This window comes from Balaenoptera physalus (genome assembly GCF_965194825.1).
Source record: "Balaenoptera physalus genome assembly, chromosome: 6".
NCBI classification, from domain to species: Eukaryota; Metazoa; Chordata; class Mammalia; order Artiodactyla; family Balaenopteridae; genus Balaenoptera; species Balaenoptera physalus.
This window is the reverse complement of record NC_138885.1, coordinates 114,609,162-114,897,519: the sequence shown is the minus strand read 5'-3', so window position 1 is coordinate 114,897,519 and position 288,358 is coordinate 114,609,162. Positions and strand designations below refer to the sequence as shown.

The 288,358-nt window shown below is 43.2% G+C and overlaps 1 protein-coding gene, 1 long non-coding RNA gene and 1 pseudogene across 3 annotated transcripts; 2 read left to right on the top strand and 1 right to left on the bottom strand.

Moving 5' to 3' along the window:
- Positions 1 to 83,596: 83,596 nt before the first annotated feature.
- Positions 83,597 to 195,651, top strand: LOC309662928 (uncharacterized protein; the record flags this gene model as incomplete). Its single annotated transcript, XM_082466134.1, has 4 exons — positions 83,597 to 83,917; positions 121,184 to 121,231; positions 195,052 to 195,114; positions 195,610 to 195,651. Exons 1-4 carry the CDS (start codon positions 83,603 to 83,605, stop codon positions 195,649 to 195,651), a joined length of 468 nt encoding a protein of 155 aa, XP_082322260.1. The 5' UTR covers positions 83,597 to 83,602.
- Positions 195,652 to 255,591: 59,940 nt separating this feature from the next.
- Positions 255,592 to 263,810, top strand: LOC309662927 (thioredoxin, mitochondrial pseudogene; annotated as a pseudogene). Its single transcript has 2 exons — positions 255,592 to 255,606; positions 263,081 to 263,810. The product of its transcript is annotated as a thioredoxin, mitochondrial pseudogene (transcript).
- A 20,482-nt stretch (positions 263,811 to 284,292) lies between these two features.
- LOC309662821 lies at positions 284,293 to 286,993 on the bottom strand. The gene is made up of 2 exons (XR_014265001.1): positions 286,775 to 286,993; positions 284,293 to 285,213 (listed from the first exon to the last, which is right to left on the bottom strand). It is a non-coding gene; the product is annotated as an uncharacterized lncRNA (long non-coding RNA).
- Positions 286,994 to 288,358: the final 1,365 nt, after the last annotated feature.

Below are 288,358 nucleotides of genomic sequence, written 5' to 3'. Positions count from 1 at the left end.
AAATTGAAGAAGGTTGAAGGAGAGTTTGAATTAGAAGCAGAATCAGAATTAGAATTAGTACTAGAAGAAGCGGGGGTGGGCATTAACTCATGGCAAGAGAGACCCGACTACAACTTAGAATCAATATCTTACTTTTGGTGAAGATAAAGGGCCTAAAAGAAACTCATGAAGGAAGGTGTGCAATCTTTAGTACCTTTAAGACCTTTAATAAGACCTAAGGACTTTAATTCTCGTTGAGGATTTCCTGTATGCCAAAGACTTTACTTAAGCGTCAAATTTAATCGTCCTAATCCTGTAAGGCGACTCTCCTGATTTACATTTTACACAAGAAAAATAATTTGCACTCAAAAGAGGTGAATTCACCCATTTAACAATGGACAGAGCCAAGGTTTGAACCCAGTGAAGATGCAGGCAGTGGAACTCCAAAGGAAGGGTTTTGGGGCCAGTTGGGATGAGTCTAGAGTTGGAGCTCCAGCTGTGGCCGTGGGTCTCTATGCACTCCCTGGGGTCGCGTCCTGAAGTGGGCGGAGAACATGTCCAGAAGAGGTATAAGCCCTGGCATTGGTACTGGATGGGTCCCCTTCATCGTCCCATTTCCAGTTTTGCCGCCGGCGCCCAGTACCTGTGGCTCTTCCTCAGAGGCTCTGAAAGGCCTAGGAATTCCCCCCCCTTCCCACCCAGAGGTGTTCAGGTGTCTTCATCTTAAAGGTACAGGGGAGGGGTAAGAGCACCTATTGTAAAGATGCTGGTCCTTCAGAGCAGGGACAATGGAGAGTCAGAAAAAGGGCCTCTAAAAAGACAGCTTGGAGCGTTTGGAAAATACACCACCGGGTACTGTTCGGGGAAGGCCCGAGTAACCAGACCTATTATTACTATTATTATTTTTTTTATGAGACTAAAGAATTTATTGACTACCAGGGGAAACATAACTATTCAGCTGGATATATAATATATGGTAATTTTTATACTATTTCATATAACCTGTAATATATATATACAGGAAAGAATGATGGATTCTACATTAGAAATCGCAGGTGATGTTAATAAAATGAGCACCTGAAGAAAAAGAAAGATCTTATCAATTAGAGAAAAAGGTAACTGTATTCAACACAGAGACACTTTTAAGGAGAGGAGTTTGTCATGGAGATGAGACCTAAGGTTCCAGCGACTAGTTCTTCAAGCTAGACAATAAAGAGAGAGAGAGGAAGCAAAAATAGGATACAATTTTCACAGCAGAGATTGGATAGAAACTGGAGCAGCATTACTCTGGGCACTCTGAAGCCCTTCCCAGACGTGCTTTATTTTGCCCTTTGGCTCTTGAACCCTCTCCTCCTTTAACTGTTCCTTTCAGTAAATTCCAGGTCCACATTCTCAACTCTAACACTCACTCACATGCCCCAGTGAATGACTGAGGCTTCCCTCTCCCGGTGGGGATTTTCATCTTTATGTTAGGGGAACTGTCAGGGTCAGACACTTACTCTTCTCCTCATCCGCAAGTGAACCTCCTATCGTCATGGACTTCAGAATTGCAAATCAGCTCACAGGACTTCCTCTCAGCTCCAGCTATCTACTCTATTAACCATCCAGCTGGCACAACACCGCTACTCCTGGATTCTAGCCTAGACCACAGGAAGGTAACATCGTCAAGTGACCCATAAGTTCAGGGTCCCCATTCATACAAAATTCCATCACCATTCTTCCCTTCTTTTCTTCTTGCTGTCTTCCGTAAAAAACTGTTGAGCATCTCCTAGCTATTAGGCACAGTAATTTAGAGATAAAGTTGTCTTTATCCTTAAAAAGGTATTAGTCAAGGTTCTCCAGAGAAACAGAACTAATAGGATACATAGAGATATATACGAGGAGATTTATTATTATGGGAATTGGCTCACACAATTATAGCATCGGAGATATGCCACGTGCAGGCTTGAGAACCAGGAAATCTGGCAGTACAGTTCTGTCCACATCCAAAGGCCCAAGAACCGGGGAAGTCGTGGTGTAGCTCCCAGTCCAAGGCCAGAGGCCTAAGAACTGGGGAGGGACGCTGGTGTAAGTCCCCAAATCTGAATCTAAGGCCCTGGAAGCAGGAGCTCCGATGTCCAGGAGCAGGAGAATATAGATGTCCCAGCTCGGGAACAGAGAGAGAGAACTCATCCTTCCTCCACCTTTTTGTTCTGTTTGGACCTTAAATGAGCTGGCTGATGCCTGCCCATTGGTGAGGGAAAGCTTCCTTGTTTCCATTCTTTTCCTTCCAATAGACTTATGTCACTGAATTTGAAGTGGGTTTCTTATAAGCACAGTATGGCTGGGTCACATTTTTTAATCTACTTTTTACTGATATATTTAGATCAATTACATTTAAGATAATTATTGATAGGTTAACATTTAAGGTTGCCATTTATTATTTGTTTTCCGTTTGTGTCCTCCAGTCTCATTTCTCTGGTTCTCTTTTCTTACCTTCCTGCATAATTCTGAACATATTTTAGGATTCCATCTGGATTTATTCATAGTGCTTTTAAGTGCATCTCTTTGTATATTTTTGGTAGTGCTTGTTCTGAGTACTGCTATATCTACTTATCTGTATATCTATCAATCTATGAATTATACCGTCTAATATAATAGCGTTTTACCACTTTGAGTGAAGCGTGGAAACCTCACTCTTATTTAAGTCTCTTTGTCTTCCCCATTTAAAAATATTATTGTCTTGAGAATCAGAAGGCGCTACAATTTTTGTTCCAGTCATCAAATATGTTTTTTTTTTAACATCTTTATTGGAGTATACTTGCTTTACAATGGTGTGCTAGTTTCTGCTTTATAACAAAGTGAATCAGCTATACATAAACATATATCCCCATATCTCCTCCCTCTTGCGTCTCCCTCCCTCCCACCCTCCCTATCCCACCCCACTAGGTGGTCACAAAGCACCAAGCTGATCTCCCTGTGTTATGCGGCTGCTTCCCACTAGCTATCTATTTTACATTTGGTAGTGTATATATGTCCATGCCACTCTCTCACTTCGTCCCAGCTTACCCTTTCCCCTCCCTGTGTCCTCAAGTCCATTCTCTACGACCAGACCTATTATTGGTGAGGGCAAACATTTTCCAGAACTCTGTCATTTATACTGCTCCACACTCTGTTAAACGACCCACATTCGGTTATTTAATATAAATGAGGTGACTTCAGATTGGGCTGCTTTCTGAAACCGACAGAAAAGGCTATTCCTCTTTGTTTTTTCTTATTTATGGGGGAAAAAAACCATATATGGAAGCACCATCTGAACTCACATTATTCACAGGAGCCCTTTAGAATGTGTTCTTGAAACCATATTGCATAATCTAAAACCTGACTCACTTCAAGCTTTGCTTGCAGTAGAAGATAAAGCCCTTCCTTCATCTTCCTCACATTTTCCACCATGCAACTTATGCAGATTCTTGTAAAGCACACACGCTAAACAATTACACACACACACATGCACGCACGCACCTTGTAAGCCAGAATCCATGCAATGAGTAGCTCAAAAATCTTTATTGATTGTGTGTCATCAGATGTGACTTTGGAGGAAGAAATTTAATAACTCAACCAGTATTGCTTAATCATCTCAGAAAATGCAATTGTTTATTTATCTTCAGAAGAGTTTTCTTGCTTCAGAAGTTGCAATAATTGTTTACCTTATGCTTATTTTGACCTAGTATATGTTTGGCATATGTCAGTAGAGGGTATAGAATTCAGCCAAGTTTCTATATTTCTTAGAAAATCAAACTAAAATAAAACTTTACCAGCTTATAGTAACAGTTGATATTTCAAACTCAAGTTGAAGAAGATCTGGCTTTGAGAAAAAAGTGGTTCCTGGCAACTCTTGCTAAAATGAGTAGATAAATTATATACTTCATTTTATGCCAGAACCATAACCAGTGCATTTATACCAAAAAAACCAAAAAAGCTATTGTGCCAGTCTCTGATAATTATACGCTTTAATTTTGAGAACTACTTCTTACCACAAAAAGGTCATTACTTTCAATAGACTTGGAGTTTTTTAGAACGTGTTACCTCTGTTTGAGGTCACACATGTTATTTGTGTGTGTAAGGAAATTATTATGGAGTGAGCTGAGCAGTCATAAACCGAGCTGGGCCCTGAACGTTTAACAGCCTTGCACACAGAGGGAAGGAGACCAATATTCATCGCCTTCTTAATTACATCTGCATTTCAAAGGGGAGACATTTATGGAGACCAGCATGTGAATGCATGTTGAAACATGCCTTAAGGGGAACAAGAGAGCTGATGTTTTTCTTTCCTTTTTTTTTTTTATGGCTGTGCCATGTGGCATGCAGGATCTTAGTTCCCCTACCAGGGATGGAGCCCGCGCCCCCTGCAGTGGAAGTGCGGAGTCAACCTCTGGACTGCCAGGGAAGTCCCTGATGTTTTTCTTTAAAGTTTGATACTTCCTAAATAGCACCAACAAATAAATACTGTATTTCCTCAACTCAAAGATAAGGAAATATTTTATCTTCTTTCCCCATCTACATTTTTTGTTTCAGAAACCAAGACACATCTTACCTTCAGTTTAATGTAGCAGGTTTCTTCTCCCTGAAAATCTTCAGTATTAGACTTTTGCTATGATATACAACTGATGGTGTCTTAGAATTAAAGGAGTACAAGGAATTTGTAAGCACTGTTAAGAATTCGGTATTAGTGGCCTACTGCTGCCGTAAAAATTTATCACAAACTTAGCAGACGACATACATTTATTGTTTCACAGTCCTATAGGTGAGAAGTTTGACATGGGCTCACTAAAATCAGTCTTGGCTGGGCTGAACTTTTTTTTTTTTTTAATTAATTTTTATTGGAGTATAGTTGACTTACAGTGTTGTGTTAGTGGCAGGGCTGAACTCTTAACTGAAGGGTCTGGGGGCTGTCCGCTTTCAAGCTGTTGGCAGAACTGAGTTCCATGCTGAGGTCCGAGGTCCCCACTCCCTGTTGGCTGTCAGGTTCTCAGCTCCTAGAGGCCCCTCTCTTTCCCTGCCTCACGGTCCCTCCCGTCTCCCAGGCGAGTAATGGCAGGTGGTGTCCTTTTCATGCCTCATCTCTCTGACTTTGTTCTGCTGCTGCAGCTCTCTGAGCCCAGCGGGGAGAGGTTCTCTGCTTTGAAGGGCTCCTATGATTCGTTGGAGCCCACCCGGATGATCCAGGGTACCGTCCCCCGTCGATGTCCTTTACGCATCTATAAGATCCCTTTTGCCACGCAGCGTAACATGTTCCTAGGTTCCCAGGATTAGAGGGACATGGGATTCCTTGGAGGCCATCCTTCTGCCTGTGACAAAGCATAATGTGTCCTGCGTGAATGGAAGTCTTCTTAAAGCCCCAAGCCAGACTGAAGGGTCCTGCAGAACAGCGACAGGGCCAGCATGAACGCAAGGAGATGCGGGAGAGAGGCTTTCAGACCTACAGCAGAGAGCACTGCTGACCCTTGTTGAAGCACACCGGTGAACACAACTTGTGTGTATGTCTCTGTAGAGTTTTCTGTATACTGAAGGAATGCGTGCCAATGACGCGAGAGAGCCGAATTCGGGTTACCTTACCTCTGGTGTTTCTGGGGTGCCATTGACAGGTTTGGCTCCTGTTTACAGCGGAAGTGTCTGGCAGCAAAGCCCCTGAGCAGGTTACTTCCTAACATTCACTTCGTGGAGTAGCAAGAAAATAATAATGTTCTCGGGAAGACTGGACCGTATTTCCAGACAATTGAACATTCCTTTATTACCTTTTCATGAAAGAATTGGCCTAAAAATGTAGCTCCTCTTGGGGTCAGTGGTGTGTCATACAGTTCTAAAATCTAATGCTCTCTGCCGTTATTTTGGAAAGAGTACCATTATTTCCATTTTGTAGATGATACCGCTCCTTTAATGAGCTGTCTCGTTTGTCCTTCAGTATTGGCGCTGCAGATGACCCTACATGGGAAGGCGTAATGAATTTAAAGGCCATGCTATGACTCCGTAAGAACCTCAGAAAATGGAAGATACAACGCCTGTTCCATAAGGGCAGGAATTGACCCATAGGGAAACTCGGCTTGTAAATTTCCTTGTGCCTAGCTACATGACTGTGCGCTAGAAACAGGAAAGCGCTTTTATAACCCCAAATTGCAAACCGCATACGTTGTCTTACACAGGGCAGATTAGTAATATGAGTGAGTCAGATATCACCTCCTTAAGTAGAAGATTTCATATCAGTGGTTACCACACTTATAGGAAACTTGTATATGCTTAGACGTGTTTAAACCCACTATTTCACCATTTAAGCTCAGTAATATTGAATACTGCGTCTCCAGTTCTGCAAATGGCTATTTCAGAAGACAAGCTGTAATTTCCAGCTGAAGTAAGATTGGATAAGTGGCCGAAAGTAAGAATATTCTGCCTTCCAACAATTTCCCAATCTTGAGAGGCAGTAAAAGGGGATTTTATGGGACCAAATATGATAGTATTTACATAATGCAGCTTAAAAAGTGCAACAATAGGCCTTTTTTCCCATGTGAAGAAATTTTAAGCAGAGACAATTATATTTGCGTAGATAACGTGACTTTTGACTCAGTAACAGAATTGCATACCCAACAGGGGTGCAATGATAAAAATACCCAGCATCTGCTTTGGGGAAATATGACTCCTGAATTCTTCAGATGAAAGATAATCAATTCTGGCACCCATTTTATTGCATCTGAATATGTGATGCGTATCTCTCTGCATTTAAACTATCTCAGTTCTGTGTGTTCTTTCTCTCTGCCGACGGTTAGAAATGCACTTTCCTTTCAACACTTTTCCAGCCCTGACTTCTCAGGGTGGTTGTTTCCTCTAATTTGCTCCCTGCCCCCTTCCCCAGGCAGGACCATCCTTTCCTTAGAGGAAACCGGGTTCAAGCCCTGGATCCTGCTGCCCTTTGCTCTTCTTGGTTCGCGATTGGTGCTGACTGATGTCCCACAGATGTGGGTAATGAGACCTCCGTCAAGTGTGATTATTCTGAATGGGCTACGACACTGTGGCTTTGCCGTGTGCCCCCCCAATATTCTCCCCAAAAGACCTTTTTTTTTTTTTACAAAACAAAACATTTTTATTTGGTCCATCAGAGCCTGAGTCTGGAAACACCCATGGAGAATCATCCTACAGGGATGGTACTGACAATTGGTGAAATAGCCTCTGTGCCAGAAGAGCTGCCGTATGTACAGGGTAAAAATACTCACAGCTCAGAGTAAAAGGAGGAATATAAAGGAGGCCCAAAGGGGAGTCTCGTGCTTCTGGGTGTTTCTCCAGGTGTAAACCCACCCCCCCGCAAGCCCCATGGGAAGCGAGGGCCCACAGACTGGGCCACCCGCGGCCTGGGGGCTGCAGGGCAGCGAGGCCAGGCGGCCCGGGACGCCGGCCTCAGTCATCCTCGGGCAGACGCAGAACTCAGGGCTGACCTGCCCCCACCCAGACTGTGGAACACAGGGAAGTCCCTAGTTTAGTGCAAAAACTGGGCACGTCAGCCCGAGTCCGTCATGTGCCCGAACCTCAGTGATGCGCTTGCACAGAAGGCTGGGGACCTGGGGTGGTGGAGCTAAGTGAGCATAGGGTTGGCGCTTACCGAGGCGGAGGACGGGGTTGGAGGACGCTTGCAGAGGCGGAGGGCGGGGGTGGAGGACGCTTGCTTACCGAGGCAGAGGGCGGGGGTGGAGGATGCTTACAGAGGCAGAGGGCGGGGAGAAATGGTGCTCAGGAGGTGGGTGATAGGGTGGATGGTGGTGCTTGTTCCTGAGCTATGACATCCTGGAGGGAGGAGCAAATCAGGAAGAAGATGGGAAACGCAATTGGGCTTCAAGGGTCTGTGGCATACTCACGTGCAGCTTCCTAATATGTAGTTGGCTTTATGAGTCTGAAACGTAGCAGACAGGTCACATGAAAAGGCTGTTAATGTTGAGAGGGCAGCTGGGGAGACTGGCATAAACTGGGGGTTAGCATACTTTTTCTATAAAAGGCCAGAGAGTAAATATTTTAAGTTTTGTGCACCATAGGGTCTCTGTTGCAGCTCTTCAGCTCTGCTGCAGCAGCTCAAAAGCAGCCATAGGCCATATGCCAAACAGTGGGTGTGGCTGTGTTCCAATAAAACTTTATTTACAGAAATGAGTGGTGGGCCTGAGTCGGTCCTTTGGCTGCAGTTTACCAACTTCTGCTATAAATTGTGAATTGAAGACATGGAACAGGTCTCTGAGGAATATAAGTACTTAAAACAGAGCCTCTGAAAGTATAAAAGTATAAAAGAATCTCCTGGGAGCTATTTCAAAGGCAGAGATTTCTCGGCCCCACACAAGTTTCACTTGCAGTAGAAATCCAAGCTTGGATTTAAGGGTTGGACAGTGAAATGAGCATAATGAAAAAGGGGAGAGGGCAGCTTCCTGGAGCCCGGTGGAAGGGGCCATGTACAGCACCCCTAAGAAATCAAGAGTAATTAGGACCACACTTCATCCATTGACCATAGCAACAAAAGTTTGGGTTTAGTGGGGGGCGCAGAAGCCTGCCTATGGTGGGTGGAGAGGCACAGGGAAATGAAAACAGAAAATAGTGGCTCTAGACAGCTTTTTAATGAAGGGGAAAGCGAAGGTGGTTTTTAATTGGAAGAAGAGTTTCCAGGGAAATGTTTGTTTTAAGGTCGGAGAGACGTCATCACATTTAAAGGCTGATGGCAAGAAGCCAGTGGAGAGGGGAGGTGAGGAGCTCAGGAGAGAGAGGGCAGCTGACGATCAGAGCCAGGGTGCTGAAGATGCAGCTGTTGGGCGACGAGGGTTTCATGGGAATAAGCATATTTATAAAGAGAATAAAAGCCAAGTGTCAGTTGCAGGTAAATTTAGAGGCAAGAAGATAAAGTGATTGCAACTGACGGCCTCTTGGGTTTTCCTAAGCCAGGCCTTAGGTCATCTGCTGAAGGTGAGCGGGGAGGTCCCGCAGCTGGTAGGCTGGAGGGGATGAAGATCTGCTGCAGGAGGTGGGAGAGAGAAGCAGGTAGGAAAGAGGAAGAGTTGTGGGTGCGCTCTGCATCGGATTCAAGTCCAGGTCCTCCAACAAGCCTTCGTTATCCCCTCCTGGGTGGTTTTCACTTCCGTTCATTCAGTCTAAGAATACCCACGGTGTGCGCATTGCGTGCCGGGCTAGAGTGGAAGATGCAGCTTCAGTGGAACGTCATCCTTGCTCTCAGGGAGACATAGAAAATATTTGCAAACAAATCAACGGACAAAGGATTCATCTCCAAAATATATAAACAGCTCATGCAGCTCGATATTAAAAAGACAAAGAACCCAATCCAAAAATGTGCAGAAGACCTAAATAGACATTTCTCCAAAGAAGACATACAGATGGCCAAGAAGCACATGAAAAGCTGCTCAACATCACTAATTATTAGAGAAATGCAAATCAAAACTACAGTGAGGTATCACCTCACACCAGTTAGAATGGGCTTCATCAGAACATCTACAAACATCAAATGCTGGAGAGGGTGTGGAGAAAAGGGAACCCTCTTGCATTGTTGGTGGGAATGTAAATTGATACAGCCACTATGGAGAACAGTATGGAGGTTCCTTAAAAAACTAAAAATAGAATTACCATCTGATCCAGCCATCCCACTACTGGGCATATACCCAGAGAAAACCACAATTCAAAAAGACACATGCACCCTAATGTTCATTGCAGCACTATTTCCAATAGCTAGGTCATGGAAGCAACCTAAATGCCCATCGACAGACGAATGGATACAGAAGATGTGGTACATGTATACAATGGAATATTACTCAGCCATAAAAAGGAACGGAATTGGGTCATTTGCTGAGACGTGGATGGATCTAGAGACTGTCATACAGAGTGAAGTAAGTCAGAAAGAGAAAAACAAATATTGTATGTTAATGCATATATGTGGAACCTAGAAAAATGGTACAGATGAACCCATTTTCAGGGCAGAAGTTGAGACACAGATGTGGAGAACAAACGTATGGACACCAAGCGGGGAAAGCTGCGGGGGGGGTGGGGATGGTGGTGTGATGAATTGGGCGATTGGGATTGACATGGATACACTGATGTGTATAAAATTGATGACTAAGAAAAAAAAAAATGAATGCAACTTCAGTGGAAAAAAAAAAAAAAGACTTATGAAGGATGTTCATAAGTTCACTCCTAATAGCCTCAAAATGGAAAAGACCCAGATGTTCTTCAACAAGAGAACTTATAAAGACCTGGTATATTCACACAATGGAGAGCCACTCAGGCATAAGCACAAACCTCAGAGAAACTCAACATTGGGGCTGAATCTCAAAGCCATTTTTTGGAGTGCAGGAATCCGGACACAAAAGTTACATAGTGTATGATCCCGTGTACATGGGGGTTGGAGAGGAGGCAGCAGTAACTAGTGGGTGATAGATGTCAGAACAAGGGCCAACCCTGGGTGGAGAGGATGGGGCAGTAACTGGGAGGGGCAGGAGGGAACTTTCTGATGGATCAAAGTGTTCTTTGTTTTGACCTGGGCGGGGGTTTATGGTCATTTACAAATGTAAAAGTGATGGAGCCCTAGGCAATTAAGGTTTGTGTTTTACTGCATGAAAATTATTCCTCAGTATATAAAATGCAGTGGGGAAAAAAATGAAGGTTTGTCATGTAGATTCCACCTCCCCACAGGCAAGGATCAGCTCTAGACTAGTTTCTTTGGCCAGCTGAGCTCGTTAGAGAGAAACCTCAGCCATAGTCGTCGTCTTTCTGAAGCCTCCCTATTCTCCCTCTTGGGGAAAACTTAGGATGGTGATGTCAGAACCACCCCATTTGGTTTTCTTAGCCTTCTTGAGACACCACCCTTTCTAAAGCCTCGGAATGTTATCTGGAAAGTAGTAAGTATGTAGGTGTCCTGTGCCAAGTGATTTAAGTACATAAGCTCGAAGGATCAGAATGTCCCTGAACACTGGAGTGAGTGGTTCCATTTTCTCCATGAGCATTTTCTAAGGAAATATTTGCCCTGGGTCACCCAGCTAAAGGGCAGTAGTGCCAGGATCTAGCGCATGAGGCTTCACCCCCAATACCAGAGAGAGAGAGCATCCATTTCAACTCAAATAAAGACATACATACCCCATATAACAGTTTGCTGGAATGATACGTCCATGGTGTGAGGTAGGAAGGCAGACGTGTGGAAACACTGCAAGAAAAGTAATTTACTTTATCCTGGTGTCTAGAGCAGGCATGCTCCAGACTGAGAATTTTCCTTTGTCCAGTTTTGGTCGTCAACTATTTACATACAAACTGATCAAATTAAAGGAAACCTCTAGAATCAGATGCATCAACCCTTCAACACTTGTTCTTCCCGTGTGGGTAAGTGCCACTTTGATTATGCCCAGTTGTAGCAACCAACAGTCATTCTTTTCTTTTTAATTGTGGTAAAATAAAATAGGCCATTTTAGCCATTTTTAAGTGTACAATTCAAAGACATTCATTATATTCACACAGTTGTGCAACCCATCACCACTGCTTCTAAAACTTTTCCACCGCCCCACACAGAAACTCTGACCCATTAAGCAATAACTGCCCACACCCGCTGTTCCAAGCCCCTGCTAACCTCTAATCTACTTTCCATCTCTATGAAGGCAGCAATCTTTCTTGACGTGATTTATGGGAGGTACTAATTTCTTGCAGGTAAAGGTTTACTTTATTTAATGCCCTTGGTTGAGGATGCTAAAATTAGGGTCTTGTTGTTCCCCTCTCTGTCGCCATAGACATTTGGACAAATAACTGAATCACTACGTCATAAAGCACTAACATTTCCAGGAGAGAAAATAACATCTTTTCTCATCTTAAAGGACTGTATTTATTTCACCAGTAGAGAATGACTGGTGAAATGACTCTGTCAATTAATGTGTGTGTGTGTGTGTGTGTGTGTGTGTGTGTGTGTGTGTGTGTGTATTACAGGTATACATGGTAGAATGAATCATCTCTGATTTAGACATCTATCAGATTCTTCCTTATATAAAAATACATTAGTAGAAGAACCATTTCTTTGCCAAATTCTAACATAATTATGGACAGTAAGTCACCCAGCAAGTCATGTGTCGTACACTATAAATAAGCAGTGTCCTCCATCCCGGAGCAAGTGTGCAGCCAGAAGGCCTCCTTGGCCTCACCTCGCACAGCAAAAGAGCCAGGCATCATCCTGTTATCTTCATCAACTCCTGTCTTCACAAACAGTGTGGCATCTCGCAGAGAAGCGGAGATAAGATTTTTTTTTTTTTCTAATGCTCACTTCTTAGAAGTCTGTAATCCATTCCCAGTATTTAAAGGTGGAACAATCTGACTGTTTTTACCTGAGACAGAGTTCTGAGGTCAGATTCAAAGCTAAGGGCAGTAATCTCATGACAAAGGAGGGAGCCTCATTGAAACAAATCTCTCTCTCTGCTTTCAAGATCTCATACTTTAGACAATTTGCATTGTATATTAATGATGCCGTTTTGGATTTTCTGTGTTCTTCTCATATCTGACTACGTGTTTTTATTGCAGATTCACAAAGGTGAGATTTGGCTGTGCTGTCTTGCCCCAGGGAGCAAGGAGATTAATATAACACGGCAGTAATGTAGGGTTGATTTCTCTGTGTTCTGAGAAATACTCTGTGTGATTTCTTTTTCACATTGTTATCACTGTCAGTTTCATCCTTTTATCAACAGGCTCTTATCACAACCATTCTTCTGTGTAGAGTAGACAGCTGTCAACATTTTCCTATCTGTTAGTTTGAATAAGAAAAGGTCTAATATTCCAAAACTCTTTTCACCCTCTTGTACCCTTGGCTGATTTAAAACTTTGTATTATTGCGATTCATTGTGACTAGGTATTGCGTCAAATCTCAATTATGACTTTAAGTATCATTCTTCTTCCCCTAACCTCTGTCCTTCTTCCCAGTAGTGCCTCAGGGGGTTGCCTCAAATGCGGAACTGAATTTGCTGGGTTTAGTAGTTAATCAAAGCGATTGAATGTGAATTAAATTCAGGCCTCTAGAGACGAGAGTTTATTCACCCTTTGCCAAAGAATATTCACCCTTTGCCAAAGAATAGCCTCTTCTTTTAAGGACCAAAAAGCCTACTAAGTATTTCTTGGCCTTCTGATAGTGTGTGCAGGGTAACTCTTTGTGGAAATGAGTAAGATGTGAGTATAGGGATATATCAATATAATCCCCAGAAGGGAAACTTTACATTACAGAAGTGAGTTATGATGGACAGTATGTACACATTTTACAGGCCTTCAAAATGATTATCTTGTAGAGTCTGTACTCCTTATGCTTTCAGAGTATGGATTGGTTTTTAGAAAAGCCTTGAAAATTTCATGAAGGCATCTGTACCCTAAAGGGAGGTGTTTAGGGGAGAGGAGAGAATTTGTTTCTGTGGGCATTTGGTGCTGCCTGGAACTCTTCTCCCAAAATGAAACATTGTCTGGAGGACCATAAGTGAGGCAAGGATGTCTCTTATTAGCAGTACCAGCTGGAATCAACCCGCTTTGGGAAGAATAGCATCACGTATAATGAAAATGATACTTGTTCATTCATAAAGGAAGGCTAAACTTGGGTCATCAGAATATTGTCCAATAGGGCTTGTGAAGCAATGGAAATATGACCCTTTCGTGAAGAAAAGAGTTTTCCAAGGCCCCTGTCCTTGACAACATCAGACAGATGGGAGTGACAGAAAGGAGCCTGAGTGGATGGAATTCTCCTTGTGCTCTTCCTGTGGAATAGTACTGGGGTTAAAGCAGGATGGGAGCTAGGTGCTGGGAGCTGGCTGGAGCACGCCAGCCTCTGAGAGACCAACCGAGAGCAGAGCCTAGTGTCAGCTGCACACGGTGGGCAGGTGCTATCAGAAGCTCGAGTGGATGGGTCTCAGGAGAAGAACAAGATGAGTCACACTTCACACAACCGGAACCTGTCTGCAGTGCCATCATTGTCCAAGACGGGGCGTCCCAGGGTGCCCAGCTGTCATCTGCGTGCACCCAAGGGAAGTCGGGTAGATGGTGGCGATTTTCTCACCTCTGACCTTAGGGAGATAAAAAGAAAAAATGGGAATTGGTGCTGCTGATCGCTTTTCCTTTTTCACTTATCACACCGACTTAAGCAACCTCTCCTCCTCCATGTTTTAATGCCTGGTATAAAATGTGCCCAAGCAATTTTAACCATGCTTATGTTTCAGATGAAGATTGAGTTGAACTAGGCTGTCTGTAATCATTCAAACTAGCTGCATGCCATTGGGCAAAAAGGATATAAATGTTAGTTAAATGATTCAGTAAACATTTATGGACCACTAAATCACTGGACCAGAAGCTCTTTAAAAGCAAGGACTGTGTCTTGTTCACAGTGTACCCCTGGTACCCCCTGCATCAGGGCACAAGATTGCATAGGTTCATCAGGGGATGGTTGGTTGAGTGAATAACATGTTCTTGTTATGTATCTGACACAAAAACAAATAAATGAATGCTATTCTCAAGGAACTCCCAGTGTGGAGGGATAACTGACTTCCTACTAGTATTGTATCTGTACTATAAAAGATTATGGTTTATAAATGACAAACAACAGAAATAGGGAGGAGAAAGGCATTAATTCTGCCTTTGGACAGGGGATCAAGGCGGTCCGTGATGCCCAGTTAGGAATGCGTTTGAAAGGTGAAGAGAGGTCCATCAACGAGAGGAGGGAGGAAGGAGGTGGCTTTCCAGGAAGAGCAAGGGTGTGGACGCCTGAGTGTGCGTGGCTTGCCCAAGGATCCATCAGGTGTCTGACATAGCTCAAGCCTAAGATTTGCAAAGGGGTGTGGCTCAATATGGAAGAAAATTGCAGGATATGATCAGATTTAAATTTTCCTATGGCTTCATCCTTTTTATTCAGTAGGAAGCCCTTATATCACATGACGGGAGAGCCTGGATTTAGTGAGCCCATTAGAGACTGTAGATGTCATTCAAACAAGACAGGACTAGTGTCTGCAGTAGAGTGTGGGGACTCTTTGGGCGACAAAGATGTTGTGTGGATAAACATGTTGGAGATAGAAAGGACCACAACCAGGGACTTCCCTGGTGGCGCGGTGGTTAAGAATCCGCCAGCCAATGTAGGGGACATGGGTTCGAGCCCTGGTCCGGGAAGATCCCACATGCAGCTAAGCCCATGCGCCAAAGCTACTGAGTCTGAGCTCTAGAGCCCACGAGCCACAACTCCTGAGCCCGCACGCCACAACTACTGAAGCCCGTGCTCCACAACAAGAGAAGCCACCGCAATGAGAAGCCCATGCACCGCAACAAAGAGTAGCCCCTGCTCGCTGCAACTAGAGAAAACCTGCACGTAGCAACGAAGACCCAACGCAGCCAAAAACAAATAAATAAATAATAATTTAAAAAAAGAAAGAAAGGGCCACACCATGTAACCTGTGATTGATGGTGTGGGGCAGAGGGAGGGGGGCAAGCTGACAGAAGTTTCTCTCTTACTCCAGAATATTTTTGCCTTTCGTTTACCTGTGTATCTATACCACCCCCAGAAACCCAGGTTAATTATGGTGAGAAGAACAGGGCTTTGGGGTCACCAATAGCCAATGTTTGTATTCCTGCTTTGAGTGTTTTGAGGAAATACTGTTTACAGTTTTGCCAGAATCTTAGCCCAATGCAATATTGTCCCATGAATGAATGGGAGGTTTTTTAATGTGCTGGAGAAGGAATCTTGCATAAAACAGAGCAAAAAAGAGTTCACATTTTTATTGCAGAATCAATTATAGAAGCCCTAGATAATTACTGACAGTCAAGGCACCTTTTCCTCTAGAAGATGGATACATTGTTGCTGTATCACACGACATGTAATTTATTTAATTCGAAAAAGAAACAAGATCTCAGTTGTCCTAAAGATTATAAGATTAGGTGTGGTTCTTGCTAGGAAGCCTAGAAGATGTGCGATAGGGTGCAATTTGGGGTACCCATGCAGCAGAAGAAAATATAACAAATAAAAAGTTCCAAAGTTTTCAGTAACATGAAGGCCATACTAAGACACAAGAAAACTATAAGAAAATAAAAAATAAAACATTTAATTTAGTAAAATCTAGAAAATGTAGACTTCTGATAAGATCATAAAGGTGTTTCTCACAGGGTTAGGGATGGCTGATGTGTTAGCCATCTGAGGAAGCGCATCAGATTTCTTGAAAAGGGAGATATAGGTACGCACGTATCTGTGTGTGTGTGTGGTAGATATTTTTGTATATGTAATTAGTAAATGCATATGCTAGCATTGTAATTTCTTTGATTTGGTTTTTGGAATTTTAAATAACATTAAAGAATAGAATGTCATCTTTTTATGTATTCACATAGGACATGTTTCCTTATATTTCTTTTTCCTTTAAAAAATGTATAAAATGGTGACTCTAGTTAATAACCCTGTATTATATCATTGAAGTTTCCTAAGAGAGTAGAACTCAGTTGTTCTCACAAAAAAAGAAAGGAAGGAAGGAAGGAAAGGAGGGAGGATAGGTGATGGATGTGTTTAATTTGATGGGGGAAATTCTTTCACAATGTGTGTGTGTGTATAAAATCATACTGTACACCTTTATTATCTTAGAATTTTGTCAGAGGGAAATTGGGGAAATTGGTATAAACTTCTATGGTTTAATTAGCACTGCAAATTAACACACAGTTTTGTTCTTTTGTCACATTAATGATCAGTTTTGTTCTTAAAGTCTTTATGGGTTACCAGGGTGTGAGCACCAGGGACTGTTTTCTATGTAGCGGAATATTTGACTGCATGGTATTAAGAATTTAGAAACTGACTTTAAAATTCTAATAGCCTATCTAATTTAGCTGTGGAAAAGCATCATTATTATTAGTTATCTTATTCCAATGAAAAACATATATGCCAAAATATTTTTGGAGAAATTAAATTGCAATATCAGTTTTATCTTGAGCAGTTACAATTAATGTGTAAGTGCAGTGAAACGTGGTTTTTAGAACTTCTTAACTTATATGCTTAAGGAGATTTGGGATACTTTATAGGACACTTTTTCAGAAGAAATACTGAATTTCAGAAAGTTTGAAAATGTCATACAAATTGAGGGGGAAATCATACAACTTGATAGCCACATAAATTGACTTAAAAATACCACTTTATAAGGTGCAAATTTAATTTTTAGAAAACCAAAAGCAAAGTTATTACCTAATAAAAACATGAGAGAAATTTTACCTCACCCTTCTGAAGCATTGTCTTTAGTAAAGCAAGTCTCTTAGTCTGGGCTGAACAAGGGTCTTCGGGGGGTTTTGACCCCTTTTTCAATTATATACAAATTTTGTGTGCATGTTTTAGAACAAGGTCCACGCCTAGATGGACGTTAAAGACTTTCTTCAGTATGTGTTTTCCTTCTGGCTCTGCCTCCCCATCACCTAGTACTGTGCTCAGAATACACTAGCATTCAGTGGTGCTGTTGTTGAATTACGGATGAATGTGTAAAACTGGAAGTTATAGAAAGAGTGCAAACTTATAGCTGATAGAAGAGAATTAACTTATTAATTGAGGAAGGGATTTAGCGACAGGGAAGGTCATTAGGGGCCGGAGAATTTACAGGGAACCAGATAAAAAAATAAAAGCAACAGGGTATTTTTGATACTGCACATATTGTAAGGTTACAGCTTGGTGAATTTTCACTACTGTGAACACATGCAACCACCACTCAGATAAGCGAGCACAATATTCCCAGCCACATAGACCCTTTCTCATGCTCACTCCTGGTCACTAAGCATCTCCCTCTCCACAGCTAACCGTACAATTGACTTGACATTGTAAATAACTTTTGTCTGTTTTGAACTTTACCTACATCATACGTCATACTGTATGTTCTCTTTGTGCCTGTCTTCTTTCACTCAGTGCTAAGTGTGTGGGATTCTTCCATGTACCTCCATGGAGCAATAGTCCCTTGATTCTTATTACTGTCTTGCAGCCTATTGTTGTAATTTTACCACCGTTCATTTATCCATTCTGCTGTTGGTACACGTTTCCCTTTTTTCCTCTATTACAAATGGCACTGCTCTGAGTATTTATTTATTTATTTATTATTTGTACATTCACAACAGTGTGCAACCATTCCCTCTATCAAGGTCTGTACAAGTTTCATCACCTGCAAATGCTCTAAGTATCCTTCCTTGTGTGCATTTTTGATGGATGTATACATGAATTTCTGTTGTGTATGTACATATGAGTGTAATTTCTGGGTCACAGCTATATATTTGGGTTGGCCAAAAAGTTCGTTTGGGTTTTTCCATAAGATGCTATGGAAAAACCTGAACGAACTTTTTGGCCAACCCAATATGTATTTAAAAATAACGATCACGAGGGAGGAGATATGGGGATATATGGATATGGATAACTGATTCACTTTGTTATAAATCAGAAACTAACACACCATTGTAAAGCAATTATACTCCAATAAAGATGTTAAAAAAAATTAAAAAAAAATAAAGATAACGATCACGAAACTGCCATGTAGCTTAGACATTGATATTTTACAGGATAACACTGTTTGGGTTTTAAAATACTATGGTTCATTGCAGACAGTTTGGGCAGTTCAAAAGGTCATGAAGTAAAGAATAAAAATCATGCATAATGCTCACATCCAGAGACAGCCACTCTTAGTGAGTCAAGGTGTCCTGGCTAACCTTTTATGTGTGCATTTCACTGACTACTTTTAAACCATTTATTTTTACTCAATTGTGAATTTTATTTTATAGCTAGTCCTTTAGAAAATATTTTTAGTGGTTGAATAGTTATTCTATGCTACGTGTCTATCATGGTTTATTTTCCAATTTTTGGACTCATAGGTCATTTCTAACTTTCACTGTTTTAAAATACCAATGTTGTGGGTCATTGTGCATCCGTCTTTGTGGGTATATATCTCTGTTTTCTTAGAATTACTTCCTAGAGGTGGAATTTCTGGGAATAAGGGTATTATCAGTCTTAAGGTTTGGTATGTATTTCCACCCTGACCGTACCAGGGTATGCCAGTTTGTGTCTCATCTTAGCAGTGTGTGGAATGTATGAATCACCGTTTCTCCACATCTCAGCTATGCTGGTGGTCTAATGAAAATTCTTTGGCAATTTGGTTAGCATAGGTCATACTGGAAATTATGTGTGTCCTAAAATACAACAGCCAGATTGTTTACACAGAAATGCATCAGCTTCTTATAGTAGAGATGAAAATGGAAGTTTAAACAATATTAGAATGGTTCAAAAGAAATATGCTGATCTATAGGCAGGGTAAATGTTTATCAGACTAGTGATATGTAGAATGTTCTAGAACTGTCTCCTGTGCCTCCATTCTCATATAAAACATTTACCAGCATTTTATTATCGATACAAATATTCATGCTGTGCCTGCTGGGTATTATTTTAAAAACAGCACACCATTCTTGCCCTGTGTACAGTGTAGTAGGGAAATCTTAAAGTCCATCAAAGAGTTAAACAACATTATAGGAAATAAGAGTTCAGGACAACAGTAGAAGCATTTTCATGAGGCATTTGATGATAATAATCACAGGCGTTTCAAAGATAGGTGGCTGTTACAGCAAAGAAGGTGAATTGGACAGATTTTCAGGGAAGGAGGGACTGAGAGTCCCTGGGTTGTTCCAAGTTGGGGAGGCCTTCTAGGAGTTCTGAAAAGTGTGAACAAAATCCCCAAAGAGGAAAACTCAAGACATTTTTTTCAGCTTTATTGGGGTATAATTGACAAAATTCTAAGATAATAAAGGTGTACAGTATGATTTTATATACACACACACACATTGTGAAAGAATTTCCCCCATCAAATTAAACACATCCATCACCTATCCTCCCTCCTTTCCTTCCTTCCTTCCTTTCTTTTTTGTGAGAACAATTGAGTTCTACTCTCTTAGGAAACTTCAATGATATAATACAGGGTTATTAACTAGAGTCACCATTTTATACATTGGATCCTCAGATCTTATTCATCTTATAACTGAAAGTTTGGACCCTTTGACCAACATTTCCCTGTGTCCCCAACCCCAACCTTCTGTTTCTATGAGTTTGATTTTTTTTTTAAGATTCCACATATAAGTGAGATGATGCCATATTTGTCTTCTCTGTCTGGCTTATTTCACGTAGTGTAACTCTAGATTCATCCACGTTGGCTCAAATGGTAGAATTTCCTTCTTTTTTATGGCTAAATAATTCAAAACATTTTGGAAGAGTGCAGTTAAATCTTTGGACGCAAGGATTGACTTCTTTGAAAATCTGAATTCCGGAGTTGAAGAGTGGGTTAGGAAAAGAGAGTCCATTGGCGCTGAGCGGCCAGAGACGGTGGTCTCAGTGCAGACTGGTTCATGGTCTTCTCCTGCGGGCCAGATCTTAGGTGATTGTGAGAAGTGGGATTTAAAGGAACAGAGAGACAGGATGCAGAGGGAAGGACACTTGTGAAGCCTAGTGTGGCCAGGTGATTGCTAGGCTAGATGCAGTGGACAGAGAATTGGTCACCTGAGAAGTTAATGTGCACAGATCTGGAGGAATGAGAACAACGTGTAGCCAGGAGTATGCAGGAACCTTTTACTGATTTAGCGATTTTGCCTTGTGCTTGCCATCGTCATCTTATGATTGCCCCTGAAATGGGCGAAGGTTTCCTGGTGAAGACAACAGAAGGGAGGTACTGTGCCGTATATTTATAGGTTTTTGCAAAATTGCCGGTGCACACCTGTTTAGGAAATTATGGTAGAGCAGCAAATACATTTGCATGTGTACAGCAGCTAAGGAAGTTATGAAAATGAATCAAAGTACAGGCTCCAGAGAATTCAAAATGCTATTTCTCTCCCTATTCTACCCTCCCCCAAAAGCTTTATTGATCATCTTTAGGACTCCAACTGTTTATTCTGAAATTTAATAAATGGGAGGAAAATATCACACATATATTCTGTCTTTTCTGAATGGATTTTACTTCAAGGTAACCAGATAGTCTATGATGGAAAGCCATTCTTTGTAGAGAATCACATTAATAAACAAAGGAGGGATAATAGAATTAGAACATCACGCTTTGCTGCCCCTAATGATGTCATACATCAAGGCAGTGATCATCGGTGGCTGCTAAAATCTTTAGGTGAAAGTTGATGGGAGCTTTCAAATGGTTCCATCAGGGTGACCCCTCCAGAACCCCATGTCAGTCTTATCTGTATTAGCAGTGCCTCCTGCTGGGATGCAATAAGCTCCACCAAGGAAGTATTCTTGCCTTCCCCCCCCAACAAAAAAAAATCAACCCTCAATCTAATCAAGTCTCTAGAGCTAAACAGCACTTTGTTTAGAAATACATGTGATAAAGGAGCATGTAAAAAATCACCACAAGAACACAACGTGTAACATTCTAGATTGTGGGAAATCTTATAGGACTATCGACTCAGGTTCTGAACGATATAAGTGACATAGGAGAAGAATGCTGGGGAGCTGAAAGAAGTTTAGGTGACGTATCAACCATAAGAATCCTGATGCAAACAGGTTAACTGCTGAAACTTTATCTTTCTGCAAAAAGTCAAAAAATAAATGATGATGGCTGGTATTACATGATACTTAGGAATATTTGTTCATTTTGTTTGATGTGGTATTGTGGTTAAGTTTTTAAAAGCCCGGATTAGAGATATCTGGTGAAGAAGTTATAGGTAAATGATGATATTTTGACTCAGAGGGTAGTCAACCATTCTGGTTTACCTAGGACCGGGTGGATTCCTGAGATACGGGACTTTCAGTGCTATGGGATGGTCCAGGGCAAATATGGACAGTGGGTCTTTCCATCTGAGGTTTGCTTTAAAAAGCTCCATTAAAGGAAAAATAGAGAGAGAGCGCTTTTGAAAAATGTTGATGGTGAAATTGAGCAGTGGATACCTAGAGGTTTACGACTTCATTCTGTCTATTTGGGACTAGGTTTGAGAATTTCTGTTATAATAAAAAATAAGATAGTAAAGATAATAATAAAATGATCTCTACTTTTAATAGTGTTTCTGAATGATAAGGGTATCTTTTCTCCATTTTGTCATCATCTGGGGAATCAAGGAGTCAAAATAAGAAGGAATCTCAGGGAATTTGTGGATATGGTGAAGGCCACTCAAAGTGTGTGTTATAGGGAGAACTTTTGGCAAAGATGCAAAGCTGGGGAGATTTCCTTCTATTTGGACCATATGTATTTCCACTGGACACGCCACGCCAATGATTTACTTACCGGCTAGATAATGGCAAACTCAGGAAATAATTAATTTACAAAGAACATTATTTATATCGGAGACTGGGTGTGAGGTCTTGTTGGAAATACAGGGCCAATATACTCATATAGCATCTTTCTCCAAGGAGTGCTATCAACAGCAAGTTAATTCTGTGGTGCTGAATGTGAGGTCGACAGGAAACAGATATTTCTGAGAAATTGAATTGAATCTTTTGAGTTCAAATGGCAGTTTAATGGCATAAGGAAAAACTCGTGAAGGAAACAGAGACCCCTGTCACGTAATCTAATATTTGACAAGTTTTGCACAAACGTTTTGACAACTTTCAGGTCAATGTTTGACAGTGTTCCGATTATTCAACCTGAAAGAGGCAGCCAAATGCCAGGTTACCTGTATAATGTTAAAGAGATAAAATAAAACGGTGTCAGGAGATTACAGTCAGCCCCAAATATTTTCGCTTTCTAGTTGGGTACAAGTTGACGCTTATTTCTAAAAACCCTTTCGGCTTACGTCAATAAAGAGAATGTGAGAAAAGCAAAGGCGGCTGAAAACGGCAGGGTCAGGCGGAGCAAGCCTGGAGGAGACCCGCCGCCCGCCCCGGCCTCCGAGCTTCCGTGGGCACCGCGTGGGATGCCGTCCACACGCGTGTGCACACGTGCTCGTGCCGAGCCCTGCGCCCGGCCAGCGTGCTCGTGCGCGGAAATGCCCGACTGCACGAGTGGAAGCGACTGGCCGGGCCCCTGGTCTCTGCAGACCAAGCTTCCCGGAACCGGGTCATTCTACCTCGCAGGATGGCTGTGTGTGGTCACGTGCGTGTCACAGATGCGCATGTGTCCATCCCCGAACCTAGACGTGAACTAGGACACCACATCCGTATCCGGGGCAGGAAACCCCAAAACCTGACCAGCAGAACAAGGCGGCCGGGAAGAGAAGTGACTAGTTTTTTATTTGAAGCTGGCGTCAGCACCCTGTGGGAGGAAGTACTGAGATTCCAGTACTGGAAACAGCCAGCTTTGCTTTGTTTTACTGACTACAGATCCTTGAAAGTCTGATGACTGGGATAAAATACGACCTTTGTCTGTGATGGCGTTCAGGTGAGAGCAGCTGGGATTTGGCTCCCGGGAGCTCTGCAGTAATAGAAAATATCATTTGTTTCAAAGGTTCAGGAAGCAGGCTGTGCCTTCTGGAAAGGCCGGTTTGGGGGTTCACATGTACACAGCGCCATCACCAGGGCAATCTGGGACATGCAGGATCCCCAGAGCTAGTGCCTGCAGTCGGGAAGAACCCTGCAGGGAGGAAACGCCTAACCTGTTATCATCACCATCCTCGTCATCATCATCATCACCATCATTGTCATCATCATCATCGTCGTCGTCGTCGTCATCATCATCATCATCATCATTAGCAGCAGAAGCAGCAGCCTCATCCGTAGGACCAGGAGAGATCCGTGTCTGCAGGCTCCATGCCAGAACTGCAAATAAATAGGGACCTCCCAGTCTAAGGAGTTGCGCTCGAGAGAGCTGAGAGCATGCTCTGAGCAGAGTTAGGGGATGCAGGCTTGGAGTCAGAGTAAGGAGGGAGAAGCCCAGAGGAGGCGACGGGTGGAAGCGGGCGATGGCTGGGGCGCTTCCTCCGCGACGGCTGGGCTGGGCTGGGCTTTGCCCCTGAGTTCCAGAGCAAGCCTCACGTGCGAATGATAAGCCCCAACTCCCAGCAGTCTTCTCCACAACTTGTCTGCTCAGCTGGCCTTTGTGTTTCCTCTCAGGAGGAGAAAGAAATGTCCAAGGGCAGCGTGGAGGGTTAGCCAGTATTGTGGGAATTGCCAAAAGACAGAGGTTTGCTGAAATCGCGGGGATTCACCCTTTACTTGCCCTGTGACCTAAGTCACAACACTTGCTCTGTGTTTGTGTTGTCGAATGAGCACATTGGGATAAAATTTGCAAGTTTTGCAGAGTAAATGAGATACAAAAAGCACCAACATAAACGTGCTGAAATAGTCTCTTTTAAATAGTTAATAATAATGTATAAAATCTAGTCTTGACGGGGAGAGATCCTGGGTGCAAATTGGTCCAAAAAAGGGTGTAATTGGCTTGATACTGCATTTGTTGGGGCAGCAAAGTGTAGGAAGGAGAGGCTCAGAAGCTAAAAGTCCCCGATTTCCCTTGGGTCGGCCTTTTTATTGAAGAATTCATACGCTACATGCCCATTTTAAAGAAGATCCTAATAACAAGCAATAACTAATCAATGATTATTATGATTGTTTTAATGAGCACCTGCTATGTGATGTGTGATCCATTCAGCAATTTCCCACTGACTCTCTCTTTCACTCTTGAGAACCAGGTGGGTGAAATTGTACCTCTTTTTAGAGAGGAAGGAATTGAATGAGGCACCAAGAGATTTTTTTCTTATTGCTGTAAAGTTCATTCAACTTGGAAGGAGCAGGCCCTGAGGTCTGCCTGGCTTTACAGATAGAAACTTTTTCAGGTGAATTCTGACATCAAAAGAGTGTATACAGTATTTTTTGCAATCAGTTATGCAATATGAAAAAAAATATTGTGACCCTTTCTCAAGTGTGTGTCTAATTTTCGTGTAATATATAAATGACTACAAATAGTCGCCTATGTATTAGTCATCTATGTAATTATATTAGACTTGGGTAAAGTTACATGGTTTGTTACTTAAAGAAAAAAAACTTTAAGGCATAATTTACTGATATCACATGCTAGTTTGGCAATTTCACTTTCTACTTTTTTCTTTATTTTTCCTTTTTACTCTCTGTCAGTATTAATATAGGTAACCTACCTATACCGTGTTGCCTTCATAAATTAATAAAAAAGATTGGTAATTGTGAAATACTTTTTAAGTGAACTCTGGGGAAAAATGTGTCACATATCTAAAGTATAAAGAGAATTCCCTGACTTAAACATCTGTACTTAATGGCAATACTGATTTTAAAGTCTCCCCACCTCACTTTTGTCACCATAGAAACACCGACTCTTTTTCTACTTGAGTATGTATGGGAATTAAAGGATGAAATTACTGCCATCTTGTGTTGCATTTGTTAAATGTTATTCAACTGCCCTAGAGAAAAATTGAAATAAATCTTCACATTTCCAGCCCCTGGGTTTCACTAAGTAGGGAAAGCTCTTCTTCATCACAGGATGAGGATTATAAATATATTTTAAGTTCACTTAATGAATATTTAAATTTAAAATACAACAAAGCACCTGCATGATCATTTCTCTTCATACAGAAGAATCACTCTTTAAGTCTGACAATGCAGAATTTTTTTTTTTTTGCCTTGATCTCATTACATCAAAATATTACTTAGTTATCTCAATAACTTTATTTAAGTGATAAAGTTACCTGTATTATTTAAAAGCTGTTAGGGTGAACGACTAGTACAGGCATACCTCATTTTATTGCACTTTATATCGCTTTATTGCACTGCAAGTTACTTTGAATTTTACAAATTGAAAATTTGGGTCAACCCTGTGTTGTCAGTTGATGGTTAGCACTTTTTAGCAATAAAGCACTTTAAGGTATGTACATTGTTTTTCTGGGTTTTTTTGTTTGTTTTTTTAAACATAATGCTATTGTACACTTGGTAGACTACAATATAGTGTAAACATAACTTTCTTTAAATAGATCTTTATTAGAGTATAATTGCTTCACAATACTGTGTTAGTTTCTGTTGTACACCAAAGCGAATCAGTCATGTGCATACATATGTCCCCATATCCCCTCCCTCTTGAGCCTCCCTCCCACCCTCCCTATCCCACCCCTCTAGGTGGTCACAAAGCACCGAGCTGATCTCCCTGTGCTATGCGGCTGCTTCCCACTAGCTAGCTATTTTGCATTCGGTAGTGTATATATGTCCATGCCACTTTCACTTTGCCCCAGCTTCCCCCTCCCACCTGTGTCCTCAAGTCCATTCTCTATGTCTACATCTTTATTCCTGCCCTGCAACTACATTCATCAGTACCATTTTTTTTTTTTTTTAGATTCCATATATATGTGTTAGCATATGATATTTGATTTTCTCTTTCTGACTTACTTCACTCTGTATGACAGACTCTAGGTCCATCCATCTCACTACAAATAACTCAATTTTGTTTCTTTTTATGGCTGACTAATATTCCATTGTATATATGTGCCACATCTTTTTTATCCATTCATCTGTTGATGGGCATTGAGGTTTGTTCCATGTCCCGGCTATTGTAAATAGTGCTGCAGTGAACATTGTGGTACATGACTCTTTTTGAGTTATGGTGTTCTCAGGGTATATGACCAGGAGTGGGATTGCTGGGTCATATGGTAGTTCTATTTTTAGTTTTTTAAGGAACCTCCATACTGTTTTCCATAGTGGTTGTATCAATTTACATTCCCACCAACAGTGCAGGAGGGTTCCCTTTTCACCACACCCTTTCCAGCATTTATGGTTTCTAGATTTTTTGATAATGGCCATTCTGACTGGTGTGAGGTGATACCTCATTGTAGTTTTGATTTGCATTTCTCTAATAATTAGTGATGTTGAGCATCTTTTCATGTGCCTCTTGGCCATCTGTATGTCTTCCTTGGTGAAATGTCTATTTAGGTCTTCTGCCCATTTTTTAATTGGATTGTTTGTTTTTTGGTATTGAGCTCCATGAGCTGCTTGTATATTTTGGAGATTAATCCTTTGTCTGTTGTTTCATTTGCAAATATTTTCTCCCATTCTGAGGGTTGTCTTTTTGTCTTGTTTATGGTTTCCTTTGCTGTGCAAAAGCTTTTAAGTTTAATTAAGTCCCATTTGTGTATTTTTGTTTTTATTTCCGTTACTCTAGGTAGTGGATCAAAAAAGATCTTGCTGTCGTTTACGTCAAACAGCGTTTTTCCTATGTTTTCCTCTAAGAGTTTTACAGTGTCCGGTCTTACATTTAGGTCTCTAATCCATTTTGAGTTTATTTTTGTGTATGGTGTTAGGGAGTGTTCTAATTTCATTCTTTTACATGTAGCTGTCCAGTTTTCCCAGCACCACTTACTAAAGTGGCTCTCTTTTCTCCATTGTATGTTCTTGCCTCCTTTATCGTAAATTAGGTGACCATATGTGCGTGCATTTATCTCTGTACCCTTGATCTATATTTCTGTTTTTGTGCCAGTACCTTACTGTCTTGATTACTGTAGCTTTGTGGTATAGTTTGAAGTTGGGGAGCCTGATTCCTCCAACTCCATTTTTCTTTCTCAATATTGCTTTGGCTATTTGGGGTCTTTTGTGTGTCCATATGAATTGTAAAATTTTTTGTTCTAATTCTGTGAAGAATGCCATTGATATTTTGATAGGGATTGCATTGAATCTGTAGATTGCTTTGGGTAGTATAGTCATTTTCAGAATATTGATTCTTCCAGTCTAAGAACATGGTATATCTCTCCATCTGTTTATGTCATCTCTGATTTCTTTCATCAGTGTTTTATAGTTTTCTGAGTACAGGTCTTTTGCCTCCTTAGGTAGGTTTATTCCTAGGTATTTTCTTCTTTTGGTTGCAATGGTAAATGGGAGTGTTTCCTTAACTTCTCTTTCTGATTTTTCATTGTTAGTATGTAGGAATGCAAGAGATTTCTGTGCATTAACTTTGTATCCTGCAACCTTAACAAATTCATTGATTAGCTCTAGTACTTTTCTGGTGGCATCTTTAGGATTTTCTGTTTATAGTATTATGTCATCTGCAAACAGTGACAATTTTACTGCTTCTTTTCCAATTTGTATTCCTTTTATTTCTTTTTCTTCTCTGATTGCTGTGGCTAGGACTTCCAAAATTATGTTGAATAAGAGTGGCAAGAGTGGACATCCTTGTCTTGTACCTGATCTTAGAGGAAATGCTTTCAGCTTTTCACCATTGAGAATGATGTTTGCTGTGGGTTTGTCGTATATGGCCTTTATTATGTTGAGGTAGGTTCCCTCTATGCCCATTTTCTGGAGAGTTTTTATCATAAATGGGTGTTGAATTTTGTCAAAAGCTTTTTCTGCATCTATTGAGATGATCATATGGTTTTTATCCCTTAATGTGTTAATGTGGTGTATCACATTGATTAAGTTGCAAATATGAAGAATCCTTGCATCCCTGGGATAAGTCCCATTTGATCATGGTGTATGATCCTTTTTAATGTGTTGTTGGATTCTGTTTGCTAGTATTTTGTTCAGGATTTTTGCATCTATTTTCATCAGTGATATTGGTTTATAATTTTCTTTTTTTGTGACATCTTTGTCTGGTTTTGGTATCAGGGTGATGGTGGCTTTGTAGAATGAATTAGGGAGTGTTTCTCCCTCTGCAATTTTTTGGAAGAGTTTGAGAAGGATGGGTGTTAGCTCTTCTCTAAATGTTTGATAGAATTCACCTGTGAAGCCATCTGGTCCTGGACTTCTGCTTGTTGGAAGATTTTTAATTACGGTTTCAATTTCATTACTTGTGACAGGTCTGTTTATATTTCCTGATACTTCCTGGTTCAGTCTTGGAAAATTGTATCTTTCCAAGAATTTGTCCATTTCTTCATGGTTGTCCATTTTATTGGCATATAGTTGTTTGTAGTAGTCTCTTATAACCTTTGTATTTCTGCAATGTCAGTTGTCATTTCTCCTTTTTCATTTCTAATTTTATTGATTTGTGTCCTCTCCCTTTTTTTCTTGATGAGTCTGGCTAAGGGTTTATCAATTTTGTTTATCTTCTCAAAGAACCAGCTTTTAGTTTTATTGATCTTTGCTATTGTTTTCTTTGTTTCTATTTCATTTATTTCTGCTCTGATTTTTATGATTTCTTTCCTTCTTCTGACTTTGGGTTTTCTTTGTTCTTCTTTCTCTAGTTGTTTTAAGTGTAGGGTTAGATTGTTTATTTGAGATTTTTATTGTTTCTTGAGGTGAGATTGAATTGCTATAAGCTTCTCTTTAGAATTGCTTTTGCTGCATCCCATAGATTTTGGGTCATCATGTTTTTGTTGTCATTTGTTTCTATGTTTTTTTTTATTTCTTCTTTGATTTCTTCAGTGATCTCTTGGTTATTTAGTAGTACACTGTTTAGCCTCCATGTATTTGTGTTTTTTATAGTTTTTTTCCTGTAATTGATTTCCAATCTCATAGTGTTGGGGTCAGAAAAGATGCTTGATACGATTTCAGTTTTCTTAAATTTTCCGAGGCTTGATTTGTGACCCAAAATGTGATCTATCCTGGAGAATGTTCCATATACACTTGAGAAGAAAGTGTATTCTGCCACTTTCGGATGGAATGTTTTATAAATATCAATTAAATCTATCTGGTCTATTGTGTCATTTAAAGCTTGTGTTTCCTTATTTATTTTCTGTTTGGATGATCTGTCCATTGGTGTAAGTGGCGTGTTAAAAGTCCCCTACTATTATTGTGTTACTGTCGATTTCTCCTTTCATGGTTGTTAGCATTTGCTTTATGTATTGAGGTGCTCCTATGTTGGGTGCATAAACATTGATAATTGTTATATCTTCTTCTTGGTGTGATCCATTGATCATTATGTAGTGTCCTTTGTCTCTTGTAATAGTCTTTATTTTAAAGTCTATTTTATCAGATACAAGTATTGCTACTCCAGCTTTCTTTTAATTTCCATTTGCATGGAATATCTTTTTCCATCCCTTCACCTTCGGTCTGTATGTGTCCCTAGGTCTGAAGTGGGTCTCTTGTAGACAGCATATATAGGGATCTTGTTTTTGTTTCCGTTCAGCCAGTCTGTGTCTTTTGGTTAGGGCATTTAATCCATTTACATTCAAGGTTATTATCGATATGCTTGTTTCTATTACCATTTTCTTAATTGTTTTGGGTTTGTTTTTGTGAGTCTTTTTCTTCTCTTGTGTTTCCTGCCTAGAGAAGTTTCTTTAGCATTTGTTGTAAAGCTGGTTTGGTGGTGCTGAATTCTCTTAGCTTTTGCTTGTCTGAAAAGCTTTTGATTTCTCCATTGAATCTGAATGAGATCCTTGCTGGGTAGAGTAATCTTGGTTGTAGGTTTTTCTCTTTCATCACTTTAAGTATATCCTGCCACTCCCTTCTGGCCTGCAGAGTTTCTGCTGAAAAATCAGCTGATAACCTTATGGGGATTCCTTTGTATGTTATTTTTTGTTTTCCCCTTGCTGCTTTTAATATTTTTTCTTTGAATTTAATTTTTGATAGTTTGACTAATATATGTCTTGGTGTGTTTTTCCTAGGGTTTATTCTGTATGTGACTCTCTGTGCTTCCTGGACTTGGGTGACTATTTCCCGTGTTAGGGAAGTTTTTTACTGTAATCTCTTCAAATATTTTCTCAGACCCTTTCTTTTTCTCTTCTTCTTCTGGGACCCCTATAATTTGAATGTTGGTGCGTTTAGTGTTGTCCCAGAGGTCTCTGAGATTGTCTTCATTTCTTTTCATTCTTTTTTCTTTATTCTGCCCCTCGGCAGTTATTTCCACCATTTTGTCTTCCAGCTCATTTATTCGTTCTTTGGCCTCAGTTATTCTGTTATTGATTCTTTCTAGTGTATTTTTCATTTCAGTTATTGTGTTTTTCATCTGTGTTTGTTTGTTCTTTAGTTCTTCTAGATCTCTGTTAAACATTTCTTGTATTTTCTCAGTCCGTGCCTCCATTCTATTTCTGAGATTGTGGATCATCTTTACTCTCATTACTCTGAATTCTTTTTCAGGTAGATTGCATATTTCCTCTTCATTTATTTGGTCTTGTAGGTTTTTACCTCATTCCTTCATCTGTGACATAGTTTTTTGCCGTCTCATTTTTTTTTTTATGAGTGGGATTGTGTTCCTGTCTTATTGGTTGTTTGACCTGAGGCTTCCAACACTGGAGTTTGTAGGCTGTTGGGTAGAGCTGGGTCTTGATGCTGAGATGAAGACCTCCGTGAGACCTCACTCTGATGAATATTCCCTGGGGTCTGAGGTTCTCTGTTAGTCCAGTGGATCTGACATGGAGGTCCCACTGCAGGAGCTTCGGCCCAACCCCCAGCTCGTGAACCAAGATCCCACAAGCCGCTGGGGTGGCAAAAAAAAAGAGAGAGAGCAATAGCAAAGTAAAAAATAAAATTAGACTAGGAAACTAACAGATATGTTAGAAAGAATATAAAAATAAAAATATAGATGAATCAACAACCGGAAGGTACATCAGTACCACAATAGTAAAAAAAAGAGTAGGAGGGAAAAGAGAAAAAAAAGGAGGGGGGGGAAGGCCTTGGCTGTGGAGGGCGGGGCCTAAGCAAGGCCGACGTTTGGGCGGTGGGCAGGGCCAATGCTTAGGACCCACAGGGCTGGAAAAGGCCCTGGGGGATTGTTGGGGGGTGGGGCTTAGGCTCAAGGAACAGAAGGGGCCCAGGCGTGCCCTCCCACCCCTGGTCTCAGAGGGCAGGGACCTCACCTGGGAGCCCAGCAGGCTTCCTGGGCTCCAGTGGGTGGGGCAAACACCCTCCGCTCCTCTCTTCCCAGAGGGCCCCTCCCACCTGCCTCTCCTGTTCTCCCCTCGGCCTCCTTCCTATGCCCCCAGGACCAATGTTGCCAGGGGGATGGGGGGACATGGAGGGCAGGGGACCGGCCTGGGAACTCAGCAGGCTCCCCAGCCCACGTGGGCAGGGCAATCACCCTCCGCTCCTCTCCTGCCCCTCCTGGAGGGCCCCTCCCGCCTGCCTCTCCTGATCTCCCCGGCTTCAGGGGCGCCGATCCTATCTGACCTCCGCTTCTCCTCCCCCCTCAGTCCCCCCCTGTGTCATACTGGTTCACTTGGGGGTTCCTCCCGTCTCCTTGGGCATCAGGTTCCCCCACCGGCGGCCAGCAGGTGCCCTAGTTGTGGGGAGACGCTAACTCGGTGTCTTTCCACACCACCATCTTGACTCTGCCCCGTAAAGATAACTTTTACAATACACTGGGAAACCAAAAAATTAGTTTGAGTTGCTTTATTGCAATATTAGCTTTATTGTGATGGTCTGGAACCAAACCTGCAATATCTCCAAGATATGCCTGTATATTTGGAGTTGAAAATTTGCCGTTCAAAATGCTTTTGGGCTACAAGAGTAGAAAAGGCATGAGGACTTTGACTGGGAAGGGCTTTATCCCTGCTCATCCGTCTGGAGTCCCCTGTGCTTTTTGTGAATTGGATTGGCCATGTGTACAGCCATGGTCTTCAAACATTCTCACTTAAATACTCTCTAAAAGGATCTTGCCACCCTGCGCAACTTCTAGCACACTTTGGTTACATCCAAAATTATACATCATCGTTTTAACTAGATAGAAAAAATAAAATTTCCAGCGTACTCTCAATATAGACAGCTTAACACAGAACTGTAAGATCACTCTTTTAACCATGTTCAGTGTAATCTAATCACTACAGCAATTTGATACCTATTATACAAGTAATTAAAAACCCTGAAAAAGCACTTTTTTAACAGGATGAAATTTTACATCATTTGTTTTCTTCCTTAAATTTTAGTTTCCATTCTGATTTCCGCAGAGAATTTTATCTTAAAGTAATATTATATGATGCTCGAAAATCTTTTATTGATAACTTGTTTTACTTACTGCTATGGTCCGAATGTTTGTGCACCAGCCCACCACAGTTCATGTGTTGAAATGTTAACCTCCAATATCATGGTATTTAGAGATGGAACTTTGGGGGGGGGGTCATGTGGGTGGAACCCTTATAGATGAGACCCCAGAGAGCACCCTCCCTGCCCCCCCTCCTCCCATGTGAGGGCTCAGCTATGAACTAGGAAGAGGGCCCTTGCCTGACCATTGTGGTGCTTTGATCTTGGACTTCCAGCCTCCAGAACTGTGAGAAATAAATTTCTGTTCTTTATAAGTCACCCAGTTTCTGGTATTTTGTTATAGAAGCCTGAACAGACTAAGACACTTACCTGAAACAATACTATAAATTATTTTAAATGTTACTTTTAAAAAATGTCTTGTAACCATAAGACTGAAGAGTTTAAAATTTTTTTCTAGTTTGTGTTATCATTACATTTATTATTATTACATAGTTAATGAAAGCAACATAAACAGACATTGTTTAATTAAAGCGTAAACATTCATAATTATTAAATAAAATTTCTTTAAATGAATCTTTTAATGAGATAAGTAGAGGTTTTTTCCCCATTTTAAATTTATTTATAAATCCGTATATAAGCATTTCTCAACTTGGACACTGTTAACATTTGGGACTGGATACTTCCTTGGAGGCTAAGGAACCGTCCTGTGCATTGTGGGATTTTCAGCAGCATGTCTGGCCTCTTCCACTAGATGTCAGTGGTATCTACTCGGTTGTGTCATCCAAAAATGCCTACGGACACTGCCAAATCTCCCCTGGGGAACAAACTTCCCCTCGCCTCCAAAATGTCCCTGCTGGCTATTACATCAGGTCATCCTTCAGTTTTGTGAAAACAAACACTTGGAAATAATGATCTTCCAAAGGATTTATTACCCATCACTAAGTTAATTTTTCTCAAATTATCATAATTAAACCAAAAATAGTTATGAGGACTTGTAAAATGATTATTAATTTTACATTTTTTCCCTTAGAGGTACTCTTTTAACCCAATGAACAGAGTTGAGAACAATCTAAATATTGTTGAATTACAATAAACCTTTCCCAACACTACATTTTTTGATAAAAATGTGCCTTACATGTGCTTTTGTCAAAACCTTGGATCTATATATGAGCCTTTCTCAGTAAATGAGAAATTTCTACCATGAAACTAATAAGCAAATCAGCCTCTTTTTCAAAGTAATCAACCATATCAGACTTCTTTCCGTCAAAACATTCAGACAGAATAGTTCAAGTGAAATGAATGAGTTAATTTATGTTTCAAAGAACATCATAAGACCTACTGGGGAATAAATTACAGTAGACATTTGTAAGACTAATTATCAAAAGCAGGAGAGAGCTAATGAATTTATCCATTTTTATTGTAGGTTATATAAACAAGAATAAATCTATATCCTGTTACTCATTATTTAATTTGCAGTAAATGTAATGTGATGTGTTGTATAAAATTGCAAGTTTTTATTAAGCAAGAGTTGTGATAAATGACATGATATTCTTTTGGTAAATATGTGTGCTGTTGATAGGCTTTTGGGAATAATTAAGAATCATCTATAAAAATTCAGATGTAACTATTAATTCTGTGAGGCATCATGATCTTACTTTTCCTCTTTGTTTAATGAAAAAGAAAAGATAAACTAAAAATTAATTATCCCAGGAGCCTGTATGTTTTATGTCTCATTAATGAGAAATAAAATGTTAAACATTTTATATGATGAAATGAGGTGGGATTGACTATAATTTAAGTAAATACAGCATTGCTTTTTTTGGTAAAGTAGGTTTCCATTGTTATTGGATAACACACCAAATCCCAAAGAAAGCACATCAGATTTTTTTATTCTGAAGATTTAAATCCAAAGTAATGTGAAGATTGGGTAGATCCTGACTCCCGTCAGTTGCATTTAATAAAATCAAGGTTACTAGCCTGTATCGATTCAGCTGCTTGAAGATGTTTTTCTTTCCAACTCATGACACACCACTTGCACTGGACTGTGTGTTGAGACTCTGAAAAGGATTGTTTGCATTGAGCTACATGGGAAAAATAACTTTTCTTATTCAACATTTTAAAATAATGTTCTTTATGCTTTGTTAGCAGCAAAGGATGTCTCTTGAAAGACAGCCTAAGATAATGGCATAGGTGAGATTGAGGTTGGTTAAGGAAAGCTGACATCAGTGTCACACTGCCCAGACTCTGCAGCATATCTCAGGCCTGGCCTCTCTCCTCAAACGGAAACAGAGTGTGTGAACAGAGCTTGGATTGTAATTCTACTCGCTTTCCTACTCAATGAGCATCTTACATTCACTTCCCAATTTCCAAAATGTGTTAAAATCTCCTCTGCTACCGTCTCCTCCCGCATTCTGTCTGTCATTATGAATTAATACATTGATTGACATACCATTATTGTGAGCTTTGAAAAGGAGAGAGAGAATATATGTTGTTAATCCACCATGGGTATGTAGACCTCTTAATTTTTCCAAAACTCCAAATTTAGACCTTATTTAACAATCTAGTTGATTTCATTAACAAGATAACTAACTCCTCCCCTTAACTATAATGGAGAGTCTGAGTTTTTGTAATATCACCAAACCAAATCCCTTGTTATTGTATTAGAGCAGATCGACAGCATTTAATAATTCTTGCAATTGCTGTTTCTTCCTCTGAGTAAAAAGCTTATCACTGGTGTAAGGAGCTCCTAACAAACTCTTTGTTTGCCCTAGGTCAGGGGATGGCAAACTAGAGGCAGTGGGTCAAATCCACCCAGCCCCCTGTTTTTGTAAATAAAGTTTTATTGGGACACAGTTACACACCTTCCTTTCTATACTGTCTGTAGTTGCATCTGAGCTACAGTGATGGAGTTGTATAGTTGGGATAGAGACTGTAGATTTCTACATAGGGCATGTTATCCCACTTGCTGGTGTTGGCTTGATCTGTGCCAAGCTGTGTTAATTCTTTGTAGGAGATTTCAGATGCTGCAGTTACAGCTTTGGAGGATCTTTCTGACTCTAATATATGTACCATGCTTTATTCTCGCCATGCACATTAACATATGTCTGGCACATGTGAGCAAGTCTTTCATTTTGCAGCTGATCAAAGGTTTGCTTTGATCAAGGGATTTTCTATCCAAGCCTTCCTTGTTACAACCAATATGATTATTGACTTGTATCCTACTTGTATTTTCTTATTTATGTTATTTATATTTTTCATGAATGGAAAAAATATTAATTCACTCTCCTCTAATGCCCTTTTATGGACGTGCACAATTTGCATTTATGGCTAGCTTTACCAGATTTAGCAAATAAAAATACAAGATGCCTAAAGCTGAATTTCATATAAAATATATCAGATCATTTTTTAGGAGAAGTATGTCCCAAGAAAATGTAATTCAAACTTAATACGGCATCTTGGGTTATATCTAGTAACTCTATTTATGATTTAAATTTATAGTATGTGTGTTTTCTAGGGTGGCAGAGCTCTAGGGAATTACCCCAACGATGGCAAACAGACTTGAAATAAAGAGCTGAAAACTCCACTTTTACAAATGCATGCCATTGTGGTGCTTGATGCCAGCCATTGAAGAAACAGATTTATGCAGACAGTAGTTGATTCCTTGTTGGAAAGGAATTATGCTGTAACGAAGATTGATTAAATATTATACACACGTAGGGAAAAACCCATGTTCCACAGGTCGGAAATTAACACAGAGTCCGGCACTTCATAAATATGTGTCGAATCGTCTCTGGATGGTAGGTACAAATGGAAGCAAAAACGAGAGATTTGGGAGTGTGCCGAAATAGCCAGAAAGTAAAAACAGCTTGCTGGGTGGCAGCTACAATGATTTCATGCACACTTCTGCCAGCACAACTCCGTTCCGTATCTCACCAATGTTTTTTTAATCTCCTTCCTAAATCTGTGTTCTACACTGTTTTCTTATCAGCTCACTCTCCAAGAAATACTAAGGGAAAACACCTTCAGATTTTACCATGAAAGTATTTTAGAAAAGAGAGACAGTAAAGGAATGAGTGAACGCCATGTGGCGTCGACACATGCTGCTTGTTGCTCGTGAAAGGTGTGTTGGGGACTTCACGTCAAGGAGGAATCCTGCTCTGAGAAGAACATCTAGATGCTGTCCTTACCGGAACCTGATATACTGAGACTGTAGGTTTCAAATGGATGTTAGTGAGCGCTGGTTTTGAATATATTTAACTTTTCATTCATTAATGGCAGCATCTGTAACGTCCCACTCGTAAACATAATCTTACATTCTATAAATCCGACTCTGAAATATTTTGCATGGGGCTCTTCTTAGCAACTTGACGTGACGTTTACATCTAAGTCTATTCCTTTGGTAAACATCTAGTTAACCTTGCAAGTACAAAGAAAATAAGAGTGTCCTTGACCTCCCCAGCCTTAGATGGTACCTGGTTTTGAACTTGCATTCCTTGAGAGCAAACTTTGGTTTTTAAGTAGTGGATGTGAGGTTGTGACAGAGGCCCTGATGATGTTTACATGCCTCAGAGGAGCAATAGCTGACCATCACTCATTCTCCCTCCTTCCACACTCTCAGTCTCCCAGCTACCTGCTCTTCCGGCTTGTGGGGTATATTCGTCTTTCCTGAGTAGCATGAGACCCTCGCTTTTATACTGATCTTATTACCGTCACAAATGATAGGTTCTGGCTTTACTAAATGACCCTTTGAGTCAAAATAAATGATTATGGATATTTATAATTACAGTTATACATGGAATCAGCTCAGTAATGGAGGACGGTGTGGGTTTCATTGATGCTCTGTTTTATTTATATCAGAATAATTTTATGCACACAATAATATATCATATAGGATGCTCCAGAGGGTGATTTTAGGGAACTTTGGCTAAAAGCTCTCCCTAGGGTTTGCATACAGTTTTAATAATATTCAACTAAACACATAATCAGATGTTTCTCATATATTTTCAAAAGCCCCATATGGTGAGAAATGCCTGCCAGATTTCTCTGTTTCGATAAACAGAATGACATTTATTTAAATAGTTCTGAAAAATATCTTCTTTCTCTACTTTATACTCAGGAGAGTTAATGCAGCCCTTGTTTCAGGCAATACCATGCCACATTGCCGGGACCTGTCCTACTGATGATTCCGATTTTCTCCCTCACATGTCATTCTGGAGAGACCCCAAGGACACTAGCCTTCAAAGATTTAAGGGTTTTAAACCAAGGATGGATGATGGCGAGTGTCTGACCTCAGTGAACGGGTTGGCACTGAGTTTTTAAAAAGTGATTTGTTGTTTGTTGCCTGTGAAACTCGGTATTCTCTAAAGAATTGTTGTTACTTTTACCGCATGACATTCAATATATTTACCATAAATTCCAATAATAGAAATGCAAGCAGAATGGCTGAAGCAAAGCAGATAGGAAAAGGAGTAAATACTTTGGACATTGTTATGTTACGTTGACATATTTCCTACTCTGCTTTGGACATTGTTATGTTACGTTGACATATTTTCTACTCTGGCTCTATGGGTCACTGAACCCCATTATTTAGATAGCAAGGAAATCTAATTGAACTGAAAGTCCCCTTCCTTGAAAAATGCGCTGTTTTGTTTTGTTTGGCTTTTTCCCTGTCAACCTTCCCCATCTCTGAGGTTTGCTTTGACAGCTCGGAAGTTTGGGTTATATACAATAATACACACAAAGTAAGGAAATAATTAGGTTGTATGGTATATTTTCATCCAGAAAAGCACAGCTTTAAAATATTCCCATTGTTTTCCCCTGTCCTTTGCTGCTTGCTGACAGTTAACGAGGCCTTGTGGGCAAAGGGTTGGAGGCATGTGTGCCATGCAGAGCTCTGCTTCTCCTGTCGTCCCGCCAAGGGAATCAGCGTGTGCTGGATGAAGTACAAGTGTGCGAAAGTCATCTCCCAGTGCTATCAGTGAATTAGAAAAAGGGCCTTTGATTCCAAACACAACACTGAATAATTGGGAGAATTGTGTGTTGTAGCTGATTGTTGAGGGAAGTCTCCACATCATTTACTCTCTAAGAAATGTGGGCAAGACATACCATGGTATCAGAATATCCAGGATCTGGAAAATGTGGATTCATCCTGCAGAAGCCAAGGACAGTCTAGACAGTGAGCTCTGGCTGGCGCCCCACAAAACGTATTTCCATGGGAGTTTCCGAGCTGTTCAGAGGGTGTTCTCCATTCTTTTTGGCTTCACATTTGTGAAACTGGGTTCTCACAGCTTAGTTTCAGGATTCGACTTCCATGTTTTCTTTGTATTTATCTGTATCATTTCAATTTCTTTGAATGATAAAGTTTAAACAATGCTCCAATGAGTCCTTGTGAGAAGCTTCGTAATAATGATAATACTTATTTTATCTTACACCAATACTTATTTAGGCTTACACCAATCCATACTTTGCCACCTTTTTGTAACTCTCAAAGATTATGGGTGAAGCTTTCTTTTTCAATACTCAAAATGTCTCTTCAAAAATGTCATAGTGTGTTTTGATAGAAAGAGCCTACATTAGGTAGTCCTGGTAATTACTAAAATGAATGCTTAACTCACTGAGATGATTTCCACATTCATACAATGAAGCAAGTTTTGAAAATAGACCAAAAGGTATTTTCAGATAAATTTGGGCAAGACCGTTTGCTACTGGAGATTGAAAATTTCTATTTTAAAACTGCTGAATAAAATGCTATTTTCATTTGCGATTAGAGAGAGAAAAAAATGTTGATATTGCTTGCATTAGAGGAACTTTGGAGCCTAGAAATTTTTAATAGAAAGACTTGGTCTCTGACCCAACAACTTCACTGCTGAAGAATCAGAAACAGACGTATATCTGGGATCAGGTGGGGTGAGCATTCTGCTTTTTCGCAGTGAACTGACAGAAGGGGCTTTCAAGGGATGTCTGTTAATCAGCCCTGTAGCTGTCTGACAGGTGCATCACCGTTGCTTGCAATCCCATCATTTGTTTCAGGTTCCCAACTGCTGGAAAACTGGAATGCTGTTGGGGAGAAATGAATAATTCAGCTTAAATTTAAAGTAGCAATGTTGATTGCCTGCATCTTGTAGAATTAGAAAAGTAATTTTGAGTAATTTCATAAGAAGAGAAGACCAAATCTGTAGAAAAGGGAGCCTTTATTGTAAAAACACGACTCTCAGAAACAAATGAAAAATAACAATGTGAAGTAAAAATTAAAGAAAAAGGTAGGAAATAATTCAGGTAATCTCCACATATAAACACATATTTTTTAATAATAGAACATCTGACTACCTTGCTGAATTCAAAGTATCTGAATATGTTGCACAGAAAAATGTTCTGCAAGTCTTATGAAAATGAGTAGCCGAATAGAACTTTCTGCTCACGGTCATTTCTGACTTATCTTTGTAATAAAGTTTTGTTTTATAACATGAACAGGAGACCCATTATTCATGTTGTCAAAGGCAATCAATTTTTTAAAAGTCTTCCCAATACTGATGGGATATTGCATGGGGTTTTACTATTCTCTATCAAAAACTGGTTCTACTTTATGTCTGAAAACACTGCAACAGAGCTCCCACAGATACAAATGTGAAAGATGTATAATCAGGTAACACTCCTTGTATATTCCAATAAATCTTGGCAACAAAATATTTACGAGGAGAACTGCATTTTAAAACAAGCAAGCACAAAGGAGAAATACATAAGAATACATGAATATTTTATTACCTCTTCAAATAGCCTTCCTTGAAAAGGCCATCACTCCATGGCATATGGGCCCAGTTGATCCTGAAATAACCTTGAGTTGGGTGTGTCCCTTGACCATCAGCAAGCCAACTGTAAGGCAATGAGAAGGAAGACCCAGGTCACCTTGGGGCTCCTATGGCCAACTTAAATGGGAAGGATGAGCAGGGAACTAGCTGACGTTTTTTTTGTTTGTTTGTTTGTTTGTTTTAATTTATTATTTATTTTTATTATTTATTTTTCTCTGTGTTGGGTCTTCGTGTCTGTGTGAGGGCTTTCTCTAGATGCGGCAAGTGGGGGCCACTCTTCATCGCGATGCGCGGGCCTCTCACTGTCGCGGCCTCTCTTGTTGCGGAGCACAGGCTCCAGACGCGCAGGCTCAGTAGTTGTGGCTCACGGGCCTAGCTGCTCCGTGGCATGTGGGGTCTTCCCAGACCAGGGCTCGAACCCGTGTGCCCTGCATTGACAGGCAGATTCTCAACGACTGCGCCACCAGGGAAGCCCCTAGCTGACGTTTATTGAAGAAGAAATGGCAAAGGTCTTCCACTTGGTACCTTTCAGTCATCATTGCTTGGAAACAAAGACAGATCGTGTACTTGTATGTAGGAAAATAAATCTAATGTGTACTTTGTAAGAGAGCCAGGCAATTAACAAGTGGCGATGCCAGTCCCTAGAATCTGTATAGTCTTTGTGTTGGGCAGCATTTCGATAGAAGCCCGGTAAGTAACCCAGATCAGACAGAGGCAGGCAGATGGCTGGATGTCTCTATTCCATGCAAGCCCATCACTCCTCAGCGAAACCCCTAGAAGACCCTCCGCACTGCCTTCCAGTGTATCAGAGTCTTTGCATCATTGCAGTATGTCGCCCTCCTGTTACTACTGATGCATGTTGCTAGTATTAAGGTCTGAAGATGATTTTGACTTTCTTTTCTTAATTAAAAGTAGTAAGCATGTTCTGTAAATTAGTGGCCTCTTTTGCATGTGAACTTCTCTTGTACTAGCCCTTGAAGAGTAAGAACTTGAGAAGAATGATATTTCAGTCTCTTTGCAGCTAAAAGGATTTTAATCATATTCCTCGACATTTTCTTGGCTTGTACGTGGACTGTGTTCCAGAATGCAATGCACACAAGGACATTTACGTGTCATAGCATCTTTGACAAGTGAAATTACCCCATTAGACTATAAATAAAAACAGCTGTGCAATCTCAGACAAGTTACATAAACTGAAGATGTGTCAAATTTAAAAATGAAACAGCTATTATGGAATTAAACTCCTCCAGCTTTTAAATATCATTACAGACAACTTAATAATGCATTTCAGACTAACTGTGGCTTTTCAAAAATAAAATCAGAGGCTTCCAACTTTAATCTAGAAAATTGTTTTTGTTGGAGATCCTTCCCTATTGTTGTTATGAAACAAAAAGCAAAATGAAAAATATAGATAATTATCTATGAGTAAGGTTGTTAAATTGCATATTTGATTAGAGCTTTTTTAAAATAAATTTATTTATTTCATTTATTTATTTTTGGCTGTATTGGGTCTTCATTTCTGCGCGTGGGCTTTCTCTAGTTGCGGCAAGTGGGGGCTACTCTTCGTTGCGGTGCACGGGCTTCTCATTGCAGTGGCTTCTCTTGTTGGGGAGCACGGGCTCTAGGTGCGCAGGCTTCACTAGTTGTGGCGCACAGGCTCAGTAGTTGTGGCTCACGGGCTCTAGAGCACAGGCTCAGTAGTTGTGGTGTGCGGGCTTAGTTGCTCCGCGGCATGTGGGATCTTCCCGGACCAGGGCTTGAACCCGTGTCCCCTGCATAGGCAGGCGGATTCTTAACCACTGCGCCACCAGGGAAACCCCGATTAGAGCTATTTTAAAGGAAAATCGGAAATCCAATGAGGCTGAGAATACATCTACTGAAAAAGCCAAGTTGAAAATGTTAAACAGCCTTTCGTCATTTAAATAGAAGCCATTTATTATGTAGAGCTCTCTACTAGATGCTGTAAATATTTTATAAACGATGCATACCAGCCTAATCTACTGAGAGTTTAGCAATGTTCTCTTAAAAATCTGGGTGAATTGAGTCTCATTCAAATACAAAATAGAAGTAGAGATAAGTCACCAGAACGGTTTGAAAAACTGTATGTGGTGGAGGAAAGAGAAATCCGTTAACCTAGTACAGGAATCCTGCAAAATAATATATGGTTCCCTAATAAAGACCAGAAGACTGCAGTCCATGACCTCATTACTTCATGGCACTTCAAGGTTAAATTAGTCAGTCCAGGCCCCTCTATTTCACAGAAACTCCAGGTACTTTATTATCTTGCCCAAAGTTGCACAGCTAGTTAGAAGCAGACTCAAAACTGGTCTATTTGTTCTACACCTGATTGATTTTACTGTAATAGCAGAATATTTACATTTTAATATGAAGGTTTCCAAGGATTTGTATTGATCTACCTAAAAATGTTATAGTTGGATTCCTGAAGATGTCCCAAGTTGCCTTTGAGGGTCATGTTCTTTGATTCTCTTTCTAGTTGCATTTTCTTTAACCAATAGACCCCGTACACTGAGTAGTCCCAGGTATGATGGAAACAGTAAGCAGGACTGATGGTTTTGGATGTTTCTGATGGGAGAGAAGTTACAGAAACTCTGGAGCATATGCAGAGAAAGGAGTTCTCATTTTGCCCCGAAGATTGCAACTCCTGATACAACCCATATAAACATCAGAGCATTGCTTTGAGAGATTTTCTGAGGCAGTGGGTGATGAGGCTGTTTGAAGCATGTTGTTCTCTGTTACTGACGCTGAAGATCATAAAAGTCGATCTCAGTCTCCTGTGCATTTCCTACATGACCAGTCCCCATGCAAATGTCCCCCTGACCCTGTCTCGTTGAGCCCCATGTGTATCTTTGCTTGAATGTCCCTCAGCGCTGAGAAGATTGACCGGACCAAGTGTGGGCAAAATTCATGATTCACCTAGACAAGATGACAATGGTTGGGTTATGATAATAAATGATCCCTGCATTGCAATTGTCTGTAGATTTCTATGCACAAAGGTAAAATTAAATCCAGCCACAATGTTAGGTACATACTTTGAGCCAAAAAATATAAAGTAAGCAAAGATTTTCCTTTTATTTTCATATAAAGGCTAAACAGTTGGGTAATTATACTGATGGCATAAAATGCACATATTTAAGCCCTCAGATATTTGAGCCAGGGAATATACATAAGCAAGATTTAAGAAGTACTGTTGCATTGCTTCTCTTTCTAATTGTCTTGTCAAACACTACAGGAATGCTTATAAGTTTCATCTTTATTATCCGGATTGATTTTAACCAAAGCCTTCAGGTAGATCAAATAGATGTAATTATTTATTCCTTTTTTTAAATTCAAATTTGCTGAGGGCTGTGGCAGCCACGGAAGACATACAGAGATGAAAGTCTTGTTTCTGTTTAGTGAAGTCTATTGAAACCAGGGATATGATATTTGATGTCTCTTAAACCATAAAAAGGTGACAAATACTCCATTTGAGCACTCTTTTGATGTCCTAAAAGCTAATGTGATCAGCCTCTCCTGTTAACTAGACAGACCATCTGGTTGTGGACAGAAGTCTCAGCAGGTGTAACCCGTTGGCACAGGCCAGACAGGTTAAGAGGGGTGATCGCTAACGGGGCTCCAGGATCAGCGATTCTAACCTTATACAAAGTTTAGGAGACTAGATCTAGTGAAGAGTGTCTTCTTGAAAATGAAAACCTGCTGGGAAAGGCAACACAGCCCACTCTTAAGGGGAGAAGAAAGTAGTAGAACTACTTTAGCAACTACCAAGATGGACTCATCGTATATTTTATTAGTAAGATGTTCACACTTCTGGGCTTGGATTCATAAAAATGACATACTGATTAAACTACGGTATTTAGTTTAGGACCAGGAGGAGGTTTTGTTGAAGAGAAGGCATCAAGGATACGTAGCATCCTTTCTTTGTCTATTTCTCTCTCACCTCTGGGCCTTCCAGGAGCCAACATGATGGGAGAGGGGTGTCACGTTGAACCTGTAGTGAGCTGGAGGTATGACCTTACCCATCTCTGTCATTATTTTAGGTCTAGTTAATTTCACTTGTGTAGCTCTTGCCTCTTCCTCAAAGTTGTGAAAATTGTGTTAACTGGTATTATGTTCCTTTGCAGCATCAGCCCTCACATCCCAATGGGTTGTGTAATAGATGTTTGGAAAACCTCCTTTTGGCAGCTGAGGGAATTTTGCCCTATAAACAATACCTTGGTCACTTGCTATCTAACCTCAGCTCATTCTCTCTGCCCGTCTCCCAGTCAATCCTTTCCCTCTGCAGGGGCAATCAACAGTGTTTGGGAATCATGGTGTCCTCGGAGAATCCGGTGAAAGCTATGGACTTTTGCCACAGAAAATATCCAGTACACCCGAAACTTTGTCCTCAGGGTGTTCCTGACCCGTGACTGCCAATCCAGGATCCCATGAAACACCCACCTGCTTGCCGCCCAGCGCTGTACATTTTGCTGTGTGGTCTGAGGCACACGAGGTGCTCCTCCATGGCCCACCATATCCTTGAGTTCTTTGGTCAAGCGAAGGTGGCTGCTGCTGGATGCCATGATCTCCCCTCACGGGTTTATGCTTCACATTATCATATTAATCTGAAATCAAACAGGAAAAAAATTCTGTTAATTTTTTTCACTAGGCATTTCTGTCTTTAAAAAATTTTTTTTACTGAGGAAACATGGATATATAACGTTATGTTTCATGTGTACAACATTATATTTCTACTTCTGTGTACCCTACAACATGCTTACCACCCAAATTTAGTTTCCGTCCATCACCATACACTTGACCCCCTTTACCCATTTAACTCTCCCCCCACTCCTCCCCTTCTGATAAACACCACGCTGTTCTTTGTATCTACATACTTGTTTCTGTTTGATGTGGTTTGTTCATTTATTCTGTTTGTTTATTAGTATTTTATATTCCACATGTGAGTACAATTGTATGGTATATGTCTTTCTCTGTCTGACTTATTTCATTTAGCATAGTACCATCTAGGTCCATCCTTGTTGCTGCAAATGGCAAGATTTCATCTCTCTTTATGGCCGAGGAGTATTCCATTGCGTGTGTGTGTACATACCACATCTTCCTCATCCAGTCATCCATGGATGGGCACTTAGGTTGTTTCCGTGTCTCACCTGTTGTGGATAATGTCATATGAACATAGGGATGTCTTCTGGGTTACTGCTTTCATGTTCTTCGCATAAATACCCGGAAGGGGGATAGCTGGGTCATATGGTAGTTCTAGTCTTAATTATTGGTCACTCAGCATTTCTTAAAGTGATAGGTCTGAAATCTATTTTGAATGATGTTTACTAATAGCTGGATGCAGTGGCATTAAGTGGTCAAGACCTCCTAGGCTGAGGGAAGAAACTTCCAGAACGTTTGGGTGAGGAGCTCAGCAAACCCTCTCCCCCTAAAGCCTTGATAAAACTGGAAGAGACGGTCAAAAGTAACATTTCAGGTCTCTAAAATCCAACCAAAGGACATACAAGATCCCGCAAAGCATTTCCCCAATAGTTCTCCCGCCAAAAAGTCAAGATCTCACATTGTCTTCCTGTTCTGCCCATTTTGCCAAGCCCAACCCTAGACTGAGAGGACCATCTGCTCTTTCTGATCCAGCATCAGACACCCATGCCCTGCTGCGGAAAAAAGAAGTAACCAACCAGAGCACCCCAGTGGGTGCCGACGGGGCACTGCTGTGGATTCCAGTTCCACCTAGGCCCTTGGTACCACTTAGAGATGCTTCCACTTTCCCCTCACAGCTTCCTCCAACATCTTATCCAAGATGGTTATGCCACATTTCTACTGCTCATGTGAGCACCCCTTCCTATTCTTGCGTCCGTGGATTCTCAGGTAACAAGTTTCCCTTTTATTCTAGAGGGAAAAAAGAAAAGATCAAGTCAGAGCTACGTGAAAGTGCCTGCTTATTTAGCCTCTTCTCTTTCTTGCCTGTCAAGGTCATCTCCTGCCCGAGCGCAGAGCCCTCTCCTCAGGATCCCCTCTGAGTTCTGTCTCTCCCGGGTTCTCCAGCTTCAGCGTTTCTATTTGCCCCTTTGCTTCAACTCGTGGAAACCTATAAAAATGTACAATTATCTCTTTCCTAGGGAAAAAGTGTTCCCATCACCTCACACCTGTCTCTACCTCTCTCATTATCCTTTCCTTTCATAGCCATATTTTTAGTGTGTGGTCAAACACACACAACATAAAATAACCATTTGAAAATGGCATTCAACCATTTTTTTTTTTAAAGTGGAAGGTTCTCCTTTTAATTATTCTTTTTGGCATGATTTATTTCTGCTTTTTTTATTCGTTTAAATTTTATCTTTATCGGGTTATTTTAGACATTTCAGTATTAAAATCTAAGCTTTTTTAAAAAGATTTTTATTGGAGTATAATTGATTTACAATGTTGTATTAATTTCAGGTGTACAGCAAAGTGAATCAGTTATACATATACATATTATCCATTCTTTTTCAGAGTCTTTTCCCATATAAGCCATTACAGACTATTGAGTAGGGTTCCCTGTGCTGTACAGTTATCTATTTTATATATAGTAGTGTGTATATGTCAATCTCAATCTTCAACCGTTTTAAAGTGTATGATTCTATGGCATTTAGTACATGCACAATGTTTAGCAACCATCGCCGCTGTCAAGTTCCAGAACATTCTCAACACTCCAAAAGGAAGGAAGGTAGCCCTGTAATCATTAGTAGTCACTCTATCCCCCCGCCAGCCCCTAGCAACCACCAATCTGCTTTCTGTCTCTATGGATTTTCTGATTCTGGGTGTTTTGTATAAATTCACAGCCACAGTTCTTGCAAAGATGATAAAAGCTACCAGCATCCACGAGTTCACTTTCCATGATCTTCTCATCCCTCTCTAAGCTAAGCTTGCTCTTTTCCTGTGCTCTGCGCCCCGAACCTGCTCTCTCTAGGACCTCCGATGACCGTCTCGTTAGCCATCCAGTGGGTTGTCTTGTCTTTTTCCTTCTTCATACCTCTGAAACACCGGAAATGGATCACTGCCTTATTTGGGGCTTTTGCTGCAACCCATGTTTCTTTTTGCCAGCCAGGAATAAAAGATATCAACATCACTGTGGGAGCCACTCAGGACATCACATCCAGTGGTGGAAAATTGAAAACTATTGCAGCTCTGATGCCAGGTACCAAGACTGACTTCTCACCCCTGTGCTTATCCTGTTGGACATTAGAAAACACCATCTTGGCTTCATTTGTGTTTTAGATTTTTCGTATACATTTTGATTTCATGTGTTAGACCAAAGTGTTTTTTTTTACATGCTACCATTGTCTCCTGAGTTTATATTTTCTACGTATGTGAATGGTTTTTGAAGGTTTAGTGCATATGCATGTGTTGAATTGGCCGTCTATAGACTTTCAGGCTTTAGCAAGAATGGTGAGGTCTCGTGAAGCTTGAGGAGAAGACTAACCCTAAAGACATATGTCCTATTTTATCATGTACCTTTTTTTTTTTTTTTAATTTATTTATTTATTTATTTATTATTTTTGGCTGCGTTGGGTCTTCGTTTCTGTGCGGGGGCTTTCTCTAGTTGCGGCGAGTGGGGGCCACTCTTCATCGCGGTGCGCGGGCCCCTCACTATCGCGGCCTCTCCTGTTGCGGAGCACAGGCTCCAGACACGCAGGCTCAGTAGTTGTGGCTCACGAGCCCAGTTGCTCCGCGGCATGTGGGATCTTCCCAGACCAGGGCTCGAACCCGTGTGCCCTGCATTGGCAGGCAGATTCTCAACCACTGCGCCACCAGGGAAGCCCTATCATGTACCTTTTTAAAAAAATATTTTAACATCTTTATTGGAGTATAATTGCTTTACAATGGTGTGTTAGTTTATGCTGTATAACAAAGTGAATCAGCTATACATATACATATACCCCCATATCTCTTCCCTCTTGCGTCTCCCTCCCACCCTCCCTATCCCACCCCTCTAGGTGATCACAAAGCACCGAGCTGATCTCCCTGTGCTGTGCGGCTGCTTCCCACTAGCTATCTATTTTACATTTGGTAGTGTATATATGTCCATGCCACTCTCTCACTTTGTCCCAGCTTACCCTTCCCCCTCCCCGTGTCCTCAAGTCCATTCTCTAGTAGGTCTGTGTCTTTATTCCTGTCCTGCCCCTAGGTTCTTCAGAACCATTTTTTTTTTTTAGATTCCATACATATGTGTTAGCATATGGTATTTGTTTTTCTCTTTCTGACTTACTTCACTCTGTATGACAGACTCTAGGTCCATCCATCTCACTACAAATAACTCAATTTCGTTCCTTTTTATGGCTGAGTAATATTCCATTGTATATATGTGCCACATCTTCTTTATCCATTCATCTGTCGATGGACACTTAGGTTGCTTCCATGACCTGGCTATTGTAAATAGAGCTGCAATAAACATTGTGGTACATGACTCTTTTTGAATTATGGTTTTCTCAGGGTATATGCCCAGTAGTGGGATTGCTGGGTCATATGGTAATTCTATTTTTAGTTTTTTAAGGAACCTCCATACTGTTCTCCATAGTGGCTGTATCAATTTACATTCCCACCAACAGTGCAAGAGGATTCACTTTTCTCCACACCCTCTCCAGCATTTATTGTTTCTAGATTTTTTGATGATGGCCATTCTGACCGGTGTGAGGTGATACCTCATTGCGGTTTTGAGTTGCATTTCCCTAATGATTAGTGATGTTGAGCACCCTTTCATGTGTTTGCTGGCAATCAGTATATCTTTTTTGGAGAAATGTCTATTTAGGTCTTCTGCCCATTTTTGGATTGCGTTGTTTGTTTTTTTTGATATTGAGCTGCATGAGCTGCCTGTATATTTTGGAGATTAATCCTGTGTCAGTTGCTTCATTTGCAAATATTTTCTCCCATTCTGAGAGTGGTCTTTTCATCTTGTTTATGGTTTCCTTTGCTGTGCAAAAGCTTTTAAGTTTCATTCGGTCCCATTTGTTTATTTTTGTTTTTATTTCCATTTTTGTAGGAGGTGGGTCAAAAAGGATCTTGCCGTGATTTATGTCATAGAGTGTTCTGCCTATGTTTTCCTCTAAGAGTTTGATAGTGTCTGGCCTTACATTTAGGTCTTTAATCCATTTTGAGTTTATTTTTGTGTATGGTATTAGGTTGTGTTCTAATTTCATTCTTTTACATGTAGCTGTCCAGTTGTCCCAGCACCACTTATTGAAGAGGCTGTCTTTTCTCCATTGTATATTCTTGCCTCCTTTGTCAAAGATAAGGTGACCATATGTGCGTGGGTTTATCTCTGGGCTTTCTATCCTGTTCCATTGATCTATATTTCTGTTTTTGTGCCAGTACCACACTGTCTTGAACACTATATCTTTGTAGTATAGTCTGAAGTCAGGGAGCCTGATTCCTCCAGGTCCCTTTTTCTTTCTGAAGATTGTTTTGGCTATTCGGGGTCTTTTGTGTTTCCATACAAATTGTGCAATTTTTTGTTCTAGTTCCATGAAAAATGCCATTGGTAGTTTGATAGGGATTGCACTGAATCTGTAGATTGCTTTGGGTAGTATAGTCATTTTCACAATACTGAGTCTTCCAATCCAAGAACATGATATATCTCTCCATCTGTTGGTATCATCTTTAATTTCTTTCATCAGTGTCTTATAGTTTTCTGCATACAGGTCTTTTGTCTCTTTGGGTAGGTTTATTCCTAGGTATTTTATTCTTTTTGTTGCAGTGGTAAATGGAAGTGTTTCCTTAATTTCTCTTTCAGATTTTTCATCGTTAGTGTATAGGAATGCAAGAGAGTTCTGTGCGTTAATTTTGTATCCTGCTACTTTACCAAATTCATTGATTAGCTCTAGTAGTTTTCTGGTGGCATCTTTAGGATTCTCTATGTACAGTATCATGTCATCTGCAAACAGTCACAGTTTTACTTTTTCTTTTCCAATTTGGATTCCTTTTATTTCTTTTTCTTCTCTGATTGCCATGGCTAAAACTTCCGAAACTATGTTGAATAATAGGGGTGAGAGCGGACAACCTTGTCTTGTTCCTGATCTTAGTGGAAATGGTTTCAGTTTTTCACCATTGAGAATGATGTTGGCTGTGGGTTTGTCATATATTGCCTTTATTATGTTTATTAAGTTTCCTCTATGCCTACTTTCTGGAGGGTTTTTTATCATAAATGGGTGTTGAATTTTGTCCAAAACTTTTTCTGCATCTACTGAGATGATAATATGGTTTTTCTCCTTCAATTTGTTAATATGGATATCATGTATCTTTTAAAAAATACAATTTAAAATATATTCTCTCTTCATTTAGAAAGCGTTTGTGGGGCCACTACCTATGTACAGAGGAGGGAAAATATTTAAAACCGATTTTAAATGAAAAAATTCAATATGATAGTAATATGGAAAAATGGGGGTGGGGTGGGAAATGGATTTATTTTTGTTCTTAAAATTTTTTTCCTAAAATAAGAGGGATTGTCACTGCTGGTCTGAAGGCTAATGTCAGAAGTAATTAAGAGGCTTCCAGGGATGCTTTGGTCTTGCGAGAAGTTGACATTTACAGTTTTGGTGAAGGTCATCTTTTCCCTTCGGCCAGAAGACAACGTAACATTAATTTTCCTGTATAATTAAATCAGACAAAGGGACGAGTAATCCCTATTGCCTAAAAATTATCCCCCAGTTTGGAAGAGTAATGGAGAAAACAAGAGAACATTATTTTTTAATGTCAGTGAATAATAAGGTGGTGATTTTTGTTCTCACAAGTCATTCTCTCAACGCACTGAGCTTTGGTTTCCTAGTATCAAGGTAATCAGCTTATGCTAAAGTCAAAAGAGTAGGTTAAAAACATTTCTTAATTTTAATATGCTGGCTGCTGAAGTTGCCACTTTCTTTATGATTGGGGTTTTTGGAAGTACTCCTTACATGTGAAATGAAATTCAGATTAAAAAAAAACTGTCTATGCTGTAAGGGACAAGTATTTTGATTATTCAAGGGGTTTGGACCATACTGTAGTTTAAAAAATTCTTTCTTGTCATCAGATAGACTAGATGTCTTTTTTCTCACCTATTTAAACCGTATATTAAACTTCTGATTAATTCAGAATTAAGTAGTGATTGTCCATCACTTCTAAACATGCAACTGCCTCAGTCCTTCATAAATGAAAGGGGTTGAGTGCTTGTTTGGTGTGTGTGTGTGTGTGTGTGTGTGTGTGTGTGTGAGAGAGAGAGAGAGAGAGTGCATTATTTATTTGTGACAACATGTGTGAAACGTCTTCTACCAGGGAAGCTCATTAAAGAATCGTCACCCAGGGTTTTAATTGGGGCTGGCCACGTAGGTACCCTCTGCCTAGCTCGTACCAAAATTCCAGATTGTCAAGGGAGCAGGTGTTTATCATAAACCACATTGTTTGTACAAACAGTTTAGCGCAGTGAACCATTCTTAACAGGAATGGCAACCACATTTCTGAGCTCCACGTTCCCAGCTGCCAGCTGAGGGCTGACCTTGCAAGTGGGATTTTCTCGGAGAGCCCTCTCAGGTCTGCTGTGTGAGACTCTTCTGCACCACCATCACGTCCCTCATGCCTGGCCCTGCTTACCCAGACCTCCAGGTCCATCCCCCATCCTGCGTCTCATTGACTCTTACGCTTCATCTGCGGGAACTGCTTGCCTTCCCCGTGGTCCTCCCTCTTCCCCACCTCTTACTCCTTCTTCTGCCTGGGATGTAGTGATGATGACGTACACCTTGGTAAGCTAACCTAAAATACAGTGCAGTCACTCTAGACACACAAACATGGGCTGATGTAACAAAAGGCCTATGTTTCTGAACATTTATGTTTGGTCCATTGATGTTTTTGAACATGAATGTTCTGCATTATATTTTGAAACAGGTATGTTTTTATACAGATTTTACTATTACTTCATTTTATAGATGATGCCATTAAGATTTCATTCTGAAGCTTGTCTTAAAATCTGTTTCATTTTCTTCTGATCGTGCTCTTAAAAGGATGAATTGAAATGTAGTTATATAATAACCAATTATTGCTAACAAATATTAATGTTATATTTTTCTTCTGATTAATTAAGGAGATTTGCACTTCCTGAATGGCCACACTCTTTAGTTTTTTCCCACTTACAATGTGAAAATCAAACATTAGGTTATTTTTGCCACAGGAACTCCTGTCTCTATGGAATATTCATCATTTCTCCTCAGTGCTGAATTTCAAAGTGTAACAGAGTAACAGGTGTTGGTGATGATGTGAGGAGTTTAGACTCCTCAAATACTGCTGGTAGGAATGTGAAATGGAGCGGCCACTTTGCAAAACACTGGCAGTTTCTCAGAAAGTTAAACATAGAATTTCCATGCGACTCAGAAATTTCACTCCTAGGTAGATACCCAAGAGAGCTGAAAGCATATGTTCCCCAAGAAACTTGAATATGAATGTTTGTAGCAGAATATTCATGCAAGACAAAATGTGGAAACAACCCAAATGCCCATCAACTGATGAGTAGAAAAACAGGATGTGGTCTACTACCATGGAATAGTATTCAGCCATAAAAAGGAATGGAATACCGATTCACGCTGCAACATGAGTGACCCTAGAAAACAAGAAGCTAAGTGAAAGAAGCAGCCATGAAAGGCCACCTATTGTAGCACTCAATTTATATTAAATATCCAGAATTGGCAAAAGAGATAGAAAGTAGATTTGTGGTTGCCAGGGGTTGAGAGGAGGGGGAAATAGGGAGTAACTGCTAACTGGTATGGGCTTCCTTTTTGGAGTCATGATGATATTCTGGAATCAAGAGAAGTGATGGCTGCACAACCTGTGAATATAGTAAAATCCCTGAATTGTGCACTTTAGAATGGTGGATTTTATGGTATGTAAGTTACATCTCAATTGAAAAAATGAAAAAAATCATGAATTTCCATTTGAAGATAAAGAAAAAAATACTTTAAGTTTCTCTGAAAGAATTTTACAACAGAGGATCTAACGGAAATTTAAAGAGAAATGAGAACTAAGAACCAAGGTCAATCCTACTTAATTCAACGACAATTTTTTGAAGAATCATTTAATTCAGCAATCGGTGTTTACTTTGTCAGAGAGTCCCCAGTCACACCTAATAACGCATAATGATGTACAGCTAGTGATCCTGTTAAAGTAAATAGCTTTCTTCATGTCAGCCTTTGCTCTGCTTCCAATGTTTTGAAGTATTGCAGATTTTTTCACAGATGCATGAATAGTGTGAGGGAAAGACATATTGAGGGCCTTTGGAAAACCTCGTTTCTCCTAGCACTCCATCACCAGTAAAAGTAAAAAATGTGTCTGATGGTGTATACATAAAGCTCACGTCTTTCTCTCTCATTACAACTCCACTGAAGCGCTGTTAGGTTTTTCACCCTTGCTAGCTTTGGTAGCTTGTATTTGCGCTAAGAACAATTGGTCAAGAAGAGGAATTAGTTTAAGCAATTCCACAGTTAATATTGCATTTCCAGTTTCCGGCTTTTCAAGTCTGATGATTTTGTTGGACCATGAGGTAGTTTCTCAGTGTTTTTGGCTACTTGGAGGAATGTAATCATACTTTCACAATTTTTCAATGTTGGTGCTTTTTTTTTTTACTTGCAACTTATGCTTAAGATAATTTTATCTTTGTGCTGTGCTATGTGATAAGCTAAAATTGCAACAGACTACTTCACTGATAACAGGGGGTCAGTTGGAATACCTTCACTCTGTGAACAGAGGATAGTGGAATAGGTTAAATGTCCAAAAATGATGACAGTTTTTAAAAGATCCTTTTTTTTTTTTTTGGTTTCTGTCTTCATTAAGATGTTATAAAATTAGTCATGCTCCTTTACAGGAAAGTAAGAATAAATATTTATTCACTTACTTAAGGACTATTACAAAGTAGGTACCATCTGTCAGACTCAGGGACGAGGGGGATGAGTAAGAATACGAAGCAGCTCTCCAATCTGCCGGCGCACCAGGAGGGGCCTCCAGTGGGCAGCGGGTGTGTCCCACATCCCCGAAGCAGATGACCATGGACTGGCCCTTACTTTCTTTCTACAGCTCAAAGGTCCAGCAGCTTCCCTTGAACCTAGAATGAACCCAGAAGTGAAGCCATGCACAGGTGCCAGGAATAAAAATTGCCAAGACCTAGCAATTGTATATGGTCCACCTTTGTTACTTGTCATCCCATAAAATTATAAATCAATGACAAAATACCAGAAAATGTGAACTACTTGGGAAATTGGAAATACTTCAAGAGAAATCTGAATCAGAGCATCAATCAACATTTTAGGGAGGGGACTGGACCACAGTTCTGCCTCCCGTGAAACCTTTTGCCAATAAAAGACAACGTAAAAAATGATACTAAAATGACAAGAAATTCTAGAAGAGAAAAATCGGAGGTATGACATACAGTACAGTCCAGGGAGCCATTGCACATAGCTTTGGATTGCTTCATGTAAATAGCAAGAACAGAACTTTCATTTCCTGCTCTGTGTTGTTTACGAAGTTACTTGCATCCTTCTTAGGGGAGAGGAAGAGAGAACAGAAAACCATTCACCCACCATTGGTGGTGGAGGAAGGGGCGGTAACCTAACTAATTGGAATGTTCCACAGGGTCAGCCTTTCATGGCCATGCGCTAAGCGTTTAAGGCTTATTATCTCAATTGATCCTTTTAATAGCCTGTAAATTAGGTATTATTAGTATCTCTATTTTACAGACGTGAAAACAGGATAGAGAGCTAAGTGTCGATATTTTGCCTGGGAATGAATTGTGAGTATTTGGTAAAGATGGATGTAATTGATGTTTAATCATCATAACTGGTCTATTCTCTGTCTATACCACACTTTCATCTCCTGATTCATTCAAGACTTGGGTCAAAAATCACTTTGCACTTCACCTTTGCTAGAATGCATCATCTGTTTGTTCTGAAACAAAATTGTGACTGTCCTTATTCTGTTCTCTGTAGTGGTTCCATAGCTCTCAAACCACATATTATGGCGGTTATTTACTTAACTGGTACCCGGAAGTTTTATTTCATTCTTAGTTTTTTTATTCCTGGAACCTGGCATACTCCCGGGCGTTTAGAGGTGCGCAGTAAACGTTTGCTGAATAAATGATTGATCATTGAAGGAGTGAACTGGATAATGTTGAACAAACGTTAATTCTCCATTCTCTGTGTTACATACATATTAGAATTAACTTCACCTAGTTAAAACGTTGTCTTGAAATTTGTTCAAACTTCCCATTTTCTGTGAATTAACCAGAAATCCTCTGTCTTTAGATTTTCACTAGTTAACGAGTTAAATCTCTTTTGAATTACATCATTTGAAACTATCAAGTGGGACAAAATCTGACACTTCAGATAGTTCACGTCTCTTTAAGGAGCAAAGGTCGCCCAGCTGTCTGCTCCCCTGTCTCAGTACTCAGCCAACACTTGCCCTGATGTCTGTTAATGCACATTAAATCACAACTCCTTACCTGGCCTCCAAGTGTGCCTTATTCAACAGGTCACTTGGTTATTATTATCTTCTACCTAGGAACAAGATAAAATATGTGCCAGAGAAAGATGTCTTATAGAGATTCTCGAAATGGGCTAGTTATACATAAACAAATAAATTACCAGACCGAACACTCCTACCTTTTCGAAAGAGAAGATTTGTTCTAGGGGTTGAGAGTGAAGAAAATTGATCCCTGTTGAACTGATAAATGTCCCTTCTAGATAGTTTATGTTGCCATTAAAGCATAAAGTTGCCATTTTTCTTTATCTGTCAGCTACTTACTTCCTGCATGAGCTATTCAGGCTTTCTAAATCATATCTGTTGGTCTCTTGCCAAATGCTTGGCTGTTGGGTGTATATGGAATAAATTATACAATGAAAAACATCTCGATCTTTCCAGCTATTTGATCAAATGCACCTGTAAATCTTGAAATGCCTATAAAGAAATGTCTAACAAGCACCTTGGACACAAGATACAAAAATCTCACAGAGGACAATAGTAACTAAATTTCGGAAGGTTCACTGGACTTAGGAGATTTCGATAGTTAGGAAAAATCCCCAAACCAAGTCTTGAAATTCTAATAGATGGTAACCACTATTTATACACATTTACATTACTCTTCGTGTTTGGGAAACTGATGGGGAAATGGATAGTGGTATTTCCTTTTTAGGGTAGGAGGGGGTATTCCCTAATAATGGCAGGGGAGAAATACCCAGGAAAAAGGAGCACTCTTTCAAGGCACCTCTTTTGCCAACCATGGGAAAGGCTCCCATTTCTGAGCGGCGCTGTCCTGTGTTACTTGTTCTCCTGTCGTGGATACTTGTCAAGGCTGCCTGTTTTGTGAGAGCTGTGTCCTCAGGCCCAGCATACTAGAAGAGTATTAAATATCACTGAATAAATGTGTGTCACTGCTAGTTCCTACCTTTGCACCTCTGTCAAGGTCATCCTTTCCTGCACCTGTCTCTCATCAATACCCCAGCACGGATTATCTGCATCCTTCAAGGGGAAGACTTTCGTTTTCTGGGGGACATTTTCTGAGCCTCCCTTGCAGCCTACCTGGGGGAAACTTCTCCATCTTTTTTTCTTTGTTCTACAATTTGCATGTTGGAAACCTTTACTAATGCCCTTGTTACACTGCGTTGCTGTGTTTTACAGTATTTGTTCCTTCCATTACATGTGTTGTTTGCATTCCCAGGGTCCAGTACATAGTTTTGTTCAATAAATAGCAAACGAATGAGTGAGGTGATGAGGGAGTGAATAAAGATAAGATGTCCCTTATTGCCTTTTCTCATTGAAATACGTCCTTGTTCTGTGGCCTCTTCCAAAGAAGTGCAAGTTCACTGAGCATAGGGTTGCCAGATTTAGCAAAACTAAACAAAGTCTTACCATGCGATCCAGCAGTTGTACTCCTTGGTATTTACCTAAATGAATTGCTAAGTTCTATTCGCTTGAAAACCTGCATGCAAGTGTTTAAGCAGCTGTATTCATAATAGCCAGAACTTGGAAGCAAGCAAGATGTCCTTCAGTGGGTCAATGGATAAGCAAACTGTGGTCCATCCAGACAATGGAACATTATTCAGCAATGACAAGAAATGAGCTATGATGCCATGAAAAGACATGGAAGAACCTAAAATGTATATGGCTAAGTGAAAGAAGGCAATCTGAGAAAGTTACATACTTCGTGATTCCAACTCTGTGACATTCTCGAAAAGACAAAACTACGAAGACAGTAAAAAGGTCAGTGGTTGCCAGGGGTTAAGCGTGGGGAGGAATGAACAGCAGAGCACAGTGGAGTTTTAGGGCAGTGAGACTACTTTATATGGTGCTGTAATGGTGGATACATGTCACTGTATGTTTGTCGAAACCCATAGAACACAGCACCCAGAGTGGACCCTCGTGTAGACTATGGACTTTGGGGGATGACAATGATGTGTCAGGCTTGCTTCACTGATGGTAGCAAGTGCGCCGTCTGGTGTGGGATGCTGATAGAGAGGGAGCTGGGCGTGTGTTGGGGCGGGATCTATGCGTATGGAAACTCTCTACTTTCCCCTCAACTGTTAACCGAAAACAATTCTAAAAGGAAAAGTCTACCTCCAGAATGCGGGGAACCCAATTAAATGTGAATTTCGGATAACAAGACCTTTGTAGTGTAAGTATGTCCCATGCAGTCTGTGTGCATGGGCGCACGTGTATGTGTGCACCTGTGTGTGTGCACGTGTGCATGTGTGTGCATGTGCGTGCAAAGACCTTCGCATACTGCTAAATGTTATTGTTTGTTTTAGTTGAGACATAGTTTACATACCATAACATCACCACTGTGAAGCATACAGTTTGGTGGTTTTTCGCGCATCTGCAAAGGGGTACGACCATCACCACTGTCTAATTCCAGAGTATTTTCAACACCGCGGAAAGAAATCCCACAGCCACTAGCAACTCATCCTCCTTCACGCCTCCTCCCGGCCATTGGCAGCCACTAGTCTTCTTCTGTCTCTGTGGATTGGGGACAGGTTGCTATTTAAGGCTCCCTTGAACTTGGGGAGTCCGTTTCTGTGTCCCAGCTCACAGACACAAGCAGGCCTTTCCTGAGGGCAAGGAAGGCTCAGCAACTGGAGGTACTGTTACACTCACGTTCTGAATACAAAGAACTGACGAGGCACCGGTCCTTATTTATTTATTTTTTAACATCTTTATTGGAGTATAATTGCTTTACAGTGGTGTGTTAGTTTCTGCTGTATAACAAAGTGAATCAGCTATACATATACATATATCCCCATATCCCCTCCCTCTTGCGTCTCCCTCCCACCCTCCCTATGAGGCACTGTCTTTAAATCTCACATTGATCTCATGGCACTCTCCATCTGAATAACCCCTAAATGTTTACTGCGCATAAACATGCACTGGTGAGTCTGTGACTTAAAGGAAAATCCTAAAGTCAAAAAGTGAAAACTACATTTTACTCATAGCCTCATTTGGTTCTACAGGAAATCTTAGTTTCTATTCTTTTCTGACTATTATGCAGTTACGGATTGGATAAAAGTATGCATTGCCTTCCTCTCTCCCTTCCTTCCTTTCTTTCTTTCCTTCTCTCTCTTTCTATCTTCCTTTCGGAACTTGTGTTCTGAAAAGAGGAATCAGGAAATTCAGACCGCGCTTGACATAGCGTGACTGGAGAAGATGTCCCTGGTCACAGTCATGATGAAGACGGGGGCGGGTCCCCCTTGTTCTGTGAGGACACCGGGCGCACCCGTACTTGTGCTTCTTGTCTTTGCTTTGGCAGAGCGTGCAAAGCCCGGCTACAGTCAATCACTGAAGCGCCCGAGACATTCGGGATCAGATATGTTTTACGATAGGAGCATATTTAGGCTGTGGTGGAGAAATCTGCTTTTTATTCCAAATATATCACATCTGGGTTGTACTTAGCCAGAGGACAGTCATGTTACAATTAAAAATGAATTTGAGTTCTTATAGAATTCAAAACTAACAAGAGCCATGATTGAAAACACATGACAGTGACCGCTGAAAAAGCTAACACTTGTATTTATTTACTGTAAAGCTATCGTAAGAAAAGGGCTTATGTGGCAAAAGTAGAATACTCTGCAGCTAGATCCAAATACTTTCCCTAATGCTGTTCCTGCTCCTGGGTCTGTTCAGAGGGCTTTATGCATATTTGGAGTCGAGGAGAAGTTTCTATTCAGTACATGTGTAAGTTATGCACTCTATGACGAAATACAGCGTATTCTTGGCCTCTAAATTTCATGAACTCACTTTTTTTTCTTAAGGAGCTATCTTTGAATTTGATATAATTGAGGACAGTTAGTAGAGTCACCTCATACACTTGGAGCGATATGAGGATCTCATGGCATCAACTGTTTCACCACATAAATGCCTAGTGAATGGTGCATACAAGTTCTGGGGCTGCACAAGGAGAATCCTGACCTGCAGACCTGTGGGAAAAGTTGGCAAACCATCGAAAAACAGCACAAGGTACATGTGGCTATGTCACTGAGAGGACATCCTACATAATTGTGGCAAGCCACGACAGCCTGTGCTACGGAGCATGGGGACCCCAGCATGGGGCACCGGAGTCCATTAACAGAGGGTGCAAGCCAAGATGAAACCACCACGTGGCCCTGCCATCGCTAAGCACGGCCTGCAGCGTCTACTCTCTGCTGGTCGGGCTGGCCACTCCTCCATGGACGTGGCCAGTGGGGACACAAGGAGCCCAGACGGATGCAGGCAGGGAGCAGGGTCAGCATGGCATTGGCTCCCCAGGACTCTGGTGTCGCACGACAGCACAGAACTCAAGCACGCAGAGGGCAGAGGCCTTGAGCTGTGGGTGGCTGAAGCTAGGGACATGGAGCAGTGAGCCTCGGTGGGGGGAAGGGCTGGGAACGTGCCTCGTAGCAGCTGCTCCCCAGGCTCCTCTCCATCAGCTCCCGAAGGAATTGCAGGATCTCCCACCAAGACGTGGGTCGGAGTGTGGTCAGCCTTTGCACGGGCGGCCTGTGCAGCACACACGAGGGGCCAGGACACCACCGCGGAGGCGTTTCCTACAGAGGGTTGCTCAGTGTCGGCGGGGGGCATCTGTGCCTCCACGGTCCACAGCCCGGTCCCCTCGAATCTATCAGAAGCTTGCAGTAGTAACTCTCCAAGGAATGTCTGGAGCCACGCTTGGCTACGGGGGTGTTTAAGATTGCACGGGGCTATGTGCTGGCGAAACGGGGACCAGAAGTCAGTGAATCTTCCTTATCTTTCTTGACTACTCATTCAGGCCTGGCGATAACACCCTGGACGACAGGATAAAATAATTCCTCTGTCTTCTGTCCTCCCCCCACCCCCATCTCCTGTTCTGCGTCCTGCATCTATTTCAGGGTTTGTCCATGACACGTCAGTGCCCTGAAACGTGCGTGCAAGCCCATGGGGATGACCTCCCCCATACAGGTCTGAGTTCTGAGTATTTCTCTCTCCATCCTGAATGTCAGTCAATCACTGTGGCCTGTTCCAAGATGTCCAGAGACTGAGGAGAAGGCAGTGACCACAGCTGTGTTTACTGGGGGTTTGGCCTGCCAGGTGCCCCGAGATCCACCAGAAAGGCCTTCCTCTCGTGATTCCCATGCATCAGTACAAACGTTTGCCCTCAGCAATTTCATGCCGCAGACTCGAGGGATTTTTCTTCATCCAGACGCTCATGGGTTGTCAGAATTCTTGTGCTATCTTATACTGTAACGTGGAAAGCGCAGCGGATGGTGAGGGCACGGAGATAAATTTAATGCGTCTCCTCATGTAATTAAGGCCTCATGATGAATGACTTTGCCGTGTATGCCTGTGATTCTACTGTACATCGGATTATAGCTCTCGTCTACAGTGGTGATTTATGACGCATCTCTCCTGTGATAGTGGAGGAAACGTTACACCGGAGCTTATCTGCTAAACCTGCTGAGAGGCTAAGTCACTTGGTTTTACTCCGTGGTGAGTCATGGGTGTCTCACTGGCCACTGCCTTGCTTCACTTCCTCCTACCTGACTTCCAAGAAGGCGTTAAACACAAGGAAGGTAAATGTGTATTTCAAGGTCTACCAGGAAATCGGACACTACTCTGAGTATTTAAAACAGAGGGCACTGAATTCAGGAAGGTGATGGCAGTGGATGGAAGAACTAAACAGCCAACGTGGGATGGGAAGGCAAAGCAGAGCACAGCCTCCAGAAACAGTAAGCCCCCTCGGGATGGAATGCAGGATGGAAACAATGATTTCCAAACCCAGGACCAGCACCGCCTGCTGGAAACTGGAGGCGCTGGAATCTGTTAAAAGACACAGCAGCCCAGACGCACTGCCCATTGGGCAATCCCAACTGGAAGCCTGCTCCCTGGAGAGCCTGGGGACCAGCCTGGGGTGACCAGCCCCAGTACCAGGAAGGGACGACAGTGCAATACACAGAATGTTTGTGCCCCCTCCCGCTGCCAAATTCTGCTGTTGAAATGCTGTTGCCCAACGTGATGGTATTAGGAGGTGGAGCCTTTGGGAGTGATGAGGTCATAGGGTGGAGCCCTCGTGAATGGATTAGCTCCCTCGTAAAAGAGACCCCAGAGAGCTCCTGCACCCCTCCACCATGTGAAGTTATATTGAGAACGCAGCTATCCATGACCCGAGACGTGGGCCCTCACCAGACACTGAATCTGCCTGCACTTGATCTTGGACTTCTAGTCTCCAGACTGTGAGAAACAAATGCTTGTTGTTTACGCCTCCCAGGCTAGGGTATGTTTATATAGCAGCCCACACAGACAGGTACAAGAAATGGAGCAAATTGACAAAGACTTGAGCCTTCCTGAAGCTTACCTTTTAGGGAGACATGATAACCAATAAGCATTTTATATCATTCATAATTACATTGCACATTATTATTATAGTTTACATAATGATAATTTTACGCTGCATTTTTTAGACTTTAAAAGGGTGGTGAGTGTCACAGGGGAAAACAAGTGCAGCAGAGGAAGGGGGTCAAGAGGACTGGGGTGGAGGCAGTTCCCAGCCTGAGACGTGAAGGGCAGGGTGTGCTGAACTGACAAGCTTGCCTCTGAGCAAAGACTGGACAGAGGCAAGTGTCGCTTATGTGAAATTCTTTCCCCTGGTGTATTTCAGGCAGAGGACACTGCAAGGACAAAGACCTCAAAAGAAAGCAGGCCAGAAATGTTCCAGAATCACAAAGAAAGAAAGAACGAAAGAAAGAGAGAGAGAGAGAGAGGGAGGGAGGGAGGAAGGAAGGGAGGAAGGGAGGAAGGGGGGAGAGAGGGAGGGAGGAAGGAAAGGGCAGTTTCAGAAGAGGTCAGAAAGGGAAGGGGGCGTCAGACCACACACCACGGGGAGAGGTATGGGCAGCTGTAAAGTAGAATCATCCCTTCAATTTGGTCCAAAGGATGTAAATTATGTCAGCATAACAACAGGATCTGTGTATTATCAAGTAATATTTTATCTGTAAACCTGGACAACTCACCCAATATTCGATAAATGTTGAGTTCTTGTTGTGTGTCAAGAGTGGCAAATTTGATAGAAAAAAAAAAGTGCTTTCATGGAGATTCTATTCTAGTTAGAGATAAAGAGCAAACAATAAAATAAATAAATGTACAAATACAGAATACAATTTCAGGCAGAGATAAGTGTTAGGAAGAAAAATGAAGCAGCGTCTAGTGAGTGATTGGGGGTTGAGAGTATATACGTGACTAGAGATGGAGAAATCAGAACTTGACAAAAACATATTTTTCTTGGCTTATTACAAGCCATTTTACAAATTTTTTTTGGTTAAAGTGATGATAGGGAAATAAAAATCAACTTATGTACCATCTTTTATGTATTGAGAATTTTGAGGAAATTTGTCATTTCTTGTTTAATGACATTCAAAATGCAATTCTCATAAAGACTAGGGGTATTTCTGCTGGAATTTGTGGAATTATTTTCCTTGCGGCAAAGAATGCGGTGGTGACACTTGCACGGGTGCTGGAGGATGAAGGGCTGATTGGGTGTAAAAATGTCTTTGGCTGTGGGAAACATTTGCTCATCTTCTGAGGAAGGAACAAGCTTGAAGTACAGCAAGATATGCATTGGGGCTGGAGCGGACAGAACAAGGAGAGGACACAAGAGGGAGCCTGGGCAAACCAGGAAGGGCTGGAGGACAGGAAAAGAGATTGGGTTTAATCTACAAGTGATGGGGAACCATGGGGGGTGGGGAGGAGGAGAGCTACATCATCTACTTTGTGCTTTGAGGGCTCAGTCTGCTGACATTGGTCAGTAGTGGGAAGGGCAGGTGTGAAGGTGAAGACCCCCTCGACAGCTATCAAAGTAGTGAACTCAATATTACCCTCGACAGCTATCGAAGTAGTGAACTCAATATTACCCTCGACAGCTATCGAAGTAGTGAACAGAAAAGAACAGTGTCAGAGGAGGTGCTAACAGAGGTCAGATGTGAAATAGGTGTGTCAGGGCTGTGTAACACGATATCATTGGCAAGACTCGGGCAAGAGTGCACAGGCAGGAGGCAAGCCACGTGGTTCCATCACATTGAGAATGCCATTTGCCCAACACTTGGCCTCTGCTTTATACTAGGGGTGGGCAGACTTCTTCCATAAAGGTCAGGTAGTCCATCTTCTAAGCTTGGTACATCATGATGTTTCTGTTACAACTACTCACCTCGGTCCGTGTAGTGTGAAAGCATCCATAGATAGTATGCAAATGAGTGGACGTGGCTCATTTTTGGTTCCAATAAAACTTTATTTATAGAAACAGAAGGCAAGCAGGATTTGGCTCCTGGGCTCTAATTAGCTGGCCTTGTTTTAGAGTCTTGGGCTACCCGTAAAATTTCCTGACCTCTGCTCCGTGTAAGAGATTGTGGCCACGTACTCTGGCCGTCCGTGTGTCCAGGGACCCATGCTTCTGGACATTTTGAGCCGTTCAGTACCCACCACCACCACCCCCAACCTCTGACCTGTAGGTTCACTTAATCTCTGGACTACAATGAGTCTTTTGAGCAGTTCACTGAAATAGTATCATTCTCCTTGCTGTTTACTTTTTACTTGCAAATCTTTCACTTCTGTGTAAGATTTTAATGCTAGCCTTTAACTTCAGGTTATTACAGATGAAGCCATGGGTGCATTTATTCTGCCTCCCAATTACTTTCTTCCTTCTATTAAATCCTTTTCTGCATTTTTGGTGTCTGGAAGGATGGTCTATTACAAAACGTGTGGAATTTGGAGTACCTGGACCTGGGTTTGGATAACAGTTCCACACTTACCCACTGGGATTGGGCAATTGCTTAACTTCTGGGAACCTTCATTTCCTCATCTGAATACTCAAATAATATTTCCTTTGCAGCCTAGTTAATATTAAACGATAACCCTAAAGTACCAAAGTACCAGACATTGAAACAACTTAGGATTTCTTTCTTATTTTTTTAATTAATTTTTATTGGAGTATAGTTGATTTACAATGTGGTGTTAGTTTCTGCACAGCAAAGTGAATCAGTTATACAGCAAAGTGAATCAGTTATACATATACATATATCCACCCTTTTTTAGATTATATTCCCATATAGGTCATTACAGAGTACTGAGTAGAGTTCCCTGTGCTATACAGTAGATCCTTATCAGTTATCTATTTTATATATAGTAGCGTGTATGTGTCAGTCCCAATCTCCCAGTTTATCCCTCCCCCCCTTCTCACTTGGTAACCATAAGTTTGTTTTCTACATCTGTGACTCTATTTCTGTTTTGTAAATAGGTTCATTCGTACCATATTTTTAGATGCCACATATAAGCAATATCATATGATGTTTGTCTTTGTCTGACTTACTTCACTCAGTATGACAATCTCTAGGTCCATCCATGTCACTGCAAATGACATTATTTCATTCTTTTTTATGGCTGAGTAACATTCCACTGTATATATGTACCACATCTTCTTTATCCATTCCTCCGTCGATGGACATTTAGGTTGTTTCCATGTCCTGGTTATTGTAAATAGTGCTGCAATGAACAGTGTAGTACATGTATCTTTTCGAATTATGGTTTTCTCCAGATATATGCCCAGGAGTGGGATTGCTGGGGCATATGGTAGCTCTATTTTTAGTTTTTTTTTTTTTTTTTTTAATAAGTTGAAGCTAACTTTTATTTATTTATTTATTTATTTTTGGCTGTGTTGGGTCTTCGTTTCTGTGCAAGGGCTTTCTCTAGTTGCGGCAAGCGGGGGCCACTCTTCATCACGGTGCGCGGGCCTCTCACTATCGTGGCCTCTTTTGTTGCGGAGCACAGGCTCCAGACACGCAGGCTCAGTAATTGTGGCTCACGGGCCCAGTTGCTCTGCGGCATGTGGGATCTTCCAAGACCAGGGCTCGAACCCATGTCCCCTGCATTAGCAGGCAGATTCTCAACCACTGTGCCACCAGGGAAGCCCCCTATTTTTAGTTTTTTAAGGAATCTCCATACTGTTCTCCATAGTGGCTGTACCAATTTACATTCCCACCAACAGTGCAGGAGGGTTCCCTTTTCTCCACACCCTCTCCAGCATTTATTGTTTGTAGATTTTTTGATGATAGCCATTCTGACCGGTGTGAGGTGGTACCTAATTGTAGTTTTGATTTGCATTTCTCTAATAATTAGGGATATTGAGCATCTTTTCGCGTGCTTTTTGGCCATCTGTATGCTTTCGAGAAATGTCTATTTAGATCTACTGCCGATTTTTTGATTGGGTCGTGTTTTGGATATTGAGCTGCCTGAACTGTTTGTATATTTTGGAGATGAATCCCTTGTTGGTTGCTTTGTTTGCAGATATTTTCTCCCATTCTGTTGGTTGTCTTTTCATTTTGTTTATGGTTTCCTTTGCTGTACAAAAGCTTTTAAGTTTCATTAGGTCCCACTTGTTTATTTTTGTTTTTATTTTCATTTTTCTAGGAGGTGGATCAAAAAAGATCTTGACGCGATTTATGTCAGAGAGTGTCCTGCCTATGCTTTCCTCTAGGAGTTTAATAGTATCCAGTCGTAAATTTAGGTCTTTAATCCATTTTGAGTTTATTTTTGTGTATGATGTTAGAGAATGTTCTAATTTCATTCTTTTACATGTAGCTGTCCAGTTTTCCATGCATCACTTATTAAAGAGACTGTCATTTCTCCATTGTATATTCTTGCCTCCTTTGTCATAGATTAGGTGACCATCGGTGCATGGGTTTATCTCTGGACTTTCTATCCTGTACCATTGATCTATATTTCTGTTTTTGTGCCAATACCATACTGTTTTGATGACTGTAGCTTTGTAGTATAGTCTGAGCATGATTCCTCCAGCTCTGATTTTCTTTCTCAAGATTGCTTTGGCTATTTGGGGTTTTTTGTGTTTCCATACAAATTATAAAATTTTTTGTTCTAATTCTGTGAAAAATGCTATTGGTAATTTGATAGGGATTGCATTGAATCTGTAGATTACTTTGGGTAGGATTTCTTTCTTAACACATATCAAGTCAAATAGAAGGCGCTGAACCCACTAGAAAATGCTACGATTTGTGAAACCTCCAATTAATAGTTTACTGTTTTCTAATATTTTCATAAAGTTCCAGTGACCTCTTAATTTGACTGTTTATGAACATTATGCAAATAAAGCACATAAACTATAAGTATATATTTAGAAGAGATATTCAACTAATTGGTTATTCTTAGGGAAGACAAGATGTAGAGCAGGAAAACCACATTTTCTAAATTTTTGTTAAAATGTCCTACCAATATACAGTGACAGAAATAGGGAATAGCTCTGAAAGGGCAGATATTTTTAATATAGTGAGATAGGTAACAGTCACAAAACTCAAAATGTTTTAAGCCATTTACCAGTGCTTCATAAATAGATATAAATACAAATCTCACATTTTGCAGCTATAAGCATCGACATTATAATAGCATCATAAAAAGTGCCACACATTTTCTTTTATTCATTCCTAGTAGATCAACTTAATGTTCATGCTAGGCTTGGAAACCCAGCTAATAATCATCTACCAGCACCTTTTTGTCCTAAGTTTCATTACATTATTTTGAACCAACAATTTCTTTTTCACTTAAATTTCACAGTTACTAGACTAGTCATTTAGCCTGAAAAATAAAAATCAATACAGTCAGTGAGTGTAATTGCAAAGTCTGGGATGATGGTTCCATAATTGCTTTTAAACTATCTTCTAGAAATCTTGTGAGATTGGAAATAAATAATGGCCACACACATTTAGAATATAGAGAGAAAATGCAGCCGAGTTGTAACCAGGGTGGTAGTTGTAGTCGTACTGACTACAAGTAGAGTCGAGGTGTGTTCGAGCACCATATTAGGAATCACAGCATCGGGTTAAGGTTTTTGAAGAGAATTACCCTCTTAACTCATTTTTATAGCTTTATTTTACAGAAATATTCATTCCATTTTTCATCCTATAAAGGATTTTAACATCATATGACAAATGTGGGTTCCTTTCTTATATTCTCTTCTGTCTTCATGGAAGGTACCAGGGTGTAGACAAATTCAGCTGGTCCAGAGAAGAAAGCAGGCAAGTAGTGCATGGCTTAAATGAGAATGACACTGAGTGTGTCCTGTGACGTCCCATGCTTGTGCGCACGGAATAAAGATTAGTGCATTTAAGCCTCACAACCCAGCTATGAGCAGGACACTGCCCCCTAGTTCACAGATTCAAGAACATCTATTTTTACACATATTAACCTCTCTGAAATTGAGGTGGGGCTCCCAGCACAGTCACAGCGTCTCACGGTCACCGGTGGCCAGACAGCAGGTGGGAGACAGTCATCTTCCCTGAACGTTGTCATGGCCATCGTTCACTTCTGCTGGGTTTTGTGAACCATTGGTGCTACACACGCTGGTTCTCCATGCCCAGCAGATGACACTAACAGTGGGAGAAATCTCCAGCTCTCCCCTTTGAGGAGCGGCTATCAGCGTGCTGCTGGGCTTCTGTCAGCGCTCAACATGGGATCTGCAGAGGTTTTGTGAGTCTCCCACCTGATAGCCGCGTTTCAGGGCGCGTCACCTCTGACTCAGTGACTAAGGACGTGGGAAGGGCCCAGCAAGCCGCCTTGCTTGCCCAGTGTGAACGGGGCATTCAGGGAGGCACCGCGGCTTCCCACCGTGGCTGCGACCCCTTGGCAGGAACCTCTCGCTCCCACTCTCATCACCTGAGGCAAAGCCCTTGGTTCCCAGAGTTTCCCCTAAGTGCCGGGCTCCGGTTCACCAGTGGCTTGGCTGAGATGAAACCCAGCAGTGTCCACCGGGCTGCAGTGGCCGTCCGCCCTCAGCACCAGCGAGGCAGGTCCAGAGGTGGACGGCACGCGAGGCCATTCTCACAGCGCTGAGCAACTCTCCACTGGATGAACCCTGTTTTATTTTACTGATCCTCCGGGGGTTGCCGTTTAGACCACTCCAGACCTGACAGCTGTGATTAAACCCCGTGGTCACCAGCGCAGGTGACCCCAACCAGGGCCCCTTCTCTGCTGAGACTGATTGCAGTAAAGCTGCACCACCCAGATGGTCCCCAGTGCTACCTGGTGATGGGTGACCTTGGCCCTGCAGCTCCCCATCCGGGCTCTTCAAGGTGCCCTCCCCTGCTTGCTGTCAGAGCGTTCATTGCTTTTGAACTTACTCAACACAGTGTCAGTAATGCTTGTCAGACACCTCAAGACCAAGTGCAATTTGCTGGCTGGTTACAAAATGATCCCAGCAGACCAGTAACAGCCTTCACTTGCCTTCAGGTAACAGGGTAGGCAAGTTCAACATTTAAAAAAAACCTCATTCTTAGCATTCTTTGGAACTAGAAAAGTTGAATGGTTGAATATTTGTTGAAAAGAGAAGCTCATGCGATAAGGAAATGCAAACTGTGGGACTGAATATCATTGTCTAGAGTGATGTAAACATCTCCACCTATGAATAAGTAACCTCCAGAGGGTGGAGACTTTATTTTGTCTATTATTGCGACACAGTGTCTGGAACAGTGCTTGAAACGTAGTGAGAGGCTCAGAGAGTCACTGAATGAATGGATATTATTTAACTTGTTGCTGGACAAGTAAAATATAAAACTAATCATGTTAAAATCATGAGGCGGAGGGAGGAGAGCAAATGAGAAACAGAAACTGATTTAACTGTACCCCTCTCCTGCCAGGCGGAGGAAAGGAGAAGGAGAGCCGGTGAATGCATGCTCTTGTGTCCCGGGGCTGCTTCTGGTCGCTGATTCAGGGCAAGAGGCCAGCCAAGTGCAGCCTGTGGGGATGGAGCTGTGGAGCCCGTAGCTGGAAGTGAGGCTGTGGTAGGGGGAGCTAGTTACAGCCTTCCAGTAGTTAGGGAGAGGGAGAGAGAGAGGGAGAGGCTTTTATCTTCCCAAGAAGTTCCACTGAGGCAATTTGGAGAGGGAGTGGAGTGAAGGCGGGGTAGGGGTGGAGATCCAGAAGCGAAACCATACAAGAAACGGAAAGCTTTTATATGGTTCACTTCTAATTCAAAACATCCAGAACTTCATTTTGAAATAGAGTGTCTCCTTTTTTTTCTTTTGCATGGTTATATATTGTTGTTTTCATTGAAGGACACATTTGTTTATTTGTTTCGTTTTTCCTAGAAGTACTGCTTGGATATCCTTGATGTAGGAATTAGTCACATTGGTGGTTCTCAACCTAGGAAAGGGAGCAAGATTGTCCCCCAGAGGCACGTGGCAGCGTCTGGAGACCCCTTCGGTTGTCACACTGGGGAGAGGGTGCTACCAGCATCCAGTGGGTGGAGGCCGGAGAGGCCACTCACCATCCTACAGTGCCCAGGGCAGACCTCGCAGCAAAGGAGGCTCCTGTTCAAAGTGTTAATAGTGCTGATGTTGAGAAATCATGAGTTTCCTACCATCTTCATCAAATTCTCATAATTTTTCTCAAATCTCTCATTTGAATTCAGGGACAAAATTTCTTCTTGATTCTCAACTCTGGTGGCTTCAAAATCACCTAAATGCCTTAAAAATTACTGATACCTAAGCCACCCCAGACCATTAAATGGAGATGTCTTGAATTGGGGCCTTGAGTTGGGCATCTGCATTTTTAAATTACTCATGGTCACAAGCATTGAGCAGCACTGATTTAAATGATGCAACACAGGAAATTAAAACCACCAGAGTTGATTTACCTTATCTGTGTTTAAAATATCTACAAATAAAATGATACAGCTCTCCAGCTTAAATGAGAATATAATAGCTACCGTTACTCCGTGGCTTCTTATGTGCTTCTTATATTTTGTAAAAGGATTGTCTTTCACTTAGATATGGAAAAATGTGCATTAAAAATGTTTCCAGTCTTGTAAAGATAGATCTGGAATAGGATAAAAATATTTACTTCTTTGTCTTGACATGTTGGTAGCAATGCTTAACTTCTAAGTCCATTTTTTTTTTAGTGAACATTTCAGTGACTTATTGGAGATGCAAAATAATAGTAATAATAATAAAAGTTATAGAGTATTTTACGCTATTAGTGTGCTAGGCTGCTAGTCCAAATATAAGACCATTATAATTTCTCTATAAATAAAAACTGGGACATACAATACCTATGGATTGATAACTTTAAAATAACTTTTAGAATAATTGTGGTTTGGATTTAAACATTTTAGTTTTGGATTGGATTATTAGTTTATTTACTTTCCTTTTAACTAAGTTTATGCTAGTGTGCAAGTGTTGTGTTTTTGTTTTTCTTTCTCTTCAATGCCCAAGACTTTTCCAGAGTTACTTATGAGGTTAGAAATAGAAGCAGACTTTCATGTATTAGGATTCTCCAGAGAAACAGAACCAATAGAAGATAGGTAGGTAGGTAGATAAATAGATAAACAGATGATAGATAAATAGATTAGATACATGGATAACAGATAACTAGATGACACTGTAGATAGATAGATATGCTAGATAGAGAGAGCTAGCTAGGCAGATAGATAGATAGATAGATAGATAGATAGATAGATAGATAGGAGAGATAGAGGTTTATTATAGGAATTGGCTCATGTGGTTATGGAGTCCAAGGAGTCCCACCATCTGTCATCTGCTATCTGGAAAACCAGGAAGGTCAGTGGTGCAATTAGGTCTCAGTACCAAGACCTGAGAATTCTGGGGCAGATGGCGTAGGTCCTGGTCCGAATCTGAAAGCCCAAGAACCAGGAATGTGGATGTGTGTAAGCAGAAGCAGGGGAAGAAGCAGAGAGAGAGAAAACGCCCCTCCCCTGCCCTTCTGTTCTGATCAGGCCCTCAGTGGATTGCATGGTGGCCATCTGCATTGGTGAGGGCCATCTTTATTCAGTCTACTGATTCATGCGCTCATGTCTTCCAAAGACACCCTCTCAGACACACCCAGAAATAACATTTTGCCAGCCATCTGGGCATCACTTAGCCTAGTCAAATCGACACGTGAAATTAACTATCACAGTTCCTTTATCATATTAATAAATGGTTTCCCACGAGCATGAAAAAGATCATGTTTGAAGAGAATCTTTCCTAAAACTCACTCAAGTAATCAAAAAGATAAGTCTAACAAACATGGAGAAAACAATTCAGTAATATCATAGTAACAGAAAACCCTCAAATGGCTGATAGAAGGATTTAGGTTAGGTTAGGTTATATCTGATATAGATACAATCAGGAACATATCTTTTCCTAATATTACATTACTTGAGACCTTCCCCAGATTACAGGTCTGGGTTTTCCAGACATCACCAATCCATGAGTCTAGGGGAGGCTTTATTATAGTAGGAACTATTTTCCTGGCTTGGGACGGCCTTTAATCCTTGTAGCTCTGCCCTTTTACATATATCCATACTTGCTCCCTATGTGACCTCATTCAGCCCGTGGTTTTGAATATCATCTGTGTGATGATGAGCCTTAAAATTTTCTGTTAGGAGAGTGAAGAGCTGAGAAACAAGGCGTCCCCTATCAGTGGGCAGGCAGGAGGAGCACAGGAGACCATGCCATGGGCGGTGGTTGTTTAAACCCCGCAGTTCTCATAGTCTCCCAGTGAGTCAGTTCCCTGTCTTGTACTTTTAACTTCTCATTTTTCTCACAGTCACATATTGTCTTCCTAGGGACACGAAACAGTTCTACAAAGTCCGGAGCTATTGCATTCTCAAGGTCAACATTCTTCAGTCATTTGAATGCTACCTTTTTGTTCCTTATTATTCCCAAGAATAACTTTCGACTACTAAGACTTATTCTTCTCTGGCTTTGTACTCAGAAAAAAAAAGAATTGCTTTTTGACTCTTCTTTCAACAAGAATACATTTAATATTGCTCTAGAAGACCTGGGCCCTGAATTGCTGCTTAAATAAACATGTAGTATCTGGTACTGTTAATTTTACTTCATTATATATATATATATATATATATATATATATATATATATATATATTTAAATTTATTTATTTATTTATTTATCTATTTATTTATGGCTGCATTGGATTTTTGTTGCTGTGCGCGCAAGCAGGGGCTACTCTTTGTTGCGGTGCGCGGGCTTCTCACTGCGGTGGCTTCTCTTGTCGTGGAGCACGGGCTCTAGGCGCGCAGGCTTCAGTAGTTGTGGCGTGTGGACTTCAGTAGTTGTGGCTCGCGGGGTCTAGAGCACAGGCTCAGTAGTTGTGGCATACGGGCTTAGTTGCTCTGCGGCATGTGGGATCTTCCCGGACCAGGGCTCAAACCCGTGTCCCCTGCATCAGCAGGCGGATTCTCAACCACTGCGCCACCAGGGAAGTCCCCCATTATACTTTTAAATTAAATTTCAGGAACATGGAGTTGGATGAATTATAATTCCTGGTCCAGACATTTTCACCATTTTCCAGCTATGGCCCCTTTTACGTATTCAACTAGCTATTTAATTAGTTATTGTTAAGAGTGTAATGGATACCAGAAAATCCCATTACCAACAACAAAAGCCAGGTCTTTACAATCAACCAACCCTCTTGCTTTCTTCACCATAACCCTGCAATCTAGGTCAACTATCCCTGGTTCTTTCTTTTTAATGTAGATTTATTGCATTTGCCTGCTTACTAATTAATTTGATTCTACTTATCTTTAACTTTATGAAAAGGATATCCTGCCATACTAATCTCTTGGCAGTGTTTTTCACTGCCAAGTTGTTTTTAGTTTTTAAGGTTGATCTTTAACATGTACATCTCCGTAATTAATTTGTTTTGATAGCTGTATACGACTTCATTATGTGTATGCATCTGCTCTTCCAGTGATAGACATTTTGTTGGTTTCAAGGTCTTGCTAATTTGAGCTGTGCTATTATAAAAACTTGCTTGTCTGTGGTTTTTGCAATACACATGCAATAGCTTCTCTTGGGTTGCCCAGGAGTGTAATTGAGGGATCATCAGCTGTGTGAGTGGTTGGTTGTTTACAGGTGATGTCTGGCCCTTTCCCCGAGTCATTGCATCAGTTTACAGCCCCACCAGCAGTGAATAAAAGCTTCTGTGGAGCCACCTACTCTCTGAGAGGTAGCATGGTCGGACTTTCAGTTGTAGCCGAGAGAAAGGGTGTAAAATCACATCTGCTGTGGTCTTATTTTAGATATTTGTTTTCCTGATCATCAGTGATGCCAAACATGCCTTCATCTGTCTTTTAGAAATATGTGTTTCCTCATCTGCCCGTGCTTGTTCATAACTGTTGCTTATTTTTCTTTTGGTCTGTTTATGCTGTTTTTATTGATTTGTAGGAATTCACTCCCTGGTCTTCACTCTAACATTTTGTCAGTGGTGAAAATATTTTTCTTCCACTTTGTAATGAGTCTCTTTTCTTTCTTTAAGATGTTTTTGATGAACACTATGTCTTAATTTTTAATATAACTGAATATATCTTATTTTTAAAAAAGTGAATGCATTGTGTGTTTTATTTAAGAAATGCTTCTCTAGTCTCTAGTTCTGGATTTATCTTTGATCTAACCTCTGATTTGTTCTCTCATGTCAGATGATGGTTTGAGGACTTCCTGACTTCCCCGGGCCTAATTCAGGTTTTGCTGGAGGGTAAAGCTGAAGCTTTGAGCTGGAAGCTCTCTCACCTGGGACTGAGCTTCCGGCCTCAGTTCCACATCTCTGACTCTGGGGGCAAATGTTGGTGCTGCATCCCAGCCCTTTGCCGCCCCCTGCAGGCAGCTGTAACCAGGGTTGCTGCATTAAATCAGTCAAATTGCATGCTGGGAAGCAGAGAGAAGGGTGTGGCCTGATGCATTTCCATTTGTTTCAGGTCTCAATAATTTCAGATAATTCTTATGCGGTTCCTGAATCCCCACCTCATACTTTCAGAACCTCACATAGTTACAGGAATAAACTATTTCTGCATCAAACATGCTGAATTCAGAAACATCATGCTCCGTGGAAAAAAGCCAGAGACAACACTTCATACTGTCGTTTATATGACGTTCTGGAAAAGAGAAAAATGGAAGGACAGAAATCAGATCACTGGTTGCCAGAGACTGGGAGCGAGGGCAGGAAATGGGTACAATAGGGCATAAGAGAACTATTCGTGGTGCTGGGAATATGCTATATCACAGTTGTATTGGTGGTCACACAACTGCATACTTTGTTAAGACAAATTACGTCTTAATCAAATTGCTCATTTAAAATTTACAAATTGTATTTTATGTAAGTTAATTCTGTTTTTAGTAGATTTACCTCCATAAAGCTGACGAAAAAGTAAAGAGTTAAATGAGGAAAGAATGTATAATTTAACTCCCTAACGATCAAATTTTATGCAGCAGGCACCTAAAGAGGTGTGTTTAAGATCAGGTAGAGTGTTTGACCAGGTGTAGAAAAACGGCTCTGGTGTTCACATCTGCTGTGCGAGTTCTTTTTGGATAACATCCGAGGTTTGACCGCTTGTCTTGGACACTCTGGAGAGGCAGATGGTCGTTGTACCTGGGTATTTGCTTTTCTCTTTAGTCTGTCATCATTTATATATTGTCAAATAAGCTGTTTTGAGAAATCCTTTTAGAAAGTGGACTTCGTTTTCATGTTCGGAAGCTAATGTTCATTTCAGAAGTCGTTTGAAAATCATCTTTACCTTTCCATCAGTGGGAACTGACTCTTCCAAACTAAAGATGTATTGCTCTAACACGGTGGTTCTCAGCTGGGGGTCACTGAGGGGACACACGGTGCTATCGGGAGACAGTTTTGTTAGATGATCGTGTCTAGTGGGTGGAAGCCAGATCGGCTCCCCGTGGTAGAGGACGCTCCCCATGGCAAATTATCCCCAGATGTCAATAGCGCTGAGGTTGGAAGCCCTGGTATAAAATTTGTACTAAAGGAGTAGTTAAAAACAAAAACAAAACGTACGTTATAAATCCCTTCATTAATACTGTGAATGCTATATGTACCTTGCCTAGTTTGGGCACTTATTATTAACTGAAGGTCTGTACCTAATCTTTTCGAAGTATTACCTCAGAATAATCCTGGGAGGTAGTTTCTGTTACGATCTCTGTTTTCCAATGGGAAGATTCGGGAACGCAGGGAAGGGAAGGAATTTGCCTAGGTGGCACATCCCTCGTTGCTCCTGTTGAGATTTTAACACCAGGTTGATTCCGAACTGATATTTTTCACCCCTTCTAGTCTTCAAGCTACATCATTTCTCACAATCCCTTAGCATCTGAAGAGGCAAGTATGAAGTCATAACTTTATAATTTTTACAGTTACAGCTATAATTTCAGTTAATTATTTGGCAGGGAGGGAAAAATCTCTATCTAGGGTAAAAAGTCTTTGGTATTAAATTAACATTGATTAACATTGAACAGGTGCACCTAATTCTCTGAAAACAGGAAGGGGCTTAGATCACTTTCATTTCTTTCGTTGTTCGTAATGCCAGGAAGCAGTAATTCACTTAGTGAGATCTTGCTGATGTGACAGAGTCAGCCAGATCTCACTGATCCCAGACTCCTCTTAACTCCTCTTACTATGTCTCAGTGACCCAGGTACACGTCTGCCGGTACGGTTGCTCTCAACTGAACACTTTTCCTAGCTCAGTCCTCACATATGAAGAACAGTATGAATATCAACATGTCGAACGTAAATTTCTCCAGGATGACTGCGGTCTGTAATCATCCAAAAGGGTAGCTACTAATTATTTGCAGGAGAAGAAAAAGAAACGGATTGAAAGTTCTTCTTGAGCTCAGAAGTTGTTGCATTGTCACCAACGACTTTCTCTACATGATGCAACATCCAGAAGGACCGTAAGAAGAATGTTCCCACTAGGAATCCCACTTAAACACTAGGGGAACCCCATTTACCGTCTTTGATATCCAATTCTTGTCCATCTGTGTCCCAGAGAAGCACAGATTGCTAAGAAAACAGAGCACACAGAGCAAAGTAGGCTTGGCATTCCTTGTCTGGAACTCAAAGTCAACCTGTTGTGTGAGAGGGCGTGTGAGCCTGTGAAGAGGGGTGGGCAGGAGGGCGTCCAGAAGCAGCTGTATGGAGAGAGGAGGGAGGGGAATGACCTTTGATTTCTGATTCCTGGAAGCACCCAAAGGCAATCAGAGGGCAGAATGTCCCCCAGCTGGTTCCTGTTAGCCACTATAGAAAACCCTGGAAGTAAACCCAAACGTTTTTGTTTTTTGTTTTGTTTTGGTGCTGGGGGACACTTTTTTTTTTAGCCCCTGCAGATTCAGAAGAGAAAAAGATTAATTCCGACCTTAGTTACATTCATCAGTCTATTATTCCCTTGGTCCCAGGGTATCACAATGCTTCCCTCAAATTCTTAAATGTGTTTCTCTTAATCTCTTGACTGTTGGTTCATCTTGTGTAAAGTGGCCAGTGAGCGATGAAAGGCAGTTTCTGGGTCTTCTTTCTGTTTGCTAACACTGAAGATAAAGGCTGTCAACTTTATTTGCTTTAGTTTCCCCTGGTGTTGAATTTTATTCACCTAAGTCTCATATTTTAGGAAATCTTAACAAGCAAGCAATGCGTGAGCTGCAAAGGTGTTTGGAACAGGAGCTACTTCAAATATAATTCACGCGCAGGCTGCCTTTGTCGTTTAGTTTTGTAGTGAATAGTTTGAGAAGTGCTTGAAAGCTGGGAAAAAATTCATTTGAAGACAGCTGTGCTCATTTCCCTAGTTTAGTTCAGTGTGACTGTAGTTAAGGAGGAAAGCTTTCCTGTGTTGAAGTCCACAGTGGAATTAGTCTAGTTGCTATTAATTGAGAACGTTGCATGATTATCCCAGTCAGATTTATGCCTTAAAGTTGATGTCCTCAAATTAGGTTATCAAACAGAGGATTCTGTCGACTGCCGTCACGTTTTATTTAGATGGCCAGCGTGTGGCGCTGTTTCCTGCTAAAAGTTGCCTTTTTCATTTTCAGAAACTCCTCCGAACCTATGGTATTTACATGGCTCAGTGGAAATTTCCATGGGCTGAACAACATCAAAGAAGAACAACCCCACTTCAGTCTTTCAACAGAATAGAGCTTCAGTTTTCTGAGGAGCACCTGTGTAGGTTTCTTTTCATGTTTAGGAATGAAAATCAGAATAAAAGCATGATTATTTGAGCTTCCTTTTAAAGAGCCAAAAAAGTCTCATTTTACAAAATTTTAAATATGAATTTTACTGCACAATTTATTATTCATTTCCCGTGAATAGCAGGCCCTTCAGAAGTGAGAAATGAGGTTTTCAGTTAAAGTTATCTCATTTAAGATTTGGGATAAAATTATATAATTTACATTTCTTTCAACTCGCTTATGCTTCTCAAAATGTATGTTTGGGGGCAAACTGGTAATATTTTGGTCATGTCAAGAAGCTGAAATACACAAGTTACTTTTTATATTTTAGTGTCACGCATTTGGCTGTTACATAGTATTTCTTTTACGGCTATTTATATGTTTTTCAGTATCTACAGCTTATATATAAAATCAAATGTGAGAACCCTAACTCTTTCTGGTTGCTCATGGTAGTGTTGCTAACATTAAAATTTGTGTAAAATCAGTTAATTGCCTGGTCTTTGGGACAAGTGTTCAATTCTACTGACATTGAGCATTCTTTGAAATCATCGGGTTTTAAAGGCCCAGTGTTCCTTGCATGGGCAGCAGCTGTTATGCTCAATAAGACGCTAAAATCAACAAAAGCCCTCAAATAAGCTACAGTTAAAATTTCCTGGGGCTGCGAGGGTAAAAGTATTTACAGCTGGATATCACCATCACCATACAATTGATCCCTGAAACATAAAAATGCGCACACTCCTATACATTTTTTTAATAAGTATTTAAATTTTAGTAATTATTGCAGGGACAGAATAAAACTTTAGTGATGACTTAATCTAGAACAGGCTCTTAGGATGACTGCAGAACAGGTACCAAACAAATTTAACACTAATTGATGGATTGATGGTGACTTTGGGGGAGGGAAGGGAAAAAGGGCAAGGAGACAAATTCTTGAAGCGTAGTAGTAGCTTGAAATTGTGATATTTGACAATTCTTTGTATATTTTGCAGAAAAAAAGTTTAAAATTTTCATTAAAATATTCTTCAGCACACAAAAGTAATAGCAAACACATTTCTGATACTTCTTAGTAATATCTTAGTAAGCATCGAGGTAATTAAAAATAATACCTTTAAACCTGTGTATACTGCAACCAAATTTTTATAATCTTGCTGAAGAGGAACATGTCTTGTAAACTAAAATTATCTCCAAATAGGATATTTACATTGCAAGACGAAAAAAGCAAGCAGATAATTGCAAATGGATATGCACGTCCTTTTCCAAAAAGCTGAGTGTATATTCAGTGACCCAGTGCAAAATGCTACAATTTTCATTTGTAAATGATTAAATTTGCCATCAGGGAACAGATTGGTCCGGCGCCATAGAGGTTCACTCCATTCTTACCTGAAATCATATTACAAAGGATGCAAATCTGATATTTAGACATGCAGTTCTTAACTGCATCCGAGCTCCCCATTTCACTTTTTTTTTTTTTTCTTTTTTTTAAGAGCTCTCTCTATGTTCCCTGGATCATGCAGTTCAAAGCTGAGCAGACGAGAGTTAAGTCTGGAGGAGGGGGAAAGCCCAGTTGAAGAAGAGATCTGGAAGAGTCTGGCTACCAAATTCTGACAACTCCACATGCAGATGAAGAGGTGAGTATGGGCCAAGGCTCTAGCATGGCTCACTTCTTGGTTTTTCTCAAGATGTTAATTTTTAATTTTTTAAATTTAATTTTAATTTCTCTGATGTTAACTGCAGTTTCTGAGAGAAGATGCATGTTATTGCATCATCCAGTGAAAGCAATTAAAAGGACACTGGGCACCATGTGTGAGTTCCCTGCCCTCACTTCACTGTCCCCTATAAACCAGTGACCATGGACGACACTAGGTTTAAAACTCATAAATGCCATCGAATTAAAGTACTGGTCTTCTCCAGCTTTAGAGCAAGCTCTCAATTTGCTTTTCCAAGAGGGGAATGCCAGAGAAAGATTGTGCTTGCTTCCTTCACAGTTTATCCTTATCGAATGCAGCTGAAAAGCCTTTAAAAAGACAAGCCGCTGGCCCCCAAAAATGACTCTAAGAGTGTCTTGGCTAAATGTTTTGGAAAAAATATATCAATATGATTATTAAGAAGTAGATAGGTATGTCCAATCTATATCAACACACATACCTAAAAAAGGTACTTTAAACAAAATGAAGTCATAGATGCTACTGAAATCAAAGCTTCCACTCCATTTTAAATGGGGCACATGTTTTCTAAATCAGTTCTCTCTCAAACCTGTCCGTGGCTCACTTGCTATAGGATCAGGAGGCTTTGTTTCGAAGCTGAGATTCCAGGGCTGCCTTACCTCAGATATGCTTACTTAGAATCTCTGAACGTGGAGTCTTGGAGTACATCTTTAACAAACCTCTCAGGGGCCTCTTATTCTCTGCTTAAGGAAAAAAAAAAAGTATAAAAAGGAGAAGAAACTGATAACCTAAATCAATTGCAAGGAAGAGCATAGCTAACTTTTTGGAAACTGGGAATGGGGGCCTTGTTTTGTGTTTCTTCTGTAACCTGACTGAGATGGACCACACAGTCTGGTCCATCTGTGTTCATATACATAGAGATAAGAGTCAATTAAGGCCCTTTTCTACTCTCTTTAATAGATGGGTGTTTTGTCTATTTAAGTCCCACTGAAGTCAATATGAGGTTCATTTCCTCTCCAAATTCAGACCATGAGGTCCAACTTGGCTTTGAGGAAAGACATACTAAGCGTGTTCTTACTAAGGCACCTGGACGAGTCCCACCCATCCATTTACCTGTCATTCCTCCCATACCTACTTCTGGTTCCCCTCTCATGTGGTTGGTCTCCAGGAACGTAGGGTATGGCTTACCCAGTCATGTCAAAAGTTAGGGAGTTTCTGTGCCAATTCAAAGGGTCAGCTGTGTAATTGATTGCGCATATGTGAGCAGAATAAAATAGTAGATTTTGACTGTTATTCCGACTTTATCAAAATGCTTTCCTTTTCAAAGTTGCTTTAAACTGCAATTAAAATAAATAACATGAAAAAAGCCAGCATAATCACAGAAGATGTCTGTGATAATTCTAAAAGAAGAAAGCAATATAACCGCAAGTATTATTTTAACATGTGCATAATAAAGCAGCCCTATATGTTTAATCCTAAGCTTTCTGTGCAACTCACTAGATGTTCTTTTGTGGTTCATCATAAAATGCATTTATTCATGGAAATGAATATGTTATGTAACCCATATAAGCAGAACACACGTTGCTTTTTAAAAAAATAGTGATCCCTTTGAACATTTAAAAGCTGTTTTGAAAGCTCAGCATGCTTGTCCTTGTGATTTCACTTTCTAGAATATAAATTTCATGATATAACATGCAGAGTTATAAATCAAAGATACCATAAGAAAATATAGGCATGCATAATACCCTTGCCTTCATCAAGACCAGGTATTTGCTTAACTTTAAAACTCAAACACTGTGGGAAGGATCCACTGCAGCTTTTGGAAATGTTTTTAGTAATTCCTGAATGAAAGTGATAACATTCAGAAGACAATCCCTGTATTTAGATGTCTCTCCTCCGTTAGTTGACCTAAGGCTCAATGCACCTTCCTGCTTGGGGTCACCACGGTTAGCTTCTTTGCTCTTAGTCAATACTGAGTATGTTTAACATTCTTTAAAAAGATTTCCATCCACAGTTCTGAGCATCTTTTAAACAAACATGAGTTCATGTGAGCTCATGTCTAAATTTTTTGTTTCCAGCTCACGTGTAGCATTGTCATGCTAAAAGCTACAGGTGCCGCCGGCTATGTAATTCGTGGGACCTAGGGCGAAATGAAAATTCGGAGGACGGTGTTGAAAATTACCATCAAGGTTGTGACAGAAGAACATTAAACAAGGTATGGATCCTTCTAAGGTCACACACCCATCAGGCCAGCTCTGCCTACAGAACCTTTTGAACAAAACAACTCTGGTTTTTAAAACTCACTGGGAAACACGCTAAGCAATTAATTGTATTGGCCTTGCTGATTTAAACTATATGAAGAAATATACATGTAAGATGATGTAAAAGAAACGTGGGTATAATAGGATAACTGCAGATGGTTGTCGCTACCATTGAACAGGATGATCTCAAAATCTTAGAGTGGAAAATCTGCAGAATTTTAGGGGGACAGGATTGGAGGTTGGAAAAAGCCATGGGCTCTATGGGAAGAAGACTCCAGCTTTGCGCGGTATCTTTGAGCAGGTTGCGTGCATCTAGACGCTCCAGCTACGCTTAGTGGTGTATTTAGGGAGATACTGCGTTTTGGAACGTGCGAGTGCAATTCTGTATGAGAATGTGGCAGTGTCAGTTTATGGGAGTATCGGTCAGTTGTCCCGCATCCGAATGAGTGTGCATGAGTCTTTCGGACTCTGTTGCGTTCCATAAATATCCCCAAGTTTGGAGCACAGCCTTCCTCACGTCCCAGCCCTCTGTAGGCTCTCCTACCGGCAGGGGGCTGGAGCGCAGTCACTTCCCAGTGGAGCTCAGGGCAGGACAGAGCTTTGTTAGGGGTGGTGTAGCATAGATGCTGCAGCGTCTCTTCCTCTGGTGGGGCCCTAGCTGGGGATGGAGAACGCGTGTGGTGAAAGAGCATTGGAAGAGAGTACAAGAGGGGACAGGGCAGTAATTTTGCTGCTAAAAAGGCCAAATCAAAAGACTTGGGGCAAAGACAAGGAGAAGAGTGTAGGAAAGGTTTGTCTTGAATAAGTCACTCAGGCTGGGCGGGTAGTGCTTACTAGAACAACACACACCTGAGGAAACTAGGGGTGTGGGTCTATGTAACAAATGTTCCTGGCTGCCCGCTCACATCGGTTTCCACGGGATAATGGGAAGGAGGGAAGGAAAGGATTGGAGGAAGGTCTGAATGGAGGGAGGAAGAAGAGGGGGAAGAAGGAAGGAAGGAAGAGAGGAAGGGAATGAAGGAAAGAAAGAAGGAACGAGGGAGGGAGGAGGAGGGACGTGTCAGTCAAACGTCCCTGCCTGGCCGCTGTCTCGCCTTGTTACACCCATCACAGTTCTGTCACTTAGCTCTTTTCCACTCCTCGGGAAAAGGGAAATTCAGATAAGCGAAAGCGTGAGCGGAGCTGAGCCCGGGGTAGGAACCGGGGAGAAACCCCACAACGTAGGGGCGCTCCATCCTTCCTTAGCCTCTTCCCATGCCTTGTGGGTCCCGAGGCCCTGCTGCCAGAGGCAGCGCCTCACATCCAGGCCCGGGCTTGCTCGCACCTGACGTTCACCTGGATGGCGAAGGGGGAGGTGGGGCAGGAAGGAGCGCAAGCGGACCGTGGGGGAACCTGCGCGGGAGCGGACCACCTGGAGAGGGGCGCACGGCGGCGCTCGGCCGGCATCCCCCTGCGGTGGAGCTCCCGGCTCGCTGCCCCTCAGACCTGCCCACGGCCCTCCGCCCGCCCCCCGTCACTCACTTCCCTTCCAGACAATGGCGCGGCCGCCTGTCACCCTCACCCCACCCCTGGAGGCAGAGCGGGGAGGGCCTTGGCAGGGAGGGCGCGGGGCCGGAGTTGAATGATTGAACTTTCCAGCGGAGTTGCGGCGGCCGCGAGGTTCCCGGCAGTGCGGCCCCGGCGCGGAGCTGGGAGCCTCGGCCAGCGCCCGGCGCCCGCGCCCCCGACCCGCAGCCATGGTGCCCGGGGCGCCCCTGACCCTCTGCCTCTGGCTGGCGGCCTCCGGGGGATGCCTGGCGGCCGGCTCCGGCGCGACGGCCGCCCGGCGGCTGGACGAGTCGCTGTCGGCCGGGAGCGTCCAGCGCGCCCGCTGCGCCTCCAGGTGCGCCTCAGCCTGCAGATCACGCGCATCTCCGCCTTCTTCCAGCACTTCCAGGTACGAACCGCCGCCCGCCCGGGTCCTCCCCGGCGCTGCGGGCCGCGGCGGGTGCGCACGGGGCGCGCGCCTCCCAGCCTCGCCGCCCAAACTTCTCGCCCAGCTCAGCCGGCAGGTCCGGCTTTCCCTCCGCGCGGATTTTACAATCTGGGTGCGCGAACCCTCTTTTCCAGCCCCCTCCCTGCTCCCGAAAGGGAAAAGAAGCCTGCGGCATCTTTACCTGACTCCCTTCTTCCGAGGGGGAAACGAAAGGCGGTTTCTTTGGGAAGGGAGAGCAGTTTTGTGGCTTCCAAGGGTGGAAGTGTGGGTTTGTTAGTTGCCCGGGACTTCGGCGCGGGACTGCGGGCTGGTAGCGAGTCCCGCAAACTCCGGGGCGCTCCGGGCCCTCGGCGCGGCGGGCGCCGCGGGCACAGCGAGCGAGACCGGGAGGCGCGCACCGCTGCGCCCGGGGACCCGCGCGACGAGCCCCGGCCCCGCAGGTGCCCGCGGGCGGACACTTTTGTCTCTTTCGAGCTTTGCTTTCGCACTCGGCGGGCCGAGAGCTCGCGGCCCACCCTTCGAGCCCTGGGGGGGCCAAGTCGTGCGTTCCAGCGCGTTTGTGTTGGGGCCCGGGGAGGCGGTGGTGATGGTAGCTGTGCGCGCCCCGATTCGGAGCCCCAGAGCTTCTAGGTCTCGCCAACGAATGGCGTGGATGCAGGGGATCCGGGACTTGGAGGCGCCGTGTTTGGATGCTCTGAGCGGACTCCCGGGGGCCAGTATCGCCCCCAGCCCTCGTAGGTTCTGTCGGCTTGAGGGTAGGAGAGCTTGTGGGAGTGTGGGTGTTGGGTGTGTAGAAGGTTCAGAGAACGGCACGCTTGGTGCTGTGGATGGCCGGGATCCTGGGGCGGGGGGGGGGGGAAGGGAGGGCGCCACAGAGGGGAGGACCCCCGCGGGACTTGCTCAGGGACACTGGCTGAGGGTGGGCGCACGGGAACCGCTCCCGGCCCCGACCGAGGCGCGTCTCACAGCTGCCTTCCCCAGCTGACCCGAGTGCGCGCACTCTGAAACCATTCACGCAGATAACCGAATTCCTCTCGTCTGCCGTGGTTCTCGCCCTCGGCTCTTCGTCTCTCTCCTTAGTTGCTCACCTGTTCCAAAGTTCCGACTTCTCGCCGCAGGGAAAACTGCGGAGGCCAGAAGGAGACCGGGGCTCCTGGGTGGGGTTCTAAGCCGAGCCCTCTGCCCTTGAGAAATAAACTGGGCGTCTCTTCCACTCGGGCGGGATAAATGGGCCTTCCCAGAGGCCCTGGGGACTAACCTGCGACGGGAGGCCATCGTAATGACCGTGGAGTTGGGGACGAATCTCCGAAGTCTGAAGCCATGTTCATTCTGGCTTGAGAACTCATGAAACCTCGCGCCGAATGGCACAAGGAGAAGTAAAAGTTGGGATCTTCAGAGAGTGAACCAGCTGGCGAAGTTTGCGTGCGCCTGAGTGCGTGCTTCTCTATGTTCTCAAAGAAGCGACATCCGGTGGGTGTCAGAGAACTCGGCGCGCTCTGCTGTCCTCGTGGGTCCTCAGGGAAAGGGAAAAGGGAGTGTGGTCTCGTGCGCTGAAATTACGCCGACATCCTGGAGAGGGCCCCTCCCCAGCCACCTGGTTTCCAAACCGCCGGCCCTGCGTTCAGTCACTCTCCTGAGGAGATGCCGCGCTACTGTGTAAACGACAACAGAAAACAAAACAAAACGGCAGCCTGTTCCCAGGGAGAAAGAGTATCTTTTCTTTTTCTTCTTCCCTTCCTTTCTTTCTTCTTTCTTTATTTTAATTGAATTGTCAGTTGCTGTAATTTATTTGTTTTACAGTTTCAGCGGCTAAAGAAGCAGTTTAGATCAAGCCAATTCCTGTGAAAGGCTTTTCTTGTGGTCTCTTGGCATGATTCCTCTTCGGAAGAAAAACTGCTGACAGAATACACATTGCCAGACAATCCTGATTACATTTTAATTAGCTGGGTGAAATAAGCTGCAAATTACTCAGTTAGGACTTAATAACTGCTGTTTTTGCAATCAATTGCAAAGCCATTCTTGGAGGTTTAACCCTAACCTGGTAATGCCTATCTGATTTATCTAAATTGCAGGGATTAAGCGTTCTTAAGATTTGAGAAGACAGAAGCACACACTCCTTATAAAGCGTCAAGCTTCCCTGCCCCTCCCCCTTCTTAAATAATTGGAAGGATGTGGAGGGATCAGCCTGCGGGCAGCTCATTACGCTGCACGTGGAATGTATTAGTGGGCAGGAGAGGCTGGGCTGGTGGAAGGGGTCGGAAGAGCCCCTTCTCTCAGGGTCACCCCACCCACTTGGGCAAATAAACCGTAGCAGAAGGCTGTTTCTGGAGCAGGTGCCGGTTCCCAGCTTCTCCTGCTCAGTTCCCGGCCTCCTTTGAAGGGGCTGTCAGGGCCAGTGACCTGGGCTAGCAGGCCTGCAGAGGAGGCTGGGGTCCAAACGTCTCCGCCCCAATTCTGCACGCTCTCCAGTGCCTCCCAGCCTTGCAGCTCGAGGCTGAAGGTGGATGGGGCGCACGTGTGCCTCCACATGTGTGGGGCTGGATCGGCTTCACCTGTCAGTCATGTGGCTGTCAACCTTGCCTGACGGCACAGGGGACTCAACACTGATGCCTGGAAGTGGGGGTGGTGATGGGGATACCGGAGCATCTGTATCCTGAATGGTCTGCCCACGGTCCCCGACCTGAAGGAGCTTAGGATTTCATACTGCAAGGGAGACGGATTCTGAACTGAGTCATTGATTTCACCACTGAGGGCTGCCTCTCATTTGTGGAAAGCAGTAACGGCTAGCATCTCACAGGTTATCAGTACCCGGCTCCACGATGCCGTGCGCAGGGCATTTGGCACGTTGCCATTTCAGGTTCACACGTATCATGCGTGCACGTGGCTAAAAGCCTGGCAACGGAGGCAGTTGGGAAGGGCGTCCTTTCCTCAGTGAATGCAGCTGTGGGGTAAGGAGCAGGGAGGTGGGCTCTGGAGCCGGGCAGATGGGCTCTGCGTCAGGCTTTGCCACTTGGCAGATATGTAGCTTGGGGAAGATCACCTTCCTGAACTTCCAGCCTCTCGTGTGCCCGGTAGGACACCTGCCCAGCAAGGTGGAGATCATAAAACTTGTTGGGGATAATGAAAGCGATGGTAATAAAGGGGTCACTGTTCTGGGGGTCTTACAAGTCTGTCTCATTTCATCCCCACAACCGTCATACAAAGAAGGTACCGTTGGTGTCCTCCTAGAACTGATAAGGACCCGAGATGCTGAGACGCTAATAGACGGGGGACCTGGGTTCCCAGCAAGGACAGCTACAGGTTTGGGATTTGTTCCTATCTCTAGGATTTTATTGGTTAGTGGTTTAACTTACTTCAGAACTGGTTGCCTTTTTCTCAGGCCCCAGCGCCAAATGGAAACATGCCGTCCATTATTCAGAGAGCAAGAAGTGTTGTCGAAGGAACTAAAATATAAAACTTGTTCTTTCTTCTGTGACCCTTCTCTCTTGGAATTTGCTATCCAATGCTGTTCTCAGTAAAGCATAATTTAAACGTGAAGTCATTCGCATGGATTTCACTGTTCATCTTTCTCTTGTGCAGTGCCAGCGTTACATGCAAACATCAGATCATTTCACTTATATGTGGAATCACCAGCTGTGCACAGTTTTGATTTCCTGGTCCATCCCTGGAGGGAAAAGTGGGGACCAGACTCAGGAAGGTGGGAAGGAGGAAGCGAGGACCCCCAAAGTGCCCTGTGTAGGGTGTGCCCAGTGGGTGCCCCACAAGGGGATCTTGCAGGACGTGTGTAGACCGTCATGGGCACCCAGGGTCTGGCGAGCGCACAAGCCTGCTCGGGCACGGCACTTGCCCAGTGCCCTGTTCTGCCAGCTGCTGGACCAACGCATTGCACTTTGTTCTAGCCGGGTCCTCAGGAACCTGAGCCAGGCGTCTCCCCCTCCTACTGCTCAACCCGTAGCAGATGGTCAGCCCCCAGGTGTACTTAGATCTGCTTGCCAGATGCAGTTAGCTACCTGCATTAGGGACGGGCAGTAGGCTTGTTCCCGTGGAGTCTCGGACTCTGGCTGGCCATCCACCAAACACAGTATGATGGTCCCAGCGTGGGACGGGGACAGCTACCACTGAACTCTGGGACACATCACCGCACGCATGCGCCGCCCTGACCCTCCTTGTGGTCACTCTCAGGTCCCTGCAGAGGGTAGGGTGTGACCGTGATTTGGGGGTGAGGAGGGGGAGGCTGGGAGGGTTGGGGTGCCGGTGGGCCAGGGAGTGGGCAGCCGAGAATCTTGCCTGGGGAGGAGGGGGCGGTGAGAGGCAGCAGCATGCCTGCCGGAGCCTCCAGAACATGCTCCTGTATCCCATCAGACTGCACACACGAAACGCACACTCCAAGATAAGATCATTGAGCATTTCAGTGTGGCGGTCTCGGCACATTACCCCTCAGGTGCACGGCCCCTTCTGAGCGTGGGCCACGTGCACCGGTCATTTGTCCCTGAAGCTGGCCCTGGTTTGGGTTTTTGTTTTTTTTTTTAATAAATAAATAAATAAATAAATTTATTTATTTATTTATGGCTGTGTTGGGTCTTCGTTTCTGTGCAAGGGCTTTCTCTAGTTGTGGCAAGTGGGGGCCACTCTTCATCGCGGTGCGCGGGCCTCTCACTATCGCGGCCTCTCTTGTTGCGGAGCACAGGCTCCAGACGCGCAGGCTCAGTAGTTGTGGCTCACGGGCCCAGTTGCTCCGCGGCATGTGGGATCTTCCCAGACCAGGGCTCGAACCCGTGTCCCCTGCATTGGCAGGCAGATTCTCAACCACTGCGCCACCAGGGGAGCCCTGGTTTGGGTTTTTTAACCCTTGGAAGAGGTAGGTTAAGCCCACTTGTCCTGGTGGTTCTTCATATTCTGTCCATCGTGTTCAAGGGTACAATGCTGACGTGCTCACTTGGGAATAACCTGCTGTGCCCTTGTTTTCTCAACCTCACTAGAAGATTAAAGAAGAGGGAAAACAGAGACAATGTGCCTGAAGCAAGCTCTGTCTCTTTTTGGGTGACTCTCATTTAACTTGAGAGTGGCCTCCTCTCCTGCGCTCGCTGGGACCTTCAGGGCGGAGACCCTGCCTGTCTCGCTAGGTCCTGCTCGTCACGGCAGTGATGGAGCTGAGTCTCAGCTTTACCGATAGAGTCCTTGCACTAAATATTAGCAGACCTGCAACCTGCTCTTTCTCTGCCCGAGTTTTCCCAGAGGAGGCTCAGTAGAATGGGGCTTGAGGAAAAAGAGTAGCCCACGTGTAATAAAATAGGAAGAGTGCGTCTATTTCTCTGCCAGATTTTGGGACCTGAAAATTTTGGGAAAAGTGGGTGGAATCTTCTTGGAAGATAAGTAGCAGGTTGCTGGCAGCCTTGGTCCTAGGGCTCTAGAATTTTATTAGTGTTAAGAGATTCCACCTTAATGGGACATTAGTCACTCTCCAAACTACTGCTGATAGACTCGTTTAGGTAGCTGATTAGAGATCAGAGGCTTTTTTCTAGCAGTAATTGGAAGCTGTTTGTTTTGGCAAAAGGGAGAACTAAGCTGGTGATTAGCTCATTCTGCTTAGAGGACTAGCCTCTCCTCTCAGAAAAAGTAAACAAACAATTACTTTGTTTGTTTCAAACAAACAAAGCATCAGAAACCTTTAGCAGCCACAAATCTGCCCCAGGCTCGCAGATTTTTGGAGGAGCGATTTTGTGGTGAATACACTCAGCTGTGGTGTGTCCGTTTGGCCTGCCGTGAGATTGAAGTTACATGCTAGAAAGTCTCTGGGAAGAGAGTCCATCCTCAAGTTTGACCTTTATATTTCCTGGTCTGGGTCACTGGATCTCTGGCTGTGTTTCTAAGAATTTCTGAATTTGACCCAAACTAAATATTAGGTTATTCATGGCAAATTTTCATGTTTTTAATACAGCATTTCTCCTTGAACCGTGATTTACAAGTGTATCTTATTGTGACTATTACAGAACATTAAGAAAACACATTAGAAAATACCGACTTATTTATTTCTTTGTGCACTGTACTATTAGAGGAGAAATATATTTATATTTATATATCTATATATGTTTATATATCGAGTATAGTATATATTTTTATATATTTCAATATATTATATTAATAAAATACATACATGTATGTATGTTTGGAGACCTACATTTAAAAGTTAATGTTGTTGGTTTAAGCATTCCCACCTTAATAGCCTCCTAACTTATCATTTTTTTACGTTTTTTTGAAATAGATTGATCAGGTTTCACTGTATAACCTACCTGGGTATGTTTCGGCAAATGGGCATAAAACTTTCAGGCTAGGTAAAGAAACTTATCAAAGTGTCAGTGGGCACTGCTTGTATTCACTCAGAAATGGAGAAGTTCCTACGTGTGACTTGCTATTGCCTTCCGGAAATCTGATTCTCACACGATTTTGAGGGTTGGGCTTGAGACAATGATCAGTGAAGCGTATCTGTATTATTGAGAGACATTTTTTATATGAACAATAGTACTGGGGAAAATAGCAAACGCCCTGTTGGAATGCTTTGTCAAATTACCCCATAACTCATACTGTTGGTGCAGTGTCTGAGCTCCAAGTCCTTTCGAGTGCTGAAGCCAGCCACCTTTCAACATTTCCACTCACCCTGCACTCCATATTTTGGAAGTATGTTGTCTATCAACATATGGCCTTTATTAAGTATGACCTAGTTTTTCCTCGTCACATTAATCAAAGATATCCATAACTCCTTCAAACTTCAGATCAGCGTGAGGTCGCCCGCATTACCACAGTAGACTGATAAAACTGACATTCTTGACATTTTAGTTATTTTTGTACCATCTATCTTAGGAGAATGTGTAATTTGTTTTGGATTCTCTGAATATTGGAAATGGGTCATAGACACCTATTCCTTCTCAGGAGACGCTGTTGGTGACTTTCTGTCCCTCACCCCACCAGCTCCCTGGCTCCTGGATCGGCAGCTAATAGCTTACAGCTGCTCCCCCAGAGAGACTAACCTTTAGCCGCTGGGCACCATCTTGCCAGCAGGGCAGTGTACCCTCCTTCCCTGATGAGGGCAGATCATAGCCATTGGCTCACCGCTGGGGGATACAGGAGGCCAGCCCTCTGCTGGGATCAACTCTGGTGCAATTTATGCTGCAAAGCATTGCACGGGGCCAGGCTTATCAGGGCTCTAGCCGAGATCACATCCCTACTCAGCTCCTCCTGCATCCTTCCCTCCCCTTCCACTGAGAGTTTCCCCCCTGATACATCACATTCACAGAAAGACCCCTTTCAGCCTCAGCTTCCACGAAACCCAACCTCAGACACCTACCTTCAGATACCTCATCTGATTCAACCCTTTTGTTTTGCAGATTGGACAGCTTGATGCTTATAGGAATGATTCATTCAAGCACATACAGATAATGGATAGTAGAAGTCAAGATATAACCCAGCGTTCACAACTCTCAGCTCAGACTTTCCCCACTATCCCCTTTATTGGTTTTTTTATTGTTTATTTTTTTAACTTAATTTTTATTTTACATTGGCGTATAGTTGATATACAGTGTTGTGTAGTTTCAGGTGTACAGCCAAGTGAATCAGTTATACATATACATATATCCATTCTTTTTCAGATTCTTTTCCCATATAGGTTATTACAGAACACTGAGTAGAGTTCCCTGTGCTCTACAACAGGTCCTTGGTGATGATCTATTTTATATACTGTATAGTAGTGTGTACATGTTAATCCCAAACTCCTAATTTATCCCTCCCCCTCCTTTCCCCTTTGGTAAGCATAAGTTTGTTTTCTACGTCTGTGAGTCTGTTTCTGTTTTGTAATCCACCATTCCCTTTAAAAAAAAAAAGTGAGAGTTTATACAAATTAAAAAAAGAATCCTTCTAGATGGGGAAGCACGTAAGAGTCGGTACGTCTTCTGTTATTTGAATTTAGTTTATCTCTCCTGATGATTTCAGTAAAAAGTTTCAAATCTTGATCCTAAGACATAAGCACATCGTGCTCCTTCATTGCCTCTGTGAAAAAATATGTGTACTCGGCGCTCCGTGTGTTCTGGTTCTGCCTATCCGCAGTTGGGTGAATCCGCCAATGAGGAACCCGCGGATACAGAGGACCGGCTATACTCTTATTATAACACGGACCGGCTGTCCGTATTTACATAACAGACTTGAGCATCTGCGGATTTGGTATCCACAGGGGTCCTGGAACCAATCCCCCACAGATCTCAAGGGACGACTGTACTGTTAAAGCCAGCTTGAAATAGTTGTCTGGTAGGTGGACAGTAGGTGGGGTGAGGGGACATCATTAACCTCAGTACCCCTGGCAGGTCTAAGAGGATGGCAAAGAGGACCAGTTAGTTCAGATATTAACCAACTTTGCATTTACTCAGCAAGTGACCAGGCTGCCACATCTCCCAGGACCAAGAGTCCCCTCCATCTCTTTAAAAGATTACGCACATGGTTTCAAAATAATGAGCGGAGGCATTTTCCCTGATGGTGATGGAGAAGGTTGGATAAAAGTGGTTACCCCTGATAGCCGATGAGTAAGGAAAGATTTATGGAAGCAGTGTTTATGGCTCATTTTAATGTAAATCTCAGACTGTAGATGCTGGGTCTGTTTCTCCCTTAAAAAACAAACAAACCCCACAAAAAACGCCGCTTTAATCACTTCCACTTATTTCAGCTAATATCGATGGATTGCTGCAATTTCAAAGATGAGGTGGTAAAGTCCCTACTCCTGAGGGATTTATAGTCTGGTAGGGGCTAAGACTTGTAAACAGACCACTGCAGTCCACAAGGGAGGGCTCAGGGAGAGTTACTTGTGTGAGATCTCAGGCTGGTTGCTATAGGGGACGCGTCCTAGGGGAGACGACGCTTGAGCTGAGCCTCAAAAGCTGGGCTCTTCCAACGCAGAACAGCCAACGTGAGCAAACGCAGAGTCTCGCAGGAGTTTGCTCTGTCTGCTGGGGGCTCTCGGTGGCTCCTCACGGACGGGATGCGGCGTCAGCCCGCCCAGCCTGCAGCCAGGCATTGGGAACTTGTTGGTAAGAGCTGGTACAAAGCTCAAGTGCTTTGTTCTGCAGGACGGGTTGAGAGCAGGTCATCACGCTTAGGGGTGTCTTCCTGCTTCGTGCTGATGTGGTTGGACATCAGGCGACACTACCAGCTGCCCTCATGCTACGGAGTTGACCTCTGTGGAGAGCCTCGCCAGCACCCCTAAGAAAGAGCCCCAGATGAGCATGAAAAGGAGAGAAGGGGGCTGCGTCTCCCGTCTCCCTGCCATCACGCTTTGGCTTACGGACGGACCCCAGTTCCGATTGGTGGGGCTGGATCCTAAGTAAGAAACTCTCCTGAATCACTGAGCCACAGGGGGTAGAAGGTACTTAGCGTTCATCGCATTTTTTGCTTTCTTGGTGCTGAGAAAGTAGTTTCACATAAAATATCTATTGGACCTTCACAGCAACTCTTTGAGGTCAGGAGTGTTATTTTATGTTTACAGATAAGACAACTGAAGGTTGTGAGCTATTGGGAAGTGAGATAGCCAAGTCTTTATAGCAGAAACTCAAGCCCTAATTGTCATGTTCCTAAATATTTATACTAAATGATCTGCTTCTCAGCATGTTGACAGTGAGAGAAGACAGAGTGAAAATATCAGCTGTAATATCATCGACAGTCACGGAGTTTTGGGGGGAAACGGACCTCCATGTCTCACTCTCTCCTTGCCTCTTGGAGGTACCACTGCATCACGAAGTGCCACAATTGTGGACGATTGAAAGGTTGCTGGTGTGATAGAAAAAAACCATTAAAAATATCAGTCCATCAACGACATCCGCTGTGCATCTGTCTACCCCAATCTTTCTTCCAACCAATATGGATCTGTCACACACAGATGTTTTTTAGGTAGCTTAGATTCTGGGGACCCAGCATAAGTGACACATGCTTCCTGCCCACAAAAGAATTATTTTCTAGTGGAGAGAGAGAGGGCGGGGCGGGGGGGGGCAGACATTTACGCAAATAGTTGCAAAGAGTTGTTGAAGTGAAGAAAGTGTTATAATCATGAATCATCTTTTAAATCTTTATAGAGAATTGTGTAACACATTATCATAATTTCTTAGATGAAGATTTTTTTTCCCTTATAAGTTGATTTTGTTTAGGTCCACCCAGAATCCCACTTGTCTAGCAAAATAACAGAGTAGTATTGTGATCCTTGCAGGCATGTTTCACGAACAGCTGAACTCCTTGATGCCGTGGAGGATGAGTTTGTTGTCTGGGAGTAACAGAGGTCTCAGGGCTTCACCCTTGACCTTCATTCTTGGCTGCCGTTGCTGTTTTGTACAGTGGTGGGACACATTTGGAATATTTGCAAGTGGTGTTCATGGCTTGTAGGTATGTGACAGCTACTTCCAAGAACTCAGGGTGTCTTATAAGTTTGCTCGCTTTCCTTTTGTTTTGGTTTTGGGAGTGTGTGTGTGTGTGTTTGTGTGTGTGTGTGTTTACATTTTATCATTCTTTGCATCATCTCTAAGATATAAAAGTTGGACAGTAAGGAATTCTGAGAAAAGAATTTAGAAAATTCTCAAGGCAGTGCATGAAAAGAAAATGGTGATGAATTGGGGTTCTTTAATCCCCCAGAGTGCAAAAATCTATCCTCAGGGGAATCTGAGAAACAATGGCTCATCAAGAGGGAAGAAAAGCTCTTAATTCACATGCTATTTATCCTTTTGTTTTAAATTATAACTTTCGTCATTTAATAAGCTTTTTGGTCTCCAAGTGATTAATATCCTGCCAACTTGAGAAAATAACATTCTGTTAGAGTGACCTCAAAATATATGATTTTGTATTTCATATTACCTTCTTACTTCGAAAGATAAGGCAGATATGCCGTCACCACTGAAAACAGTCAAGTAATGTCTGGTGACCGCCATCTTCATTTTAGGGAAGTGCGTGTTCTTACTGGCGTGCATAGGATCTCAAATAACCTTCAGCGAACAAGAATGCATGTTTCCCCTCAATTCAGTATCTAATTATCACGGATGACTTTTTAAATTTCATAGCTAATTTCTGGTTATATCCAAAGAAGTGACAATTTTATAAGTCTGTAAGTGAAAACACAAAACAGAGGGTCCTTTTAATGAAACAAGAAACGTTAATTTTGCACAGTAATCCATCACCTTACGAAAATGTTGTTAATCATACTGGTGCTGGGGACAAGAAAAATGATGGGAATTCATTCACTTAAGCAACTTAGAGCTCTTTTCTCCATATTCTGTTTGCAGTTTACACCTTTTTCAACCCACTTTAATATTCTAATGCATTAATAATTCTTATGTGTGAAACACATCACAGTGTTTTTGTTCTTCCTCTCTCCCTCCAATGCAAATGATGGTCTGGTCTTGTCGGAGGACAAACCAGGTGGATCACATTCTTGGGAGATTACTGACAGCTTCTCTAAAAGAAAGACTGAAACAGTTGAGAAATTCTAAATGCAAACAAATATAAAGCTTTCAGGTTAAAGGTGATTTTACCTATTACTTATTGTGTCTCTATTGAGTTCATATAAACGGTTCATCTGATGAACGTTTATCAACTCTTGTTTAATTCTCTGATAACACATAATTGAGAGAGACAGCACTTTCTAGACTTAAATAAATGCCTCTATTCCTGTCTTTAAATGCCTACACTACTGGAATGAATAGCACTCTTTTGAAATTTATACTGTTGGTTATACTTTGTGGTCTGGAAACAAAATTGACAAAGGCTTGCAATAGCAAAAGAGATTTTGAAGAGGATGCACGTCTTGTAGTGATATGTCACCCCAGCCGCTGGACAGGTTTCCAAGTGCTGTTACAACAACCCAAATATGGCAAGGATCCTGGCATCTCAGGATCATTAGCTTGCTTTCCAACAGATGAGCAGACCCCTTCAGAATGCAAATACCAAGACCATTTCCAATCATGAGGGAATCATCACCACCACCACCATCATCATCACCATTATCATCATTATCACCATCACCACCATCACCATCATCACCATCATCATCATCATCACCATCATCACCACCACCATCACCACCATCACCATCATCACCACCACCATCACCACCATCACCATCATCACCACCATCACCATCACCATCATCATCACCACCACCATCACCGTTATCATCACCATCATCACCATTATCACCATCATCATCATCACCATCATCACCATTATCACCATCATCATCATCACCATCATCACCATCACCATCATCACCATCAGCATCACCACCATCATCATCATCATCACCATCACCATTATCATCATCATCACCATCACCACCATCACCATCATCATCACCACATTTGGAAATATGACACTGTTCCCTGAGAAATCTCTGTACAAACAATTCTGTTGAGATACTCAGATATCCATGCCTATCCATCATGACAGGCTACTTATTTTTGCCCCTGCTTACTGATGTCTATCCTTCCCTTGATGGCCATTCCCCCAAGAAGAGGGTTTTGCTCACCATAGAGGAGAAACCTCGTGTGAAACAAGGCTCAGAAGACCACCCAGGCATCTGGGGTGGCCCGTTCTTGCCCAGCAGTCCTGCCATATGGATGATTCAAATAGAGGTAAAGTTACGAGCTGCAACATAGCATAACTTGGAGCTTGCTTTCTGGAGTGGAAGTGTGTTAATGATAAGGATGCCAAGCTTATGCAGAAGTTACTGATTACTTTCAGGAACGATGAGCAGAAAATAGGAGACAGGCCGCTGTTAAAATGCTTTGGTAACTGCAGTTCTTTTACATTTCTTCTGTGGCAAGGAAGTGCAGAGAAATCACCCAAGATGCTGTCCACGGTTAAAGATAGTCATTGGTTGAAGGTGAGCACTTTCTTGGCTTCTCATTTTCTCGTCCACGTTTTGGGCTATTATAGCCGTTTAGAACTAGAACTTTGCCTTTAAAACCTAAAATATGTACCCCAGTTCCTTTCTTCCTCTTTTAGACATAGGTAGGCCCTCGGTAGAGGTTTGGCAAATATCCCTGGCGCATCTTTGACTAGAAATGCACTTTCTCTCCCTTTCTGTCACCCCCTCCTCTCTCCCTCTCCTTCCTTTATTTTGACACTTGGCTGTGTACCATTTTGAAAGCAGCACAGCCAAACCCATTTGCTGATCATTCCAGGAATGGCCTACATCTGGGAAGTTATTTTCCCATTGGGCCAGAATCTAAAAGAAAGTAGGGAACATCTTTTGTTGTTGTTGTTTCCACATTTTTGTTTCCGGAATTATGAGGTAATGTCCTCACAGCTGCAAAGAAATAAAAAAAATACTTCTGGACAGGATCTATTCACTTGTTAAGTATCACCAGAGAAAAACATATTTAGAGGTGAGACTCCATGAGAACAGACATCCATTTGTATTTTGATGTTTCTATTATACAGGGGCCATGGACTTGTATAGTATTTTAAACCTATTTTTTATTGGGCAAGATTGGCATACTCTAGTCCCATTTATTACTCCACAATTTTGAAAAAAAAAAAAGGAGGAAGTTTCTTCTTTTTTGAACAGCCGTATGAAATTAGGGCCAAAATGTTTTTTTCCATATGTGTATGATCCAAGAGTGTCTAGTTCATGGTTTCTCAACCTTGTCACTGCTGACCTTTGGGGCCAGATTATCCTTTGTTATGGGGTCTGTGCTGTGCATTGTTGGATGTTTAGCAATATCCCTGGTCTTTACCCACTAGATACCAGTAGTATTCCTCCCACCCCCGGTCATGACAAAGAAATATCTCCAGACATTACAATATGTGCCATAGGACAAAATCACCCTTGTTGAAAGCCACTGGTCTAGTTCTCTCTCTTTTTACTTTACATCTGTCTCGGTCGATGTGTCTCTAGTTCAATATCTGTATTCAGATATGTATATCCATATCTAAATGTATATGTGTATGTATGACTCTTTTATTACATATTCAGTTACCCTCTTTGAAAGAATAAACTCAGATACATGAGTCAATAAATTGATTGCAGTAACAATGTTCTTTTTCACGTATAACATGGGAGTTTGGAAAGGTGCTCATTTATGTCTCCATTTGAGAATCTGGGAAAGAATAAGGCACTTATTTCGAAAAAAATGCTTGTCTTCCATTCTATAGCAAACGTTCTCCTGAAAGAAAACAACAGTATCTCTGTCTTTAGCAGTGATGATTCTGAAGATATGTCATGGCATTTGTGGGTGTGATAGCCTGTAAGAAAATCGGGGTTTTTCAGCCATGACCAGTCTAATGTGTAAAGTTGGTTGTATTGCATCTTTTCCTTTAAATACCTGTTACGTTTTTAAAATTTGGTGAGCTGGTCCGAAAGTCTGATTCCCTTGGAACTTCTTTGCAAGTGAACTGTCTTTTCCTTTTGAAAAACTTTTGTCTCTGAGCATTCTTGCAGACTGCTTATGTGCTCTTTACCTCAAGTGCCTCGCCCATAAAGTGGTGGCGATGGTAGCACAGCTTCACTGGATCGTTCTATGATGCCACACAGTTCACTCGGAGCAGAACCTCACGTGTGCTTAGCTCTACAGAAGTATTGGCTGTTGTTGTTTAGATGCGCGAGGCACAGAGTGAGTGCTGGTGCTGAAGATCTTGGGACAGAAAAATGAGTAGCGTACACCCCTCGATCCTTCCCAGGCTGGTCTAAGAGCAGTTAAAGGGAATTTCAACAACCTGATTTTAAAGTGGGCCAAAGACCTCAACTGACACCACACCAAAGAAAATATACAGATGGCAAATAAGCGTATGAAAAGATGCTTCACATCACATGTCATCAGGGAAATGCAAATTAAAGCAACAAGATAGCACCACACACCCATTAGAATGGCCATAACCCGGAACACCGACAGCACCAAATGGTGCCGAGGGTGTGCAGCAACAGGGACTCTCCTTCCTTGCTGCTGGGGGTGCAAAATGGGACCCTCACTTTGGAAGGCAAGCAGTTTCTTACAGAACAAAACTACCCTTACTCCTTGGTGTTTCTTCAAATGAGATGAAAACTTACGTACACAATGAAACTTGCACTTAGATGTATACAGCAGCTTTATCCATAATTGCCAAAACCTGGAAGCAACCAAGATGTCGTTCAGTAAGTGAATGGATAAATAAACTGAGGTACATCCGGATTATGGAATATTACTCAGCACTAAACAGAAATGAGCTCTCAAGCCGTGAAAAGACATGGAGGAACCTAAAATGCATATCACTGTGTGAAAGAGGCCCATCTGCAAAGGCTGCACACTGTATGATTCCAACTGTATGTCATTCTGGAAAAAGCAAAACTATGGACACAGTAAAAAGATCAGTGGTTGCCAGGGGTTGGGGCTGGGGGCTGGGTAGGAATGAATAGGTGGAGCCCAGAGGAGTTTTTCAGGATTTTTTTTTTTTGCGGGGGGGAGCCAACATTGTTTTCTTGTCAACAGAACCTGCCTGGGGAAGTAGGGGGCCCACTCTGCCCCCAGAGGGGCAATGGACCTTGGTTGTCTGCGGCCCGTGGGGGAGATGGGTCCACCCAGTGAGAACAGCTCTGGCCACCACCGGCACCTGGGTGGTCAGAGGCAGGGTCTGGGGGGCCAGCAGGGGGCATGGGAGCCCCCCGGGGACCTGGGTCTTGGCTCCCCCTGGCTCATCTGCAGGAAGCCAGTGAGGGCGATCAGCTCAGGCCCACTGAGCCAGGTGGTGGAACAGCCAGAGGATGCAGTGGGGAGGACCCAGGGGGACATGCCTGGGGGTGGGGCCAGCAGCTTCAGAGAGCCCATCACCTGCTGAGGGGCCTGAGACAGGTACAGGGGAACGCACTGCCCACAGGGCAGCAGAGGGTCAGAAAGGAAGACATCTTCACAGCACATCACTGGGAACCCTGCATCCCTGGGCGGCTGCTCTCCACTCTAATGTCCAGCTAGACTGGCCCTGAGGCCTCTGCCTGAGGCTGCTTCGTACAGAGGCCAGAATGAGGGATGGCACAAGGTATGATACTATAGTTATGGACATGTCATTATACATTTGCCCAAGCCCATAGGATATACAGCCAAGGGTGAACTCTAATGTAAACTATAGATTCTGGATGATAATGATGTTTCAGTGTAGGTTCATCAGTTGTAACAGATGTGCCGCTGATTGGGATGTTGATAATGGGGGAGGCTTATGTGTATGGGGGCACAGGGGGTGTACGGGAATCTCTGTGCCTTTTAATTTTGCTGTGAACCTAAACTGCTCTAAAAAATAAAAACTTTTTTAAAATAAATGTTTTAAAATTTAATTTTTTAATTTAAAAAACCCTTTGAAGTTTCTCAGAAAGTGCTTAGTTCTAGGTAGTGAATGAAATTCAGATCTCTCATATGCTCTTGTCACTTAAAGATTTTCTGTTCCCGTATGACGCATGGGAACAGCTTAAGTAGACTTTTTAAATTGAAATTTGAAATCCAGGATAGGTATTGTGTAAGTAGAAAAGGCCATTGAATTCTAGGTCATCTATTCTATTAGGAAAACATAGCTGACTTCCCAGATGCTGGGTGCTTATAATTCTGCAGATAACACATTTTTCTTGAAATTGACTTTTTTTTTTTTTTTTGCAAAGCAAGGTCTTTTCTTGGGGTTATTGTGCTTTCTCTTGTATCCCATTTAATTCATCATGTTTTCTCAAGTGACCTCTCATTAAAACATGCTGTTTTTTTTAAGTCCGTATTAAAATAACCCAGAATCATGATGAATGGACTAGAATATCATATAAGTCAGGGTATAATGGACTTTGAGGTGCTCTGTATTAGTTTGATTAATTATTCTGTACTCTCTAATGAATAGCATAAATTAGCACAATGAAGAAGCATGTATCACAAGAAAACCATGTGACAAAAATCTGACTTAGTAAAGTCAATTAGAATGGGAAAACCATGTATCTCTAGTAATTCTTTTTTTCCTGCTTAGGTTTTCTCCACTACAAATGAAAGTCAACTAAACTACATTCTGAGCCTTCCAGCCTATATGTGTGTATCAAGGTGGTAGATTTTGCTTTAGTATTAAAATAAGTCCTTCTAGGATTTATTGAGTGTATTCCAAAACGGGTTACTAAACTCTTGTGTAGGAATGCAAGTAGTTTTCATTTATAGGGCACTGTATGTTTTTTCAAGTAACATTCGTTCAATGGTTGTAGTGATAATAGCAATAGAATCCAGTTCATGTATCCAGTTCATGTTATCTGGCAACACATTGTCTCTGGTTACTATTAATGCTTCTGAGTAATTAGCTCGATAATTTAAAATTAATCCTTAGCCTCTGCCGGTCAACATGCCAGAAACCAGGCCGTAATGAGTCTCTCGGGAACTGCTTATTACGAACCACGGATCACCCCTGTCAAGTTTCACAGCTGCCAAGCATCTATTTTGAAAAATAATAGGGGACTTGAGAGTGCCTTTAAAGACTGCTGCGATTTTTCTCCTCACCGTCGTCCCAATCAATACATAGCATCTTCCTTGAGTTGTTTATTTTATGAAGATACCCAGAGACTGAGGTGAGGCCGAGACACGGTGGAGGCCAGCGTGGCCTGGACCTGCTGGGGATCATTGCCCTGGGTGACTCATGCTTCCCGAGGTAGTGTCGGCCTTCAGGCTCAGAAGCAGAAACGGACTTGAGTTGGTGGAAAATTACGCGTGCGCGCGCGCGCGCACACACACACACACACACACACACACACACACACACACACACACACACACATATATATATATATATATCCAAAGATGAATTTATTACTTGATAAAGAGGATTGTATGTCTCAGTACCCAGGATGCTATGAGATAGCTGAAGAGCTGGATGAAGTACTCAGGACTCTACGTGGCAACATGGAGAGAGAGAAGGAAGCAACACTTGGAGTGGGATTCCATGAAGTCCTGTGTAGCGGAGTACGACCAACGGTCCTTCTCCCTCTGCAGCTGGTTCTCCAGCTTCAGCAAGCCTCGGAATCATTGGGTAGCCTTGTTTAACACAGCTCGCTGCACCCCAGCCTCAGAGCTTTTGATTCTGTGGGTCTCGGGTCAGACTCGAGATGTGCATATCTGACAAGCTTCCAGCTGAGGCTGACGTTACTGGTCCCGGGGCCCCACTTTGAGAACCACTGATGTAGGGTTATTTATGCTCTGGGGCTTCTCTCTAGGGTCCTTCTCTGCTTGGTAAGTTGTGCCACGTTCTAGCATGGAAACTTTACGTTCTCTGTCCCCTGACCTCAACACTCCTCTTCTGACCAACCTTCCTTCGTTCAAAGTTACATAACATTTATTAAGATTTAGCTTATTAAGTAGGAGTCAGTGGTGGCTTCCTCAGCAGGAATGCCACTGAGGGCACAGTTTCAAAACAGTCACTTATCTAGGGAGAGGGTTGGAGTCTCCGCTGGCCGTCATCTCTTTTGAAACATGGGTCACGGCTCCAATCTGTTGATGGGGGAAGAAGCCCATCACTGCTTCCTCTGACCATATGTGTTCAGGAAATCTAGGTGTAGGGGGAAGACGCCTTAACAGAGACCTCAGAGAGCAAAAGTCATTAGCGGTCAAGGTTTGTTATGAAATGAATTCAAGAACATGACGTTGGGGGTCTGGACACAGGGTAGAAAGAGCACCATAAGAATGGACTGGTTCCCCTTGGGGGAGGGCACATGCTGGGCATGGCCACATCATCTCCCTGTGACTGTGTGGTTGCTTATTTAAGAGGGCTGTTTTCACCACAGACTGGACTGCTTGATCCTAAAGAGTCTACTTTATGGTTAACAAGTGTCTCCTTATGATGCAAGCATATGCCTTAAGTACTTTATGTAAAACACGAGGGACCCGTCATCGTTGGCGAGATGGAGAGAAGATGGGACGTACAGAGACGCTGTGCTCTGACAGATGCCGGGAGGTGGCAGGGAGGTCAAAGTGAGGGAATAAACCCCGACGGTGATTTTTTGAAGGAAGTGGAAAAACTGCATGAAAATATTAAGGCAGATTCTCAGTTGGGGTGGAGGTTGGGGTTTGGTTGAAACAACATAGCATTTCTTCCATGGCTTTGATTTAGTTTAGTCACTGTTATGGGATGAACTGTGTCCCCCACCCCCAAATCCATATGCTGATGTCCTAACCCCCAGGACCTCAGAAAATGAGCTTACGTGGAAATAGAGTTGTTGGAGATAGAATTGGTTAAGATGAGGTCATACTTGAGTAGGATGAGCCCCTAATTCGATATGACTGGTGTCCTTATTAAAAGGGCAAATTTGGACACAGACACGCATAGATGTGAGGACACAGGTAGAAAACTATGTGATGATTGGATTTGCAAGGAGAACGGGCAGCTAATGCTTAAAAGGCCCGCACTCCCTGATGGCTTTCGGGTGGGGGTGTTTAAAGGCATCATTTGGGGTGAGGGTTGCAGGGTACATGCCTTTCTTCTGATTGGTTGGCGGTGAGGTAACAGGAATCTTAATCATCAACCTCTGGTTCCAACCAGACTGGGTCTTGTGCTCCGTATGTAGTCACCATTCTCCACCCGGGTGGGAGCCTTAGTTTCTGAAGAACAGCTCAAAGATACGTGTCAGATGGTTATGTATGTTCCTTGAGGAGCAACTAGGACTCTGTTTTATGCTGAACTATTGTTTAAGCTATCATTACTTTTTTTGCTTAACTGCTTTTCCTATGTTTCTGCATTCCCTCACTTCCCTAATTAGTAACTACTTCAGTCTGCTCTTTAGAACTTAGGGAAGGCCTGGAAGACTAAAGCCTTTTTCTGTAAACAAGAAACAGGGTACATGGAGGGGCTTTTGTACCAGGGAGGACCCTGCAGGGTCCTGCTCAGTTTCAGTCCCCCCTTTTCTTTGCTACTCCTCGGCCCTGATGGGAACAGGGACAGGACAAGCAAGGGAATAAAGTTTTGGATAGAGAGGTTAATTTTATGCTTGGCAGGAGAACTCGGTCTTAGGGGGACTCCGTTTGACCATAAAGCAAGGAACGTCTAAAAGTTAAGAGAAGGGCATGGACCAGATCCTCCCCTAGGACCTTCAGAGAGGGTTTGGCCCTGCTGACACTTTGATCTCAGACCTCTAGCCTCCAGAGCTGTGAGATAATATGTTTCTGTTGTTGAAACCATCTAGTTTGTGGTACTTTATTACAGCAGCACTAGGAAGCTTATTGTCACTGTGTTTCATTTTGCGTTTTAAATACTATTAGGAATAGTGTGATACTGTGATTTATAAGAATATATGTTTGGTTGTTCAGGTGACCAGAATATTTCTCATATTATGTATTTGGTCTTCACCCACTGGTTCCTGACTCCCAACTCTTAAAATCCTTGCAATTTCCTGTAATAAGAGTGATGAAGGTATCTTTTGTTATGTCAGTGAGAATGGGGTGACTTTTGGAGAGCTCCTGGGTAATCTAAAGAAGGGGGTTGGTTGCCGCCCGCTTCAGACATCCTGGGAGGGGAGGTGGGCTGGAGGTTGGATCAATCACCAATGGCCCATGATTTAATCATACCTATGTAATAAGCCCTCTGTAAGAACTCAGAAGGATGGGATTCAGAGAGGTTTTGGGTCGGTGACCACGTGGAGGTGCTGGGAGAGTGTTGAGCTTGGAGAGAGCACGGAAGCTCCGTGCCCCTTCCCCATGCCTTGCCCTGTGCGTCATTTCCATTTGGCTGTTCCTGAGTTATATCCTTTTATAATAAAGCAGTAATCTAGGAAGTAAAATGTTCCTCTGGATTCTGTGGGCCGCTCTAGCAAATTAATCAAACCCAAGGAGGGGTCATGGGAACCTCTGTTTATAGCCAGTTGGTCACAAGTATAGGTGACAACTTGGACTTGCAACTGGTGTTTAAAGCCAAGGAGGGATTGTTGGAACCTCCAATCTGTAGTTTGTTGGTCAGAAGCTCAGGTGATAGCCTGGGCTTGCTGTCGGCATCTGAAGGCGGAGGGCAGTCTAGTGGGACAGAGCCCTCATCCCGTGGGATCTGGCGCTGTCTCAGGATAGATAGTGTCCTAATTGAATCACCCTGTTGATGTGCAAGACTTGCTTAGGGAGGGAAACCACCCTCCCCCTCGCAACACACATGTTGGAATTGGGTCCAGGAACCCCAAAGAAATAGTATTTGTTGTTATTAGATTTTTAATGTTCCCCCAAATGGGGTTATGAGTTATGAATTTAATTTAGTGCAGCTCTGCATTAAAGTACTGGTCTGATCTATGCTTTGCATGGACCTTGTGCCTTTGCGGAGACTCCAGGCAACCAAATGATATAGAAGTTCATAAGACTGACCTTGTTCCTAAGCAGTTGAAAGTCATTTTCTTTATCATTAAATCAAAACTTATTGAGTGCTCTTAGAATTCTGACTTCTCCACAGTTAATCAATCACATGAGCCAGGCAGGACTCTAGAACTCTCTGTGTATTTCTAAGTTATTAAGAGTCGCTCCTTGTGTGAAAAGCACTCCTATCGATGGATTTGCATCTTGCCATAGACAGCAGCCTTGACTTTAGATGATCCCAGGGGTCTTCATAAACATCTCTGTGACAATCTTTATAAAAACACTCTTCTTCGCATTTTAGCAGAGAAGAAATGAATTTTTCCGAAAGCTCACAGTTTATGACGGGGAAGTGGCCTGGGGTTCTAAGTAGGGTCTTCTGACTCCACATGAGGTGTGCTTTCTATTAAAATATTTTGATTTGAATCAACAATGTGTTACATATTTTTAGACTTCCTGGGCTCCACTGTCTGCATCTCTAGAGAGAGGGCATTGGTCTTGAATCTCCCTTAACTGTCCCAATTCTCATGATCTAGAATTTTCCTCAGAACCTGGTGTTGCCAGTACTGCTGATGGCTTTCATGTGTTACTCAAATCCATGATAACGAGTGACCCAAGTGGCGAGACAGTCCTAGGCATGGTCATTCTGAGGTTTAGTGCCATCACTGGACACTTATATCCTCCCTCCCCACCCATTCTGCACTTTCCCTTCTCCTCAGACACTGGTGGGCATTTCTCAAAAAGTTCCCCATTTCATGTTCACTTCCAAGATGCAGGTTGTCTGCATCATTATCTTGGTCCCGCCCTTGAGTTTCGTGGGGTTGAGGAACATCTCTGTGGTCTTCCCTCTTAGGACTCAGACTGGATGGACCCTGTGTTGTGTCTTTCTCATGTGGTTTTGGCCTTTCTTTGTAGGCATTGTAGATGTTTTGGGGAGTTATTAGAGGCGTTAGTTAATTAGAGGATAAAATATTAGCAGGCAGAAGGTCTGAAAGTTAATAACTTCTCACCCCTTTGCTCTTTAATGGTTTTGAGAGGTTTAGGTAGGAATTCAGGGATGGAAAAGTCGATGAGACAGGGTAACATGTTACTGGGACACTCTAACCTCTTTCCTTTGGAAAGTTCCTTGTATTGTAAGACAATGGCATGTCATTAATGACTTACATGTGTCTTGTTTTCAGCAGGAAGATGGATTAAATGACCCTCAAAGGTCTTCTCTGATTTGTAATCATATGGTAGCATCTGAGTCAGAATTCTACAGTTTACAAACATTTTGAGTGGGTATTTGCAATCATGTTTTGGGTCCCTTTCCTTGTCCTGGTTGTACTTAGACAACAGGCTTGGTCCTAGTCGAATAGATCTTATACTTTCACAGAGAGGGACTGACAGAAATACCCACTGATGCAAATGCTTTGCACAGAAGGTGACTGTTAGTAATGTTGAAGGAGGTCTCAGAGAGCTCTGGGATCCCACATGGCTCATGTGATGAATGGTGGAGAGCCCTCAATAAGTTTTGATATAATAAATTGGTTTTCAATTGCTTATGAATAAGAGCAGCTTTTGTATACTCCCCTTCCCAGGTAGGATAAGATTGAATCCCTCTGTAGCTCAGAGATCTTGTGAGGTCATTGTTTTAGTGGCTGACTACATCCCTTTAGATTCTGCTAAAATTTCTCCTAATTTTCTGTTTTGTTCACGTATAAAACATCCCACAGTAAAAACACAACAGCAACAAGAGTGACAACAATTAAGGAAAGAAAAGACCTAAGAAGACTCCTAAACATTACTAGTCATTTAACATTGCCTAAGTATACTTTAGTGAGTTGTAAATATGTACCTCATCACTGTCTATCCAGAGAATGATAGTAAAAGATGTAATTAAGAGTTGTGTAAACTTATGTTTTTAAATTACTGTTCCACATTGCTCTTGCATTTTTTTCTCCTTTGACAATGGTTTGAACTCTTCACAGGAACTTTGATGTGTCTTTTAAACAATATTTCCACTGTTCCTTTCAATTGTTTGGTACACAGCCTCACACGAAAGTTGCTTTCAAAAGTGCAGATTAACATAGCTGCCAATAACAAGTGGAAACGTATCGGAAAAACAATGTTCTTTGGTGAATGTGCTCAAGAGACCACAATTCTCTTAGTTTCAGGAAAAATGTATTAACCTGCAGTGAAATTGTGATGGCTCCTAAACTAGCTTGGTTGATTGAGGAGGATCTTGTTGGGACTTGAAGAGATGTGTCCTTGGGCTAAAACGCTGACCCCCTCACCAGCCTTTTCGTAGGAACCCACTTTCCTCTTCTGCACTGGAGGGGCTACACTTCCGTGCTGCTCTTACACCTTCCCACCATGGGGTTCATTTCTTCAACACCCTCATCTTTTTTGAGAAATATGCCTCATATCTGCTTGCCTTTGTGGAGACCTAGCTTCTTCCAGAAGCCCTTCCATTGGAGAAAGCGCATTCCCTCCCGCATTCCCCATAGACGTGATGTCTATGGCAAGATGCATACTTTTCTCGGGTTGTGTTATTCATGCAGCATATTCTGAGATTTTGAGATCTGAGCTCAGAACGTTCCTGGGTGGTGTTCTTAGGATCAGCCCTGGAGGGGAAGTGGACGGAGCCTGGAGTGGGAGGAGGAGTCGGGCTGCGGGCAGGAGCAACTGCAGCCACCGTGGGTCTCATCACACGCTCTGGAGCTTAGGGTGCCTTGAAAGTTACCCTGAATGGGACAAGGTTGGTCCTTTGTTCCCCAGCATCAACCAGGCATTGGATATGGGCATCTCCCTGAAGAAACATGGCCTTGGGTCGGCTCTTTTCAACCAAGTACAACTTCTGGGCGGGGAGAGAGGGAGTTTAGCTGTGAGCTGTCAGCTCTCAACACTCTCAAGAGCCAGGAATGTGTTCATTTCAGTCACATGGTTGGGATGTGGGGACATCTTTGTGGTCCATGGCAGTATTACCCACAGACAATTACTCTTATTTTGTAGAACAGAATTCTACAGTTCCAACCATTGGCACCCCTTGGCCCTCTCACCCACCAGAACTCTTCTGTCTTACGCTTTTTAAACTCCACTTTTCCATGCTGAGCACAAACACCTACCATTTTAGTGCTTTTATTTCCTTTGCACAAGTGCTCTGTCTCGTTCACCGCAAGACCTTCATTCCGTAATCCCTCAAAGTTCAGATAGTCTATTGGCCTAGTGTTTACCACATGTGCCACATTGTAAGGAACGTTCAGGGCATCTGTTAATCTACAGGTTCCAGGGTCATGTCTAGGTCTACTGAGTCAGTCCCTGAGAACCTTTATGTTTAACACATTTCCCAGGTGATTCTTGAACCAGGGAAGTTTGAAAGTACTGTTACATTGACGCTTCTTGTAATTTCCTGCTGAGTCCTGTCTAGGACCCGTGATGCATCATTTTAATCTTTTTTTTTTTTTTTTTTTCCCCCAGTAGTTTCATTTTCTTGCCCTTTGGCTACTCTCTAGCTATAAAATTCTAACTCTAAATCTGTCAGGCTCTAATAGCTGCCTACTTGGATGTCAGTTCAGTGCTGGGTACTGCCAGAGAAGGTCACACACCTGTATGGAGTGGTGTGACTGTAAATGCATAGTCTCAGCCGCAGGTAAACATGTGAACTGTCCGTCCATCCTCCGAGTGTACCTCGGGTCAACTCCAACTCTCATCTTCCTTCAGCAACGAGTGCACTTTTCACTTCTCTCCTTAAATTCCCTCCCCCATTACACTCACGTCTTGTGGAAAATTTCCTCAGTTCTGGTCTCATTGGGAAAAATGAAGGGCACGGGAAGCTCCTGCCTCCCAACTTCCCGTCAGGACAGATTCTGTACTCACATTCCATGTAGACAGCATCGGAACTGACACTGGGTTTACCTTCGGTGTTTGTGGTATGGGCAGACCTGCCTGCATCCGCAGATCATACCCTGCTCCTTATCAGCACAGGCCCACTTTCTAGAAAATACTTACCAGTTTAGTAAATCCCTCACTAATTATTTCCCGACTGCAGATTAGGGAAAGCGGGAATAGTCCCCAAAAGAGTAACTATGAAGATACGTCAGTATGGAGGAGAAAGGGATTTGTGGAGAGCTGACATACATCTGTATACAGGATTTCATGGGATCTAAGAAGCCATGGGCAGAACATCCATTTTTACATAACCCTAAGATTTTTAAAAGTGATAGTAAAAAAAAAAAAAAAAAAAAGTGATCGTAAATAATGACAGACGGTTTAATGATGGTCATTTATGAAGCATCATTTGGCCTCACTAATATCTTGTTGCTTTGTTAACAGCTTTCATCTGGTCCAGGAGATTTGGTGATTTCTTCTGCCTTCATTTGCATTTTTGCATGAGATTGTGAATCCTTTTGTTCATGTATTAGTAAGAATGTGTAGCACAGATTCATCTACTTGTGACATACTCCTTCTTTAAATCCTATAAAGTATTAGTTATTAGTTACAAGAAAATATGAAAATGTGCAAGTTCAGTCTTTCCACCAATGAATATTTGCTGCACCTCTTTAGTCTTTGCATTTCTGAGCACAGAATAATTTTTCCTTTCAATGTCAAATCTTAGTCTAATTATTTCAATCACATTTTTTAAAATTAATTTTTATTGGAGCATAGTTGATTTACAATGTTGTGTTAGTTTCTGCAGTACAGCAAAGTGAATCAGTTATACATGTGCATATATCCACTCTTTTTTAGATTCTTTTCCCATATAGATCATTACAGAGTATTGAGTAGAGTTCCCTGTGCTATACGGTAGGTTCTTAGTAGTTATCTATTTTACATATAGCTGTGTGTATATGTCAATCCTAATCTCCCAATTTATCCCTCTCCCCTTCTTTCCACCTTGGTAACCGTAAGTTTGTTTTCTACATCTGTGACTCTATTTCTGTTTTGTAAATAAGCTCACTTGTACCATTATTTTAGATTCCATGTATAAGCGATATCATATGGTAATTTGTCTTTCTCTGTCTGACTTCACTCAGTATGACAATCCCTAGGTCCATCCATGTCACTGCAAATGGCATTATTTAGTTCTTTGTTATGGCTGAGTAATATTCCACTGTATGCATGTACCACATCTTCTTTATCCATTCATCTGTCAATGGACATTTAGCTTGCTTCCATGTCTTGGCTATTGTAAATAGCGCTGCAGTGAACATTGGGGTGCATGCATCTTTTCAAATTATGGTTTTCTCCGGATATATGCCCAGGAGTGGGATTGCTGGATCATATGGTAGCTCTAATTTTAGTTTTGTAAGGAACCTTCATACTCTTCTCCATAGTGGCTGCACCAATTTACATTCCCACCAACAGTGTAGAAGGGTTCCCTTTTCTCCACACCCTCTCCAGCATTTACTGTTTGTAGATTTTTTGATGACTGGTGTGACGTGATACCTCACTGTAGTTTTGATTTGCATTTCTCTAATAATTTGTGACGATGAGCACATTTTCACGTGCTTTTTAGCCATCTGTATTTCTTCTTTGGAGAAATGTCTATTTAGCTCTTCTGTCCATTTTTGGATTGGGTTGTTTGTTTTTTTGATATGAGCTGCATGAGCTGTTTGTGTATTTTGGAGATTAGTCCCTTGTCAGTTGCTTCATTTGCAGATATTTTCTCCCATTCTGAGGGTTGTTTATGGTTTCCTTTGCTGTGCAAAAGCTTTTAAGTTTAATGAGGTCCCATTTGTTTATTTTTGTTTTTATTTCCATTACTCTAGGAGGTGGATCAAAAAAGATCTTTACGCAATTTATGTCAGAGAGTGTTGTACCTATGTTTCCCTCTAAGAGTTTTATAGTATCTGGTCTTACACGTAGGTCTTTAATCCATTTTGAGTTTATTTTTGTGTATGGTGTTAGAGAATGTTCTAATTTCATTCTTTTTCATGTAGCTGTCCAGTTTTCCCAGCACCACTTATAGAAGAGGCTGTCTTTTCTCCATTGTATATTCTTTCCTCCTTTATCAAAAATAAAGTGACCATATGTGTGTGGGTTTATCTCTGGGCTTTCTATCCTGTTCCATTGATCTATATTTCTGTTCTTGTGCCAGTACCATACTGTCTTGATCACTATAGCTTTGTAGTATAGTCTGAAGCGAGAGAGCCTAATTCCTCCAGCTCCGTTTTTCTTTCTCAAGATTGCTGTGGCTATTCAGGGCCTTTTGTGTTTCCATACAAATTGTAAAATTTTTTTGTTCTAATTCTGTGAAAAATGCCTTTGGTAATTTGATAGGTATTGCATTGAATCTGTAGATTGCTTTGGGTAGTAGAGTCCTTTTGACAGTTTTGATTCTTCCAGTCCAAGAACATGGTATATCTCTTCATCTGTTTGTGTCAGCTTTGATTTGTTTAATCAGTATCTTATAGTTTTCTGAGTACAGGTCTTTTGGCTCCTTAGGTAGGTTTATTCCTAGGTATTTTATTCTTTTTGATGCGATGGTAAATGGGATTGTTTCCTTAATTTCTCTTTCTGATCTTTTGAATCACACTTTAAGTAGTAATTAAACCCAACATGTGTAGAACCAACAAGGTACACAGCTCAGTGTAAATGGTGATAGCGTGCACAACTGTGACCACCAAGTTCACATGTGTGGAGTGTTGACCTCTATGTCATGACTGCCACCTGGCCAACAGTGATGGTGCACGTTCATCACAGTTGGGGTAAGAAGCACCCCGACTTCAGAAACAATCAGATTTTACGTCTTCATGGTGTGTTATCTCAGGACTTTTCCTAAGGTTGTTGAAAGGGTACGTTCTAGGTCCAAACAAGTGGATCCTGGTTATTAATCATGTTCCCAGAACTCATTGCCTCCTCGTGTCCACCAAACTTTCTTTCTGTGCTTTGTCTCTAATTACTGTGGACTGCCCGTGTAGCTGGGATACTTAGATTTTAGTGGGAACCCCATATCCAAAGTTGGATGGGCTGGCCCGGCTGCCATGGAGACCGAGCTGAAGCTACATAACTGAGCATAGCCTCCTAGTGTCAGAAAGTGCCACCTCTTCATTCAGACACCCACCAAAGGGACTGCTGAGAGGCAGCCCATTGGCAGCTGATGGCAGTCCTCATGCCAGTGGCTTTAGTGTGTCTGGGTTATGATAATCTTAAAGAGTGCAGAAGATTTGCCTTCGCCTCTTGATGACAAAAGCAAAATGTGCTTTTATATTAAATTTTAGAGAGGTTTTAACATCTCATGTTTATGCCCAAGGACTTAATATGCCACTTACCTCAGACTTTTGGGACCTCTTCTATCTTTCTTGCCTGTTTCATCCACTTCCTCCCCTACGGCTCCTTCTCTTCTTCCCAGTCTTGTCTTTCTCACCATCACTGAGACCCACACAAATGATCAAAACTAAAGTCAGGGACCCTTCAAAGTAAGGGTTGGAAACAGAAGTGGGTGTGGCCGACTCAAGCCACCTACCTTGGAGATAACCCTTCCAGCACTTCGAAGCAGATGGTCATTCCTACATGATGAACCCTTGTACCTCTGCCCTGCCAGCCTGGGCACTTTATTCCATAGGTGTTTACTTTCTAGACAAGCAGCTATGGCGACTGGGGAGAGGTTCCTGGAATTGGGAGAATCCACACAATTTACAAGCGAAGTAAAAACTTGAGAGTGATGTCTGAGCATGCCTGCCTTTATAAGCTGCATTCATCGACCCTGTTTCTTGTCCCTGCTATGAAGCAGAGGCTGGGAAGAGAATGAAGTTTATACCAAAATTTCTTTATTTTTTAGGTTTCCCAGGAACAATGCTGTAGTTGTTTAGTTTATATAGCTACTCTATTGCTCATGCTTCCCTTACTTTGTAATACGAGTCATTTACTAAATTTTAGTTATTACATTTAATGCTCCCTCTAAGGCTACCTAAGATTGGATTTCTTTCGGCACAAGTCATTTATTCAGTCTTGAAATCTTCCAGGGCTTTATGTGATTTTTGTGGAGAATGCACAATGTACCAGAATTTCCTCCTGAAAATATAAATTTTATTACCAAACATGGTTCAGTGAATACATATCCAAAATCATATCTGTGGCAAGAATGAATTCAGAGCTAGCACATCCTCTTGGAGGAGATTACAGTTGGAAGACTACTGCCTGAGGTGTGCTAACAGAAGCTAGTATCTCCGATTCTATGGTGGGTCCCAGCATTCTGCCAGAGACAGTAAGTAGTAAAAGTTGCGTCCTCATTTAGTGCTCTCCCACAGACAGAATTTGTAAGCATATTCCTTATTAAAATTCACAGTAAAGTGTTAAAGAAAGTAATGTTTTCCCATATGGCATCGTCGAGCCCTTGCTGTTCTATACATTTTTCTTTAGATGACTTTATTTACATCTATAAAAAGATAATTAGCATGATTATTTCTTAAATAATTTGTACTTGATTCTGAATACAAGTTTTTGTTCAGATTTTCATATTCTCAGGCCGAATCTCTTGGACATTTACTCTACAGGAAACAAAATAATGAAGCCATTTCTTAAAAGCTCCACCCAGAGAAGATGAAAAATTTGTTCAGCTCCATCTATTTATTTCCTTCTTTTCAGTTCCTCATGATCTAATGATTAAGTTTAAATTTATTTGTATGACTCCCTATTCCATTCATTTATTTACTCAGTCAATATTCATTAAGATCATGAGGGAGCCAGTGGTGAGGGGGAGATACAGACACATTCTGTCTTTAAGGAGGTCATAGGCAGGGGTGGGGTGGGGAGTGGTGGTGATGATCACTAAGGACAAACAACACGAATATGTTTATACTTGGCAACTGTGTAGAGTGCCTCGGAAGAGAAGCACAGGGAGGCACAGAGCATATGCAACAGGGGAGCTGTTGTAGTCAGGGAGTGGGGGTCAGGGAAGGCTTCCTGAAAGAAGTGGCACTTGCAGTGACCTGAAGGGTGCATGGGAGTCGACTTGGGGAGGGGACAAGTTCTGGGTGGGAGGACAGCACTTACAGAGGTTCTCATTCCTGGATAAGCTTGCCAGGTGTGAAGAAGTGAAGTAAAGAATGTGGCCGGGCCCTGCATTCCAGTGGTGGGGGCCAGAGGGCAGGGCTGGGTGTCTGGAGAGGTATATTTGTATGGTTAAATACTGTTTTCCTATAGAATTCATTTCACTGTGAGAGATTTGTAGAATCCAGAGGGAAATTTTTCAGGGGGAGTGGTTAATGAAAAGGCTGTTTATTTACTGAGGACGATCTGTAACATTTGAAGGAACTCCTACTCTAAACAACAAATGTAAACACAGAGCTTTTTTTCCCTTTTCAGTAGACTTTGTTTTAGAGCTGTTTTACGTTCACAGCAAAATTGAGCAGAAAATACAAAGAGTTCCTATGTACCCTCTGACCCTGTACATGCACAGCCTCTCCTGCTATCACCCTCCCTCCCTAGTGGTGCATTTGCTACATGGATGAACCTTCATCGACATGTCGTCATCACCCCAAGTCCATAGTTTACATCAGGGTTCGCTCTCGTACATTGTATGGGTTTGGACAAATGTATAATGTATCCACCATTACAGTATCATACGGAGTGGGTTCAGTGCCCTAAAAGTCCTCTCGTGCTCTGCCTATTCATCCCTCCCTCCCCTCAACCTCTGACAACCACTGATCCATTTACTGTCTCCATAGTTTTGCCTTTTCTAGAATGTCATAGAGTTGGAATCGTACAATATTGTAGCCTTTTCAGATTGGCTTCTTTCACTTAGCAATATGCATTTAAGTTTCCTGAGAAATATTTTGAATGAATGTATAGTTGTGATGATCACTGGCAAAGATTCATTTTAAAAAATATTTTGAGCCATGGAAATGCTTACTCTCAGTTTGTCTCCTGAACCCCTCTTTTAGCTGCTGTTGAATATATGAGAAACTTTGTGAGTATATCGACAATACAAAGGAATAGCCTTATAACAATAAATGAAATCAACTATTTTATTTCTTAATTCCAAAGTAATAGGAAAATATTCTGGATTAAAATGAACTGCTAAATTTTAATCTATGCCTTCATTTTAAAAACCTTACATTTAACATGAAAAGAAAATCATCGATTGAGTCACAGCTAATTGCTTGTGGTTTCATAGGGTTGGTTTGTAAAGTGTAGGTCTATTGCGGGTTTTGTGGAATGGTTTCAACTCAAATGTTCTGTCCTGCTGTTGGGCAGTCACTCAGTGTTGAGTTTCCGCAACTGCACACTGCTTAGTCCTTGTGGCTGTTCCACACCATCACCTGCTTGTGCTAAAAAACAAGTGGGATCTGTTCTGATTCTCTTTTTTCTTTGCAAATGGTTGTATCTAGATAACTAGTTTTCATCTCTCTCTATCCTTCCCTCGAGGGCTGTCTTTGAGTGAAGTGTTTACTTGAAGCTTTTGAAGAATTATTTTTCTTTAAGGAAAAAATCAAAAGGCTAGAAATGGAGGGACTTTGAAAATATCATTGAAATAGTGTCTGGGTGCCGTTGATTGAACTTATATAGACTCTTTGAAAGTTGGATTGACTGGCATTCATGTTTGATCTAGTTAAACCAATAAAATACAGGATATAATCTTTATATAATTACAAAAGTCCCGCTGTCTGATCCTACCTGGAGGTTACAATGATGATTCTAGAGGCAAATGTCTTTCATGCCTAATGTACTTTGTCTCTTTATTTTGCTGGCTTTTAGCCAGAGTGAGACTTTTTTATTTTTGTTGTCAATTGGCTTTACTGGTGAAGGCTATTGTAATCCAACTAAAAACTTCCCCCAGGCGGGATGTTGAAATGTACCGGGATTCTTGTCTTTTTGCATTGCTTTCCTGCTCAAAGAGCATTCCAGGTAAGCAACGTAGGTGGATGGTGCAATGTACGTGCACACCTGGCCCAAACACAGTGGCTGGAGTTACTCAGGGGTTTATAGACATCCTTGATGCCATTAGGCAGGGTTCTTAGAAGTTCTTTGTAGAGGTAAATTGTATTGTATGGCCGATGCTGACTGATAAAGGCAAACGCATAGGGCAGCTGCAAAACCTTGACGTTGGGGGGGGGGATTGTTTTAAGAAAAATAGGAAACCCAAAACCCAAAAAAGAAATAGGGTGGAAATGTATGTGTGTGTGTGTGTGTGTGTGTGTGTGTGTGTGTGTGTAGAAAATTTCTGCATAGAGAAAACTCCATGAATAAATTCAAAAGGCAAATGATGCACTGGAAACATTTTACAACACCTATTACAGACAAATTATTATTAAGTCTAATTGGTACTAATAGCTGCTACAATTGCTAAGAAAAGGGTAAACCATCCAAAATAGAAATGGTAAAATGCATAGACAGTTCACCGTAAAGGAAATACAAATGGCCAATCAAAGGCAATTAAAGCAATTGCCCTCTCATCACATTGGCAAACATTGGAAAATTGCTGCCACCCAGGGAAAAAAACCATGATAATTCCCCCCGTCCCACCTCCTACCCCCCAAGCCTCACTAATAAGATGGAACCGGTTAGCATAGGATGAGTGTTATACACAGGAGCTGGGAGACTGTAAGTCCAGGCTTCCTCCTCCACTCCTCAGAACACAAATAATGGCAAACAAAGTAACGTCAATAATCACAGTAGCCTTTCTTTTTTTTTTTTTTTTTTTTTTACATCTAACTCTGTGCCAAATATTTTGCTAAATACTTTGCATGGATTACCTTTTTAATCTTCCCAAGCAAACTGTGACATACTATCTTCAGTAATGAAAAAAGAAATGATTATAATCACAATAATCTTCCATGCCTGCTCGCGCTGTTGCCCCGAATATTTCTTTCTAATGACAGCTTTTCATTTTATGATTAATGGGAAAGTTTGCTTAAAATGAAAATGCTTTGGTTGAGGAAATGCATTGATATTAATTCCCAATAAAATGTAGACAACAGATGGGCTTTGTGGCTTATTGGGGTATACGAGCCAATAGGACAGGGAACGCTGTGTTTCAGCATGGGGGGAGCTGCAGCAGAGTTTGCATTTGCTGGGCGGCTGAAGACAGTCTTTGCTGGATTCTTTTATTGTTGAGGTTGGACCATTTTATCTACAAAGGGAACAAAAGAATTCTAACCAAGGTGTGCCATGACCAGAGCGTTTCACAGATCTAATCCTCTATTTTCTTTTAAACCCAATGACATTTACTAAATAAAATACTTTATTTCCAATAAGTCAAAATCCACTGTAATCTGCTTTCTACCTATTCAGCCAGCTTCCTCTCCTATTGTCTGCTCCAGCCCATTCATCCGATCTGCTATTCCCTGAGCTTACAGCGTTCAGGACTGTCTGGACCAATTCTACTCTCCTTCCAAGATTATAAACCCGGAGATTCCTTCACAGCCCACTGTAAATCTCACCCTGTGTCTCACTCAGCTTTCCTCACTGGGGCACTCACAGTTGAGTTTAACCACTGGCTTCAGGATGTCCATATTTTAGTTGCCGTCTTTGACTCCCAGTTTCTTAAGTAGAAAATGGGTAAATGAAACTTGTGTCGTATATGGGATGATTATGTGGGGCTGAATATGTCCAACACCAGAGCAAGTGCCTGCTATACAGATGTGGCTAGTCATGTAATCATGATAATATTTATCGATAATAATCAGGTCAGTGGCATATTACCCCACTGGTAATATTTTTGTCAGCCACTAATTGGGGGCAGGCAGCAGTTGCCACGCCTACTTTTGCAGGCCCAGTCACCTTTGCGTGGCCTTTGATGGAGGCCACCTCTGTGAGAACCAGGAGCTGGTCCAGTTGCTAGTGTGAAACTTTGAAGCACACAGCAAACAGGAAGGCCGGTCTGCTGGACCACGCTCTAGTTGAGGAGCTAAGGCTTAGATCAAAGAAAACAGATCCTACAGCAGGAGAGGGTGTGTGTGATACATCTTTCAAGAGCAGTGCAGCAAATGCAGCAGAGGCAGACCTCCAGAGGTCCTGCCCATCTGTCCAGGAAAAGGAAGACCTGGAGGGGAAGGAGGTGGAAGCTGGTCCGAGGTCAAGGTTCCCAGAGCAAGGAGCAGGACCCTCTGACCTGACACGAGGAGGCAGAAGGTCGTCAGGATCTGGCCCTGACCTAGTCTCTTAGATTGGCGTCCATTCACTTCAGCCCTGAGTCTCTTTAGAAGGAATCTCACTGGTTCCCATCTCTGGGATGTGAGCACAGAGCACTCAAGTTGGGGCCGGGATGTTCTCTGACAGACGTGGTCCTCGGAAGTCCCAGCAGGACCCAACCCCGCATGGACCAAAGACCCTTCCGGGAAAAGACAATGAGGGCGGATGTTCTCCAAAGTGCCTGAACCCTGCTGTCAGCTTTCCTGTGATAATATACTCCTCAACGTCTGGCCCCTGCTTTTTGTTGCAGTTGTCACCCTGTTTATGACCGACAGCTCAGTCTGCCTAACCCCGCTGTGAACTTTGAGTTTGTCACCAGGCCAAGGGCTCCTTTTCTGAAACACCAATTTGCCCATAATGCCCTCTTTCTTGCACCCTTTTTACTAACACATCATTTCCAGTAATTAAACCATGTCCACTGTTTGTCCAGCTTTGGCCTCTGCCCAATCTAATTATTTCTCTGATGTCAACCCTGCCAAAGATCATACTTAACCTCAGCCCAGGCTGTTCATGTACTGCTCCAGCTTCAGCCCTTGTTTGTCGGACTGATGAACATTGATACGTAGAGAGAGATGAGGGCCCCCTGAGGATGTGCGGACCTTAAGAAGGGGATGAGTAGGTTGATACCAGATTATCTAAATTGCAGGTATGTTCAGCAATTTTGGGGAGTTAAGACTGTAAAGGAGAAAGGGCCGTATGGTGCAGAGATTTAATAGCTAAAGCCTTACTGTGGGACTGAGATCTATAGCCGAGTGATGTTTAGATAGGAGAGGAAAATTTCTAATCCTAAACAGTTGAGATCTACCCAGTGGTTTTGGGAATCCTGCATTATTAAGAGACATGATTGTGAATGGAAGAGCAAATATCCGTACAATGGAAGGTGACAACGAACAAGAATGACGTATTGACATACGTGACAATATGGGTGAAGCAAAAATACCATATCACCTAACATAATGTAAAACATTATGAAATGAAAGAAGCCAGACACAGAAGACTACGTATTGTATGATTCCGTTTATGAGAAGTGTCCAGAGTAGGTAAATGTATAGAGAAAGAAAGTACGTTCGTGGTGGCCAGGACCTGGGTGGAAGGACTGCTGTTGGGTACTGCTTTCTGTCAGGGCTGATGAGAAAGTTCAGAAATTAGTGGTGATGGTCACACAGCCTTTCTTCTGAAAACCACTGAGTTATATGATTAACTTTTGTGTTTGTGAATTATGTATCAATAAACGTGTAATAAGAGTATTTTTCAAAAGATACATTATTGGTTCAATGTTCTTTTAACTGCAAGCAAAGGTGATGCTGTTCTATTCATACCGATGTTCTTAAAATTATAAGTGTAGGCATTCATACATAGGAAATGGACTACTTCATCTCATACCCAACCTTGAACTTCAAAGAACAAGAGGCCACAGCATCTTAATTTTGGGGTGACTGTTTCTGTTATCTGTTACAACCACCCCAGCGTAGAACAATCTGATGTAAATATCACAGTCCAACCATCACCAAAATTTTAGTCATGTGGAAAGACAAGTTTCAAGCAGAAATTCAAATACTAGGGATAATAAATCATAGTCCTACAAAACTATATTCAAAAAGATACACACACCCCTATCTTCATTGCAGCACTATTTACAATAGCCAAGACATGGGAGCAACCTAAGTGTTCATCGACAGATGAATGGATAAGGAAGATGTGGTACATATATACAATGGAATACTACTCGGCCATAAAAAAGAAGGAAACAATGCCATTTGCAGCAACATGGATGGACCTAGAGATTATGATACTAAGTGAAGTTAGTCAAAGGCAAATATCACAGGATATCACTTATATGTAGAGTCTAAAATGTGACACAAATGAACTTACCTACAACACAGAAATAGACTCACAGGCATAGAGAACACACTTGTCGTTGCCAAGCGGGAGGGGGGTTGGGGACGGGAAGGATTGGCAGTTTGGGGTTAAGAGATGCAAACTATTGTATATAGAGAATGGATGAACAACAAGGTCCTACTGTAGAGCACAGGGAACTCTATTCAATATCTTGTGATAAACCATAATGGAAAAGAATATGAAAAAGAATGTATATATTTATATAACTGAATCACTTTGCTGGACAGCAGAAATTAACACAACATTGTAAATCAACTATACTTCAATAAAATAAATTTTAATGAACAAATAAATCCTAGTCCTAGTATTTGGTACGTGTTGAGTAACTGTCAAGCTGTGTGAAGTGGATTGTGTCTCACTTAGTTATCCCACTGACCTCATGCAGGAGATATTGTCCTTATGCTTTACAGACAGATACACTGAGGGACAGACATAGTAAGTCCCTTGTCCAGAGTCACACATCCCAGTGAAAGGGAAAGAGGAGGTTTTTCCCATGGGATTTGACTTCCAGGCTCAAACAATTATTACTGAATTGGTTAAAATTGAAAGCCTCCAGGATGCCAACTTGTAAATTTACCACAGCTGCTTACTATGGAAGAACCGTCTAGCATTCATTTTCCTGTTGGTCTGTATTCCGTTGCTCAGCACACCCGAGAGGTGGCTCAGACACTTTTCCTTTTGAAACACGTTGAAATCTTCGTTATTTTATATGTATTTGTTTCATAAAGTCAAGGGCAAAAAATGATTTCCCATTTTAGGAAGAGAGACATATATCAGGGTGGCAAAATTAGTCTTTCATTAATGCAAGTATTTTAAAATTATATTAATACACACAGGTGTATGTAGATTCCAAATAGAAAATTATTTAATGAGTCAATATTTCTTTTTCTTTTTGCAGAACAACGGTTCCCTGGTTTGGTGCCAGAATCACAAGCAATGTTCTAAGGTATGTTCCCTACAACTGTATCAGTATTTTAAAAAACATTTCATTTTGTAACAACTGTAGAGTCACAGGACGTTGCCAAGCTAGTACAGAGAAATCACATGTACTCTTCATTCATTTCCCACCAGTGGTTACCCTTTACGTATATGTAGAACAATATCACAAGCAGAAAATTGCCTTGGTACAAGGTATGTATATAGTTCTATGAGATTTTATCACATGTATGGATTTAGTTAGTGTAGCCACCACTGCAATCAAGATACATGTGTCAACATTTCTGTATACTACCTTATTTCTCTCTTTATTCTCTAATTATTTCAATCAAAAGTATTTTTAAGGAGAAAACATCTTCTGATTGCACGAGAAGATTTAATGCATTCTACTTACACCTAAGTTGTTTTGTATGCGTTTATTGTGTTTATGTGTGGGAATTGCTCGTTCACTAATCTGATTCTTTAACTAAGCAGTCTCTTTTCTATCTTTGAGTATTTCTTGTTGCACACACATGCTCCAAAGCTATCATTATACTCATTCATATGTTTCATAGCATAGATTTCTTACCTCAGTCTCCAAACATCACCATCTTTAAATATATTTATATGTGTATATAGAGAGTATATATGTATATATATGCTTTAGCTCCAGTCTCAAAGTTGGTTTTATATTCAGATTATATAAGTGAATAAAGTTTAAACTTGCTATAAATACTGCAGTACTTTGGGATTGTAATAGTGTTTGATGAGATTTCTTTCATGGTTACGAGTATTAGACCGAAAATTGAAGCATTCCTTTATTTTACAACCAAAATTTCGCCTGAGCAATACACAATAATATGAAACAGCATATTTATGAAGAACATTATTAGTTTCAAAGGTCTTTCAAACAAATTATCTCAAAGTAAATGATTGTAGAATAATGTTCCTAAACCTAAAACTTCACTATAATGATACATTCTGACATTCATGCATGCGTTGTGTCATTTAATCCGCATGAACGTTATTAAAAACAACAGAATTATTCTGTGAATGTGAAATAATTTGGTGAAAATAAACTTTGCTTAGTTCTGACTCTCTAGATCCTGGGCAGAAATGAAATGTCTGGTTTATGATCCTTTTACTCTTTTTATATAATATCATACATATTTGCTCTGATAAGGTATTTTCTGGTTATCTATTATATTAATTGTTCTTCAGTTGGTGTTCTGGGTAATTTTTTTATGTCATCACTGCAGGAGAGGATATATATATATGTGTGTGTGTGTGTGTGTATATATATATATATATATATATATATATATATATATGAATGTATGGCTATGAGACTGACTAGATTTCATAAGTAGTGTTTTTGTCCAGTTTTGTTAGTTGGGTATTACATGAATGATAACTTGTTGTATCAGTATTATTTCTCATAAGCACCTCTTTGCTCCTTATGCCATCAAGAAATTAATTTTTTTTTACACACTTGAAATTTGAATGGGACACGTTCATTTAAACTGCTTTTAAAATATCCTAATTAAAGAACATTGAAGCCCTAGGGAATACAGATTGTTAAACCATATTTTGTAATTGAATGATCAAGGCTGACACGAGAGACTGAACTTGACAAGAAAAGAACTCAATTCCTTTTGCCTGAAAGCAAAAATGAATCAATAAGTCATAGATAACTTCAACAGAAACTTTGGAATATAGTACAAAGCCAACATAAATTTAAGGGTTGTCTTTAGTCTGAATCCTTGGGGATGAATCTTACATGTTAATCAAAGTTCATCTCTTTTGGATATTATCACCATGGGATACATTTGCAGATAATTACAGTTTGCACTTCTTCTGAGATTCATGAAGCATTGTGTAGGCTTTTCCTTTGCTTTTTAGGTTAATGAGGTGAAGGGTGAGCGGTGGTAACTCCATTTTACACATGGGGAAATTCAGGCACATACATATTGGATAATGTCCTGGAATCACTCAGCAAATCAGTAGAGGTGAACTAAAGTTTGGAATGCCGTCTCCTGGGCTGTGTTGTATAGAGACCAACAACTTGAAAAACCGTTTTGAGCAAATATTGGGACAGAAGAGTAAAAACACCTCACCAAATCAAGAAGTAATGCTGATGATATAATTTTTCTGAATATCTGTTAAAAGATAAAGTTTACGTAATATTTTATAGAAAGTACACACTTTCTGATTAGTTCTGGTTGTGTTTGCAAAGCCCATCACCTTCAGGATCCCTCCAGAAGGTGAGTTCTTCTTCCCATCTAACTGCCTGCCTTGTCCAATCTGCCATCATCTCTTGCCTGGACCAATCCAGGAGCATCCTCTTGGGTCTCCCAGCTTCTACTCTACCCACGTGGCTGCTGGAAAGACCCTTTAAACATACAAGCTGAATCTTGCTGCTGTCTGCCTCACACCTTTTCATATCTTCCTACCTCACTCAGTCTAAAACATCGGCCCTGTCTTGTCTGCCTGTGCTCTCTCTCCAACTTTCTCCTCTGCTTTACCCCCATCAAGCCTGCTTTTCCCTCCACCAGAAGGCTCCTTCCGCAGTCACCCAGCTCACCGCACCCCATTCATGTCTCAGCACAAATGCCACCTTCTCAGCCTTGCCCTCCCAGGTCACCTCCCACCCATTTACACACTTCCTCGGCCGTATTGTACCCACACGACATTATATAGTTGTTCCTTTATCTCTGAGAGTCTGTCTCCTTCACCAGAAAGTAAGCTCCGAGGGGCATCGACTGAGTTCTCTTTGTTCATTGTGGTATTTTCAAGCCTAGAATGGTGTTTGGCACAGCGTAGTTGCTCACCAAATATTTGTGAATGAATCCATGAATGAAGTCCATAGGGAACATTTCCTTCCTCCCCCAAAGTACATCATTACTGTATTACCTTCAGGAGAAAGGTTATAATCCATTTTGTGTCCATGTAACTTATCATGATTATTTATTATTAATTAGGAAAATCTTCCTCCTATAATGAAGCCAGTACTGTGAAGTCAGGGGTCTTTAGCATCATTTAGCTCCTAGATGATGCAGAGCAGTGACTTACTGTCCTGCACGGTTTGAGGCCAGTGGTTCTCAAGCTGGAGCGATTCTGCTCCCAAGGGGACATTTGGCAATGGCGGGAGACATTTTTGGTTGTCACTACTGGCATCTAGTGGGTGGAGGTCAGGAATGCTGACAAACTACAATGCACAAGACGCCCTCACAGTGAAGAAGCTCCAAGCTCAGTAGCGCCGAGGGAGGTTGAAAAACCCTGGTCTGTGCATTTTGTGGGTTATAAAGGAATTGAAGAACCACTCCTATTCTCAGCAGTTTTACTTTCTTATATGAAGGAGAATAAACATATAATTTACCGAGCATGTGGTATGCGCCAAGCACCTTTTCAGGGGCTCATTATATGTTAGGAATTCTAATGCTCATCATATACCATTTCTTTTTTTAAATAAATTTATTTATTTATTTATTTATTTTTTGGCTGCGTTGGGTCTTCGTTGCTGCGCGAGGGCTTTCTCTAGTTGCGGTGAGCGGGGGCTACTCTTCGTTGCGGTGCGCGGGCTTCTCATTGAGGTGGCTTCTCTTGTTGCGGAGCACAGGCTCTAGGCACGCGGGCTTCAGTAGTTGTGGCACGCGGGCTCAGTAGCTGTGGCTCGTGGGCTCTAGAACGCAGGCTCAGTAGTTGTGGCACACGGGCTTAGTTGTTCCATGGCATGTGGGATCTTCTGGGACCAGGGCTCAAACCCATGTCCCCTGCATGGGCAGGCGAATTCTTAACCACTGCACCACCAGGGAAGTCCACATCATATACAATTTCTGTAAAAGGCCAGATAGTAAATATTTCCATCTTTGTAGCCCATAAAGTCTCTGTGGCAACTACTCATGTGGCCACTGCAGCATGAAATCAGTGATAGATAGTACCTAAACAAAGGACAGTGGCTGTGTTCCAATAAAGCTTTATGTTTGGACACTGGAATTTGAATTTCATGTAATGTTCATGTCATGAAATTTTATTATCTTTCCCAACCATTAAAAAATGTAAGAACCATTCTTTGCCCGCTGGCTGTACACAAACAAGTGCCAGGTTGGATTTGCCCATTTGCCAGAGTTTGCCATTGCATTCACATATGTAAAAGCAGTCAAAAACAAAACAGTAAAGTTGCATTTGTCTCTCAATACAAAGACATATCTTGATGTATTCAAACTAAAAAATGGGCAGTTTCTAGCCTCCTGTGTGGAACGTTGTTGGTCAGCTTGCGGGGCTTTGTTGAATGAACGAAGGAATGGTAAACAACAGTAAGAAGACATCAAATCACAATTAACTTTTGAAAATTCAGTGTTAAAACGCGATTATTAGAGCCAGTAAAAATTGTGGAGCACTTCAAGATGGGCAGAAAGATGGCTGGATGTCCCCTCTCTTGCACCCTTGCAGGTTATCTGCATTGTTCATCGTCTTTGAGCTATTTTCTTACTCTGTAAATGTAGAAAGCTGATAATAATGCAGATGAATCTTGTCCATGGAAATGCAAATGGTTGTGTGCAGTGTATTGCAATTGATGCTTCCCCCATCAATAGACCATTTTGCATCTAGCTGTAAATCCATTCTAGCGTTTGTTTTTGTGTGTGAATATATTTATATTTGTATTTCTTGGATTTCTCCTTTGAACCACATGTAACATATTACTGGTTCTTGCAGCATTTCACGAGTTAAATCTTTGACACTTGTTCATTTGATATTTGCATGCGAGTCATGCATTTACTTTATAAAATAAGCATCCTTTGCCCTTACGCTGCTCAGTTACCTTTCTAAACATTGTATCTAAGAATGGCATTCTTGTTGACACCCACCCCTGTCTGGGGAGCAGGCGTTCTCGTCCTTCTCCTTTTGGGTGTTATAACTCACTCACTTGACTTTTGTTTCCCATTTGGTTGTGAGGATTTGAGTTGAAAAGCAGTAATTTAGGGCTCAATCTTGGTGCGGTGGCATGTTGCTTTGATCTCGGTGGGAGTTTGGTTCTTATAAGGGCTATAACTCCAGATTCTTAGTGATTTTCCAGGTTTATTCAGAGCCAAATTTAGAGGTGAGGAAGATTGGTTTTGCTTGTACGAACATCTGGACAGTTTCATTTGACATCTGTGAAATTTATTGGATAAAGGTCAAACCCCAGAAACATGACTGAATGTGACTGTTGAAGGTTTTTGCGTTGTGTTAGATGCTTTCTATGATTTATGTGGTAATGACTGTAAATCCATAGAGCCCCAGGAAAATACATCTTAAGGAGGAAAACGAAAACTCAGGCACCCATGGAAACGCACTATGTCCAAACACCCAAAGAACCAAAGTTGAACAGTTTATTTTTTGTAATATTCTAGTATACAACAGTTTGAAATTTCAGTTGTTTTATATCCTTTAAAACATTTAAAGCCTATTGTACTACTTACTGATATTCATACAGTTTTCCCTGATTTTGTGTAATCAACTTCAAGGACAAAGTTGATGTATACTGAGCACCTCTTGTCCAACATATTGATATCTTTTGGGAGGTACCAATTATTTCACAGGCAAAGCCACCATTGACATTGATTGTCAAGAGAAGTTGTAGGTTTGTGCCACTGGAGGAGTAGAAAACTTCTCCAATGTTATAATTAATTCCCTTTATTTTGGATACCAATGTTATTATTTCCATAAGTAATGATCATGATATTATTTCTAAGTAAATGGGATGTGATAATCTAGGAAGAGAAGAGAAATATTCTATTTCCTTAAACCAGTGGAATTAAAATGTGTATGGAATGCCTATGAAAAATTGTGAGGTGTGTGAAAGTTTGGCTAGTGTTCTTTTGAAATACCAGTCTGTACATGCAATATTGTACTAGCATGATGAGTAAAAATTGTCAAATGCACATTTGTTAGACTATCCTATAACATCATGCCAGTAAATGGCATAATTTTAAGTACCCCAAAGACCATTATGTGCTTTTGTGCTTACCAAGAGATGAAGTCTCTCCTCCGGGAGACCTGAGCTCTTGGATTTCCTGGTCTCCATGCAGCTGAAAAATCACATCGTCAGCAACCTTGAGTTAGGGGTCCATGTGTAGCTACATTCTCAAGTACTCCATCCAGTGTCACTGTAGGGGAACATTCAAGTCGGTATCGTCTCTGAGGTGAAGGCAGAAATGGAGAAAAAAGAAAGAACAAAGTGAGAGAATGTGGAACAACAGATAAAAACAAAAAGAACTTACAAATGGGGGAGCTAAATGAACACCTAGTTTCAAAACTTCATTTCTGAAGTGGTAAGTGCTGAGGTTTGTGAGAATCAGCGAAGGCTCCCAGCAGGGTCCCTGCTAGGGCTCAGGCAGGTGGATCGGTGAGTTGATGATTTTAACAATGAGAGATTTGCCATCTGTCACCGCCTCCTGGAATGCAAGCTCACAGCTCTAATTGGAGCCTTCAGCACGGAAGGCAGCCTGAACTGGTGTCACTGATTTGCTTTCCCTCACACTGTCATTCTTATGGTAAGTGTTTTCTGCCCTCACGCTGGGAACTTTTATCAAACATATTAGTGTGCTTTGGGGCGATCATTAGCCATCAGTAGCTGGAACATTCCAGGGTTTTTTTAGCCTGGAAACTAGCCTGTGTGCTGCAATAACTTGCAAAACTTGGCCAGGCTCATAGCACAATCAATATTTAAGGAAAAGAACAGGTTCTTATTTGGATTTAAATCCAACATGTGACATGTTAATAGCCCAACGTGTTTCTGATTTTCCATATCGGTTTTTACGGATGTGAAAGACTTCCACCTGCTGTAAACTTCAAAGACATGTGGAGGGGAAAAAGCACCTCTGTGTAAGTCTTTATCCTCACCCCTTCCTCAGCTCTTCCTATTAATTTCTCCTTCCATCTGATGAAAGAAGATGCAAACGAAATCTCTTATTTGGTTCATGACTGAGGAAGGGTTCCTGAAAGCTGGCTTTAGAAAGGGAATGCATTTTGAACATATGAAACACGTCTACGTCAGGATGCGTCACATGGTGATTATGGTCTGACAGACGTTTTGAAGTTGTAATGTATTCATCAGAAGGCACACAGAGGAGCCTGGATGAGCTCCGATTGCTTGAAGATGTTGGGTTTGAGCTGGCAACTGGCAAAGAGCACCAGTGTCGATTGAGGGATGGGAATGGTTATGTTTTACAAAGAAGACAGACCTGGACTTCAATAAGCCGGGGAGGGCAGAATTTGTGGGCACTGAATACGTCATTGTGCTGAGTTGCCCTGCCTTCTCCAAGGAGAAGTAGTCTCCACTGAGGTGAAAACTCTCTCTTGAATTTAGTGGGGGGTCAGCATTTGCTTTTCTATGTTCATGATTGTGACCCCATCCTGTAGGTAATCCTTGACATGAGGGTCAAGTTGTTCTACCTAATATACACAGGAATTCCTCTTAGAAGCCTAATATGTGTTGGTACACGGTCTGTCTTGGAAAGATTATTGCTCTATGTTTGTAAAAGAGCAGTTGTTATAGGGAAATAAACCTAGGTATTAATTTCAACTCTGTTTTTACTAGCTGACACTCTCTTTACTAGGAGATGCTCTTGTGTCTAATTTGCCTAAAGAAGGAATATAGGCTAATTATTTGAAAAATTAATTTTTCTTAAGATTTCTCACTTATTATCTATTTGATGTGGAAGAACTTCCTTCATCCTATAAATAATCACATTCAATTACCTTAGTATATTTGTTTTCTAATATTTGGGGTCATAGGACTTTCTGTAAGATTCATTGCTCAAAGCATGATGTTCTTTGGGTGATGTTGTTACTGAACCAAACTTGGGTCTGATCGCCCGTGCAGTAAACCCACTCTACTGACCCTGGGTTGTGGTGAAGGAAAGTGTAGTGTTGATGGCAAGGCCAAGAAAGGAGTATGGGCAGCTCGTGCTCAAAAGACCCAAACTCCCTAATGGCTTTCAGGGAAAGGTTTTTAATGACTTGGTGAGGAGAAGGGTTGCAGGTGCATGATCAGCTTGTGGACATAATTTTGATTGATTGGTGGTGAGGTAACCTGGTGGTATTTTGGGAGTCAACGTCATCAACCTTCTGGTTCCAGCTGGTCTGGGGTCAACGTGCTTGTGGTCAACATGCTTCTGGTCAACATGAAGTTAACTTCTTCCACCTGGTGGGGGTTTCAGTATCTCCAAAACAGCCCAAGGACATGGCTCAGAATATTATCTATAGCCCTTGAGAAGGAAACAAACGTCCTTGATTTTGTTTAATGGCTAAACTATTATTATTTTGTCTTGCTTGACTGTTTTCCTTTGTTTCTGCATTTTTCACTTCTCAGATGAAATTTGTTCTTTGGAACTCAGGGAAAGCCTAGGAGGCTAAAGTTTTTCTACAAACAAGAGGAATGCAGAGGACATGGGGGGATGGTCTGTCCTGGGAAGGTCCCATAAGGTGCTGCTTGGTTATAATATGAAGTGTGTGTGTGTGTGTGTGTGTGTTTAATGGCTAAGCTGGGCATTTGTTCTAAACTCTTTTTCAGCCTAAAATTACTGTAGCTGTGCATGGGATCTACCAGTGAGTTTGTACCTTTTGTTTTCTTCTGGCTTGGAAGAGAAAATTTTTCCTAAGGAGGATCTTTATCAAGTACTCCCTTCATCTTCTTTGATGCGTGTCTAGGCAGAGTTAGGATGACGTTTTTATTCAAACAGTCATCCTCATTAGGATCTGTAATTTTTGCTGTGGATGTCAGAGCTAACAGCAATTCTGCTGGCTGTGAAATGACAGTGACGTATCAACAAGCCGCTGCTCTCCTGGTACTTGCCAAGAGCTAGAATATCAAACCTTTTGTATCCTTGCAGTACCAAAAGGCACCAGAGAGAAACAATATTTATACATGCCTGATAGATATATAGTTTCCAGATGCTGTACAATCCATGCCTCCATTACAGGACTAACTATGTTCTTTCACAATCTCAAAATTGTCCTTTAACAAATGACATTTACTGAATCCCATGTTGCTGCAATGCAGCACGTGTAATATTCTCAGAAACTATCTCACAAGCCCAGTCACCGAGGCCACTCTGAGGAACTTGCCAAGGACATCGGTCTGTTATTCCATGCCATCTTTAGGAGAAAACTTGGGAAAGCGTTCATTGTGTTCACTTTATCAGTACTAATTATGCGTCCCTTAGAAACTGTGGACACTGTGTTTTCCCCTTAGAACTGACTGTTAGAAAGCTGAATGATAAACAAAATCACCTACTTTAACAAGGTTACTGAAATTTATCCCGTGTATATGGGAAGTAGCTTTATCCCTGACTCCAGTTTTTATTTTCCTTTATCTTGTTTTTATCACACACACGTAAGATTTGTTTTCTAGCTGTATCCTATGGATCTTTGTAAATTGTCTTGAATCCTTTCAGGAGTGAGAAAGGCAATAGATAAATCCATAAATCCCTAAAATTACAAATAACTAGAGAAATGCCCCATTGTGGCTGCACTTGCCTCGTGCGTTGTTTAGTTTCCTGAACCATTTTATCCACAGTTTCATGGTTCACTGAGGTGAGATGACAAGACATCTATATTCCTAGCAGAGCTCTTTCAGCTGGTGCTGACGACTAGGGCTTCACTCCTTGGAAAGGAGCGAAGGTGGCCACTTGTCAGTTAGGTAATGGCTGTGACTGGGCAAAAGAAAGAAGAAAATGCAGTTTAAGTTGTGAAACCAGGAGGTGCGTATGGACGTGTTCTGAGGGGGAATGAGGTAAGTGGAACAAAGGTGAAAAGCTTTTGTTTGTGAGCTTTTCGAGCCAAAGGGGTTTGGCCCTGTCTTCACAGATCTTAAGGCATAAATAGCAGAGGTCAAAGAATAGTCTTTAAAACCACACAATAAAGAAAGAACTTCTCTCAACTGGGTCTTTTCAGAGCAGAGCTACCAATGTGGGTGAGTTCATTTTCCATTCGCATGGGGGAGGCAATGACTTAAAATGTGCACTTTGTAAAGATGGCTCTCCTCCCTCCCTCCCTCCCTCCCTTTCCCTTTTCTTTCTCTTTACTTACTTTTTCTCTCTCTCTCCCTCCCTCCCTCCCTCCCTTCCTTTTTTCTTTCCTTCTTTTCTTCTTTCTCTCTATTATAGTATCTATTAGAGTAGCAAATGTTGATGTCTATGAAGAACCTTCCCAGTCTGCCTTAGGTTATGGGAATTTCTCTTGAAAATTTTAGGCACAGAATAATAGATGTGGATGAACTGGGCATTTCACCTTCTTTAGCTACAGCAGAAATCCCACTCAAGCTACAGCGTGTGCATCTCCATGTGCTTTTCCTTACGTCAGTAGCTCAGTTCACATAGATGTTGATGTATTTTCGTGTTGGAAGACAGGTCGCGGTAAGGCGGAGCTGAAGGGGAGACGTGTGCTGGTGGTTAGAAAACTGGGATCACATGGCATTGCCTTATTAAACACCGGGTGTTTTAAGTAATTACGAGGGACTGATTCTGCGTCGAATTCCACATAGGGAATGAGAACCGTGGAAGCTGCCTGGGCCAGGACGGGCCTTGCGCTCTGCAAGCAGAGGTCACTGGGTGTTCGGCCGCCTGCAGATGTGGCCGGTTCAGCCTTTCGTGGACGTTTCCCACGTGCCTTGATGGCAGCTGTGTGGAGAGGCGCCGGGGAGCTGCCCGCTCTTCCTCCGGACGGGATGCGGCTCTTGTGGAGTCCGCCTGCTGATGAAGGTGGGGCTCTGGAGGGCTGCGCGCCTCCCGGTTCTCACAGCTGCAAGGATGAACTTGGGCGGCTGCAGATGAATGAGCCGCCTTTCCCAAGAGAAGCTGCATAATGGCTTCGGGACTATTAAGCTGTGAAGATTCATGCTCTGGCGTTTGCGAGTGTGTGTTCAGCATCTTTTCCTTGGGGAGCGAGGGGGGCATGTGCGTTTTTGGCTTTTTACATCCAACTGTATGCACATTTTCCCTTTTTGTATGAGGAAATAATGCCTGCACTAAGGGTAAACCCTCCCCTCCTCCTAAATCCTTCCACAAAAAGATACTTATTAAGGCTGGCATTCTGAAGAACTAAATGCTTCTTTAACTTTGCTTTATCTGCTTCAATGAGCACAGCGTACCGAGTCCGGGGAATTCACATTATGGCCGCGAGCTGCCCTCCCTATTCTCTGGGGCTCTTTGGGCACAGAAATAATCCCTTCCTAGAAGCTTTTGAGAAAGAAGCTGAACTATGCGGGCTAATCAACTGTAAATCTTGGCCATCCCCAAAGTATTGCGTGAAGTTGCATCGAAAAGTGTTCCGATCACCAGGAAGCGTAATTTCAAGACCTGGGGCAAATTTGCAGCAAACATGTTGATCTGCTGTGTTTTAAAACGCTGGAATGCTGCTCCTTCTCTGCTCCATCCTCTGCTTTTGTTGTTTGCATCCTGTGTGTGTTTATTTCGTTTCTTTGTCATTTGGAGACAAAAAGACAATGAGACTCCTTAGAACTTTTGTTTTCCAACTGGTAATGGAGAATATTATAAGGAGAAGTGAACTCTGATGGAACGTTGAATTACAAACACTCGGAGGCTTTTCTATGTGACTTCTAAATCATTTTCTGCTCAGTCAGGGGACAGTATTGGGGAGGAAAAAATAACCTAGGTTGGGAGAGTCATGTCTCCAGGCCGCTGTGAGCCACCATGCTGGAATCCCCCATGTTATCACAGTAGCTGTCGTTCTGCTGAGAGGTTGTGTCTTGCTCAGGACGAAGGCAAAGCTAGGTTGCTTGCAGTCTCCTTGGACCTCTAAGATAGTATCAACAATGCATTTATAGTAGCATAAATCAAGCCTTAAGACACTTAATGTATAGAGGTGAAGGCTGTCTTTCTGAATCACCAAAATCTAGTGGAAATGGGACAGTCGCATTTGCTCTCTGATATTTGGAAGGCAGAATGAGAACTTCATTTTTGGCCAATGAAATGTCACTTCTTTACTTGCCTCATTCTTCCTGATATTCCTCCATCTATACGTGCACAAACCACTGCCATTATTTCTATCCTGAGATGTGGATTCAGCTCCATACTGATCATTTCTGATTTATGGTCCTTTAAAAACCCTTTAAGTTGCTGAGTCCTCACTGAGACACATTTCTTCTGCCCTTTGCATGAGAGGTGGTGAGCGTCATGTGGAGAGTCTGGTCTTTGGGTTCCAGGGCTGAGGGTGTGACTTACAAGCTCTGTGACCTGGACCAAGTTGCCTATTTGCCTTCTCCAAACCTGTCCCTCACCCTGGATTCTCTATAGTAATTAAAAACGTGGATATTCACTCAATCACTCAACCTAAAAACTCACAATGCTCCTTAGTGCCATCCTCTCCTTTACCTTTATATACCCATCCTTTTGCAAAGTTCTTCAGTTTCATGCCTCAAGCTAATTGGCCATCCTTTCTGCTATAACTCACATGTGTATCGTCCTTGAAATATACTAGTCTCATGGCCTCTATTTTCTCCCTCTTTCTACTATTTTATGGCTCCCAACTTCTTAGAGCAATGCTTCTCAAACATTAGCATGCTTAAGCGTCTCCTGGTGAGCTTGCTCAAGTACAGATTCCTGGGTCCCAGCTCCAAAGATTCTGCTTCAGTAGGTCTGGGCTGGGGTTTGAGATCCCGTGTTTCTAAGAGACTTCCAGTGGATTCTGGTGTTGCTGGTCCAGGGTAGGTTCAGGTTTCTCACCATTAAGTCTGATGATTGCTGTAGGTACTTTTGTAGATGGTCTTTATCAAGTTGAGAAAGTTTCCCTCTATTCCTGATTTACTGAAAGTCTTTATCATGAATGAGTGTCAGATTTTGTTAAATGATTTTCCTGCATCTATTAATATAATCATGTGATTTTTCTTTTTTAGCCTCTTATCATTATGGATTACATTAATTGAGTTTTGAATGTTGAACCAGCATTGCATTCAATGCTGGGATAAAATCCCTGTTGGTCAAATGTTGTGAATTCTTTTTATACATTTTTGGATTTGGTTTGCTAATATTTTCTTGAGGATTTCTGCATCTCTGTTCATGAGAGAGAATTTTCTACAGCTTTCTTGTAATGTCTTTGTCTGGTTTGGGTATTAGGGTAATATTGGCCTCATAGAATGAGTGAGGAATTACTCCCTCTGCTGCTATCCTCTGAAAGAGACTGTAGAGAATTAGTATAATTCCTTCCTTAAATGTTTGGTAGAATTCACCAGTGATCCCGTGTGGGCCTGGTGCTTTCTATTTTTGAAGGTTATTACTTATTGATTCAATGTCTTAACATAGATATAAGCATATTCAGGTCATTGCTTCTTGTGTGAGTTTTGGCAGGTTGTATCTTTTAAGGAATTAGTCGATTTCATCTAGGTTATTGAATTTCGGAGCATAGAGTTGTTCATAGTATTCCTTTATTATACTCCAAATTTCCATGTGATCTGTAGTGATGTCCCCTCTTTCATTTCTGATATTAGTAATTTGTGTCCTCTCTCTTTTTCTTTGTTAACCTGACTGGAGGCTTAATGATTTTATTGATCTTTTTAAAGAAACAGCTTTTGTTTTTTGTTGATTTTCTTTATTGATTTCCTGTTTTAAATTTCATTTATTTCTGTTCTAATTCTTTTTTCTTCTCCTCACTTTGGATTTAATTTGTTCTTTTTTTTTCTAGTTTTGTAAATCGGACACTTAGATTATTGATTTTAGGTCTTTCTTTTCTAATATAACAGTCAATGCTATATGTTTTTCTTTAAGTACTGATTCCCCTACATGCCACAGGTTTTGAAAAGTTGTGTTTTTATTTTCATTTAGTTCAAAATAATTTTGAATTACTTTTGAGATTTCTTCTTTGACCCATGTGTTATTTAGAAGTGTGTTGTTTAATCTCCATATGTTTGGGGGTTTTCCAGTGATCTTTCTGTTATTAACTTCTAGTTTTCATTCCATTGTGATCTGGGAGCAGACATTGTATGATATCTCTTCTTTTAAATTTGTTATAGTGTATTTTATGGCCCAGAATGTGGCCTGTCTTCATGAGTATTCCATGTGAGCTTGAGAAAAATGTGTATTCTGCTGTTGTTGGACGAAGTAGTCTATAGATGTCAATTATATACAGTTGACTGTTGGTACTGTTGAGTTCAACCATATCTTCACTGATTTTCTGCCTGCTGGATCTGTACATTTCTGAGAGAGGGGTGTTGAAGTCTCCAGCTATGATAGTGATTGCATCTATTTCTCCTTGTGGTTCTATTTGGTTTTGTCTCATGGAGTTTGTTAAGAACTGTTATGTCTTCTTGGAGAATTGACCCCTTTATCATTATGTAATGTTCTTTTTTTTATCCCTGATAATTTTCTTTACTTTGAAGTCTGCTCTGTCTGAAATTAATATAGCTACTCATGCTTTCTTATGATTAGTATTAGCATACTTTTAGTCTATATGTGTCTGTATATTTAAGGCACACTTCTTATAGACAACATATAGTTGGGTCTGGTTTTTTGATTCATTCTGACAATCAATGTCTTTTAATTGGTACATTTAGACTATTGACATTCAAAGTGATTATTGATTTAGTTGGGTTAATATCTATCATATTTGATACTATTTTGTTTGTTGCTGTTGTTCTTTGTTCCTACTTTTTGTGTTTTTTTTAAATTGAAGTCTGGATGATTTACAGTGATTCAGGTGTATAGCAAAGTCATTCAGTTTTATAGATAGAGATAGAGATATTCTTTTTCAGATTCTTTTCTGTTGTAGGTTATTACAAGATATTGAATATAGCTCCCTGTGCTATACAGTAGGTCCTTGTTGTTTACCTGTTTTACATATACTAGCATGTATCTGTTAATCCCAAACTCCTAATTTATCCCTCCCATCCCTTCCCCTTTGGTAACCATAAGTTTGTTTTCTATGTCTGTGAGTTTATTTCTGTTTTGTAAGTTTGTATTATTTTTTTAGATTCTACAAATAAGTGGTATCTTGATATTTGTATACTCTGACTTCACTTAGTATGATAATCTCTAGGTCCATCCACGTTGCTGCAAAGCATTATTTCATTATTCTTTTATGACTAATATTCCACTATGTATATATACCACATCTTCTTTATCCATTTATCTGTCAGTGGACACTTAGGTTGCTTCCATGTCCTGGCTATTGTGAATACTGCTAAAATGAACATTGAGGTGCACGTATCTTTTCGAATTATGGTTTTCTCCAGGTATATGCCCAGGAGTGGGATTGCTGGGTCATATGGTAATTCTATTTTTAGTTTTTTGAGGAACTTCCATACTGTTCTCCATAGTGGCTGTATCAATTTACATTCCCACCAACAGTGTAGGAGGGTTCCTTTTTCCCCACACCCTCTCCAGTATTTGTTCTTTCTAGATTTTTTGATGATAGCCATTCTGACCAGTGTGAGGTGGTACCTAATTGTAATTTTGATTTGCATTTCTCTAATAATTAGGGATGTTGAGCACCTTTTCATGTGCCTGTTGGCCATGTGTATGTCTTCTTTGGAGAAATGTCTGTTTAGGTCTTCTGCCCATTTTTTGATTGGGTTTTTTTTTTTTATTGAGCTGTATAAGCTGTTTGTATATTTTGGAAATTAAGCCCTTGTCTGTCACATTGTTTGCAAATATTTTCTTCCATTCTGTGGGTTGTCTTTTCATTTTGTTTATAGTTTCCTTTGCTGGGCAAAAGCTTTTAAGTTTCATTAGGTCTCATTTGTTTATTTTTGCTTTTGCTTCCATTACTCTAGGAGAAGGATCCAAAAAAATATTGCTGCGATTTATGTCAAAGAGTGTTCTGCCTATGTTTTCCTCTAGGAGTTTTATAATATCCAATCTTAGATTTAGGCCTTTAATCCATTTTGAGTTTATTTTTGTATATGGTGTTAGAGAACATTCTAATTTCATTCTTTTACATGTAGCTGTCCAGTTTTCCCAGCACCACTTACCGAAGAGACTGTCTTTTCTCTGTTGTATGCTCTTGCCTCCTTTGCCATAGATTAATTGACCATAGATGCGTGGGTTTATTTCTGGGCTCTCTATCCTGTTCCGTTGATCTATGTGTCTGTTTTTGTGCCAGTACCATACTGTTTTGATGACTGTAGCTTTGTAGTATATTCTGAAGTCAGGGAGTGTGATTCCTCCAGCTTGATTCTTCTTTCTCAAGATTATTTTGGCTCTTCAGGGTCTTTTGTGTTTCCACACAAACTTTCAAATATTTTGTTCTCGTTCTGTGAAAAATGCCATTGGTAATTTGATAGGAATTGCACTGAATCTGTAGATTGCCTTGGGTAGTGTGGTCATTTAAATAATATTGGTTCTTCCAATCCAAGAACATGGTGTATCTTTCCATCTGTTTGTGTCAACTTCACTTTCTTTCATCAGTGTCTTATAGTTTTTGGAGTATAGGTCTTTTGCCTCCTTAGGTAGGGTTATTCCTAGGTATTTTAATTCTTTTTGATGCAATGGTAAGTGGGATTATTTCCTTAATTTCTCTTTCTGATAGTTCATTGTTAATGTTCAGAAATGCAACAGATTTCTGTATATTAATTTTGTATCCTGCAGCTTTACCAAATTCATTGATGAGCTCTAGTAGTTTTCTGGTGACATCTTTAGGATTTTCCATGTAAAGTATCATGTCATCTGCAAACTGTGACAGCTTTCTTTCCTTCTTTCCAATTTGGATTCCTTTTATTTCTTTTTCTTCTCTGATTGCTGTGACTAAGACTTTCAAATCTATGTTGAATAAAAGCGGTGAGAGTGGGCATCCTTGTCTTGTTCCTAATGTTAGAGGAATTCTTTCAGTTTTTCACTATTGAGTATGATGTTAACTGTGGGTTTGTCATACATGGCCTTTATTATGTTGAGGTGTGTTCCCTCTATGCCCACTTTCTGGAGAGTTTTTATCATAAATGAATGCGGAATTTTATCAAATGCCTTTTCTGCATCTATTGAGATGATCATATGGTTTTTATTCTTCAGCTGGTTAATGTAGTGTATCAAATTGCTTAATTTGTGGATATTGAAAAATCCTTGCATCCCTGGGATAAATCCCACTTGATCAAGGTGTAAGATCCTTTTAATGTATTGTTGGATTCAATTTGCAAGTATTTTGATGAGGATTTTTGCATCTATATTCATCAGTGATATTGGCCTGTAGTTTTCTTTTTGTGGTATCTTTTTCTGGTTGTGGTATCAGAGTGATAGTGGCCTCGTAAAATGAGTTCAGAAGTGTTCCTTCCTCTGCAATTTTTTGGAATACTTTGAGAAGTATTGTTGTTACCTCTTTTCTAAATGTTTGGTAGAATTCTCCTGTGAAGCCATGTGGTCCTGGACTTTTTTTTTTGTTGGGAGTTTTTAAATTGCTGATTCAATTTCAGTACTGGTAATTGGTCTGTTCATATTTTCTATTTCTTCCTGGTTTAGTCTTGGGAGATTGTAGCTTTCTAAGAATTTGTCCATTTCTTCTGGGTTGTCCATTTTATTGGCATATAGTTGCTCATACTAGTCTTATGATCCCTTGTATTTTTATGGTGTCAGTTGTAACTTCTTTTTCATTTCTGATTTTATTGATTTGGGCCCTCTGCCTTGTTTTCTTGATGAGTCTGGCTAAATCATTTTATGATTCTAGTTTCTCTCCTTTTTTAGCATGTTAGTTATACTTTTTTTCTACTTTATTTACTAGTTGTGTTAGAGTTTACAGTATACATTTACAACTAATCCAAGTCCATTTTCAAATAGTCCTATACCACTTCACTGGTTGTGTGAGTACTTTACAATAACAAACTAATCCTAATTCCTTTCTCTTGGCCCCTCTATCATTGCTGTCATTCATTTTACTTATATATAAGTATACAGAAATATATATATCTACAATTATATAAATATATATTTATGTATAAATATATACATTATGTATACATATATATTTTGTATATGTTATATAATAGATAAATGTATATATTATAAAATAAAATATGCACATATAAATATATATTTATAATGCATAATGTATATGTAAGCACACACAACTGAATAACTTGATGCTATTATTATTTTGAATAAACAGTTATGAATTAAGAATAAGATAAATAAAATTTAAAATTTTATCTTCACTTATTCCTTCTTTAATATGCTTTCTTGCTTGCTTTATGTAGATCTGAGTGTCTGATGTTATTTTTTTCTCTAAAGAACTTAACATTTCATGCAAGGCAGGTGTACTGGCAAAAAATTTTCTCAGTTTTGGTTTGTCTGAGAGTCTTTATATCTCTTTCAGTTTTAAAGGATAATTTTACAGGTTAAAGAATTCTAGTTGGTGGGGTTTTTTTCATCTCAACATTTTAAATATTTCTGTCCACTCTCCTTGCTTGCATGGTTTCTGAGGAAAAGTTGGATGTAATCCTTTGTTCCTCTGTAGGTAAAGTATATTTTTCTCCTCTTTGGCTTTTTTCAGGCTTTCTTTTTTTACCTTGGATTTTCTGTAATTTGAAAGTGATATGCTGAGGTGTAGATTTTTGGCATTTATTCCACTTGTTTATTGAGCTTGTGGATCTGAAATTTTGTGTCTGATGGTTTTTTTCCTGAGCCGTGCACTTAGCTACTCATAATTCCATCAAAGGCATTCTTCATTTTTGTTACAGTTTTTTTTTTTTTTTAAGAATGAACCAGTTTTTTTTTTTTTTAATGTGATGATCCATTTATTTATTTATTTATTTATTTTTGGCTGTGTTGGGTCTCCGTTTCTGTGCGAGGGCTTTCTCTAGTTATGGCAAGTGGGGGCCACTCTTCATCGCGGTGCACCGGCCTCTCACTATCGCGGCCTCTCTTGTTGCGGAGCACAAGCTCCAGACGCGCAGGCTCAGTAATTGTGGCTCACGGGCCTAGTTGCTCCGTGGCATGTGGGATCTTCCCAGACCAGGGCTCGAACCCGTGTCCCTTGCATTGGCAGGCAGACTCTCAACCACTGCGCCACCAGGGAAGCCCCTTTGTTACAGTTTTTGTTAGGTAGCAGTTCTTTTTGGTTCTTTCTTAGGATTTCCACCTCTCTGCTTATATTGCCCATGTGTCCTGGCATACTGTCTGCTTTATCCATTAGCGTCCTTAGCATATTAGTCATAGTTGTTTTAAATTCCTGGTCTGATATTTCTAACATCCCTGCCATGTCTGCTTCTGATGCTCGCTTTTTCTCTTCAAATTGTGTTTTTTGCCTTTTGATATGGCTTGTAATTATCTCTTGAAGGCTGGATGTGATCTACCAGGTAAAAGGAGCGGCTGTTAAATAGGCCTTTAGTTGCGTGGTGGTGAGGTGTGTGGGGAGTGGAGGCGTCCTTAGTCTTATCCTTAGATGTCAGTCTTTTAGTGAGCCTCTGCCTCTGGACTGTGAACTTCACACGTGTTTCTGAAATTTTTTCTCCTCCCTCAGGTGGGACAGAATGGCTAAAGCCAGCTGGCATTGGGTATTCCTTGTCCCCAGGTCAGGTAGGCTCTGATAATACCCTGGCCAGTTAAGGTCTGCTGAACTAGTTTCCCTGAAGCTGGCCCTCTTGGGAAGAACAGAGTGTTCCAGCATATTTCAGAAGGGTTCCTTTTGGAGTCCCTCTGGAGTTTTAACCCTCAGACTTGTCACCTGGAGCCTCCAGCAGTTGGTCAGTTAGATTTGAGGTTCCCTACCCCAGCACTGGTTCCCACGGTGGTTTCCAGCTGTGGATCTCTGCTCTGGGAAGCCGTGACTGCCTGTATTTGCCTGTCTGGCTCTCCAGTCTTGGGCGCACTGGTTTGTTCTGTGTCCTCCCTTGCCCTACGGGTCCAAGAGCAGTTGCTGATTTTTCAGTCTGTTCAGCTTTTAATTTGTTGTTAAGATGGAGTGGCAACTTCCATGTTCCTTACACGTGGACCTGAAAACCAGATGTGCCCGTTCCATATGTTTTTGCTGTGAAATTCTCCTTTTCCTCCAATGGCCAGATTTAATTCCTTTCTTTTGTGCAGGCTTTCCTGACCTTTATATTTCCTCAGCCCCAGGACCGATGACTCAGCCCCTCCTGTGGCCGACACGATGTCGTGTTCGTTTTCATTGTCTTGGAGTTTTTTGCTGCTGTGTGTTTGCATGTGGAACCCAAGATTCTCGAGGCTTGGAGCCTCGTGACCCTCACTTTATTATAGTTAGTTTATCCTTCTTCACTCCCTTTATATTGGTCCAGCTTTAATTACCTTATGTCTGTGTGCCTGGTCCCGCTTGCGGAGGGATAAGTAGGACGAGGGGATGGGGTGTGGGTTGGATATACATTTCGTCATCTGATCAGAATTCTTCAGTTTTCTGTTCTCAGAATCACTTTCTGATCAGTATACTTCTTTCACGTCCTACATGTACATTAGTGGTAATTTGACGTTTTTATTACTTCTAGATTCCTTCCGAAATGTGTTGACAGCAACTTTGGCTTGGTCTTCAGTCCTGATGTTAATATCTTTTTGCTTGGTTAAGATTTACAGTCTGCAAAAGTCTTCACATAAATTAATACCATTTGCTTGTCAAAGCATCTTTCTGAAAAGAGAAGGGAAAATATTAACTTTCTTTGTTGTGCAAGATACGGTGTAGTGAATAGCCCTCTCAGTGTCTCGTGGCTAATAGGGTATGAGGACAGTGGAATGTACCCCAGTGGCCTTGGTGACTTTGAAGGAGGGGTAGGAGAGCCTGCATGGCAGGAGCCTGACTGCATGTGAGTTGAGGAAAATGTGGAAATGGAGAGATTTATTTCATGTTATAGTGCCTCCTCCTTTTGGTAGTGTGGCCATAAGGAAAAGAGAATAAAAACGGAAATCAGGGTTTTGAGCGGCAGGACAGTCTCTCAAACAATAGATTTAGCTATATTTTCTTGAATATGCATAAGTTAATATTCCTCCTCACATTTTACTGGTTTGTATGGATACTGATTTTCATTGCCTGCTTTATAATTGCTGGTTTCCTAGACTAGTGCAGAGGGAAAACACTTTCCCCTACCCTCTTAGGTTCCTCAGCTTGGTCTGTTGGCTAGACTTGACAGGTATGCTAGTTTTGAGGCAGGGGGTAAAGAAAACTGGCAGAATCTTGGGATGGCTCCTAAAACTTCTGCTCCGATGTGGTACTTGGCATTTCTCACAGCCCATTGGCCAAGCAAGACACAGCACCCATGGACAGAGAAGTGTATGTAGTCATGGGCATCCACTTCTAGGCGGGGCAGAAGACATTTGGGATCAGCGTACAGTCTGCCTTACTAGGAAAATGACAGAATGATGAAGTATTGGTTTTAATCATTAAACATTTTTGCAGGTCTGCAAATAATGGCAGTAACTGGAGATAATTTGCCTCACTCATACTAAAATATCACACCTAAGCCATTGTTTATTTAGCTGTGTTGGAAGCGGTGTTCTCTTGCCCTAACATGGGCATGAAACTCCTCTGAGACAGGACTGGTTCATGCAACTCACCTGGATGAAATAGTATGATTTCTTTAATGTGTGAAATTTCAGGCAGTGTTTATTTAATATGCACTATATGCATAATACTCTGCTACAAATAATTTTTCTATCAGCTAAAATTTTGAATTATTTTACATGTGATTCTGTGTAACATCTTGATGTCTTAATAGTGCTTTATTATCCCAGGGGTGCAGACCTTTGGGTCTGGCTTTGGCTGTATCTTTTCTCTTCTCCCCACTTTGTTTCCCAGTCAAGGAACCTTATAGAGATGCAAACAGCTAAGATTCTCATTTTAGATGAAAAAGCATGGATTTGCCCACATGTATTTATTTGACGTTTTTAACTGTTTTTGCTATTACAGACCACAGATTACTAGTGCCATGTCACACAACATAGTGCAGTGCACCAGTGTGTCAAGACCCCGTTTGGGGGCCTACTTACGTAGACCAGATTCCTCAAACTTGAGTGTGCATCACTTGGAGATCTTGTTCACATGTAGATTCAGATTCAGCGGGTCCGATGGGGCACAAGGGTCTGCATTTCCAGCAAGCTCTCAGGTGATGCTGGTGCTGCTGGTCTGTGGACCACATTTTGAAGAGCAAGGGTCTAACCAATGAACTGGAAATACGGCAGCCCTTCGGGGGTGGCGCCATGTCTACAGTAACATTGCTCATTCGTGGCAAAGGTTATGACATGTAGTTGAGTGAATTTTCCATTTTACTATGTGGAACTGGGTTTCCCTTCCCTTCCCTTCCCCTCCCCTCCCCTCCCCTCCCCTCCCCTCCCTCCCCTCCCCTCCCCTCCCCTCCCCTCCCCTCCCTCCCCTCCCCTCCCCTCCCTCCCCTCCCTCCCCTCCCTCCCCTCCCCTCCCTTCCCTTCTCTTCTCTTCCCTTCCCTTCCCTTTTCCTTCCTTCCTTCCTTCTTCCTTCCTTCCTTCTTCCCTCCCTCCCTCCCTCCCTTCCTTCCTTTCTTCTCCTAATGGAAATGATTCTGTCTCCCAAGGCATTAATTTATTTTATTTCACCCCAAACTAAAATTAATCCAGACAAGCTGAGTTCCAGGAACTTTTATTGTCATTATTTTAAAAAGGAGATATTTGCCTAAAAGACGAATTGTTAAAGTGTTTTTCTTCTTGTTAGCAGTCTGCTTGGTCACCAACCAGAAAAGCTTCTTTGATGTGGCTGCAAGACAAAGGGGTGATGTTACACCACAGGACGTGGGCACCCGGCAGGAGACAGGGATACTTTAAGCATCGTGTCCGCGGCAAGGAGTGTCCGCTAACATTCTCTCCTTAGCACTGATTCCGCAGTTCAGTCACAGCAGAGGTGCGTGCCACAGGGCACACCTTCAGGACTGTTGGTTTCCTGTGAGTGGAGTGTGCTGTGAGGGGCGGCCAAGAGGTTTCTCCACCGTTCTCTCCCATCTCAATGCCAAGGGGCCCGTTGGTGCAAAGTATGTGTGTGGGTGTGTGTGTGCCTGTGTGTGTGTGTATGTGAGCCTGTGTGTGTGTGCCTGTGTGTGTGTGAGCCTGTGTGTGTGTGTGTGCGTGTGCCTGCCTCATAGCTAGGAGTGCTGCATAACCAGGCCGTTCATCTTTTTTTTATTGTGATAAGATACACATAAGATTAAAAAGTTACCATTGTAATCACTTTTTTTTTAATTTTTATTTTTATTTATTTATTTATTTTGGCTCTGTTGGGTCTTCGTTTCTGTGCGAGGGCTTTCTCTAGTTGTGGCGAGCGGGGGCCACTGTTCATCGTGGTGCACGGGCCTCTCACCGTCGCAGCCTCTCTTGTTGCGGAGCACAGGCTCCAGACGCGCAGGCTCAGTAGTTGTGGCTCACGGGCCTAGCCGCTCCGTGGCATGTGGGATCTTCCCAGACCAGGGCTTGAACCCGTGTCCCCTGCATTGGCAGGCAGATTCTCAACCACTGCGCCACCAGGGAAGCCCCTGTAATCACTTTTAAGTGGCATTAAGCACATTGACATTGTTGTGCAACCATCAGTACTATCCATCTCTAGAACTTTTCCATCATCCCAAACCCGAAATTTGTACTCACTAAACACTTGACTCCCCATTTCTCCCTCCCCAGCTCCTGGCACCCACCCTTCTACTTTCTGTCTCTGTGAACTTGGCCCTTCTAAGAGCCTCATGTAAGTGGAATCGTGCAGTGTTTGTCATTTCCTGTCTGGCTCCTTTCACTTACCATTATGCACTTCTTTTAAAGCCAAGTTGTTACTTACTTGACCATTATTGTTATTTTTTATGCTAAATTGTCAAAACAAAGGTTGGTCGGTCATAAACATTTTATCTCTAGGACTCTTGAGTTGAATAAGTACTCATGAATCAATGGTTTTGAACTATTTGTCCTTTGGAAGAGCTCTTGAAACTAACAGATGCTTGACCCTTTTTGTTTTACAATTAAAGAGAGTTGTTTATTTTGCTCTCTTTTGGTAGCTGTTCACTTAGGGGGCATTTCCTCTCCAGATTATATGAGCCGTGGCGTCCGGGTTGCTCCCACAGTAAGTGGTGTGTTCCCACTGTGGACCTCTTTCATCTACTGCGGTGTTTATGTGCCTGTCTCCTTAGATGGGCGTCCCTGGAGCGGAGAGACAGTGCTGACAGCCTCTGGGGCTCCGTGAGCTCCTTGCTGGGCAGGGCAGTCTTTATTCTTTTCTGTATCTTTTAGCACCACGAGCACCAAAATACCCTCGGTAAAGGGAAGTTGAAAGTTAGAGCACGTGAAATGGGCGAAATGTACGGGTTGGCACATTCTGAAAGATGCTCTTTTCAGTTTTTGCAAGAACCCCAGAAAGTGGTTATTATTTTTCTCATTTTACAGTTCAGAAAGCTGGGCTCTGCTTGGAATAACGAGTTGTCCAAGGTTCCCGAAATTGGCCAGTTGTGGGCTAAATGGCAGGACTGTTTGTCTCTACAGCCCATGTTCTTTCTTTGTACTTTAACTGACTGTTCCTGACATCACAAACGTTGAGTAGATTCCCCCTCCAAGTATTTGGGAGGAAATATAACATGTTAATGTGTTTCACCACACTGAATATTGTTTCTTTCCAGAAGTACCCGTATATTTCTTGGGATGTAGAACTGGGAAGTGAGACGTTTCAGCCTCCGGCTCTTGCTGTTCAATTGCCTTTGACATTCCAGAGAGGCGGACTGCTTTATGTGCCACTCCCTTTGAACTTGGACTCATTCTGGGGCCCTTGGTTGTTTGTGGATTCTCTGACCTGACACAGTTATCTCATGTCCATGGGGGAGTGTCTTCCCTCCTCCTTCGTCACTAAACTTTCCACGCATCCTGTGAACCTGTGTAACCCCCCTTGAAAGGCCCCGGCATCGGCTCGGGGTCCAGTGACGGAAATGAGGTGACCGCAGCAGGCTGAGGGACAGCTTGCCGGGTCGGGTCACTCCTGCTGCCCCAGAGCAGTCGCACCTGGTCCCATGTGGTGGAGGTGTTCGCAGAGAGGGCACAGAGAGAGCCAGCAGGCACAGCTTGGGGTGGTCACGGCTCTTAACCCCCTCTTTGCTTCCGGCCCCTGCTACTGATGGATCTCTGTTCATCTCATTATTCCCTCCCTGGGTGGCAGGTATGGATTAAAAACAAAAACAAAAAACCTGTGGTGGTTTTTGTAAAATCTCCTTTTCCTATCAATTTTGTACCTTCTTACACATTGCTGGGTTCGGATTGCTGTCACTGCTCTGAGCTGAAGACAGCAAATAAATAATTATTATGCAAATAAAGTGAAAGCTTACATTGTTTTAATCCTTAGCCCTTTCAGGAAAAATAATTCTGAATGTCCCATCATATTTGTTGACTGTCAGTCTAGCTTTTTTTAAAAAATAAATTTTATTTATTTATTTATTTTTGGCTGCATTGGGTCTTTGTTGCTGCGCGGGGGCTTTCTCTAGTTGCGGCGAGCGGGGGCTACTCTTCGTTGTGGTGCGCGGTCTTCTTATTGCGGCGGCTTCTCTTGTTGCAGAGCATGGGCTCTGGGCGTGCGGGCTTCAGTAGTTGTGGCACATGGGCTCAGTAATTGTGGCTCGCAGGCTCAGTAATTGTGGCTTGCAGGCTCCGTAATTGCGGCGCACGGGTTTAGTTGCTCCGCAGCGGCACGTGGGATCTTCCCGGATCAGGGCTCGAACCCGTGTCCCCTGCATTGGCAGGCGGATTCTTAACGACTGCGCCACCAGGGAAGCCCAGTCTAGCTTTTTATACTAATCTCAGGAGTTTTAAGACAGTGCTGTCCAAAATAGTAGCTGCTTCATACATTTGCTATTTAAATTAATTTAAATTGAATGCAATTAAAAATTCAGTTCCAGTAGCCCCATGGTTCTCAACCAGAGATAAATTTGCTGCCCCCAGGGGACATTTGGCAATGTCTGGGGACATCTTTGGTTGTCACAGCTAGCAGGAGGAGGTGCTGCTGGCGTCTAGTGGGTAGAGCCCAGGGATGCGGCTCGAAACATCCTACAGTGCCCAGGACCGATCCCACCACAAAGAAGTATTTGACCCAAAATGTCAGTAGTGCTCAGGTAGGGAAACTCCACGTGAGCCACACTGCAAGGGCCCGGTGTGCACTTACGGCTGCAGGCTGCAGTGTGGGGCAGCCCAGGTAGAGAACGTTTCCAGCCCTCGCTGCGCACAGTCCTCCTGGACAGCGGCATCTGAGGTGAGCGGGAAGGCGTGACTAAGACTGAGGTGAGGAAGGGAGAGAGCAGGGAAGTAATATGCTTATACAACAGATTTCTCTGGACAAGGTAGTGCAGCTTCTGTGTTCCTTTTCCAATCTCTGTCTTAGGTTGTGGAGATCACGACCCTCACTGAAGTCACAACTGTCAGTAATGTTAATGCTCGTCCTCGTCGTGTAGAAATCCGTGACTGACCATTACTTTACCATCAACTGTCTCATTTAATTTTTGCAGAACTCTAAAGCAGATAAGCTTTCCATTTTACAGATTTACAAAAATGAGAGAGCGATTTGACTGTCTTCATACGTGAGTGAACTAATATATTTTAAACAGAAAACTGGTTTGGTCATGCCCACGTCACAGGGGTGGAGCCCAGGTCTTCTGGTTTGGGAGGCAGTGCCCTTTCCACTTTGTCACCGATGTGTCCTTTGAGAAAGTTTTTAAAGACTGCACTAGTCAATGTATAATGTTTGGAAATAGGCCAGCTCTCAAAACCCCCAGTCATTTTTGCATCTCAATTTTCCTTGGTCAGTCTTGGAAGGGAAAGAAAGGTAGAAAGAAAATGTCGTTCTCTTCCCCTCAGTGAACATTTATGAGACAGTTAGGGATCTTCCTAAATGTAGAGACCATGTTTTCATAAATACATTTTTACCGGAACATCTCAATTTAAGAGGAGAAGGCATACGCCCCCCACCTCCTAAGTTCAGTGGAACTTATGGACGAATGATGCAACATTTTACAAAAAGTATCCAGTCATTTTTCATATTTGGAAAGATAATTTTCCCCAGAATAGCTGATGCAAATAAAGATAACATATGCATGTGCCTTAGTTTTCTTAGTTTCTTTCCAAAGGAAAAACAGTTATAGTTATGCTATTTCAACAAAATGAGCGATTTTGGAGAGGAAATCAAAGTATATGATATTAAACCATATATAAGGGAACCCAATTCTCAACTTTGGCTGGTTTGCCATTTGAGTTAAATGAAAAACAAATCAGTCAAAACAGCAAGAAATATAAACTGGGACACCCAAGGAGAAACTCCTCTTAACCATTTCTAAACAAAATTGTTGATGTAGATATGCTTAATTTTAGAGACCAAAGACATGGGCTGCTTATATTTAGATATCTTGATGATTGCGTTCTCCCAAAGGTTAAGACCCATGGCTGTTTTCAGCTCCACGTTCGGATAGAGACCGCCGTGGTCATTAATTTCTCGAGAGTTTACCTGACATCTGGGTGGACTCTCCCTGAACACCACCAGAGAGGACAGGACTTCTGGTGGCATGGTTACCATGCCTTTCTTTGAGGAGGTGCTTTGAGATCCTGCTTCTCTGCTTTGAAGGTTGAAGCCAGCATATGATCAGTTTATGTATCTGTGTGTTACCACGATGCCTAGGAAAATATGGAACACATTATGTTACAAAATACTTGGGAGGTTCTCTCTGTTAACTTTTGTGCCAGTTCAGGGGTGCCAACTTTTGAAAGGAAAGTTGTGCTAGTTGAGGGTGCTGAATTCACAGCTTTTGGGTCTTGGGAAGCTCCTTTCTTGTGTAGGGTGCATGGTAGTCCATGCGTGCAAGACTCAGTTTCTAGACTTCCTTCCATGGCCCACATACGCCTTTCAGATTGTATTTGGTAAGGGTAACTCTACAATCAAAAAGGGGCTGAGGAAGTGGGAACTTGCTATTATGATACCCGGAGCTGATTGCATGGAGACAGGGCAGAGACGGCCAAGTCGGGAGGTCAAATGCACAGATACCACAGTTTGCCTGAGAAAATCTGTTTGGGATTCCTCTATTGCTCCTGGGATCGCCCACGTTTTAGAGGCAATTCAGGGATTTCTGTGTGTGAATTATAAATTTCACATGGATGAGGCACATGCATTTTATTAGGAACTCCCCAGGCCTAGAGTTTTATGCTTGTCATTTGAGTCATCTGTGTCTTTAAGACCTTAGAAAGTAGATACAGCAATCCCATCACTCAATTAGTAACATGTGTTACTTTCTTTGTGAGGCTTGTTGATTTTATAAGTCTGACTTAACAGGATCACAGAAATGTTAACACAAACAACAAAACAGACAAAGTAGGCATTTTTTTCATTTCTGAAAAGAATAAACAAGAGTAGTATTTTTGAAACCTAAATTAGCCGAGACCTTGAGGAAATGCTTTGTGTGCTTTTGCAACAGATACGCACGTGGATTCTGCGCCTCCCTTTTCTATCACATAAAAGTGAAGGGGCTTTGTAGAGTCTTCGCGTGTTAAAAAAAATAAATAAATCCAGACCATGAATGTCTTGGTGGAAAGTCAAGAAATAAGCCAAAAGGTCCTTACATTTGGTTTATGCGGCCCTTCTCGGGAACTTGTGAAGTGTCCTTTACTGTTGGCATTTGGCGTGCGGTGACAGGCTGGTTGACACCTTGGGCAGAGAGAGACAATAGGCACCCTTGCAGTGCAGAGCTTTGGGTGGTGGAGGTGGCCCCTTGCCGAGGCCGGCCGGCCTGCAACGTCAAGGTCATCACAGTTTACTCCACTTTCCCTTCGCCCCTGCTGGTTGCGTTCTCCAAGCATGTGCACCTTTGGCCCCTCAATCTCGCTTAAATGTTGACTGCAGTCAACCTGGACAATGAATTAAGCATCGTCTCTGTGGTGATTTGGGGAGAGGACCCAACACGATCATTTCAGAAACATGAGTTAACTTTACCTGACATTTCAAGGCAGAACAGAGTTCATTGTCCATTTCTTGACGCTCGCAGAATACGGACATGGACATGGAGGAGGACCGTCTGGAAGTAGGAGTTGGTGTGTGTACTGTAGGGGAGACCCTCAGACCCGCCTTTAAGGTGACATCACTGCCCATGCCGTCCTGGATCCAGAGGGCTGATGTGTCTGCAGGCTGCTCTGACTCTCTGTACAAACCAGGGTTCTGTTTTTGACAGCATTTGGAAAAACTCCCCAGGTCTGTCAGACAGAGAGTTTCCTTTTCCGTGAAGATTGTAGTAATGGTGAACAGAAACACGTACGACTGCCAAGTTCCATGGTTCCGCACGTTTCTGAAGCACCGTCATGTCCTATGGAATCTCTTGTCAGTTTCCGAAAAAGAACAAAAAAAAGTCATTCCTGGGGGCATCAATGAGCAGAGAAAAGAGCCAAATTCAGTGTTACACGCCAGTTTTAAAAATACATTAGATCAGTGGTAGGTAGTCATGCATGAAGCATTAAGTAGCATTTACCGAATTAATGCCAAAAGGTGAACAGATGTTGGTGGCACAGTAACAATTTTTAAATATGAGTTTTACCTTAAAATCATGTTACATCACCTTCATATTTTTATGTTAAAGGACATCTAAAGTAACAAATGATTTCAGTGTAAAAAAAAATAGCTGTCTTGTTCCGTAATGTGCATAATAAAGTTGAATACTGCATCGATACTCCATTTTAGGTAATATTTATTTAGTTATGTGCTGCCGAGATACAGTTCTAACTTCTTTGTTGGTTCTATGATTTTAGTAGATTTTATTTATTTTTATGTCCCCGGGAACAATTAAGAAAATGTCCTTTCACTCTTGTTTTTTGCTTCCTGGAAGAAAACTCACCCTGTTGAGGTCCGTCGTGCTCTCCTGCTCTGTGAGATCAGCCACCCTCTGGGCGATGAGTTTTCCTGTTACAATCAGGATATGACTGCTGCTCAAGCTGAAGACCCCAAGATGATGAATTAACAGATTGGTTGGCCCTGTCATGGGCCGGTTAAGGGCGAGGGTGTCTGGCTCCGAATTCTCATCGAGGGGACAAGAGATCAGCCCCTGTGCCCAGCGCTCCCGGCTGCTGAGCTGCAGCAAAGCTTGTTAGCCATGAATGACTCGCATGCTGGGAGCAAGGGCACCCCTGGCCCTGGCGGAGATTATAAACTGACCCCCCGTCACTTGACGGGGAACGCTCCGGCGTGGGTCGTTCCCACTGCTTCAGGCCAAGCCTAAATAGACCGTTCCTGGGAACTGGGCTGATAGATTTGGGGTTTATACACACAGGTTAGGGCCTGAGCGGCAGGTGGATTCCGTGTACACTGATGCCCTCGGGCAGTGCACACGCAGCTACCACCGAGAACCGGACGCTCTCCTGCTGTAAAAGTAGGTTTCTAAACTCTCCTTGGCATGGCGGGGTGGGTCCAAGTTTTAATTCTCTTTAATGTCAGGGGAGCCATGTGGTACAAACAGGACTCTGTGTGTGTGTGTGTGTGTGTGTGGGGGGGGTCCGTGATTTCTCTGGGGAAGTGATTTTTTTGATCCAGTCAAGAAAATTGATTTCTATCATTGGAGTTTTTGAACGGTCTTCTGTACACACATAGTATATGTACATATAATATGTGCCATCATAATAGAAAGCATGTGTAAATGTAGCTTTATGTGAGAGAAGGCTGGTTTTTATAAGCATGCCGAGGCATTTCCTAAGTCAGAGGATCACTCCTGGCTACTGATGGGTCTTGGCATTCGGTCAGGTTACATCCTGGCTCAGCACAGAGGCTTCACATCCATGTTCCTTTTTTCTCTTTTGAAACCAGCAGGAAATTACTATTCAGAAGAGTAATTTAGCGCTGTATCCTCCGGTCACAACCGGAAAGGAAATGTAATTTGCACCTTTCTACAAATATCCTCTTATCTGATTTGTACATGCCTTGACCCACTTTTCTGAAAAAAAAAAAAATATTTGAATGTTAAATATTTAAATTAAGGCATTTCCCCTCATAGAGATGAAAACATCTTTCCCTAAAGTAAATTATTTGACCCTTTATAAATGCCTCAGATGAAAAATGGAAATATTAGTAAGAAGCTAGTATTTAACCTCTCTCTTCTGGAAGTGAGGTTCTCTCCTACACAACAGGTACCTTGATATCATGTAATGAATGACAAATATTTAATATTATGAAAAGGGCTTTTCCCCTTCCTACGGCAAAATGAGGGGGAGGATGGTAAATATTTACTAAATGAATGAATGAATTCTGATATCTAACATATTTCTCATGTTTACTTTAAAATAATTCATTCATGTATTCATTCATCCATTCACTTAAAAAACACTCATTTTAGCACATCATAGTGTGCTGATTCATTCATCCATTCATTTAAAAAACACTCATTTTAGCACATCATAGTGTGCTGATTCATTCATCCATTCATTTAAAAAACACTCATTTTAGCACATCATAGTGTGCTGATTCATTCATCCATTCATTTAAAAAACACTCATTTTAGCACATCATAGTGTGCTGATTCATTCATCCATTCACTTAAAAAACACTCATTTTAGCACATCATAGTGTGCTAAGCCTTTTCTCTGCAGGGTGCTCTGCATATAGGTACAGACTCTGCCTTTATGGAGTAAAATCGGTACTATTAGCAAAGAAGGAAGTGAGGAAGGCAGCCATTTCAGAAATGGATAGACATTTTATCAAGTGTTTTGGAAAAAATAGGGTACTAAGATGAGAAAGATAGGAGATGTGACATATTGAAAAAGTTCTCTGACGATGAAATTTCTTGGAAATTTTGAAGAGCAGGCAGAGTCAATGGCATGTACCAAGGCACTGGGGCAGGAAAGAACTCACTATCTTTGGGGGAGTTTAAGAAACTGTTACATGGCCACAGGAGTCCTGGTGAAGAAGGCTGGGGCCTGCGCTCTACAGGGCTTTGGAGGATCAAGTGTTTTATATCCTGTCTGAAAGTTCAAAGATAGAAGCCAATGAGGAGTCATAACTTGGTGTGTGTGTGTGATGTGATACAAGTTATATTTGGGGGAGGTTCATAAGGCAGAGACTGGGAACTGGGAACCTGTTCTGAAGCACATGAACTGATTCAGGCAGAAGAGAGAGACTGTGGTGAAGGCAGGGTGAAGAGGATGGATGTGGGGAACATCCACTCAGAATTGGCCAGGCCTGGATATGAGGTCTGAGGGAGAGGGATGCCTGGGTTTCTTGGGGAACTGGGGAGAAGCATGGGCCAGTTACTGAGATGGAAGAGACTGGAGGAGGGGCTGGGCTCTTCCTCTTGGGGAGGGGAGGGCCGTGTTGAAACTTCCTTTCGAACATGATACATTGAAGCCTGTGAGATAAGGAAAGGCAGCTCTTAGACAGAGGTCTCTGAGGTCTCTGGCTCAGGAGCAGTTGGGACGAGAGACGTAAAGTTGAGTTGTCAGTGGTTGTGTGACGTTTACAGCGTCCTAGGAGAACCCCTTGGGTAATTCCACTCTCTGTGCCCGTGGAGAGTGTCTGTCACTGCCTGCCTCCGTGGTAATTTAATAAGCACAGTATGTTGGTGAGGATGGGCGGGGACTCAACCTTGGCGGCAGTTAGGGTGGTTCATCGGATGGGCGGGACCAGAGGCCGGGTCAGCGTGAAGTCCACTTCCCGCTCTTCACACCTGCTGTGTGGCCACACGCATTACCTTCCTCTCCTTGCCTTTTTCTTCCCCAAAATGAGAATAATGAAAGTTAAGTTTTACCTTGCAGATTCATGTAGTTTCAACCACATAGGGAAATCTGGGTTTATGTAAGTTTTCTGGCACATCACGGGTGCTGTGCTGATAGATGCTTTATAAACGCACGTGGAGAAGGGAGTGATAAGCCCGAATGCGGGTGGCCAGTGGACCACTGCTGAAGCGGTTTCATTTCACAGGCAGTGTCATTCCACAATGTACAGACAGGATGAATATCCTACTTTTAATGGAAGTAATGACATAGTTGCAATACCTATTTTAGAGGGCATTTCTGAATCCACAAAAAAAGGCAGGTGTTTACTCTCTTCTTTCATTGATATCCTATTTGACATGCTACCTTCATGTCACATGCATGTTGATGAAAGATACTTAATAATATATGCAAGCTAGCATTTTTACCATTTATAGATGCTGGTAAAATAATTCAAGCAATAGTTTCTTGTGTTTTTTCTTAAATTTCTGTGTAGAGTTCTAAATTGTGTTTTCTTTGTCATCTACCATGTCAACTCAGTCCATCCACCTACTTGGAGTGGCATTAATTTCAACATAGTTTTGGTACTTGTGTGATAGATTTCTTACTAGAGGTATCGTCTTTGATGGAATGTTTGCATGTTTGCCATATGTCTGAGAACATTAAGAGATCGTGGATTTTTTAATGAATAGACTTATGTTGGGGTTTTTTTTTTTTTTTAGCACTTCCACCCAAAAATTGAGTGGAAAATACATTGAGTTCCCATATATTCCTTTCCCTCTGCATGGTTTTCCCTACCATTAGCATCTTGCTTTAGTTTGGTACCTTTGTTACAATCGATGAGCCAATATTGATATATTATTATTAACTAAAGTCCATAGGTTACATTAGGGTTCACTTTTTTAAAAAATATTTGTCTATTTATTTATGTATTTTGGCTGCGCCGGGTCTTAGTTGTGGCACGTGGGATCTTTAGTTGTGGCTCACAGCCTCTTAGTTGCGGCATGTGGACTCTTAGTTGTGGCGTGCGGGATCTAGTTCCCTACGCAGGGACCGAACCCAGGCCCCCTGCATCGGGAGCCCAGGGTCTCACCCACTGGACCACCATGGAAGTTCCAGGGTTCACACTTAATGTAACCAAGAGTGGGGTCCGGCTGCTCACCCCTCAAAAGCCAATAAAGAGGCCAGGTTGGTGGAAAGGAAAGCTTTATTTTGGAGGCCGGCAACCGGGGTGGGAGGGTGGACGCCTGACCAAAGGCTGACTCCCCACCCACCCCGCCCCCGACAATCAGTGGGCAAGAGCTTTTATAGGCGGAGGGGAGGGGACAGCACGGTCAGCTCTGACCGTCATCTTGAAATTGGTCATTGATGGTCTGACCAGCGTCCTCTTGACTGTTTTAGGTACAGTTAGTCTTCAGTTCCAGGGTCTGTTTGTTCCCATTTCCTTAGGCCAGTTCTCGGAATTGTGGCAGCTTATATGTCATGGCTACAGTCTGGTCATTATGGAGTCCACTTCTTCCCCTGCTCGGGGTTTCAGTATTTACAAGACAGCTCACAAGATGTGGCTCAGAAGATGATCTATAGCCCTTGAGGAGGAACTCAAGGTCCTTGACTTTGCTTAATGACTAAACTATTGTTATTTGGTCTCCGTTGACTGTTTTCCTTTGCTTCTGCATTTTCTTACTTCTCTCATTAAACTTATTCTTTGGCTAAAGCTTTTTCACAGACAAAAGGCAGGCTGAGGACATGGTGGGGAAGGGACCATGGGGTCCTGCTCTGTTTCATTAATGGTGTGCATTCTGTGGGTTCTGACAAACATATACTGCCATGTATGCACAAGTACAGTGTCATACAGAATAGTTTCACTGCCCTAAAAGTCCCCTGTGCCTCACCTGTTCATCACTCCCTCCCTCCCTCCTCTCCTGGGACCACCGATCTTTAACTGTCTTCTTAAGAGGCTTTGGAGTTTTACCCTCACTTCGCTTTTTTGTTAGTTTTCGTTGTGGCCACAAGGAAAGGATTTGCTGTTACACCTTTGATGCTGAGGCCCTCCTACCTCAACCCAAAGCTTTCGGACCATAGTTGTTGATTCCAGCCATTGGGTTATGGGTAGGACAGGGGAAGGTTATGGCTCCCACAAAGTTGACGTAGCTTTCCTGGGTCAGCGCTGTTTTGGAAACTGGCTCCATGCACTTTGGTTTATACTGTAATACTGATCCTGCTGCTGTGGACATAGAGGTTTTCATAGCTGCTGTTGTAATTGAATGGACCTTATGTGCTTCAGGCAGTTGGAAGCACTTTGCAGGTATTAACTCCCGCGGAACCCATTGCAAGCCTATGAAGTAGCTTCTCTTCCTTCCCTGATTCTACACGTGGAGCATCTGGAGGAGACAGGATTTGAACCCGGGACACCTGGCTCCACAGTCCACGCTCTGAGCCTCCACCCCCTCCTGCTCCTGCACAGCTGCAGTCTTGCCCTCCTGACCCAAGCGGGATTTGGGGGAGAGCCTACTTGAAAGAGAGTGGTCGTTTCTGGTCTTTGGCAGCTAAATTCCTTAAATTGCTCCCCCCTCCCCCAAAAGAAACCCTCCACATCCCTGATGATGTGTGATATCCAATAAACTTCACAGTGGAGTTAAGTGGGCAAGGACAGTGACCCCTGATCCCCTGGGTCCCCTGCCTGCTGTGTAAGCCGGGTCCCACGGTCATGTTCATTCTCGGGAACTCTGATCGTCTACTTGAGAACTGAAGGGTTTTCATGAGATACTCTCCTGGGTTTGACCTCTAAGATTAAGTTCTGAAACTTGCATGAAATTAGGGAAGAATTTCATTTGTGCAATATCAGGAAGGCTTGAATCTCTTATAAAGCAAATGTAAACTCATTTTTCTCTTCATTGTAGACTTGAATTTTCTTAGATATGTCCTAGAATTTTGAGGAAAAGTGTCAGCAACTCTGAGCGTCTGACGGGGTAGGGCTGGGTGAAAGAATATGGACAGAGTTTATAATTCCCATACAGTTCTACACTATTCAGCCCAAGGCTGTGGGTGATGGCTGGGGCTTCTGTTCTTTTCACGAGTCTGATTGGCCTGGAGCAGGATGTATTTTCTCCCAGGTGGTTCCGCCTGTGGGCACTTGTTGTGCTTGTTCGGGGTGGCTAGCAGGAGGGCGGATTGCTGGCGTGGGTGATGCCGTCAGCTCTCGGGTATCCCTGGCCCTCATCCCAGGGCTCATAAGGAGAGTCGAATTTTCCAGTTATCAAGAAGTCTGGAGGCTGGGAGGAAATATGGAATTAAAGGGCACTTATCACAAGTGATGTAAATCTCCACGTTTTGGAGAGATGCCACTGTTTCATTTAGTACAAAACCAGTTTGTCTGTTTTTACTTCTCAGCCACTGCAGAATGTAGAGCATTTCCTCTCAAGGTTCTCACCATGTCATAGACACCAGCCCATGCACTCCTGAATTCCTAAATTCTTAAATTCCTCTGTAACCAACTATAATGATGCGTCAACACGTTAAAAGTTAAAACTTGAAAACATCACAATTTTGCAAATTTTCTGACTCCATTTTGTGTGTGTGTGTGTGTAAATTTTCCTTTAGCTCACAGTAGCAGCATTATTTAATTTCTTGTTACAACACCTATGATATAGGAAAAGATAACCTAATACTGGTTTGGGAATCCCTGAATTGTTAATAGTGAACACTGAACACTATTTCCTGTTTCCTTCGACTCCCTGTATAAACATGTTAATCTTTAAAATTTGTGAAGTGTGAACAAGGAGATTCTTCATACTGGTACATATGTGACAGAGATTACACAATAAGCTGGAAATATGAGACCCCTTCCCTTCCCTCTTCTTTTTCTTTTCTCTTTTCTTTTCTTTTCTTTCCTTTGTGAAGTGTTTATGAGTTAGACTGAAGAAATGTCAGTATTATTAATTTCAAAGAATATCATCAAAAGTTGTTCACTTTGCCAGAGTGAGCATGGTAAATACTGCCACAGTTACCTGCTATAATATTTTGAAGGTTAAATTAAGTGACTGCTTTATTTCCCAATAGTCACTTATTTCTCAATAGTCACTTAACCAAGAGGAGAATTTTTAAAAATGTTTACATCATCTGGATCCCCAACATTTCAGCACCTGAAACATCTACATCCTTATCGAGTAGTTTTAAGAAGGAAAAAAATTGATATTTTAGACTTCAACAATTGTCTTACTGAGAGCATAGTATAAAAATGCTGCTTCCATGTTGAAGGCAATATACACCCCTTCAAAAACATGTAGAGAATGCGAATGGGGAGAAAAAAATGTCGCCCATAGTTCCACTACTCAAATATTAGCATTTGCTGGCATTTGCTTCCTGTATTTTTTTCTAGGACTAGGAAGCCCTTTGGTACCAGTGGAACCTTTTCGCTGGTGGTTCTGGCGTGTGGGGCTGGGACTAGCTCACGTCTCAAGCACAGATCTGTCTGGGACAGCTCTGGGGACCACTGGGTTCCTCTTTCCTTCTGCGTTTATTAATTTGCATCCTGTCTTAAGGAAGAGTTTACTTTCATATTTGTGTTTGTGTTGTCAGTGTGGACTCATGAATTTTTATTTACCTCGTGAAAGAAAACCAGAGCCTGAGCCCTGCAGGAGGGCCGGCGGAAGCGTGGACGTGCTCTTTCTCATGCCCTGGGAGGAGCGCTTTTAACAGTGATGAATGCCAGTTGTGTGTGCGATGGGCGGGTCCCACACCATCAGGACCGCTTGCCGCACCGGGAGCCCAGGAACGGTGTGGTCTTTATTATTCTTACTATGGCAGCAGGCACTCTTGTTTAGCATCAGCTTTTTGAATTGTGGTCAGAGCCAATCCTTCATAAAAATCAAACAAGCAATAGAATTCCAAAAAGTCTACCATTCTGGGCTGAATCGTGTCCCCTCTCCCGCTTTATATGTTGAAGCCCTAAGCCCCAGAACCTCAGAATGTGAGTATTTGGAGATGGAATCTTTAAAGAGGGCACTGAGGTAAAGTGAGGTCATTAGGGTGAGTCCTAGTGCAGTGGGACTGGTGTCCTTACAGGAAGAGGTGATTAGGGCACAGACACGGAGAGGGACGACCACGTGAGGACACAGGGAGAAGACAGCTGGCTACATGCCGAGGAGAGAGGCCTCGGGAGAGTCCCACCCTGGTGACACCTTGATGTCAAACTTCCAGCCTCTAGAACTGCGAGACAGTGAGTTTCTGTGGTTAAGCCCGCCGTCTGTGGTACTGTATCCTGATAGCCCTAGCAACCTATACATCTGCCTAGATCCTTACACTTTCTTACCTGGTTGATCGGTCTATTGCTGTAACCGTTAGCATATTATTTAGAACTGCCTTTAGTAGGTACTGCTGTGTTTCTCTTGTCTCCTCTGCCCGCTGTTCAGCTTCCTGGTCTGCCCTGGCATGCATCACTGTCTGGGCCATTGAAGTTCTTTCTGTTTTGATAAATGTACAGTGAGGCCCTACTGTTTACAAGGCACTCCCCATCTCCTCTAGAGTGTACATGCATCTGAAGTGTGAAGCACAGTGTGTGTATGCAACAAGATTGTGACATGCTGTGGGTTAAGGAAGACATATCTCCTTGTTTTCCACGGTGTTCTGGTGCGTGCCTTTTACCTGCAAATCAAGAGCAGAAGAGGTGGACAGCCAGGGCGTGTAAGCTGAGGGCCTGTGAAGATATTTTCCAAACTGCCCTCCTTCAAGGAGATGGTGTCCTGTCTGCAGTTCTTCCCCTAGAGTTTCTTGGGATCCCTTCTAAAATGACAATGCTCCTGAGACCAAGTTTTAAATCAGTTCATACCATTATTCCCAGAATAAATTCCTTCATTCATAATATCAACAGATATCCATTGAACAATTACTAAATATCTTAGTCTCTGGGGATAAATCGGACAAGTCAGATCTTATGGGGGGAAAACAGAGGATAAAGAGGAAATGGTAACAGAACTTGAGAAGTGCTGTGAGTGGACGGCTAGGGCAAATAAGACAAGGCCCCCAGGCCCCGGGATGACACTGGAGCTGAGCTGACTCCGGAGGATGAGTCGGCCAACTGGGAGGGTGGGGGGTCGAGGGCGTGTCTGTGTTCCCGGCAGGTGAACGGCCGCTATAGGAAAGCCGGATGGGCCAGGCTCACTGGAGGAAGTAGAGCTGACCAGGCCAGATGCAGGTGGGGCCTCCTGTGTCCCCCCCTGTGGCGCTGGCTGATGCCCTCACACCCACGCTGCTTCTGCACGTGTATGTCACTCTGCCTGGGAGCCTGGACACGGGGGGGACCCTGCCCTCAGCCACCTGAGGGACGGCCGGGAGGGCTGGGAGTTGCCGCCCTGAGAGCAGCCCCCAAGCCCTGACGCCGGGAGGTGGTGGGCGATAAGTACCCGGGTCTCCCTGTCACTGGGGTGGGAGAGCAGTCCGCAGTGGTCCCCAGGGCCGCGGAGCCCCAGGTGCTCAGAGCAGAAGCTCTACGTGACTGCCTTCTGGCTCCTGCCCTCGCCTGCCTCACTCCCCTGCCCCCCCCGCTCTGTCCTAGGAGCGCGCTGACCAGGACCTCTCCAGGCCGGGAGGTGACAGGCACAGTCCTCCTGACTGTCACGTGTGTTCTCCTCGTCTGACACCGGCTATAAGTTCAAAGGTTCCGTTTTTACTTCTCGGCCACTGCAGAATGGTGTTGGAAAGTTCACTTATGGTGTTGGAAAGTTTCCCTTAGGTTGGAAAGTTCACTGAAAAGATGCAGAATTCGATGGTTCATGTTTATCACAGGGAGAGGAGGCAAATGTGAACCAGTCAAAGGAAGAGACGCACAGGGCAGAGTCTGGGAGGGTTCCAAACAGAGCTTTTCCCTCCCGGCATCCCCGTGTGACACCACCCACTGAACATCGCCAAGCCTGAAGCTCACCCGTGCTTTGGTGCCCAGAGTGTTTTCTCGGGGCTTCATCACGTGGGCATGGTTGCTTGAGTCACTGCCCACGTACCTCCATCTCCAGGTGCCCCTGCCAACCACCCCGGAGTTTGGCCGTGTACCATGCGGCCCGCCATCAGTCAGTCATCTCATCAGTTAAACTCTCCATGAATAAGAAGGGCACTCCCACCACTCAGGAAATGCCAGGGGTTTAAAGGGAGGTCACCTCCCAGGAGCGAGAGGACCAAGGCCGGACCCCTCTGAGGGAGGCCACCTTCCTTAGCACGCAGCTCCCTCAGCATGAATCTGGGGGAACCTGAGGCCGGAGCCTTGGGTCTCAGATTCTGGGGAGCGAGGGGCCTGCTTCCCACTTCTGCTGACTCCGCTGCTGTTGCTGGACTGAGCTGAGTGACACCGCCTCGGATAAAACCACCTTCTCTCCTTCATCCTGGCTGGGGAGCTTCCTACAAGCGATAAACTTGCTTTGTACCCGCCAGAGCCCCGTTTTGCTGATGCTATTTAAGGTACTTTACGAGATAAAGGAAAACAATTTTGAGGTCTCAGATTCTTTCCAAAGGTCAGAATTCTGCTGATTTGAATTTGATATAGGTTTGAGGAGGACCCTCTGTGTTCCAGGGCCCTGCTGTATGGTGGGGAGGAGTGATAAACTATTGATAGAACAGGGCTTGGCACGTTTTCTTTAAAGGGCCAGATAACAAGGATTTGGGGCTTTGTGGGGCCGAGTGCCCTCTTCCAGCTACTCAACCCTGCCTGCCTGGAAGCAGCTGTGGACAGTATATCAGTGAATGGGAGTGTGTGCCAATCAAACCTGGGTTTTGGACATTGACGTTTGATTTTCATGTAATTGTCACATACTATGAAACTCTTATTCTTCTTTTGTTTTTTTTCAACGATTTAAAAATTTAAAAATCATGGTTAGATTGTGGGCTGTACAGAAACAGGAGTCAGGCTGGTTTGGCCTTAGCTGGCCAAACCCTGGATGACACACACAGCCCCTGATTTAAGGAGCTTATCGACGATTCTAGGGAGGTAAACGGAGAGGTAAATCATGTCAGCACCGTGTAGGGAGCACTGCAGTCATGGGACAGAGATCCCAGAGCAGGCCCTGGGCTAAGTTTTGCTGTTGGACATAAGTTAAAGGCTTTTTATGTTCAGTTCTTAAAAATCTGCTACAGTTCCTATATTGGGTGAATTAAATGGATATAAAAAGCAAGAATCAAGGAATGTAAAATCTTGTTTGCCGAACAAGGACTTTTTAAAAAATAATTAATTAATTAATTAATTTTTCACTGCGTTGTGTCTTCACTGCTGAGCATGGGCTTTCTCGGGCTGCGGTGAGCAGGCAGGGGCCACTCTTTGTTGCGGTGCGCGGGCTTCTTATTGCGGTGGCTTCTCCTGTTGCGGAGCACGGGCTCTAGGTGTGCCAGGTTCAGTATTCATGGCATGTGGGCTCAGTAGTTGTGGCTCGTGGGCTCTAGAGCGCAGGCTCAGTAGTTGTGGCGCACGGGCTCAGTAGTTGTGGCTCGCGGGCTCAGTAGTTGTGGCTCGCGGGCTCTAGAGCGCAGGCTCAGTAGTTGTGGTGCACGGGCTTAGTTGCTCCGTGGCATGTGGGATCTCTCCGGACCAGGGCTCAAACCTGTGTCCCCTGCGTTGGCAGGCGGATTCTTAAGCACTGCGCTACCAGGGAAGCCCCAGACTTTTTTTTTTTAGGCCACAGCACGGTGAATTTTTAGCAGAAGATCAGAAATATATTTTGTTGCTCTTGGGCAGATGGAGTAGAGACAGACCTTCACCAAGACCACAGTTTATTGTTTCTTTTGTGGTGTTACATTTCCTACTAGCAGAGCACAGGTTTCTTTTTTTTGGGGGGGAGGGGTTTTGTATTCAATTTTATTGAATGCTCTTTGTAAATATCCAAATGCTAATACTGACGTCCTGTACCGGTAGACTCTGCCCTCCTGATGCAGACCGATGGGGAGAAAACACCAGGTCCAGTTTCAAGGGGGCATGGCTGGCAAAAGAGGTGTCAGCTCTGGGGCTGGACGGCTTGGCCTTGAAAGTTAGAGCAGGGACAGTGTCTGAGGCTGAAGCTGAAATGCAGAGCCATTAATTTCATCCCACTCAGGGCCAGTGCCAAGGGATTTAGCTGAGAAGTTCCCTGGAAGCTACAGCCATGTGTATTTTCGTCACCACTGAATCCTCAGCACCTGGCACCATGCTTGGTACTCACTACAGTTCAGCTGGAAACCAAAGATGTTGCTTTATATCTGGAGCTGCGTGTTAATCTGGTTTATTCTTCACTCATACATCGAACGTTTATTGAGTGCCAAAGACTGTGAGGGACTCTAGTGATTCTAGAATGAAAGGGTGGACACGTTCCACGTCCTCATGGGGGACCTTCTGGGGCAGAAGAGAAACAAGAAACACAAGAAGCAAATCTAAATACTGTGGTTGGCAAGGAGAGCAAGGGAGAAAACTGAAGGTAGATAAGGGGAAGGGGGAGTTTGGGGAAGGTATGTTTATTGTGCAAAAGGTTCCTGCTAAAGACCTTTCGTATCTGCACATCTGGAGGAAGTGAGAGAGGACGTAGGTGTTTGGGAAGGATTGTGAAGGTGGAGCCACCAAGACCTGATATGGTGGACGGATTGCAGCTGGGAGAAGAGAGAGCAAGATGTCCAGGACGACTCCAGGGATGGAGGGGCGACGTCACCTGCTGGGGCGGACACCACGCATTCACCATCTGGGCACTTCCTTTCCACCCGGGAGAGCAACCCAGCAAAGGGATGGTGGGTTCACGTAGACTTGTTCACGCACAGCTCTACGATGAGCTTTGTTTCTCCTCTGTGCCTCAAAATCAGCAAACCCAAAACACGTCCAGTGACGAGGTGAGCACGTGACAAAAGTGCGAAGGAAAGCAGCAAATCTGAGGGTGAGGGATGTGAATTAAGTGCAACGAAGACGGGCTTCATTCACTCGGACGGAGGGCTGGCTCTGCTCACACGGTCGGCCGGACCCTGTGGAACGGAGGGTCCTGACTTGGCTCTGGGGAGACGCTACCCTGCGGTGACACAGGCTGTGAGAAGGGGCTCTGGGGGGGCACCCCCAGCGTCACTCCTAGGAGGATACTGGAGCATGTGTTCTGTTACCAGAATGCGCTGTTGCTGAACTTCAGCAGGACCTTCTGTTTAGTATTTGCATCGGCAGTCATTGTTCCCGCAGCCTGCTTCCTTACTTTTGACTTCTACATGTGTGAACCATGTGGATGGCCACGGTCTCCTTTCCCTGCCAGGTCATCGAAAGCTGAGACCAGTATTTGTGACCTCTGCTCAGTGAGTGTTAAGGCCTTTGGAGGCTGTAATTTGGTATCAGATTATTGATTCCACGTCATGACCTCGTTTCCTCTCATTTCTTCTCATTAACTTCCAATTTAGGTCATTTTTCTATTTTTGTGAATATGTGTATCACTTAAAATTATTCCTAAGAACAGAACCCAAGGCCTCAATGTACCCCCGACCTCCGCATTCTCTGTGTCTGCCGTCTGAAGTGCGTGTCCCCTGGGGAAGTTTCCACCTGACCCAGGACCTCTGAGCCCTTTACTCACTAATTACGATGGGAGCTTTAGGACAGTAATGCAGTTGCAGCTAAACTACTGGTTTGACAGGAGTTTATTTCACATAGGTAAAAATGGCAGCAATCTGTCGAGTTTTGTACGTGCCGTTTTCCACTCTGAAGTGTTTTATTGTGTGACCTTGTGGAAGCCAGTGCAGAAATCTCAACTGGGGAAACTTTCTTGATTTAATATCATTTTAAATGGTTTTAGGTGCACCCGCTTTTAGTATCCCGCAAATCAGAGGCCCATCCCTCAGACACACTCCTGTTCTAAATCAGATAAAAATGATGACACTTGGTCGCCTATTAGATGAGAACATCGTTCTGAAAAAGGTTTTCTCCTTAATCCCTCCCAAGTAATCTTCTTTTCCCCCTCCAGTTCCGTGACTTTGCTAATCTCTGGCTAATTTTATTTAACATTTTCTCCCCGGTTCTTCAAGGCCTTAACGTATTCTGTGCTCCTTTTCATGCAAAGGGTAGTATTGGAGGGGTCTGGGAGGCGATTTGCATTGGCTTGAAGACAGAGGGCATGAGAAGGCCGCCTGCTTTTGAGCAGGCTACGTGTTTTGCGGTTTGAGAGGTGGCGGGCCACCTTGGAGCATCTCTGAGTCCCTCGGGTAGGCTGGGAGGGACCTGCGTGCTTGGCCGCCCCGTGCCAGCAGCCCCGGCGTTCCCAGGGTACGCGGCACAGGGCTCTGTGTCCCGGCCAGGCCATTTCTTCCCAATCATCTGTCCAGTCTGGAGACACTGTGTGCTTTCTTTCAGGTGTCAGTGTGGATCAAAGCCACCCAAGGGACATTTGCATGAGAATCTGTGGAATGATTAATTAGCAATGGTCATTAGTAATTTTCCTTTTAAGGCTTTGAAATGTCTTTCATTGATAAACTAGTTCTGTTAAGCCTTGACTCCTTTTCACATAGTTTTCACTCTGTCCTCCCTCTGTGACTACAAATTGGATTTCCCCCCTGTCTACACCTCTCCTGTTACTTGGATTCGGCAGTGTGGTTAAAAGGACAGCCTCCTGAGGGTGACAGCCTTCATCATCAGCCTGCACCTCTTTTTCAGACTGTATTTTATAGGAGGGTATCTTCCATCCTCTCCTGTTGGCTGTCTCTTTTGTGGTAATTCCTACAGTTGCTCTATTTACCCCATCTTCTGGTTCTCTCTGAATTGTAACAGTGCTGTTCTCTTTTTACAAATAGAGCTGATTTGACACTCTGATTCTCACATGCCTTTTCCTGATGGTCCAGGAACCCTTGGGGATGTTCTCGTAAAGGGCAGATAGAAAGTGCATCATCAGACAGGGTCATAGGCATATTCTGAGGCAACAGTTTCACACCCAGGAGAGACCCTGGAGAACTCTGGAAAACATTGCAGTCCCCACAAGGGGATGGTGGCAGGTCCCCCAGGCAGCTCTCATGGGCAGCAGATCAAACTAATACCAGCCAACCCTTTGCCAAAAATGAAGCCTGTCACCATCACACAATGGAGGTGTGTGGAATGGAAGCTTACATAGTTAAGAAAAACGAATGAAGATGTGTTAATTTTGCAGATTTTATATGTGGACACATAGCAAAGACTTCTTCCAGGGCCTTGGAGGGGGCTCATGTGGAGTGAGGAACCATGAGCTCTCAACTTGGGGAGCATGCTGTGAAATTCACTTCGGCACCTGGGGAGGGAGGGCTCAGCACCTGCTGCCCCCGGAAGGTGTACCTCAGAAGTAGCTGGTGCTCGTGGGAGCTCCACTTGGTGCTGGTGAAACGTGAGATGACAATTCCTGTTGGTGAGAAATTTTAAATTATAGGACTTGGTCCTGTGAAGACTGGGGGCGCTGGAATTTGATTGCTGTCTTCATTCGTGGAGTACCTCCGGCTCATGCAAAGTATCCCTGAGGACAGAGACAAAAATCTCGTCCTCGTGAGCGTAAGAAAAGACGGTGATGGGGCTATGGCAGAAAATATAGTGAAGGATGTGGTGGTAACCATTCTCCGTGGCTCAGGGAGATGCTGTGACCACCGGGTGAGTGAGTGCCAGGGGCATGATGGGGGGCTGGCGGGGAGGTGAGGAGATGGGTCTTCACGTCCTGGTTTTGTCATGAGACGATGTTAGTCACATATGTCAACTCCCTGGGCCATAACGTTCTCAGCAGAAAAATGGCATCCTTTCGACTCTTCTGGATCATTCTTAGGATTTATGAAGTCTTATATTTTGTTTTCTCGATCTCATGTCTGGTCTCAACAATTCCATCCCTACATACCTCTTACCATCAGAGATGTTGGGATCGTTTTGATTTTGCATCTTATGAGGTGTCTTGGAGTTAAGGACGAGCCCCTTTGTAAATACCTGGGGTACTAAGGGAATTCAGGTGTCATTCCTGGGAGAGACGTAGGCTAGAGCAGTGTAGCGTTTTTCTAGGGGATTTTCATATCTTTAAACCTTTCTCTATTGGAACCACTTTAATGGACGGTCTGGTGAGAAAGGAATTGCTGGCTTGGGACACTGCCATTCCTTGCTTGGTTCTTTATTTTAAAGAAAGGAGCTCTAAGGCAATGTTCAGTCATGGGTTCAGTTTTTATTTATTAAACATCTAGAGTGCACCTGGTTCTGTGCAGAGTTCTTTAGAATACCATATGTCCATATGTCTATAAGTATATATTGAAACAGGCTATTAATTTTTTAAAATTTAATTAAATGAGCATATGTGTTAACATTGGCTATTTACTAACTTATCTGGAAATTAAATTAACAAGTAAATAAGCATATATGTTAAAACTGACAGTGTAGTAACTGGTTCTCTTAGAGATTCATAAGAGTATTTTAAATACAGTATTGGTGCTTAATATGAGTAACAAATTTCTATGGTTCTTTTATTTTATGAAGTGACAATATATACTGAAAATATAGAGGATATAAAGTTAACATGTGTTAAAGAATTGTTGTTCTTCAGCTTGGATTAGGTATAACAAAATGAGAAAAAATTGGCCCACCTTTGAATTACTTTGCTTCTTTTAGACTCCAGAATTATGGCCAATAGTAACTTAGTTTGAATGCTGATTGGATGCTTTCTTTTAGCATTTACTTGACCTGATTAAATTTGTTTCCTTTGTAATAAAATTATCTTTATATAATGATTCGGTTTTAATATATCGTATTGGTCTACTTTATAAGAAACATATAAATTATTTTACACTCTGAAGATTAACCCGAGAAGCATTATTTTAATTGGCTCATCTAACAGTTTATAACATCATTACAATTTAATGAACTTCACCAGGTTTTGAATGCTTAGTGGAAATGGGAAGTTTTGATGATGTTTGTTGCCCTCAAGTAGACGGCTGAGTGGACCAGAGCAGAGCGACTAAATGAGGTACAATCAAAATGTGTGCGTTTAAGGTGTTCCTTTGGCTAAAGAGAGTATGATGAGGGAATTTCAATAATGTAACGATTCATTTTTTCTCTCTGTCCCTCATCTTCCTGGAAACCTTAGGTCTTTTCTCAAGGTTGAACATAGTAACTCTATTTGCTTACTGCTTACAGCTAAGAGGGAAGGTATCTCTAAAAGAGCCTCTAGCTAGAAACATTCTGTTCACTGAAAAGCTAACAGATTTGACTTCTTTACATAAATATTCCAAAGTACCACAGAAATATTATTCAAAACAATGTTGATCTGCAGAAATACTTTTAAACTCTAAAGTTATTTTCAAGTGTTAGTTATAATTGTTGTTTATTTTCCTTGTTCTTTTCTTTCACCCTTTGAATTGCTACAGTGAATTACTTCTCTTCCAACCTACTGGTTTTAGCAATCTGGATTATATTGTTGAGAAAGCCACGTTGTGGAGATGAGCATTCCTATTCAGAATCAGTAGGGCGTGCTCTGAATGCTTTTCCCCTTGGTGCTGATGGTTTTAAACTTATTTATTCATATGCTCTTACCGCATCCCCATTGGTTCTCTACTGGGGGCTCGGCAATATTTTGAGATATTTTGGGTTCTCGTACTTGGGGCTGGAGGTGCTGCCGGCCTTTAGTGGGTAGAGGTCAACGATGTTGCTAACATCCTACAGTGCACACGGCTCAGCCTCCCCCAGCAAGGATATAAGGTCCCAAATGTCCAGAGTGCTAAGGCTGAGAAGCCCTGCCTGTTTCCACAAGGTGAACAGTACATTACTTAGCAGACGCCTGCTCAGAAGGTAGAAGAGAGTTTGCTTTGCATATGACAGATTGTGCCATTTGGGGGTCAAGCCCTCAACCTCGATTTCATTAGTAGCCTCCAAATGCCGCATGACGTATTCTCTTAAAATATGATTCTATCTTCAAGACTTTCCCTTTTTGTGGGGGGATGAAGAGGGATAGCCTTTACTAATAATTGCAATCTACAAAAGGTATAAAGCTTTTATCATAGCCAAGTAAGGATGCAAGATGGGTGTTATATTTTACATTTATGTTCATGCTGAGACATATGATGTCATTTCATTGTAGCCATTCTTAAAGCACTTCAGTATCCTGGCAGCGCTTTCCAAAATCATTAGGCCCACAGAATTCAAATTTCACGTGCCTGAACACGTCTTCCTTGATGGTCCCGCATTTATTGCTCTTGTTCTTGAACTCTGCAGCTTTTCCTTTGCTCTTTGTTACTATTTTGAAAAGTAGAGTCTATGATACACATATTTCATGCTACTGCTCTTCTTCCCCAGCTAAAGACTCCCATGAGGCTAAATGCCTAGATACAGCTAAGGATATTCTTGCCTCTTTTGAAAAAGTAAATTACGGAGAATTTTAAAACAGTCTTTTTCCAGAATCAGAGAGAATCTGTATATCTGCATATAGCCACCCTCCCTCCCCAGATCTTTTTGTGTAAGAAGAAAAGACATACGAAACTCCATCAGGTAGACCCAACTTTCAGGCAATGTTTGAGTTCATGTTTCTTTGCTGAGAAGAGAAAGATAGGATGAATTCCAAAATAAATTGAAAAAACAAAAGAGCGTAACGATAACACATTAAAGGTGAGTGGAGAAATGTAATAAGAGGAAGCAATAGTAGAAACACAAAGTACACTGATCTCCGTCTACCGCTGCATTAGGTCGGCAGGGTTATTGAATGTAGAATCTGAGGGTCCACACAAGAAGTCTTCCTTCACGGAGGCCAGCACTTGGAAATCTCAGTCAGTTCGTGCTTTGCCAGCCTCTGCAGAGAGCCCTTTGGGTCACCCTTCTGGGTCCGGCGGGCGTGGACGTTTCTTCTCCTGCTGGACAGCTGGACACGTTGACCTCCCTCTGTCGATGGGAGGTTGCACACAGCGCCAGGGTACCTCTGCCTCATTGCACTTCTCCCCCAAGGAGCCTTGAATTGCATGTTGAGGAACATGCATTTGAAATTGAGTGCTTTAATGGTAAAAGCATTTCACTTCAAAATACATATGGGAAGCCCATCCAATACAGTGTTGAGGCCAAAAGGTACACCACAGAAGCCATTCCTTTCAACCTAAATCTTCAAAAGAAGCAGAACAGAAGAGTAATATAACTTAGAATGGGAGGACCCGATTCATGAGTGCAATGGAGGATTTTAGCTTAAAATTGTAGTCACCAGTATCTCGGGATGATATGTCATTTTGCTACATTGATTAGAAAAGAGTCCAGTGCTTACAAGTTGCAAACACACCTCCTATTTTTTTTATTATAAGGACCTTTCCTGGGTAACATATGCAATGTCAGGAATCCATAAAGGACTGCCAGTTCTTGCACTGGTATGTCTAGAATTTATTTTTCAAGAGGTCATTTCATTTTCAAGAGGTCTTTTTTTTCCCCAGGTGACAGACAAATAAAAAAAAGTGTTTTGACTGCCCTATAAAACTTAAGATAATGTCATTGTTTTCTAGCGTCTTCTAGATTCATTGCTTGTGGGTGGTTAAATACGTTGTGTGGAAAATAATTATTCCAAAATTAACATGGAAGTAGAAACATTTAAAGTTCTTCAGAAAGAGTCCTGTTTTTATGTGGCCAGGCCTTCTTCCGGTCTCAGAGTGACCTGAAGTAATTGCTGTCATTTGGACCGTGGTCCTCAAGTTCAGCCTGCATAAGCGTCACCTGGAGTCCCTGTGGACACATCTTCCTGGGTGCTCCTTCAGACTGAATCCCAATCTTGGTGAGGTGCTGGGGAGGGGACCGAGCTCACACTCTGAGAAAGACTCATCTATGTGCTCAGCCCACTGAATGGGAGGGATGCGTCTGACAGCACCAATCTATTCAAAATGGGACAAAGATCACTAAATTTTTAACCTACGTGACTTTCATTTTCGATTATTGTTCAATAAAATTATATAGTGGTGGATTTATAAACATAATTTAAAAAAATAGTAGCATTATTGCGATATAATTCACATGCCATACAATTTACCTATTTAAATAATTCATTGGTTTTCCGTGTACTCACAGAGTTGTGCAACCATCAGCACCATTACAGGATATTTTCAACACCACCCTCAGAAAACACCGTAGGCATTAGCAGTCACTCCCATTTCCCTCTCATTTCCCCAGTCCTAGAGAACCACTCATCTGTTTTCTGTCCCTCTGTAGATTGGGTCCTTCTGGACATTTCATATAAATGGAATCATATGCTACATAGTTTTCTCTATCTGGCTTCTCTCACCAAGTATAATGTTTTTAAGGTTCATTTATGCTGTAGCATGTATCACAACAGTGTTTCGTTACTTTTCATTGCCAAATAATATTCCATTGTACATTTTCATTTTGTTTAGTCATTCATCAGTTAATGTACATTAGGGTTGTTTCCACTTTTGACTATCATGAAGAGTGCTGTTATGAACATTTGTGTACAAATTTTGGGTGGCACGGATGGAATTATTAAACCTATTGGACATATTTTATCCTGAAATTTTTGCATTAACTTTATTCTACAGTTGTCTGTTATAATATTAAGATAAACTCTTTTTCATTGTTTGTCCCCATTGTAAGTTCCTGACATAATAAAACTCACGCCTCACATTAAAACAATAACAAACCAAAACAAAACCAGAGTGAATGCCTTTCTGGAACACTAAACACTAACCTTAGATCAGCCTGTGGGGAAATTTGCTTAGTACTGTTGAGAAAAGATGAGGAGATTGCGTGCACACCCCCACATTCCCTCAGGGTGACGTTCCCTTGAGCACACTGGCATAACTGGGGTCTACATTTGGTATTTGATGTGATATCTTGTGGGCTTTAAGATATCCATGATGATTTACAGTAAAATAGCGTGTGTATTTGTGTGTGTATGCCTGTGTGTGTTATTTGCTTTTCAGTCTTCTGATTTTCAGGTCTTGTACTTTCTCTTTATAATATTCTAATGGGTCAAAGAAGGATGACAGTTGTTAACAAGATTGACTTTCCAGTGATATTGTCTTTCCTTTAAGAAGATTGATGGGATAATTGTGTCTACCTTAGTGACAGTGGGGAAAAAGGATCACAAGACATAATACTTTAATGAGAAGGTGAATATAAGGATCACTATTTTATTTCACTGACCGCTGTCCTGAAGCCTCTTTTTTTCTCTTTCCACACATCTGATTATTGATTATTCTCTCGTTTTAGCAACGATGAATTAGTTGGCAGTGTGTTGCTTTTATTTCTTTGCTGTGTGTGTGTGTGTGTGTGTGTGTGTGTGTGTGTGTGTGTATGTGTGTGTGTGTATGTGTGTGTGTATGTGTTTGTATGTGTGTGTGTGTATGTGTGTGTGTGTGTGTGTGTGTGTGTGTGTGTGTGTGTGTGTACCTGGTTATGTTTATGACTCTTCAGAGTCATAAAATATATTATTTTTTTATTGCTTCCTCCCCTGTAAAATTCCTTACTCTTTGGGCATTCCATATGTCTGACTAACCCACTTATTTCCAATAGTTTTCTCATACTTTAAAAATGTTTATTTTTCTTCGTATAAGCTAAGCTATTGAAGTATAGTCTTAAAGAACATTGGAGAAGGAAGTACAGTCCTCTTACAATGAGAAAGCATTGCTCTGTTGATTATAACGACATTAGAAAACTCTGTTTTTTAACTACTGACTTGGGTCATAGTCAGTGATGGGGCCATCTCTACCCATTGGTTTCTTTCCGGAGTAGAAATTGTAGCTATAACTTATAGAAATAATCGATATGAATCATGTCCTGTAAAGCTTTTCTCACAGAGACTGTCTTTAGATAGAATGAGCTCTTTATTAGCCTCGAATAGCAAATATCTCTTAACAGTCCAACAGGGTTCCTGAATTGAGAAGAATTAATTTCAAAGTCCTATGTACGATTTTATTGCAAGCAGAAGAAAAAATAGCCCAAGAAACAGATCTTCAATATTCCCAGTACTATTTTTTGCAGGTTCTTTTTGCTAATTAAAAAAGTGTGGGCAAAAGGCTCTGCTTTGCTTTTTTTTCTCTTTAGAGCAACACGGGAGAGCCGAGTCTGCAAGACAGAGAAAGCTCCGTGTCTCACGGCTTAATCGCATTGATTTGGTAGGGCTCTCAGTGCGGTGGGCAGCCCATTTACATGTGCCTGATTTCTGTCGAGCGGCAGGCGGGGATTTGCCCCTGCGAAGACGAAACCCCCTTTCTGCAGCGGCTTCCCTTCCTCCCCTCCCTCCCCCCTCCTCCCATTAGGAGACCTCGCTGAAGACAAACAGATGCCTGCTGCCAAAACGCAGGACTTAACCTGACCCTCCACGGCTCACAAAGGAGGGCTTTCAGGTCCCCCGGGAAACAGCCCCTGCATTTTATCAGGCCGTGAAATTCGGAGTGAAAAGCCCTTGCCTCTGGCTGCCTAGCCATGCGGGGCAGTGGTGAGGGTGTCCGGGAGGGAGTGGGGGGGGGGAGGATGGACAAAATACCCCCGCACAAAGGCGGCCTGCCCCCCCTTCTTTGATTGCTAGGTAGTCTGTAAGACTCCTGAGGAGCCGTCCACCCGGCCCGAGAGCATTTTGTTGTCACTGGGTCACTCTCGGGGGGGCGGGGGAGGGCTGGAGAGGAAGACTGGAGTCTTCTCTGCACGGGAAGGCCCCTGGCTTCTCCTCATTAACAAACAGCAAGGGCCGCTTCGTGTCCAAAAAATAAAAGCTAGAAGAAGGAGAAACTCCGCACTTCGTGGGAAGGACTTACCTTATCGGACAAGCCTGGAGTCTCTCGAAGCGTTTAGCAGACTCTGTTTCCTGCAGGCGCTGGAATGCTCTTTGCAATGAAGTCTGTGTACGAGTCAGTCACATTTCCTACCTAAAGTTAATAATGGGGTACACGTTTCTAATGTTTTGTATCAACACGGAGAGACGTCGCGAGTGTGTTAAAGAAACAGGAGAAAAGCAGTCCTCAGAGTGTAAAAGTGCGTTCATTAGGTGCCATCAGGAATAGAGCAGAGTGGCTGGCCATCAGTCTTGTGGCTACACTACCATCAGTTAGCAGTGTCTTGGCTGATTGCACTTCTACTTTATTCTGCAGATTCCAGGTGTTTTAGGTCCCTCTCAGGAAATAGCAAGTGGACAACACACTGAATGAACTGGGCAGAAAATAATAGAACCTGTGGAAGAAATACCCTTTACTTTTCCTCTTGCGTGTCCTTGGCCAGTTATCCTGCCACATTTAGTGGTCCTCAGTTATATTGAGCTGCCAACTCAGATTTATGAGGTTTGTACACCTTATCTAAAATTTCCAAAATAATCTCATGTGTGGGTGAGACTATTTTTAAGCTCCCCTAAGCTGGAAGAAAGCCATCTTAATATACCAGCTATGTCATAAATACCACATGTGTCTGTTATAATATAGGAGTGTCCTAATATAGACTGTTTTCAAGTGCATGGACTCTTACTTAGGAATTTTACCATTTCATAAAGCAGCTCTCTCCATGCTGTATTTATTAGGTAATTGAAGAATTGGTTCTATAAACGGCGCTGCATATTTGGAGAAACGGAAGCTAGATCATTTGTCTCTGATAAAGGGAACATAAATTTCTTTAATAACAGAGTCATTTTCTTTCCTCTGTTCTACACTTTGACATCATGTCTGCTATGCTTTTGGAAACACATTCAGCAATTACTCTAAGGACTGCTAAGATCCCAGCTTCCATTTGCCCAACAGCTAAAGTTTACTCTGAGTAGCCTGTGTGTTATAAATCATGCATGTTTCCCATCTCACAACCCAGCAGAAACTATTGGGATGGATCTATATTGCTGAAATTTACAGCTTTATCTTCATGCTTCTGAAGGTCACATTTGACAAGAACATCCCACTTGCTTTTGCTACGCATTCTTCTCCTACTCATTATTCTTTTTACGGCCTAGACACCCCTTCATGCAGAGAGCTTTGTCCAGCTCTATGCTAGGGTTACGTTGTCCCCATCTGTGCTTCTCTCCATCCTTCTTCCATGGTATTGATCCCACGTGTTGCACTGGCTTGATTAATTTTGCCCTCCATCACACTTAAGATTGAAGCAGGCAGACTGTCTGTCTTATGTGCCCACGAACTTCCCGTGTCTCTCAGGGTGTCGGACACACAGATGTGGCTCAACACATACTTATGCAGGGGTAGGGAGGTAACAAAGTGAAGGCAGAGTTTATAAATTAACATGGGTGACACAGTAGACAGTGGGAGAAGCCGTGGGTACACCCTTTGCATTTTTGATGGCGTAGGGGTTAAATCTGAATGCACATCTGTCGTCCTAGTTGCTTGTGTCAGCCAGTGTCAATGAAGAAAACAAACCACTCTAGGTGCATAAACTAGAAGGAATTTAATACAGGGAATTAAATGCTTCTAAAATGATTGGAAGTGTTGAAGGAACGGGCTCTGCACTAAACCTCCAGAGGTGACTCCAGAGCGATTCAGAGCCGACCCCCTTGCTTGTTCTGAGGTCTCTCTAGAACAATGACCTCAGAGCTGGGAATCTCCCCCAGGGAAGTCTCTTCAGACATCCAGGAAGCTGAGGAGTGAAGACAGAAGAGAACCTGCACGCATCCACAGTGGTTCTGAAAGAGTGAAGAGGGGACGAGCAAGAAAATACCTTCTGCTTCACTTTTGCCTTCAAAGGTTGCCCTGGAGCATTCATTACCATGGCCAAATTGCATTCCGAATCTTAGTGATACGGTCATCTGGGAAATGTAGTTTTTATTTGCTTTCCCACTAGAAGGAGTATGTATAGTGGATATTGAATGTGCACCCTTGTACTTTCTTTTAACACTCTCCAAGGTGGTTGCCACTAGCCACATATGGCTCTGCAAATTTAAATGAATTAAAATTAAGTGTTTACTTTTTCATTTACACTGGCCACATTTCAGGCCCTCAGTTGCCTCCTATGGCAGATGGCTCCCATATTGGACCATGCATACGTAGAGCATTCCCACTGGGTCTTATGTTGGGTAGCCCTGGTCAGGATGATGCAAATGCCTTCTCTTTCTGCCCTTTTTGGTCCAGCAGAGCCACTGATGAAGGAGCGGGTAAGGTGGTCGAGAGGGTCAGCATAGAGTTCATCAAGCAGGGTTGAATCAGCTGAGTCGGGACATGCAGAACAGCAAGAGGACACTTCCTTGGTTGGGTCCTCCATTGTGTGTTTCAGGTCAAAAGAGGTACAAGGGGAAATTAGCAAAGAAACCCACATCTGCGTTGCCCACGGTGTAAAGAAGTCTATTCTAGACCTTGTGCAAAATCTGAATCATTAAACAAATCTTCATTCTGATCCAAACTTACTAAGTTTGCTCTTGCTGCTAGTTTTGATTGGGCTCACAGTAGGTTTAATTGCTATTTTATTATAATGGAATTCCACTGGACACAAGAACCTCAAGATCACTCTTCAAAGGGAGAACAAAATTAAATACCCAAGTGAGATTGTGCAAGTTCCAAGTTTGGTTTAAAGGGCAAACAGGGTCTATAGAAATAGGGTCTCCCACCCATAACTAACGTATATCCTCCTCCCCAGTGTTTTCAGCTTCCGGAAGGTTACGAATATTACGACTCACTTGTTAATTTTGAGCAGACCTACCGCATAAGGCCCACTTGAATGGGTTTGTTCAGGGATGCCCTAATGTGCTAGAGGCCCTTTACTGTCAACAAAGCCAGGCTGATCTGATCTGGCTCGGGAGACAGGAAACATGAAAGTCCTTACGAGCTGCAGCCCCCCCCACTCCCCGTCCTTTCAGGAGCACGCCATGCCTTCCTGGAGCTTGACGTGTCAGACAGCCGAGCCACACAGATACATATTAAGCTGTCAGTGTAACAAGCTGCTTCTGTCTGAAAAGGATTAGCGTTGACACTCCTGATGATTTGTCTAACTGTAAGGACTTGCGTCGTTCCTGGGTCCTTGCGGAGTAGCTGCTACAATCACTCACCTCTCAGACAAATGGATCCGACTTCTTGGAAATAATTAGCCACAGTGTACATCTGCCTAAGCCATTCTGATATACTGCTGATATAAATAATCTTATTAACCCAGAGCACGTATTATAAATAAGTTCAAAGGTACCTCCGTGAGGTTTAATATAGGGCCAAATTGAGAACTCAATTACTCCTGTGACGTAGGCAAGATATTATAAGGCCGGTAGCTCAGGGCAAAAGGACAGCAGGCCACCCAGCTTGGGGATACAATTGACACGGTTCTCTGACACCACCAATTACATGATTTCTTAGGAATTGTGTATTGTTAAGAAAATGTGTAGAAGAAAATATATACGGAGATAAGGATCAACGCTAGACTTGCCTAAGCTTTTCAATGTAGCATGAAGGCAGGGAAGTCCTAATCTCCATTCAGTGTGTGGCATGTCGGGAGCAGTTCCTTAACTCGGGCCTCAGTGCTGTCAGACGCATGCTGTGCAGATTACATTCTGGCTTTCACGAGGGAGCGGGGCCTGGCTGGTTAAACCCGCAGGACACTCTGACCAGGGATTCCTCTGGAGCTGTGCAGCATCTGATCGAATGAAAGCACAAGACAGTTCTTAATTCAGTCTCTAAAATCTGACTCATGGTGGAGACAGGCTTCCCAAGTTATTTTGATTACCTGGGGGTCAATATTGGAGAAGGATGAGTCGTTGATTTGATAGCCTGTGAAGGACACACAGGCCTGTGATCAAACTATAATAAAAAATGGTGTGTGTGTGCGCGTGTGTGCGTGCATGCATGCGTGAGAGAGAGAGAGAGGGAGATATCTGGCTTTGAAATGACATAGAGATAATATTCTCCAGCCATTGTTGATTTGCTGAGCGCCCTGATGAAATATACATTTTTAATTTTCCCAGAGGAAAGGCTGTCTTGTCGTGTACATCATTTGGTTGGGCTGTCTGCTTCTGCGGTCCATATCCCACTGAGGGCCCATTCTCAAGTGTCTTTAGGGAAATGTTCAAGTTAGGATGAGGAAATGGAACACACCCTTCTGTTACATCCCTGCCTTGGCCAAACACCAGGATCAGTTTTTCCTCATTGGACTTGTAATAGGGATGGGCTGATTCCGCTGATTTTAGAATTTAGGTATGAATTTAGGCAGCATGTGCAAGTACTACTGGAAGCTGATAATTATGCAGGACGTCTCATTGAATGGTTTGCAACGGCAAAATAAGTAGGTTATACTCATTTCCTACTTTCATTGTGAGAAACGTTTTGCTTTGATGTTGTAAGAATGGTTCCTTTAGTACAAAGGAGGGAGGGACATTTTCAGAGGCAAATTGGACCACAGGGCTGAGTGAACTCATTTCCTGTGTTTATAATCAGAAACCGAGACAAGGGGTCGAGATGATTGGGGTCGTCACACACCCCCGCATGGAATTACCCTGAGACTCCAGGATGACGGGGCTGTTCCAGCCTCAGCACCATCAGGGTTCCTGAGGCTGTCCTTAAACCACCTGTTTACAGAACCTGTTAGATACAACTTTGCAGAGCCTAGACGGTTTTTGTTAACCATTCTGTGGGAAGACGTGCCCCTCGGTCACTATGAGGTTTCAGGTCTCAAGCCTTTGTCCCTAAGTCTCCATTTCTTCCCACAACTTGTTTATAACCGCTTTACTAATTTTAAAATCACCTTTTGCCCATAGGTCTATGTCCATAGTAGATTTCAGTGATGCCTGCTGAAGAAAATTTGTGATTTTGAGTAATTTTAAGATTACTTGATGTGTTCATTTTTTAAAATTTGAAGTATAGTTGATTTACAATGTTGTGTTAATTTCTGCTATACCGCAAAGTGACTCAGTTATACACATATATACATTCTTTTTTACATTCTTTTTTACATTCTTTTCCATTATGGTTTATCTCAGGATATTGAATCTAGTTCCCTGTGCTATACAGTAGGATTGTTGTTTTGATCTATTCGTTTTTAACTTCATTTAGAACACTTCAGAAAAGTTACAAGAATAGGACAGAGAGCTTCCACATATCTTTCATCTAGATCAGGGTACAGCAAACATTCTGACAAAGACAAGTAAATATTTTTGCCTTTCTTGGCCATACAAACTGTTTCAACTATTCAACTCGGCTATTGTAGCACAAAAGCAACCAGTGACAATACATAAATGAATGGGTGTGTCTGTGTTCCAATAAATTTTATTTACAAAAACAGATAGATGGTGGGTCAGATTTGGTCCCTGGTTTCTAGTTTCTGACCCCAATCTAGATTTACCAGTTAAGTTTTATTTGCTTTATCACATTCTCTCTCTCTAGATAGACAGATATAGGTGTATGTGTGCACTTGTTACAATTGTTATTTTTTCCCAACCATTTAAAAGTAAGTTGCAGACATCATGACTCTTTACGCCTAAACGTTTCAGCATGCATCTCTTGCATAACTGCCGTGGAATAATCGAACTCAGAGAATTTCACGTTGATGTAATCTTAAGATCTCACATTTGGTCTGAATTTTAAATTTCACTAATTGTGTGAATAGCGTCCTGTCTGGCATTGTTTTCTCTGATTCAGGATCCGACCCATCAGCATGGCTTTGCATTTAATTGTCACATGTCTTTACTGTCCTTTCATCTGGAAGCAATCCTCAGCCCTTCTTTGCCTCTCATGATATTGGGTTTTGTTTTGAAACTAATAGTATGAAGTTTAATGTGGGTAAATTCAAAGTCCTGCAAATACTGACCACACAGATACAAAGATGAGAGACCAGTTCTTATAAAGGAATCGTCTCCTTGTGGCTTCTTCTTTGTCTTTGGATGTAGGGTCTTTTTTGGTAGGTTCCAGTGTTTTTGTTTGTTTGTTTTTGTTTTTGTTTTTCTGATTCTGGTGTTTTCCTAAGAAGGGGGGAGCTCACGTCCTTCTATGCCGTCGTCTTGCCAGCAAGTTCCCGATGTTGGTATTTTTTAAGACTAGAGGCTTGTTGCTTTGTACAAGGCGCCTCATTCTGGATTTGTCTGATACTTCCTCATGGTTCAATTCAGGTTCTGCCCTTTGGGCAGGACACTGTCTCAGTGATGGTGATGCTTTGTTTTTACCAGTGCATCGCATCAGGGGCGCACCAGGTGGGTTTCCCCGTTCCTGGAGATGTATCCTTTATCACTTAGTTAAGGTATTATCTCCAGGTTTCTCCCCTGTAAAGTTGTCACTTTCTCTTCATTACTAATATTTTTTACCTTTATTTTTGAAAACTTTCTATTACAAAAATTTTTAATTGAACTATATTTGATGCACAATATCATATAAGTTACAGGTATGTATACAGGTATACATAGTATCTTTTTAATTTGAGAAGTAACCATGGGCTATTATCTGGAACTTCAGTACTCTGCCAAAATGCCATAGCAGATGATCAAGTGGAAAATCTGGATGCTAGGAAAGTCTGTTTGGTCTTTAATGAAACAGAATCCCCTGACGGATCTATTTCAAGAGGCTTCATGATAGGCATAACGGTATGAGAAGGAATGACAGTGACAGGACGGTTTTCTGATAATAACTACCTCGATTCGTTTCTTTTTTCCATTTTAATTGTTTTTTTTGTTTGTTTGTTTCTAAATACTTTCGCTGAAACTAAAAGAGCTCTTGATGTTAGAATTCCCTTTATTGTGAACAGTAGTTGTGATCAAATGAGGCCCAGATTTCTTGATAAGCATCGCGGCAGGAGAGTAACTATCCTTAGAGTGTTTCAGAGAAAGTTGTCTTGTGATGTGAGATGTCTGAGGTGTGACATCGCCGTGCTGGGCTGGCAATGCTGAAGCTCTCGGGTTTAGGTTCTGCTGATTGTTCAGCTGTACTTCCGTGGGCTGGCTGCCAAAAGGTTTCATTATTTTGGCAAGACCCGGTACACTTTTTGACACAACAGGATTGTAACAATTTCTATACCAGTTTAGAGCTGGAGAGAGTCCGTGAATACTTCTAAAGCCACTATGGCGCACATATTTCCGGAAATATACTGGGGAAAAAAACGCTTCCATCTAAAAAACAGATCTACAGTTTCCTAGAGAAACTTGCTGCCATTAATTCAGAAAACAGAAAAGGTCTTTGGAAACGTCTGTTGCTGGCATTATTATATGCTATGAGTATATACCTGTATGAAATGAAAAGTGGATTTTTTTTTTGTGGAACCCCAAATTTATTCTTTACATCCAGGCAACCATTCAGACAAAAATTAAATATAAATCACTATTTAACTTTTTTTTATTCAACAGAAAATTTTTTTGTGTGAGAGCATACCATATGTCCTATAAAACGTACAGTGCTCTAGTCTCAGATTTTTCCTTCTGATTCCACCTTCCGGCCACATACGCAAGAACATGCCACCTCACCCGTCCATAGCTGTTGGAATTTGGGCAAAAAATTGGCACTTTTAAAACAATTATTGGAACATGCTTGAGAGACTAGAATTGAAAGAAGGTTTATTTTCTTCTTTAATTAAAAGAAACAAAGGTAGATATGAGGGAAATATGAAAGAACTAAAATTAATTCTCCTTATTGGTCTTCTAGAAATGGAAGGGCATCTCATTCACTGAGTACCTACTACATAGGGGCATTTAAAAATGTGGTCATTAAAGTTTTTATTCTGAAAGAATCCTCTTGGGCAAATGTTACTCTTTCATGTGTCAGAAACCTCAGACCTGGCTGGAATCGTCAGTTTCTGTGTCCCTCACCTGTGTTGTCTATCAGCTCAGGACCTCGCAAGCTCAGTCACCAGAATTGCCCCTAGAAGGGCACACACATCTCATCATCAGCACTTTCTCACCACACTGGAGAACTATGGACAGAATGTGCTTCTCATGACCATTGTTGTGTGTCTCTGCCTCCAGATTCTTACATCCTCTAAGCTCAACAGTGAATTGATTGGTCTGTGTCCAATCACAAATGGAGCCCTGGACCTGAATCCTGCTACCCAGCCATTGTTCCTGTAAAGATGTTTTAGTTCCCAAATCTGGAAGATGTAGGGTTGGGTTAGATGCCATCAAAGATGCTTGCCTTTCTAAAATTCTGTGTTTCCATGTTGTAACCCCTGCAACATTCTCTGGAACCTGGATCTGTTGATTATTTCCCATTTCTCCTACATCTTCAGTCAGACCCCCTCCACCTGATCCTTTTTTTCTGCCTACCAATATGTTCCAGTCCCTTCTTTTTCAGTCTCCCCGGGCACAAATACAGAAGAGGGGGCAAGATAGATCACACAAAAACATTTTGCTGAACTGTGAGGTCGCCTCAGTGTTGCCATTCTAGCTGTCATATATCCCAGCTCCCCAAATTCTTGACATGCCAACTTCATATTTTCTCTCCTTCCTTTTGACATGTATCTTGGACTTTTGCTTAAAAGTGAACATGCCTTGTTTACCTTTCTAGACTGTGAAGAACTTGAAGACAGGTGTGTGTGTGTGTGTGTGTGTGTGTGTGTGTAATTCATGAATTTAACAGATCCATCACTTAGCATGATGCCGTGGTGATGGAATTCAGCACATGTTTATGAAAGAAATGAATGCATGATGTAGAAAGAAAGAGAAAAGAAACCTGTAAATGCTCATCATTAGCTCTACCCTTTCTCCAGAACTGTGTATCCATAATTCCAGTAGCTTGGTGGACATCCTTCCCTGTATATCCACTTGACAGCTCAAACTCATCACGTTAAACGCTTAATTCCACCTCTCGCCCCATGTTTGTTTCGCCTGCACCCTCCGTCATATTGACACAGTCAGCTCCTCCGATTGAGGTTAGAAAGTTGGGTGCCTTTCCCGTTCTCACTTCTCCCACATTGCCTTTCATAGGTTGATTTTTTCTTTTCCTTTCACCCAATGTCCTCTTCCATCCAAATGGCGTATTGGCACTAGAAGTGCTGGAGAGAAGGTTTGGAAGAAATTGTAAAACCTTTTGCTCTGGTTTCATTTCCTGCATATTTTGCCTCCGTAATCCATCTCCTATTCTAACACTCAAGTCATTTTAAGCACAGATAGGGGCAAGCAACTCCTTTCTAAGACTGTCAGTGGCTCTCATTGAATTCCAAGGGCCATCTTCCTAGCCTTGTGTTTTATTGCATCTTCTTTTTTAGCTCTCACACTCCACATATTTACGACATTGTCCAGGCCCCAGATCTATTTACAACTGATCAGGTCCTCCTCATCCTTCTAAGCTAATTCATGAGCCCTCAGTTCTGTGAAATCCTCTCCAATTATCCCATATGGAACAACATACCACTTTGGTTTCTTATGGGACTTTACTCTTCTATCACTTATTGTATACTTTGTTGCTGTAGACTGATTTATTTGCATGCTTTTCTCCCATGGAGATGATAGACTACCTCAGGGTGGAACAAATTTCGACCAGATTTCCCCCACCTTGGTGAGTCGATGACCACTTAGCACATAGGAAATACGAATCCACATTCATTGATTTAGCAGAAGTTAATGTGAACAGGTTGAAAAGTATGGAATGCTGGCTGCTTTGTTTTAACGTGGGTTCTGTCTATTTAGCATAATGTAATTATGGGTTCTGTTTTCCTTGAGGATTGGGCATGTGTGAAAATTTGAATTTTATAGGAAACTTTTTTGCCTCAGAATTTTTTGTGATTGCCATTTAGGTAGTATAATTTCCTTTTCTGTACTTTTGCGTGAAAGTTTTGGGTTAAATGTAAGGTATGGAACTTTGTGCTAAACTGTCCAGATGGTAGTTCACCAAAGCAATATCAATAATTTTCCTCCTTGTCAGTACTTTGGCTCAGAAGAGTGGGATCTCTCTGTCTGTGGTATACATAAATACCTTGGAATTTGTAGCACCCAGGGCATTCTGGAGCTGAATCCTCCTTGGGATCATAATAATTTAGTAATCTCATAGATTTGCAGACTGCTCTTCAGTTTCCAAATCCCTGTCACATATCTCATCTCTTTAAGCTCTTGCAGCATGTGGCGTAAATGGGGCAGTGCTTTATAATGGAAATAACATTCCTTGGAGTGTGCCAAAGCGTGGCTCAAAATTCCAGTTCCCATAGCCTCACCCACAGTCACTTGCTTTGTTTCCTCAACCTCTCTAAACTGCAGTTTCCTCTCTCTAAAATGTGAGAATAATAATACCTAATTTTACACACTTCCGTAGTTTTGTTGTTAAGAGGCTCCACTGAACAAATCATTTTAAACGTGCTCCATAAATCTGTAAAGATTCTCTCACATTCGGTGATAGTTTAACAAGTGAACATGGATGGTGGTGTTCTCATATTTGAATTATCAAGCTGAGGCTAAATAGTTCATGTGATTTTCTCAGTTGTAGATGAGACACATGGCCAAGTTAGGGCTCAAACCACGGCTTTCCATTCCATGGTGCACATGGCTTGTTTTTTATAATCTGTTCTCTTGTTTGCATGTTCAGTCCCATATGCCTTGTGAGGGATTATAAAAGGGTTTGCAGACGTATTCCCTCCTCAGGAGGATCTGGAGGTAGTGTAACTTTAATACAAGTCATAGGCTCCACAAATCAGTCAAAAATGTGAGAATTCTTGGGGGGAACTCTAAATGCTACATGGTTGCAGAGAGGGCAAATCAGTGTGTGCTGTGTGGATAGCAATGGCCAAAAATAGATGGTTTGAAGCAGCTACTGATCTGAGTGGAGAAGGACAGAATAGCTTGTCTGTAAGGAAGACATATCACAACAGAGTGGAATTAGAAAGGATCTTGTTTGGGGGGAACAGAAAAGCAACCAGCTTCACTGGAAGCAATTCATAGGAGGTTGAAGGAGTTGGTTGGACAGGATTTGCTGGTTGACCAGATGTTTTGAATGTAAAACCATGTACTTTAGGTTAAATTCGATAATGATTGACTAATTGTATCAGTGACCTCACATCTTCAAAACCGTGTTTTAGAAGGATGAATGTGGCCAAAATGTACAGAATTGTTCCATGATTGTAGGTCATGGTCCTGAGTAGCATTTACTCCTCCATCCTGGGGAAGTTGTTTCTCAGGACCAGCTCTGTTACTCCGGTTCCTTTGCATGTTGTTCAAAAATTCTCAACCTTGGCACGGTTAACATCTGGAGTCAGGTAATTTTTTATCATGTGAGTGCTATCTGGGCCCTGGTGGATGTTTAAGCAGCATCCCTAGCGTCACCCCCAAGAAGCCAGTACCTCTCCCCTTAATCATAACAAAATGATTCCAGACATTGCCAAATGTCCCCTGGGAATACAAAATCACTCCCATTTCAGAACCACTTACTTAGAGCAATTTAAAAAATTTACCTACTATCTTTTTTTTTTTTAGCCACGCCACGCGGCTTACAGGATCAAGCCTGGGCTCCCTGCAGTGGAGGCGTGGAGTCCTAACCACTGGACCACCAGGGGATTCCCTCTAGTATATTATGATATAAGTTAATTACAATAAAAAAGACCTGTACAGTGTTGTACAATATATTTAAAAGTTGGAAGGATTTAGATAAATTCTGCATCATTGGCTTCTCTGTAAAGTTTGAGTGTCAGGCAATTCTGGAAAACAACCAGAAGGCAGCAAAGAGCAGTTGTTTCCTGGATACTGGCTGACCTCTCCAGTTTACCATTCTTTCTGTCACCCCAGTTATCCAAAATTTACCCCCTTCACTCTTCCTCATTATTTGCTTGGTCTCTGGAAGTACTTGGGTATCCCAGTCCTAAGTACTGGTTATAAAAACATTTCAATTTATCAATAAATTTATTCAGCAGGTGTTTATTGAGCTGCAGCTAAATGATAAAGAGTATTGTAGTAAATGTAGTAAATGTCACAAAGTCTCATTGCTCACTATTCCATGAGTGGAATATTGTATGAACATGTTTTATATTACGGTACATTTTATTTTTTATTTATTTATTTTAAACACAACATATCTCTCACTTTATTTATTTCTTTTTTAAGTTCACTTAGAAGTAGTCTGGGTTTTCGGCATATAGGTCTTGACATTTTAAAATCAGATTTATCCCTAATTATTTTTTTTGAATTTATTTTATTTATTTTTTGTATACAGCAGGTTCTTATTAGTTATCTATTTTATATGTATTAGTGTATACATGTCAATCCCAATCTCCCAATTCATCCCACCACCACCACCCACACCCCCTGCCGCTTTTCCCCCTTGGGGTCCATACGTTTGTTCTCTACATCTGTGTCTCTATTTCTGCCTTGCAAACCGGTTCATCTGTACCATTTTTCTAGATTCCACATATATACATTAATATATGATATTTGTTTTTCTCTTTCTGACTTACTTCACTCTGTATGACAGTCTCTAGGTCCATGCATGTCTCTACAAATGACCCAATTTCGTTTCTTTTTATGGCTGAGTAATATTCCATTGTATATATGTGCCACATCTTCTTTATCCATTCATCTGTCGATGGGCATTTAGGTTGCTTCCATGACCTGGCTATTGTAAATAGTGCTGCAATGAACATTGGGGCGCATGTGTCTTTTTGAATTATGGTTTTCTCTGGGTATATGCCCAGTAGTGGGATTGCTGGATCATATGGTAATTCTATTTTTAGTTTTTTAAGGAACCTCCATACTGTTCTCCATAGTGGCTGTATCAATTTACATTCCCACCAACAGTGCAAGAGGGTTCCCTTTTCTCCACACCCCCTCCAGCATTTGTTGTTTGTAGATTTTCTGATGATGCCCATTCTAACCGGTGTGAGGTGATACCTCATTGTAGTTTTTATTTGCATTTCTCTAATAATTAGTGATGTTGAGCAGCTTTTCATGTGCCTCTTGGCCATCTGTATGTCTTCTTTGAAGAAATGTCTATTTAGGTCTTCTTCCCATTTTTGGATTGGGGTGTTTGTTTTTTTAATATTGAGCTGCATGAGCTGTTTATGTATATTTTGGAGATTAATCCTTTTTCCATTGATTTGTTTGCAAATATTTTCTCCCATCCTGAGGGTTGTCTTTTCGTCTTGTTTATAGTTTCCTTTGCTGTGCAAAAGCTTTGAAGTTTCATTAGGTCCCACTGCTTATTTTGTTTTTATTTCCATTACTTTAGGGGGTGGGTCAAAAAAGATCTTGCTGTGATTTATGTCAAAGAGTGTTCTTTCTATGTTTTCCTCTAAGAGTTTTATAGTGTCCGGTCTTACATTTAGGTCTTTAATCCATTGTGAGTTTATTTTTGTGTATGGTGTTAGGAAGTGTTCTAATTTCATTCTTTTACATGTAGCTGTCCAGTTTTCCCAGCACTTCTTATTGAAGAGGCTGTCTTTTCTCCATTGCATATCCTTGCCTCCTTTATCATAGATTAGTTGACCATAGGTGCATGGGTTTATCTCTGGGCTTTCTATCTTGTTCCATTGATCTATATTTCTGTTTTTGTGCCAGTACCATACTGTCTTGATTACTGTAGCTTTGTAGTATATTCTGAAGTCAGGGAGTCTGATTCCTCCAGCTCCATTATTTTCCCTCAAGATTGTTTTGGCTATTCAGGGTCTTTTAGGTCTCCATACAAATTTTAAGATTTTTTGTTCTAGTTCTGTAAAAAATGCCATTGGTAATTTTATAGGGATTGACCTGAATCTCTAGATTGCTTTGGGTAGTATAGTCATTTTCACAGTATTGATTCTTCCAATCCAAAAACATGGTATATCTCCCCATCTGTTTGTGTCATCTTTGATTTCTTTCATCAGTGTCTTAAAGTTTTCTGAGTACAGGTCTTTTACCTCCTTAGGTAGGTTTATTCCTAGGTATTTTATTCTTTTTGTTGCAATGGTGAATGGGATTGTTTCCTTAATTTCTCTTTCTGATCTTCTGTTGTTAGTGTACAGGAATGCAAGAGATTACTGTGCATTAATTTTCTATCCTGCAACTTTACCAAATTCATTGATTAGCTCTAGTAGTTTTCTGGTGACATTTTTAGGATTCTCTATGTATAGTATCATGTCATCTGCAAACAGTGGCAGTTTTACTTCTTATTTTCTAATTTGTATTCCTTTTATTTCTTTTTCTTCTCTGATTGCCGTGACTAAGCCTTCCAAAACTATGTTGAATAAGAGTGGTGAGAGTGGACATCCTTGTCTTGTTCTTGATCTTAGAGGAAATGCTTTCAGTTTTTCACCATTGAGAATGATGTTTGCTGTGGGTTTGTCATATATGGCCTTTATTATGTTGAGGTAGGTTCCCTCTATGCCCACTTTTTGGAGAGGTTTTATCATAAATGGGTGTTGAATTTTGTCAAAAGCTTTTTCTTCATCTATTGAGAGGATCATATGGTTTTTATTCTTCAATTTGTTAATATGCTGTATCACATTGGTTGATTTGCATATATTGAAGAATCCTTGCATCCCTGGGATAAATCCCACTTGATCATGGTGTATGATCCTTTTAATGTGTTGTTGGATTCTGTTTGCTAGTATTTTGTTGAGGATTTTTGCATCTATATTCATCAGTGATATTGGTCTGTAATTTTCTTTTTTTGTAGTTTCTTTATCTGGTTTTGGTATCAGGGTGATGGTGGCCTCATAGAATGAGTTTGGGAGTGTTCCTTCCTCTGCAAATTTTTGGAAGAGTTTGAGAAGGATGGGTGTTAGCTCTTCTCTAACTGTTTGATAGAATTCACCTGTGAAACCATCTGGTCCTGGACTTTTGTTTGTTGGAAGATTTTTAAGCACAGTTTCAATTTCATTACTTGTGATTTGTCTGTTCATGTTTTCTATTTCTTCCTGGTACAGTCTTGGAAGTTTATACCTTTCTAAGAATTTGTCCATTTCTTCCAGGTTGTCCATTTTATTGGCAGAGTTGCTTTTGTTAGTCTCTTGTGATGCTTTGTATTTCTGCAGTGTCCATTGTAACTTCTCCTTTTTCATTTCTAATTTTATTTGAGTCCTCTCCCTCTTTTTTTGATGAGTCTGGCTAAAGGTTTATCAATTTTGTTTATCTTCTCAAGGAACCAGCTTTTAGTTTTATTGATCTTTGCTGTTGTTTTCTTCGTTTCTATTTCATTTACTTCTGCTCTGATCTTTATGATTCCTTTCCTTTTATTAACTCTGGGTTTTGTTTGTTCTTCTTCCTCTAGCTCCCTTAGGGGTAAAGTTAGGTTGTTTATTTGAGATGTTTGTTGTTTCTTGAGGTAGGATTGTATTGCTATAAACTTCCCTTTTAGAATTGCTTTTGCTGCATCCCATAGGTTTTGGATCATTGTGTTTTCATTGTCATTTGTATCTAGGTATTTTTTGATTTCCTCTTTGATTTCTGCATTGATCTCTTGGTTATTTAGTAATATATTGTTTAGCCTCCATGTGTTTGTGTTTTTTACATTTTTTCCCATGTAATTTATTTCTAATCTCACAGCATTGTGGTCAGAAAAGATGCTTGATACAATTTCAGTTTTCTTAAATTTACCAAGGCTTGATTCATGACTCAAGATGTGATCTATCCTGGAGAGTGTTCCGTGTTCACTTGACAAGAAAGTGTAATCTGCTGTTTTTGGATGGAATGTCCTATAAATATCAATTAAATCTGTCTTGTCTATTGTGTCATTTAGAGCTTGTGTTTCCTTATTAGTTTTCTGTCTGGATGATCTGTCCATTTAACAAGTGAGGTGTTAAAGTACCCCACTATTATTGTGTTACTGTCAGTTTCCTCTTTTATAGCTGTTAGCATTTGCCTTATGTATTGAGGTGCTGCTATGTTGGGTGCATATATATTTATAATTGTTATATCTTCTTCTTCGATTGATCCCTTGATCATTATGTAGTGTCCTTCCTTGTCTCTTGTAACATTCTTTATTTTAAAGTCTATTTTTTCTGGTATGAGTATTGCTACTCCAGCTTTCTTTTGATTTCCATTTGCATGGAATAGCTTTTTCCATCCCCTCACTTTCAGTCTGTATGTGTCCCTATGTCTGAAGTGGGTCTCTTGTAGACAGCATATATATAGGTCTTGTTTTTGTATCCATTCAGTGAGCCTGTGTCTTTTGGTTGGAGCATTTAAACCATTCACATTTAAGGGAATTATCAGTGTGTATCTTCCTATTACCATTTTGTTAATTGTTTTGGGTTTGTTTTTGTAGGTGCCTTTCTTCTGTTGTTTTTCCTACTTAGAGGATTTTCTTTAGCATTTGTTGTAGAGCTTGTTTGGTGGTGCTGAATTCTCTTAGCTTTTGCTTTTCTGTAGAGTTCTTGATGTCTCCATGGAACCTGAATGAGATCCTTGCCAGGTAGAGTAATCTTGGTTGTAGGTTCTTCCCTTTCATCACTTTAAATATATCGTGTCACTCTCTTCTGGCTTGTAGAGTTTCTGCTGAGAAATCAGCTGTTAACCTTATGGGAGTTCCCTTGTATGTTATTTGTTGTTTTTCCCTTGTTGCTTTTAATCATATTTCTTTGTCTTTAATTTTTGCCAATTTGATTACTGTGTGTCTCGGCGTGTTTCTCCTTGGGTTTATCCTGCCTGGGACTCTCTGCACTTCCTGGACTTGGGTGGCTATTTCATTTCCCATGTTAGGGAAGTTTTTGACTATAATCTCTTCACATATTTTCTCGGGTCCTTTCTCTCTCTCTTCTCCTTCTGGGACCTCTACAATGTTAATGTAGTCCCAAAGGTCTCTTAGGCTCTCTTCATTTCCTTCCATTCTTTTTTCTTTATTCTGTTCTGTGGCAGTGAATTCCACCATTCTGTCTTCCAGGTCACTTATCCGTTCTTCTGCCTCAGTTATTCTGCTATTCTTTCCTTCTAGTGTGTTTTTCATTTCAGTTATTGTATTGTTCATCTCTGTTTGTTTGTTCTTTAATTCTTCTAGGTGTTTGTTCTTTAATTCTTCTAAGTCTTTGTTAAACATTTCTTGCATCTTCTTGATTTTTGCCTCCATTCTTATTCCGAGGTCCTGGATCATCTTCACGATCATTATTCTGAATTCTTTTTCTGGAAGGTTGCCTATCTCCACTTCATTAAGTTGTTTTTCTGGGGTTTTATCTTGTTCCTTCATCTGGTACATAGCCCTCTGCCTTTTCATCTTGTCTATCTTTCTGTGAACGTAGTTTTTGTTCCACAGCCTGCAGGATTGTAGTTCTTCTTGCTTCTGCTGTCTGCTCTCTGGTGGATGAGGCTATCTAAGAGGCTTGTGCAAGTTTCCTGATGGGAGGGACTGGTGGTGGGTAGAGCTGGCTGTTGCTCTGGTGGGCAGAGCTCAGTAAAACTTTAATCCGCTTGTCTGCTGATGGGGGGGGCTGGGTTCCCTCCCTGTTGGTTATTTGGCCTGAGGCAACCCAACACTGGAGCCTACCTGGGCTCTTTGGTGGGGCTAATGGCGGACTCTGGGAGGGCTCATGCCAAGGAGTACTTCCCAGAACTTCTGCTGCCAGTGTCCTTGTCCTCACGGTGAGACACAGCCGCCCCCTGCCTCTGCAGCAGACCCTCCAACACTAGCAGGTAGGTCTGGTTCAGTCTCCTATGGGGTCACTGCTCTTTCCCCTGGGTCCCGATGTGCACACTACTTTGTGTGTGCCCTCCAAGAGTGTCTTTGTTTCCCCCAGACCTTTCGAAGTCCTGCAATCAAATCCCAGTAGCCTTCAAAGTCTGATTCTCTGGGAATTCCTCCTCCCATTTCCTGACCCCCAGGTTGGGAAGCCTGACATGTAGCTTAGAACTTCACTCCAGTGGTGGACTTCTGTGGTATAATTATTCTCCATTTTGGGGGTCACCCACCCAGCGGTTACGGGATTGGATTTTATTGTGATTGCGCCCCTCCTCCTGTTTCACTGTGGCTTCTCCTTTGTCTTTGGATGTGGGGTATCTTTTTTGGTGAGTTCCAGTGTCTTCCTGTCGATGATTATTCAGCAGTTAGTTGTGATTCTGTTGCTCTCACAAGAGGGAGGGAGCACTCGTCCTTTTACTCCACCATCTTGAACCAATCTCTATTACTGTACATTTAAAAAATATAAATTTAATATACAATTATCATCTGAGCAAGTGATATTGTGAATGTATCTTTCTAGATTAAGTAAAAAAAAAATTGATAGCTACATTCCAAATGATGATCAATGTGATTAGCTTGCTCAACCTTTTTTTTTTTTTTTAAGTTTCTCTGAAATGTAAAGTTTCTCTTCATTGGGCTTGAAGCAGTAGCCTAGGAGGAAATGATTTCAAACAGTTGATCAGCCTAAAACTTGAAAGCCTAAACCACTTGCTAAAATACTAACTTTGATTACTGTTTTTGTTTGTTTGTTTTTGTAGTTTGACACAGTATGTGATCATGGCCCTTAGAGTTGCAGTTGTTTGCTTGTAGTATTATTTCTCTTCTACTCCCTTCACACATGGAAGAGAGTTTTGCGACTACCTTTCTTTGGCAGTACTTTTTTATTATTATTACTTGGAGAAATAGAAAGTGTTTCCTTCTTGTTCAAAGTGTGAGAGAAAAGGCTGTCATTTTTTTCCTCTTCAGCTTTTGTTGAAATCATTTTACCTGGCCAGTAGCACCATAAAGAAACAGACCTTTGGAAAATTTATCCTGCAAAGATTTACTCAAATGTTTACATCTAGGCTGTTCTTGTCAGGTAGTTTTCACAGAGGATTACTAAAAGAAAATGTTGGCTGTCATTAGTAGCATTTTGAGATGTATCTTTAGGTGCTACTGATTAGTGGTGACTGGAAATGAGGCAAGCATGCAATTAAAATAGAACTTTAAATGAATTGCATATACCAATGCTAGACTTGACAGATGGAGATTCTGGGTTAACAAGAAGACAAGTGCATTACGTATTGCTGTTGTTAGCATTTCAGAAATATGCCCACTTTTGTAAATGATATCTAGTTTTTATAAGGCATTTTTTCCACAAGTTGTCAGGAATATGGTTATTTGGAATCATGGACATCACAAAGGACTGACTTTTTTAATGCACTCATGCATGTCCCTAGTTGTGAAAATGCAACTGTACACATGTAATATCTTGTTTTCATAATTCACATTTTCAGCAATGACAGAAAGCAAGAATTACATAATTATTCTGAGACATTTTTAGCCACATTGCACTGAACACTTTTTATATGGAATAAATGCTTGTTGGATGTTTCCCGAGTGAAATGACAGAGACTTAACTTGTCAGTAGCTGAGCCTCTGTCCGTGAAAAATCCCCAGGTCTTGTGGTGCGGTCCTGCTCCGTTGTAGGCCACTTCTTCAAATGAAAAAAATTGCAAGGTATTTGAAAGAATGTCAGTTATTCATTTCAAGTAGTCTTGAGAAGGAGTTAAGTCTAAGCATATTTATTAAATGACCAGTAAAGTTTTTTGACTAGGAGCCAATGTCTTGCAACAAATTAGGATAGCTCTGTGGGTAAGGCATTGGATGTACCTTTAGGAAACAAAACTCACTCTTTAGGGAGCTCATGAAATATGTAAGGTAGACAAGTTTTAAACTATTTCATTGCTATTAGAAAAATGGTATTCTTTTAGAATTGTTATATTGGTGAAAAATTGTACATCTGTTTTAGAACATGCTTGGAAGAGGTGAACACTAATAGACTTGGGACACGCTTATATAGGTCTTGGAAAAGCATCATTGACGAGCTCAAGTTTTTTAATTTAAAATAACTAAAAATGAATTGTTCATATGCAACATTTAAAGGATATCAAATCTAGAATATTCTCACAAGAAGTAGACTGATTCTTAAATGATACTTACATGAACCAAGAAAGAGCCATTACAGACTCTGTTTTCATCAAATTCTACAGCAGTTCTTTTTTTCCCCCAGCTTTATTGAGATATAAGTGACATATATAACATTGTGTAAGTTTAAAGTGTACAGTGTGATGATTTGATACACATATATATTGGGAAATGTTTACCACAATAAGGCAGTTCTTTTTAAAGTTTAGTGTAAGCACCAAGATTTTCAGGGGAACTTGCTAAAAGAGATTCTTGGCTCCCAATCCCAGAGATCTGACTCTGTACATCTAGTGCATTTCCCATGAACTCCAAGGTGATGCTCATATTATTGGTCCTTTATCACACTTTGAGAGCAGTGCTGTGACAGACTGACAGTTGATACAGTCAGTAGTTTGTTTTCATATATGCATTTTTGATTGAAAAATAAAGCAATGGATTTTTGCAAAGTAAATTTCACATAGAGTCTTCCAGTTCATCTTTAAACTGTATTTTAAAACAGGGAGGGTACTAGAGAGTAAAGTGAAAATATAGTACGGGTGTATGTTCTGAATTCTACATTATATATGTCTGAAATTTAACTGAGAATTTTGATATCAACTGGAAAATTTATCAATAATGAAAGATAGATAGAATAATCATGAGCTTATGGGAGCCAGGGTATGCCAATATTTAGAAAACTGTCATTTAACTATATGAGATGATTAATTTGTACTAATTAAAATTTGCATTAAAATATAATTTTGAGAATCAAATATCCATTCATATGAATGTAAGATTTTAATTTCAATCACGAGGCTTGGCTGTTATCTCTTATTACAATATATTATATAGATAGTATATATAGTACTATATTTTAAGTGTTATAATTATATATTATATATAGTAGTATGTATATAAAACCTACATTTACATGTATATATACTTTGTTCATTCAATAATATATTTATTATTACAATTGTTACTGAACAGTGGATCCTGGCTCTTATCTTTGATTTATTAAATCATATGTGTAAATTATATATATGTATTCAAACTTTATTCTGAAGCTCTTATGGCAGAGTCTCATATTCAGGTTTATTCAATCCATTTTAATAGAGTAATTAAACTGGACAAATGTGAATGCTGCTGGATTCACTGAGATAAACACATAAGTTAACAGTAATGGGTGTGATATATATAAACATATATATATATACACACATATACATATATTTAATGCAATACTTCAGTCACTTACAGAAGAATATTCAAAAAATAGCCCTATGTTGTCCATTTAAAAGCAAGTTATTGTTAAAGCAGATGAGAAAAGAATCCATCTGTAACCACAACCTTTAGAAAATATTTTTTACTGAATAAAAGTAAATATCCACACTGCTGTGCCTGACAGGGGATATAACTGCTTCTCCTCCGTGTCGCCTCCAGACCGTGCGGCTCTCTTTTCTCGATTGTGTGGAAACATATGTCTTTCTGTCCCTGCTCGGTCGTGACGCTCTTCCTCATATTCCTGTGATACACAGAGTTCAGATGAGCTGCTGATTCATTGTGTTTCCCGAAGTCACTAGGGAAAGTAGGCCCTGAAAAGCCAGGGGTGCACACAGGTGGGCTCTTTCCTTTTGGGCTTTGTTTCTTTCCCGTGTTCACTGATTGGTTTTCCCTGTTCATCTCTCCCAGTGCCTGGAGCCCTGCAAGGTGTCCTGGGACCTGCGGAAGCAGCAGTGCCAGAGCTTCTGTGAGGTAAGAGGCCCCGTACACAGCCACGGACACTCGGGACACAGTTGCAGGCTGACCACGTGCCAGTGGGTCCTTGGAATGGGAGGGCATCATGTTCTTCTGTGGCTGGGGAAGTTCACTCTCCTTCAGGTGTGTGTGTGTGTGTGTGTGTGTGTGTGTGCATGTGTGTGTAAATTCACATTAAAAACATTCTCGAGACTTCTTAAAACCTAGCCACCCACTGCTTCCGTTATTCATCAGACAGTAAAAGTTTTTTTTATCATATTGAAGAAAGGTACAAGCTGTTGCCATCCTCCCACCTCACATTATGGCTCTCCTGTGGGTGATTCTCGGCATGCTGATTCTCATGCCTTTTGGAGGAAGCCACGATTTTATTAGTGGTGGGGTTTCTCCGAGATTTTCACCTGACTCTTCACCCCCTGGGCTGCCCATACTCTGGGCTGAGGCTTGCCCACGTTTTCCCGTATGGAGGGCGCCTTACTTTCCCCGCGCTCTCAGGTAGAAGAGAGGGCGTTGCTGTCCCAGACAACCACGGTCTAGAGTCATCAGCTGGGCTGAAGCGGGGGAGGGCTGCTTTGCTGCCCGGTCTCTTCCAGGGCAAACCAGGGACCCAGGGACCTGCTGTGAAGGTTGACGGCTGATGGCACAGGGGCCGCTCAGAGGAAGAGCAGGCGGAAAGCCCACAGGGGCCGCTCAGAGGAAGAGCAGGCGGAAAGCCCACAGGGGCCGTGAGCACAAGAGTTGGAAAAGTCCACTGTGGGAACCAAAGAAACACCGTGCAGGGTGGTGGCAAGGGGACGCCGGAAGACATGCCCGTGCGGCATCAGAGGGAAACGGCGCCGCAGGGCTTCTTTGAGTGGAACTGGGGGCCGATAGGGCACTTCCGAGCTTCTCCAAACAGACACGGTGGTCTGGCCCTGCCCCCGTGCAGGAGCTGCCAAGGTGGTCCTGTTGCCTGCGTTTCACCTTGGAGGGCACACAGATTCCGTTCTGCAAACATGCCTGTGGACCTGGGGTCATAACAGCTCCATCCGTTTTTTGTTTGTTTGTTTGTTTTTAATTAATTAATTTATTTTTGGCCGCGCTGGGTCTTCACTGCTGTGCGAGGGCTTTCTCTAGTTGCAACGAGTGGGGGCTACTCTTCGTTGTGGTGCGCGGGCTTCTCACTACGGTGGCTTCTCTTGTTGCAGAGTACGAGCTCTAGGCGCGTGGGCTTCAGTAGTTGTGGCTCGTGGGCTCAGTAGTTGTGGCACACGGGCTTAGTTGCTCTGCAGCATGTGGGATCCTCCCGGACCAGGGCTCGAACCTGTGTCCCCTGCATTGGCAGGCGGATTCTTAACCACTGAGCCACCAAGGAAGCCCCAGCTCCATCAGTTTTAAGGTGCGTGAAATACATCCTCAGTCCTGATACCGTCTGACCTTCCCGATAAGCATGGAGATAAGCAGGGCACACTGTAAGTCCACAGAGCTGTGTGTGGAAGCGTGGAGGCCTGGGAAGCTGGAAATTATCAAGTCATAGGGCTCACCCACTGCAGGTGGCAAGACTGGCTCCCAACTCCATCTCTGACCCCTCTCCCCATGTCCATGTGCTGCTGTGGCTGGATTCCCCTTGGACAGTTACAGGGGCTCACTGTGTTATAGGGTTATTTTAGAAAAGTGTTTACTGTTGTTTTGGAAAACTAGAATGGAAGTGTTTCTCAACTGTTAATGTAATCAATACGTGATCTTCCTAATCTCAGTTTTATTTTGCTCCAGAAGTTTCTACTCAGCATTTTGTGACTGGCTGGAATATGGGTGATTTGCAAACTCTTACATAATGACATCTGTTGCCAGAAGTACCTGGGGGCTGAGGGTTTTACCATCAGTGAAGTCTTTGGAAGCATTCTGTAGTAGTGAACTTTAAAATGCTTCAAATAATACATAGGACTGGCAGATATTTGAAGTTACATAGCCAATTGCTCTGCTATGGACACACACAGCTAAGCGAATGATTTAGTGTCAAATCAAGTAGAAGAACTCTCGTATGTCTTTTTGTATCTTTTTCTGGATGTTGGAGATGATGCAGAGGAGTATAAATCATGGCTTCTGCCCTCCCTCAAGGGCGCTGACATATTATACTTCAGGTTTTCCAGAATATCTTCAGGCTTCTTTAGGGATCCAATCCAACCTTTTCCAGGAAACATGTTTACCTGGCATTCACATTAATGTTTCTTTATATTCCTTACCTCTTCCTGCATAAAAAATTACCCCCAAACTTAGTGGCTGAACACAACACACAGTTTCTTTGGGTCAGGAGTTTGGGCACAGCTTTAACTGCATTCTCTGCCCAGGGTCTGTCAAGTCTGTAATCAAGGTGTTGGCTGGGCTGCATTCTCATCTGGGGGCTCGACTGTAGGAGAATCTGCTTCTAAGCTCATTGCAGTTGTCGGCAGAATTCATTTCCTTGCAGTTGTAGGACTGCGGTCCTGTTTCCTTGATGACTCTTGGCTGGAGTGCACTCTTAGCTCCTAGAAGTTGCCTGTGGTCCCGCCCCATGTGGCCCCCTTCATTGGCAGGTCACAAAACAGCTATGTACTTCTTTAAGGCCAGAATCCTGATTTCCAGTCTGCTGAGACGGAATTTTATATAACACAACATAATCTCAGGCGTGACAGTGCTTCACCTTGGCCATATTCTATTGGTTAGAAGCACACACACACACACACACACACACACACACACACACATGTGATTACACCAGCACAGGTCATGACTCGGTTGGGCTCATTCTAGGCTGTGGAGGGATTCAGGTCCCTTGAGACATAGAGAAGATTGATCAGAAATGGAAACAAACAAGCAATAAACAAAACTGATGAATCTATGCAAAGACAAAGGGAGTAAGGCCATCCCTGTGTCTCCTACATTCTATAAAGTGCACTCCTACTTTATTTTGTATTCTATTCTGTACACAAACTGTACATATATAGGAACAAAAATATGCTGCTGTAGAATCTAGAGGAACAAGATGTGCCCTGCTGCTCGCTTGGTAAACACATTATCCGTTAATATCACTGACTCTGTATTGATAGTTTTACATCTGATTCCTGAGAAGGGAGATATAATTGAAACCTTTCTCCCTGAAATTCCGGATGTGATAGTGGGCTTCTGTAATTGCCGTTCTCTCTGAAATAACTGTGAGGATTTCTGAACCACATCGGTTTATTAAAATGGGACTCGTGTGTACAAATTGTGATCTGCTGTGGCAGAAAGGTTAATTGAAACTTGAAAGGTGGGGAAAACAGAGGCCAGTTAATGTGAGGAACTTTGTGGAGAGACCTCAGCCCACTGGTCCAATAACTCAAAGCCTTACTGTTCAATTTTAGTTGCTTTGATTGTTCTTATCTCTCTCTCTCTGCGTTTTTTTGCTTCTGTTTCATTTTGCAGTAAATGTCTGACTATTATGCTTAAACAGACTGAATCCTGAAAGGACTCGTCCCTGTTTCAGTATTTTTAAGGCTAGTCATTCATTGAGACAGACCCGTCCATCCCCCTGGTTATCACATTATGTATTAAGAATGCATACAAGTTCCATATTGTTAGGAACCTAAGCTTTCCCTTTGTAAGAGTTCGGACCCACAAGGACTCCATGTTTTATTCTTCTCCAACAGAAACAACTAGACTATTAGATATATTTGGCCCAGTGTGTATATTTGCAAGATGGTCTGAGCTTTATCTTCTAAGGCATGAGCTTGCAAACCACACCCCACAGAGCAAAACTGGTCTGCCTCTTGTTTTTGTAAGTAAAGTTTTATTGGAAATTGGCCAAACCAGTTTTTTTTTTAATGTATATCATGTATGGCTGCTTTTGTGTTACAACAGCAGAGTTGGGTAGTTGTGATATATCATATGGTCCACAAAGTGGAAACTTCACGGCAAGTCTGGCCCTTTACAGAAAGCGTGTTCCAACTCCTGCTCTAAGAAGGAGAACCACAGTCATAATGATATCACACAACCTACCTAACCATTCAGACTGTCATGATTTCTTAGTCTGTATTACCAGCACCAATTTCTAAACATAAAGTGTTTTCTTGGTAATTTTAGTCATAAAGTTGTGCTATGTGGAAAAGATTTTCGGGGGCATGTTAATAATAACATACCTAGAATTCATTCATGGCCTCCTCATGTATTGATCTCTTTAACTTCTCATATGATTATCTATACAGTTCTACTTTTGCTACTTTTTCAGGCTGATGGCAGAGTTAACAATGTTATTTTTTTTAATGACATAGTTAAGTATATTAGAACAGGACTCTTTCAAGACTCCTTCTCTGAATCATAAGGGATGATTTCTCATGTGTCCTTTTATGAAACGTGTTATTTTCCACGATAGAGACATAGATAGAGTGTGCTTCATTGCTTTAGTTTATTAACTAACCATTAGCCCCTTCCTCTTACTTTTGTAAAATCTTAAGAAACATGATAAATTATTATAATTTTTTGTACTAGTCATAAAATGCATGTTTTCCCATGTTTAAATGTACTTTTCTTACAACTGATGGAATCTTGAATTATAAATGAACATGTCCTTTTTCCTTGTTAACGGTATATAAAATAGTCATGTGTGTCATAGCTGTTGTTGTCTTAGTTTCTTTCTTTTTTTAAAAGATAAATTTATTTATTTATTTATTTTTGGCTGTGTTGGGTCTTCGTTGCTGTGCACGGGCTTTCTCTAGTTGCGGCGAGCGGGGGCTACTCTTCGTTGCAGTGCGCGGACTTCTCATTGCGGTGGCTTCTCTTGTTGTGGAACACAGGCTCTAGGCACGCGGGCTTCAGTAATTGTGGCTCACAGGCTCTAGAGCGCAGGCTCAGTAGTTGTGGCGCACGGGCTTGGTTGCTCCGCGGCATGTGGAATCTTCCTGGACCAGGGCTCGAACCTGTGTCCCCTGCATTGGCAGGTGGAGTCTTAACCACTGTGCCATCAGGGAAGGCCCCTGTTGTCTTAGTTTTGATGACACGTGATACATCGTCATTTATGAATGGCCTTCTTGCTGATGAAACACCTCCCATCTTTAATTCTGATGTTTTTGACTTCATAATATCCCCACCCTAGTAGGATGTCAGCTGAGATGTCAACCTTGGCCATATGAAATGTGCACTGGGGGTCATGGAAAGCTGAGACCTCACCTGCGTCAGGGGTCAGTCAGTGAGGGAAGCATCCATTGTTGATATTGAACTTGTCATTCGATCAGCCTGGATTCTCATCGATCCAGTCCTGGTCAGGATGAAATTAGGAATAAAAAAGAGGTTTTCACTCTGCCACAGATAGCATTATTGATTCATTTCTTTGTGCTTTTTTTTTTTTTAAAGAACTTGATTTGATGAAACCAAGTTTCTTTGTCAATTGCATTGTAATTAGATCTTTAACCATACCTTTTTTTTAAAAATTTATTTATTTATTTATTTATTTATTTATTTATTTATGGCTGTGTTGGGTCTTCGTTTCTGTGCGAGGGCTCTCTCTAGTTGCGGCAAGTGGGGGCCACTCTTCATCGCAGTGCGCGGGCCTCTCACTATCGCGGCCTGTTATTGCGGAGCACAGGCTCCAGACGCGCAGGCTCAGTAGTTGTGGCTCACGGGCCCAGTTGCTCCGCGGCATGTGGGATCTTCCCAGACCAGGGCTCGAACCCGTGTCCCCTGCATTGGCAGGCAGATTCTCAACCACTGCGCCACCAGGGAAGCCCTCTTTGTGATTTTCAAGATATTTTCCCATGTTATTCCATTTGATTTCATAGCAATTCTTAGAAGTGAGGTCTGAATTTTACTAGGCGAACTTTATGGACAGTGAAACCAGCACACAAGGAGAAAATGGTTGTATTGGCCCGAGATGACATGTCCAGAGGCAGAGGAATAAGATCTAAAATCGAGGGGTCGTGCCTTCTAGTTAGGTTTCTTTCTCACTATCCTCCATCGCAGACACCTCTGTCTACCCCTGCCCCATGAATGAGCCTATCTCTTATGTAAAATTCTTGGTCCAGCCATTTGTGTGTGAACCGGCTTACTCTCAAATGAGAAGGAAGTTTCGATTATGCAGACTCATAGTTAATTAAAGGTACGTCAAGGAGTCGAAGGAAGAACAAGGCTCCTTACTGCTTGAGGGTGTCTTTGGCCGTGGGATGTTCCAGCGTGACTGGAAAGACACCTCGAAAGTAAGGTGTTCAGATGGCTCACACTCCTCGTCTTGCTGTCAGAACCTGTCCTCCGTCCCCTCCTCCACAACCCCGTGTTATGTCTTCCAATCCAGGGTATTAAGTAAGTGCATCGCTTCAGGAGCTCAGGCAGAGCCGTCACCTGTCTGGGAATGTCTCTGCAAGAGCTAAAGGTACTGCAAGAAGCTGATGAGAGCTAAACAGGAAAAGGATGTAATCTGCCCCAGATGTTTGCCTGCCGGGGGAAGGACCAGCACGTAGAGTTTAACACAAGTGAGCAGTCTTTTGCTTTAGTGTACCAGAACAACAGCTGACCTGATTAGAATATCCTTGTGAAGGGACGAGTGGAGATGGACCTTGGTGCTGCTCTTTGAACGTAGTCATGTCTTTTCTTTCTTGGGGGTTGGGGATATACCAGAGCGTAATAAAATAAAGCTGGCTTTGGGTGCCACACCATGGGAGTCATGATGCAATCACTTCTAGTCTTTTGAAAAGTCAATTAGTGAATCGTTCTGAGTCCATTAAATTAAGGTCTAATATACAAGGTGGACTCAATTTTTATTAAAAAGATTTGCTACGTTGGAATATTTTCCCTAAGAAAGTTATATTATAGTATGGCTCCTGAGTCCTCCCTTTAGGGGAGTTGTTCATATTGGGGGGGGGCACCAGGATGGCTCTTGAGGTGTATGACTGGTGGGTAAGAAGCACGGGTTCTTCTTACTGGTACAGTATGAGTGCTTGAGCAGAAGAGAGATGTTGGTGGGTTAGTCCAGGGTGGCAGTGGCGGAGGTGGGCAGCACATATTCTGAAGGTAGAGCTGACACAATCTGACGACACGTTGCATGGGACGAAGCGGTGAAATGAAGCGATGATAATGGTGGGGTCTTTGTCCTGAACAGCGGGAGGAGGGAGCTGGCATGACCTTGAGCAGATACCGACATGGGGGGTATGTGAGAGGCACAGGGTTTGGGGGGGTGGGGGGGAGAAAGGATGGCCAGAGGCTTGGTGTTGAGCATGCTATGTCTGAGATGTAAATTAGACCTCCACTCGAGATGTGTCATGGGCGCATAGATACATGAGTCTGGAGTTGAGAGATCAGGCTGGACATACAAATGTCATGGTTGATAGATGGTATTTAAAGTCATGAAGCTGGATGAAGTGGTAGAAGGACAAGAGCTTCATGGGTTATGCCCTGAATCACACCAGTATAAGAAGGATGGGAACCAAGGAAGAGCCAGCAAGTGGACTAAGGGGGGGCTGTTAAGATGGGAGAAGGTCCACGCGAGGGTGGAGTTCTAAAGGACACATGGCAACAGCTTTTCAAAAAGGAAGAGGTGATCAGCTGCATCTGCAAGACTGTGGAGGTCTGATGATTGGTCGCTGGATACCGTGATGCACAGGTCACGGTCGACCTTAACAAGAGCAGAGTTAGCGGGTGGCTGCAGAGAAAGCCTGATTGATGTGTTCCGGAGGAGTGGTAGGGAGAGATGGAGAGAGGAGGGGGTATAAGAACATTTCAGAGAGCACGGATTGCTGTGGAAGGTTGTGGGTGAAGGGGTGAGCAGGGTAACCCCACATTGCATTACGTTTGGGGTGAAGAAATCATCCCATAGTCTAAGCGGATGGGAACTATCCTGAAGAGAGAGGGTGTTTGATGCTGGAGGAGAGGGGAGAACTGCAGAAGCACGTGACCTGAAGCGGCAGTGGCGTCCACTGCACCACGTGAGGAAGGTTTGACGTGGGAGCAAAGGACCGTGCCTCCTTGTCACAGGACGAGGTAGCGAATGAGAGCACACGGGCCACCTTCCAGTGTATAGGCGGGTGTGAAAGGGGGTTCGTGAAGTGTCCTTCTCAACGCTTCACTTTTCTCCGTGAAGTGGGGTGATTAGCTGAGAGTGATGGAGCCTGGGGTGACCAGCACATAGCACATTTCCCAGAAGCGTTAGCTTTTATCACTGTAATGAATAAACTTTTACTTTTTACAAATGATAAACACTTACCTTTTATATTTTTATAGTAAAGAAAAGTGTTAGTGATATAGTCTGGATTGTGATCCTTGGTCAAGGGGCAGGTTTGGTCCAAGTTTTCTTTTCCGCTTAGTGAGGGTGGGAGTAATGGAATCGAAACGTTTCAAGGAATGTTGAAGATTTTTATAATCGTTATGAGATCTCCTTTACCATCATCTTATAAAGGAAGCCGTCCTTAGTAGATCAAGTTTCACAGTCCTGGAAAATGAGGATATCAAGAATATTGAATGACGTTTTATGGTCGTTCAGTAAATTATTCACTGGGTGGAACGTGTTCTCCATGGAATGCAGCCTTATTTTTCTTTTCATTTTTTTAAACAGGCTCAATTTTCATTGAATTTTTATGTGTTGCTGGGGAGTATACCATGAGACTCTATTGAGGAGAACTGATGAGTTTTGAAAATTTATAAGAGGCTGAGACTGGAGGCTATTTGGAATGATTTAAAGACCTATCCTGTCTGAAAAGAGGGACTAGCCAGGTAGCTACACAAGGAGTTAGGGGAATATCATAGAAATGACAAAAGCATCTAATTTAAGTAAAGAATCAAAGATGCATGTAAAGCACTTAAACAGTGTCTGAACATAACAGACATTGGATAAATAGTAGCTCTTTTTATTATGAAGGCAGAGGGCCAGGTCTCAACTTTGGAATTCTATGACGGGCCAGTAGAAGACAGCCTTAAAAGGTCCCACTTGAATAGTAAATGTACAGGAGGAAATGTACACCAGATGGCACACAACTCTGTCCACAAGTTTAAGTTCCTTCCTAAGACCACCTGGGTGGGAAAGAGGAGAGACAAGTGGCTGGGTCAGGGGCTTTGATTTTGGGGAAATGGGTTTTGTGTTTTTACCTTGGGAAGACTTGTATACAGTTATAAGCCAAGGGCAACTGACTCTCATCGCAAGTGTGAAGTGGGAGATTCGTTGCGGGAAAAGCCCAGATTTCTGGCGTCAGAAACTAGGCTTGAATCAAGTTTCACTGCAGAGATGGGGAGACTCAGCTTCTGCAGATGCCAGCTGCAGCTTCCCGGGTCCAGAGCAGCTCTTTCCAGACTTGGTCCTTCACACACTTCACCTGGAGTCTTGCTAAAGTGCAGATTCTGTCTCAGCAGGTACGGGCTCTCGGCACGAGAGTCTCCGTTTCCCCAGCAGTGCTGATGCTGCTGGGTGAAGGGCTGGCAAGTGTGTGGACGCCCCTTCTTTGATGGTGGGGTTCCCTAGAAGCTCTCACTTTGAGGTGCCTGCTGATGAAGTCTTGTGATTTCATCTGTGGTATTCTGTAGAGAGAAAGTGTGCAATGGCTGATAATGATTGAAAATAAACAGATGAAAATGGTTTTTAGAAGTGGAAGGGCTTCCCTGGTGGTGCAGTGCTTAGGAAGATCCCACATGCCGTGGAGCAACTAAGCCCATGAGCCACAACTACTGAGCCCACGTGCCACAACTACTGAGTCCACGTGCCTAGAGCCCGTGCTCTGCAACAAGAGAAGCCACTGCAATGAGAAGCCCGCGCACCGCAATGGAGAGTAGCCCCTGCTCACTGCAACTAGAGAAAGCCCGCGCGCAGCAACAAAGACCCAACGCAGCCATACATACATAAATAAATCAATCCCTCACACTTTTATCATTCAAAACGCAGAATTATAATTGTTGGTTTGTCTCTGTCCCCAAACGAAAGGTATTTCACTGGGTACAGAATTTCCAGTTAGCAATTTTTTAAAAATTAGTTGTTTAAAAATCTTTTCATTTTCTTTTGTCTTGTATATTTTCTGAAAAATCTCCAACATTCTTTTTTTTTTCAACTGTTTATAAAGAATCTTTTTATTTCTCTGTCTGCTTTTAAGTGTCTCTTTCTATGTCTAGTTTTAATATGATTATGGTATACCTTGATGGGGTGGCCTTTGTGTGTCTTCTGTTTGGGGTCACTAAGTTTCTTCTAATTGTGGGCTTATAATTTTAATCACGTTTTAAACATATGGGCCAATTTTTTTTCTGCCCCATCCTCTGTGTCCTGTCTTCTGGGGCCCTAATTATACATGACAGACTTTATATGGTCTCCTGGGTCAGTCAGTCTCTGATCATGTTTTTTACTCATTTTTCCCCCCACTGTCTGCTTCATTTTGATAGTTTTTATCATTGTGTCTTCAAGTTCCCATCAAGTGATCTTTTCTTCTACCGTGTCTGACACATTTTAAATCCTCTCTGGCATGTTTTTGTTTCTTCATTTTTACTTCTGGAAGTTCCATGCAGGTCTTTCCAGCGTCTTCTGTTCCTCTCCTCTCTGTGTCCATGTTTTCTTCTACATTCCTGGGCATATAGAGCATATTTATAATATCCTTTTATTGATAAATGTCCTTTTCTGCTAATTACATCACCTGTGTCGTTTCTGGCTCTGTTTCTTTAGATTCTCTATTTCCCTTTTGGTTGTGTGTCATAGTTTCCTGCTTCTTTGCATGCCTGATGATTTTTTTTTTTTTAAAGCAAGTACTTTTTAAAAAATTAATTAATTAATTAATTAATTTTTGGCTGCATTGGGTCTTCGTTGCTGCGCACCGGCTTTCTCTAGTTGTGGCGAGCGGGGGCTACTCTTCGTTGCTGTGCGCGGGCTTCTCATTGCAGTGGCTTCTCTTGTTGCGGACCACGGGCTCTAGGCACGTGGGCTTTAGTAATTGTGGCACGCGGTTTCAGTAGTTGTGGCGCACGGGCTTAGCTGCTCCGTGGCATGTGGGATCTTCCCGGACCAGGGATCGAACCCGTGTCCCCTGCATTGGCAGGCAGATTCGTAACCACTGTGCCACCTGGGAAGTCCAGCATGTCTGATGCTTTTTGATTGGATGTCAGATTTTCGTGTTCTGAATTTTGCTGTATTTTGTAAAAAGCATTCGATTGTTCTGGCATGTAGTTACTTGAGATCAGTTTGCTTTTGTAGAGACTTGCTTTTAAACTTTCTTAGGGCAGATTCAGAGCAGCCTTTAGGGCTAATCTGTCCCCATTACTATAGTGATATTTTTCTGAGGACTCTCTCCGATGCCCTGTGTATTACGTATCCTTTCTGCTCTGACGGTTAGAATGTGAGGTATTAACCTTCTTAGAAGTCCAGGAATTGCTTGCTCTAGTGCTTTCTGTTTGTTCCTTCCCTGGTCTCGTGTGCTTTCACCTCATGCATGTTCAAGAAACAGACTTAATGGACGTAGAGAACAGACTTGTGGTTGCCAAGGGGGAGGGGGTTGGGAGAGGGGTGGAATGGGAGTTTGGGGTTAGCAGATGAAAGCTTTTCCATGTAGAATGGATAAACAACAAGGTCCTACTGTAGAGCACAGGGGACTATTATATTCAGTGTCCTGGGATAAACCATAATGGAAAAGAAGATTAAAAAAAAAAAATGTTAAAAGAAAGCAGTATTCAGCCCAAAACTTGAGGGGTCCCTCACAGCTCTCTGGGTTTCTCTTTGCCTAGTTCCATCCTTCCTGATTTTTTGCCCACAAGACCTACTCGTTTCAGGCTCCTCAAACTTTGCTCTCTTTCTCCTCGACTCAGAAAAGCTGCAGGACTACCTTTGGGTCACCCCTCCTTGCACTGTGGACTTGAACCTACCCCCAGCCATGCATTATCGGCCGTCTCCGGGCTCACCTCCTCTGTGTGCTCTCAGGGCATATAGCCCTGTGCTAGCTGTTGACCATTGTCTGCTGTTACCTATATTCTGTCCAGTTTTATGGTTGTTTCCAGAAGGTCAGTTCCCACATTCCTCAACAGGCATATGTAGAGGGGTTTTGCCAAATGAACCAAACGAATTGAAGCTCTCCAGACTGTGCTCTGACTACTCTGGTTTTGCACAGTTGATTCTTTATGGCTGAAGAAACGCTGACATTCAAACGGTCCTCTTCACTCCTGCCTTTCTTAATTTAAGACAGCTGTCACATCTTCTGAGCGCCTTCTTTGACCTTCGTGTGAGCTAGTGTCTCTCCTGTGTTTATTAACTGATATGGTTATTTACATGTTCTCGCTCCTGAAAGGCAGGCCGAGTGGGAGCAGAAGCTGTGACTTCATTCTCTTTGTCCCTGTCGTATGACGCACTGCTGGACACTGTCGAGATGGTTTTTGAATATGTGCTACCAGCCGTTCTCACTGGATTTGTACATGTCTGTCACAGTGCTTATGACATCGTGGTTTTGTTGTTTCAATGTCTGTCTCCTACAGAGGATTCTGGACTTCTCCAGAGAGTGATGGAAACTTATTTCCCTTTCACATTTGTGCTTTTCTGGCTAATTAATCAATATATTGCTCTAATCCAGAGTCTTTGAACTCCGACACTATTGACATTTTTGGTTAAATACTTCTTTGCCGTGAGGCTGTCCTGTGCATCTTTAGCAGCATTCCTGGGCTCTACCCACTCACTAGATGCCAGGAGCGCTCCCCTCCCGGTTGTAAGGACCAAAAAATGTCTCCAGGCCTTGCCTTATAATACTTTCTGTGGGGCAAAAGTCACTTCTGTTGAGAACCCTTTTGCTAACCTATGGTATTTGTAATTTCCCTTGCACATTATAATGAGGAAATAACATTCTATTCACATTAATTTCTAGTTCACTTTGCGATGGTACAATCAGTCTAAGAGTATGCTATCCATATAGTAGTGTATAAACAAAGGAAGAGAAATTTCAAGGAAGATTTCTGGGATCCTGCGATTTATAAGAAGAAATATATGCATTTGGTCTTCGACCCCCTTCTTGGCACAGAGGTCCTTGGGAATGTCCTAAGTGGTGAGAGCTCTCACAAGGTGTCTTTTGTTATTTTAATGAGGTGACCTTTGCAAAGCACCTGCTCACAGCGGCCTGGTTGCCAGTGGAACAACCCTGTAATTAGGGGTTGGAACTTTCCTCCCACTCTCTGGCTTAAGGGAAGGAGGGAAGAGCTGGAGATTGACTTCAGTCCTCAGCGGCTCATGAGCTAATCAGTCATGCCCAAGTAATGAGGCCTCCATCAAACCCCCAGGGGACTGGCTTCAGAGAACTTCCTGGCTGGTGAACACGTGGAGATTTGGGAAAAGTATCTTGTGTCCTTTCCCCATACCGTGCCCTATGCACGGCTTCCATTTGGCTGTTCCCGCCTTACATCCTTTTGTAAGAAACTGGTAATACAGTAGGTAAAATGTTTCTCTGATTTCTCTGAGGCGCTCTAGCAAACTAATTGAACCTGAGTGGGGCTTGTTGGAACCTCCAATCTGTAGCCCTTTGGTCAGAAGCACAGGCAACAACCTGAACTTGGAACTGGCCTGTGCAGAGGCAGTAGGGGATGTCGTCCTGTAGGACTGAGCCCGTGACTTGTGGGGTCTGATGCTGTTTCCAGGGAGATAGTGTCAGAATTGAGTTGCGTTGTGTAAACACCCAGCGGGGGTCTGAGAATTGCTTGGTGTTTGTGCGGGGAATGCCCCCCTCCCCGCGATGACATTGGAATTGGGGGTACAGACCTTTTATAATTTCTAAGACTGTGAAAGTGTATCTCTTTTCTGAAGTATGATTTTGCTTGTAACTTGGATGGGACAGTATATGCAAAATTCTCTGAGATGGAAACATGATAGAAACTTAAAACTACAAATCAGAGTAAATATGTACATTTAACAACTTGACAGTTTATTCCTCCTCAAAAGAAACTTTTCATATGAGGATTTTTGGCAATCTATAATTAACCTCTTGTGTTTCTCATTGTTTTTTTGTTTTTGTTTTTGTAGACTTTCTAGAATGATGTTTTAAAACTCTAATACTTCTTTTCGGGGCTAGCAGTAATTTCAGCATGATTATGTGGCAGAACCTGTGCCAAGTGTTTAATATACTTCAGTGCTTAGGGTAATAGTACACAATAAGTATTATCGTTATTCCCCTTTGACATCTGAAGAAACCAAGACTTGCAGCACTAATGTTGTCACCGCAGCCTGCAGCTCCTGCCTTACTGATGTATTTGCCGTGCCGTGGACGGAGTACCCTGTATTTGCTTCTGCCCTCGTGTTTGTCATTCATTCCTTCTAGGATAGTCCTCTGGTAGCTCTCAGCTACCAAAAAGTCCCCAGGATGAGTGTGGCTGGACGCTCCCGTCAACGCTTTACTATAAGAAAAGTCACATAAACCAGGCAGAAATTATTAAAACTAAGAGAGCAGCATGACTGTCACGAAGACAGGACCCTTGAGGGAGGAAAAACAAAACAGAACAAAATCCAGACAAAATAAATCAATCTCCATACATCATTATGTTTAAATAATTAACGGAACCCTCAGACACCAAACAGCACAGATGCGCCAGTGGTTAACACTTAAACTCCTCGAGTCAGCGTCCCGACCTCTCCATGGCCCTCAATGTCAGTGACCTGATCTCAGCTGCACAGATGCGCTCCCACCACCTCGAACGGGGGCACATCTTGAAGCTGCTCGTGGTCACAGAGAATCACGTCCCTTCCAAAGTCTTCAATGCTGCAAGTTCTACCGTGCCACCCACCTCTCCCACGAGCGGTGCCACAAGCCCCCATGTGCCTCTGCAAACTTTTTAAGTATAAATTGAATTTAAGTTCATAGCAGCACTATTCAGAGTAGTCAAAAGGGAGCGATAACCCAAGTGTCTATCAACAGATGAATGGATAGAAAAAATGTGACTTATACCCACAACGGAATATGACTCAGGCTTGCTCGCTCTCTCTCTCTCTGTCTCTCTCTTTCTTTGGCTGCGCTGGGTCTTCGTTGCTGCGCGTGGGCTTTCTCTAGTTGCGGCGAGCGGGGGCTACTCTTTCTTGCGGTGCGCGGGCTTCTCTTCGCAGTGGCTTCTCCTGTTGTGGAGCATTGCTCCGCGGCATGTGGGATCTTCCCGAACGAGGGCTCGAACCCGTGTCCCGAACCCGTGTCCCCTGCATTGGCAGGCGGATTCTTAACCATTGCTCCACCAGGGAAGTCCCTGACTCAGGCTTTAAAAGGGAAGTCTGACAAATGCTCCAACACGGAATGAGCCTCAAGGACATGATGCCAAGTGAAACAAGCCCATCACAAAAGGATGAATTCTGCATGATTCCACTCATGAGTCACCCAGAGTAGTCAAATCCATAGAGACAGACAGCAGAATAGAGGTTATCAGGGGCTGGGGGAGGGGAGGAAGGGGAATCATTGTTTAATGGGGAGAGAGTTTCCATTTGGACAGATGGAAAAGTTCTGGAGATGGACGGCTGTACAACCATGTGAACGTAGTTAAAGCCACAGAAGTCTACATTTTAAAATGGTTAAAACGGTAAATTTTGTTGTATTTGTTTTATCACAATAAAAAAGGTAAACGAAATTTAAAGTTCAATTCTTCTGTCCCACGAGCCCCATCTCAGGTGCTCACCAGCCTCACCTGAACGGCTACCACGTGCCAGCACAGATCACTGAAGGTTTCCGCCCCTGCAGAAAGTGAGTGGCTAACATGGGTTAGTGGCTGCTGACCACGTTTCCCTGGACTAAGGAACTGGCCTGACCGGTACCTCGGAAAAAGCTACATTCCCATATTGAACCAGCCCACTGTGCTATCCAGCGTGCATTCATTCATTCATTCATTCAGCAAGCATTGCTGAACACCATTCATCTTGGTGCCAGGCACTTGGTCCGAGTGCTGATAAATAAAAATTATCAAGACATTCTTGGCAGCTAACACTTCCTAGGATGGCGGAGGAGCACACAGTTTAAAGAGAAATCACAATGTAACGCGACATGTGACCTTTCACCCACATAAGCCAAATGCTAACTACCTCCGGACTTTGTTCGAAATTTCCAGCACACATTCCAGAATGCTCTACGTTGCTCAAGGGCCAGCTCCCTAACCCAGTGCAGGCAGGTCACGCTGCACCTAGACTTCTGCAGAGTCTCCACTTCTCTCCTCCCCACCCAAGAGCTCATCTTCCCTCCCACTGTCTCAAAGGAAGAATTAGCCTTTACCTTCCCAAAGTTAATCCCGCCAACACTTCTTGATTCCATCCTCTCCTGCCTGTTCTGGGCCCCTCTCCATCCTCATCTCTTACCTCTCCGTATCCATAATTCCAAAGGACCCCCTACCCTTAGTCTACAGACAAGCTCAACTTGCTCTTAGTATAGGGAAAGCCAGGTTGTCCTCTCCTTTCCAATCCAACAGGGCTAGGCAAACTACTTCGGAGAAAGGCCAGGTAATAAACTTCGCAGGCTTTGCAGATCACAGGCCGTCTGTGCTGTATATTGCTCTTTACCCTTCTTTCACTACTCTTTAAAATGCAAAAAGCGCTCTTAGCTTGGGGGCAGGGTGGAGGTGTACAGGGATCTGGCCCGTGGGACACAGGGCGCCAGCTCGATCTACATGGTACTCTCAGATCATTTTTTCTTAGGTACAGTTTTTGATGTGTCCCTTCTCTGTCCAAAAAGACAACACTTGGTGGTCTCCTCTCTTTCCATAGAGTAGGAAGGGTGGGCCTTCAATACCCCAACCCACCCTCTGAAAGTCCCAGCTCCCTCTCCCCTTCAAACACCTTTGAGCACCACCCAAATGGCCCACTCCGTGCCACCCTCCTTGTCCTGCCACCGGGCTGCGACCACACTGTCTAGTGATCCTTGCCCAGATCCATCACACGTGCAGAGCCCCGTGCAAACGCCACCACGTTTACAAAGATCACTGTCTCCGGTTACAGTGACCTTCCTGGGCTGCCACTAACCCAAGCTTCCCTAACCTATCGTGCCATCTCCCCAAGACACCGAGAACAAGTTATTCCTGATATGCTACAGTTGCTCAACGAAGGTTTTCTTAAAGAATGACAACTCTCAACTTATACAATATTGTAACTCAACTATACCTCAATTAAAAAGATTAAAGTAAAATGCACCTGCCCACACAAAGAAAGAATGAGAACTCTCATCTCCACGGGGGCATCAGAAGCAGAATTTGAGCTGTTCTCACCTTGATCACTACTAAGCACCACCACAGCAGGGCTGCACAATTCCTTGTCTGACCTGTGAATCAGAGAACCGGTTCCATTCCTCTGTCTACTGGGAGTGCCTCTCAGGAGAGGGCATACCCCATAGGCCATCACCAAAGTCACCTATTTTTATATGATCACTGCTATGGACTGAACGTTTGTGTCCCCCCAAAATTCAGACGTGGAAACCTACTCCCCAGTGTGACAATATCTGGAGGTGGGGCCTTTGGGAGGTGATTAGGTCGTGAGAGCGGAGTCCTCAAGAACAGCAGTAGTGCCCTTATACATGAGACCCCAGAGAGCTCCCTCAGCCCTTCCACCGGTGGGGACACAGCAAGGAAATGACCATCTGTGAACCAGGAAGCAGGTTCTCACCAGCCACCAAATCTGCCTGCACCATGATGCTGGACTTCCAGCCTCCAGAACTGTGAGAAATAAATTTCTGCGGTTTATAAGCCAGCCAGCTTACGAATAAACCACGGTAGGGACTTCCCTGGTGGTCCAGCAGTTAAGAATCCGCCTTCCAATGCAGGGGACACGGGTTCGAGCCCTGGTCGGGGAACTAAGATCCCACGTGCCGAGGGGCAACGAAGCCCGAGCGCTCTAGAGGCCACGTGCCACAACTAGAGAGCCCACGTGCTGCAACCAAGACCCGACGCAGCCCCGGTATCTGAGGAAGCACGGAGGACATCTTCAGAGGTGCTGGGGGGTGTGTTTCTCAGCTACAGTCATGCTTCAAAAGCCCAACCTTTAGAAGTCACATATGACCCAGCAGTTCCACTCCTGGGTAGATGTCCAAAAAACCAAAACCCCTAATTTGAAAAGGTACATGCGGCCCAGTGTTCACAGCAGCGTTATTTACAGTAGCCAAAATATGGAAGCAACCTAAGTGTCATCAACAGATAAAATGGAAAAAGATGTGGTATACATACAGCGGAATATTAGCCATAAAAAGAACGAAATCTTGCCACGTGCAGCCACATGGGTGGACCTGGAAGCTATTATACCAAGCGAAGTAAGTGCGACAGAGAAAGACAAACACTGTACACTATCACTTATATGTGGAATCTAAAAAACCAAATGAATGTACATAACAAAAAAGAAACAGACTCACAGATATAGAGAACCAACTCGTGGTTCCCAGTGGCAAGAGGGAAGGGGGGGAGAGACAATGGAGGGGTAGGGGAAGAAGAAGAACAAACCACTAGGTATGAAATAAATAAGCTACAGGGACATTGTCCAACACAGGGAACAGAGCCGATATTTTATAACTGTAAGTGTAGTATAACCTTAGAAATTGTGCATCACTGTGTTGCATACCTGAAACTACATTCAACTGTATGTACCTCAATGCAGCCAACCAACCAACCAACCAACCACGACCTCCTGCAGACCTCCCACCCAGCTTGCCAACAGGGAAAGCAGCAGGGGAGAGGGAAGAAGAGGGCCAGTGGGCGAGCGTGCAGGGGTCACTGACAAGCAGGACTTGCCCCCTCCTGGCCCATCTGAACTCCCACCCAACCTCCAGGTCTCAGCTTTCTCCTGGCTCTGCCCAGGGGGAGAGCCCGTCTAGACCTCTAGAGCACGGCAGCTCCGAGATCACCGGGTGCTGCCCTCTGGTACCCTGGTGTGGTCTGTAAGTGTTTTTCCATACCTGTCTCCCCCACCTACCTGTCACCTCCAGGAGGGCAAGAACCGACGCCCTCGTTTCCCTTGACCTCACCAACAGCAGGCCCCCGGCTTGCACAGATTCAGCTACCAAAAGTATTTACCGAGGAAACTCACCACCTGACCTATGGATGAACAGAGCAAACACAGAATCACGCTGAAAGGAAACCGCTTCTTCCCAGAACACACGTATGAACAAATCCATCATCCGCAGACACGGACACTTAGTCCAACGCATGTCAAGAAAATGAGGAGAGACTGCTCTGAGATAGAAACAGCCTAAACACGTGCACTGAGAAGCACACAGACCTACACAACGCGTGTGTGGGCCAGAGCACCGCCAGCCACAGCCCGCGGGCCCAACGCAGCCCACTGCCTGTTTTAGACAGCCCACGAGCTAAGGATAGTTTTTACATTTTTTAAGTGGTTGGTGGGAGGAAAAAAATCCAAAGAGGAATAATCTTTCATGAAACATGAAGACTACATGAGATTCCAATTCCAGTGGCCATAAATGGAATCTCACTGGGGCAAGGCCACGCTCAGTTATCGGATGGGTCAAGGGCTGAGCTCCCACTCCCGGCAGCGGGGAACGGAGCTGCCTGAAATGTGCGGACTTCCAGGGCCAAAACAGGTACGACTCGGCCCTACACAGACAAACGTCAACAGCCATGAAGACAGAGATCCCGGGGCCAAGCCCAGGCCCCAGCACTGCCTGTGAGGGAGCCGGGTAGGCCCAGGGGGCAGGCTCTCCCTCCCCAGGCTCCACAGCCACGCCAGGAAGGGACCAGGCCGGACAGCCATCCACAGAAGGGGGAAGGAAAACAGGGGCATCATGTGTAAAAGCACAGTCTCTTCTGCTAGTTTTCTGTGCTTAGTTTGAACTCATCTGCACCTCTCACCCCAAAATGAGCGGGGAGAAGTTCAGTAAAGCTCCCAGAGCCAGACTTCTGGTGAGAGCTGGCTGGACTTTACAAAGAGACGGTGTTCTCTCTCTCTCTGTCTCTCTCTCTCTCTGTCACACACACACACACACACACCCTTCATTCTGAACCATGGTGCACTCGTTACTCTGATTTCTTCCACAGGAAACAGGATTAGAAGGAAAAATAAGGTAGGAATGTGCCCGTGTGCACTCACATCACTAAATCCTTCAGCATTCAACCCTCTCAGGCAGAAAGAGGAAAAATAAAGCCAAAACAGCCTGCACTTCAAACAGGATTGGGCCTTGTTTTAACCCAAAAGCTCTCTGGGAAAAATTATTTACCCCATGCGAACAAGGAAAAATACAGAGAGTGCGTGCACGCCAGAATATCTGATTTACATAATGACTGACACGGCAGCCTGGCTGGTATTGTTTTATGGGTCACATACGCTTTAAAGACCAATACACATTTATATTACAGACGAAATGGGTTATTTCCTCCGGCTCATAATCAGCTCTTAGAACACAACCGAAGGCAAAACAACACTCAGAGGAGACTATATAGTTTTTCCACTAGAATCCAGATAGTTTCTTTTTAAAAAGCAAAATCTATAATGTAAATCTCAGTGAAAATGTCTCCTTATTAAGCAATCACACCCCACTTGGATACTCTTGGGAAGGCCTCAGGAGCTCAGGCTCACAGCATTCCCCACAGTATCTGATGCTACAAGTTAAAGTTACGTTTTCACTTTTCTCACTGGGAAATGTGTCCAAACGCCTAGGAATGCAGAGTCAAAAAAAAAAAAAAAAAGCATACATTCAATTCAATAATTATGGATAATATCTTAAATACTCAAACCAAGTAAAGCTAAGTCTCTGCCCTCAAGTCTAATAGGAATTTAAAAGAAATACACTTTAAGACAGGAATATAAGCACATAAGCGGAATAGAGCGTTACCGGTTTCACTGGAAGGGGAGTGAGGGGAGAGGAAAACTGACAGAAATCAAGAAACCTAATAAATCCCAGAGTCTGGTCTCTAACTGACACCCTCCTCCCCGTGTCCTGGACCACCCCCTGGGCCAAGTAACCACTCCTCTAGAATATTCTAGTAGGTGTCATCGGTCAACCCACTTCGCTGTTGACTTCCTCCAAATCGTCCTCCACTGAGACGCCAAAGCCCACCTCAACCTGGCATTCCCCTCCACCGACGCTGCCCAATACTCCAGGGTAAGAGCTAACTGCCTAACTCAGCTCACAGAGGCACGGCCAAGGGGCCCTGGCCAGGCTCTCTCCCCCTCTGCTCGTCCACTCCTGGCCAACCTCAGGACCTTTGCATAAGCTGTTCCTTGGCCAGGCATCCCTTCCCACTCCACTCACTCCTCAGGTCCCATCTTAAACGCCCCCGCCCCTGTGACTAATGAAGACAGACTCTCACAGCTGCCTGGATTTCCTCGTGATGCTTATCACTGCTGAGATCCCGTAACCTGTGTGTGCACACACTGGCTTCCCTTGCCCCTCTCCGGTGGGGCTGCCCACACCACGGCAACAAGAACCTCATGTGTTTTCCTCACCGCTGTGAATCCCGAGCACCTAGGGAAGCACTCATCACACAGAGCTGACCAAATATCCGTTGAATGAATGACTAAATGAGTGGGTGAGAGGAAGAAGCCACAGCTAAGCAAGCATTTTCAGTAGGTGGGATATTAGTTGGAGGTAACAGAGCAGAGCGATGCGGTCTCCGCAGCGACAGAAGTGGAAAGTTTCACGTGGGTTCCGGGAAAGTCAGTCTCCCGACTTGGCTGGAACTTGGCTGGAATTTACGTGCGGGCCAAAGTTCAACGGGGTCAGTGAATCTGGATGGGCTTTGCGGAGGGAGGGGAAGCAACAACTTTATTTTCACTAACCTTTCACCTAACTCCATTAGAAACGTAGGCAACAAACCCTTGTGGAAACAGAAGACTCCCAAGATTTTCACCAATAGGAACTGCAGACATTTTCATATCAGGTTACAGATGCCTCACAGACTTTAAAATACTGCTGACACTCACCACTGCTTGGAAATGATGGTAGCGGTTAAAGCCATTGCTAGATAGTGCTATTTAAAATGTTCAAAAAGCACGTATCAAAGAATCGAGGACTTCCCTGGTGATGCAGTGGTTAAGATCTGCCTGGCAATGCAAGGGACACGGATTCGAGCCCTGGTCCGGGAAGATCCCACATGTCGCAGAGCAACTAAGCCCGTGAGCCACAACTACTGAGCCTGTGCTCTAGGGCCCGTGAGCCACAACTACTGAGCCCACGTGCCACAACTGCTGAAGCCCGCGTGCCTAGAGCCCGTGCTCCGCAACATGAGAAGCCACCACAATGAGAAGCCCGCGCACTGAAACAAAGAGTAGTCCCCGCTCGCCACAACTAGAGAAAGCCCGCACGCAGCAACGAAGACCCAACGCAGCCAAAAAAAAAAAAAAAAAAGAATCGAAAGCAGGTCTCAAAGAGATGTTTGTACACTCAGATTCATAGCAGCATCATTCCCAATAGCCGAAAGGTATAAGGGACCCAAATGTCCATCAACAGATGAGTGGATAAACGAAATGTGGTCTATCCATACAGTGGAATATGATTCAGCCTTAAAAAGGAAGGAAATTCTGACACAGGCTACAACAGAGCTGAACCTTGAGAACATCATGCCAAGCGAAATGAGCAGACCTAAAAGGACAAATGCTGTATGATGCCACTGATAGGAAGCACCTAGAACAGTCAGATTCATAGAGGCCGAAAGTGGAGTAGTGGGGGCCAGGGGCTGAGGGTGCGGGCATGTGAAGTTAGTCTTTGATGGGGACAGACTTTCAGTCTGAGAAGACGAACAAGTTCTGGAGACGGATGGTGGTGATGGCTGCACAGTAATGGGAATGTACTAACGCCACTGAACTGTGCACCAGAAAATGGGTGAGATGATACATTTCACATCAGGTATGTTTCACCACCGTAAAACAAGGAAGAGGGCAGGAGGGTGACAGCACACAGGAATTTTGTCTATGACAGCACTGGTAATTGCTTCCCTTGCCAACCTATCTATCTTTTAATGCACTTGAAAATCCCACTCTGAGATGCCTCCAAGGCTTCGATGGACAGCTGAGGGGGTCCACACACAAAAAGAAAGCTGAGGACCCTGGTCTCTGAGAAGGGGACAAACAAGGAGGCTGTTCAGAGCCTTGGGCGCAGAGGTCTGACGTCAGTATCGCCGAGCGGGGACTCACCGCAGTGCCTCCCTGACACTGCTGCTTGAACACTGGGGTTCTGGGGAGCCCCTCGGGCAGCTGGGGGACGCAGGGAGGGGGAACGGAGAGGGCGGGGTGGAGCCGCGGCCAAGGGTCAGGGGCCCCGGGGAGGGCGCTGGCAGAGCCTGGGGGGCGGGGGGAGCGGTCCCCACAATCTCAGGATCACGGCGACTCGGAGGAGTGCTTCTTCAAAGGGGGGGTGGACGCCAGACTGCACGTGGTCCAGGAGAGTGTGGGGTCAGAGGGGAAAGGCAGGGGAGTGTGGAACTGTGCTCTGAAGAAGTGTGATGAGGGGGAGAAAGACAGAAATAGAGCGAGAAGCTAGCGGATCAAGCAAAGGGTTTTGCTGATGTTTCATAATGCTCTGCTTGTGTCTGCAGCGCTAGACTAAAGGCATTAGGGAGTCTGCAGAAGATAGAGGTGCGAGAGGTTTTGTTTCCTTACAAAGCCTACAGTTTTTAACAGATCCCAAACCACATGAATTCTTACTGAGTTCACAAAATTAAGCCCACGTTTTCAACATGTTCAGAAACCCCTGCTCACAGATGGAAACTTTGAGATGGCCTTTTCCTTTCTGAAGGCTAAATATCAACAGAGAGGAGGAGGGCTTGACAAGAGTTGACATTTAAAGATGCGAGGCGAGCAAGTGAGGTAAATGGAGGAGGTGTTTCTGGCGTGGAGAAGTTCTCCTGCCCTCCCTGAACCCAAGGAGATCAAGCCATCTCCCCAGTGCTTGTCATTAGAGACGGCCTTCAGTGATCCATTAGCGAAGAATTAGCAAAAGGCTGCTGGGGCCGATCACTTTCCCAGGCTTAGCAGAAAAACCGCAGAGTCCCAAACTTCCTGTAGTTTACAGCATAATTAATAAGTAAGAAGAAATATCAATAGAAGCAAGTAAAATATAGTTAGTCCAGCTTTGGTTCATGGGGGCCGTGAGCACCTAGACTTTTCCCCCTACTAGTCCTCTGCCCTCACCCTGCCCGGGCCACTTCCCCGCCAGCCACTTTCAGCCTTACCCAAGCCACGGCCCCTGGAGGCTCTGCTGACAGACCATCCCACTCAGACATTTACATAAGCCCTCGTGGGCTTCCCTGGTGGCACAGTGGTTCAAAATCTGCCTGCCAGGCTTCCCTGGTGGCACAGTGGTTGAGAATCTGCCTGCCAATGCAGGGGACACGGGTTCGATCCCTAGTCTGGGAAGATCCCACATGCCGCGGAGCAACTGGGCCCGTGAGCCACAATTGCTGAGCCTGCGCCTCTGGAGCCTGTGCTCCGCAACAAGAGAGGCCGCGATAGTGAGAGGCCCACGCACCGCGATGAAGAGTGGCACCCGCTTGCCGCAACTAGAGAAGCCCTCGCACAGAAACGAAGACCCAACACAGCCATAAATAAATAAATTTAAAAAAAAAAAAAAAAAGATACCAAAACTTAAAAAAAAAAAAAAAAAAAAGAATCCACCTGCCAGTGCAGGGGACATGGGTTCGAGCCCTGGTCTGGAAAGATCCCACATGCCGCGGAGCAACGAAGCCCATGCGCCACAACTACTGAGCCTGTGCTCTAGAGCCCGTGAGCCACAACTACTGAGCCCGTGTGCCACAACTACTGGAGCCCATGCGCCTAGAGCCCGCGCTCCGCAACAAGAGTAGCCACCGCGATGAGAAGCCCGCGCACCGCAACAAAGAGTAGCCCCCAGCTCGCCACAACTTGAGAGAGCCGGCGCGCAGCCACGAAGACCCAACACAGCCAAAAATAAATATAAATAAAATAAATAAATTTATTAAATAAAAAAATAGATAAACAAGCCCTCCTTGTCGTGCTCTCTCAGTAGAAGCCCAGACAACCCACAGCCACACATGGCCAGTGGCTCTCCTACTAGACAGTGTGGATACAGAACACGTCATCACGGCAGAAAGCGCCGCTGGAGAGTGCTCGGTAAGACCACCTTCAAGCAATCCTTTTCAGTCTGCCCTGGTTTATGCTTCAATCCATCGATTTTTTTTTTTTTTTTTTTTTTTTTTTGGTTGCGTTGGGTCTTCCCTTAGCTGCTCTGCGGCATGTGGGATCTTCCGGGACCAGGGCTCAAACCCATGTCCCCTGCATTGGCAGGCAGACTCCCAACCACTGCACCACCAGGGAAGCCCAATCCATCGATTTTTAAAAACCAAACGAGTGAGTTCAAATAACCTCTCAAACAGAAAGCCTTACCTAGGGTAGGTTAAACAGGGCGCTTACGATTCCAAGTAGGGTTGGTGATAGCAGAGGGGGTGAGGCAGGAAGAAGAGAAGCTGCCAAGCTCCCCAGCCCAAGCTCACACCCTCTGTTCCCAAGGACAGTCGGAAAGCCTAATCTGTCTCCTGCATCAGCTTATCCTACCATCTCTGGCTTCCCTTGAGTCAGGACCCCCTGTTCTCTTAGAAAACCAAGACCTTCATCTTGGTAAAAGTCTTAAGAGGAATCATCTTCCTTTCTGCTCCCAAAGTCTATGCACTTACCACCTTCTCATCTGTCCCAAAAGCAATGTCCCCACTACTCCTTTTCCAAGGCAAAGAACTACAGTCCCCGTCCTTTATCTCACCTCCTGAACCTCTCACTTCCTGTTAGCTTTCACTCAAACACCACGCCTTCCCCCCACTAAAAACCCCTTCCCCCATACTGGCTTCCCTCCCAAAGGCTGTTCTCCCCTGACCTTTGAGGTTGGACCTCTCCCCCGAGATATGCGCACCCACTGCCTCCAGCCTTTCACCCGTCATCACACATACTCCGTCTTCAGCTGCAGACTCACCACTCCTACCCTGAAAACCACACCTGGATTCTCACAAGTCACCCCCAGTCTCTCTGTGCCAAATCCCACCTCGGCAGCCCTGACAACCCTGCTTCTCTGGCTCCTCCTCCCACCTCTTCTGACTCCGTGGGCTCTTAGGGACACACTCCTTCACAGCTCTCCTCCACGGAGGGTTCCACCTCATCTCTGCCCCTGGTTCCAGGCCATTTCACCAGCTCTCAGCTGATGCAATCCCCACCTCCACGCTCCAGGGCACTCCCGACACCTCTACTACACGTGAAATCCAACCCTGCCATTGTGTTCCCCAGCTATACCACAGGGCCTCTGGGAGTCAAATATTTGTTCTACTTCTTCTGGAACAGGAGGCCCTCAATAAAACAGCTAACAAATCCAGTCCAACCGTTCTCTATAAAGGTGGGATCTGTCCTGTTCCAGTCTTCCGTACACATGCTCCAGCTGGTGGGACGTAAAGGGAAGGTGTGCAGAGAGAATATTTAGAGAAGCAAGAAACGGAAAGCAGGGACAGACCCAGGAAGATTACAGTAACAGGCCCCACCCACCGTCCCCCGCTCCCCGCACACTCGCTGCAGAACACCGAGTCCCTGGGAGCCTCTGCTCCTAACCAGAAACATCCCAGGCCAAGGAGATCAAAGGGCCATGTACCCAGCTCCTCCTTACGTTATTTTTAGATCTTAGCAGAGGAGGACAAGAGAAACCAGAGAATTGCCACTCTACCACCGTTCTGGCAGCTTTCAAAGTAGGCTAACAGGAAAAATGATCTGGCTGTCACTGTTGCTCTTAAATTCTGGCGAATTTTAACCCTTCTCCCAACCCCCTCTCCCTGCCACTCCCAACCAGAAGACGTAGATGCCTCCACCACATTGTCGTAAGGGTTTGACAAATTCGGAAAGAAAGCAGAAGAACTGCGAAGGAAAGAAGCCGCCCTGGACACCACAGCTAATGGAACGCTCTGGCTTCCCACCATGCACATCAAAACAAGACAAGTGTAAAGAAGAAATCTTGACAGTAGAGCGGCCTCCAAATTACAGATGGGATACTGTCCAAGGCTTCACTGGTTTCTCACTCAAAAATGTTTTTCCCCTAGAAACAATGCTATAAAACTATGATCAAGGGCTTCCCTGGTGGCGCAGTGGTTGAGAATATGCCTGCCAATGCAGGGGACACGGGTTCGAGCCCTGGTTTGGGAAGATCCCACATGCCGCGGAGCAACTAGGCCCGTGAGCCGCAACTACTGAGCCTGCGCATCTGGAGCCTGTGCTCCGCAACAAGAGAGGCCGCGATAGTGAGAGGCCCGCGCACCGCGATGAAGAGTGGCCCCCGCTTGCCGCAACTAGACAAAGCCCTCGCACAGAAACGAAGACCCAACACAGCCAAAAATAAATAAACAAATAAATAAATTAAAAAAAAAAAAAAAAAAAAACTATGATCAGGTTCCCAGCCAGTCTAGAATGGCCTTGTAAAGCCTGCAAATGTAACTGAAATGTAAACTGGCCATGAAAAATATCCAAGTAGCACACCATAGTGTGGCGATCGTATGCTTCAATGCCGAGCATCTGAATCACCATGCTGTTTCTGGGGGAAGTGGGTTTTCTCCCATGTATGGGGTACCAGGTGCTACGGGCAAGACAGGAATTAGTAACATTTCATCTTCCCCACGTTTTCACTGTTGTCTAGGCTTCAAGAGAAGCAACCATCAAAAACAGCGAGTAAAAAGGCAAGAAGTGGGTCACCACCCTTAGTATGTTAAGCCAAGCCTTCCACAGAAGGCACTGGAATGTAGCTAGCATCAGGGGTCAGGAAGAAGACTGTGCAAGCCAAATGCCAGTGGTACCACTTCCTAGCTGTGGGCCCTGCCTTACAATTCCGCTCTGAGCAGCCCAGGCATTTGGCTGTCACCCAGGCCTATTGTGGGCAGGGCATCTTCCAGGGAGAAGAGGCGCTTTGCTGTGGCCTTCGTCCACCAACACTGCCAGCCTCTGGGTGACTGAGGCGGGGATGCAGAAAAAGCAGGACATGAACAAAGGTCTCTTCTGGATGACCCAACTTCCCCTCTTCTCTCACCAAGCATAGCAGCACCCTGTACCCCCTCCTTTTAAGCTACAGCCCTGCTCTGCTCTGACAAAGCCAGCATCAATCCCTTCCAATCCTGTGGTATAAATGACTGGTAGAGCTTAATGTATTACCTCTCCTGGGACTCCCAGAATTTTAATTGGGACAAAGTTTCATGTCAAACAAATGACTCTCTAATCGTGGAATACCAGGCTCCAGCAAGCAAGGTTGGATGGGAATAGGATGCAAATGAAGATTAGATCAGGAGAGAGGAGGAAGTGCAGGTCACACCAGGGAGGTGGTATGGGCCTCAGAACAGGCAGGGATCACATGCTGGTTCTGGAAAGGGCCAGAGAGTCAACACTTCAGGCTTCCAGGGGCCAGAGGGTCTCTGTTGCAACAGCCTGTGCAGGGAATAAGTAACCACAGACAGTATCTAAATGAGTGGGTGTGGCTGGGTTCCAAGAAAACTCTGAATTTCATATCATTTTCATGTGTCACAGAACATTATTCTTTTTTTGGCCGTTTAAAAATATAAAACCATTCTTAGCTCGCAGGCTGTACAAAAACAGGTGGCAGGCCAAGTTTGGCCCCTGCCTTCAAGGAAACCTATCTCAAGCTTTGGCTCAAGAGACGTTTTTGGAATCGGACACCGTCATTTTTCCAGGGCTCCCACGTACACAACCCTGGCATCCAGCCACCGGCCCATACCCCACGACTCCCGAGAGCCCCTGTGGAATCCTAAGACTGAATAGTGTAATGAACTCAGGGTAAAAAAACCTTCCACTGTTGAGAAGCACGGTGCTGCCCTGGGAGAGAGCGTGGGCTTTGAAGTCCCAGTTCCAAGTGGTAGACCTGGTACGTCACTGCCCTGACCTCAGTTTCCCCACCTGCAAAACAGAAAGAGCCTTTCTGGATTTGGATTTGTTGTGCAGGCTCAAAAGCAACTACAGAAAGTACCCAGGACACTGCCTTGCGGTCAGCGGGCACCCAAAAAGTCACAGGTCCAACACGAACGATTTTTATAACCTTATCTCACGCCCTCTCTCCCACCCCACCCCCGCCTCCAGGCTCAATTACATCCCTATTCAAGCCCCAAAGTTCAGGTTCAGGTGTCAACCTAGGGATGTGACCCTGGCACTGAGAATGAACCAGGTACACGTGAATGAAGCCACAGTCCAAACAGCAGAGGTCAAAGGCAGGACAGGCCACTCAGGTTTCAACATGCAGGAAGTCACAAAGAAATCCCCTCTCCGCAGATTAAACTCACACACACACAAAGGAGCGTTGCTTGGTTCCACCAGGGGGGCCCTGCCTCCCCACTCTCCTGGGCCACTTCCTCGTTCACTGCTCTCCATCCAGCTATCTCAGTCTCTAGCCTCTATCTTCAGCTCTCCCTCACACTGTATAGCAGGTACAGCTTGCAACAAGACATGTTACCACGTGCAGCAACAAAAGAGCAAAAGACAGCTGTTGAGACAACGTTTCTTCAGGAGACTAAGTGCTGATGGTTTTTTAACCTGACCGGCAATTGGGCAATTTCAGTCATTCTGTGACTAGCTTCAGCACCCGGCCAATTCCACAAAGCTCATGGCAAAATCGCTGAGTGTTAGGAAATATTAAACGACCACCTGGATGTGCTTTTTATTGAGCTCCGCTTATGAATGGAGAAATAGTTCACATTCCTTCGAGCGATGCGCTTCTAATCACCTCCAAGCAAGATTCCCTGGAGAGCAACACAGAGAGAGGCCATCCATCTGCAGCACGTGCACTGTATGCATTTCCCTTGCCCAAGGAAGGAAAACCACCTATGTCGGTTTCAACCAAGGTGAAAAGGGTGACTTGAGATACTACTGTTTTCAAATTTTCCTTACCTCTCAATAGTCAGAAGGACGCATTACAAGTCTGCCCTCTGCTATCTCCATCTTTGTCTCTATGTTGGCCCTTGAGAAAGGGTGGGCTGCTGTACGTTGGCTTTATTTTCCCTCCCGTATATATGCACTCTTCTAACAGAATGCGGCCATTCAGCCATGCCACAGCCCCATCTCACGCTTTCTCTTGGTTGTTTGTTTGTTGGTTGTTTGGGGGAGGGGAGGCGGCTAAGGAGGGTGAGAAAAGGGAAAACATACAACAGAGAGGACAGCGCCCCACTTCCTCTGATATCAGCCACACTCTGCCCGCTCACCGCGGACGCCTGGTTCTTAATTGTGGCGGAGTAGAGATAACAGACAGGGACACGTTTTCCGGAACTGATCACTCTGAAACTGCTCTCCCCACACGCAAAGTTACACCATGTCCATGCACGAGGAGCTTCTACCACCACGTGAGATCACGTGCCATATTTTCAGAGCAAGCTTCAAAGTATGAAAGCGGTTCCGAACCCTCTGTAAAAGAGCTTTATTGAGATACAGATCACATACCCCACAATTCACCCGTTGGAAGTATACAGTTCAATTGCTTTCAGTATATTCACAGAGCTGTGCAACCATGATCAGTACAATCAACCTTGGAACATGTGCATTATATCCCCAGAAGCAGCCCTGGACCCTCTCCTTCAGCAGTCACTACCCAAACCCCCAGTCCTAGGCAACCACTCATCTACTTCCTGACGATCAAACCCTTTTTTGTTCAGCCCGCAAGCCTCTGTAAGTGTCTGACAGGCTCCCTGGTACCAACGGCCCTCACAGCTACCTTCCCAGTCTCATCACATCTCAGGGGCGCGAGCCAGTCCAGCAGCCCGGCCCCGGTCTCCATAAGCCACCATGGCTTCTGCAAGTCCACTCCCCGCCTCACTCACAGGACCTTCTCAAGGCCCAGACTGCAAGCTCCTGCCCTCAGCTCGCGCAGAACCCCCAGGCAGGGAACGCGCCGCAACGTGGCTCTCGAGATAAACTGCTGCCACCCCCCCCCAACAGAGAGTCACACAACTCGGGGGTGTCTCATGACTATCATTAACCAGTTCCAACTTGTCACCTTCACGGCAAGAGAGGTGGGAAGGAAAAATCATTCGGCCACATTCCATGCAGTGGAAGATTCATGTCCATTATACGCTTAGTTTACATCTCCACTTTCCTAGCCAGACATGTGGCAAACCATCCAAACGGAAGAGAAGAAAGAAATTCCAAAGTGAGGTCCAAGTGGGGTGGATAACGCCAAACACAGTAACTACCGTCACCGAAGGGGAGAAAAGAGGTTGTTCCATCCGTTTGCAAAATAAGGGGTATGGGAACTGATTAAGTAACTGAATCCGGGGCCAGTGATTTCGGGTTGTGATGGACAAGCTGCGGGGTTCTCCTCCCCATTATATTCTCCATCAATCTGCCTAGAGCTTGAAGGGGAAATGGTTTCTCTCACCTGAGCATTGAAAACAAAAGGCGCATGCCCCACATGGGGCTCAGGCACCGCCCGCATCTGGATTTTAACCACCCAAAGCATCCTCTTGCCTTCCAGGGGGGCTGTTGCCACCTGCCCCGTCCACTTCGGCCGCCAAGAAAGTCAAGGGGATCTTTCACGGGTGCTTGTTTAACAGCCTCAACTCATTCCGTCCCTTTCTGCTCAACTTATGCTCCATTGGAGTTTTGCAAGAGAAGATATTACTCATGCTTATCTTTAAGTCATAAGAGAGTACAAGCAGACACTGGTGAACTCCCAGTAATGACTGCGGATGAGGTAACCATACTGCGCCGTACCGATGTCCTGGTTTTGTTGTTGCTCTAAGCTTATGTAAGACGTCACCGTCGGAGGAAGCTGGCTGACACCACACAGGACCTCTCGGCGCTATTTCTGCAACTTCTTGTGGTCTATAATCAACCAAAATAAATCGTTTTAAATGAAAATTACCTAAATAAATTTTTAAAAAATCGAACACAGCCTCTGTTACTGGTGCCCTGGAGAACTAAAAAGCGGCAAACCCAAAGGAAGCCAACGAATCCTCAGAAGGTCTTCCTGGTCATTAAAAACGCAGTGCCACAGACACAGGCAGTGAACCAGGAAAAAAATCTCTTTCTGTAACTAGCAAGAAAAAAGGTCTCCTATTGCCTTAAAATGTAATATCCTGCAAGTACTTGACGTGAACAATCTGAAAATGAAATTAAGAAAATATCATTCACAAAAGCATCAAAAAGAATACACCCAAAACTCTAAAACATAAACCACAAACAAGTGCCAACATTACAACTCAACCTCCACTAAGCCTGACGTTCTATAATGCCGAGTCACGCTCAGCTCCCTTCCCAGCAAGGCTCTGCTGGAATTAAGCTGGTCTTCCATCAGCATCAAAAGCTAAAAGGTGACACCAGGACCACATCCAGTTGTTACAAGGCATGGTATTAAAAACGAGTGATCATTAAGAAGCACACACCCACCCAATCAATCACTCATCTAGTCTCTCAATCACGTACGTATTAAGCAATAGAGAAAAGCAGCCACTGGCAGCTGGGAGCTGGCCTGGCACTCACGGCTAAGCTGCAGCCTTCTCCTGCTGGAACATAAACAATACAGAGACCACTAATCTCAGACAGGGACCCGATTCCTTAAACCCTGCCCAACTCTTTTAAGGTCTTCTTAGCACCCTGTGACTGAGATGTCCCACGGTCCCCTCAACGCAACAGGTCAGCAAACCCAACCTCATCCAACTACAGCTTTGTGTGTTCCTGGAGACTATTTGGCTGAAGGACCTTGTACCTAGGAATGCAGGTGAGGACAAATGCCTTTTAAAGAACGAGTCTCAGCATACAGATGGCCAACAGGCACATGAAAAGATGATCAACATCACTAATTATTAGAGAAATGCAAATCAAAACTACAGTGAGGTATCACCTCACACCGGTCAGAATGGCCATCATCAAAAAGTCTACAAACAATAAATGCTGGAGAGGGTGTGGAGAAAAGGGAACCCTCCTACACTGCTGGCGGGAATGTAAGTTGGTGCAGCCAGTACGGAAAAGAGTATGGAGGTTCCTCAAAAAACTAAAAATAGAGTTGCCATATGACCCTGCAATCCCACTCCTGGGTATATATCTGGAGAAAACTATAATTTGAATAGATACACGCACCCCAATGCTCACAGCAGCACTCTTCACAATAGCCAAGACAGGGAAACAACCGAAATATCCATCAACAGATGAAGGGATAAAGAAGATGTGGTGTATATATATACACACACACACACACACACACACACACACACACACACACACAATGGAATACTACTCAGCCATAAAGAAGAATAAAATAATGCCATTTGCAGCAATAGGGATGGACTTAGAGATTTTCAAACTAAGTGCAGTAAGTCAGAAAGAGAAAGACAAATACCATAGGAAGTCTACAATATGACACAGATGAACATACCTACTAAACAGAAACAGACTCACAGGCACAGAGAACAGACTTGTGGTTGCCAAGGGGAGGAGGGGTGGGGGAGGGATGGAGTGGGAGGTTGGGGTTAGCAGACGCAAACCAGTACATACAGAGAATGGATCAACAACAAGGTCCTACTGTAGAGCACAGGGCACTGTAGTCAACATCCTGTGATAAACCATCATGGAAAAGAACATGAAAAAGAGTGTGTGTGTGTGTGTGTGTGTGTGGGTGTGTGGGTGTGTCTGTATGCATATAAATATATATAAAAAACTGAATCACTTTGCTGTACACCTGAAACTAACACAACATTGTAAATCACCTATACTTCAATTAGAGTCTCACACTTTATCTCACCTGAAACAGACAAAACCAAACTGCTTATAGAACTTATCTATATGAACTGCAAATCACAACAAAGCACTATCCTTTCAATTTTTAAAAATTGACTCTACCACCATTGGAAGCCACCCATCCTTTACCACTTAGGTATTTTTAATGAAACAAACTGCGTGTATTTGGTTTTAAGACCAAGTTGAGAAGTTATTAACTTGACACAGTGGTGGTTACATGGTCAACCAAATGGCACTGAATATTCCCCATCACTGCAGAAGCTGTAATTGTAAATCTGCCGTTTGTTCTTAAAACACCTACTCAATGACAGAGCTCCAGTGTCCAGCACCCACAACACCTGAAGGCAAAGGAAGGAGCTGCTCAAAAAAGCTTGTGTTCACGGATTGAAACCACCTGAAACATACACACAAAGGCAGCACCTCCTCATACTACCTTGATTCTCTTTCTAGCATCATTTGGGGGAGGGGCTGTCCTGATAAAACCAAGCATCATCCGGGAGTCCGGACACCATGGACTGGCTTCCATGGCGGGTCAAGACATGCTTCGGATGAGGTACAGTGGATTTTTCTCAACAAGCAATTTAAGACATAGATGTTACCCTCATCTTAAACAATGTCATTATACCTTGAAAAGATTCTGTTGGGTTTGACCGTTAGACGCTGCCGGTACTTGACGACTTTTGATCCGAAATGGTGATGCCGCTTCATTCAACCTCATATGGGCGCAAAATAATTTTTTAATATATAAAACTGAAATCCAAAATGTGGTTTACAACTGCGCCAGAATGGAGATGCATAGTTCTTCCTTTCAAGAAAGAAAGAACCTGCCCATCCTCCATGGCTCTGTTCTGAGCAGCCCCACGACTGAGCAAGACCATTTCTCTCTAACCATCAGGCAATCTCCACTCCAGAGCTCACGGGGTGGGGGGGGGGGGGGGGGCGCTGGCTCAAACTTTATCAGATTCGCGTCGAGGTCCTGAAGCTTTCCTTACTCAGTCCTGTCTCCCATTTATCTCTCACAGGCCTTTGCCCCCCATTAAAACACTTGAACCTCTCACTGCATCTCCAGAGGGACCAGAGGACACAACTATCGAGGCTGGCCAAAAGGTTCGTTCAGATTTTTCCGAAACCCGAACGAACTTTGGAGCCAACCCAATGTTATAATGCTGACTGCTTTCAGGTCGTTAAAGTCCCTGAAAATAGACACCTGTGTACGTGTGTGTATCTAACGCCCGGGGACACACACTGTGTATACACATAGAGTCAATTTTCATGATTTGAGGATACAGTATTCGTGAATTTGCCTATTTGCTAAAATCTATCTGTAACCCCAGATCAATACCTGAGGTGGTGTGGTCCCTGAAGGACCAAGCACGGTGTGAAAAGGTCGAGCCGCTCGGTGCACACGTCCCAGTGAAGTAAGTCAGAAAGAGAAAAACAAATATCATATATTAATGCATGTATGTGGAACCTAGAAAAATGGTACAGATGAGCCAGTTTGCAGGGCAGAAGTTGAGACACAGATGTAGAGAATGGACATATGGACACCAAGGGGGGAAAACTGCGGTGAGGTGGGGATGGTGGTGTGCTGAATTGGGCGACTGGGATTGACATGTATACACTGATATGTATAAAATTGATGCCTAATAAGAACCTGCAGTATAAAAAAACAAACAAAACAACTAATACTAAACTTTCATTGGGTTATTTGTATGGAAATATGTTAATATAAATGTTTCAGACATTACATGAAATTCCTAAAAATCTTATATTTGTATTTGTATGGAAATATGTATGGAAATATGTTAATATAAATGTTTCAGACATTACATGAAATTTCTAAAAATCTTATATTTGTATTTGTATGGAAATATGTATGGAAATATGTTAATATAAATGTTTCAGACATTACATGAAATTTCTAAAAATCTTATATGTTCTGGTATAATGTTATAAGTAATAATCCTAGTTATTACTTTAAAATGTATATCTCAGAAATAACTAATTTTCTTGTCAACTGCATTATTATGAACTTTCATCAAATCTTTTACCGTGGTCATTTTTAAGTCTTTTGTCATTTACAGACAGTTCTGGGTGTACTCTGATGATTTTGCAAATATGTTCCTATAAAAGGGTTTCATCTTCAAGAAATTCATGGAAAAGACTCTGACAAGTACAGGTTTCTGGTAACTGACTGTACTGCTGAACTGAATGAATAAGCATTTTCAGAACTCTGATGAAAAACTGATGAACTCATAAAAGTGCTAACAAAAGATCAAGATGAAAAAAAACAATTAATTACATGGGACTGAGTGAACTGATGAGGATCAGTATAATTTTTGTGACTTTCTGTCTGAATTAAAAAAAAAAAAAAAATCCCACAAGGACTCAGAGGCAAAGAATATACAAATCAATTTTCACTGCAAAGTAAAGGAGCTGTTACAGTGGAGGATTACTGGACTGAATGTCAATATTATGACATAGTATGAGTGTGTTTCATGTTTGGTAATTGCAATCATTGTTGCTTTTGTTGTGGTCATCCATGTACAATGCTTGGTGTCAGTCTATTTATCTCTTGTAAAAATAAAATACAGTGTGTGTGTGTGAGAAAAAAAATAAAATAAAATAAAATAAAATAAAATAAAAATGCACCAAAGGGAAAAAAAATAAATAAATAAATAAAAATAAAAATAAAAAAATAAACAAATCTGCAAAAGATTACTGATTTTCAATGAAGATTCTCAAGCTAAATATTTTAATACAAAAAATTTAACTACGGCTTTTTTCTTTGTTTGTTTTGCTTTGTTTTTTGTTTGTCTGGTCGGTTTTGGTTTTACACCAAATAGTCTATGACATGATTCCCCAAGGATTTTTCAGGGAAAAAAGCAGGAAAAAAATCCCTCCATATGTGATGCTTGTCACATGTGGTACAAGCTTGTATATCCTCCAAAGAAAACTTAGATAATGAGATAAAGGTAACCGTATTCCTCACTTCTATTTAGACTAAGTGTCTGAACTTGATTTTCTCCGACAGGATCCAAACTGGCCTTTAGTGAAGTCACACCCACCTGACTAGTTAATCAAGAAATGCTCTCAGACCTCAATTCTAAGACAACCCCACAGAATGGAATCTGCTGGAAGGTGGGCCTTTCCTGGTTCCTGTTCAAGGCAGTTTAGTCATTAAAAGTTCCAGGGAACATAATTATTACAGCGCATTCCCTAATAGGTGACAAGAGAACATTCCAAAGACAGCTTTCTGGCCACTGGGTTTCACCATACACAGTTTTTACCGCTGCGAGTGATAGAGCAATCCCCCATAATAGCAGTAACTCAAACTAGGGGCTGAGGACAGTCTTGAAAATGGATCAATCACATTGTGTGCTGGAACCTTTTGGAGAACATGTGGCCCAAGTGATCAGCTGACAGAAGAAACAGGATGATTCCTTTATTCTCTTGGGGCCAGTGTCACATGGGTGGTTGATGATAGCATTAGGCCTAAAATTCAATCTTTCTGCTCCTATTCAAGGGCTCTTTCCAGGGAAACATCAGTCTTGGTATCGGACCAAAAAAAAAAAAAAAACAGACTTATAACCTACAGTTATATGGACCTTCTTTGATTTAATGCAGTAAATCTTGGGTAAGGTCAGCAACTGACTCGCATTGGCTCAAATAACCCCAATTTCCAAACAGGAGAACCCACCTACCTCTAAAAGTCTTCATTTCCCATTATACGTGTTCCACAGGTGGACCGTGAGGGCAGGTACCCTGTGAGAAGTCAGAGGCCAGGAAGATCACGGGCAACTCTACACTGATAAATCACACAATCATCAAAGGAACGTGGAGACTGCTCATAACGCCAGTTCCCACTTCTTTAAACCACAGTGAAGCGAGAGGAGAAATACCATCTCCGTCTAGCATAAAGAGTTCCTAGAAAGTGTTCTGGAAAGCTGAATGAGACACTGCCCCGTGGCACCGATAAGAAGGAGGCTGGAAGCAAATGACCACTGGAATCTCCCTCCTTCACACTGTCTGAGTCACAGGTCACAAACTCAGCCTATTGCCAAAAGTTTACTGTTTGTCCTCGAAAGCACATCTTCTAACATATTCCCTGCATTCCAAACGGTTTCATCAGGCTGCTCCTCTCCCCCCTTCGCGCACTCACACACTCACCCACCCCCAACCTCAACAACGTTCTACTCCGTAAACGACAGTAACGTGAATCACCACCTGCTGTGAGACAAGAATCGGGGCTCAGAACGTCTTGATACAGGCACGCCAAACAGAACGGGAAGTTCCATTTCCTCCCAAGTGCCTTTCAGCTCAACCTGTTCGCCATGAATAACAGTCCAGGTGCCTCTTGGGGGGGAGGGGGGTGTCGGGTCTGACAAGGTGAGGGTCGCTTTCCCCAAACCTGACTCTCGTTTCCTAACCACTAAGTTCCAAGGGATGGGCTCATTTTCATGTAAGTTGTATTTTAGACAAAAGGACAGCTGGAAAAATTACCAAGGTTGATAGCATAACATGTGACATTGCTAGCCTTGCATGCAGAAATGTGGCAGCTCAGGGCCTTTCTCATTTTTTAGTTCACATAATTTTAATTTAGTTCACATACTTCTATTTTCATCTTCTCTTTTACTACGTGTGGCTTTCTAGGTCATCTGCTTTGTCAGACACACTAACTCGGTGTCCTCACAGCCAAGGAGGCGACAGGGAAGGCAACAAGTTGGGAGAGAAGAACTGACACCTCAAAGGCACAGAGAACAGATGGTAGTGGCCAGAGGTGGCGGGAGAGGGGATGTGGGTGAAGAGCATCAAAGGTGCAGACTTCCAGCCATAAAATAAGTTAAGTCCTGGGACTTCCCTGGTGGTCCAGCGGCTAGGACACCTCACTCCCAACGCAGGGGGCCCGAGTTCCATCCCTGGTCAGGGAACTAGATCCCACATGCCGCAACGAAAGATCCCGCATGTGCGACTAAGATCCAGTGCAGCCAAATAAATAAATAAGTAAGTAAGTAAGTAAGTAAATGAGTCCTGGGGATTCAACATAATACATGACTACAGTTAACAATACTGGAGAGTATATCTGAACGTTGCTAAGAGAATAAATCTTAAAAGTTCTCATCACGGGACTTCTCTGGTGGTGCAGTGGTTAAGAATCCGCCTGCCAATGCAGGGGACATGGGTTCCAGCCCTGGTCCGGGAAGATCCCACATGCATCCCACGGGCGGAGCAACTAAGCCCGTGTGCCACAACTACTGAGGCCGTCTGCCACAACTACTGAAGCCCGCGTGCCTAGAGCCCGTGCTCCGCAACGAGAGAAGCCACCGCAATGAGAAGCCCGTGCACCGCAACCAAGAGTAGCCCCTGCTCACTGCAATTAGAGAAAGCCCACACACAACAACGAAGAACCAATGCGGCCAAAAATAAATAAATAAATAAAGATTTTTTTAAAAAAAAAGTTCTCATCACAAGAAGGAGAAATGAGTAACTATGTGTGATGATGGATGTTAACTAAACCTATCGTGGTGATCATATCACAATGTTTACATATATGAAATCATTATGTTACACACCTTAAGCTAATACAACATATGTCAATTATATCTCAATTTTTTTAAAATGAAATGAAAATTAAAAAGGACAGCTGAAGGATGGAACTGTCTCGGTGGGTCCTGACCCTCCCCCCGCTGCATCCCACAAGCCAGGAGATATGTCTTTTCTCACACAGGGATCAGGAAGAACAAAAGCCTTGCTCTCACAACTACTGTACTAAAGACACAATCAAGGAGAACCATTTCATTTAAACAGCACTCAACCGAAGGAGAAAAGAGAAAGAATGAAACAGAGAAATAGAAAGTTCTGCACAGCAAAGTTATTTCCGTCACTTGCTGGTCGCCCCAAGAGGTGATACTTGGCTGATCTGATGACAGCGAATTCTAGGTGACACAGCATCCTCTAGAGCAAATGCTTCCCCAACCAGGTTTTGAGGCGAAAAACTCGATTTGCCTGCTGTGCACGACGCGGGTGGGAACAGACAGGCTTTCGCTCACTCACTCACAGCACTGTCCTCTGCTTGTCCTGCCAGCGAGTCAAACACCCTGATTTTTTTTTTCATACCCTCAACATTTCAATCACCAAAATAAAACAACACTTGTGTGGGAGGAGGAAGGTGGCTGTCAGCCTCTCAATGACACGGCTCCTTCCTCTAATGAGGTCAAAACTTCCTTTTAGCCACATAGCAACTGAGTGTCAACACACTAACCATCAGCCCCTAAAGACTGGAAACAGAATTTACAGCAAGATACAAAAGGCTGGTCCATGGAAACGTGACCAACGACCCTTAACCATGCAGCACAACGTGCACTGCAAAGGACACCATGAGCAACTGACCCATAATTACCACGTGCTCGCTACGGTGCAGAGCAGAAAGGAAACCTAAGGCATGATCTCTGCTACCAAGTACTTGCATGCAGTCTTGCTGGTACGGAAGAAGAAAATACATGCGTAAGAGAAACAGTGGGCAAAAGGCCACCTGGAAAAAAAGAGTATTAAGCTCATAATGGAAATCTCCTCATAAAAAACAGATTTTTCAACACCAAATAAATGGCCCATTTATTAGGCTGTGCAATAACAAAAAAAAATTAATAAAACTTAAAGAATTAAGATAATTAAGACAAAGCCAATGAGAATAAGTCACAGAAATCATAGAGACCTAGCCAAGACCCTTGGGTTGTAACTTGCTTCCACACAGCCACCTGTGAGAGGTTAAACAACTCCTTTTTCCTCGGGAGGGCTTTATGTCTTTATATGGAAAGGACTGCCAACTGCCCTTCCCAGTGGAGACAGTCCTGCCAGACGTGGTAGTCAAACTTCAAAGTGCACGACAGTCACCTGGAAACTGCATCTGTGCAGGGCTCTTCAGCCTGGGCACATGTGCACCCAGGCCAGGTAATTCCTTGTGGGGGGCGGTCCTGTGCACTCTTAGATGCTGAGCAGCATGCCTGGCCTCTGCCCACTAGATGCCAGGAGCACCCTCTCCCCTAGTTACTACAACAGAAGGTCTCCAGATGTTGCCAAATGTCCCCGGGGTGACATGACTGCCCCCCCACCTCCCCCCCACTACCACCTCCCCAGCTGAGAAGCCCTGTTCTAAGATGGAACCAAGGAAGCTACATATTTCACAAGCACCTGCTGCTTCCAACATCCGCCTACGGGGCTACTTTCCTGGATACAACTGGGTGGCTCAGTCTCATCCACTGGGGTCATCTTCCTTCCCACACACCAACAGGGCAGAAGGTATCACAATCCCACTTCTTCCCTCTTGCCCCTTAACACACGTGCATTTTGCCCCCTTTGCTGTGTGACTCTGCTTGACCTCCCGACTAGAACAGCCCTCCCCAGCCCATGGATGTGCGATCTGGCCACGTCACTTGCTCTGGTCAACGAGCATCAGTTGGGGGACAGGCAGAGGTTTTAAACGGGACTGCGTGATGTAGCTTGGCTTCTTCTTATGCCAGATAGGAGAGGCAGAAGTACATGCCCCAAGAGCCTACTAGCCTCAGAAGGAGGAAATTAGGAGCTCAGTCCTAAACCCAGCCCAGAGCCTGACCAGGCCTCCCTGATCCCACCCAGCTGAGCCCAGAAGAGCCACACCTCACCACCCACTGACCAGTAAGCAAGAAATAAGTGCTTGGTGCTCTTTTCAGCAGCACTTATATTAGAACTGGAAAGATACAGAAATTAACATGGCTCCTGTACAAGGGTAACACAAAAATTCATGAAGCATTCCATATTTTTGATGGAAACTAAACTTTCGGTGGTAAGCACGCTCTAGTGTACAGAGATGTCAAAATACAGTATTGTACACATAAAACTTACATGTTATAAGCCAACGTTACCTCAATTTTAAAAAATTCTGTAAAGAAGTAAGTGCTTGTTTCTGTAAGCCTTTGTATGCGGGGGTGCTGTTTGTTACGCATCATCAGCAAAGCAGAAAGCTGACTAATACACTCCCCAAATATCTCTGAACCAAAATGCTGATTAACAAGTGGATATTATTATGACTTTTCTGTCCCTACCCCCACCTGTCTTCCTCCACTCTTTTATGGAGCCACAAACCCACCAATTCAGTCCCCATAAAGGCACACATGGTATCTTTGAAGTCCTGGGGGCCAAGCCCCACTCTTCTCACATCATGGTGGTCTTTCCCACAGCTGACTCAGACTCTGAGACACTAACTCCAGGGAATAGTTCTGTCAGAGTCCCCGAGAGACCCTCAAACTGACAGTGGCAGGGCCACCCACCAAGTATGGAGTTCTTGGGAAGAAGAGAGGGTCTAGACGTACAAATGTGTTCGATCGGCACCAAAAATCCCGGGTCCTTCCACGAAAGAAAACAACCGGGTGTGCTCAGAGTTAAATCAAGACTCAGCCAGTGGCTGCACCTCAGTGAAAGGCAGGCATGCCAACCAAACAGCTCCATGACTTCTGAAGCACTCAGGAGACGAACAGCAAATATTTAATAAATATACAAACCTTGCAGGGTTCAGAGGAACAAATTAAGAGACAGAATACAAAGGAAATAAGTCTCCTTGAAGACTGTCAATGGAGCCAGAGAATAATGGCCCCCAGAAAGTCCCATGCCCTAATCCCTGGGCCCTGTGACAATGTTACCGTGCACGGCAAAGAGGACTCTGCAGATGCGATGAAGTTAAGGATCTTGAGGCGGGGAGATTATCTTGGATATGGGGGGGCCCAATGTAATCACGTGAGCCCTAAAAAGTGGGCAATCTCTCCAGGCTGTGGTCAGAGAGAGATGTGACCAAAGAGGAATGATCAGAGAAATGCCGCACTGCTGGCTTTGAAGATGGAAGAAGGGGCCATGAGCCAGGGAATGCAGGAGGCCTCTAGAAGCAGGAAGAGGCAAGGAGTGGCTTCTCCCGAAAGCCTCTGGAAAAGAAGGCGGCCCCACTGACACAGTGAGACCCATCTCAGACTTGTAACCTCTGGAACTATAAGATAATAAAGTGGAGTTGTTCAAGTCAGGAAGTTTGGGGTCATCTGTCCCAAGAGTGACAGGAAACTAACACAGTCAATTATAAGATCAATGGAGAAAACACACATGACCTTCAGCCTTACCAATAAGCTCTTGGTTCGAGGCACAGACACCCCAGAAAGTCGTGCCTATGGATAGCTGGAGAAAAATCAGCCTCCATATTCTCCCACTTGACCCTGGAACGATAATTTATGGCTCTACACAGGCAGAAGGTTTATAAATTCAGAAAAGTAAACAACTCTACGACTCTGTTTCAGTCTAAGCCAGCATTGTGGCTTCAGGGAGGCCCCAGAAAGCAGCCAAAGTCTAGCTGGTTGGAACCCTATGACCCCAGAGCAACTTCACACCACCCCCTTGAGAACTACAGGCTTCCTATGTCTCACACCAAGAAAGAACACTCTAAAATCCCATCCAGGGACTTCCCTGGTGGCGCAGTGGTTAAGAATCCGCCTGTCAATGCAGAGGAGACGGGCTCGAGCCCTGGTCCGGGAAGATCCCACATGCCGCGGAGCAGCTAAGCCTGTGCGCCACAACTACTGAGCCTGCACTCTAGAGCCCACGAGCCACAACTACTGAGCCCACGTGCCACCACTACTGAGCCCACGTGCCACCACTACTGAAGCTCACATGCCCTGGAGGCCGCGTGCCACAACTATTGAGCCTGCGTGCTGCAACTACTGAAGCCCGCGGGCCTAGAGCCCATGCTCCACAACAAGAGAAGCCACCGCAATGAGAAGCCCATGCACCGCAACGAAGAGTAGCCCCCACTCGCCACAACTAGAGGAAGCCTGCACATAGCAACACAGACCCAACACAGACAAAAATAAATTTAAAAAATAAAATAAAATAAAACCCCATCCAAAAAGGCAGCACAAAAGAGGGGTCAGCAGGTACAGCTTTCATTGACCAAAACGGTTTTCTATGTTGATCTTTAGGGGAAGAGATGGAACAACTAAAGAGAAGGAGAAAGCAGATACAGTTTACGCCCAACGGGAAGCTGAACTGGAAATGGTTTTATAAACATTGCTCCACCTATGAACCATTTTCCATTTCAACGTAATCTGAAAGGAGCAGCCCGTGCCCCGGGTTTACCCAGCCCGTAACATTTTTCCACCTGATTCCCCACCCCAGGCCCCAAGCCCTCCTTGATGACCCAGAGATTCCACAAAATGTTTACGAAGAAACTGGAATAACACACACTACAACATGGACAAACCTCAAAGACCTGATGCTAAGGGAAAAAAGCTAGACAGCAAAGGGTACATATTGTGTGATTCCACTTATAAAAAATGTCCAGAATAGGCAAATCCACAGGGACAGAAAGCAGATCAGTGGTTGCCAGGGGCTGGGTGGAGAGGGGATTTGGGAAGTGATGGCTTAATGGGTAAGGGGTTTCTTTCAGGGTGATAAAAATGCTATAGAATTAGACAGTGGTGATGACTGCACAACTCTGTAAAAATACCAGGAAAGTACTGAGTTATACACTTTGAATGAGTGAGTTGCATGGTATGTAAGTTATATCTCAATAAAGCTGTCATATTAAAAAATAGAAGAAGAAGAGAGAGGAAGAGGAAGAAGAAACAACCACTAGGATATTAGCCAATGATTACAAGTCACTGCAAACTTTAAAAAATTTAACCATCCCAAGGAGGTTTTAGTTTACTTAACAAGCCTGGAATCCTGCGCACCAACCCACTCCACAGTAAAGATTCTGAAACGCCTGAGCAGAGGTCAGTAGCAAACTGTGACCAGAAGTGGTTTATGGAACGGGCTCACGAGCAAAGTGGGACAACTGGGGTTCATGACGAAATGCAGGAAGATGATTTTGCAAAAGTAACCGTTCTCCGTAAGTTAAAGCAACTCTCTACAATGAAAGTATTATCTCTCTCCAAAATAAAAAAAATAACTGTAACAAATATATTGGCTACGGCAGCAAACGTCTACTGATAACTTCTGGCTGCTCCAAGTTAGCCGATTCAGATTAGACCCCTGAAAAGCAAACTGAAAGTAAAATACGTTTATTGGTTTGGGACTGGCTGTTTCAGATGGGAGGGGATGGGATGGAGAAAGGATGGATATAGTTCCCCTGTGAGAGGAAAGGCGGGTGAGCAGCCTTAAGATTCCAGTGGACACAGCAGCATGCGGAGCCCCTGGCGCAGGGCCTGGGTCCAATGCCGCCCCACCTGGGCTTGGACCATTTCCTCAGAAGGTGACCCCAGCAACCGCAGACAGGGCACAAGTTAGATCCCACAAGAGTTGGCGGGGGTATCACGGCTGGCGTTTGGCGTTCATCAGCACGCCGACCCACACATCCCGAGTTATTCTTGGTATTAGCCCCTTGACATCATAAGGAAGCCAAGAGGAAAGACTGACATATTCAAGCAAACAAAAATGCAAAGCTTGGGGCTTCCCTGGTGGCGCAGTGGTTGAGAATCTGCCTGCCAATGCAGGGGACACGGGTTCGAGCCCTGGTCTGGGAAGATCCCACATGCCGCGGAGCAACTAGACCCGTGAGCCACAACTACGGAGCCTGCGCGTCTGGAGCCTGTGCTCCGCGATGAAGAGCGGCCCCCGCTTGCCGCAACTAGAGAAAGCCCTTGCACAGAAACGAAGACCCAACACAGCCCAAAATAAATAAATAAAAAGGAATTCCTTTAAAAAAAAAAAAGCGAAGCTTGGTGACTGAGACCATAAGCAACATTATGAGACAAGGAACCGCCTAGGAGAGAAATATTTGGAACACCTAACGCTCAGAGTCTACAGAGACCTCCTCTAAGGCACGCGTGGGCCTCAGACCAGGAGCGCCAGCATCAGTGGGGAACTTGCTGGACATGCAGCGTCTTGGGCCCCACCCAGACTTACTGACTCAGAAATCCTGGGGATGGGGCCTGGCAACCTGCGTTTTCACAAGCCCTCCACAGGGTGCTGGTACACAATGAAGTTTGAGAACCACTGGTAAGGTCACAAAAATATTTAGAGCAGCACTATTCATAACCACCCCCAAAATGGAAACAAGCCAGATGTCCAACAACGGGTGAATGGATCAACGGCCGTGCGTCCATACCTGATGGAATCCTACCCAGTTACAAAAAGGGATGAATTAGTGGCACAGGCCACAACATGGATAAAGCCGAAAATCACCATGCTGAGTGAAAGAAGCCAGGCAAAATAATGAGTACATATTGTGTGATTTCACTGATATAAAATGCTAGGATATGCAAACTAACCTATCTAGTAATAGAAAGCCATCAATGGTTGCCCGGAGGCGGAGGGAAGCAGAGAGAGATTACAGAAAGGCACAGGGAAATTTGGAAGCCACGAAAATACGTGTTATCGTGATATGCACGTGTCCGAGAAGCCAGCACCACAATCAAGACAGCAAACATAGGCGAAAACTGACGAACGTGCACACCTTACACACGCCTGGTTTACTGTACTTCAATGGCACCTTAACAAAGCGGTAAAAAACGCAAGCAAGCAGGTGAAGCAAAACCAGTGTGATATGAGCCCGTATAGATAAACACGCAAGACCACACAGCTGTACGTGCACAGCTGAACGTGCCAGAAACAGACTCTCCCACATCGCACTGCGGACTGTTAATATCGGTTGTTCTGCCGGAGGGGCTGGACGCTACAACCCCACAGTGCGGGAACTCAGGGAAACCAGCATGTTCTCAGGTGTCACCTGAGAAACAGGAACGAGCTCAGAACAGGAAGAAGAAACAAAAACCAGAATCTGTCCAGAGGAAAAGCCTTGCATTTTGGAAGCCCCCAAAGCAAGGCCGGCTGCCGGGGTGCAGGCAGGGAGAGGCCCCCAGGGTAGAAACACGCGCCGCAGGGGTGCGGGGCAGCTCCTGCTGGGAGATGCAGGACAGAGAAGGGGACGCACGCAGGTAAGCGGGCTGGGGCCCAGGCAGGGGGCCCTGAACTTCTCAGGGGGCTCAAAGGTTGACCAGACGAAGAAAACAAGGGGTGGAGGCCTGGCTATTATGACACCCTGCGCACTCCAGGAAGCAACTGAAAACCCTATAGAAACCGAGAGAAACCAAAACCCTGGAGGGAGGGCCGTGGGCCGTAAGCAGAGCACTGAAAGGCTGGGCTCACAGCAGGCACTCCCTTCCAGCACATTCATCACGTGTAGTCTTTACTCAGGCTTAGGATCTTTCGCCCTCCTTTCTCAGTTCTTGGGGAAGAGATAATAAGGATGAAGTGTGATTTCCAGATCAAAGCCAAGGGGTGGCCCCAGACGTCTCGTGTAATTTCGCTGTTTATTTGTAAATGAATACTTCTAAAGGAATTTCTTTTCTCTCTAAAGTTAGCTCCCAAAACCTTGCTTGTCCTTTCCTTTAGAAAAAGATCCATATTTCCCTGGAATGCATGAGGACTGAAAGATTTCTGAACTTCTTTTGTAAGTCTGATGGGGGATATAGTCCTTCAACTTTACTAAGTCTTTAACCACGAGATTCAAGCTTCTAAGGCAGAGTACTTGACCTCGGCACTAAGGACCTCTTGGGCTGAGTAATTCTTTGTGGGCCTTGGGGCCTCATCCCCTGCGTTACAGGATGCTGGGCAGCGGCCCTGACCTCTATCCACTAGATGCCAGTGACACCCCTTCCCCACTGGTAACAACCAGAAAGGCCCCCAGGCATCGTCCAGCGTCCCTTGGGAGCAAAACTGCCCTTGGTGGAGGACCACTGAGCTAAGGTATTTCCCGACCAAGATGGAACTTCCGTCAAAGTCTAACATCCAATGTCATGAAAGAAACAGGACGGGATTTCAAGAAGGAGGCAGCAGGGGCATGGAGGGTTGACTGCCCTATGGCTGTGTCCTGGGTTCTCCAGGGACTGAGCCCATCACTGTAAACGCAGTTCCTTTTCCAGACTCCTCACCTGTCCAATGCAGCCCTTTATGCACGATTCTTCACGATTAACACGACCCTAAATATACGAGGAACTCCTCTAGATTCACAGTTTGCTGACTACAAGTAAACGTTTCTCTCTTTTTTTTGGCCGTGCCTGCCGCAAGGGCATGCGGGATCTTAGTTCACCGACCAGGGATCAAACCTGTGCCCCCTGCAGTGGAAGCGCAGAGTCTTAACTACTGAACTGCCAGGGAAGTCCCTAAACGTAAACGTTTTTGTCTTTTTACAGAGCGACTTACTTCCCGCATGGCTCCACCTTGAGAGCTTGCAACCAACCCATCACTATCCTGATTTTACAGGGAGGAAACCAAGGCTCCTCGTCCCGTCCTGTCCTGCACTCTCCCCACGTACCCCTCTCCTGGACAGGGGGCGGGGAAGGTTCACTAAATCACCTCTCACCATCGGGTTCTGAGCAAAGGGAAATCTACAGAGACAGAAAGGAGATTAGTGGCTGCCTGGGGCTGGCAGGGGGAGCAGGAATGGATGACGTGACATTCCCGAAAGACGTGAGTGATCTTATTGGGGAATGAAAATGTTTGAAACCTGGATGATGACCGATGACCGCACCACTCGGTAAACTGACTAAAAATCACTGAAACTGCACACTTGAAACGGGTGCTTTTTATGGTATGTAATTTATACCTCAGTAACACTGTTCCTGAAAATCAACTAGACCTTAAACGGGATTTAGAGATCTTCGTGAAATTAATCACCGCAAGTGGCCATCTACAGCCATCCCAAGGCCGAGCAAACATCTATGGCAAACCCAAATAAAACAAAGTATCACATAGCTTGCAAAAGGAATGACAGCCCAACCTGAATCTACAGTGTGTCCAACTCAGTACTAGGAACTATAGAACAACCAAACTGCCCAATGGCAGCAGTTTGGAAAGAGAGAAATTCTACTCTGATGAACATCTGGGCCATCAGAAACCCATACAGAAAAATACATTTCTTGTCTAAATATAGAACATTCAACGGAAAAGCAAACACGACAGGTAATTCAAGAAGGTTGAACATACTCTTAGATAGCAAAGTATGAACCAAACCCAAACTTCCCTTAAAGCAAAAGCCATGCAGAAAAATGGGACCCCAGCTTACCCCTCTATTGTGCCAGGAGCTGAGAAAATTAAAATTCACAAAGGACAGCTTATTCTGTGCACCATTTCATGTTTAAATATGAATTGGGAAATAGTGAAAACACACAGTCTCTGGTTTTATTCAGTTAACTTTTCTGGAAACACAGGATGATCAAAAAATTACATAATGGAATTAAAAACTATTAACTATTGGGCGAACAGGAGCTGTACCTACTGAGAGAAAAAGGAACTATTTCCATGAGCTAATCTTATCCTATATTTAGTTTGAGTATACTCATGTAATTAACCAGGGGTGTGTAATTTTGCTAACTTCAAATTTCCAGTTGTAAAGCCCCACATACAATTATCTGAACTACAATTGATTTTTATTTTTGTGGGAAAATGAAGATAGCTAATTTTAATAACCCAAGCTTCCCAAGAAGAAGTAACTGCCTTCCTTGACAGAAATTACGTGAATGGTAATTCACAAAGCCACAAACTCATTTGTTTTTAGATCTTCCCTCAAAGGTTAGCATACTTGGAGAGTTCATGTCCCGTTGACTCAACCATTTGGTGCTACTATTCCCCTACGTTCCTGCTCTGTACACCTGTGCCTCTAATTCCCAGAGAGTATACACAGATCTCTGCACTTCATGAGTACCTGAGGTATGCATTTAGGAAATAAAATCAAATTTTGTGCCCACTTCTGCGAACAGTCTCAGGATGGGGCTATTCTCGGATACATCTCTGAATATTATTTAGGGTAATTTGGCTGGCAAATAACCAAATGAATAATTATTAGAAAATTATCAACAACAAAGACAGAAAAAGATTCCTGTCCAGAGCTGAAGCGATTGACCAGTGTCTAGCTGACCTGCTGGCAATAAGAAGTCAGGACTTGGACAAGGCTCAAGGAAACCGGCTAAAAGCAAAATACTTTGTGTAATTTCTCCCTCCTCTTAGATGGGCAGGCACGGGGCAGATAAAGGACATTCCCCAAGACTTTCATTAAAACTAAATTTGTTACAGGAGCTTAAATGTCCTGATCTCTGGAGAGCAGAGACAAAGGTGCATAATGGAGATGTCAAAAAATTCTACTTCCTGGGAATTCCCTGGCCGTCCAGTGGTTGGAACTCCGTGCTTTCACTGCCGAGGGCCTGGGTTCGATCCCTGGTGGGGGAACTAAGATCCCGCAGGCCACGTGGTACAGACAAAAAAAAAAATTTCTACTTCCTGCTTCTCCCCTCTTCACAGTAGGTGCCTTCTGAATTATTACTGTAAAGAGAAGCAATCTTTTTTTTTTTTAAGTAGGAGATAAATATATTATTCTACCAAAGGACAAATGAATGTCCACGTGGATCCTGACGAGAGTGAAATCAGGTGTGCTCCTGGTGCCCGGACGGTATGGAGAACAAGACCATCGCTAGCTGCAGGCGTCTGCATGCACAGTGCAGGTCTCTGCTTCCCTTTACATACAAAGCTACGCTGCAAACTCAGTATCCACAAAGGGAAAAATAGGCACAAACACCAAAACCGAAGCTAACGTATCAATCATTTCAAATTAAACAAACAAAAACGCTGCTGTGGAAACCTGGAACTACTTGCGGTCGACATTTAGTGTCATGAAAACCAAAGCTTCAGCCATTCTCAGCAAACGACCTCAGCCAAAGACCTGAAGTTTGGAGGTGAGTCCTATGTCTCACCTCCACAGCCCACAATGTGGTCTGGGTTGTGAATGTAACTTTTGTATTTATTTACTCTCTGTAACACCAGTAATACAGCATCAACCAAAATGACAGTTTTCTCTTTTAAAAAGCCTCTAATGTGAAATGCAAAAAGTAAAAAAATAAAAGATTTAATGACAACCATGATGGATGAAATGTGTTTCTGGAAAAAAACAACAACAAATAAACAGCCAGACTGAAGGCACCCAGAGACTTTTATCACAACCCAGTTCCAGCGCTCTCTCACATCTTTTAAAGTTTGAATCACGTATTCGACAAAAAGCCTGGTTTTGGGGAGCCCTGAGGGCATCCATCAATGAAAGCAGCTGATTTATAAACAGAATTAAGTGATTATGAAAACACTGCGGCGTCATGAAATGCTTAAAAAGCACAGCATTGTTCCAAAGTTTCCTCGTGCACCTGCAACTGGGATATTGTCATCTGGTTCTGAAACACAAATATTTTTTCAGCTTTAAAAACACGCACAATCCTGTAGATCCAAAACGTGCCCAGTACCCTGTCAACGTTGTTCTTTCTTCCCCAAATCACATCATTAATAGCTATGCCTCTGGAGGGATGTCCAATCTTTAAGCTGGCAGATCTCAGTCACAACACATGTGTGTGTATACACACACACACACACACACACACACACACACATCGTGGCAGGGGAATACATCTGTGTCCCACTTTATTCAGGGACTTCAATATCAGCCCCTCGTCACCTCTGGGGACCCCATCAGTGATCTCTAGATGCTTTTTCATTGCATATCCCTCTCAGTGAAAACCTTTTAAGCATTAACTCCAACTCATGTAACCTATTAACTAGAGATAACACACAACAAACATTATATGCATTTTTCATAGACCACAAATAGACATTTTGTAACTATTAAATAAAAATACATAAACAGAGAACTTAAGTTTCTTCCTGCACTCCAGTAAATCCCATTGTCACTGCCAGAGGATATGCAGTCCACTTGGGAGCCCACTTTGTGAATTAAAACCTGAGACAAGGCATTTCTGTCACCCTCTACCCCAACTAAACATGGAGACTATTGGTGTCAAGGAAATGTACTAGGAGGCCCATGAAATTTATCAGGCAAGTCTAATTTCCACAGGCCTCTCCCCTTGTTCTCATCTGGTCTACAACAGTTTCTGTCATGCACTGGACACATGAGATCATTACTTCTTATTTTCACCAACTTCTGAGCTGGGTGCCCCTCCAACGCTGTTTCTCCTGGCAAGGCTTTTTGAAGAATTACGCTACAGATCTCTGGAAATTGTTGAAACTGGCACAGAATCATCGTGCATCTTAGAAATACAAACCTAATGTGATATTTTTTCATAATCAAATTAGGAGTTAAACCAAAGCGAGTCTCCCAAGACTGACCTGTGACTGTCAGGGACTGGCAACCCTTGTTTTTACGTTGATCACTGTGAATACTTGAGTCTTTACCAACACAGAGTTGGCATTCAAGTTTCAAGGGATTAGAATGCCTGATAAGATTCTGCTGGGAAAAGAACCTAAGGCAAGGACCCAAGTTTATTCTGTCTCCCAAATGAATCAAATGGTAGAGACATCAGTTCTCTGCTCAACTGCTTTTCTAAATACAGCCTAAAACTCGGCAACCACCTGGAACTTTATAGGTGCTGAGAATTATGTCTGCATACCGGTGCTACAGATGTCTGCATCATATGAACGGGGTAACATCCCTCCAACTCCACTTTCTCATTTCTCATCTTCAAACGGATGTCAAGATAAGAAGGGTACCTCGACGGGTAGAGCTGACCCAGCTAAGGCTAAAAATCACCCCAACGCACTAGAAACAAAAAGCACTGCTCAGTTACACAGAATTTTCTCCAGTTCCCAATCATGACTTACGTGGTCTTACCATATTAAAGTATTTGTTATTACTGATTTAAGAAATAAAATGGCATCACATACAGTAAGCTTCTTTTGCCCAAATTTCCATCTATTGGAAAGTTTAAACAAGCAGAAGTGTTTGCAAATTCGATACCGGATGTTCACACAGACTCTAAAGCCCAATGACAACGGGCAAGTCTATAATAGTATGAGCCAAGCTCTCCCAAGAAGCGGACAGTGTCCCTCTAGCCTTGCTCCAACATGGATGAGGCTGGGTGTCCAGGTTGCGGTAGACATGAGGAAAGTCTTCAACATCTTGGAGAGAGAGAAGGTGATCATCACGCCGGTGGGGCGGTGGGGGGGTGGGGGGGTGGGGCGGGGAGAGTCCTCACCTCCTCCTGCCTCTGTATTCTCCCTGGGGGTTGGTGTTAAGTGTTCCAGAAAGGAAAGTGCTCCGGGCTGGCTATCTCGGGTCATATTCTGGGTTCCAGGCTCAAGGGAAGTAAGCAGAGAAAACTCTCATGTTTTCTTTTCAGTATTCCAGCTCCATCCACCACGATAGGAAAAAATGACAGGAATTCAAGGCAGAGACACTCTCTTCAAGAATAAACACTATGAATTTTGCCGTGAGCATTGTTTGTGCTTATTTTACAGGGTCTCCTGAAACTGGGAAACTACAACACTCGTAAGAGTTATTCAGAGGCACCCCACAGCCCAAAGTGTCTTCTGAATTGCTGGGGTCTTTTTTTACAGTAAAACATGCAACTAACTTAGCAATGTTAAGTTGAATATTGTTTATTTCAATCATGGGTAAAATGTTAGTTAAAGCATGGAACATAGTTTACTCAAATTGCTAGTTAATATAAAACCACCATAATCCTTAACCTACAAAAGTGTTAAAAAAAAAAAAAAAAAAGAGCCTACGCAACATTTAACGTGTGCCTTTTCCACATTACAATCCGCAAACACGGGGTAGGAGAGGCCTCAAGATCAGCTCATCAAGCCTTTCACTCTACACGTGAGGACACACACAGGTTCAACAACTTCACACAAGCAGGCAGGCAACCCAAGGCAGGACACAAGTGACCAAAACGCCAGGCAAAGGATTCTCTAGAAAACATGATATTCCTTATTTGATCACAAATAGTGAAATTACGACCCAAGGTAGAATTCAGGTGAACAACCACATAGAAACACAGACGTAGGAATTTATTTCTACAACAAACTAATGCAAACACAACTGGATATTTTTAGTGTACTTTTTGGTCACGTTATCAACCCACTGGGAAAACCACGCCTCTTAATGTGTGTCCTGTTTTTGAAACTAAAGACATGAGTCTAACCTACTGATACATTTTACATAGTACTGCTCCAGAAACAGTCTCTGAAAGTGCATCCAAAAATGTCCCATCTCAACTGATTTGGCAGCAAGGATCAACTGGCATAGGAAATGTGCAAATCCTATAGGCAGCTCCAACAAGATACCCGATATTTTTTCACTATGATTTCTTACAAGTATTAAGAAGCTCTAAGTTTTGGCTTTTCCTTGCTTTTGATAATATCCACAGTGCAAAATCATTCTGAGAAAAACACATGGGCCCAAGTGTGCCACAGTATAAAATTCATGAGTCAAGGAAGGTGCTCGAAGAGTGGAGAGATTCACTATTAGGCATTTCATCCTGAGTTAAAATGTGATTACCAAGACCAGGAGAGCAGAGCTGATCGGCAGGTGCCCCGAGTTAGGGGCTGAGAGAGCGGGGAGTATGGAGGGAAAGCACCACGGACACCTTTGGGGTGACGGAATTTAGTTGTTTGGTATCCTGATGATGGTGGTGGTTACAGAAATTTAAGCATGCTGAAATTCATCATTTATCACATAGTAAATTTAGGAAATATACAGAGAATACATATGTGTCTGAATACAGCACGTGTGTGTGTTTGTGTGCGTATGCCAGCCCTGAAATTTAACTTAAGAAAAGCAAGCAAGCAATTGATGGAGACCACCGTAACTAAAAAAGATATATTATTACTGTCATTATTGGATATTTCCACACCAATTCCCAACTTCAGAGTAGAGGAAAACCTAAGGACACTGGGCTCCAAGCATGATAATAATCCTCCTTCTGTTAATACAAGCCTGAGAAACAGATTTTATTTTCTTTCTCTCTCAAGAAGAAAACTAAGGCCAGAGAAGGTAACATGTGCCCAGAGGCGGTCAGTGCATGGTGAGCTGGCTGCAAACCAAGTGTCCCCGACCCCATGACCACCAGGAGCCCACAGGGCCCCCAACCAGGCTGGGCTTGGCGCTCCTCTTGGGCGGGGGGGGTCACAGGCCACGGGGCCACGGGCTGGCTCAGGAGGACCAGACTCCAGGCGCCAGCAGTGCCCATTCGTGGGAGAGGGCCCCACTGCAGGTCCGCACCCAGCTGCCCCCAGCCGTTCACGAATCAACTACTCACAGGAGAGGACAGGGCCTGAAACAGCATCCAGAGTCCTGCAGGCCGCAAACGCCTCCCACACTGATGTGTCCGCCCGCCCTCCCAAGCACGGCGGTGGAGGTTACCCCAAGTCCAGGTTAACCGACATCTCGCTGGGCACAGAGAGGGTCCGAAAACAGCAGACAGGTACCAGGTGTTCCCCTGATAAATACCCAAGTCCCAAGAAGCCGACCAAAGGTGAGACCCGCTAAATCTGCAATGACATCCGCAAAACCAGCAGGAAGGAGCCCTGCAGGCGCGCTGGCATCGGGGCTCTAAAATACTCGAGTTGAGACAGAGCTCAGGCGACTCGCAGCCGCCCCCCCGCCCCCAACACCTCCTGGCCTTGCGCCGCTCCCGCCATCCACTTCCCACCTCCTCCTTTCCCTTCTCATTTACTTCCTAATGTATCCCAAAACGGCCTACGGGAGCCGGAGCCGTGAGAACCACAGCGCCGGATACCTATCTTGACATCCAGCTGCCCGTGGACCTTGCTCAAGACAGGACTGCACGGCTGACAGCAGAACTCAGGGCTGGTGTCTCCACCCTGGCATCACGGCCATTAAGCACCGGGTCGCTCTCTGGGGTGGGTCTGTCCCGTGCACTGTGGGATGTTACGCAGCATCCACGGACCCCCCCCGCCCCCCCGGATGCCAGGAGCATCACCGTCCCCCTCCCCCAACTTGTGACAACCACACGTCTCCAGATATTGCCAAAAGCTGCTTGACGGTAGGGGACAAAACTGCCCTGAGAACCATGGGCTGACCACAAGCTTCTAGAGCTCAACGCTGAAAACACGGTTCCAGTAAGCCACCATCTCCGCTACCTTCGTCCCTACGACGTCCCTTTCTCTCGAACCTGCGAGTCACACGCTCCATCTCCACCTCTTCCTTCCCAACTACCAAGAACAAACCAAAGCCATGGAAACGGTACCCAACTTCCTCCATCAGAAGAAAATACTCTCTCCTCTGTTTCCAAGTTTAAATTTGCTCCAATTTAACTTTTCAATGGCTTCCAGTTCACATCTGCAATCTTCAATCAGGCAGTGGATTCTCAATAAATATTTGACGACGGCGATAATGCACAGAAGTGCTTTGCAGGAGGCGGCCACCTCCATGGTCAAGTTCCCGGGGAGCACATTCCTTAATGACTGCGTTTTTCCCCTGAGGTTTTAAACTCATTTTCTCACAGCAGGCTCTCTTTCCCTCTACAAACATGTTGACTGTTTGTCCCTTCCCACATCCAGCGTTTATTTTGGTTGCTGGGTCTCGCTCTACTCACGTGGCCGGGGCCATCCAGTTGGTCGAGCCCCATGGAAAGGATGGACAGGAGGGAGGGCCAAGGAGGGCAAGACCCGAGGGAGAAACTCACATCCAGTCTCCACTCACGAGGCCAGTTACTTCCTTCACGCTAAAAATAGGTATGGAAAAAAAAAAAAAAGTTTATCTTTCCAACTTAAAAAACAAAAAAGTTTACAAAATGACTTTAGTCTTGCTTCCTGATTGAAACTATTTTTTAAACGTCTTGGGTGGTGAAAGATTAACAACTTATTGGAAGTCACGTACTCTTCTTTTTTAAGGGAGAAAAAGGAGGCAAATGCAAGGTATCCGGGGACACCACACCTGGGACAGTCTCGCCTCACAGGGCAGAGTGATCGTGCTTGTCCTCTGGCCCGGGTCAGGCCTGGCAATAACCACGTGTGCAGAGCCCAAGACCCAGACACCTGGCGGAAAGCTCAAGGAGGGGGCAGCCTCAGGGTTGGGGTGTGGGGTCCTCCCTCCCAATAGGTAACTGATGAAGGGTCTGAATTCCTGACACTCAGGACCTACATGAGATGGCTCTTGTGGGCCTGGCTTCCCTCTGCAGGAACCCATTGCCCGCCTCTGGAAGAGAATCATGGATATCCCAGGTGTCTCAAAAGCTTGACAGGTCACAGCAGTCCTGAGAGAAAGCAAGAGTGAGGACAAATGGCAGAGGGGGATCTGGGAAGTCACCTCTCTCACAGATGCAAAACTGGGTTTTTCCCCCCAACCACAAATAAAATTTCTAATACGTTGCTATAAAAAAATACAAAAGACTATGCAAAGAACACACCAACTAAGTAATAAAAATAACATCCTGACTCAGGGACCAGTATACAGGAAACGGCCAGCACTCAGCCGCTTTTAAAAAATACTTTGACTATTGTTAAGCCTCACTTTGTTGGAAGGATTCCTGATCAGTCTTTTAATAAGAGAAGATTTGACCCTCAAGAAATTAAACCTTAAAACTTAAGACATAAACTTGGGGGGAGGGGTAGGTAGCCCATGGCGAACACCGCTTTAAACATATCAGATAAGGCCTCTACATCACCTAAGGCCTCTAAATCACCTACGAGGGGCTTCACTGACGGTCACACCTTGGGCTCCCCACCATCCCAAGAGATGTTCGCCACGACACACTCAAAGGCAGGCAACATGGGGACTGGCTATGCCATTTTTCACATGGGGAAACTGAGGCACAAAGACACTAAATGCCGTGTCCAAGGTTAAATACTCAGTGAGAGACTCCAGCTTGGAGTTCTGGTTTTCTAATTCAAAAGTGATCCAAACCACCTCAATCTAAAAAACCACAGCTGTCAACCTCACTGAAATCACTTTCCTAGGTCACCTGCTAGCTGAAATGGGCCTACCTTTTTTTTTTTTAAAAGTCTACCAGTAAATTATTTCAAACTCTTACAGCCTCTCCCCTCCTCCCACAAAAAGTAAACTAACTCTCTTTACTGCCTTCTTTATCAATCCTTACTTGCAGTAACTATAGAGAATCGCCTTCCAATAGAACATTCTGCAAGTTCTGCGCTGTCCCAATATGGCGGCCACTAGTTACACACATCTATTGGGTATGTGAATTATGGGTAGAGCACTGAAAGAACAGAATTGTTTATTTTAGTAACAACAGAATTGTTACTGAATCTTAGTTTATTTGAATCTAAATATGCACATGTTGGCTAGTGGCTGCCACACCAGATAATTAAGCTACAGATGAAAACAATCTTTCCACTGTGGTGGACATTTCATGATTTCTGCTGAGATTCATCTAGGTGTACAAACAGATTTCAATGTAGGTTCTTCTGTGTGGGAGAGGGAGAGAAAGAGAGAGAGAGAGAGAGAAAGAGAAATGGGGTGTGTGTGTGTGTGTGTGTGTGTGTGTGTGTGTGTGTGTAATTTAACGAGCTTGTCTCCAAGTGGGAAGATTCACACTATGTATACACAGGAAGGCAAAATAACACCAAGCTTAAGAGCTGGGCTTTCGGAATCAAACAATCCTCCCTCCACCATATATTAACAAGTCAGTGTCCTCTGAAGTAGAATGAAAATAATTGTTGCACACAGGGCATTAAGTGCCCGTAAAATCCTCACTGCATGGCATTAGAGTAACATTAGGAAAACTACTCTACCTGCACAATACCATAACAACTAAAACTTACAGGCAGCGTTGTAGTTTTCAAAAAAATTACACGTACATTCCCTCTTCCTGTCCTTGCACTACCCAATGAGCACCACGATTTCAGTTCCCGTTTTTATTTTTACATACAGAAAACGACACTCAGAAAAGTTACAGGACTTGAAGGTCAACGGTAGAGCAGAACAACAGGGTGGGCCCTTTCACTAGTTCAGGCCAAACGGGGACAAAGGCTGCTTTTCTAGCAAAGCGTTAGGTGTCCTCATGGAGCTGGACTCGGGCTCTATTCCCCTTTCTGCTGGCTAGCGCTGAAACCCTCCTAACAGCTCACCCAGGTAGACTCATGATGCCATCACACAGATGAGAAAACTGAGACTCCCACGGTTAAAGGTGAGATTCGAGACCAACTAGGATACCACACACTTCATTTAAACACCCAAACTTTCAGGAGGGGTGAGCTTTGGGAGATTTAAGGGTCAAGGTGTGAAATTTAAATGAGGGGTGTTGACAATTCCCAGAGTGACTTAAGCCCTGGACAGAAGCACAAGAAGAGCCAACCTCAGAAGATCCAATGACACACACCCTGCTGTGCACAACACCAAATCAACACCTGAAGTCTCCATTTTCGTCCCACAGGTGTGTGTTCCCTTCAGGTCTAGAATATCCTTAAGGGGCTATCTTAATAAGTGGGTCAAGTGATGCACTTTAACTTTCATCCCTGGATTCATCATCCAGCTGGGGGGTTTTCCACGAAAATCTGCCGTACGTTTGAGATATTAACATCCCTAAACATAAAAGAGTCATCTTCACGTCTCAACTGTTCCATACTCAACATTCGCGCCCCCCTCCCACCCATCGCGTCTTTCCTAGGAATGACTAGTTGTAAACTTTTCATAAAATCGTCCTGGGCAATTTCCTACACCGAGGCCACCGTTCAGGACGGAAGAGTGGCGCTCCCCTCCCCCTCCCAGGCTGGAGTCCCGCCCCTCCCCTTTCAGGTTAACCCAGGGACCCAGGCGGCGCGCCTGGAGAGAAAAACATCCAGCAGTCAGGTCAAACCACATGTGACAAAGCAAAGCAGAAACCGTGGCACAAGGAATAGGGCATGGGTTTCTGTTTCTTTTGGGGTTCTGCTCTACAACATCAGCGACAGAAAAGAAAGAAGGAAAAAAAAAAAACACCCCACCTCCGACTCTAACTTTGTGGAATTTCCAAAGCGAGGGGCTCGGAGAATGCGAGGCCGTGCTAAGAACGAGCCCCGGCGCGGGCCTCACCGCGCACGGACAGCGCACGTGAAGGGCAGGCCCTAACCCAGCGCCCGCGGGCCTCTGGCAGCCCCCAACTGTCAAGGACCCGGCGACCTCCGGCGACCCCCGAAGGCGCGCCCCACCCCGTTCCGAACACCGGCCCCCGTGGGCAAGGTCCCCCTGGGGAGCAGCGCCCAGGACGCGAATCTGGGGGCACCCCTCCCCCCAGCCCGGGAGCAACAGGTCTGCAGCCTCCCCAGGCCGCGCTCCGCAGACCCGGCCCGACCAGGGACGCCCCCCGTCCGCCGAAGTCGCCCCCAGCCCGCACTCCTCGCCCGGGCTGGGGAGCTCCCGACTTCCTTGACGGTTTCTGCGGCTCAAGAACTGAGCCGCCCAGGGCCCGCGCCGCCGCGCTTCCAGCCGGCCCGGGGCTGGCCGGCCCGCGCCCGGGGATGAATGGGGCTCCCCTCCCCCCACGGGGGATCCCGCGGCGGCGCACGTCCGTCCAGCCAACCCCGGGTTGGGCAGACAAAGGGGCACCGGGGGACAAATCGAGCGCTTCCCCAAACTTGCCGGCCGCCTCCCCCGCCCCGAAACAAAGGAGCCCCCCAGCCTCCGCCCGCCCCCAACGCGCCGGCACTTTGGGGAGCAGCCAAAACGGGGTATTGTGCAGCCTGCAGGGAGCGCGCCGCACCCCAGCCCAAGCCCGAGAGACACTTGGGGACCTGCCCCTCCAAAGCCCCGGAGGCGGACGGAGCATGCGGGCGCCCCAGGCCGCCGGCCTGACCCCGGAGGGAGGGAACCGCCGGCCCCCATGCGAGACAAGTTGGCGTCCCCCCCCGCCCCACCCCGCGCCCGGCCAGCCGGCCGGCCGAGCCCCGCGCACTCACCTCGCCGCGAGCAGCGCAACTTGCGGCGGCGCCGCCGCCCCGAACCTCCCTCCGGCCGGCCGTCGCCGAGCCCGGGCCGTGCCGCGGCCGAGGAGGGCCCGGCACCCGGAGCAGCCGCGCGCCGCCCCCGCCCCGCCCCGCCTCAGCCGAGTTCCCGTGAGGCGCGAGCGCTGGAAAGTTTCGGATGCCGAATGGCGGCCGTGGCGGCCGAATGGCGGCCGAATGGCGGCCGAATGGCGGCCGAATGGCGGCCGAGGGCGCGGCGGCGGCGGCGGCGGCGGCGGCGGCGGCGGGGCGGCGGCGGCGGCGCTGGCGGCACCTCGCTCCCGAGCGCAGAGAGTGCGGGGGGGTGGGGGGGGCTGGGGCGGGAGCGGTGGCGGCGGCAGAGGGCGGGACGGCAGGAGGGACCGGCACGGGCAGTGACCTCCGGGGGGAGCGGCCGCCAGCGCGCCGACCCCGGCCGGGAGGACTGCCAGGGAGGCCGCCTCCGCCGCCGGGCCGGCCCCTCCCCCCACGGCCCCCAGCCCGCACCCTCCCCCACCGCCGGGGAACGGGAGCCCGAGTCCTCCCCCCCGACACACCCCCCACCCACACGCCCGGGGGGGAGGGGCGCGTCCCAAGCCGGTCCCTCCCCCACGGAGGGTGAGGCCACCAGGCCTGCCCTCCCCCACAGCCAAGAGGGGGAGAGTCCGCCCCCAACACAGCCCCTCCCCCAGGGCTCCAGGGAAGACTCGCGTCCTGAGCCGCCCCGTCCCCACGGCGGGGGAACCTGCAACCCTCCCCCGTCCCTCACCCCTGACTCTGCTCTCCCCGCCGCGCCCGGGGTGGCTGAAGGGAACCCGGGTCTCCCTAGTGTATCCGAACCCCGTCCCTTCCTCGTGGCCTCCATGCGGGCGGAAGGAGACGCAGGCCTGTGCCCACCCCGTCCCAGGCCCGGACCCAGCCAGGAGGGGACAGGAGCCCGGTCACCAGCACCGCGGTTTCCAGGGGAGGGGGGAACCGGGCCACCGCTCTGTTACCCTCCCCCACCTCCAAGAAGCAGCCGCCCAGCTGCCCTAGCAGAACCCCTGCAACCTGCCTGAGGACGCCGCTTCCTCAAAATCGGCGGCCGGCAGGGCACCCCAATGGTCTCCTCCCCTCCCCGGAAAAGTGGGGGCCCAGGGGGGAGCCTCGACCTTTGCAAAATGCCTCCAGCGAAGAGCCGGCAGTGCGTGGGGAGAAAGAAACTCGGGCCCAGCGGGGTGGAGGCTCCCGGCGGGGGCAGGGGGAAGAAGCCGGGCGCTTGGGCCTTCTCACCCCCGCCCCCGCCCGGAGGCGTCGGGCCTCGGGCCCCAGCCAAGTGCTAAGGTTGCCGCAGCTCGCTCGGCCCAGCTCTGGTGAACCCGAGGCCCCAGCGCTCCTGCCTCCCCTCCTGCTTGGCGACAACTGCCCCCCACTCGAGGCCTGAGTTCACTTAAACAAACATCTGCACCCACCCGCCGGCACCTTGGGTGTCTGCTTTGCCGAATATTTTAGAATAAGTTTGCCCCTCCCTTTGGCGTATAAGGAGCTTCGCCCCAAGAGCCCAGTACACACTCAGCGTTTTACACTGGCACCTCACTTGCTCCTTGCTGGGACACCGGGCCATTTGCTGTACTGGTTGTGCGGAGAGGGGGCCCGAAGTGAGTGTTTAAGGGGCTGGTCCTCCATCAAAAAGGCAGACTAAAAATTATGCTGCCAAATATTGCTGTGAAACGTCAGTGATGTAAAACGACGGTTGCTGCACATTATTATTAGAGCACATCAATAAAAGATACACTTACACAGTCTCCATAATTGTGAATCAGCAGAATAGATTTTGCCTTATTTTGTATCAGTTGCCATTCAAGGCCCCCCAAAAGGACGTGGTGGGACCTTCCCTTGAGCTTGCCCGTCGTTGCTCCCGGGCTCCCTGGGCTTGTGAGGACTGATGCTGAGGTATTAACAGGCAATCGAAAAACCAGGGGGGCAACAGAAAACCCGAGCGAGTTCCTGATGCAACCCTGCCCGGGTTACACGTGCTTCCCTTCCCCCACCGCCTGCTGATGGGAGCGCTGCGTTTTTTCCGCCTGTAGGGTCACATAGTGGTTGATTGATTCTCCTTTCGCCTTGCTCAGTCATTCAGATTTGGAAAGTAAATAACAAGTTGACAGCATTACAGCTTTCGCCTTTACAGGGACACGGCCCCCGGCTACCGCACACTCTCGAGTAGCCGCGCAGCCAAACTGGCCCTCTGGCTTGCCAGCCGTGCTTGTCCTTAGCTGCTTGGAAATTCCGAACTGAACACGATGAAAAGGTTCCTTGGTATGTTTTGATTACTTGGCAGACGCCAATCATTTAAAGTATGAGAAAGTGGTGGAAATCCTCGCTTCCAAACTAGGACCCGGTGTGACCACTTTTTTTACAGCTGGTCTTCCGTAGCTAACAATGCGAGGGAGCTTGGAATCCATCTTGCCTGTTTGATCGTGTCCCAATAATCCCAACGATCTTCTTGCAAGTAAGGAGTCGAGCACTTTTACCACAGACTCCTAGGAGCCCCCAGGGACTCTGTAAGACCTCAGACAGGAAACGCGACCCCCTACATTTATCCTAATAACACCGAGAAATTCCACCTTCTGAATGCTAGACGGGTGGTAGGAACGTGTTAAATTAGACTATTTTATTTCATCTGTTTTGCAGATTTTTCGAATGGTGTAAGAAAAGAGGAGAAAAAGCACATTAAAGTAGAGCAGGAAAGGAGCTAGTGCGTTCTGACAAAAGTATAAAGGTTAATTTGGAGGCCGTGAGCAGCAACGATCTACACAGGTATCCACTGCACAATATCTATATTCCAAACAAGTATTTTTGGTTGCTGACTGCAGGGGGCTGGAATACAAGAATCCGCTCGCAACAAATGCTATCAGTATTCCCCCTAAACAGTAGCCAAATGTTTAATAAAAAGGCAGCAGGAACCCGCACAAATATAGTCAACTAATTTTTGACAAAAGAGCAAAGGTATTTCAATGGAGAAAGAATATCCTTTTTAACAAATGGTGCTGGAACAACAGACATCCATAGACAAAACAAACAAAAAAATTAATCTAGCCCAGACCTCAAGGCTTTTCACGGAAACTAACTTAAAATTGATCATGGGCCTAAAAGTCAAAAGCAAAAACATAAAACTCCTAGAAGATAATGTAGGAGAAAATCTAGACGACCTTGGGTTTAGCAGTGAGTTTTTAGATACAACACCAAAAACATGATCCTTGAAAAAAAAAAAAACTGCTGAATTGGACTTACTGAAATTAAAAACTTCTGCTCTGCAAAAGACACTGTTAATGAAAAGACAAACCACAGACTGGGAGATATATTTGCAAAATCCATATCTGATAAAGGATTATATCCAAAATATGCAAAGAACTCTCAAAACTCAACAATAAGAAAACAATACAGAATAAAACTGGGCAAAAGATCTGGGGAAAAAAACTCACCAAAGAGATATACAGATGGCAAACAAGCATACGAAAAGATGCAGAATATCACATATCACAATGAAAACGCACATTAAGACAAAATATGGGGAATTCCCTGGCAATTCAGGGGTTAGGACTTGGCGCTTTCATTGCCGGGGCTGTGTTCTGTCCCTGGTCTTGGGACTAAGATCCCACAAGCCACGCAGCTCGGCAAAAAATCAAATGCTAACAGGGTGCTGAGCAACAGGAACTCTTCCGCGTTGCTGGTGGGAATGCGAAACGTAAGACCACTTTGGAAGACAGTTTGGCAGTCTCTTACAAAGCAAAACATACGATCCAGCAACCATGCTCCTAGGTGTTTACCCAACTAAGTTGAAAACTTATGTCTGCACAAAAACCCGCACAGGAATGTTCAACAGTTTTACTCACCAAACACCGAAAGCAACCAAGATGGTCCTCAGTAGGTGAATGGATAAACAAACTGTGGCACATCCACACAATAGAATATCATTCTGCAATAAAAAGAAATGAGCTATCAAGGCATGGGAAGACAAGGAGGAACTTTAAATGCCTATCACTAAGCGAAAGAGGCCAATCTGAAAAGTCTACATACTGTATGAGTCCAACTCTACGGCATTCTAGAAAAGGCAAAACTGAAAAGATCAGTGGTTGCCAGGGGTTCTGGGGATGGGAAAGAAGGGACGCATATGGGGAACACAAGGGATTTTCAGGGCAGTCAATGGATTCTGCATGATACTGTAGTGGCAGATACATGACATTTTGCATTTGTCCAAACAGGTAGACCTGTACAGAAACGGAAGTGAACTCCAATGTCAGCTGTGGATTTTATCAATATTGATTCATTCATTGTAACAAATGTACTACTGTTACACAAAAGATGTTAACACTGGAAATGGTGTGTGGGAGGAGGAAAATTGGGAACTCTCTGTACTATATGCTAAACCGTTCTGTACATCTAAAACTGCTCTTTAAAAAAAAGTCTATTATTTAAAAAAAAAAAAAAAAAGACAGTAGGAAGAGGTGTTAAACTTCTCGTGAGAATTACTGCCCAGTTTTCATGGAATCCAATATGTAATTTCATCGAGGCCCATCTAACGGCTCCTAACACATAGGCCAATATTTGTTTGCATGACTGGCCTACTCAGAAAGGCCTGCGAGTCCAGGAGTCGTGTGCTCCATGCCGCAGTGGCCTCTCGGTGATGTTTGCAGAGCATGTCTCAGCTGTGAGGAAGCATCTGCCACAAGCTTCTCGTGTGAAACAAAGAAGAGGGGTATGCTCGCCAACTTCACTTACAACCCTCTGGCCGAGGTTTGCTTTGGGGCTTGCTTCTACTTTTCCTCAGGGAGACTGGAACCGAAACTACAAAGGGAGATGGTTGTATCAGGTGGTAGCACGTGGTGAACGCACTTGGAGAAGTAAACAGGAGTGAGGACAGAGATTTCCATCACCTGCCGTGGATGTGAGATGAGGTGGGTGGTCGCCCCTTCTGCTCCCCTTGACCTGGGTAGGCATCCAGTCTTTTTTTCAAGATAGGATGAATTGTGTCTCCCGCCTCAAATTCATATGTTGAAGTCCTAACCCCCAGCACCTTAGCATGCGACTATTTTTGGAAAGACAGCCTTTAAAGTAGTAAATAAATCAAATGCAGTCATTAGGGTGACCCTTCCTTATCCAATCTGACTGGTGTCCTTATAAGAAGAGGAGACTGGGACACAGACATGCACAGAGGGAAGACCGTGTGAAGACACAGCAAGGAGGGAGGACTCGGGAGAAACCCACCCTGCCGACACCTTGACTTGAACTTCCAGCCTCCAAGACTGTGAGAAAATAAGTTCTGTTTGTTTCTCATTCTTTTTGGCTACGCCGAGTGCAGGATCTTAGCTCCCCGATCAGGGATCGACCCCGTGCCACCTGCATTGGGAGTGCAGAGTCTTAACCGCTGGACCGCCAGGGAAGTCCTAATAAATTTCTGTTATTTAAACCACCCAATCTTCGGTGCTTTGTTATGGCAGCACGAGCAGCAAATGCATGTGAGTTATTGCTGTTTCTTTTCTATTTGGAATGTCACATTCACTTCACATCCTTTGAATACTGAAAACACCTCACATTGGGCATGGGGATGTTCGTGCACAGTGTCGAATTTGATCCTCCCAGTAATACTGGAGGGCAGGGATTTTTATCTCCAATGCTCAGAGTAAAAGACTTGGCCCAAGAGGTTAAAGGATTGAGAGGAGGGGGTTTGTAAGCACTTCTACGCCCCAGACCTTCTTTGGCAAGTTACTGACTATATTGATTACCACTGCATAAATACATAAAATAATATACATAAGATTACAAGGAAACTCGATTCTGTAAAAATATAGTTAAATTAAAAAAAGAAATTCCAATGTCATAATACATGTGCTTCTTTCTCAGTACTTCCAATCATAAGCTCTAGAGGTGGTACTAATAACTTCTGTCATTTCAAAGTAGTGGTGGGTACAAATAAAATCTGCTTCGACTCTAACCTGCTCTGAAAATACATCAGACTTCTCTTGGTGACAAATTGGTAACAAATCAAAGATACAGTTAATGCTACTGTCATCTCCTCTATAGTCATAGTTGTCAGAAATGCTCAATTTGGGTTAACTGCAGAGGTTTTCCCCATCCATGTTCATGGACCCCCTGCAATCTCTCCCTGGGACCTTCCTGCCAAGGGAGGAAGTGCAAGCTGCATCCCATGACTCTCTATGGCCCTTCTGCCTACCTAGACTCATCCATGCCACCACCATGGACCCCCTCCCATGGCTCATGGGCCGGGACCCTAGAGTGAGATGACTTTAAGGGGATGCCAAAAACTTACTCATCCAGATAAGTAATACGTGCTTCCCTGGTGGCGCAGTGGTTGAGAATCTGCCTGCCAATGCAGGGGACACGGGTTCGAGCCCTGGTCTGGGAAGATCCCGCATGCCGCGGAGCGACTAGGCCCGTGAGCCACAATTGCTGAGCCTGCGCGTCTGCAGCCTGTGCTCCACAACAAGAGAGGCCGCGATAGTGAGAGGCCCACGCACCGCGATGAAGAGTGTTTATTTTGACAAAATTCAACACCCATTTATGATAAAAACTCTCCAGAAAGTGGGCATAGATGGAACCTACCTCAACATAATAAAGGCCATATATGACAAACCCACAGCAAACATCATTCTCAATGGTGAAAAACTGAAAGCATTTCCTCTAAGATCAGGAATGAGACAAGGATGTCCACTCTCACCACTATTATTCAACATAGTTCTGGAAGTCCTAGCCACGGCAATCAGAGAAGAAAAAGAAATAAAAGGAATACAAATTGGAAAAGAAGAAGTAAAACTGTCACTGTTTGCGGAAGACATGATGCTATACATAGAGAATCCTAAAACTGCCACCAGAAAACTGCTAGAGCTAATTAATGAATATGGTAACGCTGCAGGATACAAAATGAATGCACAGAAATCTCTTGCATTCCTATACACTAATGATGAAAAATCTGAAAGAGAAATTATGGAAACACTCCCATTTACCATTGCAACAAAAAGAATAAAATACCTAGGAATAAACCAAAAAAGAAAAACAAACAAAAAAAAAAACTGGTAAATGAAAACAACATTTAAAATTGTGTTGTCATTAGAGTATACACAAAGTAATTGAAGCTGTAGGTATAGAAGTGATTGCCTTGAGAAGACATGTATAATAAGGAAAGGAAGAAAGGAAGGAAGGAAAGAAGGAAGGAAGGAGGGGAAGAAGGAAAGCAAGAAGGAAGGAAGAGAAGGAAGGGAAGGAAAGAAGAGGTCTTCAAAAATAGGGAGATTTAAGTGGCATTTAAGTAAACCTGCCAAAGGGAGCAGTGGCAATCAAGGGACCTGAGTATTAATTAGGAATGACTGATCACGTGAGTCCCATGAGGGTAGGGATCACATCTGCTTCTCATTTCTGGAGCAGAGCACCTAGCACAGTACCTGGCCAGTAGATGCTCCATTCGCAATTGTCCAGTGTTGTCCGTGGGGCAGGAAAGCTACAAATACCATTGGCTGCGGCAACTGGGTGACTGGGGATGTGTGCAAGCTGGATGGCAGGCAGTGAGTAAAGAAATGAATAGGGAACAGAAGTGCCCTTGACCGGTGGGGAGGGCCGCGTTGTGCACCCCTCTGCTCTCGCTGCAGGGAGATGGCTTAGCGACTTCTCCTGGGGAGGTTCCTGGCCTCCATAATCTGCAGGAAGCCCTCTCAGAGTCAGTGGGCGCCCCTTGCCTCCAGGGCCCTGCAGACCCCACAGCGCAGTCCTAATAACCTGACAGTAACACCCAGCCAAGCCCAGTCAATATACACCACCAGAGTCTGTACAATGACCTTTAACATCCAGGATGGACCAGACTTTCAAGACTGAGTTGTCAACAGTGAGACACCAGTGGTTGTGGATTTCCATGCACAGTGATGTGGTCCCTGCAAGATCCTGGGGCCAAGGTTAGAGAAGGTGGTGGCCAAGCAGCATGGAAAGGTGGTGATGGCCAAGGCGGATATTGATGACCACACAGACCTCGCCATAGAGTATGAGGTATCAGCTGTGCCCACCGTGCTGGCCATCAAGAATGGGGATGTGGTGGACAAGTTTGTGGGCATCAAGGATGAGGACCAGCTGGAGGCCTTCCTGAAGAAGCTGATTGTCTGACAAGCAGGGAAGCGTCCTGACTGCCCCTGCCCACCTGGGCCCCGTGGTCCCGGGGGACCCAGATAGAACTCATAGCCCTTCTGTGCCGGCCCTTCCTACCTCCTTCCTCTGCCTGGCCCCTGTGGGTCCGTGCTTTGGAGACCAGGCCTCCAAACACAGGAGCCTCAAGTGCTCCCAACCTGGCTGACCGCCAGGGTGGCCGCCCAAGGAGCGGTGCCGCCACCGAGCTGGGACAGCCGTCTCCTCACCCACTCTCTGCTCCTTCTAGGGCTTGTTGCCGTGCTCCCAGGATGCTGGGACAGAGTTCCGGGGCCAGCCTGCAGTAACAGCTTGGTCTCCCTGCTCCCTTCTGATCTGAACCCCGGTGCCTGGCTCATCTGCCTCCTGCATTTTTCTTTCCTGCTGCTGTTTTGTAAAAAAAAAAAACAAAAAAAAAAAACAGAAGAAGCAAAAAAGAAACCCAGGGCTTCCCTGGTGGCGCAGTGGTTGAGAATCTGCCTGCTAATGCAGGGGACACGGGTTTGAGCCCTGGTCTGGGAAGATCCCACATGCCGCGGAGCAACTGGGCCCGTGAGCCACAATTACTGAGCCTGCGCGTCTGGAGCCTGTGCTCCGCAACAAGAGAGGCCGCGATAGTGAGAGGCCCGCGCACCGCGATGAAGAGTGGCCCCCGCTTGCCGCAACTAGAGAAAGCCCTCGCACAGAAACGAAGACCCAACACAGCCATAAATAAATTAATTAATTAATTACAAAACAAAAACAACCCATAGAATACAGTACCAACAGCAGACCCTAATACAATCCACGGTCGTTGGTGATAACGATGTGTCAATGTAGGTCCATTTATTGTAACAAATGTACCACTCTGGTGTGGGATGTTGATGATGGGGAAGGCTGTGCATGTGTGAGGGCAGGGGGAGTATATGAGAAGTCGCTGTACTTTCTACTCATTTTGCTAATGTTTTGTTATTTGTAATTTCTTCTTCTAAAAAAAAGAGGATATTAAAAAAAAAAAAAGAAATGAGTTATCAAGCCATGAAAAGACACGAAGGAACCTTAAGTGCATATTGCTAAATAAAAGAAGCCAATCTGAAAAGGCTGCATACTGAATGACTCCAACGATATGACATTCTGGGAAAGAAAGTAAAGAGATGTGATAGTCAGGGGTCAAGGGTCAAGGCGGGGTGAGGAAGTGATGATTAGGTGAAACACAGGAGATATTTAAGGCAGTGAAACTATTCTGTAGGATACCGTATTGATGGACACATGACATTATTTGTCAAAACCTACGGAACTGTATAACACAAAGAGCGAATCCTAATGCAAACTATGGACTTTAGTTAGTAATGGTATATGAATATTGGTTCATCAATTGTACTAAATTGTAACTGCACTAAGGCAAGAGAACTAAGAGAGAACTAAGAACCGCACTAAGGAGAAACTGTGAGTGGGAAAAGGAGAGGATATATGGAAACTCTCTGTACTATCTGCTCAATTTTCTTTTTTTAAATTTTATTTTACTTTATTTCTTTATTTCTTTATTTTTGGCTGTGTTGGGTCTTCGTTGCTGCACGCGGGCTTTCTCTAGTTGTGGTGAGCGGGGCCACTCTTTGTTATGGTGCACAGGCTTCTCATTGTGGTGGCTTCTCTTGTTGTGGAGCACAGGCTCTAGGCGCACAGGCTTCAGTAGTTGTGGCACGCGGGCTCAGTAGTTGTGGCTCACGGGCTCTAGAGCGCAAGCTCAGTAGTTGTGGCACATGGGCTTAGTTGCTCTGTGGCATGTGGGATCTTCCCAGACCAGGGATCAAACCCGTGTCCCCTGCATTGGCAGGAGGATTGTTAACCACTGCACCACCAGGGAAGCCCTATCTGCTCAATTTTCTGTAAACCTAAAACTGCTTTAAAAAATTGTTTATTAATTTTGTAAAAAGTGCAACCCATGGCTTGACCAGTTCTGTATATACCACTTTCTTAGGCAGTAAATTATCTTTGCAGAGCGCCTTTGGGCAACAAGCAATGATGCAGCATAGCCCACATAGACAGAAGGGTTTTGAAGACAACAAGCCTTCAAACTCATCCCCCCACTAGAGTGTGAGCAGGAATGACAGAAGGGGGAACAGAATGTGGTGTGTGGAACCCTGGGTCCCCCTTTTAGCTACAATCAAGGAGTCACTGAGCACATGAAGGCAGCCTCGCAGGGGTAGCACCGCTCTAAGAAACAAGCGACACTTCTGACTTGTTTTACCCAAATAACTTAAACAAGCAAATAATAACCAAGTGATTCATCCTACATGATCTTCAGTTTTCCCATTGATACAACTGACAGTATTATGCATTATAGATGCTGCTGTGTTGTTTTCAAGCCTTCCTTGAAAGCCTTCACAAAAACGTCAAAACATCCTCGCATATGATACTGATGATAAGGAAGTGGATATGTGTGATCACATATGAGATATCTTATTAAGGGAAGTGTGGGAGGGTTCTTCTTTAGAATATTTTCAAAAAGCTCTTCTAAACACTAGATATATTTTTTATTACTTTTACTGCTGTTCTTCTCCTACTTGTTACCTGAAGTTTTGTCTAAGGACCGCAGGGGTTTTCTTAACCTTACAAGTAAGTTTCTGTTGAGTAGAACCTCGTCATGCTACTTGTTGCTATTGATAGAGTTTGTTAAGCCAACAGTGAAAGCAATCTGTCCTCTCAATGCATGGTAGCACTTCAATAGTGGAGATTCTGGAATGAATTTTAAAATCAGAGATGAGAAGCATTTCCCCCACCCACCTGGGATTGGAAAGAGAAAATTCAGTAAGACAAAACAGGATGCAGAGCTTAAGAAGTGGGTTAGAGCCCACGAAGTTCTAAGAATCACAACTGTTGAAGAAATATTAAGCAGACCAGAAAATTAGTGAAATGAGTCCAGGTTGAGTGAGACTGAATGCTTTCCCCAAGTCCCACATGGTAACAGCCTTTTTTCTTCTGTAGGGGGAGAAAGAATTGGGAAGAGATTTCAGATTTCTAGAGATTCCCTTGAATAGTTCCTACTGGACTGCTCACTGGGACAATATTCTTCTTCCTCCCCAAGGTGGCCATATGCAGCAGCAGTTCACCCCATCCATTCACTCTCATCACTTAGAATGGAGTTGTCCCCATGCAAACATCGAGCAATGGCACCGTGAGAATTGATAGGCTCATGAAAGCAAGGCTGATGGGAGCCCTGGGGTGCACCCCCAAACTAAAAGGACTCAGGTTGCAAGACCTGTCACTTAACAGTCACAGCAGGATATATTTTTTGGTAATTGAAGCCTAATTTGGATTGTGTTTTTGGAAAACGATAACATTAGTTTTCTAAAAACTAGAAAATTTGTTAGGGGGGAGTGGTGGCTCTCTCCAACTCCACTTTGAAGCTAAAATGGCAAACTGTTTGGAATACAAACTTTTCCTTCCCGTGGATTTACGTAGTAGATGTTTCAAAATGACTGGCAAATACATAGAATTCATACAAAGTTAGAGGCAAAAGGGTGCTCCAGAACCCTCTGGTTGAATCTCTTCACTCTATAGTTGAGGAGAATGAGGTCCAGAGAGGCTAAGTGTTATGCCCAAGGGCACACAGCTGGCTCACAAGACGAGACTTGAATCCGGATTGCCTATGTACTGGCCAATGCTCTTCCCTCTCTACTGTGCTCTACTTCCCAGCACCACAAGAGGACACCTACTGTGTCTTGCAGAATCTAGACTATTTTTTGAAAGCTTGGAACTAAACTTGTGACTAATTAGAATACAGTGTTCCACCACCTTTAAGTCACCAGCTAAAATCCACTGCTCCCCGTCGCAGCACGCCCGAGGCCTTCTGGGTAACCAAAGAAAGATTATTGTCTCAACTCAGTTCTCTGTGTCTAGGTACCCACAAAATGGAAATCACTTTACTTGGGGAAGAGCAAGAGGACAAGATGAGATGAAAAGGAAGCATGTTTAAAATGGATAAAAGGAGGCACTTTTTCCCCACTACACACAATTGAACTGGGGAACTCACTGCAGCAGGATATTAAGATCAATGGTGAAGATTTGTGTTTTAAAAGATTAGACATTTCACATGCATATCATCAACAGCGACACTCAATGGGATGAAAGTAAGATGGATGAAAGTTCTCAAGCTTCAGTGCATAAGTTGATCACCAACTGGGTCAGGTGAAAAGAAAAAAAGTTGTCTACTGGATTAAAATTTCACAGAAAGGCAGATCTGGGGGGTTCCAGTCATTGCTGCTGTGTAACAAACCACTCCAAAGTAGTGGTGTGAACCAACAGGCATTTTATTATGCACATGGATACGGTGGATCAGGAATTTGGAGAGGGCACAGCAGGGATGGCTTGTCTCTGATTCATGATATCTGGGGCCTCAGTTGGGAAGACTTGAACAACTAGGAATGACTTGAGGTTGGGGGCTGGAATCATCTGGAAGCTTCTTTACCTAACCTGGGATGACTTGAAGGCTCACTCAGCTGGGACTGTCAAGTGGAGCATCTATATGTAGGTGTCAAGAGGGAGTGTCCCAAGAAAAAGCACTTCCAAAAAACAAGTGTCCCAAGAGACCCAGGTAGAAACTACACGGCCTTTTATGACCTATCCATGGAAGTTTTAGAGCATCACTTCCAACACAGTCCATGGGTCAAAACCGTCACAAGCCCACTGAGATTCAAGAGGAGGAGACTTAGGACCGCCTACATCCCTCCCCTATGGGGAATGGCAAGATCACATTGCAGAAAAACCTGTGGGATGGGAGAGGTTTTCGCAGCCATCTTTGGAAAATGCAATCCCCCAGGGAAGTGGTGGGTGATGTGAGGTTACAAGAACACACAATCTAGTGGAAAAAACTGACATATGAACAGAGAATCACAGTACAATAAAATAAATTTCAAGGTAGTTATTTCCCCCTCTTTTACAAGAATTCTTTTTTTTTCCCTTTGATAAGAGTCATCACATTAAAATTTTTTCATTCATTGTCTGTCTTCTACTAGATTGGAATCTCCATGCATTTAGTTTCCTACTGTAACCCCTGTGCCTAAAACACTACCAAGCCCCAAATAGGCACTCAATAAATATTTGCTGAAAGAGTACATGAGTAAAGTGCTGTAATAGAGAAGTAGTGGGAGGGCTGTGGGAGTACAGGCAATAACAAAGCACTCAGCTTGACAGAAATGACATTTGAGTGGGTCTTGAATGCTCTTGAAGGATAAACAACAATTTTTCTGGTGGAAAAAAAAGGGCATAAATTTTTCTCCTTAAATCTCCTCCAGAGACTTCATTAGCCAAGTTTAAGTGGGCAGATCTCATCCTAAGTGTACAGACTGCAAGTAGTAGTTACAATGTTCTTGGTTGCAAGTGAAAGAAAACAGGGACTCAAATGTATTAAAAAATAAGCAGCGTATCGTATCACATAACAACAAGTCTGGAGGCCAACAGTTCAGGCAGCCTCAATGCCATCCTTCTTCACTGGGTCAACTTAGCTCCTTTGTGGTTGCAAGATGGTGCCCACAGTGGTAGGCATCACAGGCAGACAAAACAATACCCAGCAGGGGAGAGGACTGCTTCTCCTTTGGAGTAAGAGCTTTCCCATAAGCCCCTGACAGACTTACCTCACACTGGCCCCCACACCACGCCTTATTGGCTAGAACTGTGTCCCATGCATGTATGTAACCTAAACGCTGATAAGAAGAAGGGGAGAAACACGAGCAGTTAGACTAATCACGTGTTACTCCTTGGGGCTTGACCTGAAGCTCCTGCCTCTCCTGAAGCACAGGGCTATGCAGAAAAGGGTGGATTCCCCCACAAAACAGAACAAAACAAATAACGGGGGTTTTGTTAGGAAGGAAAAAGGGGAGATGACTCCTCGGCACATAATCAACAGTGTTTGCAACATTAGGCTTGGGGAAGGTTAATGTTCTGTTTTCTTTGTGGATGACTATTACCTAACAATTTTATTTATTCTTTTTCATGCTTTTTGCTCCTTTCCTTTCTCCTCTGCACTAGTAGTCAGTTGAATACATCAAGCGCTGTATCAATAGGAAAGAGTGTCATGTGTACAGTGTACATACGAATCTAATTAATCAAAAATATGTTGATTAGACGTGAGTGCACTTTCAGGTAAAAACCTTGATTCACATGCTTCTGATAGCATAGCCATGCCCAGCTGTTCACCACTTGAATCGTGCTCTTTCATGGCCTTGTGCCCGTTACTTGTGCTGATTCCTCTGTCTAGGAAGTCCTTCTCAGTTTCCTTACCTATAGTGGATACTAGTGATTGCCTCTCCAGCGTCCATTCTATCCTTCTAGTAATTTGCTTGAAGAGATGGCGAACTGCCAAACTACTTTTTTCAGACTCCCTTGCAGCTAGGGTCTTGATCTGAAATAAGTTCAGTCAATCAGGTGCACTTGTGTAAGATTTGGAGGCAGATGCAAGGAGAAGGCATCATTCTGTTGCTGTTGCTGTTGGCCAGCAAGGTTTGAGCAATAATGTTAAGAGGCATTTAATGCTGTTGGACTCCATGTCCTGTTTCAGTGTCTAGTCACCAGTTTCATGGGTGTGAAGCGCCCTTGCTGCAGCACCATCCCAACTTCTGGAACATAGCTACTGTGGTAGGCCCATGAACTCAATAGCCCAGCGGTACCCCCCTGACTTCTGCCCCTCCAGCTCATCAATTTTGTAAGCCTCTGTTTGATTCTCAGTATTAAATATTTCTCTGTTTGAAACACCTAGAGTGGTTTCTTCCTGTACTAAACCCTGACTCATAGATCACCTAATTCATATTCAGCCTTCCAGGCACAGCCTGGGTCTTCCCTGAGCCACCAGGTTGGGCCAGGTGCTTCCTCTGTGCTCCCACCACGTCCTGCCTGGTAAGCCCATGCCTCTTCATCTTTGCACCCCTGGCACCAGTGTTTGGCTCACAGCATGTGCAGCATCAATATTTACCGAACTGAAGCTCCCTCTGCCAAGATACCAGACAGGTCCTGAAATCTAGTCTAAAGGGTGCCCCACCTCATGCCTGGTCGGCAAAGCCCAAAGAACAAGTGGCTCTAGACTTATACTGGATTCTAGATGAATCCAGAGCCCTCAGCTTTTCCGTACTTTAGTCCCCCACACAAGAGGCCACACCAGAATTGAAAATTTGACCTGATCCCCAGGAAAAGGATGATAAGGAACAAGGGAAGTTGCTTATCTCAAGAGTTACCATCTGGTGGTTTTCAGGACCCTCTACTGCTGGGCCTACAACGAGGCCTGCAATCAATGGCAGCATAGCCTTTGGAGCGAGGAAAACCCAAGTTGGAAGGTGTGTGCCGTTGTGTAGCAAGTTACTTTCTGAACCTCAGATTCTTAATCTATAAAATGGGGTTGATAATATCAACCTCACAGGATTCTTGGGAGTAAAAGAGATTATATATGTAAAATGCTTAGCACAGTGCATGCACATTGGAAATGCCCAATACCCATCAGTTACTGTTACGGCCACCATTGTTGTTGACTGTGCCATCACTGTACCACAATTCTGTTACATATTTTTTACTTCATATACATGTACTTTCCTTCAGCCCAAACAGACTCACATGCAGTTAGACTAGAACGTACTTCTCTATACTTTCTTCCGAGGTGTTCCATTTTACATCATGATGTGATTAACCCTTTTCTGCAGAAGATCCAGCTAGGCCCAAGTTTGGGGCTGTGCTGAGGAAATAACAAAACCATCTATGTCAGTGGCTCTCGACCCTAGCTGAAAATCAGGATCACCTGGAGAGCTAAAAACAAAACGGCAACAAAAAGAAACAAATAAAACGAAACCAAGAAACAATGTCTGGGTCCGTCAGCCAGAGATTCTGATTCAGTAGGGCCCAAGCATCAGTAGATCTTAAGGCTCCCCAGGTGATTGTAATGTGCAGCTGAGAGCCATTGCTGAGGGTGGGAAAGATTAGCGCTTCCATCGCCTCTGGGAAAGAAGAAAGAAGCTCTTACTTTTCTATAATCGCCACCACAGTGGAGGAGGGGAGAGGACTAAAGATTACAGTTGAATGATTCCACTTATAATGTGAACAAGGCATTCTTATTATGAACCTGGATAAATGACTCATCATGTTAATCCTCTGATTAGTGTCTGGGTTTCTCATCTAGAGGTGTCTGATCTGACGAGAAGAGGAGTTATCAGAAATGCTCTAGGACATGGAAAAAGCTAGTCTGGAAATACCTGTGAGGGATTTCAAGTTGGCTTGTGGGTGTCTGTCCTGTGCCAGCCCTGTGCACACTCGCACACTTGCGGGCTGGTTGCTGATGTCAGGTGTACGCACTTTGATCCAGGGCAAGTGAAATGATCCCTGCTTTGGCATAAAATCTAGCTAGTATCTAAATGCTAGAGATAGCTGGTGACAGCTGGGAGTGTGCTCAGACATAAAGTACAGGCATACCTCATTTGATTGCGCTTTGCAGACTTTGCTTTTTCACAAATTGAAGGTTTGTGACAACCCTGAGTTGTCAGATGATGGTTAGCATTTTTGAGAAATAAAGTATTTTTAAATTAAAATATGTACTTTTTTTAAAGACAGAATGCTCTTGCACACTTAATAGACTGAAGAATAGTGTAAACATAAGTTTTATAGACATTACTGGAAAACCAAAAAATCCATGTGACTCACTTTATTGTGATATTTCCTTTATTGCAGTGGTCTGGAAGCAAACCCACAATATCTCTGAGGTATGCCTGTACATCTAAAAAATGTAACTTCTTCCCCATTATTAAAGTGATACACAAAAGAAAATAGAGTGGGAAAACAGAAAAATAGCATGAACCCAGTAGAAACTAATAACAGACTTAAATAGAGTTATGAGGTGCTAGACATGGTTTTAAGCTCTTCACCATATAAATTCATTTACCCCTCACTACAACTCTATGAGGGGTAACTCCACTTTACAGATGAGGAAAGAGGACCTGGAGCTGTCGTGTGACTTGTCCAAAGTGGCAGCTAGTAAAGGAAGAGCCAAGGTTTGGACTCATGCTGCATTTAACAGGGTAGGGTCAACCTCAGAGATATATATAGCTCATAAGGTAAGCTTTATCCAAGGATTCAGTGCCACTTGCTAAAGTTTAAAAAGTTAATCTCAGTTGCCATTTATTCATCCATTTATTTCACAAATATTTACCAAAGGCATCTATGGGCAGCACACTGTTCCAGGCTTGATTATCAAGATACTGAAGAGTATACAGAGGCTACCTGTCCAGTCATTCCTATAGCATTGAACTCTCAAGTGTCTCAATATGTATAATCAATACAAGTATAGTAAGATTAGAAATGCAATAACTATTCTCTGATTACAAAATCCAAAACCAATACTTCAAAACTTTCAAAATGTCACAGTCTTACTGGATGGAATGTTTGGCATGATCCTCCGTATTTTCATCAATTAATAAGTACACCTTGGACAATAATTTAAGTTGAACCTCATGAATTCCACTTTGTAGCAACACGTTTAATATAACAGTAGTGTCTTCAAGTCAGAAATTTGGTGTTTTTGGATGGATGGATGGATGGCTGGCTAGATGGAAGGATAGATGAGTGAATTAATAGCTAAGAATGCCTGGCAATGTTCTAGTTGCTTAAAAATTGCATCTTTAAAAATAATTCAGTGTTTTCCAGTTTGTTAAACAATAACTATGACTCAGAAGAAAATTGTGATTTCTGTCCTTTCCATGGACTAAACATGCAACTTCAAGGAAGCCATTATGATGCCAGTTCCATCTGATTGTTGTGAGGATCAAATGAGCTAACTGAAATGAATTATGTAGCACCCTGCCTAATACATGTTAAACAGCATATTTTAAACTGCCTTTAAAGTGAAATACTATGTGCAGAAAAGCAAAAATTCAAATGATACAAAAAGCTATACAATGCAAAATACGTTTCTTTTGGCCAAGTTTTCCCGCTATTATTACTACTATTATTAGAGATCTCCAAGCAAAAATAACATCTCCCTGTTGATTAAGAAGGGAGAGGTTTACAGACTAGGAGATAACATCCTTTGAGTCAGAACCAAGTGAAATAACACATGTATTCTGGTTCAATTCCAGCATGAGTGATTAACATTCTCCAACTTCAAATAATTTTTATTATTAGCCAACACTTGTCCATCCCCAATAATACACATGTTGCATACAGGCCACAGAATGAGGCAGCCTCTCTTGGCATGTTCACAATCTGTGCATACTTTCCACTGAGGGTTTCCCTTTCTTTTTGATTGCTATTCCATAGCTTTTCAACTCCCACTACTTTCAACCCTGGGATGTTTGCCGACACTGAGTGCCAAGTAGTTCCCAAAAAACCAAAAAAATATAAGCACCTGTAGAATCCCAGGGAAGGAAAGAGGTAAAGTACATTTTAAACATATTTATTAACGGTTTTAATGTTTGTGAAGAGATTTATATTTATTTCTTTTAACTTTGAGGCTGGGATTAATACACGTATTCCTCATTATTTCTCACAAAGTCTTGTTGATAAGCAGGAGGAAGAGGGCTATTCTGCAATTTTGTCTCCCAGTCTGTGTAAGTGGGATCCAGGACACAAGAACGACTCAGCCCTAAAGTGCAGTCCTGAGTCCCTCAAGAACTCAGGCCCTCCTGCCTTTTTGCCGCCTTCTTCCAGTAGAAGGAAGGGGTGGGGGGAGCGGGAAACAATTCAAACCCTCTTTGTAAGGGGCGGGGCCGGGGCGGAGCCTCCCGGCGGGCATTAGAAGCAGGTGACCCAGGCTGGGCGGGAGAGGCCAGTCAGCCCGAGGCCGTGACTCCACTGCGGCCAGCGCCGCCGCCGCCGCCGCGCGCAGTTCAATACCCGCCGGAGGTGGGCCAAAGGGTGCTAGAGCGCGGGGGAGGAGCGGAGCCCGGCGCGTCCCGGGAGAACCGCCACCGCCCCCAGGAGTCCGCTGGAGCGCGGATACCCCTGCAGGGGAGGAGAAGAGCGGCGGGCGGGACGCGGCGGCGGGCGCGCACCATGCAGTCCTGTGAATACACACTGGCAGCGATGGGGGAAAATAAGTGTCCCTGGACTTTGGACTAGATTACAGCCAGATATTCCAAAAGCATCGAGACACTGCCCTCTGCGGCCTCTGAAAACAAATGAGACCCATAACACCCTTGCATAAGCTTTTAAAACATGGATCAGTGTAGCAAAAGGAAAGCTGTTTCCCCCCCGCCTCACCTCAATATATTTTTCTCTTCCTCCTCTTCTGAGAAAGCCTATATAGTGATGAGCACACACTTTACTGTTAGAGAATTCTGTTTGCTTTTCTAATCTGTTGAACCATTCCCTCATTTATATATTAAAGTCTATGTATTGATGAATACACACGTACACACACCACGCATACATACTTTACTGTTAAAAATTCTGTTTGCTTTCCTAATCTATTTAACCATTCATTCAAGAAGAGTGTGAGGCCATTACTGGGGAAGGGGGTGACAGTGCATTGGCCAGCAGAATACCAGTGACCAGGACTGAGTGGGGACTAAATTTAAGAAGCTAAAATGGCAAAAACAATTAAAATTAGAGGATGTCTCCCTAGAAAAACAGCAAGTGTAGGGATTTGCGCTTCATTTATACCAAAGTTGGAAAAGTCAGATTTAAGCCCAGGTCAGTTTTTACATTATGGATATTAAGTAAACAAGTGTATAGTTTCCATAGTGTATTTAAGCACTTTGCTGGTGGAAAGAAGCCTGGTGTTATAGTTTTCATGGACTTTCAGAAGCTATTCACGTTTATAAAAATGCACTGCTCTTACACACTCATCCTCTGAATCAAAATTTCAGTATATTCGACAAAACCTTGTACACCGAGCTACAGAACTTTTTGCACATCTAATTCCTCTACTTGTTCAGAAGCTTCTTAGAACCTTGAAATAGATCCCCTGCCTGAGGGCCAGTTCCTCTCTTGTTTTTCAAATGAGGAACTTTTCTGATCACCTTGACCTCTTCCCTCAGTTAACATTTCTTCCCAGAAAGTACAAAGATTATTCTGCTGCCTTAGGTCATTGTGCCTAATTTGGGTTTTTCCTCTTCCTTTTTTTTTTTTTTTTTGTGGAGGAGTGTAAAGATGATGCAGAATGTATCTAAAAGTTGTGGGATGATGTGGTTGAAGTGATTTAATTCTTCCTGTTAAAACAACTATTTTTCATTTTGGCAACATACCAAACCTAAAAAGAACAACCAATTTACTTTAAAAAAAAAAAAAAAAGACAGTTAAGACAAAGGATACTAAGCCAAGGAAAGGCAATACAGGTAATGCATTTGGAGGTCTAGGTCCAGGCCAACTCTCAGAGCTGCCTCTGTTTTCAGCCTCTGTTCTCACCGCTGCTCTCCCCCTCCCTTCCCTCAAAGATGAAGCCCACCTGCTTCCCTCAAGTCTTACCTCAGCCACCCCTCCCGCTACCCAGGGCAGAGAAGCCCATCTATTTATGGTCGCCCCCTATTTCCATCTCATATGCTGTTTTCTTCTGATTTTTATTTTTATTAGGCAAACAATCCACACTCATGAAAACAATTATAAACTGGAAGGTTGTGGGGTGATTTAGCAGCTTCTTCACAGCCAGCTCTGTGATTTTAGTGAGGATTTAAGGCCCAGTTTAGTTTCACATGTACAGCTTTTGGGCTGTCCCTTTCATGGTTCAATTGTAAGCAACGTCTCCCATCACAGATTAGGGGGTAAAGATTTAGAAGGAACTAATATGTGACCTCTCAGTAAATCAGTTGATAAGACTTAGGAAGTCATTTTAATTTATATTATTAACCTCACACTTTGAAGTTGTCTAAATTGGCTGAAAATAAGTATTCTTGGTGCCTTATTGGTTTATCCTTGCAAACCTTTGTCATGTTTTCTCGTAGTCATTTCCAGTGATAAGCCTGTGTGTGTATTGTGTGTAATTGTGAGCAATGTACAAGCTTAAATAACGTGCTGACACCACTGTTTCCAAGTTGGTATTCATTAGGCCGTTTCCTCCCGGGCTAGGGCTGCACTAATCCCGACACCGGCTGCCAGGAGAAAACCTCATGGAGCCCACACCGCACCTTAATAACAGCATCCGTGACCTGCAGTCTCAAGTACAGAATGGGAACCCCAGAGCTAGGAAATGTAGTTGTATATTTTAATGAACTGCTACCCCTGCTAAAGAGGCTTCTTTCACTTTTGTGCTCTACAGAAAGACCAAGGGGGGTAGGAGGGACAAAGCCTTGAATAACTGCTTTCTAACACCGAATGTGGCCAACAGGACAGAGAACATCACAAATCTAGGCAGGTGTGAGGTACAGTGGCTGAGGATTTCCTGCTCCCCCTGCATGCCCTCTCTTGCCTCCAAAGTCCGATCAAGGGATCCTGGGAAAGAAATACGCCTGGGTCGAGGAGGGTGGTTTTGAAAGAAAAAGCTACCAAGACATTAAAGCAGGGTGAATGAAGGGTAGGCAGGATGAAAGTAACTAAGTAACCTGGCTCAGAACTCTCAAAAGCTTCTAGCAGCTTGATGACAATTACAGGATTTATTTCAGTCTGTGGTACATCATTTGAAGACAATATTACTTCATGTTGTTACAAACTGTATGTATAGTGTGTATGTGTTGTGGGTGTGTATATAAATAATATATATTATATATATGAGAGATTTAGTGACTTTTGATACGGGTTTGGTGCAGGTGAATTTATTACTGAGCCAAGTGAGGCACATACTGAGTCAGTAGTTCGAGTCCAGGGCATTCAGTACTTTTCCTGATTTCCATGTGTGTATAGTGCCTGTCCCATGCGGTATTGTTAGTGTCATGTCAAATCCAGAACTCACAAAGCAGAGCCAGCGATATTTTATTTGTAGACAATCAACTAGAATCTATAAAATTATTACTGGCAGATGATTATAATTCCGGATCCCTAACACTAGCAAAAGGAAACCCAGAGCATCTTGATAAGAAGTTTTCTGTTTTTGTTTTGTTCCTGGAAGTCAGTAGAATAGCAGTTGTATGTGGTTATATTAGTGCCAAGATACTTAATTTGCTGACCTTATTATTTCAGAAAAAAAAAAATTGTATGTATTATACTTGTGGGAAGTTAAAATAATGCTTTGAGATTTTTATCAAATATGGAGAGTAGTTATTTATGAAAAACAAAGAAATGTCTATTTTTGTTTCTTTGTTCCCAATTAATGTAGCTAAATTTTAAAGTGCATTAAAGCAATGGTAAAGCAAATAAGATGCTGTACAAGTAGTTTTCTCATGCTTTCATGGAGAGACACTGTTTTCTAAGAGTATCTGAAGGAGGTATGTGCATTCTAACTTCATGATCAGATTTCTCGGATGTACTTTGAATATAAGTGGCAACGTTTTTATTGATAATAAAATCAAAGAAATTCCAATCACCAGAAGGAGAACTAATGAAAACATGTTTTACCTGAATGAATATACTTCATAGGTTTCTCCTGCTGATCCTGTGATTGTTTCATGATTCACTTGAAGAAATGAAGGAAAATACACATAAGAACAGAGACATTACCTGAGATTGTGTTCTATTTTATCAACCCTCCATCTATACTCTGTACTGAAGCAATTTGGATAGAAGTGCTGCTGTTGTTGTGTGTGTCTGGTTTGCAGTCAGAAACTCCCAAAACTTCATCATTCAGCAGTTAGATCCACAACTTTGTATTAAGGTCTAAATACAAGTCAGGGAACCCAGCTAAGATAAGAGGATATATGGTTCTCCCTCTGTATTTGTGGGTCATTGGTTCCAGTAGTCTCCCTCCCCCCCGTGCCACCCCATACCAAAATCCATGGATGCTCAAGTCCCTTATAGAAAACGGTGCAGTATTTACATATAACCTACGCACAATCCTCCCATCTTCCCCCGCACCCTCCTTTATACTTTAAGTCATGTCTAGATTACTTATAACACCAAATACAAATCCTAAGTAAGTAGTTGTAAATATAATGCAAATGGCTGGTGGTGTGCAGCAAATTCAAGTTTTGCTTTCTGTAACTTTCTGAAATTTTTTTCCCTAAGTATTTTCAGTCCATGGTTGGTTGAATCCACTGATGCAGAACCTGTGGATACGGAGGGCCAACTGTAAATTGATTTAGAGTTGGCACTTCCCTGACAATCTGGACAGATGCTTAGTAAACCTGAGATAATTAATTTAGCATCAAAGTGAGTACTATGAGCATTATTAGATTGGTACATGTTAGGGCATTTGGGAGAACAGAGAATACAGCAGTTGAGCTGGATCCTGGTGCAAGAGCCACTGTGCCTTACCCGTCCAGGTCTCTAGTTGGCACATCTTCCCAATGCTTTCTCATTGTTCATTCCCCCCAGTGGAAAAGGGGGGCACTGTTGGACTTAGGAAGTTGGAGAAATAGGTAATAATGCTTCTTTTAGTGATTTAGTTACAGAGCTCTTACGTGCAACAGAATGAGAGGAAGTAGAATGGTTCTGTGCATAGATTTGGGAGCTAGACTGATTAGGGATTCAACTCCCAGCTCCATCATTCATGGGCTGTTGATCCTGAACAAATTACTTAAGCTCTTAGTACTTCGTTTGTGTACTGCATCTTATACTTTCTCATCTGTGAAAGGGGGATAATGATAGTACTTATATTTTAGGGTTGAGAGGATCTAAAAGATGAAATCAGGTTAAGGTAAGTAAAACAAGGAGGAAGCAGCCATTCAGGCATGGAATGGAAAGGGAATTGAAAGACTAGTTTTCAAATTTGTGTCTGCATAAGAATCATTTGGGCTTCCTATTAGAAATGTAGATTCCCAGGCTTCAGCTCCAGGAATTGAGATGAATTTGGGATCCAAGAATTAGGTCTTTTTGTTCTGTTTTAGTAAACTTTTAGAATGATTTTAGGTTTACAGACAAGTTGCAAAGATATATCCGTTTTGCCCTAATATTAACATATTATCATAGCACATTTGTTAAACTAAGAAGTCAACATTAACGCACTACTGTTAACTCCAGACTTCATTTGGATTTCACCAGATTTTCCACTGATGTTCTTTATCTGTTCTAGGATTCCGCGTTGCATTTAGAGAAGCTTCATTTCTTACAGGGACTTTCAGCCCATGAGAGGCAGGTGGTCTGGAGACCACATCTTGAGAAACACTAGGACATGTCAAGGGCTGAGGAAGGTCAAATTGCCCCATCCTCACCACCATCCTGGTGGTGGGGGTGTTGGATATAGAAATTTGATTTGAAGAGTTGGGATGGAATCCTCTCCCTTAGATGAGAGGGGTTACCTTAAGAAGTGAGGCATCTATTCCTAATGCCAGATGAAATGAGTTTTGGAGTTTGGAAGGTGGGGTTGCTGCCTAGCCTGAGGAGATACATCTAGGGATGTGGGCAGATCAGGGGAGTGAGTGCAGCAAATTGGGAACAACTACTTTGTGGGAACACAGGAGGGCTCAAGTAGTTGATTAAAGGGGATTACAAGGGGCCAGTTAGCCCGTGAGCCATAGAAATCCTGTATTTCCTGGAACCTGGTGATAGTGTTTTAGAAATGGCTCATAGTAGTAACCAACATCAAGCACTGCCACATTGGACACGAGCAGAGAGTCAAAGGGTGAAGCTGAGATGACCTTGTTGAGAGAGGGCAGTGGGAGGTGGACAAAACACTGATGCCCTGCGTTTGGAAGAGTCGGTTCCCACAGTGAGGAGATAAAGGGCCACCATCTGGGGAGCTAGAAGTAAAGGTCAGTAGAATTGAGAACGGTAAGATGAAGGAATAGATGTTGTAAGAAAAAGCTAGCAGAGTAATTTGAGGTCTTGAAGTAGAGATCGACATATTCTTGAGGACCTTAGGTTCTGAGGCTGTCACTGACTTTCTCTAATCACATTCAAATTATTTAGCTGCCCTCACAGCAGTTAAGTAATCACCTAACCTGTTCCTTTTTTTTTTTTTTTTTTTTTCTTTACAGAACATTCACCTCTTTTCATTTGACTCTGGATTTCTCTTAATTTCTATACTACTTCACTTTCCTGGTTCTTTCTGCATGTTAGCGATCCTAAACCATAAACTGGTATTCATAACATTTCTTTCACATGAAGTACATGTTATCTCATCTGCCAAACCCATTTAAAACGGACTAGTGGAAATTGCCTCAGAAGCCAAACAGATTGCACCTGTGTACAAGGGACCAGGTGTCTCTGAAGGGCTCCTAGATCTTTTGTATTCTTGCTGGCACGGTGTCAGGCTGGCCAGGCTGGTGAGTGGCTAACAGTTAAGATTTTAGGTGATCTAATCCTTAACTTGATAGATGCTGGGTGTAATCTACAGATTCTGCATAGAAATTAGCACTTACCCCTGGGAGAGCCCCTACCAGCTGTCAAGTGCTTTACCAAATAGCTCTATACTCAAGAATGCGGCTTCTGGGTGAGGGAACAGTCGTAGTCATTTTACATGTGGTTAGAGAGAAGTCTTGGGTGATGAAAGATTTTAGCTAACCTACACGCTATAGGTAAACATTTCCAAAAACATTGCATAACCTGAATACAGAGTGAATTGTTTTCCAGTAAATACTGGCTTCAGCATTTTTCAAAAGTCAAGGAATGGTATATTTTATAGAATGGGAAAACTAAGAAATGAAATTTGACCTGTTGTAAAACTAGGATTTAGTGCTGTTGAATTTCAAGAATGGGCATACAGGGTACATTAGGAGTAAATGTGAAAGCATAGGGTCATGATGGAATCTGATACAGGGTGGAAAAAACTTCTCTTAACCAGAAACACTGGGCCCTAAGAAGTTGTCTTAGGGTCAACCACATGAATTTAACATACAAAAATGGCAATTTAATTTGGTTCAAACATACATTTCAAACTTTTGTCTTTTCCTTGTAAAGAATAAAGTTCAGTTCACGGTATACCAGAGTTAAAATTGCACAGATGTCAGTATTCCAATAGAGAAAAATAATTTTTCTTAAAAAGCGAAAAAATAAAATTTGAGTTCAGGTAGTCAGATATTCTTTTATAGTCTTACTACTTTAGGGAACAAACCCTTCCTCGGTATAAAAATCTGGAAAAACATGCCATAGTTGCCACCCTATTAATAACTAGTTTCCATGCCCCATATTTGTTGGAGAACCTACTTTGTGATGTTTAAATTTTTACCTTAAGTTGCCTCAATTTCCCATTTATTAAAATGGCTGTATTGCCTCTAGAATTAAAGCTGAAGGGGAAAAGCAATTTTTAGCGATTCCCCTTATTCTACCAACTTGTTCTTGAAGCTACAGTCATGCCCAATGTTCCTACCCCCAATTTTTTTTTTTTCAAACCTTCGACCACTCGAGATATGTCAGCATTTCTGCTTAGTAACTGGCATATTACTACGCGGTGCAAACTATTGATATAAACAGTGACTTGTGATCGATTTTTTTTCCCTTCTGTACTAAATCAGATCATTTCTCCTCATCAGCAACTTAACAAGAACAAAGTTAAAGATGTGACCTTAGGAAGGTAACTAAGGTGGAGGAAATACTACGGCAATACTATCAGGACTGATGGAATATTGCTCAAGTGCAGTGGCTAGGGTCTAAAAGAAACTTGAGAGATCTGGTATATTTCCAACTGAATGTTAAGTGAAATAGCATGTTAAAGTCAAATTACGTGGCTTGTTTAAAAGTCACCCTCTTAACAGCAACCACAATTCTACTGCTTCCTGTTCTTCCATTTTCTTTCCTGTTCAATTGCTTGAAACCCTCAAACAACAAGTTCTGATTCTACAGTATTCCTGTAATTCCTTTCTCTGTGGATTTACCTACTTTTATCTTTCAATGTGCATTTCCATCTTGGCACCATAACAAACAATTCAAAAATGCCATCTAATGCATTATGCCACTGAGCACTGTAGCCAGTGATTTTAAGTGGACTAGATTATCTTCAGGTTGAAAAGAGCGTAAGCTGAAGAAATAAATGTCTACATCTTAACTAAAGGCAGGGGTCAAAACAACTTATGAATGGTTAGTTGGAAAATGCTTTAAGGCCCGACTATCAGAGCTGACTGAAAACATTTGAGTTAGGCAGAGTTGTAATGTTATGTGAACAGTGAGAAGTGTTACAAACACAGTAGCCATATATTTTAATTAAAACAGAGTTTATTAGCTTTTCTTTTAATATAAACATGAGGAAGAAAAACCACATAAGTTGTAGCATTCTTTTCAAAATAAAACTGCAATCAGTACTTGAATTTCCAAGCTCCAAACTCCATAAACAATATTTTTTGAGGTGGTAGATTGTAGTATTTTATATACCATAATTTATCATTTATGTCTCTGTCCCTTAAAAATGATGGAACCTGCAGCACTCAGTATAATGTGAAGCCTTGCTATAAAGAGAGAAAGTACTTCTGGCCCAGAAATGCTTTGTTTACAGGCAAAATTCCTAGGATTACATTTGAGAAGGTAGGAGGAGAAAGATTTCACATAGTTGAGAACACTTTTTTTTTTTTTTTTTTTTTAATATTTCAAGTTTAGGTGACATCGTTACCAATCTCCAAAAAGACTGATTACTGGACCTCCCTGCCTTTTAAAGCCTGAGGTAAGGGTTCCTAAGGTTTATATGTTTCCTCTTACATAGAACTTGAAGTGAGACACCTACAGCCAGGTTAACACACAGGATAGAAAAGCTGTTTCGTATCACTTACTCTCCTGTCACTACTACTAGGGTCCAGTTCTTTTCAATTTATTACATGTGAATTAACACTGTTGTTCATAATTCCTTCACCAAATCTAGAAAAAAGAAACTTAGGTGATCAAGCAGGTAAGCAGCCCAGCCTTGCAAAGGACTATTTTAAAAAGAGGAGGGGAGGTATCCCCTCAAGTCTTAGTGCAATTTTAAGCTTTGATACTTGTAGAAGTATAAATGCCACAAACTTACGAAACATCATTTGAAAGTTTAATCGAATTTCTTCTAAACTCATTTAGTTTTGTAAATTTTAAACGTTAAGCGTTTATTGTTTTATTTTTTATTTTTTAAAATTTATGTATTTATTTATTTATGGCTGTGTTGGGTCTTCGTTTCTGTGCGAGGGCTTTCTCTAGTTGTGGCAAGCGGGGGCCACTCTTCATCGCGGTGCGCGGGCCTCTCATTATCGCGGCCTCTCTTGTTGCGGAGCACAGGCTCCAGACGCGCAGGCTCAGTAATTGTGGCTCACGGGCCTTCCCAAGCCAGGGCTCGAACCTGTGTCCCCAACAAGAGAGCCTGCGACAGTGAGAGGCCCGCGCACCGCGATGAAGAGTGGCCCCCGCTTGCCACAACTAGAGAAAGCCCTCACACAGAAACGACCCAACACGCCATTAAATAAATTAATTCATTTAAAAAAATAAAAAATAAAAAAATAAAAGCTTAATGTTTAAAATGTACAAAAGTAAATGAGTTTAGAAGAAATTCGATTAAAGTTTCAAGTGATGTTTTGCCAGTCTAGCATTTATACTTCTGCGACACTGTTCTGGAGTATCCAAGCACACTATATTAAAGCTTAAAATTGTTCTAAGACTTTTGGGACACCTTCTATTTCATCACCGGCTTGTTAATTACTGGACCACCATGTTGGCTGGAATTATGAAAATATCCTTTAACACAAGTACATAACAAAGAGGAAAATCATCACAAAATCAGAAGCACCATTATAGTTAACAAGAAATGCAGCACGGACCCAATAGAAGGAAATAACCTACTTTCTCTGTTTATGATCGCAAACATGCTAATATGCTAATAAGTACTGCCTGCAAAGAATTTGGATGACATGTGTTATTCAGCAGCTTTTTGGTTTAAATTGATTGCCAATAATGACTAGCAGCTTCAATGATATAGTAGGGAGGAAGAACCCTGAAAAACCTAACGATGCTACAACAGTCTGTTCCGAAGTTTGGCTTTATGAGTTGTTAGGAGTCCCATGTTTTTTTTTTGTGTTTTTTTTTGTGTTTTTTTTCTTTTTTGTTTTTTTTTGTTTTTTTTTCTTTTTTGTTTTTTTTTTTGTTTTTTTGGTTTTTTTTCTTTTTTTGTTTTTTTACTTTTTTTTTTTTTTGGAGTCCCATTTTTTGATGGTAATACTGCACTGATTCTAAAGGAATATGCAGCAGTATGGGACAGTGAGGTAAGAAAAACATAGAAGTTATATAGCTAGTGTCTTTAAAGTCTAAAAATTTAAACTATTAATTAAAAAACCTCACATAGCTCACAGCTATCAGATATCTGTGCATGGATTGGGAGCAGATATCTGTGCGTGGATTGGGAGCTTTTAGCTTTGGAGTGGTTTTTGTAACTCTGTTTACAATAAAAAGGACAGAAGAGCGTGTTACATTGACGAGGTCCCGTTCTTTCCTATGAGCATAATCTTCGCTTGTCCATGAGTCTCTTGAATTCAATGTCTTTCTTTAAGGTGAAAATACTAACTTTGCTGGTTTCTGAGCAGGAGAGGTGATATTTCTCCAGTCTTTGTTTCGAGGGGTTTATGATGTTACAACCCCTCACTTCTCCCTTAAGAGAGGATGGCATTGGAGCGCCGAATACCAATGAAATGATCAGCGCTGAAAGACCTTCTCATAGCAGCTCTACACACGTCTTTGTATTTGTCGTCACACAATCTGGAAATGGCCTAGGAAAGTCAATCAGGTAGAACATAGGTATAATTAGGGGGGGAAAAAAATGTTCGGACCTTAAAAAAACAAAAAAAGCATCATTGATAAGCCACACATCTCCATTCGTTTAGATAGTTCATAGTTACTGCTACTTTGGATAGCTGATATCTACACTAACTGACAGTTCCCTAAGGTAATAACCTTTAAGGGCTATGATTAGATTGCTGGGGCAAGGGGTAACTTGCCCTAATAACTTAGAGTTACTTAAAAATTGGCTTCCTAATGATAGGCTCCTAATAGCAATATCATCTGTTACCTACACACGTGATCCTTAAACGTAATGGACATACACTTGGGCAAAATCAGTGTTTACTCAGCTATTCAACTTCTCTTCAGTTTTCATTAGTTATTACATACTCTAAGAAAATTTTAATCAGGTAGGTATGTGCTGAAGGTAGGAGAGGTCTAATGACAAGCGCTGAAAGGTGCTATTTCACTTGCACATAAATTATGGTAGAAAAACATCTTATTCTAAAGTACCACCAAGGTACCACAGAAAGTATCAATTTTAAATGTGTTCATTTCAGTTGTGAATTTTGCTGTATACCCACCAAAAATCATAAGCCATAAGTATTACGTTGTTCCATGTACGTTACCATTTATATTAAAAACTCATGTACTTTCTACATCCAGTATCTGAATCCACATTATACCTTCCAAGTATAGGTCTCTCAGGTTAGCCACGGATGCTTTGTCTAATAAACTCATGGGACTGAACTGTGATACACACACACACACACACACACACACACACATACACACACACACACACACACACGAACTGCAAGCTGAGTAAAAAACAGTTAAGAGGGAATTCCCTGGTGGCGCAGTGGTTAAGAATCCGCCTGCCAATGCAGGGGACACGGATTTGGGCCCTGGTCCGGGAAGATCCCACATGCCGAGGAGCAACTAAGCCCGTGCGCCACAACTACTGACCCTGCGCTCTAGAGCCCGTGCTCTGCAACAAGGGCAGCCACTGCAATGAGAAGCCTGCGCACCGCAATGAAGAGCAGCCCCCGCCCGCCGCAGCTAGAGAAAGCCCGCGTGCAGCAGCGAAGACCCAATGCAGCCATAAATAAATAAATACATTTATTTATTTATTAAAAATATCAAGACAGTAGAAATAGTCCAAAACATCAATTATTAAAAAAAAAACAGACAGTTAAGAGTGGTAAGTAGATTCTGTAGGTACATCTGATTAGGGATACAATTTTAAGAAATTATTCATGTATGGTTATATGTAAGTGTAGAGGTTCAAATGGAAAACCATTAAGAACAGATTAAATATGATTGAAAGTATTCTGAATTATGGTTACAGAAGAGACAATTTTTTTTTTTATAATGTGGGATCCCTGTATAAACCATAAAAGACACAGGAAATATGATGCCAACGGGTCAATAAGCTCTTCAAACTGTTAACAGCTTTCCATTTTCCTAATCACTGCTTAATATAATTTAGCTACAGGTGTGGCTTCGGTGGCTGACAGAAAACCCCAGTTAGTGATTTCACAGCCTTACCTCTAAGTTCTGTGCTCTTTCTTTGCTAAGAGGAGTGAATAGAACATTCAGGTTGTTGTCATCTGCTAAGGAGCGAAGGTCAAAGTAGTATTTGGCATACACACTGAAAGGAACATTAATATTAAACTGAAGTAGCTCCACGAAGTGCCTTTCCATCTCATTCCTGGGGGAGGAGGAGAAGACAAAACCAACACAGGACAATTTTAGTCAACTGGGCTATCTTCAAAAATACCATACTGAGCTACTAGGATGGCTCTAAATACTGTTTTGAAACCAATAATGGCTACCCAGCTGGATTAATACCCTAATGTGCAAACAAGGTACAGCTATTTGTGGTCCTTTCTGCGTCCCAGCACTTTGAGTCTGGGACAAGGGGGAAGAGGTCATGGCCCTCTTATGCACTCATGCTGCTGACTCAGGGGCTCATTCTTCAGAGTTCCATTAGTGCAGCTGTACGATTCATGCTCCACACTCACTCACGAGGCCCCGCTCTAGTGATCAGTTGAAAGGAATGATGTATGCTGTTTATTAGCTCTGAAGAACTTGCAGACATTTTCACCGGGCTGATGACAGGAAGGGGCTTACTGAAGTAGAGACGAGCCAACAAAAGGAGTGGGCACATCACCACGGCAACAAATGGATCCATCGAGAGCCACTGCTATTATCTCTGAGGGGGGAAAACTCTTGAGGCAACAAGGATTCATCTCAAGTAAATAAATAAATAAGCTACATTCGATGGGAAAGGGAATCCCCCCACCCCCACCCCCACCCCGTGCATGGGGCTGTGTCAAAGGGCATAATGCAAGTTTCTGTTCACCTTAAAACCTTACTAGGGTGAGTTGTCGTCACCATGACAGGACAGGATGCACTTTTTAAGCTTAGGAAGGCAGTAAGATTATGTCTCAGCTAGACTAAACCCACTTTACGATACGACCTCTGATAGAGCAGTTGTTGCCCCCGGTGTTAGGAGAGCAGCCCAGAATGTTCAGACCTACCGCCCCTTGCCAGGACAGACTGCACACGCCCACAGAGGGCGAATTCAATGAAGTGGGAAAGTAGAGTGCTGGGAGCAGGCTTCTGCTATATGACCATATCCAGCCATTTGCTTGCCAAATGTTTAAGTAAATAAATATAAAGTTAGAGTAAATCTTACCACTTTTCACAGCAATCACTTTAGAGAGTTGATTAGATAAAAATGATAAATACCCAAACAAACATGCAAGTGGCTTATTTTACAATACATTTGGTTTCTTGGTTTTCAAGTGTTAATATTTTATCCATTGGATAAATCAACAAATGCTCCATGTTCTCCTGTATGGAGAGCAGAGTATGAGCAGAAATGAGGTTTCTCATTTGTTGAACTTTAAACCTAACTGAACCTACTTCCAAAATTAATTTCCTGTTCATACGGCCAGAAGTCTATAGAAATGTAAATCAGATAATGTTTTGATAATCAGCTAATCAGGACTTAATTTACTACAGGAATAAATGCACTTCACTATCCCTTTTATATTTTCTCCACTAATACATTTTAATTGTGTGGAAATACAGTACTTCATAGGATTAACATGTCTATTAATAGAG